A 270,122-nucleotide genomic window follows, 5' to 3' on the forward strand; every position below is an offset into this window, starting at 1 on the left:
ACACTCACATTTAATTTTTTAAAATCAAATTCAGAGAGTTTTTTTCCGGCGATTTCTCATATCGATCTCATCCACACTTTTCAAATAAGAATCAATTAAGATTTTGAAGAGATTGGTAAACTTATATTCCCGCTAAACTATGTTTTTCCATCAAAATTGCAAAACTATGGCTGCAAATGGTTGCACGGTTGAAGAGATTGAAAAAAATTATTCAATCAATTTTCACCATTTGCATTGTAAAGGTTGAAGAGGTTGGAAAAGACTATTCAGCTTGTTCAACCCAAAAAGTTGAAAAAATAAACTAATCCTACAGCAAAAATCTTCAACTTGTTCAACCACTATTTTGAAGATGAATGAGTTGAATATTATTCAACCCAATTATGTTCAACCCATTTTTTCAATTTTGTTCAATTTTGTGCATCCATTTGCAGCCTAGATTTTCGGCCAAAACTGCATGCAAAAGTGCATTTTATCACTAAACTTTTTTTCCTCCAAAATAACTTCTTACGAAATCACGTTGTTCTACCAAAATCAAGTTTTCCACCTTCTATAAAATATGTTCTATGGACAACTCATTTGGACATGGTCATTAATGGACATGTCTGTTTATTGAGTGTTTTTGTTGAGAACTTGTCTGTTTTATCTCGATTATTGAATGCTTTTGTTGAGAACTTGTTTGTTTTTGATATTTTTGAGTCTTTACAGGTCTCGGACCTACTAAAGTGAAAGGATCAGAAGTGTTTTAGAAGATAATTAGAGCAAAATGTGTCAAGTGGAGAAAATGAAGAGTTTTTGGATGATTGAAGATGAAAAGTTGTAGAGAAGCATCAGAAATTAGACATCGGCGTAGGACTTCCCACCGTTAAATCTTTCTCATATCGGGACAAAAAACTAGAGGTGGATGTAAGCTTTCATTTGCAAGGAAAATAGGGATAATCCAACGATGCGATCAAAAGTGAAGCAGAATTGACCAGTGCAAAACCGACAGATTACTTTGATGTATTGATCGGCACACTTGTCGCCAGTAGGTATGGACTTTACTTATTATTATTTTTTTATCTAGGACTCCCTTTTGTACTACTATAAATATACAAAGTTTCGTTTCCAACAGCCAGAGACATGCAAAGAGACAATTTTTATGACTTCATGCTTAGTTTTAGGTTTTGTTTTGAGATTTCATACTTTATAGAGATTTATCTCAAACCGTTGTTATTCTATAGCATATTTATCATGTCTCTACTATTCATATGGTTGAGTAGTTCTCTATTGGGTTGTAGGGATTTCTAAAGGGATTTCATGATTAATTAATTGTTAGTTTGCTAGATTTAAATTTATTATTTTGGTTCCACATCTAAGGTTTTTTTCTTGCTTAATCAATAATGAACTAGTTTCTGATCTTAGGTTTATTTATCTAGACATCAAAATGTTGTTGAATTGTTTGAAATAACATAGGTGAGCAAAATGATACTTAACCAACAACCCATTGTAGTTAAAATACTTAGAAAACAAATCCAACTTGAACCACCATATAGAAAAAAGTTGTACGTGCTTCATACGCGCTTCTCTCTTCTCTCTCCTTTTTCTCTTCGAACTCAGATCTAGTTTTTGTGTCGTTTTCTCTCTGGTTTGCCTTTACGGCGCCGGAGAACCTCGGCTCTTGCTCTTAATGAAGGTCTGGGAAAGTACAACGACGAGGTGTGGAGTAACCAGGTCTGGTCCATAGCACAGGTGGACTAAGCCCAGGCTTAGGGCCATTTTTTTTTAAAAGTTTTTAAAGGCCATATATTACTCTAAAAGTTCAAAAATATTTTTAACAATAGTATTATTTAACTAAAAATATATTTTTAAGGCCTCATATTTTAAAATTTTCTTTTGTTGTATACACATATTATTATTATTTTTTTAATCTTTAGACTGCATTAATTGTTAAGGGTTGACGAATAAAGAGTTAAAATCAGAGAGAATACATAAGGGGATGAAGTGATGTATAATGAAATCTGTGTTCACAAGTCTTTGTGACTTAGCTAATTTATCAGCAAGGAGACTCGTTCGCCTTGATGTCCATCTGAAAGCAACATTGTCAAATCTTGTAGCCCATCCTCGTATGTCTTGTATCCAATTGTAGATATCAAATCTTGGACTATTGCTATTGATTGCAGTGATCAAAGATTGACAATCACCTTCAAAGATGATGTGTGTGAATCCGCTATTCCACGATTGCTGCATAGTATAGAGTAGACTCAGGCATTCAGTTTCAAGAGCCGACGTAACCACATTACCTGTTGCTTGACCTACTTCTTTAAACTGACCTTGATCAGCACAAACTAACCAGGCTAATGTGGTCGTCTTTCTCTATTGATAAAGCTACCGTCATAATTGCATTTAACCCAACCAGAAGGTGGTTTTTGCCAGTTGTGACTTACTGTTCTGGAGCTCCGGTGGTTAGTTGGTAGATGATGAGAATATCCTTTGCCATATATATATCTACTGCAAGCCATTCACATGTTTCTTGTTTTGCTTTTCTTGGATTCCTTTGCCAGCTATGATTTAGTTTCTGAAACGTGAGCTTGTTATGACTTTTCCATATCTTCCATAATATCCAAAATGGTAGAAGATATAGCTTATCATAAGTCCTCTTGTGTTGATGAAATTCCAGAATCGCTTGCTTTTATTTTGGATTCAAGAGTCTCACTTGGATTCAATAGGCATCTGATTGGGATGTTGGATCCTCGCCAAATCTGCAATGCATGAGGACAAGTGAAGAAAAGATGTTCAATAGTCTCTACCTCAGTGACACACTGTTTACATAAAACATTTGTAGAGATATGACATCTCTCCAACTCGGCTCCTGTAGCCAGTGCTCTCGACAATAACCGCCATAAGAAATGCTTAAATTTTGGAGGAGTTTTTGTCTTCCAGATATCTTTTTTTATATATATTTGTGGATCTCCATATGGGGGTCTGGCTTGGAATTCTCGATCTGGGTGGTGAGTTGCAAGCCAATAACCTGATTTGACTGAGTAAATGCCATGTTCTGTATAATGCCAGCCAAGATAGTCATGGTTCTGCCAGGTGCTGAGCTTGATTGATAGAACATGAGTGATATCATCTGGGTGGACTCTCTCCCTTATCAATCTCTCATTCCAGCCGCTTTTATTTGGTAGAAATAATTTATCCACAGTGGGTATATCTAGCTGATGTCCAAACACTTTCCTAGGGGGCCGGGGGGGGGGGGGGGGGGGGGTGCAGAGAGAGCCAAGGATCTGTCCAAGTTTGTATACATCGGCCATCTCCTACTGTAAATTGCAAGCCTTTTTTTAGTAGGTCCCGACCAACTAGGATTGATTTCCAGCCAAATGAAGGTTGTGTTCCCCTAGGAGCATCAAGGATGTTTGATCTTCCTCGTAGCGTACGAGAAAAGAGACTATTTGGATTTTGTAGAATTCTTCATGCTTGTTTGGCTAGTAAAGCTTCATTAAATTGTTCTATGTCTCCAAAACCAAGACCACCATCTTTCTTCATATACTTCATTTGATCCCATGCTACCCAGTGAACTGCATTGCCATTTTGTTGAGAATTCCACCAGTAATTTTCAATTATCCTTTCTATATCCTCACAGATTCCTTTTGGTAGCTTGAAACAGTTCATCGTAAAAACTAGCATCGCCAGAGCAATTGCTTTTAATAAAACCTCTTTCCCGCCTTGAGACAGGATCTTATTGTTTCAACCTTTTGTCCTGTTTTGAACCTTTTCCACAGTGAACTGAATGAGCTCTATCTTCTTCCTGCCAAACTATTCTGGAAGCCCCAAGTACTTACCGCATCCACCATCATTACGAATCTGAAGACATCTTCTAATATGAGTTTTAGTTGGATTAGATACTCTTTTTCCAAAGGTTTAAGCCGAGTTTCTTGTATTGACCTACTGACTAGATGCTCTCTCATATTGAGTTAGGATGTCCTTTATGGCAGCACAAGACCTCATATTTGCTTGACAGAAAAACAAGGAGTCATCGGCAAAGAGAAGATGGCTAATTGGGGGACTGGCATTACTGATTTTTATTCCTTTTATTATGCCTTGTGACTCAGCTCGCTTCATCATGTGACTTAATACTTCAGCACAGAGAATGAGTAAGTAAAGGGAGACTGGATCACCTTGACGAATACCACGTTCTGATTGGATAAAGCCTTGAGGATTGCCATTGATATTAACCGAGAAAGTTAGATTCTGACACAGGTCATAATCCACTGGATCCACTTAACATCAAAGCCAAATTTAAGCATAGTTTCATGAAGAAAATCCCACTCCAATCGATCATAGGCTTTAGTGATGTCTGTTTTGATCGCCATGAATGAGTTGTACTACGTCGTTTTACTTTTAAAGCAAGGATGAGCTCATGTACATGATAGTGATTATTTTGAGTGGATAGCTCGCTTTTGAACAGGTTGGTGAAGTACGATTGTGCCACCTTGCCTGTATGACTATCTCCACGATATTCGTGTCGCTCATCATCAAGGATGGAGAACATTTTGTTCTAAGCAGTATGACTCTTTGCGTAAAGAAGAACTTTGTGTTACGATCACCACTTGAAAGCCAAGTCTTGCGGCTTTTAATTCTCCAGAATTCTTCCTCATTATTATAAGCACAACTCAACTTCTGGCGAAGATCCGGATATATTGTGTGGAAGAACCATTGGAGTGAGCTTTATCTAGCAAGGACTTCAACATTCTTATTTCTTCTTGAGCATTTCATCTGTTTGCTTGTTTCCAGATGGAGATTGACCTTCTACACTCGCGCAGACAAGTATTAAGACATGTAGCTTGGCCATGTCTCTGATGATTCCATCCATTGTTTACTGCCGCACTGAATCCATCTCTATTTACCAGACGATTGTCAAAGTAGAAATGACCTCGAGGTGGAGAGAAATCATTGGAGATAGTAGTAATAACTGGTCTGTGATCTGATTCAAAGACTTCTTGAAACTCAACATGAGAGGCTGGATACTGTGCAAGCCATTCAATGTTCACCATTGTGCGGTCCAAGCAACAGGCTACATCATGATTGTATCGCTTCCCCACCCAGGCGTATGGATCCCCAATATACTTAAGGTCTTGAAAATCACATACCTGAATCATTCTCCTGAAGTCAGCAAAAGAACTTTCAGGGCGAGGGGACCTCCCATTTTTCCATTGTTGCTCTTAATTTTGTTTAAATGTCTAATAGTCATCCAAAGGCCAATTTACTCACAGCAGTCCATTCTAATCTTCCCAAACGAAGTGCCTTCGAGATGGATTTGGATTGCCATAAACACAAGACAGTAGAAACCAAATCCATTAATTTGAACATAAGTATCTACAAGGTTTGGGGATTGATAAAGAACGGAAACATAAATACTGCTATTCCAAAGTAAAGCTACACCACCACTTAATCCAACAGGAGGGACTGTTACAATATGATCATACCCTAGTTCAGCACCAACTGATCTGACAGTGTCATCTCCTTTTTTTGTTTCATGTAGGCAAATGATGTCTCGAGAGAAGTCCTTCTTAATATCCTTAAGACGTCGAACTGCAAGGTCATTGTCTAGTCCTCTATAGTTCCAAGCGGCTTTCCTCATGGGAGAAGTGGTGGCTTAGTGCCCACCGCGCCTCCGTCAAGTCCTTGGGAGATGTGATTCTCCCCAGAGCAACTTCCTTCATCATCTTTGCAGTTCAAGACTTTGGAGCACTCAACCCTCTCAGATGGATCAGACATGTCATCTCTCTTACACTTGCCCCAAATTTTCATAGCCAAGTCAGACTCACCTTGAATTGTAGAGTTACAAGCCTCTTGTGATTCATCAGGGAATGCCTGAGCATCATATTTGGGATCAATATCATCAAGCAGATCCTCCTGAATGTGTTCATCAGGTAAGGGAGCCTCACAAACAGCTTTGTTCATCTAGTCCTCCCCTGCAATCGATCTCACGAATGATAACACCACAGTTAGCATTGCCCTCAAGCCGTGCAAAACCTTCATCATCATCACGATCGTCAAATTGCTCCTTGCCGCCGTTTTGTAGGACGCAAGCACCAGTGTCATGAGTGAGCATTCCATAGACTTCACAAAAACCCTAAAATTGCTCACTGAACAGTGAATTGACACCTGTCTGGAATTGGATATGTCTCTAGAAACGGAGAGGGAGATGGATGTCCCATTGGATTTGGACACGGACAAATTTGATCGTTGCAGCAGCTTCCGCATCATAATCTACATCCAGGAGGTTACCAATTGAGCCTCCTATATGGGAGATGACTTCTCGGTTGAGAAATTGGAAAGGTATCCCACATATTTGAACCCAGAATGGGATAAAATCGATGAGCCGAGGGTTGTCATTTGGATACCATTGTTGGAGTACCAGCATGTGGTCATTGAATGCCCAAGGGCCCCGGCGGAGAACCAATTCCATTTCTCCATCAGTAGGAAAGATGAATTGGAAATTATTACCATCCACAATACGACCATGGACAATTTTAGCTCGTCCCTAAATTCTTGGTATGGAGGCAATGATAGAACACACATTCTGGTGGTGTGGTATGACAGACCGTCCCATGAGGATGAAATGGTTCTCGGCCGCTGCGTTGGCCACCAGTTCTGCCGGAATTGCTAGTGGGACATCATTAGCGCCCAAATTGATGTCTTGAACCACTCGTCTCAAGTTGTCGGACATCTTAAATAACACTGAATAGAATCGGAAGGGAAAGAGAATTACAGATGAAATTTTGTAAGCAGATGGAGAAATTGCAGATCTAGGAATCAATATTTATAGAACAAATACTTTGCAAAAACTGTCAAGTGAGCATCACGTAAGAGGAAGCCACTTCATGGAGATAACCGTCGCACGATCGCAGGGAGGGAACTGCCCCACGTCGTCGGCATAAATGTTTGTAACCGTTTCCGGAGAGAAGTTCAACTTAGAAAAAAATATTGAAATCGCTATTATTTTAAACATTTTTCTTATTTTAAGATGTGGTGAGATGTTTTTACACATATTCTTTTTTCTCTTCTTTTTATTGCTTGTTTTTCTGTCATTTGATTTTAAAATTAATTAGAACTAGGATCGGACCCGCGCTACAGCGCGAAGGAAAATTCACATATACATGCAATCCATAATGGATTGAAAATGTGATAAATTTTTAGTTTAGTATAGTGCATTCAATTATATATAATATATAATATATATATTACAGTGGATTATATATATTTATACAATGAATTTGGATAAAACAATAGACGAAAAAAATTAAATGGTAATATAATAGTTTTAATACAGTAAAATAAAGTAAAACTGAGAATATTTTAACATTATCATAAGTTTGGATAAAATAAGAGAAGAAAACAAATAATGAGTAAACTGTATTAGCATACCGGCATAGCATAATAACATATGAGTTTTATAGAACTACATATTCTTTTACATTTCTGTAAAATAATAAAATATTAATATACATGATATTGGATTAAAAGTTGTTATATGCTCTATTAAACAAATAGCTATCCAAATTGATTGAAAATATGCAAATTTATTAAAAAGCCATATGATAAATTACAATATGATATAGATGAACAACCATCATATTAAAAATGAGGAAGAGGTAATGTACATATCACAAAACTTTTAAAACTTAAAATAGTATAATGTATGATAAGAGAGAGGGAGAGAAGAAGAGAATACCTTACCATCATCAAAGTATTGACTATTGACACATCCTCTATATTTATAAGAAAAGAAGTGTGTTCAACAATTTAACTCAAATATTTATACATTTTTAAAATCTGCACATTTATTTGGAGCAATTAATATGAAAAAGTTATCATAAAAATCGGTTATTAATTCTGAAAATTAATATGAAAGTTTTTTTTTCCATTAAACGACTTAGATTTTATTATTTATGGTATATGCTATATTCCAGTTTGATTTAATTTGTAAATTTTGGTAAAGTTTTTGTCAGATTACATATTAATCGACAATGATTGTTAGTTTCCTAAATTACAGGAACAAAAATATTCACCTAACTAATGTGATTCAATTATGGAAAATTTATTTAAGTTTAGTTTTAAATTATTATCCGACCCATATAAATACAGCGGGTATTTTATACCCGAATCCGATTTCTTAATTTCGGGTAATTTTTCTAAAATTGACCCGACCCATTATCAATTTTGTACTTCTCTTTTAGATTCTAATTTTTTAAGGAAATATATATACATATTATTACAACAAATTAGAAAAAGGTCCATAATTTTGTTTTGGCTTCGGGCCACCAAATTTATTGGACCGGCCCTGGAAGTAACCTTCGGTTGAGGCGGTTGTGGCCCCTTCATGGTGGTCGAGAGGCTTCACCTTCTTCCTCTCTACCTTGGTTTCAATTTAAATTTATTCTCACTAATAAAAAATTTAGTCTCAAAGCTAATTTATATATATATTTTTTTTTTGTCGGCTCAAAGCTAATTTATATATTCTAGGGTATTTGTTTTCTGTATGACAAGTATTTGTATTTGGATAATAAAAACTAAAGCGTGTGAATAGAAATTTCTAGATCTTGCATTTTTGTATGCAAGAAAACACACAAAACTATGTTCAAAATATATATTTCAGATTGAGAATTTAATTTTACATACAAAACATGAGAAGAAAAGGCTCTGTATATAGACAATAACAATCACGTATGTTTATTTAAAATCACCGACGGCGAGACCAACCATCGTCAAAGTTCAGATGATAACTCCGGAGGTCATAACTACACTGAATGTTATTGTTATGATCACTCTTCCGCGACCACCGCAAACGCGATTTAAGCTTCCAAACAAACTGTTTCACGAGAACACTCGGTTTACTACAACACGAGAACGCAAACGCCACAATCGTTCTTTCCTCTGCGTTTCCTACCGCTCCCGAAGCTGTCGTCGAGCTCCCGATTCGCTTTCCCCATCTCCGGAACTGAAGTCTCTTCAAACTCTGTTTGCTCATAGCTCTTGAACTATTGTTTTATCTCTGTCTTTGTGTGTGTATATGATTTGTGAAGGTAGTGAGAAAGTGTAGATGTTAAGAAGAAGCAAAGAATGAGATAAGTATATAAAGAGCTAAATTTGATAGAAAGTGAGAAAGAGAGAGGCTATGTGGTTTGCAACGTGTGGAATTATAATTCGTAGACTCAAAAGTGTATAGTCAAAGAATAGTCGAAAGTGCATCATTCATTCACCACCATATATCCAAATATTGTCTACTACTACAATGAAAAAGCTAACATTATAAAAGTATCTATTTCATCTATTACCACTTTAGTAGACTACCCGGTGACGTATATTTTTGCACTTTACTTTTATCTTGTAGTGGCTAAACGAAATCATCTATAGGCAAATCATGGTGTTTAGCAAGGATTGAAACGACCCTTTTAACATAAAAAGCATAATGACATGAATTGGTATGTAGATCATCAATATATTAACACATTACATGAAAAAGGTAAAATAGTGTAATTTATGATTAATATGTTTATGATTCACCACCATATATCCAAAACTTTGTCTAAACACTAATATGAAAAGATAATATAATAAAATCAGTTCAATCTATTTCATCATCTATTACCACTTTAATAAACTACCCCGTGACATATTTGCACACTAACATTATGTTGTTGTGGCTCAACGTAATCCTCTATAGGCAAAATCATGGTGTCTAGTAAGGTTTTTAAACGACCCTTTTAACAAAAATACAAAAGGTTTCAAAAGAGCTACACAAGGACATGAGGTAATATAGATAAATCATCAATAAGGCTATCAAATGGTTGATACAAAAGAAATACATTAATAATTTAACATACTTGAATCTAGATTAGCATGAGACAGCCATTAGTACAAACACTCTAATAAAATTTTCTGAAACTATATTTTGCTCTTTTCTTTTTGTTTGTCATGACATATTTTGCTCTTACAAATTTTTATTTAATGATTACTTTCTAGATATGTTTAAAATTTGGTGAGTGTCAGCTCCACATCACAAAGCCTAATTTATGGGTCATAACCCGTCCCAATTTTGGGTGGAAAAGAATCAAATACAACTTTTTTTGTATCATAAATTCATAACCAACGGTGAAGCAAAATCTCAACGAGCAAATAATTCCACTTTTGAATATCCTTTATCAAAAAAAGCATCATCTGTTACAAACTCATTGTCAGTTCTTTTGTCTGAAATTTGCTGGAAACATTCAGTTAAAGTGTGATTTGAGTGTCTTTCTTCTTTTTCTAATTTCAACCGATCAGTATACACCGTCCATTGCATAACCGACGACGTTTTAGCATAGATTTTGATGTTGATTGCTTACAAGGATATACCAAAAAGACAAAGATTATATGCCTAAAAAACAGTCCCTACGCGTAATAAGTGCTTTCTTGTTTACATGACGTAAAAGCAAAGATACATGAGTCAAAAAGACAACGACTGATAACAAAATTAAACAAAAGAGAATTCAATTTTAAACATCTAAAAAGAAACAAAACAAAAGCAAGGATGAAATATCTCGAACCAGAAAACAATACATTTCTGGATCTTTCTTGTTACTTATCCATCATGCTATTTATTGATTTCTTCTTCATCTAATCACAAACGCAAGAAAATGGCATTTTCAAAAGACATAGTGACAAAACATCTGCATCAACAACGTGGTCTTACCTAGAAGAAACGAAACTGATCTTCTTATATTGATCAGTGACCATTAGTTTTTCTATCTAGTTGCTTCCGCAAATATGGAATACGTACAAGCACCAAACTCTTTCCAGGAGCTCACCTAGACGTATTAAGACAATGTTATCAAGGTCATTGCAAAAAAATATCACAAGGAACTTATAAGATTCAAGGGTAGTTGTGTAGCTTACAGTCCTTGTGCTCTTTTTCGCAGCTACAACATCTGCAGAAGAGGACATTGATATACCGGTGCTGGTTTTTAACTGTTTATAGATTCAAGATCAATGTGAAATAATGATGTTTAAAGACAAACTTAAACCTTGTTGTTGAGTGGTCTAGTTTCAACTGTTTCTCTATTTCGCCAAAATACTGACCAAAAAGAGGTGACCTGTGATACCATAATTCAAAATCTTTAACAAAATGTTATGTTAAACACAAACAAAATACAAAATTTAGCATGTGTATGAATGAAGATATCACAAATAAAACAACATGATACTTAGCACTTGCACGATAAATTTTACAGTTGAACTTACCATGACGGTATTGCAGCTGCGGTAAGGGCAGAAGGCAATTTCCAGAGGTGATGAAAACGAGTCTCTAGTATTTCTGTTAGATACTCGAGAATCTCTTCAACCTATCCAAGAGGAAACCAAGAAACGTGGTTTACCTATATAGCAAATGTCAAGGCACACATTTAAATTGGGATTTGAGAAAATTGACCTTTGGATCCAAAGCAATCTCGTTCTGTTTTAAACTTTTAGATCTTTGAAGAAGCAGCTTACATAACTCCTCGTATTGTTCTGACACAGTGACAGATTTGTAGGAAGCTGACATGAAACCTTCGATTAAATTAGTCCACCTGCTTGTTACACATCCTAGTAACAATAGCTCCTGCCCGTAAGCAGTATCACCACAAGTGTTCCAGCAAGAATGACTACCTTTTCTTACAAACAGAAGAGGAAAAAATGGATATAACTAGTTCAAGAGTCAGATCAACTTACAATCTTTTCGATGAATACATTATCATCATTCTCGGATGACACACGCAGCCTTCTTAACGTTTCTGCCCACTGAGCTTTTGGTGCAGAAAATATTAAGCTTGCTCCAGATACCAATCTTAAAGTTCTCTTACTAAGAAAATAAGATACACCTCTCGATTGCCAGATGTTCCATGTCAAAATTTCAATAGGCTGTTGTCCCGAGCTACGAAAAAAAGAATCACATCAAGCTCATCAACAAGCACCACAAGATAATTTCAATATATATTGCTATCTTGTACTTCAAAAAAGCATACATACCCCAACAAAGTTGTATCCTTGTCTGCTCTCTGTAACGACTCTTCTCCCTCAATGTTTTTGTAAAGAATCTCCAAACCATTCTCAAGTGCTGAAACACAGGACACAACAGATTGCCTCTTGCAAAGCTTCCCATCAATTACATCTGTAATACCATCACCTGATTCCACCGCCGCAACCAGAATAGCTTGCAGCTGTTTATCATTCAACGCCGAGTTATTCATCAAATGCTCTAACACAAGCTCTCTCCCCTGTAAAAGACTATCTGATGACAAATCCTCCAAACCCTGAAATTTTTCTCCAAACAAAAACAACAACTCCATAAAAAAAAACAATCTTTGGGAACACACTGATAAGCAAAAACCTAAGAAAAAACACAACCTTTGGGAACAAAGGGTTAGCTTTCATCTCCGATATGGCTTCGTCAACCTCACTCATAGATTCCCCAAACACATCTGAACTAGTTATGCTTCTTACAACCTAAAAAACACGAATCCTCCCATAAACAAAACTAAAGCAATGGAGAAAACAGAAGCTAATTTGAACGGAAGAGAGAGTGAGAGAGAAAAGACCAACATTTTCGAAGAAGAGACCCCATTGAAGAGCTTTCTTGCAATTCTCAGCATCCCAGTGAGAAGGAACACCAGAAGATTGAAACCCAGATGCTAAAATTAGTAAATCCACAAACCCTTTCAATAGCTTTACGAAATCTTCCTTGGAGATTTCTGGGTAATTCCAAACCATTTTCTTCTTAACTTTGATTCGATTCGAATGGGCGAAACCCTAATTTCACAAAAGCACAACCGGTATGATCTTATTAGAATCTCCATTGAAAAGCTTTTTTTGTGTGTTTTGGGTTCTTTCCCGCGCGTTCTCGTAGTCGTGTAGTGTGTTGTACCCTAGAAGAGACAATTTGATATTCGGATCAATAAAGATTTCCGTTTTCTAAGTAAGACTTCGTGACGTTTTTGTTAACTGAAAACCACTAGAAGTTTAATAATTTATGAGAAAACGCTAGGATGTGTACGTTAACCGAACTGGACCGGACCTCGTTCATAATACTTAATGATACATATTGGATAATTGTTGTAAAACACTTAGTGGACTCCATCGACCGGCCCACCTATCCAGTCCGCGCATACTCGGCCTCTCGTCCACACTTGGTCGAGAGCCTTCGGCCCGTTAGTCGAAGCCCATTCGGGCATAGCATTAGTATGTCGGTTTTAGCTCTAAGACTTGTAACACTATATATATATGTTGTAACCTTGATTCCTATCAATAATAACCTAAGAGATTTACTTCCTAAACTCTCTAATTTACAACACGTTATCAGCACGATAGCCTCTATCCCTAAACCCTAAAGCAGCCGTCTATTCTCTCTTACCCTAAAACCCTAAACCGACTTCCTGTTCTTACTCCCATCCGAGATCAAATCCTTCCTGTTCGAAGATCCTCTTGTTCACAAGCAATCCTTAGCTTGTGATCAAAGTTCTCTCGACAGCTTGGTCGAGGTTTGCTGTTTGCGGTTCGTCGATCGGGGGTGAGTACGAGAAGCTGTTCGCGGAAAGCAAGGAGCTGTTCGTGGGGAAGCTGTTCGTGGTTCGTGGTCAAGAGATATCTGAGGTCTTTAGCTCCCAGATCAATTCCAGTCAGAATCCTTGTGGTGTTAAGGTAAACAAAATTCAAACTTCTTAAAACCACATAATTGAATCTGGATCTAAAAGCTATTGAACCCTAAAATATCCAAGTAAACTAACAAACAAATTTAAGATCTATAATCCTATAAACTTTAAAATCTATTCACATAGGATTGTTAGATTGTTTGTTATATTGCACCAAATTATATCAAGCTTTAAAATTGTTGATTGACTGCTTGATTGTTGCATAAGAACCTAGAACTAATTTAGATTCATAAGGATCAGATTATTACAGATTGTTCTAGGAAATTAAAACTTGGATCATTCATGCATAACAATTAAAATCGGACCATGTTTAGGTTGTTATAAAATCGATTGCATGAATTATATTTTAGGATTGTTTAAACTGTTCTTGAGAAATTCAAGAAGAAAATTCCCTAGATCCTAAATTCATAAACTCGAAAATTTTAGAGTTGTTCTAGGATAATTTCCAAATTAAAATTATAGTAATTATCTTAAATTAATCCGATTAAATAAAACTTTTGCTAAGTTTCTATAAATTAAAACTTTAAATCGGAAATTAAAATATTGGTTAGGATAAGTCCTTAATCAAAATAGAATTATCCAAATTCCTTAAAATCGAAAATATTTAATCCTAAATCAAATAGGAAACTATAAGAATAAGGAAATCCTATCTAGGAATAAGGAAATTGTTGCATGCATATAGCTATTTAGTTTTGTTGTCTTGCATGCATGAATTTAAACCGAAAAAAAAAAACTATAAGAGGCAAGGCATGGTTCGGTCTCAAATACCGCATGACCTGAAAATTATTTGTTGCATGGTTCGGTCTCAAATACCGCATGCTAACTATCGGTTGTCTATATTTATGCAGATGGCTAATCTCAAGAGCCTAGACTACCCTATCTTGCAAACTTCCGGAAAGAATTACTTGCAATGGGCTAATGACACCGAAATCTACTTGTCATCGAATGGCCTGAAAGGGTGCATCGATGAGGATATTGAGTCTACGGACAGGAATAAGAGTAAGTGTCTCCAGCACATACATCATCACATTGCTGAGAGTATCAAAAGCCAGTACCTCTTCCTAAGAGATCCTCTTGTCCTTTGGACACAGCTTAAACGCCGTTATGGGCACCAAAAGACGGTGCTCCTTCCAAAGGCAGAGTTTGATTGGAAGAGCCTAAGGATCCAGGATTACAAATCCGTGGAAGAGTATAACTCTGAGCTCTTTATGATTGTCTCACTCCTTAGGCTGTGTGGGAAAGAGGTGACTGAGCAGGAGCTGATTGAGAAGACATTGTCTACCTTCAGCCCTAATAACAGAGTACTCCAGCAACAATATCGGCACCAAAAGCTTGCTGACTATGGGGAACTCATTGAGTGTTTACTGCTCGCTGAGCAGAACGATGAGTTGTTGATGATGAACAGTGCTATGCGACCTCCTGGTACAGCCCCATTACCAGAAGCAAATAAGGTCGACTTGGGAAAGAAAGCTGTAGTAGAGTCTAATGAGCCTAAGGAGCCTAGTGAGATCAATTACGTACACAGAGATAGACACTATGGCCGTGGTGGCCGTGGTGGCAGAGGACGTAGTGGTCGAGGTGGCCAGGCTGGTCGAGGAGGCCGCGGACGTGGTGGTAAGGGCCGTGTGTCCTTTAAGCCAAACTCCAAGGCCAAATCGACTTGCCACCGATGTGGTATGTCAAACCACTGGGCCAAGAACTGCAGAACTCCCAAATACCTCATTGATGCATATCAAGAATCTCTTAAGAAAAATCCAGAAGCAAACTATGTACACATCGATGAGGAAGGAGACTTCGATCATGAGAATGATGATTTGCTAGGATATGAGACTTCCGACTGTCTCAAAGATGTTGAATGAATTTCGAATTTATTTTGGTTTATTTTCTATGCTTTTATGATTTAAATTTCCTTTTAATGTAATGGATAATTGCTTTGATTTAAATTCAATGGATTTTATTATAAAGTGTCTTATTAAAATCCGAAATTCTTGTCCTATTTATAGACATGGCCGAGGACATGAGTGAACTAGTAGTGGATAGTGGCTCCAGCCACACCATACTAAAAGATAAGAGATATTTCATAAATCTTATAATGAAAAGTGCAAATGTTAATACAATTGCGGGTATAGCAAACCTTATAGAAGGCTACGGCCAAGCACACATATTGTTGCCTAACGGAACTCATATTGAGTTATGTGATGCTTTATATTCACCCAGCTCTAAGAGAAGCTTATTGAGTTTTAAAGACATAAGGTCAAATGGTTATCATATTGAAACCAAGGGTGAAGGATCTAAAGAGTTCCTCTACATTACAGAAAATGTGAAAGGACAAAAGAAGATCCTAGAGACTATACCTGCCCTAGCCTCTGGTCTCTACCATGCTAAGATTAACATGATAGAAGCCAATTTGGCTAAGCACAAAATATACAAAGAAAGTTTCACTTTATGGCATGACCGGCTTGGCCATCCGGGAACTAACATGATGCATAAATTAATAAAGAGTTCAAAAGGGCACAACCTTAAAGAAAGAAAAGTTCTCCCTAAGAATCTCACATGTGTGGCATGTGCACAAGGGAAACTTATTGTAAGACCATCACCAGTAAAAGTCACAAGAGAGACTTTGCATTTTCTGGAAAGGATACAAGGTGACATATGTGGGCCAATACACCCACCTAGTGGGACATTTCGATATTTCATGGTGATGATAGATGCATCAACCAGATGGTCCCACGTATGCTTGTTATCCACGAGAAACTTAGCATTTGCTAAGCTCTTAGCTCAAATCATTCGATTAAGAGCACATTTTCCGGACTTTCCACTTAAGAATATACGTCTAGATAATGCTGGTGAATTTACATCCCAAGCGTTTAATGATTACTGTATGTCCATGGGGGTGAGTGTGGAACATCCTGTGGCACATGTACATACACAAAACGGATTAGCTGAATCCTTCATTAAACGAATACAATTGATAGCTCGACCATTGTTAATGCGATCGAAGCTTCCTGTGTCGGCTTGGGGACACGCGGTCTTACACGCAGCAGAACTCATACGCATCAGGCCATCTAGTGAACACAAATATTCCCCATCCCAACTCCTATCGGGTCAAGAGCCAGACTTATCCCATCTTAAGACATTTGGTTGTGCCGTTTATATACCAATTGCTCCACCACAGAGAACAAAGATGGGACCACAGAGGAGAATGGGAATATATGTGGGGTACGAGTCTCCCACCATAATAAGGTATCTCGAGCCACTGATAGGAGACTTGCTCAAGGCCAGATACGCGGACTGTCAATTTATTGAGTCCGAATTCCCTATGCTAGGTGGGGAGACCAGCAAGCTGAGCAAAGAATTGACATGGAATCAAACATCCTTAGAATGGCAAGATCCTCGAACTATAGCATGTGATGCAGAAGTTCAGAAGATTATACATCTTCAACAGCTAGCTAATCAATTGCCAGATTCCTTTGCTGACCCGAAAAGAGTAACAAAATCGTACATACCAGCTTGCAATGCACCAGTACGTATTGATGTTCACAAGGAACACAATAATCAAGTTGCTACAGAGTCTATGCCACGTTTGAAACGGGGTAGACCATTAGGTTCCAAAGATAAGAATCCTCGGAAAACAAAGAGTGCAAAACAGACCGAGGCTAAGGGAATTATAGAAAAGCCAGACGTTGTCACAGAAACTCCTACGGCACCAAATGAGGCTCAGGACGCTGAACCTCAAGAGCCTGAAGGAGTTGACAACAATGAGATCTCGATAAACTATAATGTCTAGAATACAATGGAACCGAAAAGATGTCGACATTGATGATATATTTGCATACAAGGTAGCACTTGAAATAAATGAGGATTGGCTTAAATGGAAAGAAGCCATTGATGTGGAGCTAAACTCTTTAAAGAAGAGAAGTGTGTTTGGTCCGACCTTAAGGATAACACCAGAAATTAAACCAGTTGGACACAAATGGGTCTTTGTAAGAAAGAGAAATGAGAGAAACGAGATTGTTAGATACAAGGCAAGGCTCGTAGCACAAGGATTCTCTCAAAGACCTGGCATAGATTATGAGGAGACATACTCCCCTGTGATGGATGCAACGACTTTTAGATATCTAATAAGTCTGGCCATAAGAGAAAGTTTAGATTTGCGGTTAATGGATGTTGTAACTGCATATCTATACGGTCCACTGGATAATAAAATTTATATGAGATTACCAGAGGGTATAGAACTCAAAGATAAGAAGGGTTCTAGAGACCAATACTGCATAAGGCTAGACAAATCGCTTTATGGACTGAGACAGAGTGGTCAAATGTGGTATAACCGGCTAAGTGAATATTTAGCCAAGGAAGGTTATAGGAATGACCCGATCAATCCTTGTATATTCATAAAGAAATTCGCGAATAAGGGATTTGTGATAATAGCAGTATATGTGGATGATTTAAACATCCTTGGAACCTCTGGGGAAATCGCCCAAACAGTAGGATATCTCAAGAAAGAGTTTGAGATGAAAGACCTAGGCAAGACAAAATTCTGTTTGGGGTTGCAGCTTGAGTACATAAACAATGGGATCCTTGTGCATCAAAAGGCATACACAGAAAAGGTACTCAAGAGATTTAATATGGAGCAAGCTCACTCATTGACTAGCCCAATGGTTGTGAGAAGTGTAGAAGTGGATAAAGATCCATTTGCTCCTAAGAAGGACAATAAAGAAATTCTTGGTCCTGAAATGCCTTACCTCAGTGCTATAGGAGCATTAATGTTCTTGGCTAGCCACACTAGACCTGACATATGCTTCGCAGTAAACCTTCTGGCAAGATACAGTTCTTGTCCGACCATAAGGCACTGGAATGGTATAAAACATGTTCTGCGTTACCTACAAGGAACGACAGACTTTGGTTTATTTTACACTAACCATAACAAAGAAGGTTTAGTTGGTTTTGCTGATGCAGGTTATCTGTCCGACCCACACAATGGTAAGTCACAAACAGGTTATGTGTTTACACACGGTGGTACAGCGATCTCTTGGCGTTCTATGAAGCAGACTCTAGTAGCCACATCCTCAAATCACGCGGAGATCCTAGCCATGCATGAAGCCAGCCGTGAGTGTGTTTGGTTGCGGTCAATGACTCAGCACATTCAGACAGACAGTGGCATGGACATAGACAAATCAGCAACGGTCATCTATGAAGACAATACAGCCTGCATCGCACAACTCAAAGAAGGTTACATCAAGGGAGATCAGACGAAGCACATCCTGCCAAAGTTTTTCTACACACATGAACTACAAAAGGCCGGAGAAGTTCAAGTGGTGCAAGTTCAGTCATGCGACAACTCAGCCGATCTCTTCAATAAGGCATTACCGACAACGACATTCAGGAAGCTCTCGCACCAGATTGGAATGCGGAGGCTTAAGGACTTGGAGTGATGTTTGGAACAGGGGGAGCAATGTGTGCTGTACTCTTTTTCCTTCACTAAGGTTTTGTCCCAATGGGTTTTCCTGGTAAGGTTTTAGTGAGGCAGCATCCCCTAAGCACATTGCTGCGATCCCGTCCAACATAGGCACGGTCATATCGTCCAAGGGGGAGTGTTGTAAAACACTTAGTGGACTCCATCGACCGGCCCACCTATCCAGTCCGCGCATACTCGGCCTCTCGACCACACTTGGTCGAGAGCCTTCGGCCCGTTAGTCGAAGCCCATTCGGGCATAGCATTAGTATGTCGGTTTTAGCTCTAAGACTTGTAACACTATATATATATGTTGTAACCTCGATTCCTATCAATAATAACCTAAGAGATTTACTTCCTAAACTCTCTAATTTACAACAATAATCTATTACACAACTGATATTGTTATAAAATATTATTAATTTCGTATAACAACATAACATATGAATGTGCTCTGAAGATTTCTCAAAATTAATCTTCTTTACCACATTGGAGTTGATTAATTTTACTAGTTATTTTGTAATATAATAGAAATATGCAAGTTTTGTTTTATTTGTTTTATCAACTGAACTTATAGTAATTTGAATAAATAATTAGTTTGTTTACGAAGTAATTAACACTTAACCTGAGCCTATCACCTAATTATAAATAGGGAGATTTACAAAAATAACAGTATAACACCAAAGTTTTAAAAATGATTTATATCAATTAATCTCTAACTAGGAGATATCCCGTGCTGTATAGCACAGATCAATATCTTTTCTAAAAATAATAGTATAATAATATAATAATAATAAACTTATTGTTATATTTATTTAAAAAAATTATTTTGTTTGAGATAGTATCTATTTTTAATATTGTAATTGTTCGGTAAATATATATTCTTTTGAATACTAATTATTTTAGAATATTGTAGTTTTTAATTTGTTTGATATATACAACAGTTTTATATTGCTTGTTTGTATTATTTGCATCATTATTTTGTGAAGTATTTTGAAGTAGTAATTATAATATTGTAATTGTAAGTAAATGAAATTTATGAATTTATCAGCCACGTAAATTTAGTTTTACCAATCCGCCAATGTAAAAAAACTAAAATACACATTTTTCTTCATAGATTGAGTAATATATCTTTGATTTTAAAAATTTAAATCACAACATATGCAGAATTTTTTACATATTTATTAATCATAAGTATTATATGATAATTCAAAACAATTTGTAAATAAAATAAAAGAAAGATGATAGGAGAACCATAATTTAAAATCTTAACATTTTTTCCAAATCTAATTATTAATAATAATCATATTATCTACTTGGATATAAAATCTTAGTTTTAAAAATTCTGATTGGTTATATATGTTAAAAATAAATAATAATTTTCGTCCATAATTAATTAGAAAAAGAAAATGATTTTTTTTAAAAAAATTAATAATTATTTAAATGATTTTATTCGAAAATTCTGATATATTGTTTATATTTGGTCAAAGTATTTATTATTTTTATTAAATTAAGTAATTACTCTTTATTAAATATTTATAATGGCATTTGAATGTAAATTTTTACACTTTTTAATGTTAGTTTTATATTTGTATTCTCAATTAATATAGTAGGATAATCCTAAATTGGATTCATTTTTTCTTAATATAGATAGATAATATTTTAAAAATAAAACTATCAGCTATCAAAATTAACACAATTCAACATATTTAAAAAAAATTATTGGTAGTGGTGGACGAAAACTCTTTTATTTTGCAAATATCAATTTTAGATGGTCTCAAATAAAATTGCACAACTGTTGTACAAATTAACAATGAATATGTAAGAAATTTCTTAATTTATAAAGGATCTAATGGATTTTCTAGACTTGAACTTAGGAACTCCCAGACAAATGTATGATAGATAATCCAATTGAGCCAACATACCGTTCGTTTATATTGTACATGTGTATTATATGAATTATCTAACATTATTGGTTAAAAAAAATTGTTGTCAACCTAATAATTACATGGACATTATTTGATAATTTTTTTTCTTCTTCTATGTATATTTTTGAACATTATTTCTTTCTCATTTGTGGTAAAATTCTTTCAAGATTTGATTTATTGATTTTTGGTTTGTAAGGTATTTTTACATTTATTTTTTTGTTAACCACCATATAAATACCACATCTTTAGATATACATGTTAATACATGATACATATTTAGTAGATTGATGCGTTAGGAATCTTCTCGATGAGGGTTCTAGCAAACCAAGATCTGACGTATTCATCTTCCTCTCTGTTTGGGTTAGGAGGATTTTGGGTAGAAAAAGAACTGCGGCGAAGGTTCTTGAAATAGCCAAAACACGAACCGACAGCTCTAGGGTTCTAATAACGTTGCTCTCGGGGGTTTAGGTTTGCAGCATTGCCCGATCTAGATTGCTTGTCCTCTCCGTTCTTCGGGTTAAGAGGATTTTTGGTAGAAGAACCACAACATAAGTTTTTGAGATGACTAAAACATGAACCTGCGACTCTATTGCTGGTTCCCTCTCCACAGTTATGGCTTCCCGATATAGGTTGATCTCCGGGATTTTGGTTTCCACCGGTGCCTTCTTTATACGCGATATATATATGTTAGAAGTATGTGAATTTTGTTTTATTTGTTTTGTCAACTGAACTTAATAAGTTGATTAACGTTATGTTTAAGGAGTAGTTAACATGATATGATATAGGTGAGGCTATGAGCTGTGAACATGATTTCTAATAAATAATGAAATCTTTGAAGGCAAATCAGATTCTGTATATACTTCTATATTCATCCAGAAAAGCCAATCTCGTCGCTTGAACTCATACGGATAAAAAAAAACATAGTGAAGAAGCCCATCAAATACTAACGAAAGTTATTAATTTATTCTCTAAAACTTGTCAAGAAGGGTTATAGTAGCCAGAGATGAAGGGCTTGGCACCACCCTAACGCAGTAAATGAATATGGTCTAAAATATTTAGTTCGTGACATATAATTAGCGATAATAAAATTGAAAAAATTGAACAGAAAAGTTGAAAACATAATTCATGAGAAGCATCCTAATGGCCCGATAGTGTGAATCCAACCAGACTGATCAAGAACTGAATGAATTGTCAACACTTGGATTGTAATTGGTACAAATAATATATCTCTTAGAGTCGCACCATATACATATTAAATTTGAACGTGGAAAATGTTGTTAACGATATGATTATGTAAACGAGTAAGGATTAGGTTAACAGTCACGAGTTCAGCTATTAACAAAATTGTTTCCGGTCAATATTTTAGGGACTTTCGAAGTATATCTAGTATACAATGCATCTTGATCTATTCCAAAAATATAATATCTTAAAATTATTGGAACAAGACATATGCTAACAACTAATATGTGTGATCCGAGAAACTCAATCAAATATAGTGCAATTTGAAGTAAAACAAATAAGAAAATGGAATATAAATTCAATAGTATAAAATGAGACAATGCATACCAAGATTTATCATGACTATCAGAGATTCGACTGCATGGACGGTGATCTAATAGTTGAATTATAAGACTAATATGAGTTTTTAGTATAATTTTAATCAATTATATTATCATATAAATATTTCTTAATATATGATACATTCATAATGATTGAAATAAATAAAAAAAAACTAAATACAATTTGATGAAGTGGAAGTGACTATGCTTTCTTAACGTAAGTTTTAAAGATAACAAATAAAATCTGTTAAGTTTATCTTTTCTGTAAAAAGCTAATATCTTTTAATAAAACTCTCAAATGCTTTCCACGTCATTTTGATATGTTGCTTGAAATGGTTATGGTCCTTATGGATCATATGTTTTGAAATGTTGTATGCGTCTTTGCCGGTTTGTGACAATGGGTTTCTCCTTTTATAAGAACTAAACGTTTTGACCGATAGAATGATAAAACATCATCATCAAAATATGTCATTAGAAGTAGGAGACCAATACGAAGCCTGCAAGAGCCAACTCCTTCGAGCGAGAGGGTTAATTTGACCCTAATCCATATTAATAAAAGTTTAGAATGTTAAATTTGGCTATATAAATTTTTGAATTCATCTAGTTACTTTCTTAGTTTTGAATTATCTGTTTTTTTTTTTACTAACTTAAAATCATGTTCCGTCATATTGTATATATCCCTAACTTTTGAATTGATAAAAATACGAGTAATTGTTATAAAATAATATTTTCTCCGTTGTAAATTAATTGTTGTTTTAGATTGTTTCACACAAATTAACAAAAATAAAGAAGTGGTTTATTATATCTTGCTTGACTATTAGAATACAAAAATATTTTATATTCTATATATTTAATAAGTGACAAATGGAATAATTTTCTATTAGAAAAATACTAAAAATACAACAATTAAATTAAAAAAAAAACTAAACGTTTAATGACAACTATTTTGAAACAGAAAGAATAGTAGTAAATAATTATTAGATCAATAACTTTCTTACAGAATTTTAGTTTCGTATAACATCACTTGTTGCCAAAATGATTTCCAACTAAAAAAAACCAGCTTTTTAATGAGGAATTGCACTCTATAACCAACAAAAAACTTTAATTCAAAAACTAACTACACTAACCATTAAAAGATAATATATACTAATATATAACATTTTATCCCTCTACCACCATCCCTATTGCCACCATCGCCGGCAACCACCGCCAGTCACACTGATATGCTCAAATTAATCCCTAGAGCTACTCTTTCAAAAAAGAGATCACTATAGTACTTAGGGGTCGAATCCACACAGACTCAAGATCAAACACAATAGATTATAGAGTTTTATAAATTACGCTAAACAAGTTAAATTGAATTAAAATAAAAGCAATGCAAATATTTAAATGAAAGTGTTGTGAATTCAGAAAATCAAAAGAGTTAAGCCTAGGGAATTTCTCAAGAAATTATAAAATATTAAATCAGATATATAATTAAGGTTCAAGCAATAAAGATCAGATCTAGAACTCTAAACTTTTAGTAAATTAAATCAGTTCTCGCTGTAAATAATATCTAAATTTAAAACCAGAAAATCCAAATCTCTTTGTAAAATTCCAAGTTAAAAATCAGCTTTAAGAACAGGTTTAGATAAGTTCACAGAATTATTAATTCAAATCTCTTTGTAAAAAACAATTCTCTCATCAATGGTTTAATCAGGAAAACAATTATATTCTCATATCAATTTATTTCCCTAAAATAACAATTCTAGGTGATCAATCAAGAATTATTGTGAAGAACAACCAATGATGAAGATCATATAAGATTAAGAACCCTAAAAATCTCAGATCTAATAAATCATAAAAACCCTATGAAAAACCCTAAACCTAACAAGCCAATTACTCAGACATGTTGAATAAAGAACAAATCATAACTCTGAATAACATGCAATAGATATTAAAAAGTAAAAGAGGGAGTTCAAGAAATCTTCTCTCTACAAAGAATTCAGATCTATCTCTCCCAAAAGCTCTCAATATCCTTTCTCTCAAAAACTGCTAGAAGATAACTTAAGGGTTTCTAAAACCCAAAAACAATATATATACATCCTAAAATACGTCCAGGGGTTTATGTTACAATTGTAGAAGACTTTGGGCAAATTTGTAAAACTTCCAATTTCTTGTTCTCTCGTCGGGTAAACATGAGTGTCGATCGATGCCCTTTTAGGTGGTGTCGATCGATGCTCTGACTCTAATCCGACTCCAACTTGATTTCCTTCGGTAAAATGCTCCAAAATGATCCAAATTGTTCCATATTGCTCCATCCGTGCCAAAATCCTAGATAACCTGTAAAGACTCAAAAACAACCTAGAAACAAACCAAAAGACTCAAAAAGCACACTTATATCATGGTTAAAAACCGTAAAAACCATGATATATCAACTCCCCCAGACTTAGCCTTTGCTTGCCCTCAAGCAAAACAGAAACTTAGAACTGTGAAAGAGGTTTGAAAACAGGGAACTCACTCAACTGCATGATGATTCTTTATTCACACTCTTCATTTACCTGACTCAAGAACTTACTCCTTACTCAAATCCCACAATCCTCTGTAATCTCTGAAATCTCCATTGTCATCTCATTACATAAATTAAAGCAAGTACAGGTGAGTTCTGACCTTGGTGTATTCAAAAAGTGGCATATGGACTCTCTTCAGGCCAAGACATTCTTCTTACATCTCCTTTCCTCTCCCTTTTCTCACTTCCTATTTTCTTCTTTTCTTATTCTTTTTTTTAGCAAAGGTGTAAGCGAATACCGGGGTCATCGGTAATTTACCTACCCCTCGCTTCCAAGCTTTGTGTGATCATTTGACTCAAGAGTAGAATAATGAGGTCACTGATAATTTACCTACCTCTCTAAACTGATCAAAATCATCTCATCTTTTATTCTTTTTTTTTTTTTTTTTGAATAACTGAAGGGAAGAGAGAGGGGAAACATACTTTGAAAAATTGCACTATCTTGTATGGCCCGAAAAAAGAAGTCTAGTCCACTGATTTCCAACCCCAAAGTAAGAGATTAAGTCCGGTTAAAATTCTGATAAAAGTTGAGACAGCATTGGTTGAACTAGATATCCTTTGAATAAGGGCTTTCAGGATTGTTGATACAGCTCATAGTCTTTCCACACTTCAGTTCTGAGGTCAAGCTTAGTCAAGAATCATTAGAGTGTTAGCCAAAGAACAAGAACCATCAGTTAGAGATCATAATTCAACAGAAATTTTTGAAAAATTTGACTCAATAAAAACAAAAATACGGTTTTGACACAAGACACAAAAACCAAGTTAGTAGTTAGTACTAACCCCCCCCCCCCCCCAGACTTAACAACATTGTCCCCAGTGTTATCAAGCAAGGGAAAAGTCAAGAAACAAAAATTGTGTTGAAAAGTTGAAAGAAAAATTGAACAGATTCTCGGGTTACCCAATCGGCGTCGATCGATGCCATTCAAGGCAGCATCGATCGACACCTTCGGCGAATGGTGAATATTGGCTGAATCTCCTTGTTTGTTGCAGTTAGTTGTGTGTTGTTGGATCAATCCTTTGATGTTAATTCTGTTAAGAAGCCCTCAAACACAAACACAGGTTAAAAGCAACATGATAGATAGATAGTTCATAAATCCAAACAACTTTCAAACACAAACTGACTCAAAGCAAGAAGAAAAATGAGTCAATCCTAAGAAGAGAAAAACATAAAGAGAACCATGATCAGAAGCTAAAATGTAACAGAAACATCATCAGCACCATCATCATCATCAGTATCGTCAGCATCGTCAGCATCCTCAGCATCGTCAGCATCCTCATCAGAAACAGGATCAGCAGATGGTGAAGATGGCGAAGGGGACCTGCGCCTAGTATGCCTGGTAGGACGAATGCAGCCACACTGAGAAAGTCGAGCCATGCCATTCCAGATGGCACGCAAAGCAGAAACCACATAAGTCTGATGAGCTCCCTTGTCCATAGTGGCGGGATCCTGCTGTGGCTCTGGAAACTCAAATGTCGCGGTCCCAGAAGAAGAACCAAACTCAAAACCCCCAGCAGGGTTAGTAGCAGCTGCAGCAGCAGAAGTAGTCCGTGGAGTGCGATGGCGACGAGAAGGAGCAAAAGCAACGTAATCATCAACAGAAGGGTTAAAACGCAACTGCTCAGGATCACTACCAATGGTGGTAAGATCAGGTCGTGGAAGGCGAACAAAGTGCTCTCCTGTGTCATCAATAAACCTCTATAACAAACCCGGTTTCAGCCAATGTGCACTCCTCAAATACTGCTCATCCATAAGTTGTCTCTTAGTGACAACACTATAACCATCAATAGGAATCTTCTTGAACTGAAGGATAGCAGTAATAAGGCTCCCCACAGCCTCTTTCTTAGCTCCAGTACCCAGAAATGGCTTGGTCTGAAGCTCAACCAAGGAATGTGCAAAAATAGCCCCAAGGTTGAGGCACTGAGGGTCGCGACGTTCAGCAGAAGCCAAAGAAGGGACCATGGCGCGAACTCCAATGTTCAGAAAATAAAGCTCTGCTGCTCTCATCTTATTAGGCTCCATCTTACACTGAAAAGTGGTAGCAACAGCTCTAAGAACATACCGGAGTACAGGATGGCAGACCTCTGATTGAAGCATCTTCTTGGAATTATACACACCAAGTCCTATGTAGGACCACAAAGGAGAGAGATCCTCATAATGCTTGGGCAAAGCAACGTTCTGATAAAAACGGACCCAACGAAATACATCACAAATATGAGCAAAAGTGATACTATAAGGCATTCCGTTGATGAAGAAATGCAATACACCGGCTCTTGACATCGGCGCCTGCTCATTCTCATAAGTGACCCTAACAGATGCCATGAACTGTCGCACTAAATCCGGATGCAAATCATACTGCCTAGTGCAAACGGTTCCTAAACCCATCCTATCAAGCAAAGCCAAGACCTCATCATGAATTCCCAACCTATGAAGAATAGCAGAATCAACAAACCTTGTAGGCTTGATATATCATGGTTTTTGTGGTTTTTAACCATGATATAAGGAGTCTTTTAGTGTCTTTTCATTTGTTTCTAGATATTTTTGAGTCTTAGCATGAAAGGAGCGATGGAGCGATTTGGATCGTTTTGGAGCATTTAATCAAAGAAATCAGTTTGGAGTCTGATTATGAGAAGAGCATCGATCGACACCAAGATGATGGGCATCGATCGACACCAAGTCCAAACCGAAGAGAGAGCCAAATTTGGAAGTTTTACAAAGTTGCCCGAAGTTTTCCATATTTGCAAGACTAGTCCCTGACGTGTTTTAGGACCTATATATATAGTTTTTAGGTTTTGCAAACCCTCAAGTTTCATTCTATCAAGTTTTATTTTTCTGCAACCCTGAGAGATTTTTGAGAGCTATTGGAGAGAGAGATCTGAACTGCTTTGAGAGAAGAATTCTTAAACTCCTTTCTTACTCTTTTAATCTCTATTGCATATTATTCAGAATTATGTCTTGTTCTTCATTGATTATGTCTGAGTAATTTGTTTGTTAGGTTTAGGGTTTTTCACAGGGATTTTATGAATTATTAGATCTGTTTATTTAGGATTCATTATCTATCTAGATCTTCATCTTAGGTTGTTCTTCATATTAATCCTTGATTGGCCATCTAGAATTAATACTTTAGGAAAATAAATTGATATGAGAATATAATTGTTTTCCTGATAAAACTTTTTGATGAGCAAAATTATTTCTTGCAAAGAGATTTGATTAAATAATTTTGTGAACAATCTAAACCTGATTTTATTGCTGATTTTTAACCTAGAATTTTACAAAGAGATTTGAATTTTCTGGTTTAAATTTAGATATTATTTGCAGTGAGAACTGATTTAATTTACAAAAGTGTTTAGAGTTCTAGATCTGTTCTTAATTGCTTGAATCCTAATTTATTGATTGATTTAATATTTCATAATTTCCTGAGAAATTCCCTAGGCCTAGCTTTTTGATCTTCTGAATTTACAATAGCTTTTATTTAATATTTTGCATTGCTTTTCTTTATTTAAATCAATTTGTTTAGCATAATTATAAAACTCTATAATCTATTGTGTGTGATCTTGAGTCTCTGTGGAATTCGACCCCTAAGTACTGCAGTGATCTCTTAATTTGAGAGAGTAGCTCTAGGGTTAATTTGAGCATATCAAATTTTGGCGCCGTTGCCGGGGACTCTTTTGATCTACCACTAGATTTGAGTTTTAGATTTTGTCTAAACTTTTTTTTTTTTTTCTACTTACACGTTTTTGTTTTTCTTCTCTTTGGTGTTTCAGGTTCATGCCTCCTAGACCTCACACAAGGAGCAATAAGTCTGGTCCTACTGTGAATTTGTCAAACCAAGAGTTTGGAAAACTTGAGCGTGAGAACAGAAAAGCAGCTAAATCTTTGAAGATGGTTAATACGATCATTCTGATGCGAGATGAGGATGGTGCTTTGAGGGATCAAGAGGGCCACTTGCGCAATGAGCACGGCCAAAAGCTGGATGCAGAAGGCAATGTGATTGCCGAACCTGTTGTCAACGAGCAGGCTGTCGTGAACCAGCAAGCTGGTGTCGTTGATGATCCGGATCTTGGTGTCGATCGACACCAACCAGGTGGCATCGATCGACACCCCCTTCCTGCAGACGGACGTGGAGCTGCCAACCACGTCCAAAACCCGGTTCGAAGACAGGAGAACAACCGAGATCTGATCCGAACTATTGCTGACTACAACCGGGCTGATCTGGTGTATGAGAACCGGTCTGCAATTGTTCCTCCACCATTCCAGAGGAATGACTTTGAGCTGAAACCTGCGTACTTTCAACTGGTTGGGCAGAGACCTTTCTCTGCTTTGCCCAATGAGAAGCCCTTGGACCACATTGAACATTTTGAGGATCTGGTGACTAGTATCAAGGCTAATGGAGTGACTGAGGACTTCATATTCTGCAAGCTCTTACCATACTCACTTGCAGGAGAGGCATCTCAGTGGTTGAAGCAGTTGCCTGCTGGATCATTGACAAGCTGGCGTGATGTCAAAGTGGCTTTCCTCAACCATTTCTATGATGATGCAATGTCAGATGAGTTGAGAATCAAGCTGTCTTCTTTCAAGCAAAGACCAGATGAAGCCTTCGAAGCAGCTTGGGTGAGATTCAAGGCTTACCAAAGGGACTGTCCACACCATGGTTTCTCAAGGGTTCAATTGCTAAGTATCTTCTTCAGAGGGTGTGACTGGGAGTATCAGTTAGCTTTAGATGCTACAAGTCATGGGAATTTCAAGACAAGAATGCCAGAAGATGCTGAATTGTTGATTGAGAACTTAGCTGCTAGCAATAGTACTAAGAGAGCAGATGCTGAAAGGAAGAGATTACATGGAGGATATGATTCAAATCAGCTAGCTTCTGTTAATGCTAAGCTTGATTCAGTGCACAATCTTCTTGTGGGAAAGAAGTCAGTCCAATTTGCTGCTGAAGTTGAGACATTTGAGCCAGAGCCAGAGAATTCAGAGGAGAATGTCAACTATGTGTATGGAGCTGGGTATCAGGGACAGAGATTCGGTAATCAGCAAGGAAACAGACCTTACAATGGTGACCAGAAGCAGCAACAGAACAATGGCTATACAAGAACCTATGGGAACTCATCTTATCAGTCTCCACCTCCTAAGAATTCTTCAGAGAGTAGAATGGAGGCCATGCTTGAGCAGCTTCTACAAGGTCAGGAGCAATTGACAGTGACATTCAATGGGAAGATTGACAATGTCTATACTTAGCTGAATGGGAAGATTGATGCATTGAATGTTCATGTTAAGAAGCTGGAGATTCAAGTTGCACAGACTGTTGGGTCTGTTAAACGACAAGAGAGTGTTCTTCCAGCAAGAACTGAGTCAAACCCCAGACATGCTTGCAATGCCATATCAGTGCAAGATGAAGATGATGGTGAACTTGCTTCTTCAGAAAAAGAAGAGAAATCGACCAATCTCTCGGTTTCAGATGATGGTGTCGATCGACACCACCTGGGTGTCGGTCGACACTCATCCCAGACGAGCCCAGAAACCGCAAAATCTCAGGTTCCAGCAGTTGAGAGGGTCTACAAGCCTAAGATTCCTTTTCCCAAGCCAAGAAAGTCTAAGCAAGAGATGGAGGAAGCTAGATGCAAAGCAATGATGGACAAGGTGATGATTGAGATGCCATTGATTGATGCAGTGAAGCTTTCACCACCACTTAAGCGCTATGTCAAGAGAATGGTATCAAATGGTTTGAGCCCTGAGGAAGGAGCACTGCTTACTAAGGATGTCAGTGCGATTCTGTTAAACCCGCCTCCACAGAGGAAGAAGGAGAAGAAGCAGGAGGTGGTTGTCTCTAAGGAAGTGAGTGCAATCATTCAATGTAGGACTGCGGAGAAGTTACCAGATCCTGGAAGCTTTGTACTTGATTGCTCTATCTCAACAGGAAGGTTTTCTCACTCACTTTGTGACCTTGGCTCTAGCATCAACTTGATGCCACATTCTGTTGCTGTGAGACTTGGGATGACAGAATTCAAGCCAACTCAAATTTCTCTAATCCTAGCTGATCGATCCAGAAGAACTCCTGAAGGTGTTTTAGAGGATATTCCAGTTAAGGTTGGCAACTTCATGATTCCCACTGACTTTGTGGTGCTGAAGTATGATCAAGAGCCTAAAGATCCTCTCATCTTAGGAAGATCTTTCTTGGCTACAGCTGGTGCCATCATTGATGTGAAGAAAGGACACATAGCACTGAATGTGGATGGTTTGAGTATGAATTTCGAGATGGATAAGCTGAGGAGGGCTCCTACTATTGATGGACAGACTTTTTCTGTTGAAAAAGTTTCTGCTACATGAGCAATAGGCTTAGTATCGATCGATACCCCTTCAGCATCGATCGACACCCCTCCACGTCCACGACAAAGCTTTTCCAAAACTGATGCTCCAAGTCAGAAACCTGTTCCCAAACAGAAGAGTCACCAATCCACGCTCCAGAGCCCTCAGGTAAGGCCAAGGTATGCATCTTCTTCTCCTAAACTTCCTCCTATCATCAACAAGAATTTCAAAGAGATAAACACTGTTTTGCAGTTAACCAAGCCACGAGATTATCGTAGAGCGCTTGTTTCTTCTGTTGATGATTTTGCAGGACAGAAAAGATACCCTCCCATACCTAAATCCCACCCTGGTCCTGTTCCTCACATCCTTGGCAAGCCTCATGCACCTAAAGCTTATACACCACCTTGGATGAAGAGGACATTCTCTTGGAAGCATTCGTTGCCATGCTCTAATCCTCCGGATGCCTGAGCTCCAACACAGTCAAGCTAATGACTGAAAACAAGCGCTTAGTGGGAGGCAACCCACTGGTAGGTTTTTCTTTTTCTTTTGATTTTTGATTTTTGATTTTTATTTATTTTATTTTTGCTTTCCTCTTACTTGATAACACTGGGGACAGTGTTGTTTAAGTCTGGGGGAGGTTATCTACTAACTCTGTTTTTGTTTTTGTTTTTGAGTTTCAGTTGTGTCAGTCAAAACCATAAAGTTTGAGTCAAATTTTTCAAAATTTTTCGTTTTGTCTTTGGGAATTATGATCTTGACTAATGATTTCTCTTATTTGGCTAACACTCTAATGATTATTTGTTTATGCTTGATCTCAGAACTGAAGCTTAGAAAGACTATGAGCCTTATCAACAATCCTGAAAGCCCTTATTCAATGGATATCTGATTGATCTAACGTTGTCTCAACTTTTATCAGGATTTTAACCGGACTTAATCTCTTACTTTGGGGTTGGAAATCAGTGGACTAGACTTCTTCTTCAGGCCATACAAGACAATGCAATTTTTCAAAGTATGTCTCTCCTCTCTCTTCCCTTCAGTGCTCTAAAAAAAAGAATAAAAGATGAGATGATTTTGATCAGTTTAGAGAGGTAGGTAAATTACCAGTGACCTCATTATTCTACTCTTGAGTCAAATGATCACACAAAGCTTGGAAGCGAGGGGTAGGTAAATTACCGATGACCCCGGTATTCGCTTACACCTTTGAAAGAAAAAAAAAAAAAAAAAAAGAAGAAAAAGAGAGAAAAGAAAAAAAATTTGGAAGTGAGAAAAGGGAGAGGAAAGGAGATGTAAGAAGAATGTCTTGGCTTGAAAAGAGTCCAAATGCCACTGATCAATACACCCAAGGTAAGAATTCACCTTATTTATGCTTTAATATTGACTAATGAGATGACAATGGAGATTTCAGAGATTCCAAGGGATTGTGGGATTTGAGTAAGGAATGTTGATGCTTATCATGGTTAAGTATAAGAAGTAAGTTCTTGAGTCAGGTAAATGAAGAGTGTGAATAAAGAATCATCATGTAGTTGAGTGAGTTCCCTGTTTTCAAACCTCTTTCACAGGTCTAAGTTTCTGTTTTGCTTGAGGGCAAGCAAAGGCTAATTCTGGGGGAGTTGATATATCATGGTTTTTGTGGTTTTTAACCATGATATAAGGAGTCTTTTAGTGTCTTTTCATTTGTTTCTAGATTGTTTTTGAGTCTTTACAGGTTTTTAGCATGAAAGGAGTGATGGAGCGATTTGGATCGTTTTGGAGCATTTAATCAAAGAAATCAGTTTGGAGTCTGATTATGAGAAGAGCATCGATCGACACCAAGATGATGGGCATCGATCGACACCAAGTCCAAAACCGACGAGAGAGCCAAATTTGGAAGTTTTACAAAGTTGCCCGAAGTTTTCCATATTTGCAAGACTAGTCCCTGACGTGTTTTAGGACCTATATATATAGTTTTTAGGTTTTGCAAACCCTCAAGTTTCATTCTATCAAGTTTTATTTTTCTGCAACCCTGAGAGATTTTTGAGAGCTATTGGAGAGAGAGATCTGAACTGCTTTGAGAGAAGAATTCTTAAACTCCTTTCTTACTCTTTTAATCTCTATTGCATATTATTCAGAATTATGTCTTGTTCTTCATTGATTATGTCTGAGTAATTTGTTTGTTAGGTTTAGGGTTTTTCACAGGGATTTTATGAATTATTAGATCTGTTTATTTAGGATTTATTATCTATCTAGATCTTCATCTTAGGTTGTTCTTCATATTAATCCTTGATTGGCCATCTAGAATTAATACTTTAGGAAAATAAATTGATATGAGAATATAATTGTTTTCCTGATAAAACTTTTTGATGAGCAAAATTATTTCTTGCAAAGAGATTTGATTTAATAATTTTGTGAACAATCTAAACCTGATTTTATTGCTGATTTTTAACCTAGAATTTTACAAAGAGATTTGGATTTTCTGGTTTTAAATTTAGATATTATTTGCAGTGAGAACTGATTTAATTTACAAAAGTGTTTAGAGTTCTAGATCTGTTCTTAATTGCTTGAATCCTAATTTATTGATTGATTTAATATTTCATAATTTCCTGAGAAATTCTCTAGGCCTAGCTTTTTGATCTTCTGAATTTACAACAGCTTTTATTTAATATTTTGCATTGCTTTTCTTTATTTAAATCAATTTGTTTAGCATAATTATAAAACTCTATAATCTATTGTGTGTGATCTTGAGTCTCTGTGGAATTCGACCCCTAAGTACTACAGTGATCTCTTAATTTGAGAGAGTAGCTCTAGGGTTAATTTGAGCATATCAAGGCTCAATCTCAACTCCCAACCATGCATTGTATAGCATTGTCTCATAATCTCCCCAAACACCCACTGGCCTATTGATGAATTCAGGCTTGCTAAGCTCAGGAAGCTTGTGTTTAGGCCATTCTCTCTCAGTTGGAATTGGTAGACCTTCTTCTTTTGGCCATGGGAACCTTGATGGAATGGGAGATGGAAGAGAGGGGTCAGGTAAGGTGGTGGGGACCGCCGGAGCTCGCGGAGGCGGACGGCTTCCGGATTGACGAGGTGGCCGAGTTGAAGAGGAAGCTTCGCCGTCGTTTTTTCGAGTCCTCTTGTTGGATGCCATCACTCCAAAACACGAAATTGACACTAGATCCAGGTAGAGGAGAGAAAATCGAGTGGATTAGAGCTTTGAATAACTCAAAACGGGGTTGTATCGAGAGAGTTATGAGGATTCTAGGCTTTAATCGGTTTTGGGTTGAATGGAGGAAGAAGACGAAGTCTTGCTATTTTAATCTTCCTCTCTCGGGCATAAGTGGTATCGACCGATGCCCATCCAACACAGCATCGATCGATGCTTCTTCTATCGGACCGGCCCATTTTCGATTCAAGCCCACTCGATTGAAACCCAGCAAAATCAAATCCGATGGCCCGTTTTCTCGTCTTTGGTCCATAGTAGCGTCGACCGATGCCCATATAAATGGTATCGATCGATGCTAGCTTTGATCAATGGTATCCGTAACCTTTTCTCTTTATATATTTTTTTTATTTTCCTGAAACTATAAAAACTCAAAACCAAAAATTAATATGTTAGTGATCCTAAAAAGCAAAAATTCAAAATAATTAATTCTTACCAGTGGGTTGCCTCCCACTCAGCGCTTGTTTTAAGTCATTAGCTTGACTTGGCAGCAGATTAGGCAGAGGGTGCATCATCCAAACGTACAATGTGTCCGTCTGGTATCTCAGCTTTCGCCCAATAGTGTTTCACCCTTTGGCCATTAACAGTAAATTTCTCCCCTTTTGAGTTCAACAGCACAATAGCTCCATATGGTCTGACTTCTTGAATAGTAAAAGGACCAGACCAGCGGGAACACAACTTTCCAGGAAACAGCTTCAAGCGGAAATTGTAAAGGAGAACCTGGTCATTAGGCTCAAATTGTCTGGAGATGATCTTCTTATCATGATAAGCCTTGGTCCTCTCCTTGTGCAGCTTGGAATTCTCAAATGCATGAAATCTCAGCTCATCCAACTCATTCAACTGCACCAACCTTCTCTCTGAAGGTGTCTTGGCATCAAAATTCATCAACTTAACTGCCCAGGCTGCTTTGTGCTCCAACTCCACTGGTAGATGACAGGCTTTCCCATAAAGCAGATAGAAAGGAGTAGTGCCAAGTGGTGTCTTATATGCAGTTCTATATGCCCAAAGTGCAAGCTTCATAGCCCAATGATATGCTCAAATTTACCCTAGAGCTACTCTCTCAAATTAAGAGGTCAATGTAGTACTTAGGGGTCGAATTCCACAAGGACTCAAGACTACACAATAAATTATAGAGTTTTATAATTAAGCTAAACAGATTAAATTGAATTAAAATAAAAGCAATGCAAAATATTAAATAAAAGCTGTTGTAAATTCAGAAGATCAAAAAGCTAGGTCTAGGGAATTTCTCAGGAAATTATGAATTATAAATCAATCAATAAATTAGGATTCAAACAATTAAGAACAGATCTAGAACTCTAAACACTTTTGTAAATTAAATCAGTTCTCACTGCAAATAATATCTAAATTTAAAACCAGAAAATCCAATTCTCTTTGTAAAATTCTAGGTTAAAAATCAGCAATAAAATCAGGTTTAGATTGTTCACAAAATTATTAAATCAAATCTCTTTGCAAGAAATAATTTTGCTCATCAAAAGGTTTTATCAGGAAAATCAATTATATTCTCATATCAATTTATTTTCCTAAAGTATTAATTCTAGGTGATCAATCAAGAATTAATATGAAGAACAACCTAAGATGAAGATCTAGATAGATAAAGAATCCTAAATAAACAGATCTAATAATTCATAAAATCCCTGTGAAAAACCCTAAACCTAACAAGCAAACTACTCAGATATATTCAATGAAGAACAAGACATAATTCTGAATAACGTGCAATTGAAATTAAAAGAGTAAGGAAGGAGTTTAAGAATTCTTCTCAAAGCAGTTCAGATCTCTCTCCCAAAATCTCTCAAAATCTCTCAGGGTTGTAGAAAAATAAAACTCTCTAGAAAAAGACTTAAGGGTTTGGAAAACCTAAAAACTATATATATATGTCCTAAAACACGTCAGGGACTAGTCTTGCAAATATGGAAAACTTTGGGGCAGATTTGTAAAACTTCCAAATTTGTGATTCTTCATCGCCTAAAGAGGGTGTCGATCGATGCTAAGGCAGTGTCGATCGACACTCCCTCTCTGTTCTGACTCCAAGTTCTTTTCCTCCGAATTATTGCTCCAAACTGATCCAAATCGCTCCACTTTGCTCCATCCATGCTAAAAACCTGTAAAGACTCAAAAACAATCTAGAAACAAATGAAAAGACACTAAAAGACTCCTTATATCATGGTTAAAAACCACAAAAACCATGATATATCACCCAATCTTTCCTTGTAACACCCACTGTTTTCTCTAGGATCTCCTTAATCTGCCTGTTGGAAACCTCAACTTGTCCATTGGTCTGAGGATGATATGGACTAGCCACTCTATGTTGAACACCATACTTTTTCAGCAGCTTCTCTAACACTTTATTAATAAAGTGCTTGCCTCCATCACTGATGACAATTCTAGGAACTCCAAACCGCGGAAAGATAATGGTCTTAAACAGCTTAAGAACCACAGCAGAATCATTCGTTGGACTTGCAATTGCTTCAACCCACTTGGAGACATAGTCAACAACCACTAAGATGTATTGATTCTTGTAAGAAGATGTGAATGGTCCCATAAAGTCAATGCCCCATCAATCAAAAACTTCAACCTCAAGGATAAAGTTTTGTGGCATCTCATGCCTCTTACTAATCTGACCTTTCCGCTGACAAGCATCACATCTAGAGACAAACTCATTAGCATCCTTGAACATTGTTGGCCACCAAAACCCAGCTTGTAGAACCTTAGACACTGTCTTGAAAGTAGCAAAGTGTCCAGCATAATCTGATCCATGACAGTGAAAAAGAACATCAGGAACTTCTGTCTCAGCTAGACATCTTCTGTAAACACCATCACTGAAATGCTTATACAAATAAGGCTCATCCCAATAATATCTCCTTAGCTCTATCAAGAACCTCTTCTTATGATAGCCTATGAATTTGTCTGGTTCCACCTCTGCAGCAAGATAATTGGCAATATCAGCATACCAGGGTTGATTGGAGCTAGCCACAACAGCTAAATCTCCATCATTCGACCAATCTGATTTGGGAAACAAAGGGTGTCGATCGATGCTAGTATGGTGTCGATCGACACCACATGCATCCGAAGACAAATTCTTGAAATCATCAGTCCGAAACCCAGTTTCAACAAGGTACACATGCTCCTCAGGTAGACAATAACGAATTGGGACATCATCATCAATCCTAATCCTGGACAAGTGATCAGCAACACCATTCTCTATCCCCTTCTTATCCCTCACTTCAATGTCAAACTCTTGTAGAAGAAGAATCCATCTCAAAAGTCTAGGCTTAGCATCCTTCTTCTGCATTAAGTACCTTAATGCAGCATGATCAGTATGAACAATGACTTTTGAACTAACCAGATAAGATCTAAACTTCTCAAAAGCAAACACCACAGCCAACAACTCTTTCTCTGTTGTTGCATAATTTCTTTGTGCCTCATCAAGTGTCCTGCTTGCATAGTAGATTGCATGAAGCTTCTTATCTTTTCTTTGTCCCAGCACTGCTCCCACTGCAAAGTCACTAGCATCACACATTACTTCAAAAGGAAGATCCCAATCAAAGTGGACAAGCGACAAAGGTACCATAGGGACAAGTGAAAGTGGTCTTCTCTTGGTCATCAGGATGAATAGGAATCTGGAAAAAGCCTGAGTAACCATCCAAAAAGCAGTAGTATGGATGATTAGCTAACCTCTCCAACTTCTGGTCAATGAAAGGAAGTGGGAAGTGATCTTTCCTTGTTGCAGCATTCAGCTTCCTGTAGTCTATGCACATTCTATGACCAGTAATTGTCCTTGTAGGGATCAGCTCATTCTTGTCATTCTTCACCACTGTGACTCCACCCTTCTTAGGAACAACATGTACCGGACTAACCCAATTGCTGTCAGATATTGGATAGATGATCCTAGCATTTAGCAGCTTCATGATCTCCTTCTTGACAACATCTTGCGAATTCGGATTCAGCCTCCTCTGATGCTCAATAGATGTCTTAGCTCCTTCCTCAAGATGAATCCTATGCATACACAAGTCTGGAGAGATTCCTGCAATATCATCAAGAGAATAGCCAAGAGCCTTGCGAAACTTGCGCAGCTTGCTTAGCAATAAAGTGAGCTCTGCATTGTTTAAGGAAGCACTAACAATAACAGGATAAAAAGAGTTCTCACCTAGAAATGCATACCTTAAACCTGCAGGAAGTGGCTTGAGATCAAGCTTTGGAGCTTTTTCAAGACTCCAATCAGAAACCTTTGCAGCTTGTGAAGAAGTACTAACCAATTCCTCTTGTGCAACCAGCTTTTTCACTTGTTCATTAGCATCAAGCAGTTTGACATACCCAGCAGCAATGTCATCTAGATGCTCAGCTTCTTCAGCAGAAGCAACCAATGCTCTCTCTAATGGATCCTCAGGATGCAGCTCCTGGAATATCTCTTCAGCCAGATTAGACAATGTGTCTACATAGAATGTCTGGCCATCAATGGTTGGCCTCTTAACCAGCTTCTCCATGTCAAAGCGCATTTGTAAATCACCAATATTAAGACCAATCTGACCCTTCTTAACATCAATTATAGCTCCAGCAGTGGCTAAGAATGATCTTCCCAGAATAAGAGGATCCTTGGGTTCCTCCTCATACTTTAACACCACAAAATCAGTAGGTATCAAGCACTCACCAATCTTAATTGGAACATCTTCAAGAACACCATCTGGAATACGAACGGACCGGTCAGCAAGGATGAGAGTGAGCTTAGTAGGCTGGAAGTCTGTCATTCCCAAGCTGAGTGCTACTGATCTTGGCATGAGGCTGACACTAGAACCAAGATCACACAAAGATCTAATAAATCTGTCAGTGAAGATAGTGCAATCAATAACAAAGCTCCCTGGATCAGGAAGTTGTTTTGGGATCTTGTTCTAAATGATGGCACTGACTTGGGCTGATATCATCATAACTCCTTGCTCAGCATTAAAATCCTTGGTTACCATACTCTTGACATATCTCCTAAGCATTGGAGAAGTCTTAACAGCATCAACCAAAGGCAACTCAAGAATAAGCTTATCCATCATGGCTTTGCACTTAGCATCATCTAGCTCTTGTTTAGACTTCCTTGGATTCTTGGGGAATGGAACCTTAGGTGTGTAAACTCTTTCTGTAACTGGAGTAGGAGATGGAGTAAGAGATTTCGCGAGTTCAGGTTTGGTCCGTGAAGGGTGTCGATCGATGCCATCTAGTGGGTGTCGATCGATGCCTTGTTCTGGGATTTTGTTCGCGGCTCCGGGTGACTTTCGTGTCGACCGATGCCCATGTGTGTCGGTCGATACTGTCTCAGCAGAAAAATCCTCTTCGTCTTCTATATCAATCAACTCCTGTAGATCATCAGTTTGATTCTTCTAGGGTGTAGGATGGAGTTGTTTGCCACTTCTCAAAGTCACTGCATTGCAAGAATGTTTAGGATTTGATTCAGTTCTTGAAGGGAGATAACCTTCTTGCCTTTTTACAGACCCAGCAGTCTGTGCAACTTGACTTTTCAGTTTCTTGACATGAATGTTCAAAGCTTCAAACTTCCCATTAAGATCAGTGTAGACATTATCCAGCTTCCCATTGAAATTCACTGTCATTTGCTCTTGACCTTGCAAAAGCTGCTCAAGCATAGCTTCCATCTTACTAGTTTCAGCTGACTTAGGAGGTGGAGACTGATATGAATTGTTGCCATAAGTCCTTGTGAATCCACTGTTTTGTTGCTGCTTTTGATATTCAGGTTGGGTGTGAAACCAGAAGAGTTGCCCTGAAAGTTACTGCGCTGGCTGTTTCCACTGTAAGGCCTGCTAACTTGCTGATTTCCAAACCTCTGCCCCTGATTCCCATAGACATAGTTCACCTCTTCTTCCTCATGATTTCCTTGATCAGGTTCTGGCTCATATGTCTCAACTTCAGCAGCAAAGTGAACAGATTTCTTACCCACAAGGAGACTATGCACTGAATCCAGCTTAGCATTAACATAAGCTAACTGGTTTGAATCATATCCTCCATGTAATCTCTTCCTTTCAGCATCTGCTCTCTTAGTACTATTGCTAGCAGCTAAGTTCTCAATCAACAATTCAGCATCTACTGGCAATCTTGTCTTGAAATTCCCATGACTTGCAGCATCTAAAGCCAACTGATACTCCCAGTCACACCCCTTAAGAAAATACTTAGCAGTTGAACCTTTGAGAAACCATGGTGTGGACAGTCCCTTTGGTAAGCCTTGAATCTCACCCAAGCTGCTTTGAAAGCTTCATCTGGTCTTTGCTTGAAAGAAGACAGCTTGATTCTCAACTCATCTAACATTGCATCATCATAGAAGTAGTTAAGGAATGCCACCTTGACATCACGCCAGCTTGTCAATGATCCAGCTGGCAGCTGTTTCAACCATTGAGATGCTTCTCCTGCAAGTGAGTAAGGGAAGAGTTTGCAGAAGATGTAGTCCTCAGTCACCCCATTAGCCTTGATGCTAGTCACCAGATCCTCAAAATGCTCAATGTGGTCCAAGGGCTTCTCATTGGGCAAAGCAGAGAAAGGTCTCTGCCCAACTAGTTGAAAATACGCAGGTTTCAACTCAAAATCGTTCCTCTGGAATGGAGGAGGAACAATAGCGGACCTGTTCTCATACACTAAATCAGCTCGGTTGTAGTCAGCAATGGTCCTGATCAGATCCCGGTTCTGCTCCTGTCTTCGAACTGGGTTCTGTACGTGGTTGGCAGCTCCACGTCCGTCTTCAGCAGGTGGGTGTCGATCGATGCCACCTGGTTGGTGTCGATCGACACCAAGATCCGGATCATCAACGACACCAGCTTGCTAGTTCACAACAGCCTGCTCGTTGACAACAGGTTCAACAATCACGTTTCCTTTAGCATCAAGCTTTTGGCCCTGCTCATTGCGCAAGTGGCCCTCTTGATCCCTCAAAACACCAGCCTCATCACGCATCAGAATGATCGTATTAACCATCTTCAGAGATTTAGCTTCTTTTATGTTCTCACGTTCAAGTTTTCCCAACTCTTTGTTTGACAAATTCACAGTAGGACCAGATTTGTTGCTCCTTGTGTGAGGTCTATGAGGCATGCACCTGACCAAAGAGAAGAAAAACAAAAACGTGTAAGTAGAAAATAAAAAGAAAAGTTTAGACGAAATTAAAAACTCAAATCTAATGGTAGATCAGAGAGTCCCCGACAACGGCGCCAAAATTTGATATGCTCAAATTAATCCCTAGAGCTACTCTCTCAAACAAGATATCACTGCAGTACTTAGGGGTCGAATCCACAGAGACTCAAGATCAAACACAATAGATTATAGAGTTTTGTAAATTACGCTAAACAAGTTAAATTGAATTAAAATAAAAGCAATGCAAATATTTAAATGAAAGTGTTGTGAATTCAAAAAATCAAAAGAGTTAAGCCTAGGGAATTTCTCAGGAAATTATAAAATATTAAATCAGATATATAATTAAGGTTCAAGCAATAAAGATTAGATCTAGAACTCTAAACTTTTGGTAAATTAAATCAGTTCTCACTGCAAATAATATCTAAATTTAAAACCAGAAAATCCAAATCTCTTTGTAAAATTCCAAGTTAAAAATCAGCTTTAAGAACAGGTTTAGATAAGTTCACAGAATTATTAATTCAAATCTCTTTGTAAGAAACAATTCTGCTCATCAATGGTTTAATCAGGAAAACAATTATATTCTCATATCAATTTATTTCCCTAAAATAACAATTCTAGGTGATCAATCAAGAATTATTGTGAAGAACAACCAATGACGAAGATCATATAAGATTAAGAACCCTAAACATCTCAGATCTTATAAATCATAAAAACCCTATGAAAAACCCTAAACCTAACAAGCCAATTACTCAGACATGTTGAATAAAGAACAAATCATAACTCTGAATAACATGCAATAGATATTAAAAAGTAAAAGAGGGAGTTCAGGAAATCTTCTCTCTACAAAGAATTCAGATCTATCTCTCCCAAAAGCTCTCAATATCCTTTCTCTCAAAAACTGCTAGAAGATAACTTAAGGGTTTTTAAAACCCAAAAACAATATATATACATCCTAAAATACGTCCAGGGGTTTATGTTGCAATTGTAGAAGACTTTGGGCAAATTTGTAAAACTTCCAATTTCTTGTTCTCTCGTCGGGTAAACATGAGTGTCGATCGATGCCCTTTTAGGTGGTGTCGATCGATGCTCTAACTCTGATCCGACTCCAACTTGATTTCCTTCGGTAAAATGCTCCAAAATGAACCAAATTGTTCCATATTGCTCAATCCGTGCCAAAATCCTAGATAACCAGTAAAGACTAAAAAACAACCTAGAAACAAATCAAAAGACTCAAAAAGCACATTTATATCATGGTTAAAAACCGTAAAAACCATGATATATCTAACACTACCACCGACAACCACTGCCAGTCACCACCACCGGCAACCACCGCCGGCAACCACTTCCAGTCACTACCGCCGGCAACCACTGTCGGCAACCACCACTGACACCACCGTCGATCACCACCACCAATCACTACCGCCGGTCATCAGTGCCGGCAACCACCACCGATCACCACTGTCGTCTACTTCCTCCGGCCACCTCCTCCGGCCTCCACCGCCGACCAGCAGCCACCACTACTCTCTACTACCACAACACACTAAAATGATAATTTTATTCTACCCTCCTCCTTTTTTTTTTTTTTCGTCTGAAGGATTTCATTGATATTCCACAAGAGAAAGAAATTACAAAGTCTGGCAAGGATAACAATCCTTCCAGAAGATTAAGCCGGCGAGTACAACTCACTCCCGGAGACTAAGACCAAAAGAGGTGAAACAAAGGGGAAAAAACCCGAGCATGTGAAATACACTACATCCAATCTATTACTTCCCGGATCAAGATCTAGAACTCCAAAATTAAGACAAACAAAACCAAAACCTTTGATAAATTAAAACAAATCTGAGAAAAGAAGATCACACAAGCGGATAAAAATACAAGAATCTCCTTAACCACAAATTTAAACCGAATGAAGATGCCGTGCGTCCCTCTTTATGATGCTCCGATGAGAAGCTTCAGAGGCGGTGAGACAGATCCAAAACCAAGAGACATAGGAGAAAGGAGATCTAGATCGACGATGGTGAGATTCTTCATCTGAGGCAGAAAAGAACCGGTTGACGGCTGCCTCTGCCGTGAAAGGGAACGGCCAGATCTGTAGCTGGGCTTGACGGAGAACATAGACAAGCAGCGGGAACCCTAAAGGCGATAAGGTTTAAGTTTCATAATCTAGATCTGAGAAAACCAGATCTGATGCCGTTGGAAGAAAACAAAGACATGGATGAGCCGAAAATTAAGATGAAACAAAACAAAGCTAAAAGAAGAGAAACCCAGCTCCGGTGCTAAAGAAGCCACCGGAGCCGGTTTGACCTAGGCGGCGGCTGGTGTGTTTTTAGAGAGAAGGGAGAGCGTTTGTTTTTTTTTTTTTTTTTAGAGAGAGGTATATCGAAATGTGATCGTTTGCACCTATTCTACCCTCCTCCTATTCTTCTAATTTTTTTGAATATAGTGTTATATTCTTAATTATATTTCTGTTTTTGGTTAGTACCGACCCTTTTTTATTATATCCTACTATATTAATTGAGAAGTACAAATATGAAACTAACCTTAAAATGTGTAAAAAATTACATTAATTGCCATTAGAAATTTTTTAATTAAGCTTAATTAATTAATTTAAATAAATATAATTAATTAAAAAAATAAAAATAAAACACTCATAGATCAAATATAAAAAATCTAGAAAAAAATATATTTTCTCTCTCTAAAAAATTATGGACGAAATTACTAATATATTTTTTAAAAAATATATAAACCATTCAGAATTTTAAAAACTAAGATTTTATATCCAAATATATAATATAATTATTTTTAATAACTAAATTTCGAAAATTTTGTTAAGATTTCAAATTATGATTCTCCTATCATCTTTATTTTATTTTCTTTACAAATTTTTTGGAATTTTCATATAATACTTATGATTAATAAAGTGCATAATGTTTTCTGCATATGTTGTGATTTGAATTTTTTAAAACGAAGATATATTAATCAATCTATGAAAAATGTATGTTTTAATTTCTACATTGGCGGGTTGGTAAAACTAAATTTATATAGATGATAAATTAATAATTTTTATTTGCTCACCATTATAATATTAAAATTACGCCTTTCTATTTTACAAAATAATGATGCAAATACAACAAACAATAAATATAAAACTGTAATATACGTCAAAAATAAAATATTATAATATTCTGAAATACTTAGTATTCAAATAGACTAATAGATTTACCGAACAATTAAAAATAAATATTATCTCAAACAAAATAACTTTTTTAAAAATATATAATAATAACTTTTATTATTATATTATAAATTTTTTTAATAATACCCCGTGCTTAAAGCACGGGGTATCTCCTAATATATATATTATTTGTATACTACTGAATTTGTAACCTTGATTAATGGTCTGTTTATGGAGTAGTTAACATGTCATACGGGATGAGCTGTGATTTTCAATACATCACATTGTAAGCTCAAACATTTCTGATAATTAATTAATGATATCCTTGAAGCAAAAAAAAAGAAGCTTTTGTGTCTTATGTATGTTCAGCCCTACATAAATCATAAAGCCAATCTAGCTGATTAACTTCACACAAGGAGAGAGAGAGAGACTGAGAGAGCATAATAATATACTATAGTATCCTATCAATTATTAACAAAAAAAATATTACTATTTATTCTAAAATATACTTAAGAGAAATGTTGGAAAAGAACAATTCATGAGAAGCATCCAGATTTCGGATTAGTGTGAATACAGCCTGATTAAGAACTGAATGAATTATTGTCAACAATTTGATTTGGTACAAAAAAGCATGCCTCTTAAAGTCACACCATATTAAACAAATTAAGAATAACAAATTAGAACGTGGGAAATGTTGATAAACGACTAAGGAGTTAGGTTAACAATTTTACACACATAAATCAGCAATTCACAATTTTTTTTCTTTCTCGGTGAATAAACTAAGAGACCTGTAATACATATCTATAAGGTTTCTTCATATCTGTAATCCATCTTAACCTGTTCCAGAAGAATAAGATATCGAAAAGAAAAAAAAAGAGTGAAAATCATTGGAATAGAGAGAAATGTTTATAATGTTTGATCCAAGCAGGTAATTCCAATTTGAAAGAAAAAAAAATAAGATATAAGAATGGTTTAAAATGAGATTCCGATGAATATCTAACTCGACTGCCATGTGTAAGGATCAGCCATATAGATCGGTCTATAAAATCAACACCGGTTGAAAGATAAATCAGTTTTATGACAAAACAATACAAGACTAAACTTCCACAATTTTAATTTAAGTAGATATTTTAAAACCCTTTTCATAAAATTTTCTTAACATCTTTATAAGAAGTAAGAGGGGGTATTGAATTAGAATTTTAAAAGATTTTGTAGGATTTATTAAATTTTGGATTTTGAGAGATTTCAATGAGATTGTATGATACTTAAGTGGATTTGTTATTATTTTTATTTTATAAAAAACAAAGTAGTTTATGATTTTGTGAGATTTATTGAAAGATTTTAAGAGATTCACACACAAAGGCAAATAGGTTCATTGACTTCTCAAACACAAAAGTCATGTATGTGTCTAATAATTATGGTTTTAATGGACAACACAATGGAAGATGTTTAGAATATGATTTTTCAGACATGTTCAATATTGCAGAGAAAAACTGCAGAACTAATCAATTGTGGCAAGCAGACTAGAGAGAGGAGAAATGAACAAAATAGTGTCGCCTAACGCTACTGAGCCGAAAGATAACACAACAACTGGGAGAGAGGAGGAGACAAAAGTCTGGTCATAAGAAGGATCAGGAATGGATCACTCCTCAAAAGTCTGGTCATAAGAAGGGTCCTAGTCCGAAGACGTTTCAGAAGAGTTGTCTTCTGCAGAAGACGTTTTTTCAATGCAAAGACACAATTGATTCAAAACTGGAATCTGGGGATCGATTCGTTTCTCAAAAACCAATCTCGATTCCGATATTATGTTTTGTTTTGTTTTGAAACTTTTTTTTTCTCCACAATTACCGTAGTAATTGAAAACATTCACGCAAATGTATTTAACCCAAAAAAAACAAACAAACAAAATAATCCTACGAGAGTTTGTGTAGTAGCAACCGAAAGGCCAGAAACGCCGGTCGCCAAGTAATCAGAACGAAGAGTGTTTGAACTGGTCAGATTTGTCTTCGATGACTTCAGCACTTCAACCGCTTCATGGACTTTTCCAGCTAAGTCTTATGGTGACTTCAGCAAAATAAGCAACTCCGGCTTGTCCATTTCCAAAAGCATCCCTGTAATTTTCTTAGCAAGTTGGGGCTTGAGTTTCTCCACATGAGGGTAAAGCAGCTCTCCGATCATTTGCTTTTCCCTCCCAATTGTATCAGCCTGTCTTTGTTGGTTTAATTTCTTCATATCTTTCCCACGACCATAGGATCTGTTATGCTGCATCTGCTGGTTCGAAGAATCTCTTGACAAAGGAAGCATTTGAGTAGACTGATACACATGGGGCACATACGAAACAACATTGCTATCCAATTGTTCGTTTCTGTTCTGCTTATTGTTTCTGAGAGAAAGAAAGAAAGAAGATGACAAGAATAAAACGAAACCTTCTTTTTCCGAGAGTGAAAGAACAAAGGAAGACGATGCCTTTTTTTTTCAAATCCTTCAGAATAACACATATGGAGGTGAGATTGTTTCGTTCTTATTTTTCACTAGTTTTCAACTAAAGAACTATCCAAAATCTTTTAAAATCAATGTTAAAACACTTTTACAAAATAAATTGTCAAATTTGAATAATAGTGGATTTTATAAGATTTTTATAAATCTATGATTGAATAACAAAATATTCTAAGTTACTTTGACTGATTTTAAGAAAATTCTAAATTCAATAACACTGGATTTGGATAGTGATTTAAAAATCACAAATTGAATAACAGAAGATTTTAATAAAAAACAAGAATCTTTTAAAATTTTAATTCAATACCCCCTCTAAGAATATATGTCAATTATGATATGATTAATAAGTATGAGTGTATTAAATGTTTGGTTAGTTTTATTATGTGATCATAATACAACTATCAGAAATCGTTTAGGAGGCGAGGCCACTTACAAAGTTACAATGACTTCCAAAACCCCGTGAAGTCAAATAGTTTTTTTTTTTTTTTTAATTATAATTATATTTATATTAAAAGATAGTGGGCCTTCTCAAATGGGCTTGGCCTATGGAATACAAAACAAGAGTCCAACAGATACAAAAAAGAAAACGACATCGAATCCATCGCCGGAAAGGGGGATTGGATCCTGCTGTAAAGACCTAAGACAGATGCTCGTGCTGTAGCTCCAGTGGTTGCAAGACCGACGGCTTTGCGGCGGCTTCACCAGTTCGAATCCCATGACGGAAGCAACCAAGAACCATCGAGTTTTCATCTTCGGCGAGACCACCTGACCTGCTACAGATCTTCCGACCAGTACAAACACCCGATCTCAGGCTCCGCGAAGTCAGGTCCCGTTCCTAGCAACCCGTTCACTCGGATCTAACATCTCCCTTCCAGCTCCGGCGGCCATCGCTTCCTTAGGTTGCAACTCTTCAATCCGGTCCGGTGGAGACAGACCCGTGGCGGTATACAGATGATGGTGGCTCAGTCCACCCTCCGTACCCCGAGATCCCACGAGTGCCCAGAAGATGCCAACCTCCATGGTTAACCACCGTGACACTGCAGCTCAACCCTCCTGACTCCCAGCTGACTTCCGCCGCAAACCGCAGCTAGGATTTGGCGGATGAGCCCCGAGAAAAAGTCCACCGCGAGCCACCGCGACTTGATCAGGAGTTTCCGGACCACCAAACCAGAAGCCACAGCCGCATCGGTTGGGAGTCAAAACCACACCTCAGCTGCCGGAGAAGAGAAGCACCTACCTCTGTCTTCCTCTTGCAGATCCAAAGCCTACAAGTAAGCGCCGCCCTTCTTACCTGTCAAAGCCAAACTCAACCCGCAGGTAGCGTCTCGGCTGGAATGAGGAGAATCCTCACTACTCATCTAGAGCCATCGAACCCACCGGGAAAGAAGACCGACACACAAAGATCCCAAACCAGATCTGCTAGTTCTAATCACGGATCCGATGCCGTCCTCAAGCATCTTCCTCGAATCTTCACCAGCAGCCGCCACCAGAGGAATTTTCGCTTCACGCACCGGTGACTCACCGGAACCACCACCCGAGCGACCAGAACAAGACGGAGGACCACTTCACCGAGAGAGAAAGCGAAACAAAAGTAAGAAACTAACTAAAACAAGGAGGGAAAACCCTCTCCGGCGCCGGAAGGACAAGCCGGAGAGGCAAGAAATCGAGATCTGAAAGTTGAGTTTAGAGAGAAGGAAGAGAAAAATATTATTTTTTTGGGAGATATTTTGATAAAGTTTTTGATTCGAAGTCAAATAGTTCGTTGAAATTTATTAAGATGAATTTAATATAATTTATTTGTGTGTTACAATTTAGTGGGTGGGTGATCTCCAGTTATTATTATTCAATTACACATATAATAAATGACATAGAAATGATTTTGTACTTTTTAAAAGGTTATTACTATTATTATTAATTTATTACATTATATAATAATCAGTTTTATTCACTTGTGTTTATCTGCCTCCATTATATTCATTTCTAACATGTTTTGGATGATTATGGTCTACAACATTTTTTGTTGGTTTGAATAAGTTTGTTCTGCGCACATATATGTATATCTTTAAGAAAATGTTTATATCCTGAGTATAAATATAAAAGAACACATTTATTCACAGACCCCCAAAACGGTTGATTAAATTAAATTTGCATTAGCTGTAATGGGGATGATCATATCCTCACCTATATATTTGGTCCTATCTATTTCACATCAAGACATGGTACCCACCTTCCTCCTCCCACTCTAGATTTATTATATATCTAAGTGAAATGTGCTGTCGTTCACATTCATCTCCCTATAGTATTTTTATTTTAATGTGTATATTTGGTCACATGAAAATGATAAGATTTATCTGTTGATGTTAAACAATGGTTGGACAAAAATGTTAAATAGACAAACTATAGACAAACTAAAAGTGGTGCAATTAACGTTAAAATCATCTTAACCAAAGAGAAACTAATGAGAACTTTGATTCGAATGTTTTAGGCTTACGGTAACATTACGTGAAAACGAATCAGTTGATAAACAATGTATAGAAATGTACCGACATTCTATCTTTAAATGTAAGAAACAAAACTAGTAGTTTAAAAGAAAATTTATATATATTCCTCATCATTGGATTATTTAAAGCCCAATCAATTAATAGTTGTTGACAAAAAAAATATTAAAAAAATACTACATAAATTTACCTTGTGTTTTTGTTAAATTTGTACTTTATATATTTAATGTCTTTTGTGAAATTAAATTGTACTCTACGTAATAAAAGTTAATTTGTGTATTCGATCCTATAACGTGAACATGGCCCCTGGCTCCATGTGGTTTTCTTTAGTGTCATTTAGATCGATCTGTATCAGCTTCGCTATCTTTTGTAAAAATCATTTCCATGTTTCCAAAGGCTTCGTTTTTGTGTATCCGTTTTTTATGTCATCTAATTAGTATTTAAGCTTGTAAAAAGAATCTATGAGATAATTATTTAAGTTTCGATTTTATGGGTTAAATAAAATTATTTTGGTTTACTGTTGAATGGGTTAATTTGTTAAAACGTTTTACTGTTAAGAGGGCGAGGTGAAAAAACTTCGTTACTTATTATGATTATTATTATTTTTTTCTGACGTTGACTTGCACTTCTACATACTCTATATAAAAAACACACAACCACATCGCAGACAGATCGCAGAAACTACTACTCCTTCATCAATCATCATCATCATCATCATGGCTAGATCCTTGCTTCTCTCGATGACCCTCACTTTCCTCTTCATAGGAGTTGTCTCAGCTCGTGACTGGAACATCCTGAACCAGCTCAAAGGAACCACAACCACCACAAAGACTAGCGAAACCGCCGCCGTGTCTTTGAAAGGACCAAACCTAAACGGATACTGCGAGAGCTGGAGGGTCAACGTGGAGCTTAACAACATTAGGAACTTTTTGGTGGTGCCACAGGAATGTGTGTGGTTCGTCCAAAAGTACATGACCTCATCTCAATACGAGGAGGATGTGGAGAGAGCCATTGATGAAGCTGTCCTTTACCTAGGAAAAACTTGTTGCGAGAAGAAGACATGCGATGGCATGGATGCTTGGATCTTTGACATTGATGACACTCTTCTTTCCACCATCCCTTACCACAAGAGCAACGGCTGCTTCGGGTAAATACACTAAACTTAACTCTACATACATTTAGGCTCGATCGGTTTGGGTTGACCAAATATTAGTTTGGTTTTTGGTTCGATTTTGGATAAAGTAATAAATTAAATTTCCATTATATATTTTAAACCAACAAAAAAAGATCCAAATTACAAATTTTGTCTGGTTAGCTTTAATCCGGTTAAGACATAAAACCGGGATTGAAATGTTACATTACATTGATTTGAATCAGTGGTGAGCAACTGAACCAGACCAAGTTCGAGGAATGGCAAAAGATGGGCAAAGCACCAGCCCTTCCAAACATGGTTAAGCTGTTTCATGAGATCAGAGAGAGAGGTTTCAAGATCTTTTTGGTATCTTCTCGTAAAGAGTATCTCAGATCCGCCACCGTCGAAAACCTTATCGAAGCCGGTTACCACGGCTGGTCTAACCTCCTTCTCAGGTATATTATATAGATTTCCCGGTTCGATTCATATTTAATAACCGAGTTAAACCGATATGTAAAAAAAATATTTACCGGTTAAGTTATAAGATCATTTTTATGGTATAATAACTTTTTTAACAAATCGGAAAATTGCAGGGGAGAGGCAGACGAGAAGAAGAGTGTGACCCAATACAAAGCAGATTTGAGGTCATGGCTTACAAGTCTTGGGTACAGAGTTTGGGGAGTAATGGGTGCACAATGGAACAGCTTCGCAGGTTGTCCAGTTCCCAAGAGAACCTTCAAGCTCCCTAACTCCATCTACTATGTCGCATAATCAAACCATTTTTACTGTCCTAACCAAAACAATAAGATCAGATGTTTTAATCTGATTCTTGAGTATTTATGTCTCTTCCTTTCTCCACTTCTGGTTTTTATAACCAATTTAAATGCTTATGATCCATGAACCAGGATCATCTTTTGTTTGTGTTGCATTCGGATGTTTTCTTTTGTATCACCATTTTGGGCCTTTGTGAAATTATTGATTATGGGCTTTTGTTATATAATCTCCTCTCTCTCTCTCTCTCTCTAGTCTCTCTATACCTAATTTAGTTTCAAGAACATTGCTGGATTAAGTAAGAGTGTAAGACTAAAGTAGAAATACATAATAACTTGAAAGCTACTCTAAGTTATACAAATTCTAAAGAACTAAAAAGAACAACAAACAGCAGAAGTTGGAAGCTCAAGCAATTAAATAATACTCTGAGTACACTGAGCTGTCTCCTTCTTCCACCAAATCTTGTTGCTGTCTCTTGAAGCTTTCTTATGACACAAACCTCAGACCCAATTTCACCTCACAGTTTGGTACAACCTCAACTTTCTTCACAGCAAATTCTAACCTTTTCCCTTTATATTACATATCTGATCTCTTCAATCTTTAAAAACACATAGTCACATACATTTCTCTATATCACCTTCTGCTCTGCTTTTGAGCTCAGCTTGCCTCGCCATGGAACCAAACACCATGGCCAGCTTTGACGACGAGGTAAGAGAGAAAGAGAGAATCAAATCAAACTTGTTTCCTGTGTTTTGTTCTAAATTATTCAACTCGGTTTGCATTAAAATCTTATAAGTTATGCACTTTTATGGATGCAGCATCGTCATTCCACCTTCTCAGCTAAGATCTGCAGAGTCTGTGGCGATGAGGTCAAAGACGACGACAATGGCCAGACTTTTGTGGCATGCCACGTGTGTGCTTACCCGGTTTGCAAACCTTGCTATGAATATGAGCGTCGCAACGGTAACAAATGTTGCCCTCAATGCAACACTCTTTACAAACGCCACAAAGGTAAATTACACTAAACCCTGTTTTGGTCTTTACAAATCCATAACCCTTGCTTGACTCTCTTATTGGTGAAATAATTTCTTTGAAGGCTCTCCGAAAATAGATGGAGATGAAGAAGGAAACAATGGTGTTGATGGTTCAGATGATGAGTTGAATATCAAGAACCGCCAGGATTCCTCCATTCACCAGAATTTTGCTTATGGATCGGTACTAAAAATGACTTAAATCGATTGTTTTTTTTCTTTTTTTTTTTTCTGTAATCTCCATTCCCATTCGAGATCAAGATTCTGAGTAGTTTATGGGTATTGAAGGAAAATGGAGACTACAATAGTAAGCAGCAATGGCGTCAAAATGGTCGAACCTTTTCTTCAACTGGAAGTGGTATATAGAAAATATATCTAGCTATGTGTGATTTTTATATGCATAGAGATTTATAAGAGCAAATTTTGAGGCCTATTTCTATGTGATTTGATTTGAAGTGTTGGGGAAAGACTTTGAAGCAGAGAGAGATGGCTACACAGATGCGGAGTGGAAAGAACGAGTAGATAAATGGAAAGCGAGGCAAGAGAAGAGAGGTTTGGTGGTAAAGGGAGATCAAACAAATGATCAAGACAAAGAAGATGATGAAGAAGACGAATACTTGTAACAATAAGAAAACACTGATCTTTCTTTAATCTCAAGTAATAAAGGTTTGGAGCGTAAGTAACTGAGTTCTTGTTGATTACAGAGATGCTGAAGCAAGACAACCTCTCTGGAGAAAAGTCCCAATCTCGTCTAGCAAAATCAGTCCATACCGAATCGTGATCGTTCTTCGTCTTGTTATCTTAGTTTTCTTCTTCCGTTTCCGTATCTTGACACCAGCCAAAGACGCATACCCTCTCTGGCTTATCTCAGTCATCTGCGAGATCTGGTTTGCACTCTCTTGGATCCTCGATCAGTTCCCGAAATGGTTTCCGATTAACCGAGAGACATACCTTGACCGACTCTCAATGAGATTCGAACGGGATGGTGAAAAGAACAAGCTTGCACCAGTTGATGTGTTTGTCAGTACGGTGGATCCGCTTAAGGAACCTCCGATCATCACAGCCAACACTATTCTCTCGATCTTAGCCGTTGATTACCCAGTGAATAAGGTGAGCTGCTATGTGTCTGATGACGGTGCATCAATGCTCCTGTTCGATACATTGTCTGAAACTTCAGAGTTTGCAAGGAGATGGGTTCCGTTTTGCAAGAAGTACAATGTCGAGCCAAGAGCTCCAGAGTTTTACTTCTCAGAGAAGATTGATTACTTGAAGGATAAAGTCCAAACTACATTCGTCAAAGATCGCAGAGCAATGAAGGTCAGTGAAGAAACATCCCTACTTTTAAATCACACAACAGATCTGTACTGACGTACTAAATGTTTTGCAGAGAGAATATGAAGAATTCAAAGTGAGGATCAATGCTCTAGTGGCAAAAGCTCAGAAGAAGCCTGAAGAAGGTTGGGTGATGCAAGATGGTACACCATGGCCAGGGAACAACACTCGTGATCATCCTGGGATGATTCAGGTCACTACAAAAACCTCAAAACCCAACGCTTCTGATATACAATCAAAGACTCCACCTTGGCAACTAAACGAAACTACTTTGAGTTTCAGGTGTATCTAGGAAAAGAAGGAGCATTCGACATTGACGGTAACGAATTGCCACGTCTTGTGTATGTATCAAGAGAGAAGCGGCCTGGTTATGATCACCACAAGAAAGCTGGAGCCATGAATGCAATGGTAAGTAAAACAAACCAAACCAAACCAATCAAAAGCTCCGTCAGAAACCAAATCTAACTTTTGAGGAAATGTTGCAGGTCCGAGTCTCAGCAGTGCTCACAAATGCCCCATTCATGCTCAATCTAGATTGTGATCACTACATCAACAACAGTAAAGCCATAAGAGAATCAATGTGCTTCCTAATGGATCCACAGCTTGGTAAAAAGCTTTGTTATGTTCAATTCCCTCAAAGATTCGATGGAATCGATCACAACGATCGATACGCCAACAGAAACATCGTCTTCTTCGATGTAAGTCTCCATCATCATCATCACCATAACAAAAACCCCCCAAACTCAAATTCAAAACCCTAATATATCTGTCTCAAATCTTGTAGATAAACATGAGAGGCTTAGATGGGATCCAAGGACCAGTCTATGTAGGAACAGGATGTGTATTCAACAGACCAGCGTTATACGGATACGAACCTCCGGTATCGGAAAAGCGCAAGAAAATGACCTGCGACTGTTGGCCGTCGTGGCTTTGCTGTTGCTGCGGCGGAGGTAAGCGTCACCATCACAAATCGAAATCATCAGATCCGTCAAAGAAGAAATCAGGAATCAAGAGCTTGTTATCTAAACTAAGGAAGAAGAGCAAGAAGAAGAGTGATGACACTACGATGAGCAGCTATACAAGGAAGCGATCCACGGAGGCGATATTTGATTTGGAAGATATTGAAGAAGGGCTTGAAGGATACGATGAGCTTGAGAAATCGTCGTTGATGTCGCAGAAGAACTTTGAGAAGAGGTTTGGGATGTCACCTGTGTTTATTGCATCGACGTTGATGGAGAAGGGAGGTTTGCCGGAGGCGACGAACACGAGCTCCTTGATCAAAGAAGCCATTCATGTTATTAGCTGTGGCTACGAAGAGAAGACTGAATGGGGCAAAGAGGTAAATATCAATTAATTATAGGCTCTAATGGTAATATTGCAGAATTGCTAAAACAATGAACAAAAATAATTTCAATTACAAAAATTAGTTTGCAAAATTTTATTTTCAATTCTAGAAATTAACTAAAACAAAATATTTTCTTTCATTTACATTTTTTAAAAATATGATTAGAGAATTTTAAACAGCAGAATTCATCAACTAAACCGAATTTTACTAGTCATAATATATTATATGATTTTACGATACCATGTAAATTCAAACTTTTTATTTATTTCCGGAAAAGCGACTTTGCATAATTTTAAATTTGCAAAAACTGACTAGAAAAGATGACCAACATGATGTAGTTTTATGGTAATGATAATGATTTGAGTGTGAACTCTAATGTTTTGCATTTGGTATTTGAATTTTTTATTCAGATTGGATGGATTTATGGATCAGTGACAGAAGATATCCTAACAGGATTCAGAATGCATTGTAGAGGTTGGAAATCAGTTTACTGTATGCCTAAAAGACCAGCATTCAAAGGATCAGCTCCTATCAATCTGTCGGATCGGTTGCACCAAGTGCTTAGATGGGCACTCGGTTCTGTCGAAATCTTCTTTAGCCGTCATTGTCCTTTGTGGTATGCTTGGGGAGGCAAGCTTAAGATTCTTGAACGTCTTGCTTACATCAACACCATTGTTTATCCTTTCACTTCTATTCCTCTCCTTGCCTATTGTACTATTCCAGCCGTTTGTCTTCTCACCGGCAAATTCATCATTCCAACGGTAAGTCTCATTATAATTTTCTTTACACCTTAAACTCCTATAGGTTTACACTTTTACCCATAAATCATTATTAAAAAAAAAAAAAACATATTTTGCCCAAATTTTTAGAAACCAATTCATTATTCCTACATTTAGACTGATTTTTCTACTCTTTAAACTCCAAAAAGTTTGCACTTTTACCCCTAAAGTTTCTAAATGTTGTTGATTGGCCCCCACCAAACCCACAAAATCAGAAAATGATCAAAAAAATCCGTTTAACCACTATTTTACAATTCATAAAAGTTCACTCTTTTAGTCCTTAATTATCTAAAGATTCACACTTTCACCCTAAATGTTCTTGATTTGTCACAAAATCAATTAAATGATCAAACTTTATTAACACCCATTTGCTTTCTTTTGATTCAGATCAACAATTTCGCAAGCATATGGTTTTTGGCACTGTTCTTATCAATCATTGCGACGGCGATCTTAGAACTCCGGTGGAGCGGCGTGAGCATCAACGACCTCTGGCGTAACGAACAATTCTGGGTGATTGGTGGTGTCTCAGCTCATCTCTTCGCCGTCTTTCAAGGTCTTCTCAAAGTCCTCTTTGGTGTTGACACTAACTTCACCGTCACGTCAAAAGGAGCTAGTGACGAAGCTGATGAGTTTGGAGATCTTTACCTCTTCAAATGGACCACTCTTCTCATCCCTCCGACCACACTCATTATCCTCAACATGGTCGGTGTTGTAGCCGGAGTCTCTGACGCTATTAACAATGGATATGGTTCTTGGGGACCGCTGTTTGGGAAACTGTTTTTCGCGTTTTGGGTCATTGTTCATCTTTACCCTTTCCTCAAAGGTTTGATGGGTCGGCAAAACAGAACCCCGACGATCGTTGTGCTTTGGTCTATCCTTCTCGCGTCTATCTTCTCGTTGGTTTGGGTACGGATTGATCCGTTCTTGCCAAAACAGACTGGTCCGTTACTGAAACAGTGTGGCGTCGACTGTTGATTAGTCACCGCTACTGCGTTTGCGTTTAGTCGCCCTTATGAGCCATTTTGCTTGGGCTATTTTTCGATTTGGGTGTTCCTTTGTTTGATCATATGGGTTTTTGTAAGGAGAAAAACAATTCATACTTTGAATCACATGTTAAATAATAGACAAAAATACAAACAAATAGAATGAATAATAATAAATCAAATCACATTACACAACACACATAACGATTTGGTAATCATCAACCAAAGACACACACACACACACACAAACAAACAAACAAAGTGATGAAATAATTTCACAAAGGCAACTTAGTAATAAATAAATGAAATTTTTACTCACAGAATCAGTGTAAACCAAAACATGTGGAATTCGAGTTTTAAGAGCTTCGACTGTTCTTGCTGGTGACCATTGAGTGATTGTTCCAGTAACCACCAACTGTTCCGATGATCGGTGATTCAGGGCTTCTACTTGGCGATTTCCTCGGCGAGTTCGTGGCTGAGAACTGCTTAATCTCCGCTGCAGTCAATGCTCCCAATATAGGTCTTTCGTCGTGGCTTTGAACCGGTTTCGAGTATTTCTTCTTCTCTGACATTGCGGTTTCAACACTGCTGCATCCGCTGTTCGTGGTCGGAGATGTGGATAGCCAAGTTGAGAGACTAGCATCAACAGCTACTTCTTGAGTTCTCTGTTTCTTAGTTTCATCTCTTGATCTCCTGTTCAAGCTGAATGATGATGACAATTCATCAACCTGTTGAGGCTCCAAGCTGAAGGAAGCATTAACGGCGTTCTCTTTTCGAGAATGTGTATGTGTTGTTCTTCCTTTGGATTTCACAGCTTTCCATTGGTTGAGATTCTCGATCGGGTTCAGTACTGCGTTGACATATCCGCTTCTGTCTCTAGCACTTGCATTAGTCTTTTCTCCTATCTTCTCTATGTCCATAACGTTATCTGCAATCTCCTCAGTGTAAACTTGTTTATCCCAGTTGTGCAGCTTATCATCATAACTATCATCATCATCATAATAGTCTTCATCAAGTAACCCACCATCTTCATCATCATCATCATCATCTAGATCACTTTCGTCACAATCCGTTACATCCTCCTCTTCATCATCACTTTCTCTACAATTCTGGTATCTGTGGTTTGAAGGATAAGACCCTGACGAGTTCGAGGTTACATCACTCCCCTCAGATGAACATCGAGCCTGCCTCGACGTCTTCACCTCTTCTTTCTTCTCTTCAGAGAACTCAACAGATTCATCTACTACAATGTGTTCATATGTTTTGACATTCGTGTCAAAAGTCACTTTCTTCCTAGTCGGACTCGGACTCGGACTCGGACTGTGTTTCTTCTCCTCAACCTTGTCACTGCAATTTAAATAAAAGAATAAAATCTGTTAAGCTAACACAAAACACAAAGCACGAGTCTGTGTACAAAAAGAACAAAACACACAATACTTACAAGATATCATCAGTGATTGGAATCACAGAGACTTTAGAGACTTCCACAACACTCACATGATCATCCTTTGGAGACTCTTCCACAACACTAGCAACCTTAAAATTTAAATGGTCATCCTTTACAATCTTTGGAACTTCATCAACAATAGGAACCCTAAGATTCACATCAACATCTTCTGCAGACCCTTCAGAGATTCTCTACATAAAACGAAATAAATTACTACAAATCAAGCAAAACCCAACAAAATCAAAGCTAAATAAAACCAACTCAACACTAAACAAAATCGACTTTTTCCATGAGAAAATAGAAACTTACGTTTAAACGTGGTTGGAAAGATTCACGACGTCTCTGACGGCGACGATGACTCTTCCGACGACCGAAGCAACCTAGTAAGCAACCCATTCTCTTCTAATAACCTCAAAGAGCTAGCTAGAGAGTTTGAAGATAACAGATTCCTTTGAAGAGCTTGCGCCTTAAAGAGTTAACATCACAAAGAGATGATTTTTAAACTGAGCTTAGGACTTCAGAAGTTGAGCTGAAGAGAAAAGAGTGTGTGTCCTTTGGGGATTTAGGGATTTAGATTTCCCTTTTTTTATTTTTTTTTAACGGCAATTTTACTTTTCTTTTTAATTTGAGTTTATTAATATATTATTTTTGTGGGGGTAAAAAAAAGGAAAGTAGATGACCGTTACAAAAGTCTGACCCCACGCATTTTAGACTGTGAAATTGGACCGTTACTATGTGGGCCACTGCTTTATAAATAAAGAAGAATAAGCATTTCTTAATTTGGGGATAATGGGCCGTCGTAAGCCCATTTATGGTCGGTCTACTAAACTTTTTACAATTACTAACTTCGACGAGCTTGATGAGACACATGTACGGACGACACAACAAAATTGGGTGTGGGATTGATTAGCGGCAAAAAATGAGAGTTGGATTTTAAGGGTTGTCGATCGTATTTGTGGTTCCATTTCTGAGTATCCATATTAAATTATCCAATCCAAACCCAATCATGGTTTCTTTAATTTGTTTTGTTTTTATTTTTCTAATTACGTAATATATTGTTCTATTAGCTTCAATTTGATAGAGACATTTTAGTTGAATCATGACAATATGAGCTAAATAGACTTAGAAAATAAAAGAATGCATTTTACACATTGTCATTATTCAATGTCCTGTACTGCTTTTCAAAGTGCATGAAATTTAATTTTGTTGAACTTAGAAAATAATGCATTTTACACACTGTCCTTATTCAATTACTGATTTATAAAACTATTAGTTTATCGATATATTAATTGACATGAAAACACTACGGAGGGTGTATTCAACTTGACATTTTAAGTGATTTGTGTGAAATTTACAAATTCTATGTTATTCAATCATGGATTTTAAAAAGTCTATTAAAATATATTGTTATTGAACTGATGATTTAAAAATCTACTTTAAAATCCATTAAAATCTCTTGTTATTGAATAGATGATTTAAAAATCTACTTTAAAATCCACTGTTCTTCAAAACAGTTTTGTGGATTAGGATTTTAATGGTACAACAATCATCAGTTCAATAACAAGAGATTTTAAAGTATTGACCTGCAGATCAATTGGTGGCAACTTGTCCTGTGGGAAGATTTTTAAGGGTGAGGACCAGGGTTCGAGGAACGCCTGGCGCACCAATAACCTAGTGGTGGATTTGGATATCCACAGTGATATGTTAGGATCGATGCCCTGCAGGGCCAGCTTGGGGTATGTTGGGCCGGCTAGCGGTGGGCTAGTGGGGTCCACGGACGGTCCCCACTAGCCCACCGCTAGCTGCCCCAACGGACCATCCCGCGGACCCCACTAGCCCACCGCGGGACCCCACTAGCCCACCGCTAGCTGCCCCAACGGACCGTCCGTGGACCCCACTAGCCCAACGCTAGCCGGCCCAACAGATGCAGATCAATTGGTGACAGCTTGTCCTGTGGGAAGGTTGTTAAAGGGTGAGGGACCATGGTTCGAGGAACGCCTGGCGCACCAATAACCTACTGGTGGATTGGGATATCCACAGTGATGGGTTAGGATCGATGCCCTGCAGGGCCAGCTTGGGGTCTGTTGGGCCGGCTAGCGGTGGGCTAGTGGGGTCCACGGACGGTCCGTTGGGGCAGCTAGCGGTGGGCTAGTGGGGTCCGCGAGACGGGTTGTTACAGTTTATCATCTTGCGGGTGCGGTCGTACCTCAACTGAACCAGGTTAGCAAAGCTGATAATCGTGAACTGTGGCATAGGAGAATGGGTCATCCTTCGCCAAGAGTATTATCTTTTCTTTCAGATGTTGGTGTTTTCAATAGTAGTACTAGTGCTTTAGAGGAATGTTGTGATGTCTGCTTCAAGGCTAAACAAACTCGTGTTCCGTTTTCTGAAAGTTTCAATAAAGCAGATGATTTATTTACTTTGATTCATTGTGACGTTTGGGGACCTTATAGAACAAAGACTACTTGTGGAGCAGTATATTTTCTCACCATTGTTGATGATTACTCACGAGCTGTTTGGACACACCTCCTTCTTGAGAAATCATCAGTTTCTATGGTGCTAAAAAATTTTCTCGCATGGGTTTCTCGACAATTTAATAAGACAGTCAAGATTATTAGAACGGATAACGGCACAGAATTCACATGCATGCGCTCATATTTTGCAGAAAATGGCATCATTCATCACACTTCGTGTGTGAATACACCACAACAAAACGGTAGAGTCGAACGGAAACACCGTCATAATTTGAATGTAGCTCGTGCTTTGTTTTTTCAAGCACAACTACCAATTCGGTTTTGGGGTGAAAGCATTTTAACTGCCACTCATTTGATAAATCGAACACCATTAGTTCTACTTCAAGGCAAGACACCATATGAAGTTTTGTTTCAGAAATCTCTTTCCTATGATGAAATCAAGACATTTGGATGTCTTTGTTACGCAAAATTGGTGAGATGTTCGACCGACAAATTCGAAGATCGTAGTGCTCGTTGTATCTTTCTCGGCTACCCATTTGGTAAGAAAGAATGGCAAGTGATGGATTTGCAAACTCGCAAAATGTTTATTACTCGTGACGTAATTTTCAATGAAGACGTCTTTCCTTACTCTGGAAGTAATCTAGAAGTAGAAGATGCTGATGACGTGAACTATGGTCGACAGGGGGAGTTTACAAATGCATATAAGGATAGAGTACTCGATTCTGACTTTGAACCACTCACTCCTAACAGCGGATTGACTGCTCCAAACCCACTTACTAATGCACTTCCCGAACCCGTTAGACCGATCGATTTGGACACAAGACCGAACGATCAGGTGCAATCCTTAGAAGATTGCCAAAACCTAACCACTGTTCAACCGCTCGATCTGGATACAAGACCGATCGATCCGTTGCCATGTCCAGTATCTGTTCAGCCCAAAGATCCTGACTTACACTCGACCGAACAACTCACGCAACCTACTGCTACAGATACAGATACTAATACAGAGAATGTGATTGAAGAACTTGGAGTTGGCAAAAGAAAGAAGATGAGGTCTGTGCTCCTTGAGCCATATGTTACTTATTCTGGAACGCAACTTGATAAACCCCCTCATGCCTCATCTCTCGCTCTCCAATTGTCCTCAAGTAAGTGTCTCTACCCTCTCTCTGATTATGTATCCCTTGACTGTTACTCTCCTCCGCAACAGCTGTTTTTGGCCTCCATTAGTGCCAACACCGAACCTGTTTCCTTTCACGAAGTGATGCGTGATCCCCGATGGAATCATGCGGTAACTAAAGAGGTTGGAGCACTTGAGGAGAACAGAACATGGGACACTACAACATTACCCAAAGGAAAGCATGCAGTAGGCTATAAATGGGTTTTTCGTATAAAATATAAGTCTGATGGATCGATAGAACGGTTCAAAGCTCGGTTAGTTGCTCTTGGAAATCGACAAAAGGAAGGAACTGACTATAATGAAACATTTGCACCAGTTGTTAAGATGACAACGATTCGTACTTTGTTGAAAGTTGCTGCTGTTCGTGGATGGGAATTATTTCAGATGGATGTTCACAATGCTTTCTTGCATGGTGATTTGGAGGAAGAAATATACATGAAACTCCCTCCTGGAGTTGCAACTGATGATCCTTCCAAGGTGTGTCGTCTTAGGAAGTCTCTATATGGTCTTAAACAAGCTCCAAGGTGTTGGTTCTCCAAGCTTTCTAATGCACTTGTCGGCTTTGGATTTAAAACCAATTACACAGACTCTTCTCTCTTTACATACTCGAACGGTGGTTCCTGTCTCTACGTTTTGATCTATGTGGACGACTTCATCGTAGGAGGTAATGACTCTGCGTTAACAACAAAGTTTAAGAGATATATGAGTGAATGTTTTCATATGACAGATTTGGGTCCTCTAAAATTTTTTCTTGGGATTGAAGTCTCACGAGGGAAACAAGGAATACATATTTCTCAACGCAAATACACATTGGATATTATTGCTGAGTGTGGTCTGATCGGAGCTAAACCCATTGATAGTCCTCTTGAACAAAATCATAATCTCGCTAAAGATGAAGGAGAATTTTACTCGGATCCATCTCAATATCGTCGACTCGTCGGTTGATTGGTTTATCTAGCCCTTACACGTCCCGATCTTAAGCTATGTGATTCATCTTTTGGCACAATTTCTTTCGCAACCACACGACTCTGTCATTGGGAAGCCGCTGTTCGTGTCGTCAAATACTTAAAAGGGACTTGTGGGCAAGGTATTTTACTAAGCAATAATTCCGATCTTCACCTTGATGCATATTGTGACTCTGATTACAACACTTGTCCAAAGACTCGTCGTTCTTTATCCGCATATGTTGTTTTGCTTGGGAAATCTCCTATCTGTTGGAAAATCAAGAAGCAGAAAACAGTCTCTCTCTCTTCCGCTGAAGCTGAATACAGAGCTATGGCTTTCGCTTATCAAGAGATAAAGTGGTTAAAGGAGTTGATCTTACTCTTTCATGTTCCTCATCCCGAACCAGTCACTCTTCATTGTGATAATAAGGCTGCTCTTTACATTACTGCAAATCCTGTGTTTCATGAACGTACAAAACATATCGAAAAAGATTACCATTTTATTCGAGACGGGATCAAGGAAGGCATCGTGTCTACTCGTCATATTCGTACTACAGAGCAGTTGGCTGATTTTCTTACGAAGGCTCTTGGCCGTGTTCAGTCTCAGTATCTACTTGGCAAGATGGGTGTTCGAGATCTCCACTTTCCATCTTGAGGGGGAGTAATAGATGGTGAATTAACGTGATGGGCTTAAGGCCTAAGAAAAGGCTTTCGAAGATATGAAGATATGAAGAGATAGAAGAATAGAAGATTTACTTTCTTTATGATAATATATTTCCTTCTCATGTTCTCATCTATATATATGTAATCTCTTCATCAAAGTCAATAACACAACACAATATTCAGAGCAAAACCCTAGTTTAGCACTACTCTACGGAAAGCATCCTAAAAACCCATTATGTTGTATTATTTTTTAGTGTATGACATATACATGTACATATGTAATGACTGTGTTGCAATAGTTATGTATATCTTTGTAATAACTCTTTGAATTTAATGAAATTTATTTTTGCCGAAAAAAAAAAAACTAATTTAGAATGTGAAATTGGAGCGTAGCTTGATCAGCTCTTTTAACATGCATATTCCATGTCTGATTTAAGTCTCAAACCGTTTAGACATCTAGTTTTAACATCCATATTCCATGTCTTGATCAGCTCTTTCTTATTGAAACAAAACAGTGCGGTGACGTATATAGGAGGAAGATTTCGTACTACACTGCTAGCTGTATTACGAATATCTATTACTGTAGTTTGTTTATTTTTTGAATCTAATTAGAATATGGTCTAACCAGCATATTCTCGACTTAAGCTGCCTGATTAAATACATATATAGCCTAGCTAGTCCGACAGAGAAATCTTGGCCCACCTAATTTTTAGTTGGATCTTGACATCAAACTGAAAGGACCTCATTCAATCTGCTGTTCCAGTCTTGCATGTATTTCTTGCAGTCTCCTATTCTCCTTTGATTGTCACGATTACAAACTTGTCTCCTCATCATTTACTGAGGCTAATTAGTTGGTTTGACTTAAATGTGATCCAAACTCTCCTTTAAAGTTCAAAGCTTCCCCGCTGGACCCAACATTGTTTATGAATACGGTTTGCTTTCATCTTTCTTTTGATATTCTTCTCTAGCTTTTGCAAACAGTGAAGTAAGTAACATGTCTAGATATTAAAAAAAAATAAAAATAAAACCAAAGCAGTATGTGGAACATAACGAAGGGAGTTTTTTTACCATAGACAAGATATGGAAGAATATTATATAGGAGTCGAAACGATAGAGGATTATAAGAATTTTTTTTAAGTAATCTATATTATATTTTAACCAATGAACCATTACAAGATATGGTAGTTCGATTACATCGCCATGGAGAAATCGTATTTCAACCAATGAACCATTGCAATTGATTTGGCTGCCAAGAAGATGTTGATAAGAGATCATTAGAGTTAGCTGATCAGTTCTTGATCACTGGGTAGCTCTGGTTTAGTTTCCTTATATCAGATTTAAGTTAAAGCATACTTTACTTGTGAATCAATCTAACTGAACCAGATTAACAGTGTTATTATATGATTGATAATTATGATAATGATAATTGTATTTGCTCTGTTCATTCAAAAAAAAAAAAAATGTTTTTGCTCTGATACTTGTGTTAGTAGTAGATATTCTAATGACCTTTACTTTTCTTGGTTTTTGTTCAGGACTCTGTCTTTTTTATTCTCGCTCTGTTTTGTGGTCGTGGTGAAAGGGGGTTTGAGCCCACGGAGCAACAAAGATAAATAGGATGGAGCAGCCTGTCTTAGGTGGGAAAGGCGCTGATGAGTTCAGATCCGAGGTTCGAGTTCTAACTAAGGTTCATCACTGTAACCTTGTGATTCTTCATGGGTACTGCCTCGACAGAAACGAGAGGATGTTGGTTTACCAGAGTACATGGCGCAGGGGACGCTAAGCAGACATCTTTTTGACTGGAAGGACCAAGGATTGAGAAAACTCGATTGGACAAGACGTCTCTCTATTGCGTTGGATGTGGCTAGAGGAGAGGAGTATATCCATACCTAGGCGCGTCAGAGTCAGAGCTACATTCACAGGGACCTGAAACCCTAGAACATTCTTCTCCTACAAGATATGCGCGCCAAAGTTTCTTATTTCGGTTTAGTCCGTCTACATAAGAAGGCACATAATCAATCAGAACCAAATTTGTTGTTGGAACATTCAGTTATATCATCAATTATGATTCACATAATATCTAACATCACCCTTTCTCTGTAGAAAATTTTATTTTCTAACATCACAAAACTGGAAACGCATTACATATAATTAAGTATTTTCAACTAATTTCACTAATACTATATTTTGCAATTACGTAACATCTTACATACAGTTTAATATGAAAAAATAAATTACCAAAAAAATTAAGCAAAACATAGGCAAAATATATAAAAAAAATAAGTAAAATATTTTTATGTATGTGTTTTTATAATAATTAAAATAGACTCTCATATGTCATACCATCTATTTTTTATTGTCACGTAGGATTTTGTTAGTTCATTAAAAAGTCTTTTCGTATAAAATTTTAATACATGTTTTCAAGTTTCATGTAGTTTTTCATCTTCTTTTCAAACATCTAATACATTATATAATATTCTATTAGTACAAATAAAAGATTAAGAAGTAACAAATTGGATTTTTATCTAATATTGTATAATTGTTTCTATGTCTCTAACATAGATCCTTAGTTAATTTTTAATTAATAACTTAGTGAAATTAATAAACTTTATATATTAAAATTTAATAGAATGGTACATTGCAGAATATTATGAAACATATGCAAGCTTTTCATAGATTGAATTTTGTGGAAACTTTACTTTATTATATAAGATATGTTTGATTTGTAACTAACATCTGAAAACTCTGTGATCGCAGCGACGGAAAGGACCACTAGAAAGTTTAATGTGTACAACTATGGAGTTATTCTAATGGAGCTGATAACCGGCCAAAATCTACAGATGAGACTTGATCCAAAGATGATACTCACATTGCTATTAATTTCTTTCAAGAAGATGGTTGTTGAGAAAGAGTACATTGGCAAAGGTAATGACAACGACATCATTGAGGAAGTAGCTAAACTCGCATGTCACTGCTGCACCAAGGAACCAGAGCAGAGGACAGAAATGACTCATGTTGTCTATGTCCTTTCGTCGCTTGTAGAGCAATGGAAATCCAACAGTGAGCTCAAAGTCGAAAAGGACAAAGATACAACATATATTTTCAGGAACTTGTAAGGAGATGGATTTGGAGGCAAGTGGCAGTTGTTTGAGTTGAGTTGGGTATGTTGTTGACTAGTTACTTATAGAGGTTGTATTGTATAAGGCAACATATTTTAACCAAAATTGAAAGAAAAAACAAAAAAAAAGGGGGAAAAAATCCAAAAAGTACCTTGTTTATTTTTTTAGACGTTCAATATATTATTTTGTGTTTAATACTTCGTTGAAAGAACATTTACATCTATATTACCATTTTTGAAGTACATTTTGTGTTCTACCCTTTTACTTATACTAATTAAAAATTATATACATAATTAACCCCTAAAATATTGCACAAAAAAACAATAACTAATATAAGGCAACATAACTGATTAGTCAAATAATATAATTTTAATATCAAATTTTAGTTTTGAAAAGGTATTTTTAGATAAGGAGGAAAAAATAAGCGGTTTTAATTCTAAGCATCAATCATAAAATCAAAATTGAATAAAAGAAATTAAATTGTAATTTGAAATCATATAATTGTAATATCAAATTTAAAACTATAAGAAATTAAATCTTTAATTAGAAAAATGAAAAATTATGCCTCGGTATACTGTAGTTTAAATTATTTAACTACACATGTACTAATTAAATTTTCAAAATACACGAAAAAACTAAATCATATAACTTTAATACCAAACTAAAAAATTATAAAAACTAAATTATTATAAATCAGATCAGAATTTTAAATTACTTCACGGTGTACCTGCTGATTAAATCCTAATACATTTGGTTTTAAAAAACCCTATCCTCTCTACTCTTTTTTTTAACACAAATATATTTCATTCTATTAGAACTCAACATACAAACCAGTAAGTAAACCAACTGTTGCCTATATGGTGATCAAGAGTGGAATTCAGTTCCAACCTGGTTACTTGTTGGAGCTGAGTTTGTCGACCATTTGGTGATAGGTGATAGATAAGGATAAAGGATGCAAGCTTCGAAAACCGCCAAACTGATGGGTCGGGAACATTAAAGGAGCTCAGCATTGCAGTCCTCCAAACCAAACTAAAAGACTGGCCTCTTTACTCTTTTCTACTATTATTGTTTTAACACCCCATCTTTTTTATTCTTGGTAAAACTGAACCTGCCGCTTAACTACCGTTAACGGACATTACTATGAAGAAGGTTTTTTAATTTTATCATCCAATCAACATTTATTAGGAGAGCATATAAGGGAGCATTAGAAGCTGCAGATGCTCTCATATGCTCTCTTCCTGTAAGCTCTCATTTGAAGCATTTCCCAAGCATTTAACTCTAAAATATTAATATATATTAAAATAATTTTAAATAATTAATTTATTTTGTAAAATAGAAAATTATGATTTCATAAAAGATAAATTATTTGTTATAAGATAATATATATAAGAAACTACTTAATATTATTATTTAAAATAATATAATAATTTATCTAATACATTAAAATATTAATGTGGATATAAAGTTTATAATATATATTATTGTTTTATTTTAGTTTAATGTGTTATATTATATATATTTAAAAAATTATTGAAATTAAAAATGTAAATATAGATATAAACTTTTATAAAAAAATTATAATATATATGAATTATTTGTAATTAATGTGTTACATTATAAAAAATAAATATAATTAAAAATTATTAAATTACACATTTATATATATAACAAATTATAAAATTTATTAAATGTAAAAATATTTTTAAAAAATTATATAGCAATGAGTGATAATTAATTTTTGTAATGAAACACATTTAAATTATATTTTTTAATTAATATCATATATTAAATATAAACATAATATCTAATACTTTACTGTTATACCAATCAATTAAATGTGTTATATTAATCAGAGCATACATCTTATGCAGTTTAATGCTTATGCTGTATAATGCTAATGCTATAGTATATATATGTTGTTTAAATCAAGTATCAATAGGCGATGTTAAATTCTAATCTCAGATGTTTGAAAATATATACGTTCTTTATAAATTTTAAACTGAAGATATTCACGTGGCTTAGTGGTAAACCCCACACCAGGTCCGATTCCACCATTCAACTTCGTGAAATTTTAATTAATAAAAAAAAAATTAATGCATGGCACAATCAAAATTTTTAGCCCAATCGCCTATAAGGAGATGACAAAGGACGAGACATGAGATTGTGAAGAGGAAGATCGAGAGTAATTTCCATATTTGTGAGATCTAGGGATTAAGAATCTGACAGTATTGAAATGCTACTATTGCATTGGACTTCAACTTGGATTTGTCATGGGCTCGATTCTCAAATTTGGTGTCAAGGGTAAGCCAATTTTTTTTAATCAAATGAGCAATGTTTGAAGGTTTGTCTACATATATTGTGACTGAACTGATAGGGTATTTGGGCAGGTATGATATTCGATCGGAGGGACCGCGGTTCAGACATTGATATTGAATTTTTTTACTATGAGATGTGATTGGGAGAAAGAGGCAACTCAAATTTTTCGTTTGTTGTTTTTGGTTTGCGTATATATGATTTACTTTAAATATTTGACAATTGTTTCATCGTTCATTTCGAATTTCGTAGGCACGAAATGCAAGCGTTCGAGTTAAGAAATGGTCTGTGTCAAACGCAAAAATTTGAAGATTGTATTATATCTATAAAATAAGCAAACACTCAATAAAGTTAAATCGTTTTTATTGAATAAAACATATGGCATGTCTTTGCCAAAGCTTCTTGCTGGACTAAACCCAACGATGATGACACTGGTAGGTTATCAACATTGGACCATTTTGATCTTCATCGAAGTTTTCACCAAACTATGAGAATTCTGAATTCACAAAACTCTCTGCCTCCTTTGGCTTGGAGAATTGTATTATAAGCTTTTGATTGTAATACATATAGACTCTATATCTATATGGTACGTAAATATAAATGTTTGAGTAAATACATAAAGCACATATATGTGGCTAGATCTATATGTGTTGAAGTACGAGACGTTTATGTGCGTGTATGGAAGAGAATAATAATAAACAAGACACAAGCTTTGTTAACGGGGTTCGGATAACCTACATCCCCGGGACCAAGTTCAGAATTCATTAATTAGACATAGGACTTCAACAATACCATCAAAAGATCTCTATCTTATTGATGGGGCGACGCCACACACCTTGTGTGCATATCTCAAGAATATCCTAAGACGCGCACCTCTTCATGATACGCTCTCTTGGTATTTATAACAATTGCTCAATCCTAGAGTTGACAACTTTCCTATTCTAAACCGGTAAACTAACATATTTAGATAACTCCTAAATATAATTAATCCTAATTCCATAACTCGGTAGGATTAGTATAGCTTGCACCTCAAGCTATCTTCAAGCTTATGCCAACATTCTCCCTCTTAAGCTTGAACTTTTTTTTCTTCCAAAAACTCTCCTGCCAATGAGATCCCTCATTTCTTTAAACTTGTTTCTTCCAAGTACTTTAGTCAAGATATCCACATTTTGCTCACTCCTGGAAACATACTCGACTTCCAGTTGCCCATTCTCCACACATTCTCTTATATCTTATTTTATTTCAAGTTTGATTGATCTCCTTTTGATGTCGTCGAACACTGTCTTCATCGCCTTCATTCTTCGATGCTTATCTTAAACAAGATTAAACTTATGAACAATCTTTAATACCAACAAGCTCCACAGAGACATAATCGATAGAGACTTCACCTTAGGAGACTTCACCTTAGTCTTTCTAGTATTTGTGACTGCAGCGGACACATCTTAGATTGATCCCAATCAGCTTCTCATAAGATTTTCTTTTCAAATGAGCTCTATATCTCCTTTGAAAACTTATGACTGAACTTATAATAATCACTGAGAAGAACCTCTTCTCCTTTTTTCATCAAAAGAAATCTTCAAATACTTCAACCTTGACGATGCAGATCATATCTCCTTGTCCCTTTCTTTTTTTGTTTTCCCAAACAACTCAACATTTCCTTTGTGATCTCTTTTAATCTCTTCAACCACACAATCTTCTTTATGAACTTTGTTAATCACACATACTTGTTTACAAGCTGAAAGATGATCATCTCTTCTGAAAAAAATGCTCTCCAATCTAACCTTCAATATATTTCTTCACAACTCTTTGTTTTTGAGACAACTAAACTTCTGCATTTTTCATCAGTTCTGATGCAGAGCACAATGGAGTAGCAAACCCATCCAGAAAATTATGAAATTTTGTGGGAATATCAATAACAGTCATATAAAGACACCGGAAAAAACAGATCACGATTTCAATTTACGGTTTGAAAGTTACGGCCACTTTCCCAGAACAGATCCGGAATGATGCAACCTGTGTTAGTTTATTATTGAGTTTGGTCTTCTTATGTTTTATAATTAAAGAATTAATGTGTCTGTAGTTAGTGAAGAGGTTGTGTATACACGGGTGTTATTAGATGTGTTGTTTCAACATGTCGTTTGTGACAAGTTACGAACGGTTACGACCGTACGACTTGTATATAAGTGTGGTGTGTTGTAAAACATAAATGTAACAAGTTTCATTGTAAATATAAATTTCAGATTTCGTTCTTGTCTTCTTAAAAGAGAAGAGACTTTGTCTCTTGCTCTGTTTTGTTCTGTTTCTTTTATTCTTCCTCTCAATATTCTAACATGGTATCAGAGCTTATGTTGGTCTTGGAACCTATCAAAGCAAAGGAGGATGCTTACCTCATAAAAAAAAATGGAGCAAAAGAGGATGCTTACCTCGGAGAAAAATGGAGCAAAGGAGGATGCTTACCTCGGAGAAAAATGGAGCAAAGGAGGATGCTTACCTCAGGAGAAAAATGGAGCAAAGGAGGATACTTACATTATAGAAAAAAAAATGGAGCAGGAGCCAGTTAAAGAGTTAACCGAAGACGACGTCGAGGATACTCACGCGTAAGACGTCACAGAGACGTGAATCTGATGGTGTTCAAAGGTAGACACCAAGCAAGAAAGGAGCTGTTTACCTAAGAGAGAAAAGGGAGAAGTAGGCAGTTGCAAAAGGTAAAGAAAATATCCAAGTGATGATAAGCCAAGGAAAGAAGATCATCAAAGAGGTATTTCAATCGCTGTTCCATAAATGATCCTCAAGGAAGAAGCATATTGACTATGAAGATAAAAGCTGTGAAAAGCGAAGAAAGAGTGAGTGGAAGAAGGTTGCCAGAACATTCGAAGTAGAAGTGACAGAAGATCACGGAGTATACGTGATGAAGTGCACTTGGAGAAATTTTAAAAGATATGTGGAGAAAGCTGGCAGGTTCAATTAACAAGAAGCTGAACGTATCCATAAGCTTGTCGCTCAAATACTATGATGAGTGTATGAGGCTTGAAGATGAAAGAAGAGGGTACGCACCTGTTGTGACACTTGGGAAAGAGGAAAACCCAAAGAGTTGAAGATTTGAGACACAAGGTTTTAGACCATAACTCAATTAAGGGGGACTGTTAGTTTATTATTGAGTTTGGTCTTCTTATTTTATAATTAAAGAATTAATGTGTCTGTAGTTAGTGAAGAGGTTGTGTATACACGGGTGTTATTAGATGTGTTGTTTCAACATGTCGTTTGTGACAAGTTACGAACGGTTACGACCGTACGACTTGTATATAAGTGTGGTGTGTTGTAAAACATAAATGTAACAAGTTTCATTGTAAATATAAATTTCAGATTTCGTTCTTGTCTTCTTAAAAGAGAAGAGACTTTGTCTCTTGCTCTGTTTTGTTCTAATTTTTTTCTTCTTCCTCTCAATATTCCAACAACCTGCAGGCAGTCCAACTTTGAAAGCAAGTTCCCACTAAACCACAAGGAATCAGATGACAATCTTTATATCATTGGAAAGATCTCGCTCTTAATTTTTCAGAACACCTTTTGTAGCTTCAATCCGAGGTCTGTATCAATAGTAACCAAAGAAGAAAGTACCGATCCTAGCAAGAAAACTGTTCTTTAATCCCAGAAACTTCTTCTTTTCATCATTCTTACGATTCTTCTTCTTCTTGCATCTGTTCACTCTTCTTATTGTTTCTCTTTTTTAGGATTAGGCAATGAATCAAATTCCAACACCCCCTCTTGATTCATTAGCTGAATTCCCAAAGTCCAAACTAAAAATTTTGATCCCACAAGCTACTTCTTCTCGATTGGTTCGTGAATCTCTTTCACGTCATTGGCAGAACTCGTTGGTGAGTTCCCTTGCTCTCTCATTGCTTCAATCTTCACAAGCTTTCAGTTTGCTTTGTCACTCTCTCTCTGTCTCAGATCTCCCTCTTGCTCTTATTCTTCATAAATTGAGTTTTTTTTCAGACTTTGGTGAGTTTCCTTCTTTCTTCTTCTGTAGGTGCTTAGAGCGGAATCACTCTTGTCTCCTTCTTCAATGGAGCTGATTCTTCACATCAGTCTCTTCCGGTGAGTCAAGCCCTCACCATCTCGGTTTTTCTTCATGGACACTCTATCTCTCCACACAGTCCATACGCAGGTAATTCACTTCTCCTTCTTGTTGATTGTGTGTCCCAATAAGGCAAACATCCGAGCTACAACACACATACAACAAATCAAACAAACCAACAGCTGACTTCACCCCACACAAGCTTATAACACCGTTGACCGGCTTCTTCTTTGAGAATTCACAAAACTGATCAACCACCAATTCACAAGATCCTTGCAGGAATCACATCATCCTCTATAGCTCCCAAAAAGCTTCGCCATGTACAATCATCATGCAATGTTCGACTTCTGATTGCTTCCTCCTCTTAAATTCTCTGAGTCTCTCCACAAATACCAGGGTCACCTATCAGAACTAAATTTCATAGGCTCATCTTTGAGTCATCCTTTCCCACAACGAGAACCATTGTTGACTACATGATTAAGAGCATAATTCTTTTCATCTTCTCGCTTTGAATTTTCTATGAAACTCCTCTACAAAGCTCTTGGCTTCAATACACATCAACACACATCCAAGAATGCTTATCAAATAAGACAATGCCTCAATATTTCTTCTTATCAACAAAAAGTTTCACCATGGTTGTCTTTTTAGTTCTCAATCTTGCATAGTCTCTATCATCTCCATGAACTTACGAATCCAGATCGATGAACCCAACATCAAACATGCCAACATCACTTTTCTCTCAACCAAACCTCTTCAGCACAATTGAAACCACACACAAAGAGGAAAAGAAAAAAAACTTTGCTAATCGTGTGAGCTAAACACTCGATCTACAGAGAAGAAGACTAATGTATGGTTGCTTTATTAGAGCATGTGCATTGGCATTGTTTTGGGCCGTCCCCCAGCAAATGTGTATTTAAAATAAATCAAAAATGGCTCAATATTGAAGGATCAACTCTTTATTTGCGACGTTTTTTTGCCGTCCCCCAGGCCACGTGGAAGGTGATGATTCGCAGAAGTTTTTGGGTAGTAAGCAAGCAGTATCGTCTTGATCAAATTAATTACTGGGAACGACGAAGCGAGAGCTCTCTCTCTCTCAAGGTACTGTAATTCCGATTTCTTCAGTTTTAGTTCCGACGTCTCGATCCTGCGTTTTTGAATATTCGAATCTTCCATCGCTTCTTCTCTGATCTTGTATTCCGCTGATCGTTTGTTTCCTTGTTCTTTTGGATTATGATTATACCCTGATCTATTGCTATTTGAGATTTCTTCAATCAGCTTGATTGGAGAAATTTTTTTTTGCGTTTTCTGGGTTGATTATGACTACATTGTAGAGATCTTTGCATTTTTATGTTTCGCATATGTGATTCTCCAATGAAATTCTGTGCCTAAGGATGTATCAAATGAGTGTGGGTTGGACCAAAAACCATAAACACCAATGCTCATGGTAAAAATAAGAAACTTTCTAAATAATAATATTAAAATTGGGGGACCAAAAACCATGGGACACCAATGCCCATGCTCTTACAAATTCCCAGATTCACACGTGTCCACCAGCTTCCAAAAAAATTTCTTAAACAAGTTCATGTGCGTGTATGGAAGAGCATAATAATAAACAAGACACAAGCTTTGTTAACGGGGTTTGGATAACCTACATCCCCGAGACCAAGTCCAGAATTCATTAATTAGACATAGGACTTCAACAATACCATCAAAAGATCTCTATCTTATTGATGGGGCGACGCCATACACCTTGTGTGCATCTCTCAAGAATACCCTAAGACGCGCACTTCTTCATGAAACTCTCTCTTGGTATTTATAACAATTGTTCAACCCTAGAGTTGACAACTTTCCTATTCTAAACCGGTAAACTAACATATTTAGATAACTCCTAAATATAATTAATCCTAATTCCATAACTCGGTAGGATTAGTATAGCTTGCACCTCAAAATATCTTCAAGCTTATGCCAACAATACATGTATATAGGAAAAGCCATATCATATTCCTAATAGTACAATTCTTCTGTACATTATTATTACAATTTACAGTTCTTCTTGCCAATAAAAATGGTTTTAGCAATGATGATTAATTCCACGTGCAATTTTTGGCTGAAACGGGTAACTAAATCTCTCATTTTCATTACTATCGTATAGATGCTTTCATTTTTCTCTAGTTTGATTTATATTATTCATGATCTAAACACTGATTAGATAGTTAACAGTTCATGGTTTATAAATGATGGTTTAAACTTTAAACTATGTACATTACTATATATTTTCAGCTAGTATTATCATCGAAACTCTACCAATCATTAGGTGTTGCGATTGGTTCAGGTTGGCAACATGAATCATTGGTGGTGGCATATATAAATTTAGGATGCTACTATTGCGTTTGCCAGAAAAAAAAAAAAGGATGCTACTATTGCATTGGGCTTCTACTTGGACTTGTCATGGGCCTGGTATTTTAAGTATGATGTCCAATTTGCTTCAGTTATTTCGTACAATTTTAAGATCGTTTATTTCAAACTCGCAGGCACAAATGAAAAAACCAATGTTCGTGTTAAGAAATGGTCTGCATATCAGACACAAGAAACTGAAGGTAAAATTAAAAAAAAAAAAAGGAAAAATAAAACCAAAAGATTGAATTTTAAACTATAAAAAAAGTATAATGTTTTGTAAGTAAACAATTGTCCTATTAATTGGTTCATATGAGTTGATCTTTTGTTGTTCAAAAAAAAATTTAATAAAGAAAACAAATTGCGTATCATTTAAATCTGACATAATTTCTTTTTGTAGTGGACGTACATCTAGTATGTCGGTTTATAGTATACATATAGTTTGGTACTTTGGTTTTATAAACCGAAACCAGAGCAATATATTGTACTTTTGTTTTTGACTTTTTTCTTTATTACATGACAAATTAAAGAATTATCAATTACGCGTACACTTCTTCATATATTCTATGTCCGCCAACTAATTTATAAACAAATAAGATCATTCGCCGGAAAAAAATAATAACCAACTGAAGATGTATATATGAATTGATTAACTGCGGAAACCTAAAAAGAACCAACTGAAGATGTTTCTTTTTTAACCAAAATCATCGCACCATTAAACATCTAAACGTGTTGTGATTTCTCCCTTTCAAGTATATAAAGAACGTTGACGTGTCAGGAAGAAATAACAAAAGAGAATAGTAAAAAAATTGTAAAGAAAACAATAGAAAGAACTTTGCATGTCCCATGAGACAAATTCAAATACGTTAACAGAAGAAGAAAGAATTGAATACGTGGAGAACAAATAAACAGTTTTAGTTAAAAAAAGCAGACAAATTCAAAACAAATGTATGTCCAGTCTAGACAGATATGAACGCCAACGTCTTCCTTATCTTCATCGACAAATAGAAGAAGCATACCGCGAGGAAGAAATATATTGGCAGCAAAAAAGTAGATCACAATGGATGACAAAAGGGGACCGTAATACCAAATATTTCCAAGCATATGCAAGAACTAGGTATGCAAGGAACTACATTACAAGTATCAAGGATGAAGCTGGGATCATTCACCGTGGAGATAAAAACATTGGCATAGCTGCGGAGCAGCATTTCAGTACTGTGTACACTTCATCAAAGATCCTTGTTTCACCAATAGATTTTGCAGACTTCAAGCCTTCTGTCACCCTTGCGATAAACGAGGCATTAACAAAAGAGTTTTCATATATGGAGATTTACAATGCGATTTGTCTCATTGGTGAAGACAGAGCGCCAGGTCCGGACGGATTGACAGCGAGATTTTATAGGGAATGCTGGAACATTGTAGGAGCAGATGTGGTTAAAGAGGTCAAATACTTTTTTGAAACTTCCACTATGAGACCGGGTATCAATCACACTAACATCTGTATGATCCCCAAGATTGACAACCCTGTAACTCTCTCGGACTTTAGACCAATTGCTCAGTGTAATGTTCTATATAAGATCATCTCGAAGTGTCTAGTTGCGAGACTAAAACTACACTTAGACGCCATAGTATCTGATTCACAAGCGGCTTTCATTCCGGGAAGGAGTATAACTGACAATGTAATGGTTGCCCATGAACTGATGCATGCTTTGAAAGTGGGGAAACGGGTCTCTCAAACTTATATGGCCGTGAAAACGGATGTTAGTAAAGCGTATGACAGGGTGGAGTGGAATTTTTTGGAAACAACACTTCAACTGTTTGGTTTTTGCAACAAATGGATAAATTGGATTATGGCCACAGTTCGTTCTGTTCATTACTCTGTTCTAATTAATGGTTCACCTTTTGGTTTTGTCCAACCTGAGAGGGGTATAAGACAAGGGGATCCTCTTTCACCATACTTATTCATACTATGTGCTGACATACTGAGTCATTTGATAAGAACAAGAGCTTCTTCGGGTGATATTAGAGGAATACGAGTGTGGAATGGGGTACCTGCAGTCACACATTTGCAATTTGCAGATGACTCATTATTCTTTTGTCAAGCCAATGTTCGAAATTGTAAAGCTCTAAAAGAGGCGTTTGATGTGTACGAATACTATTCTGGTCAGAAAATCAACACAACAAAGTCTGTTATCACCTTTGGAGCAAGACTCTATGGTTCCACTCAAAGCAGATTGAAGGATCTCCTGCAAATCCCGAATCATGGAGGAAATGGTAAATATTTGGGATTACCAGAGCAATTTGGTAGTAAGAAAAAAGAAATGTTTGCATACATTACTGAAAGAGTGAAAAAAAGGACTTCAGGATGGACATCAAAGCTACTATCTCAGGCTGGGAAAGAAATTTTATTAAAAACAGTAGCAGTATCAATGCCAGTTTACTCTATGTCCTGTTTCAAGTTGCCACAAGGAGTTATAGATGACATTGAAACTTTGCTCATGAGATTCTGGTGGGATAAAACAACAAACCATAAGAATATACCTTGGGTAGCTTGGAAACGACTGCAGTACTCAAAAAAAGAGGGAGGATTAGGTTTCCGTGATCTAGCTAAATTTAATGACGCCCTCTTAGCCAAACAAGCATGGAGATTAATTCGAAACCCCAACTCTTTATTAGCTAAGCTGCTTAAAGCAAGATACTTCCGAGACTCCTCTATTTTGGATGCTAAAACGCAAGCATATCAATCATATGGTTGGTCGTCTTTACTTATTGGGATAGATTTAATCAAGCGTGGTTCCTATTGGGAAGTAGGTGATGGTGATACCATTCGAATAGGAAAAGATAATCTTATACCTTCCGATCCACCTCGTCCATGTCAAGCAACCGAAGGAGTGCAAGATAGTCCCTTACATAACTTTATGTCTTCCAACGGGAGCTACCATTATTGGAATACAGAGTTGCTTGAAGAACATGTCTCTGTAGAAGATGTTTCCATCATACAAAACATGTATATTCCAACAGAAAAAACGGATGACAAACTTTATTGGAAGTATCAAGACTCTGGTGAATACTCAGTCAAGTCAGGCTACTGGTTTGTTACACATGAAGGAGATTATAGACAAGATTTGCCACCAATACCACATGGTTCAATTACAATTAAGAACAGAATATGGGGACTCTCTATTCTCCCGAAAATAAAACATTTCCTTTGAAGAGTTCTCTCTCAAGCAATAGGAACAAAAACCAGATTAACACAAGAGGAATGTCATTAGACCCAGTTTGTTCAAGATGTGGATTACATGATGAAACAATTAATCATATCTTCTTTGATTGTACTTATGCACAAGATTTATGGCATTTGTCAAATTTACCAACGGAGCAGCTTCCACGCCCTTTTCAGCAGAATATAGACACGATGTTCACGACTTTTTTGGACTTACAATCAAACAGTGCTGTAACGAATATACAAGCTCTTACACCCTTTTGGCTCATGTGGAAAATATGGAAGTCGAGAAATAAACACATCTTTGAAGGCATCACCATACCTGCAAGAACTGTTTGGATACAGACCAAAGCAGAAGTTCGGGATTGGGTTGAAACAATAGACCAACAGAGAATTCAACCTAGTATCTCTAGTACGACCCAGGTCATCAATCGTTGGACTTCTCCTACACAACCGTTTATTAAGTGTAATTTCGATGCTAGCTACTGTTCTGAGGATCAAACGGCAATCGGAGGTTGGATTTTTCGAGATTACACAAGTAAATGCTTAACTTGGGGAGCAAGCAAACTAGGTACTGCGAAATCATCTCTGGAAGCTGAATCAAAGGCTTTTCTTGTTGCAATACAACAAGCTTGGTCTCGGGGATATACAAACATAATCTTTGAAGGAGACTGCCTAATTCTGATAAACAATATCAATGGGTCCATAACAAATGCTGCCATTCGAAACATATGTCTTGATATCTCTTCTTGGGCGTTAAGACTATCACATGCTAAATTTTGTTTTGTTCGTAGAAAGTGTAATGAGTCAGCGCATGTTTTAACTCAATTTGGTTGTACAAATCAAGTGTTTTATTCCGATTCGGTGTCAATGTCTCCTTGGCTCAGTGCTACTATGTATCATCCAAACATTGGTTAAATGAATAAATTGACCTTTTTGACGAAAAAAAAAAAAAAAAAATTCAAAGCTTTTTAAATTCAAAGAATATGAGAGAGAGAATACTATAAAATAGCTATAAAATATGACGCGTTTTTCTGATGGCTTTATCTCATTAATATAACGCCGCGCTAAGATTCGACGCGCATAATAGTTTGGCTGAGTCCATTTACGTAGATAACGAAAAAGATAATATAGACAAACACTAGCAGATGCTTCTTCTTTTAGCTAACAATATTTCATTTTTAGAAAAGAAATGTGTATAGAATGGAAGTTTCCTGAGATTTTAATAGACGAATCGAAGTTTCCTAGCTACGGCTATATATATATATATACGTATAACAAAACTAGAAATTTAGAAGAGGCTCACTTTAATCATATTTTTAATAATTCAATAAACACACGTACGGTATTACTAGAAATCATATTAAAAATTCTATTGAATATGATGAATATAAGTTAATGTATTAATTACGAATGGAATAATACTACAACAGTAGTTACAGAAGTTAGAAACGAATGATTACAGACAGAGGCTAATGATCGGAAAGTTTTTTTTGACCTGATGTATAATATTGCGAAAATGTTGAAAATGACGATCGTCGAGAAATGATATAAGTAGGTGCATTTCATACCAAGTGATACCATTGTACCATTTTAGTAATTTAGTTATATTAACTAGTGTAAAAGAAAATAAAAGAAACTGTATATTACTTAGTGCAGCCACACCCACACCCACCAACGCGTGGATCTGTGGTTGACAAGAAACATAGACTACTTTACATGCATGTTCGAATTTCCGGTTCAAGAATACTCTGAATCGACTCAATATTTCTTAGTTGTTTAATTTAAACATTGATTTATTATTCTTTTGTTTGGCAAAAATTTTCATAAACATTGAACAAGATATAAGTTTTACAAACACCGATTGTGAATAAAAATGTAATAACTTTTGCTGTTTTGCACGAGAACACAACATCTCAGTTAGGTGTAAGAGCCCAAGTGTTGAGTGTTTCATGGTTTGGTTGAACATGTGTTTGATATGAGGGATTCGCGAAACCAAATGGTCCCTTAAAGTAGGTCCGTTGCTATACTTAGAAGTAAATTAAAGGCATGCATTTTTCGTGTTCATTGTTATTTAACTATTGACATTATTATTTTGCTGTCAAAACAAAAAGAAAAAAGGAAAAAAAAACTATTGACATACTATTATATCATTCAATTGGATGAAATTAAATCTAGTTGAGTTGGCAAACCGACGCCTAACTACCCGAAAATTAATGATTTCTTGTATAAATCTTAAAACTATCCTTTGATTTGCTATCATAGTTTTGCAAAATATTTGTTTGTTATATACTCTATATGATTAAAGTAATCCATATAAATACTGTCCTCCACAGGTTAGGGCCCCAATATTAATAAGTGAATTGATTAATTCCATCTTTAATTATCTCAACTCTCAATTGAGTGTCATACTGTCATGTGAATATAAGAACTTACTTAAGGGACATATATATATATATATATATATATATTTGTTGGGCAGATCTTAGTTTTTTCTTTCTTTTCGTTTTATAATCCATTATAAAACACCCTTTAAAAAAAAAACTTGTTGCCAAAGAATTTTAAGAATCTGCTTTATTTATGATAAAGAAGAAAAAATCAACTCACGGAAAAGTTTAACCTTGAAAACTTGGGTTATTTTTTTCAAAAAAAAAAAAAACTTGGGTTACATTATCAAGTTTTAGCGTGTAATTGTTGTGTGTATATCCCATTATTAGAAATAAAAAAATTGTATTGTACACGCAACGAACTTGCAAGACACATGCATGATAACGTTAAGGTTTGCATTTATAGACTTCTATGGATGATTACGGCTTCAAAGTTTATAGTCATAATATTAGCATATAGTTGGTTATACGGTTAATTCTGATTAACTTGGGTTTGATGTGGTTTAATGATTCAGTATAAATACTTTAGAGTTGACATAATTGAGACTGATCCTTTGTAATATACATTTTGTCTGTTATCTCTCCGATCATATTTTTCAACTCCGATCGTTTGATTCGTCGGACTTTATCATGGTATTAGAGCTCATTTTTTGAGTTTTATACAGCTTCTGCATTATCGTCTCTTTCTTTTTGATCGGAGATGATTTTTCCAGTTTTCTCTTGGATGCAATTTCTGCAATCTCTTATTTTCGTGATTTGCGACTTGTTCATCGGAATTTGTTTTACACTCTTCCGATTCTTTTGTTTTTGGTTTGATCGAGCTTGGGTAAAGACGAATCTTGTGTTCAATTTCACAATTTGTGTTTCGATTTCGTTTTTCTTTTGGATTCTTGGATTTCGCTTAAAGCGATGAGCTCGCAAAATCAGTCTTCAGTTCCGATGACTAGACCACCGGTTCCGCCGTCTTCTACTAGTAAGCAACGCTATCAGGTTGATCAATACGATAATCCTTCTTATCTTCATAATGCTGATCATGCTGGTATGATTCTAGTTTCGGATCATCTTTGTACTGCTTCTGATTTTCATTCTTGGAGAAGGTCGATGTGGATGGCCTTGAATACTAGTAATAAGTTGGGGTTTATTAATGGTACGATAGGAAACCAGCAGAGGATCATAGGGATTTTGGAGCTTGGTCTCGATGCAATGACATCGTTTCTACTTGGTTGATGAATTCTGTGGATAAAAAGATTGGTCAATCTTTACTTTTCATACCAACTGCTAAAGGCATATGGAAGAACTTGTTATCTCGTTTTAAACAGGATGATGCTCCTCGGATCTTTGATATTGAAAAGAAGCTTAGCAAGTTAGTTCAAGGGTCTATGGATATCTCGACTTACTATACAACCTTGCTCACTTTGTGGGAAGAACTTAGGAATTATGTTGATTAGCCTGTTTGTACATGTGGTCGGTGTGAGTGTGATGCAGCTATTAAGTGGGAGAACTTACAGCAACGAGGCAGGGTGACAAAATTTCTCATGGGTTTGAACGAAAGCTATGATCAGACTAGGAGACACATTCTGATGCTCAAACATGTTCCGAGTATTGAAGAAGTTTTTAATATGGTTACTCACGATGAACGCCAAATCACGGTGAAGCCTGCTACTCGTGTTGATAATGTTGCTTTCCAAACTACTGCTCCTCTGGTTAATAATGCAGAGAATGCTTAGATTACTGCTTATAACACTGCTCGACACGCACAGAAACCTAAGTGTACTTATTGTGGAAAAGTGGGACACACTGTGCAAAAATGCTATAAGTTACATGGATATCCTCCAGGACATGGGAAGGTGAATAATAGAGGGTTTAATCAGAAGGGAAACACATCACAATTTCAGCCACGAATGCATATGGCACAAGTCCAGCTGAGAATGCAACAACCTCAAATGCAAATGGTACCTTATGGGATTGCTATGCAAAACGCAAATGTCATTGCTCAGATTTACTCTGATATGGGAACTTATCTGGTTGAGGGAACCAATTCTTATGGACCTGTAGCTCCACAATATGCAACGCACAATGTGCCTGGTGTTAATAACCTTCAAGGTCTTTCTCCTCAACAGGTTGAGCAATTGATTTTGCAATTTTGGGCAAATGTTCAGGTACAAGAGCCTGCAGCTTCTTCTTCTAGTACCTCTGATAATACTGCAACCATTACAGAACATGGTATGATGGCTCATACATCTACTTCTGGTACTATAATCCCTTTTCCTTCTACTACTCTTAAATATGAGAATAATAATCTTGTTTTCAAAGATCATGTCCTTTCTACTCTTCAGATATTTTTTCCTCATGATGCTTGGATAATTGATAGTGGGGCATCTAGTCATGTTTGCTCAGATTTAGCTTTGTTTAGTGAATTAAGATCTGTATCTGATGTCACTGTTACATTACCTAATGGTGCTAGGGTATCCATCACGCATATAGGGACTGTTCATATCACTCATACATTAGTTTTACATGTTCCATATTTTAAATTCAATCTCATTAGTATTAGTTGTTTGGCAAAGTTTTTAAACTGTTCAGCTCATTTCTTTGAATATTTTTGCTTCATTCAGGAACTTTCTCAGGGCTTGATGATTGGGAGGGGTATACTATTTCACAATCTATACATTCTGGAACAAGAGAATGTGACCCTCTCTACATCAACACCTGCATCTTGTTACTCTGTTCAGCGTTTCTCTGGTTCAGTGATTGATGATAGTCCGCTTTGGCATCAGCGTTTAGGGCATCCTACGTCTATTATTTTGCAAAAACTTGTTAGTTCGATTCCTGCTTTGAAGTCTTTTGTTTCTTCTCCTACTCCATGTTCTATTTGTCCTTTAGCAAAGCAAAATAGGTCAGCTTACGTTTGTCATAACAATTTGTTGGATCATCCTTTTGATCTTATTCATATGGATGTTTGGGGTCTTTTTAGTATTGAGTCAATAGAAGGTTTCAAATATTTTCTTACCTTGGTTGATGATTGTAGTAGAACGACTTGGGTATACATGTTACAGAATAAATCAGATGTTGCTATTGCTTTTCCAGCTTTTATAAAATTGGTAATGACACAGTTTAATAAGAGAATCAAAGCTATTAGATCAGATAATGCACCTGAATTAGCCTTTTCATAATTAATCAAAGAACATGGTATGCTACACTATTTTTCTTGTGCATATACACCAAAACAAAACTCTGTAGTAGAGAGAAAGCATCAACATCTTTTGAATGTAGCCAAAGCATTGCTTTTTCAATCAAATATACCTTTGCAATTTTGGAGTGATTGTATACTTACTGCAGTTTTCTTAATAAATAGATTACCTTCTCCTCTATTGGCAAATAAATCTCCTTTTGAACTTCTTTTACAAAAATTGCATGATTACTCTCTTTTAAAGAATTTTGGATGTCTCTGTTATATTTCTACTAATGTTCAACATAGAACTAAATTCGATCCTAGAGCTAAACCTTGTGTTTTCTTGGGTTATCCAACTGGTTATAAAGGTTATAAGGTCTTAGATTTAGAATCTCAGGTTGTTTCTATCTCTAGAAATGTGATCTTCCATGAAAGTATTTTTCCTTTTAAGACTAGTGATTTAGTTAGAACCGTTGTTGACATGTTTCCAAATTCTATTTTACCATTGCCTGCTCCTTTACATTTTGTTGAATCTATGCCTTTGATTTATGAGGATAGCTTGATTTTTAATCCAGATAGAGCGCCTGAATCATTATCATCTGCATCATTATCATCACCATTAGTTTCTACACCTACTAGTAATATAGCGGCACAAGATACAGATGTTGGAACTCCGATCATAGCTAGGCCTAAACGAACTACTAAAGCCCCTAGTTATTTGTCTGAGTATCATTGTTCTCTTGTTCCCTTTTCATCATCTTTGCCACCTATTACTTCTAATACTTCCTTGTCTATAGATAAAGACCATTCTTCTAAACGAACTACACCTTATCCTTTTTCTCTAGTTGTTTCTTATGATCGATATACTCCTCTTTTTCAGTCTTATATATTTTTTTATAATATGGAAACCGAGCCTAAAACGTTCCATCAGGCCATGAAATCTGAGAAATGGACAAATGCAGCGGATGCAGAGCTTCAGGCTCTTGAACTTGCTCATATCTCGGATGTTGAATCTTTGCCACCGGGTAAGAATGTAGTTGGTTGCAAATGGGTATTCACCATTAAGTACAATCAGGATGGTATAGTGGAACACTATAAAGCTCGTTTGGTAGCTCAAGGTTTTATACAACAGGAGGGAATTGATTATTTGGACACGATTTCCCCTGTTGCAAAATTGACTAGTGTAAAACTTATGCTTGGTTTAGCTGCAGCGATTGGATGGACTCTAACACAGATGGATGTGTCGAATGAATTCCTTCATGGAGACCTGGATGAAGAGATTTACATGAGCTTACCTCAGGGATACACTCCTCCACCGAATGTTGTCTTGCCTCCAAATCCGGTTTGCAGATTACGAAAGTCTCTTTATGGACTGAAACAGGCTTCACGTCAATGGTATAAGAGGCCTTCTTCAGTTCTTTTGGGAGCCAATTTCATTCAGTCTCCTGCAGATAATACTCTTTTTGTCAAGATCGAAGGCATTGTCATGATAGCGGTGCGCATACGTTGATGATATCATGATTGCCAGCAACAATGACAGTGCAGTGACTGGTTTGAAAGATTTACTAAAGTCAGAGTTTAAGATTAAAGATGTTGGTCCTGCTAGATTTTTTTTTGGTTTAGAAATTTCAGGATCATTAGCAGATATCTCAGTGTGTGAGAGGAAATATGCTCAAAACTTATTGGAGGATGCATGTTTACTTGGCTGCAAACCAAGTTCTATTCCAATGGATCATAACTTGCATCTTACCAAGATATGGGCACGGCACTGGAGAATCCACGGTCTTACCGAGAGCTCATTGGCAGGTTACTTTGTCTGACCATTACTAGACCGGGCATTACGTTTGCTGTTCATCAGTTGAGCCAATTCATTTCTTCTCCTCCTGATGTTCATCTCTAAGCAGCATATAAGGTTCTCCGGTATATTAAAGCTAATCCAGGACAGGGATTAATGTATTCGGCTGACTCTGAGCTTTGTTTGAATGCCTTTTGTGATGCTGATTGGGCGAATTGCAAGGATACTAGATGCTATGTTACTGGTTTCTGCGTCTATTTGGGCACTTCTCTCATATCCTGGAAATCCAAGAACCAAGGCGTGACTAGCAGAAGTAGCACAGAGTCCGAATATCGCAGCATGGCACAAGCAACTTGTGAGATCATTTGGCTACAACAATTATTGAGGTATCTTCACATTCAGGTTACTTGTCCAGCTAAGTTGTTTTATGATAACAAATCGGCTTTACATATCGCAATGAATCCAATGTTCCATGAACGTATGAAGCACATAGAGATTGACTGTCACACTGTTTGCGATCAAATCAAAGCTGGGAAGTTAAAGGCATTGCATGTTTCTTCGGAGAATCAACACGATGATATTCTAACCAAACCACTACATCCTGGTCCTTTCCATCATTTGCTTCAGAGAATGTCATTGTCAAGTTTATATCTTCCTCCGCTTCGAGGATAAAGACTTGAGCATGACGTATTAGCATATAGTTGGTTATACCGGTTAAGTCTGGTTAACTTGGGTTTGATGTGGTTTAATGATTCATTATAAATACTTTAGAGTTGACATAATTGAGACTGATCCTTTGTAATATACATTTTGTCAGTTAGATAAATAAAGTTCCTTTATCTCTCTGATCATCTCTTTCAGCTCCGATTGTTTGATTCATCGGACTTTATCACATAATTAAAAAAGAACAAATATCAACCCTTCATTCACTGGTATCTAAAAGATTCAAATTTGAATATGTCATGTTCAGAACCTATCACGGATGAAACTTTACCTCTAATTACAGTTTATTTAAAAATGGTCGAATTATTCTGTGGAAGAGTCATTCATCTATTAGATTAATCCTCCATCAACAAAGAAGTAGTATCTTACCTGCAAAGTTGAGACTGGAAGCAGTAAGAATTTAAATACATGCAACCTATTCTTCTAAATACACACAAAAGAGTCCAGTTACAAAAAAAAGAAATACAAAGTTTGCCGGAAACAGAACGGAGGATCGGATCATGCTGCTGGTCGGAAAGCAAAAAAGCCAAACCTTAAATCCAGCGGTTTCAAGATCCACGGCTTAGCAACACCATCGAAGGATCGAAGATCAACGGTGAAAAAAACCGGTTTCCACCATCGATCTCTTTCCTTCGATGCACCATCAAAGCTACAAACCTCCCAAAAAGCTAGCCTCTCCGACAAACCGGTGCCGCGATGCCATTGTCAGATCTATTTTCCCAAGCAACCCGACATCATCATATCTATCCCCTCCATCCCAGATTTGGGCTCTCCAATCTCCTAAAGCAAAGATCCTTCAATCCGGATGGGTGGATGCAAAGTCGCCGCGGCGGTTTAGAAGATCGTTGGCTCAAACAAATCCTCTAAACTCGGAATCCGCGACCGCCATCTAAGATCCAAAAGGATCTACAGTTAACCACCCTATTAAACAGCAAAACCCACCTTAACCTTCCGACTTCTACCGTAGCCGCAGATTCTAGGAAGACGGTTGAGCCTAGAGGAACTCTGATGCTAACCATTCAACGTTTTCAAACCGGGGCTCGACTACAGAGTTCCTCTTCCGCCTGACCTGATCTACAGCTACATCGGCAAAGATAAATATCACACCGCCGCAGACGGAGAAGAGATCCTACTTACCACTGGACTTTCAATGCTAACTTCGGCCAACTTACATGAAGACCAAAGATCTAAACAAAAGAGGAGGGAGGGAGAGGAAATCGCGACACCAGAACGGCTGCCAGAAGGATTCTCCTCCCTCAGATCTAAAAAAATTCGGCTAGGGTTTTTTAGGAGAGATAAGGGAGCTTTTTTTGCCTCTAGTTAAGATGATAGAGTTAATGACTACCTTAACTAGATGGGAATATCTAATTCAAAGTCTTAAGGCTCGTTCTTTACATGAACCAGTAGACCAATAATCTACTTATTATATCTACACAGCTTTATAGCTAAAAACTAGACATAATTCTTTTCAACAGTCAGATGATTTTACTTGACCCAAAGTCATTTTTATCTTTTGATCCAATAGATTTGCGTGATAATCATGCTAATCATATCTCTGTCGACTATATGATGGAAAAGCCATTGCGGGTTATTTTGCTTAGGTTTACACCTTATGCATCTCAAACATTCTCGAGGGATGTTTGTTGATGATTAATGGCGTAATGCTTTCGAAGCTTGTCACTTGACACTTTTTGGTTAAGGTTTGGCTTTTGCGAACCGACTAGTTTTATTGTGGATAATGACTTGTTGCATATTTTTGCGCAGCCATAACTCTCTTGCCACATATCTTGGCACAATGGCAAATATAGGGGGTTTCATTCGCTCAAATGTATCATTGACAATGTTTTCACTGGCACAACAAATCCTACGCATGTCAAAGTATTCGATGTTTTGCTATTTTGAGGATGTATGTCTGACATGTCGATCGAATGAAAACTGTTATGGCGTTATGATCACGAAATATTAAAGGAGTGGTTTTACAATAATTTTTTTTATCGCACAAGTTAGACAAGATGTCAACCTTTTTTTTTTAAGCATTGAATGCATATAAAAGGAAAAATAGGTTAAAGAGAGTAACATTTTTGTAGACGAACTTATAAAGTGCATGTGTCTGAGTATTTGTGGTGTATGGAGATGCCTTTTAAAGGGTAATTCTCTTTGAAACAAATATTATCTGGGACATTGGGTATATGCAGATGCTTCTAGTGGGTATATTTGAGAATTGGGTAAGGAAGATTCATGTTTATCTCCTAAAATGTTATAATGTTTGATCGATGAGATGAAATGGGTTTGTGGCCAAATCTTTTTAATGATTTAAGCGATTTCATATTTTTTTTTTTTTTTTTTTGTCATCTGATTGAAAAACCATAAGTTTGAGAAAATACATATTGGAAAGAAAACAAGGGAAACATAAACAACAAATACTTGATAATGAAGCTTAAACAGCCCTCCAAGTATGACTAAAAAAAACAAAGCAATGAGTCGGACTGCCTTATCACTCGTCCGTTCGCAGAATATCATGGAGCCAGGAAGGGCCTCCCAAACTCAGATATGATTGAAGTCTTCCATCGCGGGTGACACTCCCTGCAATGGCCCTTGCTGCTTTATTTGCTGAGGAAGCTATCTGCGTACACTCCCAGACCATCATGCTGTTGAGCATAAGTTCAATTTCACGAAGCAGAGCCCGAAAACGAGGCCAGTCTTGGGGAGAGTTGATGGCCTGAACCACCATCGCTCTGTCAATTTCTATGATCACCTTATCAAAATGTAGCGTCTGTAAAGCTTCTAGAGCCCAGCGGATGCACTGTAACCCCGCCAGAAACACAGAATCACACCTATTGAAAGCATCTCGAGCATGAAGTAGTACTTTACCATCAGCATCCCGAGCTATCCAGGCACCACCAACCATTGCTACCTTATTGACCCAAAACACAGCAACATTACATTTAATGACCCCCGCCGGAGGTCTGAGCCACCGACCCTCCAGGATAGTACATTTCCGGTCCCATGTAGCAACAGATTGTTCAGCCTCCTGATGAGCTTCTTTCCACAGCCGCGCCTCCCGGTATGCCTTCGTTACCAGTTCCAGTGTGTCACTGTGCTTACTCTGAAACACCAGTCTGTTTCTGCCCTTCCAGATTTCCCACAACAACCAAGGAACAACCTCACGCACCTCGTCAGGCACAGCAGGATCCTGTATCATCTTGTCAAAAAATTCCCAATTCTTCACAGTGTCATTGTCAGAGAACCCTCCGCTCGGTAGTGGTATGTTAGCTACAGCAAAGGCCTGTCGAGCAGGATGACAACCAAAAAGGGTGTGGCTAATAGTTTCCACAGTGGTACCACACGTCATACACCTCAGATCAATTGGAATACCGCGAGATGCTAGCCTCTCCGACACCGCAAGCGCTCCTGAAAGCATACGCCAAAGAAACGTTTTGATTTTTGGGACAGTGTGCAGCTTCCAGAGATTGGCTTTCAGCCTGGTAGGTAGTCTCTCCTCCTCAGATGGGGAAACGTATCTCGTTGTCAGCGAACTCGCTAGCCAATAGCCACTTTTCACCGAATAAGCGCCAGACTTAGTGTATGGCCATATAGAGTAATCACTCGTAGAATCTGTAAACTTCATAGCCAATACACTCAGGCAGACCCAAGTAAGAGCCCGCACCACCTTCTGCATCAATGCCTAGTGTAGCTTTTATCATCTGTTTGACTTGGTCATCTGTTTTAGCACCAAACGTTATCGCAGACTTAGAAAAATTGATCATCTGCCCGGACGCTCTACCATATAACGATAGACAGTCCAGGATCTCCTTACACTCCGCATGAGAAGCCTTGCTGACAAAAAGACTGTCATCTGCGAACAAGAGGTGTTGCACAGGAGGACATATCTCATTGAACCTGAACCCAGTTAGTCTTCCTTGATCCTGTCGACGCTGCATAACATGTACCAGGGCCTCCGCACACAAAATGAAGAGGAAGGGTGAGAGGGGATCACCTTGCCGTATACCTCTGGCCGGACTGATGAAACCGTGTGCACTGCCATTTATGAGGACAGTATACGACACTGATCGAATACACGACATGATCCACTGTGTCCACTGGCTATGAAAGCCCATCTTTGTAAAAAGTACCTCCAGAAAGCTCCATTCTACTCTGTCGTATGCCTTCGACATGTCGGTTTTGATCGCAATATAATCCTTGCTGAACTTTGCGTTGGTACGTAAGGCGTGCACGATCTCATGAGCTATAAGTATATTATCAGATATCAAACGCCCGGAAACAAATGCACCTTGTGTTTCTGACACCAGCTTTGGCAAACAGCGCTTTAAGCGGGAACAAAGAACGTTGGATACAATCTTTTATAGGACCGAACACAAGCCGATGGGACGCATATCCGGCATTGTGTTAGCGTTTGGTTTCTTCGGGATGAGACATATTTGTGTATGATTCCAGTCTGAAGGGAGGATACCAGAGGTAAAAAAACCTTGAACTTCTCCAATAATGTTCGGGCCAATGACCTTCCAGTAACGTTTAAGAAACACACCTGTCCAGCCATCAGCGCCAGGTGCACTATCTCCTTTCACTTGAAAAGCAGCTTTTTTGATTTCTGACGCAGTCACCGTGGCGGTGAGCCTTCTATTCATTTCCTCAGTTACTCTCGTTTCCATCCCTTCTAACAGCTCCTCAGCATCAGTTGGATCCGACGACTTAATCAGATCAGTGAAATATTCTGCTGCAACATTTCCCTTAGAGCCCTCTTCATAGACTTCATTTTCGTTCTTATCCATCAGTGAGACTATCCGGTTCTTCATCCGTTTATAGTTAACACAACCATGAAAATAAGCCGTGTTCCTATCTCCCTCCCGCAGCCATGCCTGTCGACTCTTCTGTTTCCAGTAAATCTCCTCTTCCTTGAAAGCTTCTGAGAGATCGCGTTTAACTTGTTGAAGCTTTTGGAAATTTGGGAACAGTTTGGTAGATTCCTGCTCAAGTTCCCATTTGAGGCGTTGGATTAGGCTATGCGAATTTGTGTTTGCTGTCCGCTTCCATTTGGATAAAGCTTTCCGGCACTGAATCAAGTTTTCAGAAACTGTTCTTCCCATTCGCGAACTTTTACTCTGCCATGTTCATTGCATAATCTCCATGGTCTCAGGCCGTTGAGCCCATCTTTTGTCATAGCAAAACCGTCCTCTAAACAAGCCAGTTTCACCCACAAAGCGCGTAATTATTGGTCTGTGGTCTGACCCCATGAACTCTAGATATTCAGTTCTGGCCCTTGGAAAAAGATTAAACCAAGCACAGTTGCCAAAACTTCTATCCAATCTAGATTGCACCCAGACATTTTCTCGCCTACCTCCCCAGGAGAAGAAATTGCCTAAACTCTGCACCTCTTTCAGTCTACAACTTCTTGCCATATTACGGAAAGGATAGAAGGACCATTCTGGGCGAGGAGGACCACCCATCTTCTCCGAATTGTCCATGAGTTCGTTAAAATCCCCCGTGAGAAACCAAGCCTCATCCCGTTGGATGCCAATTCTAACTAAGCGCTCCCACACCTCATCTCTCTTCTGCCTAACTGGATCACCGTAAACGAAGGTGGCATAAAAAGACAGGGCTCCTTTTGTGATTCGTGTGTCTATCAGTCGAGAATCAGAGGACAATATCTCAACTGTATATGTATCTTTCCAAAACAGAGCCAAGCCTCCACTCAATCCCACCGGATTGACAATGTGCACCTTATCATAACCCAGCCAGTCCATCACTCCTACAACGTGATCACTGGAGTTTTTAGTCTCCAGGAGGAACAAAAAATCTGGAAAATGGTCACGACGCATTTCCTTTAGACGTCGAACTGCCGAGGTGCTCCCCATACCTTGACAGTTCCAACTGGTGATACTCATTGGGAATTGGGTGGTTTCTAGGGAACCACCAAACCTGATTTCAGAACATTATTGTTGAAAACTCCCAACTGAGACTCTCCCTGCGCTTGGAGGCCCATACCATTCAGACTAGCACCGTGTGATCCATTATCACTTTGACCGAAACCTTCCCCTCCTCTCTTGAAAGCTTTCGAAGACACTTCACTCTCATTCTCGGGTTTCCTTTTGGAGGATGTGCCTCCTGAAGAGGAATCACACGTTTCCCTGGACCTAGTCATTAGAGTGGTCCGAGGAAGCGAGCTCTTACCGGTTTTCTTTCGCTTCCAAGAGGATGTTGCAGAATGAGCCTACCCCGGTTTACAAGAAATGCCATATCCTGCCGTCTCTGATAGCCCAACGTGGAATCCACCCGGTTCTGCTAATACTATATTGTCCGCTGAACGCCTAATAACATTTGTACCAGCATTCCCGTTGTTCACTGCAGCTACCGATTGGAGTCGTTGTGTACCATCCCCACTAGCCTTATTCCTAGTTGCCTCCTTGTCTCCTCTGGCCTTTAGCAGCATTGGTTGTGTCAGAGTAGGCGGCGTTGGGTTCCCATAACCAAAGACCAGTCCTTTATCTTTCTCAGTGTGTTGAGTCAATGTCGGAGGAGCTTCCAGTCGAAGCATTGATCTTTGAGCCCGCGAGTCATGAGCAATAGACTCTAGTGTAGCCTTCAGTGCTTGTTCCCGTTGTGCAAGCAGGGCAGGGTCTCCAGATGCTAAGAACTTTTTCATTTCAGTCAAAACCTCTGGAGCCACAACATTGGACCTCTAGGCAAAACCAGGAGGAGCTGTTGGTTGTAGGAGGGGAAAGATTGCCTTGACCAGATCCTGAGGGAAGAGATTATCCCGGGTTGAGGTTCCAAACTCTAACTGCTTCTCCCGGCTCACAGATGGGCCACCTTTTTCCCTCTGTTCCTGACGCAAAAAAGGGCATCGCTGTTTATCATGGGTGAGGCGCAAACAATGAAAACATCGCTTTCTGACTCGCTCATAGTCCACATCAACAGCCGCCGTGAGTCCTTTTGGGAGTTGTAACATCTTCGTCTTGGCCAAAGGGTTTGAGACATCAAAGGTCACCCGAACACGAACAAAAGAGTTGTATTGAGATTTAAGTGGATCAAAAGCGATCTCTTCCACACACCCCACTCTTTCCGAAATAGCCTGAATCGTCTTCAGCGAGAGATAGTTCACGGGAATGTTGCTTAGCCGGATCCAAACAGAGAAAGTGGAGAGGAAGTTTAAAGGCGGTGTTTCCATCCATCTTTCCAGAATCATTCCCCAGTCATCAAAGGTCCAAAAACCGGTCTTTTGAACCCGCTCCATATCGCTTTCCAATTGGAAGATGAATTGAAATCTATCTTTAGACAAAGCAATCCCACGTACTCGATCATAAACCCCCCAGATCCGTGGCATTTTCATGATCATCTTAGCCATACTTTGACATTATGGGTTAAGAAGCCGACCCAAAATACTCGTACGGTTCTCTACCATGACACTACACTCGCTATCCTCTGTGAGAATTACAGGACTGTCTTCTGTAATCGCCATAGACTCCATCGCCAGATTCAGATGCTCCGCCATCAGTAGTAAGAAGAGACACAATCGTCTATGGGAGAAACTAGCGCTTGGGAGGAAAGGAACCAAAATCGTCGCTTGTTTCGAAACCCTAGATATCTCCGGTTGAGATTCGAAATAATCCGGAGAATATTCACCAAATATCGCCATCTTGGAAAGCAAATCAGAATTTCCATAAAATCCCGAGAAATCCTCATGGAGGAAAAAGGCAAGTCCGGCAGAAAAAAAGAAACTCCGGCTAGATATCCCCAAGCGACGGGAGAAAGGGAACCCTCTGACACAAAGGAAGAGTCCTGAGCGGAAAAACATGATGCCTCACAGACGATTTCAGCGATTTCATATTTCTAAGAAAATGATATTATCTAGGTCAAATACTTGGTGTTTGAATTGTGTATCCTCTTTTTAATAAAAGGAAAGTACACAACATAGTTTTTGTAGACTATATAATTTTAATAAATAGTTATAAATGGTTACAAATAGGTTATAGATAGGTTATAGATTAATCCATATATTAATATTAATTGGTTACACCTAAATATTAGGGATATTCCAAATTGATAATTGATATATTAATGGTAACAAATAAATTCATGGATATTCCAAACTATATTTTCGGAAGATTTTAGTCCTATATCACATTGTTTCCAAAGATTTTTAAACACATTATTACAAATTTATTTTCTACAGATTTTATCGATAGACCACAACGTTTAACCAAAGATAGTTACGAAATTGATAGATTGATTGGTTACAAGTTAAATAGTGAGTTACAAGATAGATTACAAAATAAAATTTAACCAGTGTTATAACACGGATAATTATCTAGAAACATTAACAATATAAAACTTACAAAATAGGTGGCTTTTTTCAAGCTTTCATATTTACCATGTGATTTTATTGCATAATGTTTTAGCCAATATTTTTTTTAAAAACAATCACATAAATTTTATTTTATATAAAAATTACAATATAAATAAAATGAATTTCAACCCGTGCTCTAGCATTGGAAAGAAAAGATTCAATAAAACGACAAAAAATAATTGTATAAATAATCAAAAATAAACTTTGAAATTATAAGAAAAAGAAAAAAATTCAATTTTTGTCAATATTCTATCATATAGTACCACTAGATGATTTTAAATCCCCATTTTTTTATTGTTATAGTAGATATTAAACATAAATTAGTTAACATACTATAAATCTATAACTATCTTATTATATAAAGCTTAATTTTCAAAGTTAGTAACTCACGTGATCGCGACACATGTCAAATTTAATAGATTAGAGATTTTGTCATGTATTTACATAGTTTTATTTTAACAAGTTTAAAAATTAGAAAAATAACTATAAGAAAATTTAAATGATTAAAAAACTATATAAAGATGATTCTAATATGTATAAATTTATTAATCCTGAAATAAAAATGATTGTAAATACTTACTTCTATATAAACGAATGAATTGTCTCCTAACAAAATAGTTTTTTTTCATTTACACCACCATTAATTAAACTTTGTTCTATGGTTAAAGCCTTTTTTTGTAAAAAAATAATTTCTTATGAGGTTGTCTTAGTTTTTCAAATATGAGATAATATTAGTTTTTATTTTTTATTTTGAGAATTATGTTTTGTTTTTTTTTCAGTTATTTTTACTATTAAGTAATATAATATTGATATAGTGCATATATTATTTTGATATGAAAAGTATTAAGTCTTACCCATTGGTATTAAGTGTATATGATTTAATTTTATTTTATTAATGATGTAATATACAATTAAATCGTATTGCAAGATGGAGTGTCTGAGCTGTAAATCCAGTTTTTCATTTTTTTAATCCAGAAAATTTTAAATTAATATTTGGAATACTATTTAAAATTTCATATATTTTTTCTAATGTAATTCAATATAATATTCAGTTGAAAAGAGGGAAAAAACTTATATTAGGTCTTGTGTAATAATTATATACTTTTACTATTTGGTAATGAAATTGAAAACCTATAAAATCAGAATCTAATCTATTCATATTCATGAGAATTAAAAGAAAAAAAATTCAAAAAAGGAGATTCTTTTTTTTTTCCCTACCCCAAAAAGCTCTTTAATTTTTTGTTTTTCCCTTACTTGTTCCATTGGTAACCTAAATTAGAAGATATGGTAAAGAAGGAAGGACAAAAACGTCATTTACACATAGATGGTATTTAGCTGTAATTTTTGAGATTCTAAAGGGTACTTTAAATGTCAGGCTTCTATATATTGTCCGAACCCTACTTCAAATCCCCTTGTCCTTTCATTTCTTCTTCTCTCCCTCAAATAATCTAATCTCTCTCTCTCTCTCTTTCTCTAATTTTATTTATTTCTTAAATTACAAAAAGTCAAGAGATAAATATATAGAAAGCTATCTCGGTTGTTGTTGTTATTTAAGAATTAATTACTGTTTCACCGCCGTAAAAGTATTTTTAAAAATTCATTGTTGACGTGGCATGCACCCAATAGGGAACAGCCATGAATACAAAAACGATGCGTCTTCCCCCACGCCGAGCTATCTCAGGCGCCGTGGCCGGCAAACAAACGGTAACCGCCGTGAAAAATCCACCACCGCCGCCGATTAAATCTATCCTCAAGAAAACTCCGCTCATCCCTCCTCCAACAACCGCCGCCTTAGCCATAGCCGAGCCGGGTTGTTCGAACCAGCTCTTAGCCGGATACTTGGCTCACGAGTTTCTCAACAAAGGCACACTCTTCGGAGAGGTCTGGAATCCAGCTCGAGCCCAAGCCAGCCCATTTACGGCCCAATTAACTGAGACGAGAAAAACTAAGCCGAGCCATGACGATGTAGTAGAGCCGAGTGATCAACAACATAAACGGAGGAGATATGTGGAGGTTGCTAACATACTCCGGGTAGATGGCGCACACTTGCCCGGTATCGTCAACCCTTCACAGCTTGCCCGTTTCCTTAAATCGTGATGCCGTAAATCCACGTGGAGCTATGTGATTGGTCTGTCTTTTACATAACGTGACGGCCTAATACAGAATCCTTCCCCCTTCTCTCTCACTCTTTTTTTTTTTTTTTTTTTTTTTCAATGTGAAGCTCTCTCTCAATCTCTATCTCTATCGTCGTCTTCTTCGAAATTGACTCAGAAATGTTTAGGGTTTTTAATTGGAATTTTGTAAAATCTGATTATGGTTTCGATTAGCCAAATCTATGCTTTAAATTTTGAAAAAAAAAAACTGAATCCAGATTTAACCTCTTTTTTTCTTGAAATTTTCGTTTATTTATTTTGATGTTATTACTACTTTATTATGATGAACAAACATGATCATTGATAAAATCTTTAGATCCGATTCGTTTGGACAATGAGAAGCAGATGAAGTTGAGATCATCAGTCCCTTTTGTAATAATCTGGTACAGTTTGATTCTTCTTGCATGAACTGATTAAAAAAGCAATCTCTGTTTTGAGTTTGTAAAGTTTTTGATTACTGTGTTAATCTCTGCTTTGCTAATTGGTTAAAGACTTGAGACTTTTCATGAGAAATCTTAAACAGGAATTAGGAAAATTTCAGACCTTTTTTTTTGTGTCTGTTTCATTTTAAAGAGAATGAACTTTTTAGATGTGGTTTATGTAATGATGCCATTTGCGTTTGCTAATTGTTTTTCTTTTTTTCCATTTTTAGTAAATGGTTGATTTGCGTTTGATGCTTTAAATCTCAATAAGTTCGTATGAGGGTGATGATTAATTGATGATGTTTAAAGGCCAATACTTGAATACGGTTGGGTAAATCAAGAACATGAATTTTATATACGTTTCGTGTGTTTTGGACCTTTTGGTCTTAACCTCAGCGATGAGTTTGGTTCTGCTCGATCGTACTGGTGTCCATCGTATGTAATTCACGGCATAATTGAAGTTAACTGCAATCATCAAACCAGTCAGGTCTAATATTTTGATTATCCATTTGACCATTTCTTTGATTTATAGGTCAATTAAGTTTTAATGACGACTCTTCAACTTCAATTGTTGCTTATACTATACGGAAAAAACACACTTGCAACTTCATTAGTTTTCTAACTCAAGCTTCTCATATTTATTGAACGTTTTGTTAAAATACACACTTTTTTTGTTTTTTGCTGATTTATGTTTGGTGACCAAATACATTTCCTCAAGGTTTGGTGAGTTCTTTAAATTCTTATATATAATTTTTGTTCATCTGTAATTTTTAAAAATTTTCGTTTATATCACAGCTAGCTGCAAATTGCAAATATTGAACATTGTGGCCCATATTGGTTGGGATAGAGGGTTCTAAGTACAACAGGCTGGGTATGTATATATATACATACATATATATGTCTATGCACAATATAATTTTTACTTCATAATTGTAGTATTTGAAATTTATAAATTAGAAGAAAAATTAATTGAATTGTAATGAATACATGAAGGAAGCAAAACAAGAAAACACCAGTAGATGCACTATAAGAATATATAAACAGAGAAGTTTATAACCATTTCAGTCCTAAAACCAACGACGACTTGATAATCTTCCCTAATCATGAGTAATCAAATTCTTGTTTCTAGCAAGATCTTATCTTGTAACCAAGAAACTCATCAATTCCGCCTAAAGAGATGATGCAATCATCATCTATCTAATCTATATAAGCAATTACAAAGTCTTTAAGTCATGGTGGATCTAATGTTTTCTGGTTATCCAAAACAAACCATCTTTTCTTTAGCAAAACAGAGATGATGCAATCTGTGAATGATATATGTGACAATAAATACCTTCTTTTTTTAGGGTGATTTATATGCGAAATGATGATTTGAAATTTTTGTATATAATAAAACGCCAAAATTTAATTAAAAATACTAAACAAAAAAATTATAGTGATAAAAGGCCAAAAGTTTTTTTGCCTGAAATGCCTTCAATTTCTTTGGGACGGGGCTGTTGAAAGGATTTATATTTTGCATATAATCTTAGCTCTTCGCACTTTAATCCAATAATCAACATGAATTTGTTATGATGATACAACTTTCATGGATAAACTAGAATACAACATTAGTTTGCTAGAGCACGAATTGATTTTTTTTTAATTGTATTTGAATTTTTTTTAATAAATATAGCATATTTTGTTATAAATTCTATATTATTATTTTTATTGTATGTCATGAAAATATGTTTATGTATGTCGATTTGATATAACTAATTAACACCTTGTTAATTTGGTGGATATGTTTAGATTTTTTTATCTTATTCTGTAAATTTTTTACCTTGTTAAATTTGTTAATATTATGGAAAGTGTAAAAGATTTTTTTAGATGATTCAGTATAAGGAAATGATTTATTTAGAGATTTGTTAAGATGTGCACCCGTCAGCTCCGGCTCTTGGCATGTGCCAAGTGTGGGGAAGCACATGTCAACTTATCTATATTAAAATTTTTGAAGTACATTTTGTGTTATGCCCTTTTAGTTTTGTTTATTTAAATAGTTATTTACAACATAAACCCCTAAAAATTTTCCAAAACTAACATTACTCCAAATTTTGTTTACTAAATATTTTACATTTCATTCCAACTAAAAAATAACAGCAATCAATATGGAAATAGAAATTATCATATATTTAACCACACATTTTGTTGTGTTTTGAAGATATTTTATATCTGAATCCTTCGCAAACAATGAAAACAATAATTTGATTCCCATTTTGTTTTCCAAAACCTGTGAGCTTTGATTCTTAACGTAAGAAAAACTTCGATTGATATTTATTTAAATATTATTATTAACATATATAAACTTAATAAATTTTAATTATTACGAATATGTAAAATTAAAAAAGTCCGAAATATTATATAATGTGGTTATATAGTAGATTAGTTATAAAGAGGACATGTTGGAATTAATAAAATATTATTAAATTTGTGTTAACACGGGTTAAATCCTCATTTAATTATTTGTCAACACTACTAATATTAGAATATTTGACATAAAATCAAGTTGATTTAACTAAGATTGTATAAAATAATTAAATGGAAAAATGTGACTTAATCACAGCGTATAAATTACTGATAATGTATTTAGATCCCTTATTTTTTGTTATAATAATTAAAAATCAAAATAAAATCTCAAACACTAAACGAAACAAACTAAATATAACAAACAAATGGTCATGAAGTGTATTGTGGGTTAAAAAATAATATAAATATTTAGCCGCACAACAACCAAAAATTTTTGTTATTCCTCAATTTACAAAACATCTAATATTTGATAAATAGATAAAACATAAAATAAAAATTATATGCCCTGCAGTGTACCACGGGTTAAAATCTAGATCTTTAACAAATTTGTGTACACAATTTAGGCCCTTAGTTATATGATATACTAGTTTAGATATAAAAAGTATTTCGAAAAAAGATATAAAAAGTATTAATCATATATATTGGTCAAGGTTAAAAAAATACTAACAAAAATAAATGTTACCATCACCACTCACCACTGATGCCTCCACCACCCAAGCAAGGGATGCCCAGATCATGCGGTGATCACGACCACAATCTTCAAACTCACTGCTAAAAGTGCATTCATCGACTTCTCCTACACCAATATCAACAAAGATGGCACCAATATGGGCGGAGAAGTTTTTGTAATTCAACCTAGACGTCCTCCTTCTACCCCAACTGACAACAACGAGGATAACTAAGCGCGGACCAACATATGCATTATTTCTCTAAATAATCATATGGTTTAGTAGTTCTATTAAGTAATGGTCCCTAATTTGCTTTAGAAACTTTGTGTTTTATCTTTCTGTTTTATGTTTAATCTCCTAATTTGTTTTCATGTTGTAATGGGCTTTGACCTTCTAGATCGTAATTAAGTTTTCTATTCATGTATATATATATAACTAGGTGGTAGCCCAGACGTTGCGTGGTTGTTATGTAATGCTATTTTATTTTGAAGAAATAACATTAATTAACATGTTACTATTATTTTGGTTTTTTTTGTACATCAAAATATTTTACTTATGTTTTGCTTATATTTTACATAGATTTTGCTTATTTTTGTTAATTTATTTTTTCTTATTAAAATATATGTAAAAATATGAACTTGTCATATTGGGCCATGAGCTTATATATATGTTAAACCGTCTTAAATTTGTTATCGTTTCAGCAATAAATCTAATATATTGCATTGATAATGATATCTTGCATTTTAAATGTTTGACTTTTTGGGTTCTTATTATGTTTGAAAATATAAATAGAATAATATATGGATTTAAATTACAACTTTTTACAATCTATAATTTTTAAATTATTTTATTTTGATGTTTAGTTATTAAAATAAATGATAAAAAGGAAAAATAAAATAAAATTCTGGAATAATATGACTCATACATTTTTAATATAAATCTATAAAAGATGAGTAATAATGTATTTGAGTTTGATTTTTTAATTATAATTGAAATTAACGAAAATAAATAATTATAAAATAAGAAAATGAAAAATATTAAAAAGAGGACTGTTTATGTGTCAACTTCTTAGAGCATGAGTTTAGAAAAAAATTTACTTTATTATATAAGATGTGTTTTATGCCTACAAATTAAAAATTTTAATGTTTTTGCTCCAGGTCCATCATAACAATGAGCCGGGCCTGACACCCGTTTGTAAGTAAATAATATATATATATATATATATATATATATATATATATATATATATTTATAATATTACAAATAATAATAGTTGTGGTATTTATTAAAATGGTAAGAGTTTATTATGTAAATCTTTATATCAGCAAATGTATTTTCGCTTTAATAAGTAGGAGACATATAAAATAATATTATATACAATATTAATAAATAAAAGTAGAAAACATTACATGATAATATGAATGTACTTATAAATAATAGAGAAACACATACAAACTAAATAATAAAGTTACTTGCAAAATATTAAATTTCTTAATAAAATTGTTCAGATAGTTTTCCAAGAATGCAACCTAAAAAAATTCGTGTCCATGCATTTGGACAATTTTTCTACTTGGTGCATATAATCAAAGATTGATAGTATTTCTAGGAAATCAAAACTCTTTAGTATTGAAAAATCTAGCTGAGTCCTTAGCTTTTGATGGCTAGGGATACCACTCAAAATACAATATTACAATAGCGTGATAAAACCAATTCATACAAGAGAATTTGTTAGAAATACTCTTTTTGATATACCCTTTTTTTGGCCATTTTTATTTTTGTCATCCTTTATTTTTTAATGACCATTTTACTCTTACATGAAAAATATTTTAATCAATAAAATGAAAAACAAAATTTTCCCGCCAAAAAAAAATTCCCGCCAAAAAGATTTTTGTCAAAAGAAATTTGACAAAAAATTTGAAAAAAAAAAATTTCTTTCCAAAAACAAATTTACAAGGCTTTTATAAAGTTTTAAACGATTTAAAAACCTTATAAAAGTCTTATAAAACTTTATAAAACCTTTGTAAATGCCTTATAAAAACCTAATACGAAAATCTTTAAGAAGCCTTTTAAAAACTATTTAAAAATCTTATAAACGCTTTTACATGGTTTATAAAAGGTTTTTGAAAAGTTTTTAAAAGCATTTACAAGGTTTTTATAAGGTATAAATTTCAATTTTTGCGGAAAATCCAATTTCATAATTTTGACGGGAATTTTTTTCGATTTTGGTGACTATACATTTTTGTTGTCAATTAAAAGAAAGGGTAATTTGGTCATTTTGTACATAAAGAGTGGTAGTTTTGAAAATAGTCAATATAGATGGATATTAAAAAAAAAAAGACATGAAAAAGGGGTATTTTTTAGAATGTCCATTCATACAAGGAAAAATTGCACTCTAGCACACTTTTTATACATTTTATATCACTATGACACACTTCTTGATCATGTGACAATTTTTAATAAGAAATTGACATATATACCCTTAACAAAAATCTAACCTACTTCCATTTCACTTTCTCAATACTTTATTACATATATATCTATAAAAATCATAATAACCATAAAGTAAAAAGAGGAAGTAGTAGAGATCTATGTTTATGGATAATCATTTTGAATAAAATCAGAATTCTATCACCAAGGGTGATTATGTTATTTTTGGTTGGTTAAATTAGAAATTGAGATTCCTTAGAGATTTATGGTTTGTGTACATTGGTATCCATAGAACAAGATCCACATGATCTCATCCATAATTATAACCACCGTTAACCTTTGTTCATTAAATTTGAAGCTCTCGTTTGATTTTTTAAGTTTAGGTTAATTCTTCCAATCTGTTTATGTGTAAGTTATAGTGTTGAGAGATTATTATTTTAGAAATCCATGTGGACAGAGGTTATGGAATCCATGTGATAGGATCGGTTGTTCACATATTCTCAGAGTTTTTCATTTACATTTTTTTGCTTAGTGTCTAGTGTTTAGGGCAGGAATTTTGGAATCTATGTGGATAGGTTTATTTGGATAGGAGTTTTGGAATCCATGTGGATATGGTCATTTGGTCAGATATTTTGGAATCCATGTGGATAGGGTCACTTGGTCAAATATACACTCTCTATTAACACAAATACTCCGAAAAAAAACTTATACATAGATTGAAAGAATTTAATGCTTTAATTGATGATACTCATACATAGATTAGGAAGAATATAATTAGTACCAAGATAGATACATAGACAAGAGACTATGATTATGTAGTGCTGGTGGTGGTGAAGGGCCAAAAGAGAGAGAAAAATGAGAAAGAACACACAACTAAGAGAAGAATAAAAAAAACATGGAGTGAAAAAGAGAGAAGAAAAATAAGAGAAAAAACAAGAAATGAAGAGAGAGAGAAGAATGAGAAAAAGACAAACATATTTGATATGATTATTTTCTTTGTTGATTTTAGTATGGATATAATAGTCATAATATTTAATGAATAGTAGAAAAAATGATGTAAAAGTGTTCTAATAGCAAAAAATGTGTAAAGTGAAGTGTGCTATTATGTAAATCTCCCTTCATACAATATGAAGAAATACCTTATATTGGTTTCATAGTAAAAACCGAACCGAATATATGCAAGTATACTAATCATACTAAACTGAACCGAACCGAACCGAACCGAACCAAACCAGATGGTTTTGATGGGTCACTAACGGCTTTTGCACGTTTTGATTTGACCAAGTGAGTGAGAGAGAAAGAGCATTGACATCAAAAATGACACACGAGAGTTGGAATATTATTATTATTATATATATAAAAAGGATCGTCGTACCAATTTCGAATCACAACGCCGAAAGTTTTAAAACGAGAGAGAGAGAGTTGGTAAAGTTGGTGTTGTTTTCGAATCCATCCATTCCACTAAACGAATCTTCCAGAACAAAAGAGATTTGCGTTCTCTCTGTAAATATCTCTCTCAGTACTGTACATATATATATATATATATAGAGACTAAACCAATCCTTGCAAAAATGGCCATGGCGAGTTTATATCGGAGATCTCTTCCTTCTCCTCCGGCTATTGACTTTTCTTCCGCCGAAGGCAAGGTACGTTTACTAGATCGATCATGCTATCTTTTATTTCATGGATTCTGATTGTAAATTTAGGGTTTTCGCGATTTAGTTACGATCTCATCTCCCCAATCTCGATTTTGAAATTGTAATTATTATTTTTGTGGCGGCAGCTGATATTCAATGAAGCGCTTCAGAAAGGAACAATGGAAGGATTTTTCAGGTTGATTTCTTATTTCCAGACTCAATCTGAACCTGCGTATTGTGGTTTGGCTAGCCTTGCAGTCGTGTTGAATGCTCTTTCTATTGATCCTGGTCGTAAATGGAAAGGTATGATGACTATAGAGATTTATTAAAGTTTTAGTATAAGAGAAGCAGGATCTGTTCTAGCTTAGGTGACTCACATTAGTTTAATGATAGGGCCTTGGAGGTGGTTTGATGAATCAATGCTTGACTGCTGCGAGCCACTTGAAGTAGTTAAGGAAAAGGGTATCTCGTTTGGGAAAGTTGTCTGTTTGGCTCATTGTTCTGGAGCAAAAGTTGAGGCTTTCCGGACGAGTCAGAGCAGCATTGATGAGTTCCGTGAATTGGTCGAGAAATGCACTCGTTCTGAGAATTGTCATATGATTTCAACGTATTACAGAGGCGTATTTAAGCAGGTAACTTCTAGTGGTAAATTTGTAAAGTTTTTAGTGAGTTTGCCATGTTGATTCAGGATTCTAACGAATCTTATCGCAGACTGGGTCTGGTCACTTTTCACCTATTGGTGGCTATAATGCTGAGAGAGATATGGCTTTGATTCTTGATACCGCTCGTTTCAAGTATCCTCCTCACTGGGTTCCTCTTGAACTTCTTTGGGAAGCTATGGACAGCATTGATAAGTCTACAGGGAAACATAGAGGGTACATGATCATTTCCTATCTTTTTCTTAAGTTTTTAACTGTTTCATGGATGTAATTGTTTTTATAGAATCTGGTCTGATGTTTTTGTGTGTTGTTACCAGGTTCATGCTCATATCTAGACCTCACAGAGAACCCGGATTACTATATACTCTGGTATGTTGCATACAATATGGTTCTCTTTGTGTTTTTGTTAATAGTTTGTTTTTCCTTTTCTGCTTCTGTAAATGCGTTTTTCTCACAAGTCAGAACCTTTGCTGCTTTGATGTGAATGTGAATTTGATTCACCTTGCTCAAAACTTAAAGAGAACCTCTCTTCCCTATGTATTGAATGAACTTCAGATCCTTAGTACATATCATCAGTATTTTGGTGATAAAAAATCTTGTGGATTGGTGATAAATTTTCTTATATATTTTCCCAGAGCTGCAAGGATGAAAGCTGGATCGACACAGCCAAGTATTTGAAGGAAGATGTTCCTCGTCTTGTAAGTTCACAGAATGTAGATTCTGTTGAAAAAATCATATCAGTTGTGTTCAAATCACTTCCATCAAATTTCAACCAATTCATCAGATGGGTGGCTGAGATCCGAATTACAGAGGACTCCAACAAACATCTCAGCGCAGAGGAGAAATCGAGGCTGAACCTAAAGGTATTTTCAGTATAGATTCTTCAACGTCAAGGTTACAGAAACCCAAAGTTGCATGAAAATGACTGTTCATCCCTTTGAATAACACTGACTACTGGGAAATGACACTATGAAAAAGGGCATATATCATTGCACTTTGTTTCGCATAAAGCTGTGGTTATCATATGTGATACAATTACAGTAAAAGTGTATATTTTCCTCATTGATGATTAGCACTTTCTGTTCATCTCTCTAAATTGTTGGTTTGTGTGACGCATAATTTGAAGTAGGAGCATTCTTTTTCCTCTAAAAATACGATCGTTGGTTCATTTTCCGGCGATACCGTTGCCTTTCTTTAGATGCTCTTGACTTTGAACCGTCTAATCTTAAGTTAATCTACTGCAGGAATTGGTGCTGAAAGAAGTGCACGAAACTGAACTGTTCAAACACATCAGTAAGTTCCTATCCTCAGTGTGTTATGAAGACTGTCTGACATATACTGCTGCAATGGCCTGTTGCCAAGGAGCTGAAATCTTATCCGGATGCTCATCAAAGAAGTTCTGTTGTCGGGAAACTTGTGTGAAGATCAAAGGTATGTCGCTATCACGCTATGTTGATTCTTATACTAAGTTGACCTTTTAGGTTGCTGTTAGATCAGGCTTGACCAGACTTGAAGTAGTAATTTCAGCTGTTAATTTTTGTTTCCCCATCAAGGTCCTGGTGACAATGAAGGCACGGTGGTGACCGGAGTTGTGGTGCGAGACGGGAATGAACAAAAGGTAGATCTACTGGTGCCATCAACCAAAACTGACTGTGAATGTGGTCCGGAAGCAAATTATCCAGCAGGAAACGATGTGTTCACTGCACTGCTGTTGGCTTTACCTCCACAGACATGGTCAGGGATCAAAGACCAAGCTTTGATGGAAGAGATGAAGCAGCTCATTTCCGTGGCTTCCCTCCCAACTCTGCTTCAAGAAGAGGTAACTTATTTACCAATTCTATTTCGGTCAAGAGTCACTGTTCTATCTCTAGTGGAACATGTGTAAGATCTTTTTAATCCTGAGGATATATACGAGTCTTTCGGAGCAGCAACAATAGACTAAACCTAAGTAGAGTGAGAGTGACTATTTTTTGGAGTTCATCTTTAGGATATTGCTAAATATGTGATAAGCAGATGAGTAACATTGGTGAATTTTGGGGTAATTACAGGTATTGCATCTTCGACGGCAACTTCAGCTGCTAAAACGATGCCAAGAGAACAAGGAAGAGGATGATCTCGCTGCTCCTGCCTAGTAATTCATCGTCCCTGACTCACTCTCTTCCACCATTTGATACCCACGTTCTCAAACCCTAACGTTTAGAAAATCTCTTTGTTATCTGTATGATTCAAACTCTGCATCTTCATACAATGAAAGATATTTGTATACGCAATTTTATAAACTGCTAATCATAATAAAGTTAAGAATCATATTCATCTCGCTCTAGTGCAAATTATGAATCAACTACGAAGAAACAAGTATATAAAACAAAAGTATCCTTACTACACATCATATTCAAGAAGACCACATGGGACCCTTATACAAATCTATAGTAAAATCAAACCTATTCAATGTAAATGTTATAAGCGGCTGATGACCAAGACATGCTCTAAAATTTGCAATGTGCAAGTGGCAGTACCGATCAACGGACCAGATACTAGACGTGAATGAAATCCATTGCCTTCCTTTCTGGAAGAATGTTAAAAGAATGTCGTAAAGCTCGCCCCTTTTATGAATAAGTCACGAATCTTCCAGTGTAAGATTACTGTCCTCTGTAACTGCTCCGGTGAACGATGGCTATGGTGGGTTTGTATCAGCCATTTACTTTTCTTCTTCCGCAGATGGCAGATACGTACAGGTCATGTTTGGTTCTCTATTAATTAATATAAGAAGTCATATAAGTGGTTCAGAAAGGCCCTATGAAAGTTGTTGATTTTGAGACAAATTTCAAGGAAGCAGGTTCAGAAAGGCACTAAGGAAGGAGATATACTAGATTCAGATTTTACTTTTTTGGAGATAACGCAGTCTGAAGTCTGAACCGGCGTTTTGTGGTTTGGCTAGACTTTCAGTGGTCTTGAATGCCCTTGAATTCTCAGTGTTCATCAAAAGGTATACTAGATTGAGTTTATTTTGCAGTTCACTGCGCTTCTGTTGGCTTTACCTCCACATACATGGCGCATTGGTTTGGGATTAAAGACCAAGCTCTTCAGAACCAAATGAAAGAGCTCGATTCTGTGGGTACTATCTCGACTATGCAGCACGAAGATGTGAGAGTCGAAATCTGTTACCATACAACACGCCTTCAATTCTTCTAAAACAATAATGAACTCCTGAGTCGAGTCTGTGTATTACCTCTGAATATGGGTGGTTACAGCCTTACAGGTATCTCATCTCTGGCACCAACTTCTTCTGCTAAATCGAAAGCCAAGAGAACAAGAAAGTGGAAAATCTCACTTCACTTTGCCAAAGACTTCACTCTTTTCTCTAACCCGAACCGTAATGATTCAAACTCTATTTGCAAAGAGAGAAAGGTTGTGCGCATCCCAAGATCAAGTATGTAACATATGCAATCTATATAATAAGTTATTAACCATAATCATTACACTCTACTGCAGATTATGAATCCCACTCTCAATCACACATAACATACACAAAGTAACCCTTAAAATCCTAAAAATCCTTCAAAAGTCTATACCTTTTTTTCACCATTCCAAAGACCGAATCCTGCGTAAAAACCTCGGTGGTTGCTGCTGCTGCTGCTGCGGTTTCTCGACCACAGGAATCACACACTCCATGAGCTTCTGGTATCTCTCTTTCCTCTTATCTTCAATCTCCTTTGAAAGCAACTCATTCTCTTCCTCAAGCTTCGCAGCCAAAGTTTCCAACTCAACTTGATAAGCTTGTTTCCTCTCTCTAGACCTAGCAGCAGATTCACGATTCTTAATCATCCTTCTCTGTCTCTGTGCAGCTACTTTATCCAATGGCTCAACCATTACTCTAGCTCTCTTCCCTCTCGCTCCACCTACACTACCACCACCACCAGCTCCTATTCCTCCTCCGCCGTAAACATCTAAACCATTCCCAAACGCAACAATCGATCCTTCAACTTTATCAATCATCTGAAACGGATTATGCGGCGGCGCGGAATGATCGAATCCGTAATTCGTCGGCGGCGGAATCTTCACATCCAAATCCTCCGCCGTAACCGCCGCTCCACCTTCGTCTTCCCCCGCAGCTTTCGCTAGAAAATCCTCTAACGTCATTATCTCTTCCTGCGTCTCCTCCTTCATACCTTTCCCTTCTCCAGATACCATATCTCTCCAAACCTCATCAACACTCCTCCCCTCACGCGTCGTCTCCGTTCCTCCTCCGCCGTGATCCACAGCATCAGAAACAACCGTGGTCGGTGCAGGAGAAGCATCCATGAGAGTAATCGAAGCGTCAAGAAGCGAAGACTCCGTCGGTGCAGGTGGATCTGAAGCGAAAGCATCGTGTAAAATACCTTCAACCGTCATCGAAGTAGAACTGTATAATAAACCTCCGTCGTTTCTTCCGCCGTAACCGCCAATAGTGAGATCTCGCATGAACTGTTGTTGAGGAGGTCTTATAGACGAAGAAGAAGAAGAGGGGATACGATGAGATAGATCCGAGTTTCTAGAATTTGAAGAACGCATCACCTGAAATGATGCCATTTGTTTCGTCTTCCTCTCTCGCCGGAATCGGATCACTCGATTTCTTTCTTTCGACTCGGCCAAATTGTGATTTGCAGAGTGATTTTTAGGGGTCTTTTGTGTCGAATTGAGAAACCCTAAAGAGCTTTTGGTAATTTATCCTAAAACTGTAATCTGAAATTGAAAAAAGAGTAACTAAACGCGCACGTTGTGGCGCGTGAGTTTTAATTTTTAGATTTCAAAACGAAAGATGATATTTTTGGCAAAAATGGGGATAAGGTTAAAAAAAATCTTATCCATTTTGATTTTTATTTAACTTTAGGAAACTTTTGTGTGGTGTCATCATAATGTAGTTGCAAAGCTAAAACTTGCATTCAATTATTTTGAGTAGTCATTAAGCCATTATTTAAGGGACTTGGCTACATTAGCTGAATATTATAATAATTGCATTTAAATAAGGTAATTTGGTGACGTTTTAGTTTGACTTGATAGTTGTTTATTTAAAACAGTCGTAACGTTTTCACTTTTCATTTCAAGTTGAAGTTACGAGTTGGTTCTAGTTCATGCTTGTCATTTAGCCGTAGACAAAATGAAAAAAATGAAATATACAAGGTACCGGTATTGGATTTATCTTCCATTGCAAACAAAATTATCAGTGTCGGTCTCAATTAATCAACAAGATATATATAGGATGTGATTAGTGGGGTGTATTAAAACCATGATTTTGGAAAATTTAATGGGATTTAGGAATGATAAATTTTAGGAAAGTTAAATAAAAGTGGAAAACAAAATTATCTCCTCAAATCTTCAAGAATCTCTAAAAATTTATTAAAATTCAAACCCACAAACTGTTTTGAATAAAAGTAGATTTTTAAATCATCAGTTCAATAACAGTGGATTTTAAAACACTTTTTAGAATTCATGATTGAATAACATAAGATTTGTAAATGTTACACAAATCACTTAAAATGTCAAATTGAATACACCCATCTTACAGTTTCATCGAAGACATTGAAAGTCTCTAAATGTTAGGAAAATGATCGTCTTTGTATAATTGATTTGCATTTTCTAATAATGTTTTAAAAATTGACCACTCTGAAATTTTTCCCGTTATTTATGGTATTGGTATCCATTTGCAACCTACAAAATTACCTATCACTTCCATAAAAGTTTAGCTGAAAAAAAGGTAGCCAAAAGTTACGCATTACTCCAGTTTTTACATTTTTCATTTCCACCAGTTTCCCCAACCCTTCAGAGTACTTTTTGTTACTGTAAAATAAATATTACTCATTCCAGTGTTTTTTGTAAAGGACCTTTTCATGATTTTCATTTTTCAGCTTAAATATGCTTGTTCTTTTTTATGTGGACTGATGAACAAAACTGGAATGAGTAAATAATCTGAATATCATATGCACAAAATTGCTGATAATAAATAAGCATATAAGAAAAGATTTGAACATGCAAACAAGGGGAAAACGGCCTATTCCCCCATAAACTATGTTACTTTATCGTATTTATACACAAGACTTTCATCTGTGCCCATTTTTCCATGAACTACAACAAAATTTGAATATCCTACACGAACTATATAAATCCGGTTAAAACCCACAAATCATATAATGGTGTTACTATGCCGTTAACTAGACGATGATTAGGATGCCACGTGGAGCTACAAAACGACGTTGTTTTGTATATTTTAGGAGAAAACACATTTTTTGAAAAAAATAGCAAAACCGTTAAGCTACTGAAATATTCGTTGTATTTGCAAACGGATATATATTTATATAAACTTGTTGTCGGCTCTTGCTGCTTCGTTGTCGGCTCTACTTGCTGCTTTGTGTGGCTTGGCTTCTCCTCCAAATTTTCGTTTGGATCTATCGGTTTCGTTGTCTTAATTTCAAGATTGTTTCTTGATGTCTATGTTTTGGTTTTAAGCTCCTTTCATGTGCACCTTTCAATTCCCTTTGTTGCTTTTGGATATTTTCAGCCAGTCGACTAGATGAGTAAGGGGGGATTCTCAAATCCAACCCTAATTGCAGTTAATTTCAAATCAGAGAGTCATGAACTGAGATATATATCACCCAATTCAATTTCAATCTCAATTTTAATTTTTGTTTCCCTTTAACAAAAATCAAGTTGAGCTATTAAAGATCGGATAAGAGATATTAATTCGATCTAATCTACCAAAGAAATTCCAGTTTTTGAAATCCATGAAAATGATGAAGAAGCCATGGACCACGGTTTATCGGAAAAGAGAAGGCAAAAACGGCGAAAAGGAATCCTTTTGATTCTTGCGTCGTCCAATATATATATATTTATACTGCTGAGTTAACAACAAATGTTAAGTGTGGATCAGTTGGTTTTCTGTTAGCTAGTGGTGCATTGGAGGTCATGGCTTCAAATCTTAACTTTGTTATGTTTAATCTTATATTTTTAATTTTTTTATCAGGAAAGCAAAACAATGTCGTTTTGTAACTCCACGTGGCATCCTAATCATCATCTAGTTAACGGCACAATAATACCGTCATATGATTTGTTGATTTTAACCGGATTTATATAGTTTGTGTAGGATATTCAAATTTTGTTGTAGTTCATGGAGGAATAGGTACAGATGAAAGTCTTGTGTATGAATGCGATAAAGTAACATAGTTTATGGGGAATAGGCCGTTTTTCTTGCAAACAAGTTCCAAAATTTGCACCCTTCTCTTCTTCCCAAAAAAAAAAACAAAAGTGTCTTTTTGTACATAGTTCTTTTGATTTAAATTATTAAACCGTTGTTGGTTCCACAAAACACTATAAACCGGCGTATATAAATAATATACACAGATTGAAAAAAGGTCCAACCTGAACAAACCTAAGGAAGACAAATATTTCACGAAATAACACAGCCCAATGCGTTGTGGACGCAATCTCTGGGTGAAACGGACAGGCTTTTGTGCTTGTCTGCGAGACGATCTCGAGACTGTTACGGGCTAAGAGATCCAACCTCTTCTTCTTCTTGATACCGAAAAACTAGCAAAACAAAAAAAAAACAAACAAAGAAAGTGTCTTAAGGAAAGGAACAAGCTTTATTTTCATGGGAGCATCTCTCTGGTTACACATGAATTCGCCAGTTTATACATACATTGATATGTTTGGAACTCTGATGTTTAGCAGTGTGGAGCAAAAGTACCTCTTATGAGTGTCACTTAAAATGGAGATTCGAGTGGTTCATCCCAAACATCTGCACTCCCATTCGAGACTTCCTCCACATCTTCCTCCATTGACAACCGTACATACTCTCTCTGAGCAAATCGGTCCCATTCTGTCAATGTTGGATTCTCGCGTTCCTGTCAAATAGAAACAAACTTGATTTAGAAGTAGCAGGGATTGCAACAGCTACAACCGACTGCGGTAGAAGTTGGGTTAGCTAAATCTAACACAATGTTTCATAGTTTTCTCCGGCGTTATGATAGTGGTTTTCGCAAGTTGTCAACAGATATTAAACCAAGGATTGAATAACACAAAGGGAAGAAAACTCTACAGAAAAACTTGGATTACCTGGCGAATGAGAAACGGGTCACGAGTTTCAAATGCCATGAATTTGTTCAGGTTAAAGAGTATATTGAAAATATTTCCAGAAAGTTTAGATGCTTTCAGATCCTGGAGTGTGATGCAGTTCTCCTTCTGAAAGAGTCATTTTTCAAATAAGAAAAAAAAAAAACAGAACAGCCAGGAATATCAAAAGACCATGTTATGGTTCAAACTTGCCTCTGGTTTAATCATGTCGAATATTTGACATAGGATATCTTCAAAGAGTACAGGTTCCTGGGTTATACACTCCATGCGATGCAGCTGCTCTTCGTAGAAAAATTGCATTTCGTTGGGAGTGATCACCCCATCACCAACCAGGTCTATGCACTTGAACCTGTAAAGATGGTTTTAATCAATATCAAGGGAAAAACACAAAGCAGCCAAGATTCTATGTTTAACATCCATGGGGGATAAATGAGCATACCAGCGAGGTATGCCCTCATATCAGCGGTTCAATAGAAAGCATTCTAGGTTCATGAGATTCAAATGAAAAACAAGGTACAGATCGCTACCCAGACTAATGTTTTAGTTTCAATATGGGTATTTGATGCTCATGTAATAATGGTACTATGTAATGTTAAGTGAATTCCAAATCTCAGGTCAACATTGTTTCATCATGAAGGGCCACATATGCCACAAGTTTTGGCTCAGCAGTTATACATTTATAGTGACACACTGTGAGCTAAGCAGCTTAAGGAAAAATTGGCCGAAGAGAAGTCGTTACAGAACAAAGAGAAGAAGGGAAGAGACGTGTACCAATACTCAAGACTAGGCTCAGATGACTTATCCTCCTCAGCGAGAATGAAGTATGCAAAATCTTCATAACTCATCTTCCCCTCAACTTTGCTTGTAAATTTCCTAGGGACCTAAGTGCGAGACAGCCGTAATTTTAGTCAAGGGAGAGTTAAAGACATCCCATTTGACAACAATTAAGTTTCGAAAAAAGAGTGTTCAGTAAAAATTTAACATCTGGAGCCAACCTGTGAAAATATTCTGTCGACAATCCTGTAGGTAAGAGCATGATTACCATATTTGATGAGATTTTCCTTATCAATAAGGAAATCATGGTCGCCATCGAGTTCCCAAAATCTGCAGTATATAACGTAGAAATGCTCATAGGAGAAGTACCTGAAAAGCAAAGAAAATGTCGTATTGAATGGTCAAATCATGCATGATGTCCTGCCTCAGTATCAATATGAACTACCAATACACTCCTTCCCCTTTATGAGTTTTATGGACTAAGAAACAATATGAAGACCTACGCACCACCCATATTACTCACAATGCTACATGGTTTTCATTATAAAATAAAATTAAAATTGAAATCTTTTTGAAGTACATTTTAAGAAATGATGAAAAGGAAACAAAATCACCTAATAACTTTATTGATGTCATCTTCTTCATCAACTTGTTGCATGGCAGCAATAAGATTCCCACGCTTCAGCTCTCTAAGAGTAATGCAACCAGTACCTGATCTGTTTATGTAGTAAAAGATTCTGTAGATGACGGTCTCAGCTGGGTAGACGGAATAGAATACAGTGATGAATGAAACAAGGACAGGAAAAGAATAGAATTTAGTCAATAGATGTATAAAACAGTATGCACATGAAAATATTATATATATATGTGTCATCTCATAACTTTTAAGATATAGTTATAGTAGAAAATGGCCATAGAATTAAAATGGGAAGAATAATTTTCCTAGGCCTAACGAGGCAGCTAAAGGTGTCACTTTCAAGTTCATCAGAGATGTGGAAAGAAATTGTACGAACGTCTTATTCTACATATAAAACAGACATTCCGGTAGAACTATAGAAATTAAACACCAAGACATCAATGTTTTATAAACCAAGCTCTTACCATATCTTTCTTGAAACTCAGGAGTATTCCTGAGGAATTCCAAGCCAGGATGAGTTGCCAGAAGCTCATCAAGAACTGGTTTGAAGTCAGCCTATCCCAAATCCAAGAAAATAAATAAGCCGTCAGGACAGTGGACTAAAGAAATGAAGAGAGACGATAATCTTTGGTAAGCAAATCGAAACAGCAGCGAAGAATTGGGAAAAGAATCAGAAAGAGACCTGTGTAAGGTACTTGCAACCTGGCTGCCTTAAAATATTATATATCTGTGAGGCTAAGTCCATTGCCAACATATGTCCATCAACCCAATATTTGATAAATGCATCCCTGCAGAAAAACATTATATTCAGGAACCAAATATGATGTATTTCAAGATACTAGCTAAAGATAACAAACAAGTATTAAAAGTCTTATGCCACAGTCCAATTCTATTAATGGTGTGCAATTTACCAATGTGTTCTCGTATTAGATTTCATGAATACCTGTGTATATATACACTTGACTACTATTGTTGATATGAAAAAAAGTAAACAATGAGTTACCTTGTAATGATACCGGTGCAACTCGTGTCTATCTTTCTAAATAGTACAGGAGAAAGAAAAGAAGGCAGCTTGCAGACTTCTTTAGTAATGGATTTGAATTCTGCAAACAATAGCAAGAATGTGTATGTAAGATCAACTGTTTGTGTCTATTCCTTACAGAACGGGACTGTGATGTAGAAAAAAGGTTGAATTTAAACATCACCATCCATATGAAGTCCGTCTATATAGTTACTAAAAAATTGATCAACCATGGATATACATTGCTCCCTTAGTTCTTTCGCAGGTGGACGCCCATGTTGGAAGTAAAACTGCATAACATATCAAGGTACAGAAGGGTCAAACAAGAATGTTGAACACTATAATCTAAACCCTTCAACTATGTAACATGTTAACTCGGATTACTAAAACAAACTGACTCGTGGTCATCATTTTGTTCAAAATATTTGTACCTAATCTACTTAAACTAAGAAAGTAGTCTCTATTATATTTGTTCTCATGGTTCTGCATCTACTTAGAAAGCTATTGCAATCTGGTTTCAACTGTCAAGCAAGGAAGTGCTTTCTCCTGTTGTTTGTAAGACATCAATAAGAGGAGCAGTTGGATATAAAAATCAAACCTGAGGAATGAGTTGACGCTTTGGTTCCCTGACTGATTTCAGAGGGGAATGTAGAGAAGAAGGGCTAGCCTTTTGCCTGGAGAAACGAGGAGACCCAGGTGAGCCTCGTGGGGATAGTGGGGGAGTACCACTGTTCATAAACACAGATGGCAATGCACTTCCACAAGCAACATTGAGATTGGTACAATTCTTGGATGCACTAACTGGTGTGCTAGATTTAGCATCATCAATCAAAGACTTGACCTGCATAAAAACATCACACACAAATGAATTGCCAAAAGAGGGTCACATAGAACCGTAACGGAAGTAAGAAGCAGAGGCAAAGGGAATAAGAATAATACCAAACGGCCAGTTTCAGGGAGTGAAAGCCACTGGGAGAAGAGTTCGTCAGCGATATGAGGGTTAGCTTTAAGTGAAACAGGAGACAAACCAGGAAGCTGTAAGAGCTCATGATCCAAAATCTGAGCATCGGTTACACCATCGATATCCATGAAATCTTATAAAACCCTAATTTCTTCCAATAACTTGAAAATCACAGAGAGAGAGTAACTCCAACACGAGAATCCTCAGATTAAATCTTATACAAGTAGCGAAACAAACCACAACGACGAAACTTAAAGAAAATTTCGGAATTCAACAAAAGCAGCTCTGACCAAATCGATGATGAGTCCTCTCCTATACAACGAGTTCTGGTTTCAATTAAAAAAAAAAAAAAAGTTGAGATTGAAGCAGCGAGGTAGAAAGAAGAAACTTGGGAGATCAGTGACCACTGCAATTTCCTCGATCAGTTCGAAAGGGGGAATCCAAGAGTTGGGAAGACGAGAAAAAAGTCGTGCAAAATAAAAAGAGAAAAAAGTAATAAATTTTGATTTTATTATACCTTAAAGAGACTCAGCGGCGGTGACTGGTGTGGTGGTATTTTGTTTTTGTTTTATTTTCAGTTTGAGTCCTCAACTTTGACTACAAAAGAGTCAACCAAATCCAGCATTTTTATCATTTCCCAATTTTGTTCGTTTTGGGTGTTTGTAGACAACAACAGTGTTGACAACGATTAAACCACAAGTCTCTCATTTCTCATACAGTATGTAACAACAAATCGCAGCGATTAATGACAATGATTAGCGGAAACGATCAAGATCAACTTACTTAGGAGGGGAACAAATTTATAAGATTTTATACACTTTTTGTTACAGTGTTTGTTTTCAATATAAAATGAGCATCAAATTTCTAAGATTTTATATAGGGAAAGTTACTAGACTAATCCAAATTAAGGGATTAATTACTAAACTAACTCCTAAAATATAAAGGTTAGATGAGTTATTTTTATACCTAAAATACCCTTTATTGCTTTGTTAGGAAAAAAATAAAATACCAAAATATCCTTAATGATTTTTTCCAGCGATAGGGACAAAAAAATAAAAAAAATCTGCTGTAAGTTATGACAGATTTATAAGTTTATAACAGATTTTATTGTTAATGGCAGATTTTCTTCGGCAGACTTATTTTAGTTGGCAGACTTATTCAAAATGGTTGCGACAGTTTTTCTTTTTTTCAACAGTTTTTTTTCATGACAGATTTATCATTGACGACACAACAGACTTCCTAATACATGACAATTTTTTTATAATTTGTGGCTGATTTTTTTTTGTAGTGGTTGCAGATTTTGTTAAAACGGTGAAAATCTTTCATAACATGGCAGATTTGTTGATTTAAAAATAATTACTAGATTGACGTCTAGTGATAACAGATTTTTTTTTAGTTACAACAGATTTTAATTATTTTACATAAAATCTGTCGAGTGATAGCAGATTTTCTGTTGGGAAATAAAAATTGCTAGTTTGACCTACAGTAATAACATTAGTGTAGCATGTTATGGCAGATTTATTTTATGTTATGACAGATTTTTTTTGTTTCCAAAAATCTGTCTTGTGATAATAGACTATTACAGAGAAAAGTAATTGCTATAATGAGTTTACAGATTTATTTTATTTTGTAACAGATTTATTTTATGTTATACATTTGAAAATAATCTTATTGTAATTTATTTTGTTAATTGACTAAGACGGAACATAAGTTTGAAGAGATTGAATCCTAAACCCTATACTCCAATACCCTAAAGGCCTAAACTACTTGAATTAAAATTTAAATGATAGCTGGTACATTTGTACTTTAATTTTATTTTGATGATTGTTATATATATTGATTATTCTATGAAACAATATTTCATATCTATTTTTTATTTTGTATTTGTAATTGTTTGTTGTCTAATATCAATTTCTATTATAATTTATGTGTATATATAACAATAAAATATTATTTTTTGACATCAACAACAAAATATATAAAGAAAAGGAAATGCGTTTTTAAATTAAAAACCATTAAATTCACCTATTTGTCATCGAATTCATCTCCACCTGCAGCCTAAAGAGTTATGTATTCACAATATTAGTAAAGCAATGACTACTGATTTCAAAAAGTTATAACAATTAACCCTGTTAATAAAAAATACCCTGGATCCATTAGTCTTTTGCGAATCAACATTAGTGTTAAAAATAATTTTATCACTTGGCCATGTAATTTTTGACTCCAACAGTCCAACAACTTCCCGAAGATAGTAAATATCAGAGCTAGACCTAAATACAGTTGATTCTGAGTTAAATGCAGACTTCACAAAAAATGTTGGATTGATTTGTTTGCCCATGCCGGAGAAGGAAGAGGTGGATGTGGAAAAAAAATGTTTGATTGATTTTGTTTTTTTGCCCTATTTCTTTTTTCTATTTTTTATGATTAATAAAAAAAAAAAAATCAAAACTAGGGTTTTTGGTCATTAAACAAAAATGTTGGGTTAATCTAGTTATCCAATCCGATTGAGAGTTATTCTAGTTATTTTCCCCTAAATTTGTGTCAAACTGGTTTATTTTCACTTTTATATATTCAAAATAAAATAAAGTCTCGAGTGTTTGTAGTTTTTTAAATGGTTTTTGGTTTTAGATTTTTTTTTTTTTTTTTTTAGTTTTTGATTTTTGGTGTTGATTTTTGTCTATTTAAAACCTTTGGTAGTTTGTTTTGATTTTGGTTTAAAACCTTGAATGGTAGTTTGTTTTGAATGGAAGAAACCAAAAAAATATGGATTTTTAGTTTTTTCTTTTTTTCTCTTTTGTTAAAAAATTCTTAAAACACTCTAAAACTAGATTTTCTATTTTTTAGGAAAACATGTTTTTCAGAAAATAGCTACAAAATAGCCTTTTACAAAACCTAAAGCTAAAAAGTACTTCAAAACCAACAGCCATTTAAGGCCTAAATGTAAATTATGTATATGAGTATATATCTATGCATAAACAAAAAAAAATAGTAACAAAATTTATAAATATTAGTAATAATTGAAAACTTAATAAATATTAGTAATACTTGAAAATTTAATAAATTATATCCTACTATATTAATTGGGAAGTACAAATATGAAACTAACCTTAAAATGTGTAAAAAATTACATTCACTTGCCATTAAAAAAGTTTAATTAATCAACTGATCTTTATTAATTATTAATAAACAAAAAATTGTAGACATATCAATTTAAATAAAATCTACAAAAGTAAATAAAACCTATTAGAATCTAAACTAATTCGTATTTGAAAAAAAATATATTATTAAAAAATTAACAGCTAAGATTTTAAAAATGTAATTTAATAAAATCTACAACTACAAATTTTATCAACATTTTCTACCAGAACAGGTTAATTTTTTTTTCAAAAATTTAATCGAATAAAATCTATATCAGTTCCGTTAATAGCTTAGATTTTAAAAATTAATATATAACATAATAACAAAATAAATTATTACAATTTTTTATCAAAAAAAATTCAGTGTGCAGTTTTCTGGGGGTTAGTACCTAGTGAAGATTGAAGCCAAATTTTCACAATTCTTATTTCTGACTCCCCAGAAAAACAAGAGTTTTTGGTTGGTTGTATTAAAAACAGACGAAAGAACAGTTGATTGTTTTGTTTATTCTTATTACCAAGCCAGTAAGTAGTACAGACAGACAAGGTCCGAAGTATTCGAATATACGGATAGAATTTTTCAACCGTTTTTACATGGGAAACTCTCTACATCTTATGATTGTTATATTTTTGTCCAACACATCACGATTACATAAACGGTGGTGGGATACATCTCTGCAAGCTGAATCTGAAATTACCTGTAAAGATCTGAGGATTTCATCAGCTCAAATATATAATAATATGAATTCTCTCTCAAAACCAAGATTCTCTCATCTTTTCTCTCAGAGGTCATTCTATGTGGGGGTGATTTTTCATGGAGTTTGCTGTATCTCTCTCTCTTCATCATTTTCCTTTATTTCCGAAGAGAGAGAAGCTCGAAGCTTCTCAGTTGATCTTCCCGAGTGTTTCTTGAAGCTGTTGCTCGAGAGAAAGACAAAGTCTTGGATTCATATCCAGCTTGCATTCTCTGGCTAGTCGAAGGACGGCCATTACCACTGCCACTGCCACCACCGCCGCTTGATGATACCAGACGACTTGAAACTCGGCTTTCGCTTGGTCCACCTGCAGAACTTGGCCTGGAGCTTGAGGCAGCAACGGCTCTCCTAGAAGAAGATGTTCTGTATCTTGAGGAACTGTTTGGTCTTTCAGAGTCTCCTTGCTGCTTAAAAAAGAATTACAATTGAGTCATTCTGTATAATAATTAGTGGATCAGATCAATGAATGCGTTGGTAAAGTAAGATTTTTTACTGTCTGCTTAGCGAAAGGTCCATCATCAGAGTTTCTTGATCTGGAACGATCACGTGGCGAAGAAGTTGTAGTCGGGTGTCTTCGGGAGAATGCCTCCACTGCAGCCGGAGTTTTATAACGGGGTTCTTTTCAGACACAGAACATAAGTTTGGTGTGAGGAATGAATGTGTGTGGTTCTAAAATTTCCAACAGAAGCAGGAGGAGAATAATTTACCTGCGATCCTCTCTTGTCTTCCAATGGGATCTGCGTTGAATCCTGGTTTCGCTGTTGTATGATGCTGAAAAAACCGAAAGATATACCTTTACGTTAAGCACACAGAAACACAAAAGCCAAGAGAGTAAAAACGTAAGTAAGCGATTTTCAATAATCACCCTTGTTCGTGAACTAGAACCAGCGCTGGTTCCGATTTGAGGATACTTTAGGACTGTCCAGTCAAATACATAATCGAATTGATAACCTGTAAGAGTTTATACAGTTTAAAATATGAGACGAGAATGGCTTGAAACAGTAACTTTTTTTTAATGAAAATGATGTTAATGCGAACCTTCTCGGATGAACAAGTCGCGGAAAAGTCTTTTAAGGTAAGAGTAATCAGGTTTGTCATCAAAGCGTAAAGATCGGCAGTATTGGAAGTATGAAACAAATTCAGACGGTTGGTTTTTACACAACACCTGCATCAAAACATTCCGTTAACATTCTAAGCTCAGATGGAAAAGCTAGACTACCAACAAACGCCAAAATAAAAATCATATAGGATTGTCGAGTAGTTGTAACCTCTATTGGAGTTGATACTTTCTTCTCGCTGATTCTGTCATACTTCTGCTTCTTTGTCCCCGCCTTTAATCCCTGCCACGGTAAGCTGATAGCCAAAAAAAAAAAAAAAAAACAGAAAGAGTTTAAAATTTGTTCAAGAAAATATAGAGAAGTTGGAAGACAAAGTCGGAGAAGCTGTAGACTCTAACCTTCCTTTGATAAAATACATAAGCACATAACCAAGTGATTCTAAATCATCTCTTCGACTTTGTTCTGTTCAAACACCAGCAAAAACTAATTAAGTATTTTGACGGGAAAAAATACCCAAACTACATATAATACCACAAAACAACACTCTTACCGACTCCAAGGTGAGTGTTGACACTTGCATACCGAGCTGTCCCAGTGAGATTTTTGTTTTCTCTGCCACAATATTTGAATTTTCCTTAAGTTCACGCAAATCAAGATGCAAAAATACCAGATCCTTGAGTAAGGATATGGGAAAGGAGAAAACACAGCATACTCTTACCTGTAAGGAATGTGCTTGTGAGTCTGAAGGTCTCTGTATTTCTTCCCAAGTCCGAAATCAATGATATACACCTGCGATAGAGAGAAATTAGCTCAGAAGATTGAAGCAGAACCCGCCATCACGATAAATTTAATCTATGAGCATAATATGTCAAAGCACAAGCTTTTTACAGAAAGAAAGATTATAGCACCTGATTTGCTTTGCGTCCAAGTCCCATTAAAAAGTTGTCAGGTTTTATATCACGGTGAAGGAAACCTCGAATATGCATATATTCAACCCTGTTAAGCTGAAACACAAACAGATAAAACAATCTCCCCCATTACAAACGAATTCATCTATTCAGAAAACGTAAGAGTTGGAAACCAATTAGCAGATACATATAAACTCACTAATTGGTCGGCAAGCATGAGAACAGTTTTCAAGGTGAACTTCCTGTTGCAGTAGTTAAACAAGTCTTCAAGGCTAGGACCTAGTAGGTCAATAACCATCACGCTGTAGTCACCTTCAACTCCAAACCACTTGAGGTTTGGAATACCAGCTGCAAAAAGAAAGAAACATAACAAAAACTATTTAGTTATTTGCAAAAGAAGCACATATAATCATCACGAATCGAGAAATTTTTCTACTATGATATAATGCTAGTTGTAATTGATACTTACATCCTCCTTGAAGCAGCATATACAACTTTGACTCATAATGAAGCTGGGGGTGCTTGGTCTTCACATTTTCCTAATAATTGAAATCATAATAAAAGGCATCAGAATGGAGAATTAAAAAAAAGTAAAGAAGCAAATCCAAAACCACACCACAACAAAGCTCATCTTAATGACAGAATGATTCAAGAAAGCAAATCTCTTCTCATTGCCTTCATGTGACAAGAATTTTTTTATAAACAACAACATCACATGAAAGTTGCAGTTAAACTAAAAGAACATCTTTTTATGTTATTGACAAATGAGGTAAAATATTTACCAGCTTGACAGCAACTTCTTCTCCTGTTTGAACATTTACACCTACAAAAATCAATCAAACAACATATTTGTTAACCCAAAAATCATAAAATTTACAAACAAAAAAAACCCGAAATCAAATCGTCCTCATCACGGTGCTACCTAGATAAAGTTCTCCGAATGATCCACTACCAATTTTTCTTCCAAGCTTAAATTTCCCACCGATCACAAGATCCATCTTCTCCGATCTCGACAATTCCCAGAATCAAAAAAAAAATCAAAAGAACCCTCTTTTATTTTCCCCTCAATTAGCCCCTGGATCTGTTTTCCAATTCAGCATTTAACTCCCCTCAGATTCACGAATTCAACATCCAGAGATCGATGAATCCAGATTCCAGAAGCCAATTCGCAATCAACGAGCTTCAAATACCAGAAGGTCCAAAACCATCGATTGAACTCAGAACACTTCAACCTAAGAGACCCGATTGCCAAAATTGATTAAAACCCTAATCAGAAACGAAAAAAAGGCACAAACTTTGAGATTGATTTGACCCGGGAATTGGGTACGAAATCGGATTTTCGTCGAACGACGAGAAGAAGATTTTGGGTAAATTAATACTACGAAGAGGGACGGCGAGAAGAAATTGAGATTTGTGACAATTTTTTTTTTTCGCCTTTTTTTTACACTTTAGAAAAAAAGAAGATTTTTTTCTTTTTGGGTAAGTTAGGTTTTTAATTATTTTACAGTCGGATAAATTAACAAAAATATCCTGATTAAGGTTTTGTGAAGGAAACAAAACAAAACAAAAGTTGTCGGAAGAAGGAAACAAAAAATAATACGGTGGTTTTTTTTTTTTTTTTGGTTTTTTAATATTGAGAGGTTAAGCGTAACATGCTCTAACAGATTGGTTAATCATGTAAATATTTTTCCGATAATAATATTTAATTTATTTTAACTCTTTTCTAAAATTTTTTAGATTACTTTAATATTTTATATTATGCAGTATTATGATTGGTTAAACTTCTTAAAAGTAAATACTTCTTAATCTCCTATATAATAAAAGAGAAGTACACGATTTTTTTTGTAAACTATATAACACTAGGTTAGGACCCGCCCGATGTACGGGTTTAGAATTTTTAAACTAAAATTAAATTTAACAAAGAATATAAAATAAATATTTTTAGTAAGTACAACCTATCTATAAAACTAAATTGATACACAGATTTGTCAAATATGATATTTGGTGTAAATAGTGTGACTCTACGGTTGAGACTATTAATCATGTTTTCTTTGAATGCCCTCGCTCGTGTGAAGTTTGGGATTTATCTCCGACTATGGTCTTGTCAGAGGGTTTTCCATATGAGTCGGTGTACTCGAATTTGGATTCTGTTTTCTAGAGAGGTGTCTCTCAACAGGGTGATCATGATCAACTTTTTTAATTACCATGAATTTTATGGGCAATCTGGAAGACCACAAATAAAAAAGTTTTTCAAGGTTTAGAGATCGAGACGAATGATATAATTACTGAGGCTTTGGGCGATAACTTAGCTTGGGAAGAGGCACTCTCTTTTACGGCAGTCATGTCAGCTCCATCTCCGTCTTCGGATGTCCAGGTTTCTTCACCTGGTTGTCAGATTGATGGTCCTAGGAAAACAACCAATGTGCATTCAGGATTGGGCTGGTAGTATCGCGTTGGTGAGGAGCAAACCTTGTTGTTGGGGGCCAAGTGTCGAGAGGGTAGGGTTTGATTTTAAGCATCTTAGCATCACACCAATGTCTAGGTTGTTAGATAAGGCTAGATCTAGAGATTATCATTAGGCATGCTAAGAGATTAGATGTCTTGTTTGATTTTTGACATAAATGATCTGTTGCTTAATGCTTGCTTGTATAAGTTCTTTGCTATGTGAGAACTAGTCTAGAAATTTATGAGCTTGATTATTTTTGCCATGAGAGTGGATTTAACATGTTCTAGGAGATCATTGTCTAGAGATTAGCTCAAGTTGTTTGAGATTTGTTGACCAAGTTAGATGACCATAACCATTAGTCCAGCCCATGAATCCCTCCTCAAGACCTTCCTTGTCTATTGATTTCCTAGTTTAAATCATGTTTTTTGCATGTTGTTTGATTTACTTTTGTCTTGCTCTGTTTTGTTTACATTGCTCTGTTTCTCGCATTTATTCAACTCGACCCTGTACTCGATCGAGTGCGATCGAGTGCTTGCTCGAGCTCATCCCCATAATTCTTGTTTATGCTTTGTGTTTGTCCTGTCTCATTTCCTGTTTCATTTTAGTTGCATTCCTGTTGCATTCATTTAGTTTTCTGTTCAATCATGTTCATTACTTGCCTTGCATTAGTTCTTTACTTGTCTTGCATTACTATAGTTTCTGTTTCATTGCATTGTTGTTTAGATCATCATGTTCTATTGCATTTAGTATCATGTTCTTAATAGCTTTTACTTTTTGCATTTTACATTCATCATTAGGTTGTTAGTGACAAACATCCTACATATTTGGCTTAACTTAGACAAATATTCATATCCTGATTGCTTGCATACACTCATTTAGGATTGACATCTCTTATACTACAACAACATAAGGGTAATTGAAACTCCTTGCATTCCACCTGTTCACCATCATCACATCATATCTCATTCATCATCCATCCACCATAAAAACCAAGTTTCAGTTGGCTAACTCTTTGTACTACCCTATTACTTATCTAACTAGGTTCAGACCCGCACGTACGTGCGGAATTATATTTGTGTTAATTTTTTTAAAATTGGAAAACTTTTCACGTAAACTTTTACTCAGACCTCAATGAGTGATTTTTTTTTGTCAACAAAAGATTAGCTCATAATAGCCAATATGATGGAAATTTTTGTACAAACAAGACATTATGCGGAGAAGTACGCGCTTGGCATGCCAAAGAATCCGCATTTACATTTGCATTTCTAGAAACAAAAGATAAAGAGAAAGATGAAAATTCCTCCCTGTCACTCTTGATGTCGTTGAGATATGTCGAAAATGCTGGCCAGTCATGAGGAGAAGACACCATCTTCACCAAGTCTGAACAGTCCGTGTAGAAAGCCACGTCACGAAATCCATGCCCGATCATACAGCGCACAGCCCACAGGAAAGCTTCGACCTCGGCATGCAAGGGAGAAAGACTCCGTCGAAAATTCTTAGCCCCCATGATTGGCGTCGGATCCTGAAGCTGCGTACAAAGCTGCATGAGTGATATATATAAGAACAAATTAAGATATAATTTAGATAAGGGATACTATATATATTATTTTAAACTAATCCAAACATTTCTAACTGTTTGTTTAGGGATGTAGAATTAAATTTGGATTCAGCTTCATTTTCATTTATTTCACGTATTTAACCTAGATGTATATACAAAGGTCAGGTGTTAAATAAAAAAAAATAATAACAAAAAAGAAAAATTAAGTGACTCAAGATCAAAGAAAAAACCACTACATCAAAAGAAGTTTTACAAATTTGGTGCCCCTAAAATACCTATAATATTTGGCGCCTAAAACCCTTGCTTTACGGGCTTTACCGCCGACAGACACACGATTTAGTTTTTGTCAAAACAACATTGAAACAACTCAAAGTTGATTCACATGCTTAACTGGAGACGAAACTTATAGTCAGTAGTATTGTGATTTGTGAAAGCGTGTAATATCCGACCTATCCACACCAGAATTTGGACATAAGCAGTTCAACTAACGTTAAATAATAATTTGATTAAAAACATAGTTTTACATAATTTCTTTCATTTGTGTGAAAAATGATCGGATTCTAAAAAATGAAGTACCATAGAGAAAAACAAAGGCATAAAAGTGGAAGTGCTCTTATTCTTACTATCTCTTATAGAAGTTAAGATTCATCGGTAATACGCCATTTGTCTAGAGGACATAAATGGAGACGTAACAACAGGTTTCTTCTTCGTCTTCTTCTCGACTTTGGTTTCAGACCGGAGCCAAGATTCAACAACAGAGAGCAGATTTGGTGAGGTTTTGAGATCCTTGATATCATCCAGTTTGGCCGAGAGTTTCAGTTCTCCTCCATGAATGTAAGCTAGATGACTAGCCCATGTCTCTAGACCGTCGAAAATATGAGTTGCATATACAATTGTAGCTCCTCTCTACTCAAATATAAAACAAGAAAATTAGCATTTGATGTTTCTAACCATAAGCTCATAGACATCTAAAGTCTAAGTGGATCTACTGAATGGCTTACCTGTTCGCATTCTTCTTTAAAGAATTCCAACAAATCCATCCTAGCAACAACGTCGAGGTCAACAGTAACCTCATCCAGTAATAATACCTACGATCATTACAATTTTAAGGATCAGATGTATGATAAACAATAAAACACAGACCATGATGTGTAAAAAAAATCAATCTTTGGTTGTGTGTATTACCTTGAAAGGATGTAAAAGACCCATACATATTTGCACACGACGTCTCTGGCCATCAGAAACCTTATGCATACGCCATTGAAGATTGATATCAAGAAGATCAATCAACTTCTCTCTTCTCACAGGATCAATCCCTTCAACTGAAACACATAACATACTAATAAGCACAAAGAAACAATTCACCATTTTCCAAAAAAAAGCTCATACTAGGATCAGAGAATCCCCACCTCCAAATATCATATGTTCTGCTGAGAAATCTCCCTGAAGAGGAATGTCACCCTAAACATTTCCAAAAAAAAAAAACAAAAAAATATTCTCAGATCAAACCTTTGCAGTGTTTTTTTTTTTTTTACAACTCATGATCTCATAAGAGAGTACAGGGTTAGTCACTCACAGCAGAACCAGCGGTTTTACTCCATGATCCTCCAAGGTAAGACAAATCACCACTACAAACAAGCTCTGTATCATGAAATGCCGAACGATCAAGCACTTGTACAACGTTCTTTCCTCCAACCATATGCTTTCCAGCCAGAATCTTCAATAATGTAGTTTTCCCTGTTCAATGAAACCACACAACTACGATCATCATCTCTTGAACCAAATCGAACACTATTAAAACAGAACCACACGAATCACATTTCTATATTCGTCAAAGCCCCCAAATCTATCTAGTTTCGATTCATAGATACAGAAACAACCAAAGATATCAAGAAATCGAAACGATTCGATCATTTGTTTTTTTTTTTAATACCAGATCCATTAGCACCAACCAAGAGACAACGAGATCCCGCGGAGAGATCGATGTTGAAATCGAAGAAAATAGGATCCTGGACATCGTAAGAAAACTGCATTCCGCTAACCCTAATCGCACCGCCACCATTTTCACCGTTCACCGCCATTTTTTCCGATCGAAACAGTCAGATAGAGAGATTAGTAGTATATATATCCCTTGTCTGCTGTTGTCCTTTAAATACGTTCCGTTTAAACGTAGACCTGATCAGCCATTAGATTACGGCCACGTCATGATCTTTTCTGTCCATTAGATTTAAAAATATTTTGGTCTTCCTTTGATACGTTTAACCAGCAGAACGCTGCCACGTCACTCAATGATTCTCACCGACACAGATCAAAATGACATCGTACTGGTTAGACAGAGGGACATGTAATTTGGTACAACAATTGAACTAGGGCAAAATTGTAGGTTGAATTGCGTTACCTACACAAAAATGTAAATTATGGATTTGCAACACTTTGACAATTTAGAGAAAAATAATTTGAAACAAATGTCTTTTTTGATATTTACTATATGTAGCCAATTATATCAAGTTAGTATTAGACCCGAACTACATACAAGAAAAAAATAGTTTTAAAGATGAAAATCTAATAAAAATTAAACATAATATATTTACACGTTTGTCCAAATATATATATATATATATATATATATATATACTAATGATATAATAGTGAAAAATACTTAGGGGTGAACCTCTCCATTCACCTCCTTTTCTCTCAGCCAATCAGAATCTTCCATCTAATATTTTATTTCAAAAATAAATTTAAATTAAATTAAAAAGCAAACCAAATTAAGGAAACAAATTCTGTATACTTTTAATTAAGGAAAGTTAAATATTGGCTTGGTTTAGATTTTTACACTTAGAATAAAATTATGTCGGTTTGGGTTTACAAATGAAGTGGTTAGGGTTTAGATTTTACAATTAAAACGAAATTATATGTCGGTTTGGGTTTACAAATGAGGTGGTTAGGGTTTAGATTTTACAATTAGAACGAAATTATATGTCGGTTTGGGTTCACAAATGAGATAGTTAGGGTTTAGATTTTACAAGTAGAACAAAATAATATGTCGGTTTGGGTTCACAAATGAGTTGTTAGGGTTTAGATTTCACAATTAGAACGAAATTATATGTCGGTTTGGGTTCACAAATAAGATGGTTAGGGTTTAGATTTTATAAGTAGAACGAAATTATATACGGTTTGGGTTCACAAATGAGATGGTTAGGGTTTAAATTTTATATATGTCGGTTTGGGTTTATTAAAGTGCGGTTTAAGTTTTTTAATTTTATAATAATGTATAAAGATTTTATTGCCTTATTTTATTAGGGGGTGAATGGAGAGGTTCACCCCTAGGAGTGAATCCAAGTATTGTTCTATAATAGTAAATGTACTAATAATATAATAGTAAATGTACCATTTTGTAACTTTGATATCATGTACAATACAATCGACAAAAATGAGTCTTAAAAAATGAAAATAAACTCTGTTATGCTGATGTCATTTATGGTAATTTTTTTATTGCATTACAAAAAGTAAGAGAATGCAAAGTTGGGAATGAATGGACATGTTCATTAGCCCTCACAATGAATAGTGCTAGCATATATATATCTTCTCTTTGTTGCCCTTTTCTATTGAATATCACTTCCATCAGATCTAACCATCACCATTATTGTTTTAGCTAGCTCTCTAGCAGAGCTAGCGCTGAATTTTTTAGGGCTACAAGCCAAAAACAAAAACAAAAAAATTATATGCAACTCTAGAATTCGAACCTGCATTATTGACATAGTTTCACTTTAACTAGACCACTGGCCTAAGGGAAACTTTATCAAAATCCGGCCGGAATTTAATGTTAATATTAACGGCCGCAAGCCAGTGCTTGACTTGCTTGGCCTATTGGCCGGCTCTGCTCTCTAGTGATCATCATCGATCACCGTCCTCTTGATGAGTAACAAACCCATCCTTTCAATGAAACCTATTAACCAACAATGACAACAATAAATGTTAATAAGCAAAAAAATTTGTAAAAGCATTTGAAAACCTAGTAAAGCACAAAAGAGTATTCAATGTAAAAGTGGCTAAATATAAACAATTAAAATTAGGCTATTTACCTTGTCATCCACCACTATTAAATCAAGTCTATCCACATTCTTCTCCAGTTTATCGTGATTACATAATTCAATAGAAAGGATTAGGCTGAAATCAAGCAGATGGCAACCACAATAATACCTGAAATCAAATTAAAAAAAGGAAAAATTGGAAATAAAGGACATTTTTTAAAAAAAATATCCATATACACTTGGTTTTTTTAGGTTTGGTCATATAGGTTTTATAATAACCAAAATCCAGTTTTGCCCTCAATTTATAAAAAACTTAAAAAAGAAAAAATGTATAAAGTTAATATATAATTAATCGTTAAATTTATTTCCTAAAATAATCAGAAAACAAAACAAAATCCTAAACCTCTAATTGGAAAAGAGAGTTCACGAAATCGTAATTTACCCAAACCCTTTTCCTTTCTCTTCTTACATGTTTTACGAAATCGTAAAAAAAAAACAAACTTCGGTGATATCGACAGCGGCGGTGACTGGGTTCCTCTTGTGGTCGCGATTCATCAATGGAGATGTGTTTTTATCCTCGTTTTTACTCATCTGGGCAAAGCTTCGGTGATATCGACATCTGGGCAAAGCTTCGGTGAAATCGTAAAAAAAAAAACAAATTTTGGTGATATCGACAGCGGCGGTGACTGGGTTCCTCTTGTGGTCGCGATTCATCGATGGAGGTGTGTTTTTATCCTCGTTTTTACTCATCTGGGCAAAGCTTTATGTTTGTTTCGTCCTCCTTTTTATTTGTCTTCCTCTTGTTATTGCGAATCATCAATTTTTAGTTTCCTCCCACTAATCGCTCAATTTTGTTTGCTTCTCTTCACAACATATTAAAATTTTCAGCATATTGTAGTGCAAATCTTTGTAGTTTTATCATATTGATTTCGTTAGTTTTACAAGTATCAATTTTAGTTGCATGTTGATTTTTTATGCTCTTGATTTAACATTACTTCTTCCTCCATGTTTGATCTTTAGTCGATAACTTCCGGTGAAAAGTGTGAATGTTTAATGGGTCAATTTCTTAATTTTACCAAATCGGGTAAACAAATTTCTGAATTATAAAAGACATCTTGATATTTTAAGCTTTAGAAATCTCAATTTAGTTAGTTTTAAATTTCTGAATTTTAATTGCATTTAGGTTTCTTGTGCTCTTTATTTTACATTCTTTCTTCATGTTCTTGTTTTCATTTTGTGTGAATGATTATTAGACAAATGTGTTTGTGTTTATTTGACATGTCAGGTGCACTTCGATTTAGTTTCTTGGTTCTTTGATTGTAATAAGTTTTTATTTGACATGTCAGGTGCACTTTGATTTAGTTAGCTTCTACATGGATGAAAAATCAGGATCAATCGGGATGATAAACGAAGGTACTTTCATATATTTTGAAATAATAAATTAACTCATGGTAATTGTGATTCTTGATTATTGTGATTCTTGTCATGCGAGCTATACTTAACAACTCTTAATCTTGTGTTTGATTTAATTTTTCTTAATCTATTGTTCAGGCTTTGAAAAGGAGTATCCTAAAGGCATTTTCAAATACGGTGATGAACCACAAGTGAAGCAGATAAACAATAGCTGCAGAATGTCTATCTTAACAAGAATCAAGGATGCTTTGCCAACAGAGTATGAGCAAGTGAAGAGTGATCCTGTGTTTTCAAATTTGTTTGCCATCTACGAGAATGGGTTAGGGTACTCTGCGCGTTTTATACATAGCATTATGTGTAGGCAGTTGATCACAAATAAGAAACATGAGCTTTGGTTTGTGTTTGGAAGGAAGCCAATGAGATTTTCGCTGCAAGAATATTATGCAGTCACTGGACTCAAATGCAAGGATGATTTCAGGTTAGATTTGAAATCTTGGAATGAAGACAGTTGGAAGAAGGATAAAGGTTTTTGGGCTAGACTATTGAAGAGAGATAGGGAGATTACCATTAAGCGGCTGATGGATGTGCACCTAGTAGAAGCTCCCAAGTGGGAACCTGATGACAAGCTAAGATTTGTATATGTGTGCGTCATAGCTGGTTTGGTAATGGCTAAAGACGAGAAGAAAAAGATCCCTCTCTCATACATCAAGTTGGTGATGGATCTTGATAAGTTGAGAGCTTATCCTTGGGGTTTGCATTCTTTTGACTACCTTGTGACTTCGATCATGGACACAAGAAAGGAGTTGAAGAAGACCAACAGTTATATTCTTAATGGCTTCTCCTTTGCACTTCAAGTATGGGTTATGGAAGCAATTCCAGTGGTTGGAGAGTTGTTGGGAGAAAAGATCAACAAGGAATTCACAAACGGTGCTAGATGTTATAACTGGAAGGGAGCTGCAAAAGTGTCTTATCAAGACATTATCATCATAGAGCAATCGTTTGGACCAAAGGTTAGTAATTAATTTTCTCTATTCTTCTTTAATTGTCATGGTCTGAATATGGTTCTGTTTTTTTACTATTGCTTAACCAAAATTTTTGTTACTGTTTTTTTGGTAGGATATCGTCTATCCATACATCTCGAGGTCAGGAAATTTTGACATAATCGATGATATAGAGTTTTTTAGGCATGATGAGATCGATGATGTGGGAGTCAAAAACGTAAACGACTTGGTGCGATCTGGTTACGGTTTTAGAGACCATGAGTGGGGTCATGTTGAATCTAATGATGTTGAAGAAGAGAAGATAGAGGAGGTTGTAAACGAAGATGATCATGTTGAAAAGGAAAGTGATGGAGACAATCAATTGTCTGGGTTGGAGAGTAGCGAGAAGAAGGAAGATGTAAATGTGGGAGCATCAAGCACGAAGAAGAGAAAGACGAAGCAGATTGATCATGGTGCAGAGAGTCGAAAAATGCAACTCCTATGTCAGCGAGCCGCAACGTCGTTCACTCCTGGTTTTGATGAAGAAATAAAGTCATTCATTAAAGGTATGTTTGAAGCTTCTTTCAAGCCTTTTAAGGAAGAAATAAGCCAGCGATTGAAGAAGGTGGAGGAGGATGTATCAGAAGTGAAGGAGATACTATCGACTATAGCATCAACTTCGACACAAGCCACACCATCATCCTTTAAACCAAAAGATGTGGTAAGTCAATAAATAATTTATATGCTTTGGTGTTGTATATGTAATGATTTTGTCAAACTTATTGATTCTTATTTTTGAAACAGGGGAAATCACCATCCGTTCAACCAAAGAGTTTGGTACGTAAAAAGTAACTTGGTAAAAGTTGTCTTCGTTTTAATGTTTTGGAAATCGGTTATGTTTTTTTTTTGTTTTTTTCTTAAACATTCGGCTTTGTAAGTTTTTTGAAATTATTTGGCTAATTGTAAACTTAAATATTGTAATTGTCTTTGTGAACTTTATGTATTGTATTGTAATCATTAAACTTTGTTTGGATTTATTTGTTTGTAAACATTAAACTTTGTTTGATCTTTTCATTGACAGGAAGATAACTTTCTTTTCGATGATTTGTTCACCAAATCGGGGGCCATAGACCTTAATATTGAAAGTCAGGATTTATTGGGCACTCAAGATTTCTTAGCGAAAACAATAGGACATCTTTCGCAAAAACCATGTGTACCTGGAGTTGATCCTCCAATAGATGCGGGAAAGTATGACGAGGATGCTGATTTGGTTTTCGTTTCCGAAGTTAGATGGAATGCTTTGGAAGCATGACAAAGGAATCATAGGTACGTGTTCTTACAAATTACTATATTTTTAATAATTGTCCAGATTTTAAAAATTTTGGCTTACATATTACTATTTTTTTTCCACAGTTACGAGCAACTTAAGTTGGGTCCATCGGTAATTAATCATGAAGTGCTCGACCGTGTCATTACTCACTACAAGTGGCTGCACAATCAAGTGAGTATAAACTTGATTTTTTCAATAGTTAATTTGTTCATTATTTTACCATGGTTAAATTTAAATTTCACTTTTATTTGTTTTCAAGGAAATGGATGCGATGATGTATTTATTCCGGGAGAAAACATCTTTAGGTCAAATGAAGTCAGACCGTGTTGGTTTCATGAATTGCATGTTCAGTGAGAGAATCAAAGTGGAATACACCAAGTACTTGAAGACAAAGCGGCAGCACAAATGGGATAGTAGACTTCTCGAGTATGCTAATGGTGAGTTTCCTTCTCACGGAAAGATAGGAAAACAATGGGGTACAGATGTTGACAGGATATACGCTCCGATTTGCGTCAACAGCAACCACTGGATTTCTGTTTTCGTTAACTTCGTCTTAAGAACTGTTGAAGTCTTCGACTGTGCTGGACACAAGAATAGAAGGTATGTCTAGTGTTTCGCAACGTGCGTCCCAAGGATTTTGAAAGAAATTAATGCAAAGGTGAATGGAAAAGCATCTCTTTTGACACCATATGAAATCATAGACATGAAGATGCTATCCGATTTGAATAAGTCGCATAGCGATTGCGGGGTCTATGCATTGAAATACATCGAGTGTCATATGCAATCTCTAAGTTTGGATTTGATGAGCGATGAGAACATCAAATATGCGCGCTTGAAGATTGCTGTCGATCTGTGGGAAGCTGCAAAGGATCCAATATTACTTGAGCGTATGAAGAACTATGTCCCTCCAAAGTCTGAGTCTCACCATATCGAAATTGACTGATTTGTTTCATCTTTTTTAGTATGTCTTTAGTTTGACACATTCTTTTTTTTGTTTTAGCATAATATATGATATGATTTTTGTTTTTTGTTTTAGCTTAATATATGATATGACTTTGGTTTTTTTTTTTTTTTCGCTTAATATATGATATGATTTCTGTTTTTTGTTTTAGCTTAATATATAATATGATTTTTGTTTTAGCTTAATATATGATATGATTTTTTGTTTCATCTCTATAGGATGTCGATGGTTTTTTCACCAATTCTATCAAACCAATAAACATACTTTTAAGTCTGGCTTAACACCAAACCGGACTTTCTTTAATTTTGTTTAATACCAAAATCTCACTTCCTTTAATTTCGTTTAAAACCAAACCGATTTTCTTTAATTTGGTTTAAGAGCTAATCATAAATTACAAACTTAACCCGATTCTTTACAAAGAAACACATAAATCCCAAATTTTAAGAAACCTAATATCGACCTAGTACCCTATCGATTGCGAGAAGAAGATGAGCAATGTATCAAGCAATTCGACTGGATCAAATAGTTCCCGTTCAAGAGTAAGAGTGATTGGTGTTCCAAGGTGATGTTGGTGCGGGGAAGGAATTATAGCACTTATATCAAAGTCTGATCCCAATCCTTACCGGAGATACTATAGCACTTATATCAAAGTCTGCATCAAACAAGGTAAATTGATTTGTTTACACGTTTTGTATATTTTAAATTTTTGATTATAACAGTTGGGATTCTTGTAGCTTAGGAACAATGATCACACCTTTAAATGGGTTGATGAGGCTTTAGTCAACGAGATAGAGACACTGACTGCAAAGAATGTTGAGTTTGAGAAGCACCTGAAAGATTTCAAAACTGAGAGATTGGAGTCTGAGAAAATAGTTTATGAGAAGATGGAAAAGGAGATATTTGAGAAGATAGAGGATGCTTTGGCTGAAGCAAAAGCCAGCAATAAGAAGATGATGGTGATCTTAGTGATATTGTGCATGCTCATGATTGGATGCAGCAAATTACTAGGTTGAGCGTATGAACATGATCATGTTTTCTTTTTGTTTTTTTTGAAATTTGTTTGCTTTTTTCCCTTTTGACCTTCACCTTCAAATTATGGTTTGTTAACCTATCACAATGATCATAATGTTTTGGCCGAATTTGTTTGTGTATGATAAAGTTTAAACAAAAAGTAGAAATGAATAAATCAACCATAAATTGGGAATAATGAAATGTATAAGTCAGTCTTGACAACTCAAGAGTAGAGTTTAAACAAAAACTAGAAATAAAAAATTCGACCAGGGTGTCTTCTTGAAAAATAAACTGGGAATGGTTTAAAATCATAACAAAGAATAAAACAAGCCACCTTACCTATATTGGGACATCACATGTTGATCGGTTGTGTTCTTCTTTACCACAATGGCTACACTTGTGTCTCTTTGACGATTGTGATTGTTGAGATGCTCTTATCTTGTCTTCCACCGTTTCATGTCTTCGTTTCCTTCGTCTACCAGGGTGTCTTTTTGATTCAGGTGGTAAAACTTTTGCAGCCTCAACGTGGTCAGGGACGCCTCATTCGTTCTCTGGAATACCTATTGGATTAACAATCTCCTCATAGTACTCTCTCCAACTGGTAGTACTATACATATCATCAGCATATGGATATAGATCATTGCCTATATCAAAAGCTCCTTTGATGGCGTGTCTGCAAGGGAGTTTGCCCATTTGGAACTTCCCACATGTACATGTCCTTCTCTCCAAGTCAACCACAAAGTCTACCCCATGCGCTTTGACCTGTATTATGTTTCTTCCAATCGGATAACTTTTAAAGTATTTACCTTTCACTATTCTTCTTGACATCTTTTTCTCCACCTTAACAGTTAAAGGATCTTTCTGCTTGGCAATTAATTCTCTTCGCTCAAAAAACCAGCGTGTTAACATCTCTCTGATGCTGTCTAGTAAAGGGATTACTGGATACTCTCTAGGTGATCTCAAAGCTGAATTGATCCACTCTGCAGCATTGTTTGTGTTCTGGTCATATCTGTATCCAGGGAAATGGCATCGAGCCCATTTTTTAACCTCAGCATCCTCTAGGTACTCTCCAATCGCAGGACTGATGTTGCAAATGTCTCCGAAAATTTTTTGAAACTCAGCAACTCTATAAGCTATAGACGCTCTTAAAACCAAATCAGCCACACCCCTTCCCTTGTGATATGTAATAACATTACCAATCAAGTGGTGGATGCAAATACCATGAGTAGACAATGGATAGATTTTATCAAGTGATTTGCTAATTGACACATGCCTATCTGAAAAGAAAGATAAATCTTTCTCATCTCCAATAACAACCTTTAGTTGCTAAAAAAGCCACGCCCATGAAGAATCATTCTCAGAATCAGCAATTCCAAATGCTATTGGATACAAATTAGAGTTCCCATCTACTGCTGTAGCAACTAGTAGAACTCCTTTGTATTTGTTCTTCAAAAATGTTCCATCAACCACAATAACTTTCCTCATTCCCTTGTAAAATCCTCTTATTGACTGACCAAAAGACATAAACAGATATTTGAATCTACTGTCGCAATCAACTTCATAATTTGTATAGGTACCCGGATTCGCTTCTTGTATCATGTACAAGTATTTTGGTATTTTACCATAACTCTTCTCAGGGATTCCTCTAACTTCATTCACTGCATACTCGCGAGACTCCCATGCCTGAGAGTAAGTTAAATCACAACCATACTCTGTACGAATAATATTAATGATATCATTCGGTTTAGGCCCTTCCAATACACCCTCATAATTCTGCATAATGAGATGTCCAATTGTTTTAGCTGAAGGTGTCCTACAAAATTTCTTCTTCTTCGAAGGAGCACAAGTATGGTCCCCCACAAACTTGTTGATCTTGAAATACATAGACCCATTTAAACACTCAGCACGAAGACTCCATTTGCAAACATCCTCTATGCAGCGTATACACCAGAATACTGTATCAGATTTTGTAACCCTGCAGTCACAGTTGTACCTCATAGCATACAACTCCATTGTTGCTTGTAACACTTCCTTGCTTTTGAAATATTGACCCTTCCTTATGCTCACACCTTTCAACGACGTTCCAACACCATAACCGTCGTTTTCGTCGGATGTTTTCTTCCCTAAAACATCCCTCCGTTTGGCATCATCAGTACCCACAAATGTATAAAGGTTTTCATTCGGTCTACCATCGCCATCTTCAACACTTGAAACCCCTGGTTCTTTATTCAAATCCAATATGACTTTGCTCCCAACATCCTCAACACCACCTTTGAATGTCACACACAAATTTACTGTTTTCTTCTTTTTATAGTATGAAAGAAAATTTGTGACCTAACTATTATTCATCATAACGATAGGAGGACAATCAGCACTAAGATCTGTGGGTAAAAAACTTAGCTCCATATCAACCATACTAGGCTCTACTCCATAGGCTTCCGAAACCATAATCTTCAATTCTTCATGTGTTGTACTCGATTCCAAAGTTAGTAGTCTTCCACGATTGTCTTCATCAATAATAAATCTCCACTCATGATTGTCAAACAATCTCCACTCTCCACTCTTAACATAGATGTGCATTGTCATGGCTCGAAAATGGTGAAAAGAAATGGGGGAAAACGGTTTAACACACCACTAAACGAAAACTATTAGGGTTGTTAGTAGGGTTGTTTTAAAAATTTCTAAAATCATTAGAAAACTATTTCTAAATTTTGTAGAACACAATTTGAACAAATTATTACGATTTTACCTAATTATTAGATAAATATTCAGTTTCCTATTCCACATATTCACTTTCTATATTTAGCAATCACTAAAAGTTTCAGAGTATACAATCTACTTTTCCGTAGTAGATGTCAACTAATTTTCTCAGAGATAGAGTAAAAAGAATAAAACATATTCTAAAGATTTCAGAGGATAGAGTAAACCGTAGAAAGATTATACTAAAATGTTTAGAACATAGAGTAAACCGTAGAAAGATTATACTAAAACGTTTAGAATTTTGTAGAATTCAGTATTTTCGGCCCTTAAACTATTTAGAACAGAAACTATTCCTGAATTTAGTATAACATGTACAAAATGTTAGAACACATCATCTTAAATTTTCAGAACAGCAGAAAACGTTTTCTAAATTTTTTATATCAAATTTTATCCATAAAAAGAAAATAACTTATATATTTTTTTTTTTGGAAAAAATTTATATTACCTCTACTATTGTATATCTACTTATTTTCCTATATTTCACATTTTTAAACTTGTTAAATTTGGGTTTTTCAATTCCTATGGGCATTTTTTTGGTAAAAATGACCATTTTCAAATAAAGGTGTATATGGTCAATTTTTTTTTAGTGATCCTTTATTTCAAATTTTCCCTTAAAAAAATGTCATCAGAATTAATAGATAAAAAAACATTATGATAATAAAAGCAAATACTGAAAAATCGATGAAGAGAAAGACAAAATTTAGAAAACTAACTACCATATCTGGAATAAGTTGCAGATCCATTCTTTAAAAAAAAAGAATTAAGATGTTAAACATGAGTATAATCCAGAGAAATCTTCCAAATGAATAGATAAATTCAGAATTAATGAGTTCAAGAGAAAATAAATGAATATAAAAAAAGTTTAAACATTCTTTTTTTTTTGTCAGCATAGTACAAGATCAGCTCAAACGAGCCAATTGCAAGGAAAATTGTTTACATAGGTGACTAAATGCGATACTGAATGAGCATGTCGCGCCAGCTTATCCGCTCTACCATTCTGCAAACGAGGGATCAAGACCAAGGAAAAGGTGGTGAATTCATCTTTATCAGCTTCAATCTCATCCAGATAAATCTTGAAGGCAGGCCACTTAGAAGGCGAAGACACCATCTTCACCAAATCAGCGCAATCCATTAGGAAGACGACATTCTGATTATCTGCACCAATCATACACCTCATCGCCCATACCAGGGCTTCAACCTCAGCATGAAGGGGTGAAAGACTACGACGGAGGTTGGCTGCTCCCATAGTTGGAGGCTCCCCTACAGGGGAGAGACAATACCATCCGCGACCAGCGTATTGGTCTGACTCTTTCCAGGATCCATCAACAAAACATCTATAACTCGTAACATATCTATCCACCCCTAAAATATTGTCACTCGCAGGACCCGACCGGACATCGCCATATGGGGATTCCCCCGAAACTTCAGCCTGCGCCGAAGACCAAACCTTGAATTCATCCTCCGCTAGTCGCAAAATCGTAAGTGGATTAGAGTCCAAGTTGCTAAAAACTTTATCATTTCGTGCCTTCCAAATATACCATAAAAGCCAAGGAAATAAATCTGCCAAGGGAACCTGCTGAAATCTCCAAAACAAAAAATCCATATTTGCATAAATCAACGATGAAGGAAAAAACCCCGGCCCCGTCGGAAACGAGGATAATGCCCAAACCTGTCTCGCCGGAGGACACTCAAACAGAACATGATTGATTGTCTCTTCCGACCAGCCACAAAGAGCACACTCAATATCACAACCCATTCCGCGTTTCCGAAGATTTGCTAATGTTGCGACAAAGCCAATAAGAACTTGCCACATAAAATGCCTAAGTTTTGACGGACACCGAATCTGCCAAACAAAGGCTTGTAATGGAATAATATTGGGACCAGAAACTGTCGTAACAGTGGAACCGACCTTATGCTGCCGCAGAGTATTATACCCTGATTTGACCGTATAAATGCCATTTTTTGTAAGATGCCAGTCCAAACTATCCGGTGAGGGATAACTTCCCAAGGGTATAGCCGAAATGATGGTTTAAACATTCACCTTCCTCAAAATTGTAACTGAGGTTTATATGGCAACCAAAAAAAAAAAAAAAAGTGGAAAGAAAAATCGTACTAAACAAAAAAAAATGTAGAGAATAAACAAAATTTGTAGTTAAATAGGAGATTAATTCAGTTATAAATCTTGATCGTGGAGGTATTAGCGAGAGTAAAATTAGGGTTATTTTTTACAGTTTTTTTATTTATAAAAATTCTTAGGAAAAATGAAAGAGAAGATAATTATGTAAAAAGTATTTGATCTAGGGTTTAGGCATATAACATTGTAACAATAATACGCTGTAATTATTTGTTTTGTTTTTGTTTTTTTCTGAAACTTTTTTTATTTATTTCAGGATCTCTTTTTTTTTAATATATTTTTAATTAAAATATAAAATAGAAATCTATGTGGCAGAATATAATTGGTCAAGTGACTTGTGCTTTATATGATAAAGGATAAGATATATCAATCATATTTTATTTCAACATTTTTATATTAATTGAAAACAAATTAAGTTTTTATATTTATTTTAAATTCAAAATTTTGTTATTTAAAATCTTTTTTTAATATGATCAAGACAGCCAAAAACTTTAAAAGCTTTGCGTGAGCAAGACAGCCAAAAACTCTAAGATGATCGACACTTGGTTTCTTGTTTTTAAAGCATTCATAGGGTGTTTGATTTTTTAGAGCTCTTGTAGGAACTCTATTGATCAGATACGTAGAGTGACGATCTGCTTCACCCCATAAGTAATTAGGAACCCTCATTGCTTTCAAGATACTCCTTGTCATCTCCATAAAGGTACGATTTCTTCTTTGAACTACCCCATTTTATGGTGGAGTGTAGGGAGCTGTCAAGTGCCTCAAAATTCTGTTTTTCTCACAAAAACGGTGGAACTCTCTTGAGGTAAAATCCCCTCCTCTATCAGTATGCAAAGTCTTGATCATCTTGTCACATTCCTTCTCCACAAGGATTTTAAATGCTTTGAACTTCTCAAATGCCTCACGATTTTCCTTTAGCAAAATAGTCCAGATATATGATATATCTAGTGTAATCATCAACAATCACAAAGACATACCTGTTTTGAGCTAATGTGGCTGGTGATATAGGTCCACATAAGTCTGCGTGTAGCAGCTCCAGTGCTCGTGTGGCTCTGTATTTTGCTGCAGATGCAACAGCTTGACGAGTTTGCTTACCAACTAGGCATGACTCGCATAGTTGATTCTCCTTATCAATCTTTGGCAGTCCAAAGACCATCTCCATTGTTGACATGTTTCTGATGGTTTTGAAACTGATATGACCGAGTCTTGCATGCCATCTCCATGTCTCTTTTTCGCTTCTTGAATGTAAGCAGGCCGGTTTACCAATTTTGAGATTTATTCTGTAAAGTCTGTTAGGAAACCTTATAACTCTTACCAAGAGTTTTCCATAAGAATCGTATGTAGAGTGTTAGGTAGTTCTGTCTCATCCTAACATCACAGCCATATCTGGTTGCCTGTTCCAAACTCAAAATATTGCTCTTTAGTTTAGGAATAAAGTAGATGTCATATATAAGTGTTTGCTCACCGGTCTTTAGTTCACTAAACATCTCACAAGCTCTTATGCTTTTCTTAATAATTATCACAACTCAACAATCTTATTTATAGAACTAGAAATCCTTTACTAATCATATTCCTATTAGAACTAGATACCTCCTAACTCTAAATAAGATTATGATGATGAGCCCTTCTTGTCCAATTATCCAACTTGATAAGGATATTTTAGGCTCCAAGCAATGATGAAGCTTATCCAACAAGTGAGTAATATCTTCACAGACTATTGAGAGAGCTTACAAGATAGGCATAGGTGAATCTTTCTGTACGTTGAAAGCTGGATTGAGAGATTTTAAACTTTTTTCAAAGTGGTCGCATGGAATCTTTAGTTGATAGACGTGGAATATCAACCGGTACTGCCTGTTTTGACATCTCTTCAACTCATATTAGACACGCTTCAGTTACATGACACTTTTTTTTGTTAACCAAATAATGGATTACTACCCAAAAAGGCAAAAACTTAATTACCTACGGATTTTCTTGTTGGAAGTTGATCCTTTGCTCAATAAGGAACAAGAGACAATGAAGGAAGAAGATGTTGAGGTGATTAAGAGCAGAGAGATTCATAAGCAGATGTAGGAGAAAAGAAGAAGAAGAAGAAGCATAAGAAGAAGAAGAAGAGTTGTAGAAGTGTTGTGTCGTGGAGGAAGAAGAAGAAAGAAGTAAAAGGCTTTGGGCCAGAAGTTAGTGAAGGCTCATATATATGTTAATGGGTTTAGTTGTTGTATTTTGTGTTGGTGAAATGAAACAATTAAGATAAGGAATCTAGGTTAAGATAAGATGTCATATAAATATGTTTGTGTGTCTGTAAGAACATTTTAAGGAAGTAAGAAGTAAAAAAGGTTAAAAGTGGCTGCTTCTAGATCTATTTCTAACATGGTATCAGAGCTTCAACGTTCTTGGTGACCTGGAACCTGCACAAGAAACAAAAGAAAGTTAGAGGCACAAGCTGGTTCACAAGAGCACAGCAAAAGGAAACGAGAAAAGAAAAAAAAAGGGAAGAAGCAAAAATCAGGTAACCTCTAAGACTGCAACTAGTCGTAAGATAAAAATGCAGAATGTTCAAGTGGTTCTAGTGTTTGATGGAAAGAACTATAGTCTATGGGTTATAAAGATGAAGGCTATACTTAAGTCTAAGGGTTTATGGAAGGTAGTTACAGAAGGTATCCCAATATCACCTAAGTTAACTACTCCCACACAAGATGAAAAGAAAAGAATGATAGACTGGGAAGAGTTAGAGATGAAGGATCAAACTGCTTTACAGTTGTTGTTTAGCGCTGTTTCTGAAGAAATATTTAGTAGTCACTTATTTGTCACTGAAACCTCAAAGGATGCATGGGATGTACTTCAACTAAGGTTCCTAGGTGACTCAAAAGGTTCCATGATAATGCTACAGAGGCTGAGAGCAAACTTCTACAACCTGAAACAAGATGAAAGAGAAACCATTAAAGACTTTGCTAGAAGAGTCGCAGATTTGGTAAATGAGATGAGAGCTCATGGAGAAGAAATGGCAGAATCTATTGTGGTGTCTAAAATCTTGTGCTCACTTCAAGAAAGGTTTGAATCCTATGTGGGGGTCATAGAACAGACAAAGGACCCTGCAGTTGTAACTGTGGCTGAAGTAATCAACTCCCTACAAGGACAAGAGAAGAGATTAGATGACAGAAATGGTGGAAACGCAGAAGGTGCATTTGCAGCAAGGTTTCAGAAATTCAAAAATGTTCAAAATATGCAAGACACATTCAGGTCAGAATCATCTCAGTCAAAGTGGTGTAGCATATGCAGGAAAAACAATCACAGTGAGGAAGAGTGCTACTACAACAAAAACAAGACAACAAGCACACAACAAAACATGCAAGTCAGACCTAGAGGAAGCTGTTTTGTTTGTGGAAAGCTGGGACACTATGCTAGAGACTGCAGACTCAAGCACAATCAAACCCAGATGCAAGCTCAAGCAGAACAACAAAGTCAAACACCAATAAACAGAAAAGACCAAGAAGAAGACAACCAAGAAGAAGGGTTGTTTACAGCAACTCATGACCATATCTCAAGCAATGGTAATATCTGGTTGATTGACAGTGGAGCTACATGTCACATGGCCAAAGAAGAAAGCTGGTTCTCTATGTTGAACAAAAACATTAGGAGAGGTGTAAGGTTGTGCAATGATGATGTTATTCAAGCTAAAGGAAAAGGTACAGTCACTGTAATGACTGAGACTGGTAAAAGAACAATAAGGGATGTTCTTTATGTACCTAGCCTGAAACACAACTATCTAAGTGTTCCTCAACTGATGAAGAGTGGCTACGGGATGATGTTCAACTCATCAGGATGCATAATCACTAGTCAAGAAGGGCAAAAGATACTAGAGGCACCCATGAGAGATGAATGTTATTCTATTGAGTTTCAGAAAATGAAGAAAGAGAGAAAGCAAGGAGAGACATCACAAGAGAAGGCAGAAACAAGACCTAGAGGGTATGTGGAAGAATCTGGAGAAACTGGGCCTGCAAAACTGCAATCTCAAAACAGTGGGATTGAAGAAGTGATAAATCTTACTGTAAATGGTCACTACCAAGAGGGAGAATCTAGTAACAGCCATCAAAGAATGAATAAGTGTCTGATGGTAGAGTGTGTAGAATCAGAATCCAAAAATCAACAAAGTCAGATTCTAAATTAATTCATTGGGAATATGAATTATGAACCTGTTGTGATTCAGAGAGAGGAGGATGATGCAATCATGGAGCATGAAACTGAAGATCTCAAGGTGTTGTGCGAAGAGAATTCCAATCAGAGGAAGAACAAGTCACCGAGCATGGAAGAGCTATTGGACGTATATGATGCTTATGTTGAGACTAAGAAGGAACATAAAGGATTGCAAGCAGCGTTGAAAAAGGGAAACGGTTCAGATAGTATAAAATCAGAATGTGTCAAGGCCTTGTTAAGACATAAGCGAATTAAAGAAGAGAAATCAGAGTTACCATCAAAACCAGAAGAGATTAACAAGAGCAAGGTCCAGACTGATGACTCCATAGACCACTCATCCTGCAACAATCGACAAAAAGCTAATGTTCTAAAATCTCTGAAGCTCAAACAATCTATGAAAGAAAAACAGAGAAATTCAAGCATTATACCTGAAGTGTATGGACCAGAGATCATCACAATTGATGAGGGAGATGGAGACTGTGTGAAGGTTGCTGCAGACAGGTACCTGCAGGAGAAAGAGTTGAATTACTTCAAGAGAGAGAAGAAGAAGCTAAAGATTATGGAGAGAAATCGAATTCAAAGGGCAAATAAGAAAGAAAACAAGAGGAAGACTCGAGATATGAAAAAGAAGGAGAAGAGGGAGAGAGAAAAGAAGAACTCAAGCTCACGACACTCACATGAAATGGAGATTGATGCTTCGACTTGCAATGAGACTAACATGCAGAATAAGAAGCCTCAGACTGCAGAAACACATGGCAAAAACAAGGGATCAGTCATGATGAGATCAGAATCTGGGTCAAACTCAATCAAGATTGCTAAGGAGAACCTGCAGGACAAGAACAAGCATCAGGTTTCAGTCAAGGTCGAAGAGAATGCAAGAGATTTCAAGCAAATGGCCAGATCCGGAAAAATGAAGAGTTATATCAAACCTGATGAGATTGGCGAGATAAAGACAATGAGGGAGCAAAAGAACTTACCGGTGAGCTATGCTGATATCCTGAGAGGCATAGGACCAGGAATTAAGAACCAAATCAAAGAAGTTGCAGAAACAAAGAGAATCAATTTCTTAGGTCAGATTTTGGGGATTGAGCAAAAGGATCAAGAGGGAGTGTTGGAAGTTGATCCTTTGCTCAATAAGGAACAAGAGACAATGAAGGAAGAAGATGTTGAGGTGATTAAGAGCAGAGAGATTCATAAGCAGATGTAGGAGAAAAGAAGAAGAGGAAGAAGCATAAGAAGAAGAAGAAGAGTTGTAGAAGTGTTGTGTCGTGGAGGAAGAAGAAGAAAGAAGTAAAAGGCTTTGGGCCAGAAGTTAGTGAAGGCTCATATATATGTTAATGGGTTTAGTTGTTGTATTTTGTGTAGGTGAAATGAAACAATTAAGATAAGGAATCTAGGTTAAGATAAGATGTCATATAAATATGTTTGTGTGTCTGTAAGAACATTTTAAGGAAGTAAGAAGTAAAAAAGGTTAAAAGTGGCTGCTTCTAGATCTATTTCTAACATTTCTGACCGACAATCCGACGAAAATTTTATCCACACCCTGAAACACTGATCAACTTCGTCGGAAATTTGTCGATACAACCTGTAGACGACGGCTAATCGATGGATTTGGCCGTCAAATACAACCTACTTTCTTGTAGTAGGGGGTTAAGCTAGGTTTTGAATTTTAATCAAAAGTGCAAGAGGTTAGATCTTTGACTTTCATGAAATAACGAGAATAAGAACACAAAGTATTTATGAAGAATTATTGTTAGACTCTCGTAACATAACGACATCGGTTTATATAGATATAGGAATAATGGTAATTTCCTAAATTAATATATTGACAAATCCACAACACTTCCATTACCAAACCTCGACCTGATCCCTTCATAGTTTTTGTTGATCTCGACTCGGTTTGGATCAATCTCATTGATCTCCCAATTTAACGGTCATATAAACTCGAATATGAGAAAGGTTAAGTTCTCTTCAACAAAAAAAGTTCTCATTTTCTCAAGACTTCAATCAGTATGTATAATATATAAATTATAAAAGGTTTTAAAATTTAAAGGGAAAACGAGCTATTTCCCCCCGAGAACTATCATATCGTTCTAGATAGAGCCCGAACTTTGACATCGATCTAGATATCTCTGAAAAGAAAGTTCGATTCCTATTTCCTCGCGCGAAAAAAGTTAAATTCCTATTTCTCCATAAATCTCGGTTTAATTGGTTAACAAACTAAACCTTATAGAAAACCAATCAAACTGATACCAAACCATTTATGTCAAGTTTTTCATCTGATTTAGAGAATTTTAATAATTAAAACCACAAAAACAAAAAAAAATGGATCCTATTTCTTCGTTTCTTCTTCATTGTTTCACTTCTGATTCCCGATTTTTGTGAAAAAACCTGAACTACCAGAAATAATTTCCACTACATTATTCACATCTCTATTTTTGCAAACACCATTAATCACATTATGAAGCAGGTCAAAGCAGGCCGCAATGTTAATCACATTATTCACATCTCTATTTTTGCAAACACCATTAATCACATTATTCACATCTCCACCGTGAACCTCTCTCCACTCTCCTCACCCAATCCAAGAATCTTCCTTAAAAGCTTCCTCCATCGTCGTAAATTATTGCTTCACCACCGTAATCAGTTTTGGTTTCAGCCTCCGTAGAATCTCCAACGTCTCGATTTCGTTTCCGGTGATGTCGTATAACCAGTGCTGCATCCAGTGAACAACCACACTACCACAGCTTTGCCTTGTCTCGTCCCGAGTTGACTCGGATCGATTAGGTTTCCAATTGGATAAAATTCGAACTGGAAGTTTAACGATGACGCGAAATCGGTTAGTCTCTGGCGGGTTGAAGCTAGTAGATCGGAGGAGAAGCCAAATGGATTGGAGTTTTCGAAGATGTGAAATAGATCACGTCAAAATGGATGATATGTAGATCGGAACTGCTGCTAAATATATCTGTAGTCACCATCATCAGAGCTGACATCATCACATCACAGTTCCCCATCATCAAAGGGAGAAAGCCGAAGGAAGAAGAAAGCCATCGGGCTTCCTATTTCTTTCACATATTCAATAAATTAATTAAATAAATAATTTAATTTATTTGGTTTTAGTTTAAGTTTATTTCGGTTTAGTGAATCGTTTATTAGTTGGTTGAAAACAATATACCAAACAAAACCGATGTGTGTGGGTAATTAGATGAAAATTCTTATTCTATAGGGTAAATAGATTTTGAACTATGGACTAGACGAGATATAGGTTGAGAACATTTTTTTAAGGGATATCTAGATCGAGGTCAAAGTTCGGGCTCTATCTGATAGTTTTCAGGGGGAAATAGCTCGTTTTCCCAAATTTAAACAGTGGTAAAATATAAAGAGACGATCGAGAAAAACAAAAAGAGATTTTATTCAGAAAAGGAGTTGCAGTTTACAAGTAAAAACCTCGACAAAAACTAGTTACATTATTATTACTATTTAACTTCCTTTAACAGTAGAGCCGTAGAGGCTCACTGTTAAACGCCACATTTTTAAGCTCTTAAGCTGCAGCCACCCTTGGCCTTCCGTAGCTAGCTGGGCCGCTGCTGTGAGTCAAAGTAGTCTCGAGTGTGTTGAATTTGACCCTCTTTGCTTCTTCGTGTGAGATTTGGAACCCATTGGTTATGACCGCTAATGGTAAACCTCTCATGACTGAGGTTCGTCCAGCAAGAGTGTTGATTTGTGCGTTTGCGTTTGTTTTGAACTCGACCCACCGGAACTGGTCGCTTGTTGCGCGTTTCACCACCGAGAAACCCTGAGGTACGACAATAAGCTGTCCTTGAGAGACTTGTCCGTCGAACACTCTGTCACCGTTGTCGTTTACGATCTGTACTTGCGCTTCCCCATCTGTCACGTAAAGAACCGCGTTCGCGTTTGCATTCCACTGTGGAAGCACCATTGCGTTCTACACGCAAACACGTTTGAAGAGTCATGTTTAAATGTAGAAATGGACATATAATTATAGCGAACGATACCTTAACTGAGACCAACCAAACCAAAATATTTTGAAACTCAATTAAACTGGTTATAGAGTTTCAGATAAACCGAACCGAACTTTTCAATATATCCATCCTCATTCATATGCATGCAAATGTTACTTGGTTTTTAGTTATATTATATAATATATATTTTTAACTTACTTGACTGATAGATCCACGGAGGGCTGAGAGACGGATGAAGCGAAGGATGGGGAGATCGTAACTGTTGAGAGTGCTGATGTAACCGAGCTGTGGCTTGTACACGTCAGCACGAGACGGGTCATCGAGGTTATCAACGGACCTGGCACTGCATATGGTCTCCTCTAAACCGTTACCTACTCTTTCTTCTTCCTCCTCCTGAGGTCTCTGTCCCCTCAAAGGTGGCCTAATGACACCGAATGGATCTTGTACTCGGACAATGTTTCCACGGTTGTCATCTTGGTTCTGAAGTTGTTGCGCTGTCTGAAGATCGATCTTCAAAGCTTGAGCAATAACCTCAGGTCCGAATCCACTGAAAATGTTCTTTTGTGGCTGTTGCTCTCGTCCATGTAGCCATACTTGGCCTTGTGGGTTGTTTCCGGCTAAGTAAAATGGCTTCATAACACACACCAAAAAAAGCACATCACTTTTTTGTTATTTTGTGACTAGATAATGATATATTTTTGAGGTTTTGGTTTATATGTACCCTTGGGTTGCGGTCGAGCTGGTTCTGGTGACTAGCTAGATCGAAGATGCTGACGATGACAAGTGGTTGCTGTCCGTCGTTGTAGAACCACTGTGCTACTCCGGGTGTTGTGGCAATGGTGTCACCGCTCCTTATGTGCTCCACTTTCTGGTGCATGTCATGGAACTTTTGGCTTTGACCTTCTTCACCCTGACCCTCGAACTGTCTGCCTTGGCGTGGTTGGAACACTGATGAGTCTTGGAATGTCTCGGCGCATCCGGGGATCACTTTTCCCATAAGACCTCTTCCTATATATAGTGCATTTTTGATCAAAATATGAATCCCTAACAATGTATTTGTTCTAAAGAGCATGGACCATAGAGTCACGAATTCGAGTCTCGAAATAGACAGAATCGTACGTACCTTGAGCCACGAAGGAGAGTTTCGCGGTGTTAACAAAAGAGGGCAAGTAGAGACCCTTAGACTCGATGACATAACGTGTGAAGGAGACGCCTGAGCATCGGAGCTGAGGAGCGTGGTGGTCCCACACCTCGATGCGACCAGCCTCACTCTTCAGTACGTGTGATGGCTCGAGCGCATTGAGCTGGTCGAGTTGGCACTCGTTTGGAAACTGCTGAGCTGTGGAGCCATGGAAAAATATCAAAAGTGTTAAGGAGAAAGAAAGAAGAGAAGAGACTCGAGCCATTTTTGTTTTTCTTTCCTACTTTTTGTGGTTTCTTACTTGCGTTATGTAAAGCTATTTATAGAATATTTATTTGAATTTTGTTTATTTAAAGTTATTGAAGGATAAATTGATTCTAACAAGAACCAGGTATATAGAATCGACTATGTACAGTTTACACACTTGAATTGCTACTTTTATGTCTTCACGCTGTAAAGAAAACATATTAATGAACAGACTCGACACATTTCATTTTGCATGGCTTATTTGTGTGCATGTTTCTTACACATCAGCTTTGAGATAGGCACGTAATCTTTATTTACTTATTTAGTAACAGGACAAATTTGTATTTATTTATGTATTTATTGTGTACAACTCTCAAGATGTATATAAACCATTTTTTGTAGATGCCATCATCCGTACGGATGGATATGCTATTTTGTCAACAAAATTATTAAAATTTGTTTATGTTATTTATTATCCATTAGCTATATATATAAACTGATTAGACCGTAATTATAAAGAGAATGATATTGAAGAAAGTATCAAATCAAGAGATTAGGAATGAAACATGAAGAACTAGAATATTAAGAATAGTGAAACCTAAGAAGATGATGATCAATAGTGATAAAAGTCTATTATTAAGGAGAATAAGATGGTGGAGAGACCGATTTGGATATATATCTAATTAATAAAATATTAAAATTTCCAATATTATTTAGTTATGTTTTTAAATTTTATTTTTAAAATTAAATTTGTCATTAAAAACATGATATTGTATTACTGTGGTTTCTTACAGATTTGTTATTAGACCATTTGCATTGGTAGTCTCTCATCCAATTTATCATCAACAAAAAAATTAATAAAATATAAAATAATAATTTTTATTGTAAAAGTTTTTCAAAACAAATGAGAATGCCTTTTAAAGTTTTTTTTTTGGGGTCAAATATTTGATTTCATTTACATAACTATAAGAGCAGGGTACAGAGATCTAAAGTCTAAAACAAAAGATACAAAAACATTTCCCAATATCACAAAAAAATAAAATAAGATACAACGACGATTAATCCAAAAAAGCTTTGAAGCATAAGCTAAAAAGAAAATGTCACATGAGAGGTCAAGGTGTGTCGATAAGTTTTCCACGAGAAGTTCAATGAAAACTAGATGGTCCCTATCAAATAAAGACTAGGTGATGTTGATAATGAATTCATTGCTAAGCGTCTTGCTGGCGCGAAAAAAGCTCCTTGAAGTAGTTAAAGGCCAAACCATGAAACTTCATGAACTTGGGAGCAAAGAAACTCTCAAAAGAAGCTATCAAAAGGATGCACCAAAGATATATCTCACACCGTAACATAACAGGTAGAGTCTCTCTCGCATAAGAGCCATAACCATGGAGATTAAGGCTTCCACACAAATTTTGTAGTTAGCATGACATGGACAAGTTATAGTTCAATTTTACCGGCGAAAGAAGGGTGATGCTTTCTAATCGTTTCAGAAAAGCAAAGCATATAGGATTGAAGGTCTTTGAATGGTGGCTAAAGTCGCTTGCTAGTATTGACAAATGGTGACTATTGGCTAAGAGTCTTCTATAGCCATAATCAAGTTGTTGGCAATAAGAGTTTAGAGCTGAAACGTCAAGAAACCTCGGAACCACGGGAGCAGAGGTGATTACCATATAAGAGCAGATACTAGAGATCTAACTAACTGAATGAGAAAACCTAGCAGTCTAATTGGTTTATCGCTCGAGAGGAGTCTCGGCCTAAGAGAAGATAGACACAATCTAGAGCTAATTATGAGCTAGAGTTTGTCAATGAATTTGAATAGGTGGACTTGGTTTTTTGGAAGATGGGCTGAATGTAACGCCCCCGAACCGTCTTATGGCCGGAAATACCCAGAACGGCCCTGAGACGTCACTTGGAAACGACCACCAACGACCCGGCCAAGGTTCTAAACCCCATTTATGGCCTTGGCCGGACCATCAGCGAGGTCTCCACCACTATAGACACCACTTAGGCTTTTATACCTTCGCGATGCCCAAGTGTTGCGCTGTCCCGGACAAGGATCTATGAGCCGATACTCGTATTCGAATATAAAACCGATTCTTTTGTTAAATAAAATAATTCACAAGTCTTAGCAAAATATTTATAGCGTTTATGGCCAGACCTATTGCCAAAAAGATTATACAGATTTTTCTTATAAAATATAACATACTTTTTCTTTACACAAATGCACAAAATCTACTTTCCGGGCTCCTATCGTCCAACACGCCCTCTAATACCCTCTACTGGTTGCCTGCAGGACAAACACTATCATAAGTAATCTAAGATTACTTAGTGAGTAACAGGGGTCCCTGCAGAAGATTAGATTCTCATCCCAACCCCAAAATCACACGGAATCAATCATGCAACACACAACAAGCAATCAAGCATAGAAAACATGCAGAAGCTAAAAGCAACAAATGCAAGCAATCTACAAACATGCAAACTTGAATAAAAAGAAAATATTTTTAAACAAGTTTACTATGGCCCATATATGCTGCCTCTCGCCAATCACCCATTTTCTCCGCATTGCATCCACCTCGGCATGCAATCGGAGATTTCCACATAACTACACCGTCGTGTAGAGCTCCGGCCTTGGTAGCTAACCAAGTCTCTCCGAGCATTCGACATGCAACACAACACTTATGTATGATGCATGTCGTAACCAACCGGGCGAAGGTCAGACATATCCCTGTCATAGTGTGCTTATGGCTGTTGGACCTCCTGTCACAATGCCACACACTAAGACCTTCTATTTTCATGGGTACTTATGTTTATAAGCCTTAAAGAACTTATAACACACCAAGTCCTCACCAAAAGTGGGTATTCAAGTTTATAAGCCTTAAAGAACTTATAAATCACTAAATACCACCACTTAACCTCACATGCAATATATCTAAAATGCAGATCCGCAATCATGCATAAGATCTACCATGGAGCACATCCCACACTGAGTAACCAACTCAAGGTGCATGCAAAACACAAGAAATTCTAACAAGAAAATCAAGCAGAAATGCAACTATATGCACATGCAAACTGACACTAGATTGAGTCATTGACAACAATCTAGTTCAGATCTATGCTCCGTGAATTCACAGATTGTCGAAGAACCCAAGAGGAAACCGTTGGAATCCTTGGTAGCTTCAATCTTCACTTTGCAGATGCAGCAACTGATCGGCGAGACTTCTCAAAACAATTCTCCAGAGCTTCGCTCCCTTCTCTTCTCTCGCACTCTCGACAGCCCTTGGCACTCCTTTATTTTCTCTTCTCCAAATGAGAAAGAATGAGGCTATTTATAGAGTCTTGAGTGAAGTAGTGGAGACATGCAAAAGAGGTGAGGTGTCGCCTTCTCATGTCTCAGGCGTGTGGTGATGTCACCTCAGGGGGCGATGTGTCAAGCTTACATTCACCCAACTCGCATGGCGTCAAAGTATATTCTCCTCCACTCACTAAATTCTCCAGGGAATCAAGAATATTCTCCTCCACTCACACATTTTCGATGGCGTCTCCCGTAACTTCCTTCCTTTTTGATCCCCTTCCGGGTCAATTCTTCAGGAAAATTTTATTCCGTAGTGAGGATCACTACACTGAAGGTGAGAAACTGTTAATGGACCGACTTCATGAATCAGGTCCATTAAGAAAAAGTAGGGTTTCCTTTTGGTGGCCACAAACAGCTCGATGCGCGGCGGCTGGTCAGAGGAATTACCAGGATTTGCAATGAATGATACATCTCCGAAAGAAGCATTTTCGGCCCTGCCAAGCTCTGGCGATGGTGTGGGGTTGAAGCGGAGGTCCAAGAAGAACTGAAAATGGTGGTCCTAAAAAAACCCTTGCCGTACGCCGTCGACATCCTCCCCCGGCGAGACACAGCTGATGGTACAAGCAGAAGCTCTTTTGCCATCAACGAAGCCAAGGTGAAGTTTCCATGTGAAAACAAAATTACAAAACGTGATTTGTGTAGTGCAGAGGACTTCAGATTCGCAGATAGTAAGACAGGGTACATAGATAAGGTGGAGAGTTTGACCGGAATCCTGATCCAACTGTTGATTGAGGAATTTCCCAGATTTGGAGTTGACATAATAGATTGAGAAAGGTAGCAAAAGATTAGGAAAAATGGGAAAAAGGTTAATAAGGAAGAGCTAAAAAGGAGAAAGAAGCAGAGAGAAGCAGCAAGATCCCCCGACGCTGACGACCCGGAGCTACACCGACGAGCCATAGCTACATCTACGCCGGAGAGTTGAAAAGATGATATTGGCTCGAAATTCGTGTATGGGAGAGTTTCTCTTTTTTTTTTATTCGGTAAACATTTTCTTAAAGTTCTTTTAAGTTAGAAAATTTTGTGAGAAATTCCTATTGTAAATGCTCTTAATTATCTACCTTGAGAAACTCTTTTTCATTTCTACTCTCTTTTCTACTCTTTGATTCTTTAATATTTTTTAGTGACTTATAAAATAAGAAAAATAATTAGTATTTAATACTTTAGTTATCCATTACAAGTCTACAAAAAACTATTTAACATCTCTTTTTTAAGACACTCAATTAACTAATAATAAATTAATCATAAAAAATATCTAAGACAATATGTAACATAAAATAATTTTGGAAATTCAATCGGCTTTCGTTTCAGGACAGTTAATCATGGACAGTATCCTGATTGCTCAAGAGATATTTCATGGAACTAATAGGTTATGTAAATCGGATTTTTTGGCTTTCAAGACAGATATGAGTAAGGCATATGACCGTGTAGAATGTAACTTTTTGGAGGTGGTCTTAGTTAGTTTAGGCTTTAATGCAAAATGGATTCATGGATAATGTGGTGTGTGAGTTCGGTTACTTATTGATAACATCATTAATTTACCCATTTTAGCTATAGTTTTAGTATGCATTTAGAAAGAGTTTGACATGATTTCATGGCTTTAATGTCTATTATCAAGTATTTTAGGTGTTCTTCGTTGCCTCTTAAACTGCCCCTCCCGTGCGACCTTAGACGACCAGAGAAGCTCTCTTGCTTGCCGTTCCTTTGAAGCTTTGAAGATCCACCAGTTCTCTTTATATTCGTTTTACTTTTATTATTGTTTCTAAAGGAAGAAGATCTTACACCTTATTTATAATCATTGAAGTAATATCTAAAACTCTTTTCTCTATTTATTTTTTTATGTTTATGAGTTTATTCAACCTTGCTTTGATGATTTCCTTAAACATACTAGAGTAGTTTTCTAGTTGGGTTTAAAAGGATAATCTTAGTTTAGGTGGCAATTTTAGGGGTTGTTAGATTTATATTTTGTTTATTCTATACTTTAATTCTAAGTCTTTGCTTAATTCTTTTATTAAGAAGGTAGAGAGGGAGGAAAAAATTACTGTTATTAAGCTTGCCCGCAATTGTCCTCCTATTTCCCATTTGCTTTTTTGCGGATGATAGTCTGTTTTTTGTAAAGCATATGAAGAACAACTTTCAACGGTCATGAATATCATAGCTAACTATGGTAAAGCTTCCGGTCAGGAGGTAAATGTTGACAAATTTTTCTATTATGTTTGGTAAAAAAGTTACAACTGCGATTAAGGATAAGTTAAAATTGGATTGAGATTTCTAAGGGAGGGGTATGGTCTCCTATTTGGGTATTCCCGAGAATCTTGGGGTTTCAAGAAATAAGGTTTTCGGTAATGTTCAGGACATGTTGAATGATCGGGTTAATGGCTGGACGGCTAAATACTTATCCAAGGGAAGGAAGGAAGTTCTGATTAAGTCGGTAGCCTTGGCCCTTCCAACACATGTTATGTCCTGTTTTAAACTCTCTTAGGATTTAACAACAAAGTTAACAAGTGCTATCTCGAATTTCCGGTGGAATTATGATGGGAAAGATCGGGGTCTTCAATGGGTGGCATGGGACAAAATGTGTAAAGATAAAACTGATGGCGGATTGGGGTTTTGTTATTTGGATAAACTCAATAATGCATTGTCGACTAAGCAGTATTGGCATTTAATTCAATTCCCAGAGACCTTATTTTCTCGAGTGTTTAAGGGTCGTTATTTTAGGAATAAACACCCATTGCTGGTAAGAAAGCCGTACTACCCTTCATTTTGGTGAAGAAGTATTTTCTCAACTAAAAGTTTAGTGGAAAGAGGTGCACGATGGATGTTAGGGTCAGGGTGTAGTATTTCGGTTTGGTGCGATCTTTGGATTCCTGACCAACATCCTAGACCAGCAAATGGTAGGGGTCAACAATTACATCCAAACTTAATGGTTAATCACTTGATTAATCCGTTTTCTAGATAGTAGCATTTGCCTATTCTCCAAGAGTTTATCGATGAGGAGGATATCCAGTTATTAGAAGTTTGCCTATTAGCAAATTGTTCAAGCCAGACCGGCTGGTATGGCATTATACAAAATCTGGAGCGTACTCAGTTAAGTCGGGTTATAAGTTAGCTCAAGCCATGACGGCCAAAATCAAGTACAGTCCGAGTTATACTGCCTTAAAGGCTCATGCTTGGAACCTCCCACCAAAAATTAAACACTTTTTTGGAATATTAGCGTGGGGTTCTCTCCCAGTGACGGAACACTTAGCTTATCAGGGAGTTCATTGTGATACGTGTTGTGTAAAAGATGTGATTTTGCGGCAGAAATGATTAATCATACACTCTTAGTGTTCACATTCCCGTCAAATTTTGGATTCGGTTTTGGTAGCGTTGCCTCAAGAAAGTTTTCCAACTGAGTCGATGTACTCAACTTTGGAATTATTTTTGGGTGTGGGACTTTCTCTCTGGCTCTAGGAGCTACTCATCATTCAATACCCTGGCTTGTATTGTTCTTATGGAAGGATAGGAATAGAAAGGTCTTTTAAGGGATTCAGTCAGACCCATTGGATATTATTAATCAGGCTTTAGGCGAACAATTATTGTGGGAGGAGGCCAATGTAGTCTTAAGGGTTATCCTGGGGTTCACCGGAATTCCTTGGATATCCCAGGCACTTAGACCATCTCCAATGAGTTTTTCTATATTTTCTTCTATAGTAGAGAAACTCTATAATAGAAGTGAGTTTTACTCCAACCCACCTCTATTGTCACCTATTAAATTGAGATTGCTATTTTTTCCTTTATAAGAATAGAGGTAGGTTGGAGCAAATTTACCTCTAAATAGGGATTGCTATATTTGCCTCTTAAATAGAGAAAAATATAGAGATGGGTTGGAGATGCTCTTAGTGCCTTCTTGCCCTCTTTTACTCTCTTCAAGATTTTCGGACGTCCAATGTGAAGGCTGATTGTTTAGCTCGTTCTTCTAGACTGTTAGTGTCGGATACTATTTTTGTAATCAATTTTCCTCAGGTTTGGGTTACCAATGTTTTAATTAATGTTAGGATGACAATATATATATATATATATATATATATTTTTTTTTAAAGACACCTATACCTAGCCCTGAGACCTATTATCCAGTATTTGGCATCCAATCCGGGATCCGTTCCAAAAAATAGGATATCCACTCAAGCGGATCCAGATCCGGATATTAAAACTAAGGATCCGGCCGGATCCGGATAATACAAAAATGTGCACCGGATATCCGGGATCCGGATGTATTGTTAATGGGTCTAATATTATTAGTGGACTATTGAGTATTAATGGGCTATAGAATATTCGTATGGGTCAAAGTCATTAACTGGTCCATTAAGCTTTTTAGTCTCTTTCTCTCTCATAGAATTTGAGGAGCAGTTCACTTTACTAGATATTTTTTTGTTCTCCTTTCTCGATTTTTCACTGTTTTTTAATTTGGGAATGAACTGAAACAATTATGAAAAGAAAGAAATTAACAGATCTAACACTTCTTCTGTTCGATTTGTCTGTTCATCATTTTTTTTGATTCGCGGATCTACAAGATCTGAAAACGAATGTGCTTCCACGACAAAGAGGTTCGCTGAATCAGCTATGCAGAACAAAACCGCTATTCTCTCGCCACAAAAATCCAACGTAACTATAGCCTAGATCGAGATCTAACGAGAAAGAGAGATGAGGGTAAATAACAGGAAAAGACAGAGAGAATGAGAGTGGATCTAGAGTAAAGGAGTTGAAAGAGAGAAAAAGACATGGCGAAATCAATGAAAAAAAAGTTTAGATCGGATCCAGATATCTGCTGATATCCGGTTTTTTAAGGATATCCGGAATCCGGAATTTTCGGAGCCGAATTCAGATAGTGATTTCGTGTATCCGGCCGGATCCGGAACAAATCTGGATACCCTAAAAAAACACATATCTTGATCCGTCTCAGGGCTACACCAATAAAAATGCTCTTTAGAACACCATTATCGGTCATCTCTTTAATTATGTCTTAAAAATATTTTAATATTAAATTTAGAAACACTTGCATATGTTGGAATCTAAATGTCCATGCGCCTACACCAATTTTAGTGAGATAACACAAGTTTATAATATTTTTTATTATTTTTATATTTAAAAGTTTTAAAAGACATCTCCAAACTGTCACAGATGAAGATGGTTGTAGACCATCTCCATGAGTCATTTTTTGCTGAGTGTCTATTTATTTTTGTATAATTAATTTTAATATTATTTAATTAAAAGTGTCTTGAGAGTGTCTGGAAGTAAACAAAAATGTTTTCAAATAGATACTTAAAACATTTTCTGATACTTTTAAGACACCCACAGTTACATAATATTAGAATTAATTATAAAAGAAAATCTTTAGGCACTTATCGAATATAACTAATGGAGATGCTCTTAACTATACATTAACTTCTCTTGTAAATTTACAACGCATATATATGTATATGTTAATGTGATTGTGAGATAAAGATAAGAGAGGAAAAACAAATCTTTCTGAAGAGCATCCATATTGAATAAACCACCTCCAACAGTGTATCTAGCGAATTTCTTATAAGTTTGCTAATAATAAAATAGAATAAATATAATGCAATAAAGCTCAGTTTTATTAATCATCGGTCGTTAAATTAGATGTTTATTGTGATTGGCTGAGTAAAAAAAAAATGAAAAAAAGTTTTGTTTTATTTTTTTATTGTCTGATTCACTCTCTCGTCTCTCTCGATTCATGTCGATAGCCAAAGCTTCGAAGAAGAAGAAGAAGAAGACATGAGAGGTGAAACAATCAAATAACCTTGGTAAGAGATTTGATGGCGGCATTTTCCTTTGGATTTCAGATTTTGTGAGCTTATTCCTAGCTTTCTCTCGAAGGTAAGCTCTCATTTTTCTTCTTTTCACTCTCAGATCACGTTCCCTGTAAGAGAATTGATCAAACCCAATTTGATATATTTGTTTTTCCTTATAATCTTATCTTAGGTTTTTGAATTTTGTAATGTGTCCATGTATTTTGGTGTTAAAAAGAGACGAATCTGAGAAAATTGGGGAATTTTAAGCAATCTTGTTTTGTGTTTGAGTCTTTTCGTTTATTGCCCAATTAGGGTTTGTTGGGGTGGAGCTGATATGGCGAATGAGACATTTAGCGCACGTGGAGCATATGGTTTTGGATAAGAGAGTGACCTGGAGCTGCAACCATATCGTCAAGGTTATGTTGTGATGAGGTCTACTCAGAAGTTGGCTCTAAAATATTACGGTCCTTATAAGGTTATTGACCGATGTGGTAAGGTGGCCTACAAAATTCAGTTACCAGACTCCTTCTTGATCCATCCGGTTTTTAATGTCTCCTACTTCATCACAGTTACCAACTATCGTTTTATATATTTTTGTCAAGGAATCAGTGCAAATCTTGGATCGCCAAATGGTTAAACGTCACGGCCGTGCTGTTACAAAGGTATCGGTACAGTGGAAAAATGAAACTGTGGAGGAAGCTACTTGGGAGTTTTTGTATGATCTACAACGCAAGTTCCAGGCTTTTGAACCTTGTGGTCAAGGTTCTTCAAACAGGGGGGGTTTTGATATAGCGAATGAGGCATTTAGCGCACGTGGAGCATATGGTTTTGGATAAGAGAGTGACGGGCGCGTGAAGAAGGAATAATAAAGCTGCCAATGTGCAGGTGGCAGAAGTTGCAGGTTTTCAACGTCAAGTAACAGGAATAAGAGGTTAACACTGTTAATGTGGTGGCAGTATAAGAGCAGTGTTACCTCATCATTATCTTTTATGCATTTTCAGAGTTGTAAACTTTTAAGAACTTTCTAGAACTATCTTCCCTCATCGTTTTGCTGGAGCATCTCTTCCGAGACTTTTGCAGGTGAGAAGGTGAATCTGCGTTCCCAGTGAACGTTGTTTCATTCTATCGGATTATTTCAACAAATAAGCAACTCTATCATTTCCTCTGTTTTCCTCTGTTTACTCTGTTTTACCGTTGCGAGTATGTTTTGATTAAACGTTAACATTGGTATCAGAGCTATCGCATCCTTGGAAACATGGTGGAGACGCGATCACAGGTGAACAAGAACGACATCATCGGTGATGGTTCTCATACATTGGAGTGTGAAGCAGAAAACCCTGGAAAAGCAAGGAACTTACTCGATCGCACCAAAGCGATAGATTTGGCGATTGTAGAGCAAGATCGGAAGCTAGATTGAAAAATTGCCGACATGATTCATATGATCAAGATGATTCCTGGTCAGCAGGCTTCCTCAAGCTCGAGGTCTCAAGGTGCGCGTAGTCCTCTGGCAGTGTTGGCCATGCCAGATGCGAGTGGTGGGGTTTTTGAGCAACAACATGGCGGTGGATTTTTTTGGTCCTGGTCACTACCCATGAGTTACTCGCTTAGGAAGGGTGGATTTCCCCAGGTTTGACAGTGATCATTTTTTGGAATGGATCTATAAGGCAGAGGACTATTTTGTTCTAGACTCTACACCGAGTGATTCTAAGGTAAGGATGGCACCTATGCATTTTGATAGTCATGCTGCAGTATGGTACCATGCTTTAGTTCAGACTCTGTTTGGTTAGAGTTTGTTATATGATTGGGGTTCGTATAAGCTATTAATGAGGGAGAGGTTTGTGGATGTGTTGGAAGATCCGATTGCAGAGTTGAAGGCATTTGCAGGAAACTGACGAGATCATGGATTATCATCTGAAATTTGACTTGATCAGGACGAGGGTGACTTTATGAGAGGATTACTTGGTGTGTGCATGTCTTGCAGGGTTGCGCATGGATACTCAGATGCACATCCGCATGTTCCAGCCACAAACAGTGTGATAATGTCTGGTGTTAGGACGGCTCTATGAGAAGGCTCATCCTACACCTAAGACAACAACGACGGGGGTGTCTCATACGAAGCAGGGAAGTAGTGGCAATACGACGGAAACGGTTAAACATTTTCCTCAAAACAAGAAGGAGACTCCACAGGAAAATGTTGGTTCCAGTGTCCAGAAGCCAGTAAGGAAATTTCTATCTCAAGAAGAAATGAGTGCCAGAAGAGCAAAGGGATTATGTTTTATTTGCGATGAAAAGTACACACCGGATAACTATCTGAAGCATAAAAAATCACAAATCTTCATGATTGAAGTAGAAGAGGAGAGTGAGGATACTAATGTGATTGGGGAACAATTGGCATTGGAGGAAGACAAGGATATGCCTAGAGTTCAATAAGCACAGTAGCAGGAATTGCAGACTATAGAACTTTGAAGGTGAGGGGAATCCACAGGAAGAAGGTAATGTTCATTTTAATGGATATAGGCTCCACACACAATTTCATGGACCCGAGAACTGCAAAGAAGTTGGGCGTTGCAGTACAAACAGCTGGAATTACTCTTGTTGCCGTAGCGGATGGTAGTAGACTTGAGGTGCAGGGTAAGGTTCCGCAATTTCAATGGTCCTTCCAGGGTACTACGTTTCAGGATGATTTCATACTCATTCCTTTGGGAGGATGTGATATGGTGCTTGGAGTTCAGTGGTTAGCACCCCTGGGAGACACAACATGGAATCTGCCGAAGTTGGAAATGGGCTTTTGGTGGAAAAATTATAAGATACTTCTTCATGGAATTAAAGAAGGATCAGTCATAACAATTACGGCGTCTAAATTTAGCAAAAATTAAGAGGAAGCAGTTCAACTTTCTGTGATTTGCTCTCAAGAAGTAATACAGAAAAAGATGCAATGTTATGTGCTGTGGAGAATGAGAAAACGCAACAATGATAACAATTCAGCTATTTTGGAGTTAAAACATACTTTCTTCGACATTTTTGAAGAGCCTACTGCACTGCCTCCTTTTCGTAAAGGCCACAACCACAAGATAGTCTTGAAAGAGGGGTCGGATCCGGTTAATCAACGACCCTACATGTACGCCGTGTACCAGAAGGACGAGATCGACAAGATGGTTAAAGAACTACTCTCTGCAGGCACAATCAGAGTTAATTCTAGTCCCTTTTCATCCCCGGTAGTGCTTGTTAAGAAAAAAGATGGAACTTGGAGACTTTGTCTGGACTATAGAGGCTTGAATGTGCTCACCATCAAGAACAAGTTCCCCATTCCACTTATTGAGGGCCTAATGGACGAGTTGGGAGGATCCTCTATGTTCTCAAAGATTGATCTTAGAGCAGGTTACCATCAAGTTCGAATGGAGCCTGAGGACATTCATAAAATGGCGTTTAAAACACACAACGACCATTACGATTATTTAGTTATGCCCTTTGGCCTAACTATCGCTCCTGCTACATTTCAGGGCTTGATGAATGATGTCTTCAGGGAGTTTTTGCGCAAATTTTTCATCATCTTCTTTGATGACATCTTGGTCTACAGCTCTAATATGGAAGACCACATCAATCACTTGCACCTGGTCTTTCACACAATGAGACAGAATAGTCTTTTTTCTAAGGAAAGTAAGTGTGCATTTGCAACAGACAGGGTTGAGTATTTGAGGAATTTATTGCTGCTGGTGGGGTATCTACAGACCCTGCCAAGGTCAACGCTGTTGCAAACTAGCCCATTCCCTCTAACTTGAAACAACTACGCAGTTTTCTGGGTTTAGCAGGCTATTATCGGCGATTTGTCAAAACATTTAGCACTATCGCGTGTCCTTTAACGTCAATGACTAAGAAGGATTCATTTATTTAGTCTCAAGAAGCTTTCGAAGCATTCAAGAACCTTAAAGTTGCTCTAAGTCAAGCTTCGGTGTTAGCACTTCCAGTGTTCACTAAACCTTTTTTGGTCGAAACTGACACTTGTTCTAGTGGCATTGGAGCTGTTCTAATGCAGGAAGGCCATCCTTTGGCTTTCATCAGCCACCATTTGAAAGGGAAGCAGCTTAACTTGTCAATCTATGAGAAAGAACTGTTAGCAGTGGTCTTTGCGGTCCAAAAATGGCGCCACTATCTTTTACCAAACCATTTTATTATCAAAACTGACCAAAGAAGTTTGAAGTACCTTCTGGAGCAGAGATTGAACACGCCTATCCAGCGGCATTGGCTGCCTAAGCTTTTGGAATTTGATTGCGAGATTCAATACAAACAAGGCAAGGATAATATAAATGTTGATGCTTTGTCTCGAGTTGAAGGAGCTGAGGTGCTACACATGGCCATGTCAGTTTTGGAATGCGATCTCATGAAGGATAATCAGGCTCATTATGACATAGATGCAGAACTTAAGAAGTTCATTAGTGAGTTGCAGGCAAACCCTGCAGCAAAGCGACATTATTTGTGGGTGCAGTCAGTTTTGCGTAGAAAAAGCAAGATTGTGGTCCCAAATGACGTGCAGCTACGCAACTCCATTTTGCAATGGTGCATTGTTCAGGAACCGGAGGCCATTCCGGTAGAGATGCTACTTACAAAAAGGTAACTCCATTTTGGAAGAATATGGCGGTTGATACTCAGACATATATAATAAGCTTTGCAGTGTGCCAGCAATGTAAGTATGATACTGCTGCTTATCCTGGTTTACTGCAACCTCTCTTAATTCCGAAGACAATTTGGACTGATCTCTCAATAGATTTTGTCAAAGGACTTCCAGTTTCATCAGGCAAGTCAGTGATATTTGTGGTTGTTGATAGGCTCACTAAGGCGGCTAATTTCATGGCTTTGTCACACCCCTATACTGCAATGTCTGTTGCTCAAGCTTTTATGGATACGGTGTTCAGGCTTCATGGTTGTCCTCATTCCATTGTGAGTGACAGAGATACGGTCTTTGTTAGTAACTTCTGGCAGGAATTCTTCTCTCTACAAGGGGTTGAGCTAAAGTTTTCTAGTGCGTATCACCCTCAGAGTGATGGACAAACAGAGGTGGTTAACAAGTGTTTGGAGACATATTTACGGTGCATGTGTAGTGAGAAACCGCAACTGTGGAGCAACTGGTTACCCTTGGCGGAATTTTGGTATAACACAAACTTTCACACTTCAACTCAGCTTAGTCCGTTTGAGGCAGTTTATGGTCAAGCCCCACCGGTGCATCTACCATATCTTCTGGGTGAATCTAAGGTTGCAGTCGTGGCTCGTAGTCTACAAGAACGAGAAGATATGCTACTGATCCTCAAGTTTCATTTACTACGAGCTCAACACCGCATGAAACAAGTTGCTGACAAGCATCGCTCTGAACGTCAACTTGACATTGGAGATTCTATGTTCGTTAAGCTGCAACCATATCGTCAAGGTTTTGTTGTGATGAGGTCTACACAGAAGTTGGCTCCAACATATTACGGTCCTTATAAGGTTATTGACCGATGTAATAAGGTGGCCTACAAACTTCAGTTACCAGACTCCTCCTTGATCCATCCGATCTTTAATGTCTCACAGATCAAGGCAGCGGTTAGTGATGTTCTTACTTCATCTCAGTTACCAACTATCGTTTTAGATATTTTTGTCAAGGAACCAGTGCAAATCTTGGATCGCCAAATGGTTAAACGTCACGGCCGTGCTGTTACAAAGGTATTGGTACAGTGGAAAAATGAGACTCTGGAGGAAGCTACTTGAGAGTTTTTGTATGATCTACAACGCAAGTTCCAAGCTTTTGAACCTTGTGGTCAAGGTTCTTCAAATAGGGGGCTTTGATATAGCGAATGAGGCATTTAGCGCACGTGGAGCATATGGTTTTGGATAAGAGAGTGACAGGCGCGTGAAGAAGGAATAATAAAGCTGCCAATGTGCAGGTGGCAGAAGTTGCAGGTTGTCAACGTCAAGTAACGGGAATAAGAGGTTAACACTGTTAATGTGGTGGCAGTATAAGAGCAGTGTTAGCTCATCATTATCTTTTATGCATTTTCAGAGTTGTAAACTTTTAAGAGCTTTCTAGAACTATCTTCCCTCATCGTTTTTCTGGAGAATCTCTTCCAAGACTCTTGCAGGTGAGAAGGTGAATCTGTGTTCCCAGTGACCGTTGTTTCATTGTATCGGATCATTTAAATAAATAAGCAACTCTGTTATTTCCTCTATTTTCTTCTGTTTACTCTGTTTTGGCGTTGCGAGTGTGTTTTGATTAAACGTTAACAGGAGCTCTGTTTGATGTTTTAATTTTTTTCTCACAAACGATTCAATGGTTGGTATGACTTTAACGCAGATGCATTGTTTTGTAATTTGTTAGGTTGACCCTTCGCAAGAAGAGGATGGTCCGATGATGAAGATAATGAAAGGTAGTGTCACTAGTTTTGGTGTTGTGATGATTAGGAACCATTTTAGCGAGAGAAATGTGGCTCATCCAGGGTTTATCAGAACATTGAAGATGATGGAAACTCACAGGCTGACTTTTGCTGCAATCGAAGGTGTTTACATCGATGTTGAACAATTGGTTCAGAACTTTAGTTGCAAGAGGGACTTTGTTGTTTTGTGGCTGGAGCTTATGTGCTTGGTTATAGAGGTAATGGTGTTTCTTCGTGTCTCATAGTTTGTTACTGTTTTGTCATTGTGTCAGCAGAAACCATTGTCTCTATGATTAAGTAGCTTGGAATTGATTTGGTTTCGGTAAGACCATTTGAAGTTGCTGGACCTAGCATTATGTAGTTTGATTCATAGGTTTTAGGATCTAAGTAGTAACTGACGGACAAACAACAATATTGAGTGGGAGTAACAAAGGATTGTTAGATATGTTTTTTGTCTGGGAAGAGCTTAATTGTTCCTTGCCATGAATTTGTGCATTCTTTTGTTGCTAAACTCCATTGTAAACTGGTTTATTGTGGTGACATTTGTTTTCCTATATTACAACAAGGAGCATCCCAACAGCTATAGCTGCAGGTGCAACTCTAGCTATAACCTCTGCTTTGATTGATTATGGAGGTCAAACCACAAGAGTAGACGCTGGTAACTTCACGGTTTGATTAGGATCTTCGAGAACGAGGAAAGGGTTTGTCTTTCATGTAGTAACGGTAATAAACCGAGAAAACAGCACAAGCATTGATCCAGAGGATTTCACAAGGAATGTTATGAGCCGTTGTAACAGCTGGAACCCATGGAGTAAACAGCATAGAGATAATGCCAGTGACTCTGCGATCGAATCGGGGTCTCTAGGATCATCTTTAGGCAGACCATCGAAGAAGAACACAAGGTCCACAAAGCTATGAGTTTCGTCGGTGGATGAGAGGCGGTCACAGGCTTGTTCAGTGGTGACGCGAGTGAAGTGTAGGTTGGTTCATGTGAGATGTTTGGCGAATTTGAGCATCGGATTGAGGGTGACCTTGTTGGAATGATAATGCTACCATCAGAACATGTGTCTCTTAAACATCAATACTTCCCATTATTACGTATACTAGTAATCATTCTTTTTATAGTAATTTATTTAAAGGTATTAGACTTGAATTTCGCTTGAAATTGTGATGAGTTTTGATATTAGTGATATTAGTGGTATATACATCATATGTTGCTTCCTTGCTTCTGTTAATCTCAATAAATAACTTACCTGAACCAACAATAATATATTTGAATGTGAAAAGCATATGGAAACAATATTATAAAATGGATTTAAACTTTTATTAATGTAATCATTTTAAAGGTTTTTAAAATATACAATAGAAATTTTTTTTAATAAAATAAATTATACTATAGTAGCTTACAAAATTATATTTTTTAATTATTCAATTTTTTATGTGGATAGTTTTAACTTTTAATCCTCTTGATTGGATGATAAGCAATTTATATGATGATTTACCGAATATATTATAATTTTTTGATGAAAAAAAAATCTCAGTCTATTACACTCATTTCTTATCCCTTTAAGTTTGGGGCCGGAACTGGGGCTAAAGTTGCTGGCGATGGGGCTGGGGCTGAGGTGGGTGCATGGGTGGAGACGTGGAGTAGACAGTAGCAATACAGTTTTACAATTTGGTTTGGATTCACTTTTTTTTTTTTTGGTTTTTCAAATGTTTTTATTTTGTATAAATTTTAAAACCATTGAAATTTGGTTTTGGTTTGACACAATTTTGTTTGATTTTAGTTTAATAAGTAACTTTGACATCTACATAAATAATAAGTTATTAAATGATATAATTATTATGAAGAAGAGTATATCAAACTTGTTTATCGTACATATAATTAAAAATCTAAAAATTTATTTGGTTGCGGTTTTTTATTACTTAGCAAGCAACCCTCTTCAATTACATCTTCTCTTTGCTTCTAAATGACTAGCCAAATTCTCTGTCTTGGGACAGTTATATTTGGTGATAGCAAATATGAGATTTACAATGTTTCAAGCATTTTGGTAGCATTTTGGTACAAAGCTTCAATAATTATCATCAGCATTTAACAGTTTATGCTTTACAGATTAATTTATACTTTTACAAGCGATGAATTAAGGATCAAGTTGGTTGCCAGAAAAAAAAAACTGTGGATCAAAGTGGGCCAAAGTTTGACCATTTTGATATGTAGGATAACTTGTTTTTTTTTTTTTTTTTTCTATTTGCAATTGTTCCATCCATATGTATAGTGTAATTCACGTCCAGAAATTGCTCTACTTTTTTTTGTTTGGCAAAATAAATTGCTATATCTCAAACACACTTAACTATGAATACTTCTAAAGATATTTAGCCAAAAATATAAGTGTTCTTTAGACCATCTCCATTGGTTATTTTGTTGTGAGTGTTATTTAATTAAGTGTTTTTAGATGGTTCAAAAGTGTCCAAAGTGAATAAAAATGTCTTCAAGTAGACATTTAAGACATATTTTTTGGTACTCTACAATTAAATAATATTAAAATTAATTATAGAAAATTCTGTATATACTCATCAAATATAACTGATAGAGGTGCTGTTAGTGATATAGATAGTTAAATCAGTTTTTTTTTTAAAAAAGAATTATATATACAACTATATTTCCTAAAATCGAAGTTTTCCAGAAGCCACAATAGATCTGACCCTGGGACCGAGCTAGTGTCCCACAATCAACTTATTGTACCCACACAAATCACAATCTCCCGTTACGAACAACATCTTTTACCTCTACATTTCAAATTACATCGTACATAAACCGTATACTATTACGTTGAACACCTCCATACATATCTTACATTTGATTTTTGATTTTGATTTTACTTTTCACAAGATCGTAATTTAACAGACACGTACTCGAACTGGAGAAAATGTTAAGTTTCCAAGACTTCAATCAATTACGGGTAACATGTAAACTATAAAGGTTATAAAAAATTAAACAGTGGTAAAATAGAAGACAATTGAGAAAGACAAAAAGAGATTTTATTCAGAAACGTAAAAAACCTCAACAAAACCAGTTACATTTTGGTACATTATTACTATTACTACTATTTAACTTCCTTTTACAGTATAGGCTCACTATTAAACACACCGCAGATTTAAGCTCCTAAGCTGTAGCCACCCTTGGCCTTCCGTAGCTAGCTGGGCCACTGCTGTGTGTCAAAGTGGTTTCGAGTGTGTTGAACTTAACCCTCTTTGCCTCTTCGTGTGAGATTTGGAATCCATTGGTTATGACCGCCAATGGTAAACCTCTCAACACTGAGGTTCGTCCCGCAAGAGTGTTGATTTGTGCGTTTGCGTTTGTTTTGAACTCGACCCACCGGAACTGGTCGCTTGTTGCGCGTTTCACCACGGAGAAACCCTGAGGTACGACAATAAGCTGTCCTTGAGAGACTTGTCCGTCGAACACTCTGTCACCGTTGTCGTTTACGATCTGTACTTGGGCTTCCCCGTCTGTAACGTAAAGAACCGAGTTGGCGTTTGCGTTCCACTGTGGAAGCACCATTGCGTTCTACACCCACACACGTTTCAAGAGTCATGTTTAAATGTAGAAATGGACATATTATAGCGAACCGAATCAAAATGTCCACCCTCATTCATATGCATGCAAAAGTTACTTTGGCTTTAGCTTAGTTAGATAATAATATATATAACATTTTTTAACTTACTTGACGGATAGATCCACGGAGGGCTGAGAGACGGATGAAGCGAAGGATGGGGAGATCGTAACTGTTTAGAGTGCTGATGTAGCCGAGCTGTGGCTTGTACACGTCAGCACGAGAAGGGTCATCGAGGTTATCAACGGACCTGGCACTGCATATGGTCTCCTCTAAACCGTTACCTACTCTTTCTTCTTCCTCCTCCTGAGGTCTCTGGCCCCTCAAAGGTGGCCTAATGACACCGAATGGACCTTGTACTCGGACAATGTTTCCACGGTTGTCATCTTGGTTCTGAAGTTGTTGCGCTGTCTGAAGATCGATCTTCAAAGCTTGAGCAATAACCTCGGGTCCGAACCCACTGAAAATGTTCTTTTGTGGCTGTTGCCTTCGTCCTTGTAGCCATTCTTGGCCTTGTGGGTTGTTTCCAGCTAAGTAAAATGGCTTCATAACACACACCAAAAAAAACCACATCACTTTCTGTTATTTTGTGACTAGATAATGATATTTTTTTGAGGTTTTGGTTTATATGTACCCTTGGGTTGCGGTCGAGCTGGTTCTGATGACTGGCTAGATCAAAGACGCTGACGATGACAAGTGGTTGCTGTCCGTCGTTGTAGAACCACTGTGCTACGCCGGGTGTTGTGGCAATGGTGTCACCGCTCCTTATGTGCTCCACTTTCTGGTGCATGTCATGGAACCTTTGGCTTTGACCTTCTTCACCCTGACCCTCGAACTGTCTGCCTTGGCGTGGTTGGAACACTGATGAGTCTTGGAATGTCTCGGCGCATCCCGGGATCACTTTTCCCATAAGACCTCTTCCTATATATAGTGTATCAAATAATTTACATAGATTTAGTTAAAAGTTATCCTAGAGAATATTATATTAGGCATGTGCTTGAGAATAATTTACATAGAGTCACAAATTCGAATCTCGAAATAGAAAGAATTGTACGTACCTTGAGCCACGAAGGAGAGCTTTGCGGTGTTAACGAAAGAGGGCAAGTAGAGACCCTTAGACTCGATGATATAACGTGCGAAGGAGACGCCTGAGCATTGGAGCTGTGGAGCGTGGTGGTCCCACACCTCGATGCGACCAGCCTCACTCTTCAGTACGTGTGATGGCTCGAGGGCATTGAGCTGGTCGAGCTGGCACTCGTTTGGAAACTGCTGAGCTGTGTAGCCATGGAAAAATATCAGAAGTGTTAAGGAGAAAGAAAGAAGAGAAGAGACTCGATCCATTTTGTGTTATTTTTCTTACTTACTTTTTGTGGTTTCTCACTTGTGTTATGTGAAGCTTGCTATTTATAGGATATTTTATTTAAATTTTGGTTATTAAAAGTTGTTGAGAATAAATTTATTAAGAATTGAACCAGGTTTGTAGAATCGACTATGTACATTAGTTTTACACTTCACTTAAAACGCTACTTATATGTCTTCATCGGAAAATAAATTTTGGATTCACGCTGTAATAAAGAAAACGTATCAATGAACGGAGTTGACACATTTTAATTTGCATGGCTTATTCTTGTGCATGTGTCTTACACAACATCTTTGAGATAGGCACATGCATTAGCAACAGGACAAATCTTTTATGTATTTATTTGTATACAATTTATATATATATAACAAGAAAAACTAAACCATTATTTGTAGATGTCATCTTTGCGGATGGATACGCTATTTGTCAACAAAATTATAATATTTTTTTTTTTGTTATTGATAAGCTATATATCAGTTGATTAGATCGTAATATAATGGGATCATGGTCACATTCGAACTGAGAAAATGATGAGTTTCGAAAGACTTTGGCCAATTATGTATTCATGCTAAAGATAAAATGTTTGTAACGAAAAACAAAATTGTTTTACAAAAGTTTTACTGTAATTATAAGACGTGGCGACAGAAAACAGATGAGATCATACGTGGGAGATGTGGCGGACGCGACGAACATGTTCCGACGAGTGTACGGCTGCATGCTGTTTATCCCCCACCATTAGAAAAAATATTGTTCAAGCTCAGCCAGGTCTTCGTGTTTTTTGGGTCTGCTCCATAATAATTAGGGTCAATTTGCCTAATAACCAAATTCAATTATGTGAAATGACTTTAGTGCAGTGTTCAATAGTAAGTCCTTAATGCATAATGCACCATCACATCAGAGATCGAGTCCCGCTTACTACGAATGTAAGGATTTGGCTAATGGACCAGCCTGCTATGATCCAATGGTTGAAAAAAAAAAACCAAATTCAATTATTGAATTAAAAATATAGCATGTTATTTGAAAAAGTTAGAAAAATAAAATTAAAAGTAGAAAGAATTACCTTGTTTGATGATGGTGGTTGGTGATAGTGATAGCCGGCGGCTGACGACCAGAAAAGGTGGCCGGAAATGGCCGGAGATAATCGAAGGTGGTGGCTGCCAGAGTTGATGGTCATCGGAGTTGGCAGGAGGTGGTGATCGCAAGAGTTGGCCGGTAATGATGGTATTGATAGAGGGTGGTGACAAAGGTTAGATTTATAATTATTATATAATATATAATATATATTGTATGCGGTTAGAATAGTTAGTAGTTAAATTATAAAGTTTTTTTGTTATTCACTGCATTCCTTTAATAATTAACTAGGAAGGTATCAACGCGTAAGCGCGGTAATAAGATCTTAAGAAAAATGGTTTTGATACTTTAGTATATGCTGCTTTTTCTTATTTAATATGTAATAATTGATATCTTAAAATATGGTGTTTTATCTTTTAAAAAAAGTTTATAATGTTTTATTTGATTGTCAAGAACTTTTTGTATTTGCACATAAACAAAAGGGTTTACTTTCTAAAGATCCAGAATATTCTCAATGTAAAATATTAGTTAAGTCTTATAAATAAACAATTAAACTGTAGTAAATAGATATTAAGATTCAATAAGTAAATTCAAAATTTTCTTAAGCATAAGCAAATTCCAAAAGATCAATATTATAATGTGTTATCTCAGTTACAAAATAAAGATGAGCGTAATCCATATTTGGATTTCAAGTAGCGGTTAGTACAAACATTTAGAATTTTTAGACATTCAAATATACAAAAAAAAAAAGATTTTCAAGGCTCCATTGTTTACATCTGAGTTCCTGAGCTTTCACCTTGATGCTCCATCACATGATTTATGTAATAACGCCCTGCGAATTCAGACATGTAAATATATAAAGTGTAATAAACAATTTCACTTTAACATTATAGACAACTTGATTTTTATGTACATAATAACATCTTACATAGCCTTATGATGCTCCAGTCCTTTGAACTCTAGTTTTATAAAGATCTTCGAAGAGGCCAATGTGTTTTAATACATGGTGCACCTATAGACATCTACAATTTGAAGCGAATATAATGTTTACCTTTTGATGATTATATCAAAACTATTTTATGTTACATATCTTCATATTCTCCGATCTTCATAAACCGCATTACACAAAACATAGGTTCTGATTTATATATGAGATGGCAACCATTTGATTCCCATGAATACATGAATTGAGAAGCGTAATTGTCTTTGGCACGACACTTCAAAGTTTCATTCCTACACGTTTAACAAATTTTTAAAATCTTAACATAGACCACTTGAAAATGTAAGTGTCTTAGAGATAGAGTAAATGTCCTTTACCTGCCATTTAACAGCGTGATGACAACTTCATTACTATTATTGGCACTCTCATGTCTTCATTTGTCTTCCACATCTATTATACACTCACAAACATCTAATTCGAGAAGAAGACATAATTTAGCTTTCCAAAGTGTTGCATATCTATTTTTGGTAAAAGTTTAATTTGTACTTTCATATGGAAGGGACCAATACAGAAAGTTACAAAATACCTAAAAAGATTAAAGATTTCTGAACACAAAGATACAATTAACTATATTCACGGAATGTACCATAACAATATAAATTTATTAAAGAAACACTTACCGAAAGAGATGGGATGATTCATTCTTCAACGATATATATCATCTAAATCCTCGAACCGAAAGTAAGTATTTGGACTCAATGGTTGGAGCAGCTTCATCGTTGTATCATCCGTAAATTTTATTTGATAAGGATGATGAGTATTCCTCTCCTTCAGGGTTGGATTGATTACTTTGAAACTTCTAATATCATACTACTCACCATTGTCGATATATTTTCGGAGTTTAGCGAGTGTATTTGGTAGAAAAGCAGCTTCGATTGTGTCACCCTTCACAATTATATACAATTGTGTAAGAAGCCTTATATATAATTAAGAACTGTTAAATTTTGAAATTTAAGTAAAACATCTTGTTCAATTAACGACACTAACCTTTTCATCCACAAGTAGCAGAACTTGTTTCGTGAAGAACTCGTTGATTCTCCAAGAGTATAAGACTTTGGCGTGGATATACCAATTAGTTCTTCCGGGACGAAGTTCAGCAATATAATCGAATCTCATGACTTTTTCAAATTAGGTTTTTTCTTGTTTCTTCTCTATTATCGAAAAAGAAAAAGGGAATTGAGATTTGTAAGAATACAAAGAGTCACAATTAAACGTTCTGTCTTAATCGTTTTAGTGTCTCAGATTTGATATGACTATTAAATTGTTAAATATTATTTAAATAAATACAATTTTAATATAAGGTTTGTCACCCTTGCATGTCCAACATAAAATTTGTGCTAACATATTGAAGATGTTTTCACGTTTTCATTTTTTAAAACTTAAGATTTAGATTTTGATATGAAAAAGATAATATTATTAAGGAAAAAAACTCTGAGAATCGGATAACAAATGTATGAGATGAAACATTATAGTAGATATTAGATGCTTAAAAGAAAATTATATATTTTCAGATATTTCTTTGAAAACCACATTAAGGGTTTTGTTTTGACATTTTCCTTCTTCATCTGTAATTAAAATCTTTAATCTTTTTCTGCTTGTCACTCTAGAGAATGCAACGTATAGTTGTCCATGTGTAAATACAGGCTTGGATAGAAACAATCCAACATGTTCCAACGTCTGACCTTGGCTTTTGTTTATAGTGATCACAAATGCAAGAGCAATGGGAAACTGAGGACGCCTCATACGAAAGGGAAACTTTGCATCCGGTGGAGTCACAAACATCCTAGGGATAAGAACTTTATCATTAACGTTTTTTTTACCTGTTACAATCCTTACTTCAATAACATGATTAGCCATTTGAGTGACAATCAGTCTCGTACCATTGCATAAACCTCCCTTAGGATCAATATTCCTAAGCAACATGATAGGTGCTCCCGTTTTCAACGTCAGAACATGGTTAGGTAATCCAGAAACGTGAATATTGTTTAAGAATTCTTGAGTGTAGATCATATCGTCGTAAGCACTTGTATCGGAAGTCTCAATACTATCTGAACTCAAATATTGTCTCTCTTCTCCTGGATATAATTAAACCAAAATAAGAAAACGTTTATATTGAATTTTGTATACAAAAATGAACTCTTAATATACCTGGAAGTTGTGAGAGCATATATTGATTTATCTTATCAACGTCATCATTTCTTGGACTCAGAATAGCTCTTTCGCAAAAGATTTTTGCATCGGTCCTTCTTGCAAACGAATTACCATAGATCTCTTTAACAATTGCTTTTACAGGATCGTCACATCCCATAATTAATAAATCCGTGGGTATTTCAATTTCGACCTCTCCATTGTTAGGCTCGTTGATTTTGCCATTCCCAATATCGAGTAGCCATTTTGAAAATGTAGAGAGAGCATCCGCATCTTGACTATTATCTGCCCTACAAAGTCTCATGTTTTGTGTAAGCTGAAGTACTCTACAACTATCCCAAAGCAACAATGAGTTTATAGAGGCTAAATCTGTCCCAACTCTACCAACCTGATATGATCGTGGCAAGCACAGAGCCAGAGGCTGCAGAGAAACCGGAGGTGGTGGGAAGGATCATTCGTTCAAGAGCTAAGGAGAGGGCTAAGGAAGCTCATTCACTCATAGCTGACGGATCATTCAACCTACCGAGGATCCAAGTCTTTAACATCTCCACCTTGAAGACTTCACCCGGTAATGATAACTAGATAACTTAGGTGTGAAGTTTGTACTCTTTTTCCCATAGCTGAGTTTTGTCCCACTGGGTTTTCTTGGCATGGTTTTTAATGAGGCAAATGGATCACTACGTCGAGTTATCTAGAAGTCATTGCCAATGGGAAATAATGTACAAGTCCCCAGACTTCAGTATTGTGTCACCAGACTTCAGACTTCAGTCACGAGACTTCAGACTTTAGTCACCAGACTTCAGACTTTAGTCACCAGACTTCAGACTTTAGTCACCAGACTTCAGAATTAAGTCACCAGACTTCAGTATTAAGTTGCCAGACTTCAGTACCTGATGTTTTGCTGTTTTTCTTGTTTTCCTTAAAACGTCTTGTTGTTTTATTTTGAACTTCCTGTTGTTTGGAGTGTCGAGCCTAGGGTTGATTATAAAGCCCCATAGCCACGCCTCCTTGTTCTTTTAGCGAAGAAGTATGTTGTAAACACGTTTGTGAACTTTCTTCTCTCAATCCGATATCTTGAATGCGTTCTTGATTTCTGGGTTTCTATACACTTTGTGATTCAGAAACTCTTCACTTGTTACATTCCATATCACCACCTAAACAATCTATCTCCATCGAATCATTGTTCTAACATCTGATCATCACCATATCCCTCTACATTCACGATCTCACATCATTATCTCCACCATATTGGCACTTCCGCACCATCACCATCGAGTCTCATCATCATTCATCAGTCTACAGCCTTCATCAAAGTTTCTATCCTAGGGAAATCCTATCATGTGGTATCAGAGCCAACTCTGTGCCAAGGCTAAGCGATTCTAAGAACCCTAATCTTTTGAGTTTTTGCTTAATTTCGTTCATTTAGTTTTAGGGTTTGAATTTTTGAGATTCGTTTGTGTCTAGATCGAATAGGGTTTAGTTTTTGTTGATTCGTTTGAGTTTAGGAGTTAGCTTTGTGTTGTTTCGAAATTAGACTGCAATTAGGGTTTAATTATTTCGAGTTTGTTCGTTATAGGGTTGGGTGTCGATCGATTCTCTTGTGGTGTCGCTCGATACTAGGTCTGCAGTCGTGTGTTTTTCTTGTTTAAAATTCAGAGTCTTAGAGTTTATTTTTGTTTTGCTCATTCAAAGAACAAGTTACTTCGAGTTTCTTCTTTGATTTGCAGGTACAATGGAGCTATCTCCAGAGGCTATGGAAGCTTTGAATCAAGCCATGTCCAAGCAAATAGCAGAAGCAAACAAGTTAATGTCTACTCAGTTTCAGCAACAGATGGAGCAGCTCAGTAACAAGTTTGAGAAACAGTTCAAGGACATAGCTCAAGCATCTAGTGCTTCAGAACAGAGTTCTACAGAACCACCTAGTCCTAATGAGGCCCTTCGTTTAGCTAAAGGAAAGGCTCACTTAGGAACCTCTTCCAAGCATACACGGATTAGAACAGCTAAGTCACCTACTGGGGGAAGAGAGACTTGTTTCAATCAGAGGAGAAGCACTCAGGGTACAGAGAGAGAGCAACGCAGAACCGGCAGGGAACATATACGCCCACGACGAGCTGAACAAGTAGCTGGGCATCGAATCTACATTGAGTCAGATAGAGAGTATTCTGAAGAAGAAGAAGTTTCAGATCATAGTCAAGAGACAATGAGGAGAAACCGAAACAGAGATCATGGCAGGGATTATGATCCATTGAGGCAGCAGCTGAAGCACCTTAAAATTCAGTATCCTTCTTTCCATGGAACCAATGATCCAGAAACTTATCTAGACTGGGAAAGGAAGATGGAATCCAACTTTCAGATTCAAGGCACTTATCAGCTGAACAAGGTGAAGATAGCCATCTCTGAATTCAGTGGTTATGCTTTGTTGTGGTGGGAGCAGTTGGGACTTACTAGACATCGACAGAGAGAGCCTGCTATCACTACATGGGAACAGCTAGTCACGCAGATGAGAAAGAAGTTTGTGCCTACACACTACCAGAGAGAGATTCTTAACAAGCTGAGGCGTCTCACTCAAGGGACTAAGTCTGTAAGAGACTACTATCAGGAGCTGGAAACACTTATGATCAGAGTTGATTTGAGGGAAAGTGAAGACATGGTTATGTCTAGGTTTCTTGGAGGTTTGAACAGAGAGATTCAAGACAAGATAGAGCTGCAGAACTATGAAGATGTGCAAGAAATGGTACATAAGGCAGAGCTGATTGAATCACAGATCAAGAGAAAGGGAGTGAGGTCTACATTTACGCCTGACCTGCCCAAGCCGAGAGAGTTCAGTAAACCCGCCTTCATCAAGGACAGCAAACCCGTGACAACCATAGTCAAAGAGGAAGTTAAAATCGATTCCAAGCCCAAGAGTAGCACCTCTACAAGTCATATCAGGTGTTTCAAATGCCAAGGGATGGGGCATTATTCCAGAGACTGTCCTAACAAGAAGATGTTTCTTCTTCAAGATGGAGGAGAGATTGTGCCAATAGATAGTTCAGAGAGTGAACCAGAGCCTGAACTAGATGAAGAAGGAGAATCCGCAGTCATGGGAGAGATGCTAGTAGCACGCAGAGCTTTAAGTGTTCAGATGCATCCAGATGATAGAGGTCAGCGTGAGAACCTATTTCATACCAGGTGTATGGTTCAAGACAAGGTCTGCACTTTGATTGTCGATGGTGGTAGCTGTACTAATGCAGCTAGTGAAGAGATGGTACAGAAGCTTAATCTCAAGACTACTTCACATCCAAGACCTTATCAGCTACAGTGGTTGAACAACAAGGGTGCTTTGACAGTCACGCAGCAAGTGATGGTGAAAATAGCGATTGGGAAGTATGAGGATGAGCTGCTTTGTGATGTCATTCCAATGAAGTCAAGTCATATCCTTTTGGGAAGACCATGGCAGTTCGACAGAAGAGTGTTTCAAGATGGCTACACCAACAAGCAGTCATTTGAGTTCAAAGGGCGCAAGGTCACTCTTCTACCACTTACACCCAGCGAAATCTACAAGGACCAGCTTCACATGAACCACAAGGATACAGAGAAAGTGTCTCACAGCCTGTACATCAATCACAGCGAGTTCAACAAGCTATTTGAGCCAGAGATGACCACATTCAAGTTTGGGTATAAAGAGACACTCACCAGCACCAAGCCAGCAGAAGAGCTTCCACGCGAGATCATAGAGGTTATAGAGGCGTACAAGGATGAGTTTCCAGAAGAGATATCTCCAGGCTCGCAGCCACTACGCAGGATAAAGCATCAGATCGAATTGGTACCAGGTTCAGCTCTATCGAACAGACCAGCTTACAGCACCAATCCAGTAGAAACTAAAGAGCTTCAGAAGCAAGAAGAAGAGCTGATGAGCAAGGGACACATTAAAGATAACCTCAGTCCAAGTGCAGGTAAGGATAATGTAGTCACAGATGCATTATCCAGGAGGTACACTCTCATTTCTACTTTATCTTCTAAGCTAGTAGGACTTTATGAGACTGACCTCGATTTTGCTGAGAGCTATGGCAAATGCCATAAGTTTGTTTTTGAAAACTACTATAGACAGGATGGATATCTGTTCTTTAAGGATAGATTGTGCATACCAAGAGGATCCATGAGAGAGATGCTGATCAGAGAAGCTCACGGAGGTGGACTAGCTGGACATTTTGGGGTGTCAAAGACTCTACTTGGACTGCAAGAACACTTCTATTGGCCTCAAATGAAGAAAGACGTTGAGAAGGTTTGTTCTAGGTGCCATATCTGCAAAATGGCGAAGGGTAAGGTACAGCCTCACGGCTTGTACACTCCTCTACCGAATCCTTCTCAACCTTTGACTCATATTTCTATGCATTTTGTTCTTGGCTTACCTCGAACCAGAAATGGTAGAGATTCTATTTTTGTTGTGGTTGACAGGTTTAGCAAGATGGCTCACGTCATTGCAAGTCACAAGACGGGTGATGCTATTATTGTAGCTAACTTGTTTTTCAGGGAAGTCATAAGGAGGATCCATGACAACGCATATCAGACTGATCTTCAAGATTCCGATTTGAGGACAAATCCTTTTGAAGAGGGGGAGGATGATATGATCGTGGCAAGCACAGAGCCAGAGGCTGCAGAGAAACCGGAGGTGGTGGGAAGGATCATTCGTTCAAGAGCTAAGGAAAGGGCTAAGGAAGCTCATTCACTCATAGCTGACGGATCATTCAACCTACCGAGGATCCAAGTCTTTAACATCTCCACCTTGAAGACTTCACCCGGTAATGATAACTAGATAACTTAGGTGTGAAGTTTGTACTCTTTTTCCCATAGCTGAGTTTTGTCCCACTGGGTTTTCTTGGCATGGTTTTTAATGAGGCAAATGGATCACTACGTCGAGTTATCTAGAAGTCATTGCCAATGGGAAATAATGTACAAGTCCCCAGACTTCAGTATTGTGTCACCAGACTTCAGACTTCAGTCACCAGACTTCAGACTTTAGTCACCAGACTTCAGACTTTAGTCACCAGACTTCAGACTTTAGTCACCAGACTTCAGAATTAAGTCACCAGACTTCAGTATTAAGTTGCCAGACTTCAGTACCTGATGTTTTGCTGTTTTTCTTGTTTTCCTTAAAACGTCTTGTTGTTTTATTTTGAACTTCCTGTTGTTTGGAGTGTCGAGCCTAGGGTTGATTATAAAGCCCCATAGCCACGCCTCCTTGTTCTTTTAGCGAAGAAGTATGTTGTAAACACGTTTGTGAACTTTCTTCTCTCAATCCGATATCTTGAATGCGTTCTTGATTTCTGGGTTTCTATACACTTTGTGATTCAGAAACTCTTCACTTGTTACATTCCATATCACCACCTAAACAATATATCTCCATCGAATCATTGTTCTAACATCTGATCATCACCATATCCCTCTACATTCACGATCTCACATCATTATCTCCACCATATTGGCACTTCCGCACCATCACCATCGAGTCTCATCATCATTCATCAGTCTACAGCCTTCATCAGAGTTTCTATCCTAGGGAAATCCTATCACAACCTCTGGCACAACCGGTAGAATCTGTCTAAAATCACCCCCTAAAACAAAAACATTACCTCAAAAACTCGATCACACTTCATAATATCTCGCATACTCCTATCCAACGTTTCGAAACAAAATATGTTCATCATTGGAGCCTCATCCAATATAATGAGCTTTGCTTCTCTAATTAACTAGGTGAGATGGGATTGACCATCTATTGAACACGTTGTATATTCGTCCACATTGATGGGTATACTAAATGTAGAATGAGCTGTCCGACCACCTTCTATAAGTAAAGCAAGTATACCACTTGATGCAACATTAAGAACAATATCATCCATAGATCAAATATCATCGCCAAGAATACTCCACAAGAATGTTTTTCCAGTACCACCAAATCCATGAACAAAAAACATACCTCCCTTGTTTCGATACACAACATCAATTATTTCTAGGTAGATATTTTTTTGCTCATCGGTTGACATACTTAAGAACCTGTCGAAATCCTTTTTGGTCATCACGGTTATAGTTTCTCTCATCTCTGAGAAGCATATTCTCATTATTATCTATCAAAGAATCGTCTGATTTAGGCATATTCACAATAGTTTACCGATTGGTTGAACCAAGTTGGAGAGATTTTTTTTTTTTTTTTTTTTTTTTTCCAACCAAACATTTAAATAAATTAAAAAGAAACTCCAAGGTTGGTTGCCCAAACTGGAGCGAACGAGTTTACAAATGCGACTTCAGAAACCAAAGGTCTAGAGGAGCGAGCTAGACGATCTGCACGGACGTTTGACAATCGCGGGATCTTGGTCAGAGAGAAGGAAGGGAAAGATGATCGAAGGGAGTGAAAATCTTCCAATAGATGTGTAAAAGCTGGCCAGTCATCCGTAGCCTGCACCATCGCCACCAATTCTGCGCTATCTGACTGAAAATTCTGACAATCAATCCCAGCCGCCCGAAGAGACTCCATAGCCCAAAGCAAAGCATTAAACTCCGAGTGAAGGGAAGAAGGACTACGACGAAGACTACGAGCACCCAGAAGTAGCGTCTTGTCATCATGAGTACCATACCACCATCACGAGCACCCAGAAGTTGGAGAGATTTTTCTTCCAATAAACACAAGATTCTAACCCGGATTTTCCATTCGTATTTTGAAGGATTTAAACGTGAAACATGATCAGTTGGAGAATACATGACCATAATATAACCTGCACTAAACAAATCCAGTAATTATAATCAAAATTAGATTGTCAAACATATAAAAGCATTGAATGAAGAGAAATTTTTAAGAACCTTAGAATATATTCGAGAGTTGGATATTAATCATATACTCTAACCGACGTCTATATATATAAACTTAGAGATTGCTATATATTCCTAAATTTATAAAATTAATTGATAATATAAAATTTATGTATTTATAATAATAGATATGTGTAAATATATAACATATATATCTCTTATTTATGTTAACTTACTTATTTAAACAATACTTATTTACATCTTAATCGTATCGATTATGTAAAATTCTGATAAATATCTTTTTATTTTATTTAAAAGATAACCAAAATATATTCATTTTCATCTTTATCACTTAAAGTTCATAATAAATATACTCATGAAGATAATCATCCTTTTAACTAATTATATATATATATATATATATATATATTAATTGAGATATGTTATTTTTTCTTTCAAACAATAATTATTTCCATCTTTATTATTTCAAATTTGTAAATTTTTAATAAATCGTAAGTTTTATCTTTGGCGAGTATGATTTTTACAAATAAAGGTAATATAATAAAAAGTTCTTACATATTTGTCGTTTTAAATTTATGAAATTACATAAGTTTGAAGATATACACTATTATTCTATCATTCATTTATGTATAACTTATAAATCTATTATAAAATAAATTAAAATTTTTTCAGAAACGTTTATGAATAAATATTTTCACAAACTCAATATTTATTAAAAATGACGATTCTATTATAAAAAAAAGTCATAAAAAGTGTAATATTTTTAAAGATCAAAGATCAATTTATTAATAATTAGATTATTATTATATTTAAATAAAGAAAAAATAAATTAAAGGAACAAATGTTATAGGAATATTATAGGGTGAAAAAAATGTCTTTTCTTTGATCTTGGCTTCCATATCATCACTTTATGATACCAAACAGATGGAATTGGAATTTCAGCATAAGTGATTTTTTTGGCTTTAGGAGCTTGTGTATTGAATATAATCCAATCCGAAAATTTAGTTCTTGTAGTCGTCGAAGGAATCATAACATCATCCTCAAGACCATCGTCATTATAGTATTCTTTAGGTAAAACATGGAATTATTCTCTATTCCCAATAATTATATAACATGATTATTTAAATAATCTGAATGAAATTAAACAATTTCCACATACCCAAAAATATGCATGGCTATTAACGATCATAATTTTCCTGCAAATATGGCAATCCAAGTAAAATCAAATTATGAAAAAGAAATTATAATGATTAGAAATAATTTAACACGTTGATCATTCCAAATTTCCAATTATATAAAATAATACATGATACTAATTAGTAATTAGAAACAAATTTGTCGATCGATTCATATGGTCTATGATACCTACGTCAAATAGCTATTATCTATTATATTAACAGGAAAATAAAAGAATAATAAGATCCATATGCAATATCTCTCTTTAAAAAGATGGAAGATAATTATAAGAATATATAATAAATAATCGATTAAAGAAAATTTCTATTTTATAAAATGTTAATATAAATTTGAGAACATAATAAAAGAATTAAATTTAAAACCTCAACCAAAAAAGCACAATATTATACCTTTTCTGAAAGATGAACCAACAACAACCAAAGCATTATAATTTGTGGATCTTGCTTTCCAAGAAAGCACTATATGAACAGGAAAATAAATAGGATCAGTCGATGAATCATAAAAAACAGCAAGATCGGAATAGAAATATAAATTTGAGAACATGATGAAAGAATTATAGAAATTGATAAAACTATAAATTCAAGAGAAGAGAGTTTTTTTTTCTTTCTTTGTTGAGTTATGGTGAAAGCAAACTATAGCATTGTATTTATAGTTGTAAATGACCTATTTTTTTAGGGTTTCTAGTAAGGAGGTGTATTGTTATCGGGTTTTTTTTTTCCTGCAGAAGCCATTAATATTTAGATTAACATCGATCTATCTATAAACAATCTAAGCCCATTAATTATCTCAAATCTGTAGAATTTGTAGTATAAAACAGAACTATAGTTGTAAAAAGGGTGTTTTCCGGAAAATATAGGGATTAATTTAGCAAATTCTAGTTTTGCAAATAACTTTTTGTGTAATTAGATTATTCTGTCGATTTTTTTATTTATTTTTAATGCAAAAATAGGCAAAATATTTCAACGTCAGGGACACTTTCATTAATGACAAAATAGTAATCCGTGCCTGAGAATGAACATGTGATGTTTTCACTTGTGCTTTAATATAATAGATCACACAAGTATGCCGCTGATCTTCATATTTGGTCCCACAAATAAAGTGTATTTTGTTATATACTTTCAATTTGGATTTTTTTTAAAATAAAGATGCATAAAAAAGGTTTTTTCGGTTAAATATATTTTTACATTTATTCAAGAAAAAAAATAGTAAAAGTATGAAATTTATAATCGTAGATTCTAATTAAACCAATAAAATTGGTCCCATGGTAACAAAAGTTTTACAACATGGAAACAAAATCAGAAATTTGATTTCAGTCAACAGACTCAATTCTTCGTAAGCAATGAAACAAATGGTGTCTAAAGAAGTGATTAAAAAAATTAGTAATTACCTACTAACTACAAAACAAATATTTGATGATTAAAAATTAATTATATTTTTATTAAAAACATTTTATTTTAATCGATTTTAAATCATATGATCGCCAACTTAATTTGAGAAATGAGAATCACGTAATGCAGCATCAGTTTTTTGGAAAAGAGGTCATCTTGATGGTAACATGTGTATAATAAATAAACTAATTGATATTTAGTTTACGTTGTTAAACACATACCAAAAAGAAAATCCCAATTTCGAATCTTCTTAATTGTTTGAACTTTGAAGCAAGAAGAAATCATAACTAATTCATAAATAAATTATATATATAGGGTTTTGTGAAAAAAATATCTCAAAGTAATTTTTTTTGCAAGTTGACCTCTGAATCGACCCGACTTTAAAAAAAAAAAAATAATAATAATAATAATAATAATAATAATAATAATAAATAAACTACAATTGGTGGTCTTATACCCACTAGCCACCTAACCACAATCACAATCAACAGCAGAAATAACCACACCAATATCCAATAAATATCCAATAATAATCCAATAATTATAACATAACAATATCCAAAATTCAACCAACAAGAATCACATAACCAACAACCTAGCAATACTTCTAATGATCCAACTCTAGCAACCTAGCAATGCCAGACAACATCCAATCGAGTCCCTAGAATATCCTCCTTTTCATTGCCTTGATTCCACGATCACACTTTGCCTTTACCTGCACCACAAACACAAATTGAGATGCATGAGTATTTTATAAACACCCAGTGAGGCAATCCTCCCATCTACTGGGCTATACACACAAGCAACAGTAATTCTAATGTTCCAAACAATCAACAAACAAAGCATACAAACCAGGAAAACAAACATCAACTCGCTGGAAGGGAGGTGTCGACCGACACCAGCCAAGTGTCGATCCTACACTGGCTCATGGTGTCGACCGACACTACCCCACAGTGTCGATCGATGCTGCTTCACTAGTGTCGACAGAAACCAATTGGTGTCGATCGACACTCCCTCTGCAACCGCGAAGCCGAGAGTCAAATCTCGCTTCCAAACTTCACCAAATCGTCCAATACTCGAGACCCAAGCCTTATACATCCGTAGGAACCTGTAGCAATCAATCCCAACAAGAAAAACACACAAACACAGCAACAAACAAGCAAGAACAAGGAATCACAGGCTTAGATTAGCCATGGTCATGCACTCACCTCACTGCAGGAAGAATCTGACAAACAATGACAAATCCCACACTCCCAGCAACCTTCTAGCTTCTTCCTAGATTCAAATCTCCCAAGAAAAGCCAACCAATCACCCAGAAATCACCAAAAAGCTCAAGAACACACTTTCTCTTTGTTTTCTCTCAAAGTGGCGTGAGACAAAAACATAACACGACCTTAGGTCGATTTCTCCCTTTTATATCTCGGTTCAATGGTTTCCTTAAACCAAACCGGTCCAAATCGATAATTAAATCGAACTGGTCGAACCAGAAAACAATGGTGTCGACTGACACCCCCTTGGCGTCGATCGACACCCTCCCCCAAAACGCACAGTTTTGGTTTGCGGGTATTATAATTCTCCCCCACCAACATAGATTCATCCTCGAATCTCGAATAACCATCAGCCAAGGACTCTCGTGCAACCGTCTCCACGGCCTGCACTCCTCTGACCGATCTACGGAAAGTCACGCTCCAGGCATTATTTGCTCTCGACTTTTGGACTTTCTTTTACCCATAGGTCTAAACCTTGAGTTTTTACTGGCTCCTCGTCAGACCTAAGTCTGCATGCCATAATGTTGGCTCCTCGTCAGACCTAAGTTTTTACTGGCTCCTGTTGTCGCCGAGTTTAATGTTTTTACGGAACGTATTGTCAAACTCTGTGAACCACGCCTTGGTACCACACATGTGATTGCTGCAACCAGAGTCAAGAAACAACACATGCTTGTCCTCTGCTTTGTTCAGCTCAATGTATGCCATCAGCAACACAACTTATTCTAGCTCAACGTAGTTTGCATTCTTCTCCCAGCTTGGACACTCATTCTTGAAATGCCCAATTCTATGACACTTAGAGCACTCTATCTTGCTTTTGTCAAAATCTTCTCAAACTCTACCACCTCTACCAGATTAGCCGCCTCGGTATGCTCTTCCTCGGCCTTGGTAACCTCCATGACCTCTTCTTTGACCCTCAACCTTAAGAGCATGCTCCTCACACATTGTTTTGCGCATATTCTTTTCATGCACCAAGAGAGAACTCTGCAACTCATCCACCAAGAGCTTCTTGATGTCCGTGGATTCCTCAATAGCACAAACCACATACGTGAATCTCTCTGCAAGCGTTCTTAAGATTCTCAATAACCTTCGCATCTGGCGTATCTTCCGCCATCACCCTCATGTTATTAGCTACCACCATCACACGAGAGAAATACTTCATGATTGTTTCTTCTTCTCTCATCTCCAACACTTCAAAATTCCTCCTCAATCCCTGTAGTTGAGCACTCTGAATCCGGAGATTCCCTTGGTACTTCGTCTTCATGGAATCCCATATGTCCTTTGAGCTGTCTTTCTTAGCGATGGTCTTAAGGATCATCTGATCCATTGAAGCAAATAGATAATTCTTCACTTTGAGATCTTTCAGATTCATCTCTGCAAGCTCTGTTCTTTGCGGTCCGAACAAGATCATGTTTCTCTCCGGTCTTGAGATCCCCGTCTCGATAAGATTCCACCATTCTTTCGACCTTAGCATGTTCTCCATTACTAATGGTCCGCCTATGTCTAATTCATTATGGACAGGTCATGGACAAGCCCATATTTGGAGCGGGTCTAGATGATCTTGATCCACTTTATTACCCACATACAAAAATGGATGGACGATATGGACAATGGGCAGCCCATAACACTTAAAAAGCTAGGTCAAAATCGATTTGGGGAAAAAATTAAAAACAGAAAATCGATTTCTTCTTCTTCTCCTCGACCTTGAAGCTCTTCTTCTCCTTAAAACTCTTCTTCTCTTCGACCTCGAAGGTCTTCTTCTCTTCCACCTCGAAGCTCTTTTTCTCTTCGACCTTGAAGCTCTTCTACTCACTCCGTTCGTACCAGAGGAAAGAGACAAACACAAGAACATTGCTCCAGTGGTAAGATTGTTTTCTCCAATTTAACTTAACTTCTTTGTATCTGGGTTTGCTTGAATTAGATTGAAACTGGGTTAGCTTGAATTAGATTGAAAATGGGTTTTCTTGAATTAGATTGAAACTGGGTCTTCTTAAAATCTTATGATGGTTTGAAATTTGTAGCGACATATAAGTGGATTTGCTAAGTTTTTATGGATTTTGGTTATTTCAGATGGATGATACTATGAACCTTGAAGATGATTATGTGAGTGCGGATGAGATGCTCGATCAGGATATGAATCTGCATGAAGAGGAACCTGTAGAACTAGATTCACTAGTGAGTACGGCTGAAAGCATGACTGTCAAGACTAGAGGTAAATGTAAAAGGTCAAAGTATTGGAAGAGTTTTAAAATTATTGGAGATAAATTGTATGATGGTAAGAGTAATGTTAGATGCACCTAATGCGAGCATACTTATTGCATTAATCTTCATAGAAATGGCACCACTACTCTCTTACGTCACTTGAATACATTCTTAAAGACTCCAGGAAGCACTCATTCATGTGAAAGGAAGTTAGATATGATTGTTTTTAGGGAGATGATAGGATTGGCAATCATTGAACATGATTTGCCTTACTCTTTCGTTGAGTACAGAAGAATTAGGGAGGCTTTTCAATATGAAAATTCCAGCATAGAGTTTTGGTCAAGTAATACTGCAGCGGCTGATTGCTTAAAGACCTATGAGAAAGAGAAACATAAGCTTAGAAAGATCTTGGATGAAATTTCAGTTAGATTTTGTTTAACAACAGATTTTTGGAATGCAATAACGATAGAAGGTTACATGTTTTTGACTGCATATTAAATTGATAGTGGATGGAACTTGAAGATAAAAATCTTATCATTATGTGCATTTCCTCCTCCACATACCGGTGCTGGAATAGCCACAAATTTTTGGTGTGCAATGGGGATTAGAGAAGAGAGTATTTACAATTACTGTTGATAATGCTTCATCAAATGAAAACATGCAAAAAATTCTCAATAGGCAGCTTAGGAAAATTTTGGTGTGTAATGGAGAGTTCTTTCAAATGAGATGTGCTGCACATATCTTGAATTTGATTGTGCAAAAAGCATTAGAAGTGATTGATGGTTCTCTAGAGAAAATCCAGGATAGTGTTAAGTTTGTGAGAGTGAGTGAGTCTAGAGAACAGTCCTTTCAAACATTTGTGGAAACCATGGGAATTGATGCTAGGGATGGACTGCTTTTGGATGTATCAACTAGGTGGAACTCAACTCACCTTATGCCCTCAAGAGCAATCATGTACAAGGAAGCACTTCGCCATCTTGCAGGGATTGATACAAGTTATCAATATTTCCCTTCTGATGTAGAGTGGACAAGAGCAAAGTTGATATTTGAGTTGTTGACCCCATTTGCAGAGATGACGAATATGATCTCTAGTTCATCTTATCCAACTGCTAATTTGTATTTCAATCAAGTATAAAAAAATAAAACTTGGTTGAAACCTCAGGAGTACTCTTATGACGACGTTATTTGTGAGATGGTGAAAGGTATGAAGGAGAAATTTGACAAGTATTGGGAGGAACATAGTGACATACTTGTTGTAGCTGCGGACTTTGATCCTAGATTGAAGTTTACTTATATAGAGTATTGCTTCAATACCTTAGATTTTTCAACTAGTAATGCAAGGGTAGATCATTTGCGTAAAAAGCTGAAGAAGCTTTTGATGTTTATAAAAAGAATCCAACAAAATAAAACGGAGCAGGAAATTCAAAGTCAAACACATTGGAGCAAAATATTCTTCCTGGATATGATGTAAGTGTTCTGTTCAAATTGCTTCAATCATGAATTTGTCTTGTGATAAGTTTTTGTAGTGATTGTGTTTTGAATTGTTTGGTGATTTGTATTGAGCTGCTTGTGTGATCTGTTTCGAGCTGTTTCTGTTACGTGTGATAATGAGTGGTTTGTGCAAATTGACACTACATGATAAACACACAAACTAGAGGAAAATGTACTTGTATGTGTATGTGTTTTGCTTCTGTTCTTATACTGCTACAACACTTGCTTTTGTGATCTATTTTTAGAGCTCTGTTGATTCATCTTCTGGTTTGAGATTCAAACTGCTGTAACATTCATGATCTGTTTTAAATCATGATTTGAATGTCTTATGTTTTTATACATTTCCAGGGATTTTATGCTTTCATCTCCCAAACAGTTGGTGCTAATGGTAAGTCAGTACTAGAGAAGTACTTGGATGAACCAGTTTTGAACATAATGGCATTTAAGAGCATGGATGTTTTGAAATATAGGAAGGACAATACAAGCCGCTTTCAAAAACTGTCTTCTATGGCTTGTGGCATCCTTAGCATCCCTATTACGACTATAGCTGCAGAATCATCGTTCAGCATTGGAAGTCGGGTTTTAAGCAAGTATCGAAGTTCACTCCTTCCTTCTAATGTCCAAGCTCTAATTTGCGCTAGAAATTAGTTTCAAGGTTTTGAAGAGATTGTTGATCCATATGAGTTTGCTAAAGAAGAAAATGAAAGAGAAAGAGTTTGAAACCTTTGTGTCATTGTGTTTGAAACATTCTAGACTTTTGTGTTTAGACATTTGTGTTTATTCTTTTGGATTATGTACCTTTAACATTTGTGTTCAAATGTCTTTGGATATTTATGTTTAGACTTTAAACATTTGTGTCAAATTTATCTTTGGATATGTTAGACATTTGTGGTTAGACATTTTTGTGTTTAGAAATATATGTTCATTTTTTTCATTTAACATAATTTGTTATATTCTGACCAATAGACACCCATGGACAGCCCATAAAAGCATGGTCTTTAATAGGCATGGTCGTTAATGGACATGATCAATTATGTGTCCTTCATCCAAATGGTCAATATTGGACGGATCAGAATAGACGTGGACAGCCCATTTTGACAACTCTATCCATTAGCATTGTCGAATGCTCATAGTTACCATCAAACTTTGGAATGCTAACCTCCTTATCACTCATTCTCACTCTCTGATTTGATCTAAAACCCATTTTCTGAATGGCTTTGATACTACTTATTAAATGTAGCACAGACCAAAACTCTCAAAAGAACTGAAAATACTCGTTGTACTTATTAAAACTTGAGAATGCTACTTTGTCTCTTTAAATAGACCAAAGGGCTCAACAAAGTGGATCCTAAAAAACTGAAACAACTTGGATTTGCCTCCTACATCTCAGGAACACAAGACTTATTCAAACTGACTGAATCAAACAACAAAACAAACGACTAATTCAAACCAACTACTTCTAGATAAGATGCTGAAGAGGTAAATATTATGTTTATATTGCTTGGTGCAAGAATATTGTTGTTTGAAGTTCTAACCCTATCATGTATGTATCCAAACAAAAGGTTATGAAGATTTAATTTATTGTACTCCGTCTTTGAGGCTGAACTCACATTTATATTTTTGAATACTATTAAAATTGAAAATTGATGATCCTGCTTGAAATATGATCGGGTAAAAGGGAAAAAAACATAAATTGTTATTGCAAGGCTGTCAACCCTAATTTTTCTCAAAGTTTGGAACTAATGGCGGACCTATGTAGGAGGTAGAGGGTACTCTGACCCCCCCTAAAAGAGTAAAATAATTATTTTTGTATGTAAATCATGTAAGTATGAGTAGCAAAATTGGTTTGTCCCACCCTCTAGGTTGACCCCCAATAACCGAGTTTGATTTTCCCCTATAACACGAATACATTTTTTTTTATAAAATTGACCCCCTTAATTTTTTTCTTGGGTCCGCCACTGTTTGGAACCCAAATAGACTCTCAGCAAACTGTTTCACACATAGGATGATTTATTAGTTCCTGAATTTTATTGTGGCTGTACGTTACATCAAAACCAGACTCTTACGTATATTCATTTAATTTTTTATAATCAATTTCATATTAACGTTGTTTTTTCTTTTTCTTTTTTTTTTGAAAAATATTAGCGTTGTTGTTGAAGTATTTAATAGTCCTGGGCATATAATCCGAAACCGAACAAACCAATCTAAACCGATCCAAAAAAAATCGATTTGGATCGATTTTGGTTTCTCTGTTAAAACCGATTGGTTTTTATATTGAGTGTAATTTGGATTTTAGTTTTAAACTGATCCGAACCAAAATCCGATCGGTTATCCGCTAAAGCAAGGATGATTTCAGGTTAGATTTGAAATCTTGGAATAAAGACAGTTGGAAGAAGGATAAAGGTTTTTGGGCTAGACTATTGAAGAGAGATGGGGAGATTACCATTAAGCGGCTGATGGATGTGCACCTAGTAGAAGCTCCCAAGTGGGAACCTGATGACAAGCTAAGATTTGTATATGTGTGCGTCATAGCTGGTTTGGTAATGGCTAAGGACGAGAAGAAAAAGATCCCTCTGTCATACATCAAGTTGGTGATGGATTTTGATAAGTTGAGAGCTTATCCTTGGGGTTTGCATTCTTTTGACTACCTTGTGACCTCGATCATGGACACAAGAAAGGAGTTGAAGAAGACCAACAGTTATATTCTTAATGGCTTCTCCTTTGCACTTCAAGTATGGGTTATGGAAGCAATTCCAGTGGTTGGAGAGTTGTTGGGAGAAAAGATCAACAAGGAATTCACAAACGGTGCTAGATGTTATAACTGGAAGGGAGCTGCAAAAGTGTCTTATCAAGACATTATCATCATAGAGCAATCGTTTGGACCAAAGGTTAGTAATTAATTTTCTCTATTTTTCTTTAATTGTCATGGTCTGAATATGGTTCTGTTTTTTTACTATTGCTTAACCAAAATTTTTGTTACTGTTTTTTTGGTAGGATATCGTCTATCCATACATCTCGAGGTCAGGAAATTTTGACATAATCGATGATATAAAGTTTTTTAGGCGTGATGAGATCGATGATGTGGGAGTCAAAAACGTAAACGACTTGGTGCGATCTGGTTACGATTTTAGAGACCATGAGTGGGGTCATGTTGAATCTAATGATGTTGAAGAAGAGAAGATAGAGGAGGTTGTAAACGAAGATGATCATGTTGAAAAGGAAAGTGATGGAGACAATCAATTGTCTGGGTTGGAGAGTAGCGAGAAGAAGGAAGATGTAAATGTGGGAGCATCAAGCACGAAGAAGAGAAAGACGAAGCAGATTGATCATGGTGCAGAGAGTCGAAAAATGCAACTCCTATGTCAGCGAGCCGCAACGTCGTTCACTCATGGTTTTGATGAAGAAATAAAGTCATTCATTAAAGGTATGTTTGAAGCTTCTTTCTAGCCTTTTAAGGAAGAAATAAGCCAGCGATTGAAGAAGGTGGAGGAGGATGTATCAGAAGTGAAGGAGATACTATCGACTATAGCATCAACTTCGACACAAGCCACACCATCATCCTTTAAACCAAAAGATGTGGTAAGTCAATAAATAATTTATATGCTTTGGTGTTGTATATGTAATGATTTTGTCAAACTTATTGATTCTTATTTTTGAAACAGGGGAAATCACCATCCGTTCAACCAAAAAGTTTGGTACGTAAAAAGTAACTTGGTAAAAGTTGTCTTCGTTTTAATGTTTTGGAAATCGGTTATGTTTTTTTTTGTTTTTTTTTAAACATTCGGCTTTGTAAGTTTTTTGAAATTATTCGGCTAATTGTAAACTTAAGTATTGTAATTGTCTTTGTGAACTTATGTATTGTATTGTAATCATTAAACTTTGTTTGGATTTATTTGTTTGTAAACATTAAACTTTGTTTGATCTTTTCATTGACAGGAAGATAACTTTCTTTTCGATGATTTGTTCACCAAATCGGGGGCCATAGACCTTAATATTGAAAGTCAGGATTTATTGGGCACTTAAGATTTCTTAGCGAAAACAGTAGGACATCTTTCGCAAAAACCATGTGTACCTGGAGTTGATCCTCCAATAGATGCGGGAAAGTATGACGAGGATGCTGATTTGGTTTTCGTTTCCGAAGTTAGATGGAATGCTTTGGAAGCATGGCAAAGGAATCATAGGTACGTGTTCTTACAAATTACTATTTTTTTATAATTGTCCAGATTTTAAAAATTTTAGCTTACATATTACTATTTTTTTTCCACAGTCACGAGCAACTTAAGTTGGGTCCATCGGTAATTAATCATGAAGTGCTCGACCGTGTCATTACTCACTACAAGTGGCTGCACAATCAAGTGAGTATAAACTTGACTTTTTCAATACTTAATTTGTTCATTATTTTACCATGGTTAAATTTAAATTTCACTTTTATTTGTTTTCAAGGAAATGGATGCGATGATGTACTTATTCCGGGAGAAAACATCTTTAGGTCAAATGAAGTCAGACCGTGTTGGTTTCACGAATGGCATGTTCAGTGAGAGAATCAAAGTGGAATACACCAAGTACTTGAAGACAAAGCGGCAGCACAAATGGGATAGTAGACTTCTCGAGTATGCTAATGGTGAGTTTTCTTCTCACGGAAAGATAGGAAAACAATGGGGTACAGATGTTGACAGGATATACGCTCTGATTTGCATCAACAGCAACCACTGGATTTCTGTTTGCGTTAACTTTGTCTTAAGAACTGTTGAAGTCTTTGACTGTGCTGGACACAAGAATAGAAGGTATGTCGAGTGTTTCGCAACGTCCATCCCAAGGATTTTGAAAGAAATTAATGCAAAGGTGAATGGAAAAGCATCTCTTTTGACACCAATATGAAATCATAGACATGAAGATGCTCTCCGATTTGAATAAGTCGCATAGCGATTGCGGGGTCTATGCATTGAAATACATTGAGTGTCATATGCAATCTCTAAGTTTGGATTTGATGAGCGATGAGAACATCAAATAAGCGCGCTTGAAGATTGCTGTCGATCTGTGGGAAGCTGCAAAGGATCCAATATTACTTGAGCGTATGAAGAACTATGTCCCTCCAAAGTCTGAGTCTCACCATATCGAAATTGACTGATTTGTTTCATCTTTTTTACTATGTCTTTAGTTTGACACATTCTATGACTTTGGTTTTTTTTTTGTTTTAGCTTAATATATGATATGACTTTGGTTTTTTTTGTTTTAGCATAATATATGATATGATTTTTGTTTTTTGTTTGAGCTTAATATATGATATGACTTTGGTTTTTTTGTTGTTTTCGCTTAATATATGATATGATTTCTGTTTTTTGTTTTAGCTTAATATATGATATGATTTTTGTTTTAGCTTAATATATGATATGATTTTTTGTTTCATCTCTTTAGGATGTCGATGGTTTTTTCACCAATTCTATCAAACCAATAAACATACTTTTAAGTCTGGCTTAATACCAAACCTGAATTTCTTAAATTTTGTTTAATACCAAAATCTCACTTCCTTTAATTTCGTTTAAAACCAAACCGAGTTTCTTTAATTTGGTTTGAGAGCTAATCATAAATTATAAACTTAACCCGATTCTTTACAAAGAAACACATAAATCCCAAATTCAAAGAAACCTAATATCGACCTAGTACCCTATCGATTGCGAGAAGAAGATGAGCAATGTATCAAGCAATTCGACTGGATCAAATAGTTCCCGTTCAAGAGTAAGAGTGATTGGTGTTCCAAGGAGATGTTGGTGCGGGGAAGGAATTATAGCACTTATATCAAAGTCTGATCCCAATCCTTACCGGAGATACTATCGTTGTGGATTTGCTGCATCAAACAAGGTAAATTGATTTGTTTACACGTTTTGTATATTTTAAATTTTTGATTATAACAGTTGGGATTCTTGTAGCTTAGGAACGATGATCACACCTTTAAATGGGTTGATGAGGCTTTAGTCAACGAGATAGAGACACTGACTGCAAAGAATGTTGAGTTTGAGAAGCACCTGAAAGATTTCAAACTGAGAGATTGGAGTTTGAGAAAATATTTTATGAGAAGATGGAAAAGAAGATATTTGAGAAGATAGAGGATGCTTTGGCTGAAGCAAAAGCCAGCAATAAGAAGATGATGGTGATCTTAGTGATATTGTGCATGCTCATGATTGGATGCAGCAAATTACTAGGTTGAGCGTATGAACATGATCATGTTTTTTTTTTGTTTTTTTGAAATTTGTTTGCTTTTTTCCCTTTTGACCTTCACCATCAAATTATGGTTTGTTAACCTATCACAATGATCATAATTTTTTTGCCGAATATGTTTGTGTATGATAAAGTTTAAACAAAAGGTAGAAATGAATAAATCAACTATAAATTGGGAATAATGAAATCTATAAGCCAGTCTTGACAACTCAAGAGTAGAGTTTAAACAAAAACTAGAAATGAAAAATTCGACCAGGGTGTCTTCTTGAAAAATAAACTGGGAATGGTTTAAAATCATAACAAAGAATAAAACAAGTCACCTTACCTATATTGGGACATCACATGTTGATCGGTTGTGTCCTTCTTTACCACAACGGCTACACTTGTGTCTCTTTGACGATTGTGATTGTTGAGACGCTCTTATCTTGTCTTCCACCGTTTCATGTCTTCATTTCCTTCGTCTACCAGGGTGTCTTCTTGCTTCAGGTGGTAAAACTTTTGCAGCCTCAACATGGTCAGGGACGCCCCATTCGTTCTCTGGAATACCTATTGGATTAACAGTCTCCTCATAGTACTCTCTCCAACTGGTAGTACTATACATATCATCAGCATATGGATATAGATCATTGCCTATATCAAAAGCTCCTTTGATGGCGTGTCTGCAAGGGAGTTTGCCCATTTAGAACTTCCCACATGTACATGTCCTTCTCTCCAAGTCAACCACAAAGTCTACCCCATGCGCTTTGACCTGTATTATGTTTCTTCCAATCGGATAACTTTTAAAGTATTTATCTTTCACTATTCTTCTTGACATCTTTTTCTCCACCTTAACAGTTAAAGGATCTTTCTGCTTGGCACTTAATTCTCTTCGCTCAAAAAACCAGCGTGTTAACATCTCTCTGATGCTGTCTAGTAAAGGGATTACTGGATACTCTCTAGGTGATCTCAAAGCTGAATTGATCGACTCTGCAGCATTGTTTGTGTTCTGGTCATATCTGTATCCAGGGAAATGGCATCGAGCCCATTTTTTAACCTCAGCATCCTCTAGGTACTCTCCAATCGCAGGACTGATGTTGCAAATGTCTCCAAAACTTTTTTGAAACTCAGCAACTCTATAAGCTATAGACGCTCTTAAAACCAAATCAGCCACACCCCTTCCCTTGTGATATGTAATAACATTACCAATCAAGTGGTGGATGCAAATACCATGAGTAGACAATGGATAGATTTTATCAAGTGATTTGCTAATTGACACATGCCTATCTGAAATGAAAGATAAATCTTTCTCATCTCCAATAACAACCTTTAGTTGCTCAAAAAACCACGCCCATGAAGAATCATTCTCAGAATCAGCAATTCCAAATGCTATTGGATACAAATTAGAGTTCCCATCTACTGCTGTAGCAACTAGTAGAACTCCTTTGTATTTGTTCTTCAAAAATGTTCCATCAACCACAATAACTTTCCTCATTCCCTTGTAAAATCCTCTTATTGACTGACCAAAAGACATAAACAGATATTTGAATCTACTGTCGCAATCAACTTCATAATTTGTATAGGTACCCGGATTCGCTTCTTGTATCATGTACAAGTATTTTGGTATTTTACCATAACTCTTCTCAGGGATTCCTCTAACTTCATTCACTGCATACTCGCGAGACTCCCATGCCTGAGAGTAAGTTAAATCACAACCATACTCTGTACGAATAATATTAATGATATCATTCGGTTTAGGCCCTTCCAATACACCCTCATAATTCTGCATAATGAGATGTCCAATTGTTTTAGCTGAAGGTGTCCTACAAAATTTCTTCTTCTTCGAAAGAGCACAAGTATGGTCCCCCACAAACTTGTTTATCTTGAAATACGTAGACCCATTTAAACACTCAGCACGAAGACTCCATTTGCAAACATCCTCTATCCAGCGTATACACCAAAATACTATTATATCAGATTTCGTAACCCTACAGTCACAGTTGTACCTCATAGCATACAACTCCATTGTTGCTTGTAACACTTCCTTGCTTTTGAAATATTGACCCTTCCTTACGCTCACACCTTTCAACGACGTTCCAACACCATAACCGGTGTTTTCGTCGGATGTTTTCTTCCCTAAAACATCCCTCCGTTTGGCATCATCAGTACCCACAAATGTATAAAGGTTTTCATTCGGTCTACCATCGCCATCTTCAACACTTGAAACCCCTGGTTCTTTATTCAAATCCAATATGACTTTGCTCCCAACATCCTCAACACCACCTTTGAATGTCACACACAAATTTACTATTTTCTTCTTTTTATAGTATGAAAGAAAATTTGTGACCTGACTATTATTCATCATAACGACAGGAGGACAATCAGCACTAAGATCTGTGGGTAAAAAACTTAGCTCCATATCAACCATACTAGGCTCTACTCCATAGGCTTCCGAAACCATAATCTTCTATTCTTCATGTGTTGTACTCGATTCCAAAGTTAGTAATCTTCCACGATTGTCTTCATCAATAATAAACCTCCACTCATGATTGTCAAACAATCTCCACTCTCCACTCTTAACATAGATGTGCATTGCCATGGCTCGAAAATGGTGAAAAGAAATGGGAAAAAACGGTTTAACACACCACTAAACGAAAACGATTAGGGTTGTTATTAGGGTTGTTTTAAAAATTTCTAAAATCATTAGAAAACTATTTCTAAATTTTGTAGAACACAATCTTAAAAAATTATTACGATTTTACCTAATTATTAGATAAATATTCAGTTTCCTATTCCACATATTCACTTTCTATATTTAGCAATCACTAAAAGTTTCAGAGTATACAATCTACTTTTCCGTAGTAGATGTCAACTAATTTTCTCAGAGATAGAGTAAAAAGAATAAAACATATTCTAAAGATTTCAGAGGATAGAGTAAACCGTAGAAAAATTATATTAAAACGTTTAGAACATAGAGTAAACCGTAGAATACAAATTCTGAATTTTGTAGAATTCAGTATTTCCGGCCCTTAAACTATTTAGAACAGAAACTATTCCTGAATTTAATATAACATGTACAAAATATTAAAATACATCATCTTAAATTTTCAGAACAGCAGAAAACGTTTTCTAAATTTTTTATATCAAATTTTATCCATAAAAAAAATAACTTATATATATATATATATTTTTTTGGAAAAAATTTATATTACCTCTACTATTGTATATCTACTTATTTTCCTATATTTCACATTTTTAAACTTGTTAAATTTATATTACCTCTACTATTGTATATCTACTTATTTTCCTATATTTCACATTTTTAAACTTGTTAAATATTATCAATCATATTTTATTTCAACATTTTTATATTAATTGAAAACGAATTAAGTTTTTATATTTATTTTAAATTCAAAATTTTGTTATTTAAAATCTTTTTTTAATCATATTTACCAAACACCATTTTACATATTATGGGCCTGTTCGTTTCATTATTTAGCATTTAGATCTAAATGATCCATTTAAATGATTCATCTTAATGTCAAATGACCAACAAACAAGACAAAAAAATAGTATATTTGGATGATGAATGATGTAGTACTTTTATCAATTAAATTATCGAACCTCAGTTTGCAATGATCAACACACTAGGAATACACATGAATGCTTAATCTAAACTAATAAGAAAGAGGTTTATTTTATGTATCAACTAGCTAGAAGCAACTTTAAATAAAGCAAACAAACAAACTAAAAGCAAGCAAACACACAACTAAGAACAGTTTTAAAATCAAGATAAAACAAATGAACCTTGGGCAAGGTTAATGACTTAGGAGATAGCTAATCAATCCTAGATGTCTAAGCAAACAATCAAGAATAATCCTTAGGCTAAGAACACTTACGTAAATCAATTCACTTCCATGATAAAGATTCTATGCAAATCAAGCAATCATCAACAATTTCCAAAGGCAATCACAAGATAAGCATGCATTAAAATCAAGTCTTTATACCACTAAACACCCTAATCATCAATTTCCATTGGCTAGGAATACAAAGCTCTTGAATAGTTTGGTTCAGGAATTTCATCAAACACCTTATGGGCATGGAAATCCTAATGTCTAGAATTAAGCTTGACCAAGGCTATCTAGCATTATTAACACTAATCAAGATAGGAAACACATAAATAAATCCTTAGGCATCAAAGATCAATCATCTATCTCCCTAATCTACCTAGCCCAAAGTTCTAAAAGATCTACTCACTCATAGTTATGATCACACAAAGGTAGAGGTTTGATACTTGGGAAATTATAATTAGAGATTGTAGAATAGGAGATTTGAAGAAGAAATTGCTATTAAAAACTTAGAAGGACTCAATCATTCAACAAACCAAGAGTAAACAAGCTTAAGAACCCTAAAAATTGCTAAGCTAAAAGATAAAACAAAAGATAAGTCTCCCCTTAATAGGGTTAGAGTATTTATAGGAAAATAGAAACTAAACCGGATTGCAATTAAACCAATCAGAGATAGCCGGAACAAACCGGGTTCTGGTTCCAAAAATAGCGCACGATCGACCGACTGATCGACCGACCGGCGATCGTTCCTCTGTCCTGATCAGCCATTGGTCAATTCCTTGGTCGATCGGTCAAGTCTCGGAAATCTGGCTCATGTCTTGATCGGCCATTTGGTCAATTGCTTGGTCGATTGTTGAAGTCTGAAGTCCAGCTCATGTCTTGATCGACCATTTGGTCGATTGCTTGGTCGATTGTTGAAGTCTGAAGTCCGGCTCGTGTTTTGATCGAGCGGACGATCGACCGGTTGGTCGATCGTTTGGTCTTCTTACCTTCTCTTCCATTTTCTTGCAAATTCTTGACTTATTTGGCTTCAAAGCACACTTTCCTTGTATATCTCTACTCCAATGCCTATGATACCAAACTTGATGCAAAATGCAACCTAAACAACTTAAAAGCTCATGAATATGTACAAAACAATGAATAATTAAGCTTTAAAATCACATAAAAACACAAGATATCAATGAATCTAAATGCAAATGGGTTTGTTTGGATAAACCATCTCCATCCAAATGATCCAACTAGAATCATCCAAATGAGTTTTAAATTTTTGCCTAAAATTTTAAAACTCATTCTGATGATCCATGTGAATGATTCTGGATGATGCTCATTTTTTTGACAAAAACAAACAAAATTTGAATGGTTCATTTAGATGGTCCATCCAAATGAATAAACGAACAGGCCTCTATATATTCACTATAATAGATTTTCTAAAGATTAAATATATATCCCATAAATTCACATATTTTTATGGTTAACATCAGTATAATTAAATTATAATTATATTGTCAAATTAAACTCTCTCTTCTCTCTCACATATTTTAGAGAGAGAAAGAAGCGATTTCCAAAATCTGCAGGATTTTTAATATCTGTAGCATTTGGCTTCTTGTTGAATTGGATTTCATGTTCTTAATCAATTTGAGATATATTCTTCCGCCTAGATCGGGTTCTTCTCCAACTAGGACCAGATCTAGTTTGCTTGTGTTTAAGTTTTAAGTTTAACTCTATATTTTTTTTTCTAATGAACAATGCTTTAATCGAGCTCGTGATTGATAAAGTTTCTTAAGCACAAAAGTGTTTAAAAAAAATATTTCGTCTTTATTGATGTTTAGAAATATAACTCAAAAACTAAACACCTCACAAGCTCTTATGCTTTTTTTAAAGATTGTCACAACTCAACAACCTTATTTATAGAACTAGAAATCCTTTACTAATCATATTCCTATTAGAACTAGATACCTACTAACTCTAAATAGGATTATGATGAGCCCTTCTTGTCCTTATCCAACTTGATAAGGATATATTAGGCTCTAAGCAATGTTGAAGCTTACCCAACATTCACCCCCTTAAGCTTCAAGTTCTTCTTAGTGAGGTCTTGAACACCAATGAAGCTCCTCATCTCCTTGAACTGAATCTTTGCAAGGGCTTTAGTGAGTATATCCGCTTTCTGTTCTTCTCCAGGAATAAACACTACTTCAGTTTGTTCATTTTCAACACATTCTCGGATGAAGTGATACCGTTTGTGAATATGCTTGGTTCTACCATGGAACACATGGTTCTTGGTAAGTTATATGGCGGATTTGTTGTCGATGTACAAGATCATCTTCTTGGTACTCTGTCCTATAATCTCACTCAGCAAATCCTAGAGCCAAATGGCTTGTTTTGCAGCTTCTGTCGCGGCCATGAACTCGGCCTCACAGGAGGATAAGACAAACGTCTGTTGCTTTTGCACACACCAAGTGATTGGTGATTCCCCAAAGTAAAACATATAACCAATAGTGCTTCTACCGTCATTCAGGTCAACGTTGGTACTACTATCATAGTAGCCAACAATGTCCTTTGATCCTCCACGCTTAAAAAACAAACCATTAGCCAAAGTTTCTTGCAAGTATCTTAAGATCTGTTTAAGTGCAGCTCCATGTGATTCTCTTGGATCCTGCATATACCTACTCACCACTCCAACTGAGAAAGCAAGATCAGGCCTAGTATGTAATAAATACCTCAACAACTGATTCTCCGACAATACATGGTGGCATCAGCTTTAGGCTTCTCGTTTTGATCTTTGGACATTTTTAAACCAAACTCCATAGGAATATGAGTTAAGTTACACTTGTACAATCTGGCTTCTTTTAGTATCCTTCTTGCATATCCCTCCTGTTTCAATTCAATGCCGTTTTCACTCTGCAACACTTCAATGCCGAGGTAATAAGTGAGCTTACCAAGGTCTTTCATCTCGAATTTTGAAGACATAGATGCTTTGAACTCTTGTATAATCACTAGCGAGTTCCCAGTGATGAACAAATCATCAACATAAACAACAACTATAAGAAGCTTTGTTCCCTCTGTCTTGCGGTACACAACACTTTCCTTTGAACACTTCTTAAACTTCAGACTTTTCAAAATCTGATCAAGATTTGTGTTCCATCCCCGTGAAGCCTGTCGCAAACCATATTAAGCCTTAGAGAGTTTGAAAACCTTATATTCTTCTCCCTTCTTTTCAAAGCCTTCGGGTTGAGACACATAAACATCCTCGTTGAGCTCCCCATGTAGAAATGCAGTCTTGACGTCGAGGTGATGAATCTCCCAACCATGAGAAGCAGCCAAACCAACAAGCAACATAATTGTTTCAAGTCGAGCTACCGGAGCGAATACCTCATCGAAGTCAATCCCTTCTTGTTGAGCATACCCTTTTGCAACCAAACGAGCTTAAACTTGCTGATTGATCCATCTGCATTCCTTTTGATCTTAAAAAACCATTTAAGACCAATAAATTTAACTCCTCTTGGTGTCTCTACTAATGTCCAGGTCTTGTTCTTGTTGATTGAGCTAATTTCTTCTTCGCACACCTTTGTCCATTCTATTAATCCTTTTGCATCTTCGTAGTTCAATGGTTCATCATTGATAGATAGTAGAAGCCTCTCGCATTAAATATCTGCTAGAAGTGCATAGTCATCAAGATAACTAGGACGCTTGACTGGTCTTTCCGATCGTCGAAGTTGAGGTTGTTGAATAATTTCTGCAGGTTCTGCAGGCTGATTATCACCTTCGTCGTGATCAGCATCAGATCCTTCATCATTGTTAACTTCATCTAGCTCCTCTTAAGCATTTTTCCCAGAATTGTTCTCTGTTTTATCACCGCCATTAACATATGGACCATGACCTCCATCAATGACTCCTCCCTCAAGTCATGCAGAACATTCCTCGTGCATTATTATCCTCCTCATTGCCTCCCTTCCAATTCCAACCATCATTCTCGTTAAAAAATACATCTTGGCTTACAACAACTCTCCTAGTCGTTGGATTTCAAAGTCTATAAGCTTTTGATCCAGGCTCTATTCCAAGATGTACCAGCGTTTGTGACCTATCGTCCAGCTTTTTCATGTTCACTGGTTCAATCTTTGCGTGAGCAAGACAGCCAAAAACTCTAAGATGATCGTCACTTGGTTTCTTGTTTTTAAAGCATTCATAGGGTGTTTGATTTTTTAGAGCTCTTGTAGGAACTCTATTGATCAGATACGTAGAGTGACGATCTGCTTCACCCCATAAGTAATTAGGAACCCTCATTGCTTTCAAGATACTCCTTGTCATCTCCATAAAGGTACGATTTCTTCTTTGAACTACCCCATTTTATTGTGGAGTGTAGGGAGCTGTCACGTGCCTCAAAATTCCGTTTTTCTCACAAAAACGGTGGAACTCTCTTGAGGTAAACTCCCCTCCTCTATCAATATGCAAAGTCTTGATCATCTTGTCACATTCCTTCTCCACAAGGATTTTAAATGCTTTGAACTTCTCAAATGCCTCACGTTTTTCCTTTAGCAAAATAGTCCACATATATGATATATCTAGTGTAATCATCAACAATCACAAAGACATACCTGTTTTGAGCTAATGTGGCTGGTGATATAGATCCACATAAGTCTGCGTGTAGCAGCTCCAGTGCTCTTGTGGCTCTGTATTTTGCTGCAGATGCAACAGCTTGACGAGTTTGCTTACTGATATATCATGGTTTTTGTGGTTTTTAACCATGATATAAGGAGTCTTTTAGTGTCTTTTCATTTGTTTCTAGATTGTTTTTGAGTCTTTATAGGTTTTTAGCATGAAAGGAGCAAAGTGGAGCAGTTTGGATCATTTTGGAGCAATAATCTGGAGGAAATCAGCTTGGAGTCGAATATGAGAGAGGGCATCGATCGACACTAGAGAGCATCGATCGACACCCTTGTTGCCAACGAGAAAAGAGCCAAATTTGGAAGTTTTACAAATTGCCCGAAGTTTTCCATATTTGCAAGACTAGTCCCTGACGTGTTTTAGGACATATATATATAGTTTTTAGGTTTTCAAAACCCTTAAGTTTTATTCTACCAAGTTTTATTTTTTCTGCAACCCTGAGAGATTTTTGAGAGCTATTGGAGAGAGAGATCTGCTTTGAGAGAAGAATTTCTTGAACTCCTTCCTTACTCTTTTAAATTCAATTGCATATTATTCAGAATTATGTCTTGTTCTTCATTGATTATGTCTGAGTAATTTGCTTGTTAGGTTTAGGGTTTTTCACAGGGATTTTATGAATTATTAGATCTGTTTATTTAGGATTCTTTATCTATCTAGATCTTCATCTTAGGTTGTTCTTCATATTAATCCTTGATTGGCCATCTAGAATTAATACCCTAGGAAAATAAATTGATATGAGAATATAATTGATTTTCCTGATAAAACCTTTTGATGAGCAAAATTATTTATTGCAAAGAGATTTGATTTAATAATTTTGTGAGCAATCTAAACCTGATTTTATTGCTGATTTATTACCTAGAATTTTACAAAGAGATTTGGATTTTCTGGTTTTAAATTTAGATATTATTTGCAGTGAGAACTGATTTAATTTACAAAAGTGTTTAGAGTTCTAGATCTGTTCTTAATTGTTTGAATCCTAATTTATTATTTGATTTAATATTTCATAATTTCCTGAGAAATTCCCTAGGCTTAGCTTTTTGATCTTCTGAATTTACAACAGCTTTTATTTAATATTTTGCATTGCTTTTATTTTAATTCAATTTAATTTGTTTAGCATAATTGAAAAACTCTATAATTTATTGTGTAGACTTGAGTCCTTGTGGAATTCGACCCCTAAGTACTGCATTGACCTCTTAATTTGAGAGAGTAGCTCTAGGGTTTAATTTGAGCATATCAAATTTTGCCCCAGACTTAGCCTTTGCTTGCCCTCAAGCAAAACATAAACTTAGACCTGTGAAAGAAGTTTGAAAACAGGGAACTCACTCAATTGCATGATGATTCTTATTCACACTCTTCATTTACCTGACTCAAGAACTTACTTCTTATACTCAACCATGATTAGCATCAACATTCCTTACTCAAATCCCACAATCCTTTGGAATCTCTGAAATCTCCATTGTCATCTCATTAGTCAATATTAAAGCATAAATAAGGTGAATTCTTACCTTGGATGTATTGATCAGTGGCATGTGGACTCTCTTCAGGCCAAAACATTCTTCTTACATCTCCTTTCCTCTCTCTTTTCTCACTTCTTTTTATTTTTCTTTTCTTATTTTTTTCTAATCAAAGGTGTAAGCGAATACCGGAATCATCGGTAATTTACCTACCCCTCGCTTCCAAGCTTTGTGTGATCATTTGACTCAAGAGTAGAATAATGAGGTCACTGGTAATTTACCTACCTCTCTAAACTGATCAAAATCATCTCATCTTTTATTCTCTTTTTTTTTCTGATCTTTTTTTTTTGTTTAAAGCACTGAAGGGAAGAGAGAGGGGAGACATACTTTGAAAAATTGCATTGTCTTGTATGGCCTGAAGAAGAAGTCTAGTCCACTGATTTCCAACCCCAAAGTAAGAGATTAAGTCCGGTTAAAATCCTGATAAAGGTTGAGACAACGTTAGATCAATCAGATATCCATTGAATAAGGGCTTTCAGGATTGTTGATAAGGCTCATAGTTTTTCTAAGCTTCAGTTCTGAGATCAAGCATAAACAAATAATCATTAGAGTGTTAGCCAAATAAGAGAAATCATTAATCAAGATCATAATTCCCAAAGACAAAAAGAAAAATTTTGAAAAATTTGACTCAAACTTTATGGTTTTGACTGACACAACTGAAACTCAAAAACAGAAATCATAGTTAGTAACTAACCTCTCCCAGACTTAAACAACACTGTCCCCAGTGTTATCAAGTAAGAGGAAAGCAAGAATAAAAATAAAATAAATAAAAATCAAAATCAAAAGAAAAAGAAAACCTACCAGTGGGTTGCCTCCCACTAAGCGCTTGTTTTCAGTCATTAGCTTGACTGTGTTGGAGCTCAGGCATCCGGAGGATCAGAACATGGCATTGAGGTCCTCTTCATCCAAGGTGGTTTATAAGCTTTAGGTGCATGAGGCTTGCCAAGGATGTGAGGAACAGGACCAGGGTGGGATTTAGGGATTGGTTTGCCTCTCTTATGTCCTGCAAAACCATCAACAGAAGAAACAAGCACTCTACGATAATCTCGTGGCTTGGTTAACTGCAAAACAGTTTTTCTCTCTTTGAAATTCTTGTTGATGATAGGAGGAGGATTAGGTGCAGAAGAGGTGTACCTTTGCCTTACCTGAGGACTCTGGAGGGTGGAATGGGAGACTTTCCGTTTGGGAACAGGTTTCTGTCTTGGAGCTTCAACTTTGGACAAGCTTTGTCTCGGATGTGGAGGGGTGTCGATCGACACCCTCTTGGTGGCATCGATCGACACTGAGCCTGATGCTCGTGTTGCAGAAACTTTTTCAACAGAAAAAGTCTGTCCATCAATAGTAGGAGCTCTCCTCAGTTTATCCATCTCAAAACTCATACTCAAACCATCCACATTCAGTGCTATGTGTCCCTTCTGCACATCTATGATGGCACCAGCTGTAGCCAAGAAAGATCTTCCTAAGATGAGAGGATCTTTAGGCTCTTGATCATACTTCAGCACCACAAAGTCAGTGGGAATCATTAAGTTGCCAACCTTAACTGGAATATCCTCTAAAACACCTTCAGGAGTTCTTCGGGAGCGATCAGCCAAGATAAGAGAAATCTGAGTTGGCTTGAATTTTGTCATCCCAAGTCTCACAGCAACAGAATGTGGCATCAAGTTGATGCTAGAGCCAAGGTCACAAAGTGAGTGAGAAAACCTTCCTGCTGAGATAGAGCAATCAAGAACAAAGCTTCCAGGATCTGGTAATTTCTTAGCAGTCCTACATTGAATGATTGCACTCACTTCCTTAGAGACAACCACCTCCTGCTTCTTCTCCTTCTTCCTCTGTGAAGGCTGGTTTAACAGAATTGCACTGACATCCTTAGTAAGCAGTGCTCCTTCTTCAGGGCTCAAACCATTGGATACCATTCTCTTTACATAGCGTTTTAGTGGTGGTGAAAGCTTCACTGCATCAATCAATGGCATCTCAATCATCACCTTGTCCATCATTGCCTTGCATCTAGCTTCCTCCATCTCCTGCTTAGACTTTCTTGGCTTGGGAAAAGGAACCTTAGGCTTGTAGACCCTTTCAGCAGCTGGAACCTGAGATTTCACAGCTTTTAGTTCCGTCTGAGATGAGTGTCGATCGATACCTAGGTGGTGTCGATCGACACCATCATCTGAAACCGAGAATTTTGTCGATTTTTCACCCAGCTCGGCAGAAGCAATTTCAACAGCATCTTCATCCCTCACAGATATGGCATTGCAAGCATGTCTGGGGTTTGACTCAGTTCTTGCTGGAAGATAATTCTCTTGCCGTTTTACAGACCCAGCAGTCTGTGCAACTTGAACCTCCAGCTTCTTAACATGAACATTTAATGCTTCTATCTTCCCATTCAGCTCAGTGTAGACATTGTCAATCTTTCCATTGAATGTCACTGTCAGATTCTCTTGTCCTTGTAGAAGCTGCTCAAGCATGGCCTCCATTCTACTCTCTGAAGAATTCTTAGGAGGTGGAGACTGATAAGATGAGTTCCCATATGTCTTTGTATAGCCATTGTTCTGTTGTTGCTGCTGATACTCTGGCTTGGAAGTGTAGCCTAAAGAGTTCCCACTGTAAGGCGTATTGCCTTGCTGAGTTCCAAACCGCTGTCCCTGATTCCCATACACATAGTTCACATCCTCCTCTTGGTGTCCTTGATCAGGTTCTGGCTCATATGTCTCAACCTCAGCAGAAAAATGAACAGATTTCTTACCCATAAGGAGATTATGCACTGAATCCAGCTTAGCATTAACAGAAGCTAACTGGTTTGAATCAAATCCTCCATGCAATCTCTTCCTTTCAGCATCTGCTCTCTTAGTACTATTGCTAGCAGCTAAATTCTCAATCAAAACTTCAGCATCTTCTGGAAATCTTGTCTTGAAGTTCCCATGACTTGCAGCATCCAAAGCTAACTGATACTTCCAGTCACACCCTCTGAAGAAGATACTCAACAGTTGTACCCTTGAAAAACCATGGTGTGGACAATCCCTCTGATAAGCTTTGAATCTCACCCAAGCTGCCTTGAAAGCTTCATCTGGTCTTTGCTTGAAAGTGGATAGCTTGACTCTCAACTCATCTGACATTGCATCATCATAGAAATGGTTTAGGAAAGCCACTTTGACTTGTTGCCAAGATGTCAAAGATCCAGCTGGCAACTGCTTCAACCACTGAGATGCCTCTCCTGCAAGTGAGTATGGGAAGAGCTTGCAGAATATGAAGTCCTCAGTCACTCCATTAGCCTTGATACTGGTCACAAGATCCTCAAAATGCTCAATATGGTCCAGAGGCTTCTCATTGGGCAAAGCAGAGAAAGGTCTCTGCCCAACTAGTTGAAAGTACGCAGGTTTCAACTCAAAATCATTCCTCTGAAAAGGGGGAGGAACAATAGCAGACCGGTTCTCATACACCAGATCAGCCCTATTGTAGTCAGCAATGGTCCTGATCAAGTCCCGGTTTTGCTCATGTCGTCGAACGGGGTTCTGTACGTGGTTGGCAGCTCCACGCACGTCTGCAGGTGGGTGTCGATCGATGCCACCTGGTTGGTGTCGATCGACACCAAGATCCGGATCATCAACGATACCAGCTTGCTGGTTCACGACAGCCTGCTCGTTGACAACAGGTTCAGGAATCACGTTTCCTTCTGCATCAAGCTTTTGGCCATGCTCATTGCGCAAGTGGCCCTCTTGATCCCTCAAAACACCAGCCTCATCACGCATCAGAATGATCGTATTAACCATCTTCAGAGATTTAGCTGCTTTTCTATTCTCACGCTCAAGTTTTCCCAACTCTTGGTTTGACAAATTCATAGTAGGACCAGATTTGTTGCTCCTTGTGTGAGGTCTAGGAGGCATGCACCTGAAACACGAAAGAGAAGAAAAACAAAAACGTGTAAGTAGAAAATAAAAAGAAAAATTTAGACGAAATTAAAAACTTAAATCTAATGGTAGAATCAGAGAGTCCCCGGCAACGGCGCCAAAATTTGATAAGCTCAAATTTACCCTCTAGAGCTACTCTCTCAAATTAAGAGGTCAATGCAGTACTTAGGGGTCGAATTCCACAAGGACTCAAGTCTACACAATAAATTATAGAGTTTTTCAATTATGCTAAACAAATTAAATTGAATTAAAATAAAAGCAATGCAAAATATTAAATAAAAGCTGTTGTAAATTCAGAAGATCAAAAAGCTAAGCCTAGGGAATTTCTCAGGAAATTATGAAATATTAAATCAAACAATAAATTAGGATTCAAACAATTAAGAACAGATCTAGAACTCTAAACACTTTTGTAAATTAAATCAGTTCTCACTGCAAATAATATCTAAATTTAAAACCAGAAAATCCAAATCTCTTTGTAAAATTCTAGGTAATAAATCAGCAATAAAATCAGGTTTAGATTGCTCACAAAATTATTAAATCAAATCTCCTTGCAAGAAATAATTTTGCTCATCAAAAGGTTTTATCAGGAAAATCAATTATATTCTCATATCAATTTATTTTCCTAGGGTATTAATTCTAGATGGTCAATCAAGGATTAATATGAAGAACAACCTAAGATGAAGATCTAGATAGATAAAGAATCCTAAATAAACAGATCTAATAATTCATAAAATCCCTGTGAAAAACCCTAAACCTAACAAGCAAATTACTCAGACATAATAAATGAAGAACAAGACATAATTCTGAATAATATGCAATTGAATTTAAAAGAGTAAGGAAGGAGTTCAAGAAATTCTTCTCTCAAAGCAGATCTCTCTCTCCAATAGCTCTCAAAAATCTCTCAGGGTTGCAGAAAAAATAAAACTTGGTAGAATAAAACTTAAGGGTTTTGAAAACCTAAAAACTATATATATATGTCCTAAAACACGTCAGGGACTACATTTTTTTAGCAAGTACATTTTTTTAGCAAGTACAACCACACTACCACAGCTTTGCCTTGTCTCGTCCCGAGTTGACTCGGATCGATTAGGTTTCCAATTGGATAAAATTCGAACTGGAAGTTTAACGATGACGCGAAATCGGTTAGTCTCTGGCGGGTTGAAGCTAGTAGATCGGAGGAGAAGCCAAATGGATTGGAGTTTTCGAAGATGTGAAATAGATCACGTCAAAATGGATGATATGTAGATCGGAACTGCTGCTAAATATATCTGTAGTCACCATCATCAGAGCTGACATCATCACATCACAGTTCCCCATCATCAAAGGGAGAAAGCCGAAGGAAGAAGAAAGCCATCGGGCTTCCTATTTCTTTCACATATTCAATAAATTAATTAAATAAATAATTTAATTTATTTGGTTTTAGTTTAAGTTTATTTCGGTTTAGTGAATCGTTTATTAGTTGGTTGAAAACAATATACCAAACAAAACCGATGTGTGTGGGTAATTAGATGAAAATTCTTATTCTATAGGGTAAATAGATTTTGAACTATGGACTAGAGGAGATATAGGTTGAGAACATTTTTTTAAGGGATATCTAGATCGAGGTTAAAGTTCGGGCTCTATCTGATAGTTTTCAGGGGGAAATAGCTCGTTTTCCCAAATTTAAACAGTGGTAAAATATAAAGAGACGATCGAGAAAAACAAAAAGAGATTTTATTCAGAAAAGGAGTTGCATTTTACAAGTAAAAACCTCGACAAAAACTAGTTACATTATTATTACTATTTAACTTCCTTTAACAGTAGAGCCGTAGAGGCTCACTGTTAAACGCCACATTTTTAAGCTCTTAAGCTGCAGCCACCCTTGGCCTTCCGTAGCTAGCTGGGCCGCTGCTGTGAGTCAAAGTAGTCTCGAGTGTGTTGAATTTGACCCTCTTTGCTTCTTCGTGTGAGATTTGGAACCCATTGGTTATGACCGCTAATGGTAAACCTCTCATGACTGAGGTTCGTCCAGCAAGAGTGTTGATTTGTGCGTTTGCGTTTGTTTTGAACTCGACCCACCGGAACTGGTCGCTTGTTGCGCGTTTCACCACCGAGAAACCCTGAGGTACGACAATAAGCTGTCCTTGAGAGACTTGTCCGTCGAACACTCTGTCACCGTTGTCGTTTACGATCTGTACTTGCGCTTCCCCATCTGTCACGTAAAGAACCGCGTTCGCGTTTGCATTCCACTGTGGAAGCACCATTGCATTCTACACGCAAACACGTTTGAAGAGTCATGTTTAAATGTAGAAATGGACATATAATTATAGCGAACGATACCTTAACTGAGACCAACCAAACCAAAATATTTTGAAACTCAATTAAACTGGTTATAGAGTTTCAAATAAACCGAACCGAACTTTTCAATATATCCATCCTCATTCATATGCATGCAAATGTTACTTGGTTTTTAGTTATATTATATAATATATATTTTTAACTTACTTGACTGATAGATCCACGGAGGGCTGAGAGACGGATGAAGCGAAGGATGGGGAGATCGTAACTGTTGAGAGTGCTGATGTAACCGAGCTGTGGCTTGTACACGTCAGCACGAGACGGGTCATCGAGGTTATCAACGGACCTGGCACTGCATATGGTCTCCTCTAAACCGTTACCTACTCTTTCTTCTTCCTCCTCCTGAGGTCTCTGTCCCCTCAAAGGTGGCCTAATGACACCGAATGGACCTTGTACTCGGACAATGTTTCCACGGTTGTCATCTTGGTTCTGAAGTTGTTGCGCTGTCTGAAGATCGATCTTCAAAGCTTGAGCAATAACCTCAGGTCCGAATCCACTGAAAATGTTCTTTTGTGGCTGTTGCTCTCGTCCATGTAGCCATACTTGGCCTTGTGGGTTGTTTCCGGCTAAGTAAAATGGCTTCATAACACACACCAAAAAAAGCACATCACTTTTTTGTTATTTTGTGACTAGATAATGATATATTTTTGAGGTTTTGGTTTATATGTACCCTTGGGTTGCGGTCGAGCTGGTTCTGGTGACTAGCTAGATCGAAGATGCTGACGATGACAAGTGGTTGCTGTCCGTCGTTGTAGAACCACTGTGCTACTCCGGGTGTTGTGGCAATGGTGTCACCGCTCCTTATGTGCTCCACTTTCTGGTGCATGTCATGGAACTTTTGGCTTTGACCTTCTTCACCCTGACCCTCGAACTGTCTGCCTTGGCGTGGTTGGAACACTGATGAGTCTTGGAATGTCTCGGCGCATCCGGGGATCACTTTTCCCATAAGACCTCTTCCTATATATAGTGCATTTTTGATCAAAATATGAATCCCTAACAATGTATTTGTTCTAAAGAGCATGGACCATAGAGTCACGAATTCGAGTCTCGAAATAGACAGAATCGTACGTACCTTGAGCCACGAAGGAGAGTTTCGCGGTGTTAACAAAAGAGGGCAAGTAGAGACCCTTAGACTCGATGACATAACGTGTGAAGGAGACGCCTGAGCATCGGAGCTGAGGAGCGTGGTGGTCCCACACCTCGATGCGACCAGCCTCACTCTTCAGTACGTGTGATGGCTCGAGCGCATTGAGCTGGTCGAGTTGGCACTCGTTTGGAAACTGCTGAGCTGTGGAGCCATGGAAAAATATCAAAAGTGTTAAGGAGAAAGAAAGAAGAGAAGAGACTCGAGCCATTTTTGTTTTTCTTTCCTACTTTTTGTGGTTTCTTACTTGCGTTATGTAAAGCTATTTATAGAATATTTATTTGAATTTTGTTTATTTAAAGTTATTGAAGGATAAATTGATTCTAACAAGAACCAGGTATATAGAATCGACTATGTACAGTTTACACACTTGAATTGCTACTTTTATGTCTTCACGCTGTAAAGAAAACATATTAATGAACAGACTCGACACATTTCATTTTGCATGGCTTATTTGTGTGCATGTTTCTTACACATCAGCTTTGAGATAGGCACGTAATCTTTATTTACTTATTTAGTAACAGGACAAATTTGTATTTATTTATGTATTTATTGTGTACAACTCTCAAGATGTATATAAACCATTTTTTGTAGATGCCATCATCCGTACGGATGGATATGCTATTTTGTCAACAAAATTATTAAAATTTGTTTATGTTATTTATTATCCATTAGCTATATATATAAACTGATTAGACCGTAATTATAAAGAGAATGATATTGAAGAAAGTATCAAATCAAGAGATTAGGAATGAAACATGAAGAACTAGAATATTAAGAATAGTGAAACCTAAGAAGATGATGATCAATAGTGATAAAAGTCTATTATTAAGGAGAATAAGATGGTGGAGAGACCGATTTGGATATATATCTAATTAATAAAATATTAAAATTTCCAATATTATTTAGTTATGTTTTTAAATTTTATTTTTAAAATTAAATTTGTCATTAAAAACATGATATTGTATTACTGTGGTTTCTTACAGATTTGTTATTAGACCATTTGCATTGGTAGTCTCTCATCCAAGTTTATCATCAACAAAAAAATTAGTAAAATATAAAATAATAATTTTTATTGTAAAAGTTTTTCAAAACAAATGAGAATGCCTTTTAAAGTTTTTTTTTGGGGTGAAATATTTGATTTCATTTACATAACTATAAGAGCAGGGTACAGAGATCTAAAGTCTAAAACAAAAGATACAAAAACATTTCCCAATATCACAAAAAAATAAAATAAGATAAAACGACGATTAATCCAAAAAAGCTTTGAAGCATAAGCTAAAAAGAAAATGTCACATGAGAGGTCAAGGTGTGTCGATAAGTTTTCCACGAGAAGTTCAATGAAAACTAGATGGTCCCTATCAAATAAAGACTAGGTGATGTTGATAATGAATTCATTGCTAAGCGTCTTGCTGGCGCGAAAAAAGCTCCTTTAAGTAGTTAAAGGCCAAACCATGAAACTTCATGAACTTGGGAGCAAAGAAACTCTCAAAAGAAGCTATCAAAAGGATGCACCAAAGGTATATCTCACACCGTAACATAACAGGTAGAGTCTCTCTCGCATAAGAGCCATAACCATGGAGATTAAGGCTTCCACACAAATTTTGTAGTTAGCATGACATGGACAAGTTATAGTTCAATTTTACCGGCGAAAGAAGGGTGATGCTTTCTAATGGTTTCAGAAAAGCAAAGCATATAGGATTGAAGGTCTTTGAATGGTGGCTAAAGTCGCTTGCTAGTATTGACAAATGGTGACTATTGGCTAAGAGTCTTCTATAGCCATAATCAAGTTGTTGGCAATAAGAGTTTAGAGCTGAAACGTCAAGAAACCTCGGAACCACGGAAGCAGAGGTGATTACCATATAAGAGCAGATACTAGAGATCTAACTAACTGAATGAGAAAACCTAGCAGTCTAATTGGTTTATCGCTCGAGAAGAGTCTCGGCCTAAGAGAAGATAGACACAATCTAGAGCTAATTATGAGCTAGAGTTTGTCAATGAATTTGAATAGGTGGACTTGGTTTTTTGGAAGATGGGCTGAATGTAACGCCCCCGAACCGTCTTATGGCCGGAAATACCCAGAACGGCCCTGAGACGTCACTTGGAAACGACCACCAACGACCCGGCCAAGGTTCTAAACCCCATTTATGGCCTTGGCCGGACCATCAGCGAGGTCTCCACCACTATAGACACCACTTAGGCTTTTATACCTTCGCGATGCCCAAGTGTTGCGCTGTCCCGGACAAGGATCTATGAGCCGATACTCGTATTCGAATATAAAACCGATTCTTTTATTAAATAAAATAATTCACAAGTCTTAGCAAAATATTTGAAGCGTTTATGGCCAGACCTATTGCCAAAAAGATTATACAGATTTTTCTTATAAAATATAACATACTTTTTCTTTACACAAATGCACAAAATCTACTTTCCGGGCTCCTATCGTCCAACACGCCCTCTAACACCCTCTACTGGTTGCCTGCAGAACAAACACTATCATAAGTAATCTAAGATTACTTAGTGAGTAACAGGGGTCCCTGCAGAAGATTAGATTCTCATCCCAACCCCAAAATCACACGGAATCAATCATGCAACACACAACAAGCAATCAAGCAGAGAAAACATGCAGAAGCTAAAAGCAACAAATGCAAGCAATCTACAAACATGCAAACTTGAATAAAAAGAAAATATTTTTAAACAAGTTTACTATGGCCCATATATGCTGCCTCTCGCCAATCACCCATTTTCTCCGCATTGCATCCACCTCGGCATGCAATCGGAGATTTCCACATAACTACACCGTCGTGTAGAGCTCCGGCCATGGTAGCTAACCAAGTCTCTCCAAGCATTCGACATGCAACACAACACTTATGTATGATGCATGTCGTAACCAACCGGGCGAATGTCAGACATATCCCTGTCATAGTGTGCTTATGGCTGTTGAACCTCCTGTCACAATGCCACACACTAAGACCTTCTATTTTCATGGGTACTTATGTTTATAAGCCTTAAAGAACTTATAACACACCAAGTCCTCACCAAAAGTGGGTATTCAAGTTTATAAGCCTTAAAGAACTTATAAATCACTAAATACCACCACTTAACCTCACATGCAATATATCTAAAATGCAGATCCGCAATCATGCATAAGATCTACCATGGAGCACATCCCACACTGAGCAACCAACTCAAGGTGCATGCAAAACACAAGAAATTCTAACAAGAAAATCAAGCAGAAATGCAACTATATGCACATGCAAACTGACACTAGATTGAGTCGTTGACAACAATCTAGTTCAGATCTATGCTCCATGAATTCACAGATTGTCGAAGAACCCAAGAGGAAACCGTTGGAATCCTTGGTAGCTTCAATCTTCACTTTGCAGATGCAGCAACTGATCGGCGAGACTTCTCAAAACAATTCTCCAGAGCTTCGCTCCCTTCTCTTCTCTCGCACTCTCGACAGCCCTTGGCACTCTTTTATTTTCTCTTCTCCAAATGAGAAAGAATGAGGCTATTTATAGAGTCTTGAGTGAAGTAGTGGAGACATGCAAAAGAGGTGAGGTGTCGCCTTCTCATGTCTCAGGCGTGTGGTGATGACACCTCAGGGGGCGATGTGTCACGCTTACATTCACCCAACTCGCATGGCGTCAAAGTATATTCTCCTCCACTCACTAAATTCTCCAGGGAATCAAGAATATTCTCCTCCACTCACACATTTTCGATGGCATCTAGGAATATTCTTCTCCACTCACACTCTTGAGTGATTAAATAATTCCTCCACTAACTTGGGACAAAAATCGGGTGGGTGGGAATATTCCTCTCCACTTTCCTCTCCACCAATTAAATAATTCATTAGTGGGTCCTCCACTATGAATATTTAATTAATTTCTTCAACTCCACTAACTCCGCTTAATAAAATATTATTTTTAGCGGGTTCTTTCCCGTCTCCCGTAGCTTCCTTCCTTTTTGATCCCCTTCCGGGTCAATTCTTCAGGAAAATTTTATTCCGTAGTGAGGGTCACTACACTGAAGGTGAGAAACTGTTAATGGACCGACTTCATGAATCAGGTCCATTAAGAAAAAGTAGGGTTTCCTTTTGGTAAGAAAAAGTAGGGTTTCCTTTTGGTGGCCACAAACAGCTCGATGCACGGCGGCTGGTCAGAGGAATTACCAGGATTTGCAATGAATGATCCAACTGTTGGAGAGTTTGTCATTGAAGCGGAGGTCCAAGAAGAACTGAAAATGGTGGTCCTAAAAAAACCCTTGCCGTACGCCGTCGACATCCTCCCCTGGCGAGACACAGCTGATGGTACAAGCAGAAGCTCTTCTGCCATCAACGAAGCCAAGGTGAAGTTTCCATGTGAAAACAAAATTACAAAACGTGATTTGTGTAGTGCAGAGGACTTCAGATTCGCAGATAGTAAGACAGGGTACATAGATAAGGTGGAGAGTTTGACCGGAATCCTGATCCAACTGTTGATTGAGGAATTTCCCAAATTTGGAGTTGACATAATAGATTGAGAAAGGTAGCAAAAGATTAGGAAAAATGGGAAAAAGGTTAATAAGGAAGAGCTAAAAAGGAGAAAGAAGCAGAGAGAAGCAGCAAGATCCCCCGACGCTGACGACCCGGAGCTACACCGACGAGCCATAGCTACATCGACGCCGGAGAGTTGAAAAGATGATATTGGCTCGAAATTCATGTATGGGAAAGTTTCTCTTTTTTTTTATTCGGTAAACATTTTCTTAAAGTTCTTTTAAGTTAGAAAATTTTGTGAGAAATTCCTATTGTAAATGCTCTTAATTATCTACCTTGAGAAACTCTTTTTCATTTCTACTCTCTTTTCTACTCTTTGATTCTTTAATATTTTTTAGTGACTTATAAAATAAGAAAAATAATTAGTATTTAATACTTTAGTTATCCATTACAAGTCTACAAAAAACCATTTAACATCTCTTTTTTAAGACACTCAATTAACTAATAATAAATTAATCATAAAAAATATCTAAGACAATATGTAACATAAAATAATTTTGGAAATTCAATCGTCTTTCATTTCAGGACAGTTAATCATGGACAGTATCCTGATTGCTCAAGAGATGTTTCATGGAACTAATAGGTTATGTAAATCGGATTTTTTGGCTTTCAAGACAGATATGAGTAAGGCATATGACCGTGTAGAATGTAACTTTTTGGAGGTGGTCTTAGTTAGTTTAGGCTTTAATGCAAAATGGATTCATGGATAATGTGGTGTGTGAGTTCGGTTACTTATTGATAACATCATTAATTTACCCATTTTAGCTATAGTTTTAGTATGCATTTAGAAAGAGTTTGACATGATTTCATGGCTTTAATGTCTATTATCAAGTATTTTAGGTGTTCTTCGTTGCCTCTTAAACCGCCCCTCCCGTGCGACCTTAGACGACCAGAGAAGCTCTCTTGCTTGCCGTTCCTTTGAAGCTTTGAAGATCCACCAGTTCTCTTTATATTCGTTTTACTTTTATTATTGTTTCTAAAGGAAGAAGATCTTACACCTTGTTTATAATCATTGAAGTAATATCTAAAACTCTTTTCTCTATTTATTTTTTTTATGTTTATGAGTTTATTCAACCTTGCTTTGATGATTTCCTTAAACATACTAGAGTAGTTTTCTAGTTGGGTTTAAAAGGATAATCAAAGGGGGGGGGGGGAGATGATCTTAGTTTAGGTGGCAATTTTAGGGGTTGTTAGATTTATATTTCGTTTATTCTATACTTTAATTCTAAGTCTTTGCTTAATTCTTTTATTAAGAAGGTAGAGAGGGAGGAAAAAATTACTGTTATTAAGCTTGCCCGCAATTGTCGTCCTATTTCCCATTTGCTTTTTTTGCGGATGATAGTCTGTTTTTTGTAAAGCAGATGAAGAACAATTTTCAACGGTCATGAATATCATAGCTAACTATGGTAAAGCTTCCGGTCAGGAGGTAAATGTTGACAAATTTTTCTATTATGTTTGGTAAAAAAGTTACAACTGCGATTAAGGATAAGTTAAAATCGGATTGAGATTTCTAAGGGAGGGGTATGGTCTCCTATTTGGGTATTCCCGAGAATCTTGGGGTTTCAAGAGATAAAGTTTTCGGTAATGTTCAGGACATGTTGAATGATTGGGTTAATGGCTGGACGACTAAATACTTATCCAAGGGAAGGAAGGAAGTTCTGATTAAGTCGGTAGCCTTGGCCCTTCCAACACATGTTATGTCTTGTTTTAAACTCTCTTAGGATTTAACAACAAAGTTAACAAGTGCTATCTCGAATTTCCGGTGGAATTATGATGGGAAAGATCGGGGTCTTCAATGGGTGGCATGGGACAAAATGTGTAAAGATAAAACTGATGGCGGATTGGGGTTTCGTTATTTGGATAAACTCAATAATGCATTGTCGGCTAAGCAGTATTGGCATTTAATTCAATTCCCAGAGACATTATTTTCTCGGGTGTTTAAGGGTTGTTATTTTAGGAATAAACACCCATTGCTGGTAAGAAAGCCGTACTATCCTTCATTTTGGTGAAGAAGTATTTTCTCAACTAAAAGTTTAGTGGAAAGAGGTGCACGATGGATGTTAGGGTCAGGGTGTAGTATTTCGGTTTGGTGCGATCTTTGGATTCCTGACCAACATCCTAGACCAGCATATGGTAGGGGTCAACAATTACATCCAAACTTAATGGTTAATCACTTGATTAATCCGTTTTCTAGATAGTAGCATTTGCCTATTCTCCAAGAGTTTATCGATGAGGAGGATATCCAGTTATTAGAAGTTTGCCTATTAGCAAATTGTTCAAGCCAGACCGGCTGGTATGGCATTATACAAAATCTAGAGCGTACTCAGTTAAGTCGGGTTATAAGTTAGCTCAAGCCATGACGGCCAAAATCAAGTACAGTCCGAGTTATACTGCCTTAAAGGCTCATGCTTGGAACCTCCCGCCAAAAATTAAACACTTTTTTGGAATATTAGCGTGGGGTTCTCTCCCAGTGACGGAATACTTAGCTTATCAGGGAGTTCATTGTGATACGTGTTGTGTAAAAGATGTGATTTTGCGGCAGAAATGATTAATCATACACTCTTAGTGTTCACATTCCCGTCAAATTTTGGATTCGGTTTTGGTAGCGTTGCCTCAAGAAAGTTTTCCAACTGAGTCGATGTACTCAACTTTGGAATTATTTTTGGGTGTGGGACTTTCTCTCTGGCTCTAGGAGCTACTCATCATTAAATACCCTGGCTTGTATTGTTCTTATGGAAGGATAGGAATAGAAAGGTCTTTTAAGGGATTCAGTCAGACCCATTAGATATTATTAATCAGGCTTTAGGCGAACAATTATTGTGGGAGGAGGCCAATGTAGTCTTAAGGGTTATCCTGGGGTTCACCAGAATTCCTTGGATATCCCAGGCACTTAGACCATCTCCAATGAGTTTTTCTATATTTTCTTCTATAGTAGAGAAACTCTATAATAGAAGTGAGTTTTACTCCAACCCACCTCTATTGTCACCTATTAAATTGAGATTGCTATTTTTTTCTTTATAAGAATAGAGGTAGGTTGGAGCAAATTTACCTCTAAAATAGGGATTTCTATATTTGCCTCTTAAATAGAGAAAAATATAGAGATGGGTTGGAGATGCTCTTAGTGCCTTCTTGCCCTCTTTTACTCTCTTCAAGATTTTCGGACGTCCAATGTGAAGGCTGATTGTTTAGCTCGTTCTTCTAGACTGTTAGTGTCGGATACTATTTTTGTAATCAATTTTCCTCAGGTTTGGGTTACCAATGTTTTAATTAATGTTAGGATGACAATATATATATATATATATATATATTTATTTATTTATTTTAAAGACACCTGTACCTAGCCCTGAGACCTATTATCCAGTATTTGGCATCCAATCTGGGATCCGTTCCAAAAAATAGGATATCCACTCAAGCGGATCCAGATGCACATATTAAAACTAAGGATCCGGCCGGATCCGGATAATACAAAAATGTGCACCGGATATCCGGGATCCGGATATATTGTTAATGGGTCTAATATTATTAGTGGACTATTGAATATTAATGGGCTATGGAATATTCGTATGGGTCAAAGTCATTAACTGGTCCATTAAGCTTTTTAGTCTCTTTCTCTCTCATAGAATTTGAGGAGCAGTTCACTTTACTAGATATTTTTTTGTTCTCCTTTCTCGATTTTTCACTGTTTTTTAATTTGGGAATGAACTGAAACAATTATGAAAAGAAAGAAATTAACAGATCTAACACTTCTTCTGTTCGATTTGTCTGTTCATCATTTTTTTTTATTCGCGGATCTACAAAATCTGAAAACAAATGTGCTTCCACGACAAAGAGGTTCGCTGAATCAGCTATGCAGAACAAAACCACTATTCTCTCGCCACAAAAATCCAACGTAACTATAGCCTAGATCGAGATCTAACGAGAAAGAGAGATGAGGGTAAATAACAGGAAAAGACAAAGAGAATGAGAGTGGATCTAGAATAAAGGAGTTGAAAGAGAGAAAAAGACATGGCGAAATCAATGAAAAAAAAAGTTTAGATCGGATCCGGATATCCGCTGATATCCGGTTTCTTAAAGATATCCGGAATCCGGAATTTTCGGAGCCGAATTCAGATAGTGATTTAGTGTATCCGGCCGGATCAGGAACAAATCTGGATACCCTAAAAAAACACATATCCTGATCCGTCTCAGGGCTACACCAATAAAAATGCTCTTTAGAACACCATTATCGGTCATCTCTTTAATTATGTCTTAAAAATATTTTAATATTAAATTTAGAAACACTTGCACATGTTGGAATCTAAATGTCCATGCGCCTACACCAATTTTAGTGAGATAACACAAGTTTATAATATTTTTTATTATTTTATATTTAAAAGTTTTAAAAGACATCTCCAAACTGTCACAGATGAAGATGGTTGTAGACCATCTCCATGAGTCATTTTTTGCTGAGTGTCTATTTATTTTTGTATAATTAATTTTAATATTATTTAATTAAAAGTGTCTTGAGAGTGTCTGGAAGTAAACAAAAATGTTTTCAAATAGATACTTAAAACATTTTCTGATACTTTTAAGACACCCACAGTTACATAATATTAGAATTAATTATAAAAGAAAATCTTTAGGCACTTATCGAATATAACTAATGGAGATGCTCTTAACTATACATTAGCTTCTCTTGTAAATTTACAACGCATATATATGTATATGTTAATGTGATTGTGAGATAAAGATAAGAGAGGAAAAACAAATCTTTCTGAAGAGCATCCATATTGAATAAACCACCTCCAACAGTGTATCTAGCGAATTTCTTATAAGTTTGCTAATAATAAAATAGAATAAATATAATGCAATAAAGCTCAGTTTTATTAATCATCGGTCGTTAAATTAGATGTTTATTGTGATTGGCTGAGTAAAAAAAAAATGAAAAAAAGTTTTGTTTTATTTTTTTATTGTCTGATTCACTCTCTCGTCTCTCTCGATTCATGTCGATAGCCAAAGCTTCGAAGAAGAAGAAGAAGAAGACATGAGGGGTGAAACAATCAAATAACCTTGGTAAGAGATTTGATGGCGGCATTTTCCTTTGGATTTCAGATTTTGTGAGCTTATTCCTAGCTTTCTCTCGAAGGTAAGCTCTCATTTTTCTTCTTTTCACTCTCAGATCACGTTCCCTGTAAGAGAATTGATCAAACCCAATTTGATATATTTGTTTTTCCTTATAATCTTATCTTAGGTTTTTGAATTTTGTAATGTGTCCATGTATTTTGGTGTTAAAAAGAGACGAATCTGAGAAAATTGGGGAATTTTAAGCAATCTTGTTTTGTGTTTGAGTCTTTTCGTTTATTGCCCAATTAGGGTTTGTTGTGGGGGAGCTGATATGGCGAATGAGACATTTAGCGCACGTGGAGCATATGGTTTTGGATAAGAGAGTGACCTGGAGCTGCAACCATATCGTCAAGGTTATGTTGTGATGAGGTCTACTCAGAAGTTGGCTCTAAAATATTACGGTCCTTATAAGGTTATTGACCGATGTGGTAAGGTGGCCTACAAAATTCAGTTACCAGACTCCTTCTTGATCCATCCGGTTTTTAATGTCTCACAGATCAAGGCAGCGGTTGGTGATGTTCCTACTTCATCACAGTTACCAACTATCGTTTTATATATTTTTGTCAAGGAATCAGTGCAAATCTTGGATCGCCAAATGGTTAAACGTCACGGCCGTGCTGTTACAAAGGTATCGGTACAGTGGAAAAATGAAACTGTGGAGGAAGCTACTTGGGAGTTTTTGTATGATCTACAACGCAAGTTCCAGGCTTTTGAACCTTGTGGTCAAGGTTCTTCAAACAGGGGGGGTTTTGATATAGCGAATGAGGCATTTAGCGCACGTGGAGCATATGGTTTTGGATAAGAGAGTGACGGGCGCGTGAAGAAGGAATAATAAAGCTGCCAATGTGCAGGTGGCAGAAGTTGCAGGTTTTCAACGTCAAGTAACAGGAATAAGAGGTTAACACTGTTAATGTGGTGGCAGTATAAGAGCAGTGTTACCTCATCATTATCTTTTATGCATTTTCAGAGTTGTAAACTTTTAAGAACTTTCTAGAACTATCTTCCCTCATCGTTTTGCTGGAGCATCTCTTCCGAGACTTTTGCAGGTGAGAAGGTGAATCTGCGTTCCCAGTGAACGTTGTTTCATTCTATCGGATTATTTCAACAAATAAGCAACTCTGTCATTTCCTCTGTTTTCCTCTGTTTACTCTGTTTTACCGTTGCGAGTATGTTTTGATTAAACGTTAACATTGGTATCAGAGCTATCGCATCCTTGGAAACATGGTGGAGACGCGATCACAGGTGAACAAGAACGACATCATCGGTGATGGTTCTCATACATTGGAGTGTGAAGCAGAAAACCCTGGAAAAGCAAGGAACTTACTCGATCGCACCAAAGCGATAGATTTGGCGATTGTAGAGCAAGATCGGAAGCTAGATCGAAAAATTGCCGACATGATTCATATGATCAAGATGATTCCTGGTCAGCAGGCTTCCTCAAGCTCGAGGTCTCAAGGTGCGCGTAGTCCTCTGGCAGTGTTGGCCATGCCAGATGCGAGTGGTGGGGTTTTTGAGCAACAACATGGCGGTGGATTTTTTTGGTCCTGGTCACTACCCATGAGTTACTCGCTTAGGAAGGGTGGATTTCCCCAGGTTTGACAGTGATCATTTTTTGGAATGGATCTATAAGGCAGAGGACTATTTTGTTCTAGACTCTACACCGAGTGATTCTAAGGTAAGGATGGCACCTATGCATTTTGATAGTCATGCTGCAGTATGGTACCATGCTTTAGTTCAGACTCTGTTTGGTTAGAGTTTGTTATATGATTGGGGTTCGTATAAGCTATTAATGAGGGAGAGGTTTGTGGATGTGTTGGAAGATCCGATTGCAGAGTTGAAGGCATTTGCAGGAAACTGACGAGATCATGGATTATCATCTGAAATTTGACTTGATCAGGACGAGGGTGACTTTATGAGAGGATTACTTGGTGTGTGCATGTCTTGCAGGGTTGCGCATGGATACTCAGATGCACATCCGCATGTTCCAGCCACAAACAGTGTGATAATGTCTGGTGTTAGGACGGCTCTATGAGAAGGCTCATCCTACACCTAAGACAGCAACGACGGGGGTGTCTCATACGAAGCAGGGAAGTAGTGGCAATACGACGGAAACGGTTAAACATTTTCCTCAAAACAAGAAGGAGACTCCACAGGAAAATGTTGGTTCCAGTGTCCAGAAGCCAGTAAGGAAATTTCTATCTCAAGAAGAAATGAGTGCCAGAAGAGCAAAGGGATTATGTTTTATTTGCGATGAAAAGTACACACCGGATAACTATCTGAAGCATAAAAAATCACAAATCTTCATGATTGAAGTAGAAGAGGAGAGTGAGGATACTGATGTGATTGGGGAACAATTGGCATTGGAGGAAGACAAGGATATGCCTAGAGTTCAATAAGCACAGTAGCAGGAATTGCAGACTATAGAACTTTGAAGGTGAGGGGAATCCACAGGAAGAAGGTAATGTTCATTTTAATGGATATAGGCTCCACACACAATTTCATGGACCCGAGAACTGCAAAGAAGTTGGGCGTTGCAGTACAAACAGCTGGAATTACTCTTGTTGCCGTAGCGGATGGTAGTAGACTTGAGGTGCAGGGTAAGGTTCCGCAATTTCAATGGTCCTTCCAGGGTACTACGTTTCAGGATGATTTCATGCTCATTCCTTTGGGAGGATGTGATATGGTGCTTGGAGTTCAGTGGTTAGCACCCCTGGGAGACACAACATGGAATCTGCCGAAGTTGGAAATGGGCTTTTGGTGGAAAAATTATAAGATACTTCTTCATGGAATTAAAGAAGGATCAGTCATAACAATTACGGCGTCTAAATTTAGCAAAAATTAAGAGGAAGCAGTTCAACTTTCTGTGATTTGCTCTCAAGAAGTAATACAGAAAAAGATGCAATGTTATGTGCTGTGGAGAATGAGAAAACGCAACAATGATAACAATTCAGCTATTTTGGAGTTAAAACATACTTTCTTCGACATTTTTGAAGAGCCTACTGCACTGCCTCCTTTTCGTAAAGGCCACAACCACAAGATAGTCTTGAAAGAGGGGTCGGATCCGGTTAATCAACGACCCTACATGTACGCCGTGTACCAGAAGGACGAGATCGACAAGATGGTTAAAGAACTACTCTCTGCAGGCACAATCAGAGTTAATTCTAGTCCCTTTTCATCCCCGGTAGTGCTTGTTAAGAAAAAAGATGGAACTTGGAGACTTTGTCTGGACTATAGAGGCTTGAATGTGCTCACCATCAAGAACAAGTTCCCCATTCCACTTATTGAGGGCCTAATGGACGAGTTGGGAGGATCCTCTATGTTCTCAAAGATTGATCTTAGAGCAGGTTACCATCAAGTTTGAATGGAGCCTGAGGACATTCATAAAATGGCGTTTAAAACACACAACGACCATTACGATTATTTAGTTATGCCCTTTGGCCTAACTATCGCTCCTGCTACATTTCAGGGCTTGATGAATGATGTCTTCAGGGAGTTTTTGCGCAAATTTTTCATCATCTTCTTTGATGACATCTTGGTCTACAGCTCTAATATGGAAGACCACATCAATCACTTGCACCTGGTCTTTCACACAATGAGACAGAATAGTCTTTTTTCTAAGGAAAGTAAGTGTGCATTTGCAACAGACAGGGTTGAGTATTTGAGGAATTTATTGCTGCTGGTGGGGTATCTACAGACCCTGCCAAGGTCAACGCTGTTGCAAACTAGCCCATTCCCTCTAACTTGAAACAACTACGCAGTTTTCTGGGTTTAGCAGGCTATTATCGGCGATTTGTCAAAACATTTAGCACTATCGCGCGTCCTTTAACGTCAATGACTAAGAAGGATTCATTTATTTAGTCTCAAGAAGCTTTCGAAGCATTCAAGAACCTTAAAGTTGCTCTAAGTCAAGCTTCGGTGTTAGCACTTCCAGTGTTCACTAAACCTTTTTTGGTCGAAACTGACACTTGTTCTAGTGGCATTGGAGCTGTTCTAATGCAGGAAGGCCATCCTTTGGCTTTCATCAGCCACCATTTGAAAGGGAAGCAGCTTAACTTGTCAATCTATGAGAAAGAACTGTTAGCAGTGGTCTTTGCGGTCCAAAAATGGCGCCACTATCTTTTACCAAACCATTTTATTATCAAAACTGACCAAAGAAGTTTGAAGTACCTTCTGGAGCAGAGATTGAACACGCCTATCCAGCGGCATTGGCTGCCTAAGCTTTTGGAATTTGATTGCGAGATTCAATACAAACAAGGCAAGGATAATATAAATGTTGATGCTTTGTCTCGAGTTGAAGGAGCTGAGGTGCTACACATGGCCATGTCAGTTTTGGAATGCGATCTCATGAAGGATAATCAGGCTCATTATGACATAGATGCAGAACTTAAGAAGTTCATTAGTGAGTTGCAGGCAAACCCTGCAGCAAAGCGACATTATTTGTGGGTGCAGTCAGTTTTGCGTAGAAAAAGCAAGATTGTGGTCCCAAATGACGTGCAGCTACGCAACTCCATTTTGCAATGGTGCATTGTTCAGGAACCGGAGGCCATTCCGGTAGAGATGCTACTTACAAAAAGGTAAAAGCGTTGTTTTTTTGGAAGAATATGGCGGTTGATACTCAGACATATATAATAAGCTTTGCAGTGTGCCAGCAATGTAAGTATGATACTGCTGCTTATCCTGGTTTACTGCAACCTTTCTTAATTCCGAAGACAATTTGGACTGATCTCTCAATAGATTTTGTCAAAGGACTTCCAGTTTCATCAGGCAAGTCAGTGATATTTGTGGTTGTTGATAGGCTCACTAAGGCGGCTAATTTCATGGCTTTGTCACACCCCTATACTGCAATGTCTGTTGCTCAAGCTTTTATGGATACGGTGTTCAGGCTTCATGGTTGTCCTCATTCCATTGTGAGTGACAGAGATACGGTCTTTGTTAGTAACTTCTGGCAGGAATTCTTCTCTCTACAAGGGGTTGAGCTAAAGTTTTCTAGTGCGTATCACCCTCAGAGTGATGGACAAACAGAGGTGGTTAACAAGTGTTTGGAGACATATTTACGGTGCATGTGTAGTGAGAAACCGCAACTGTGGAGCAACTGGTTACCCTTGGCGGAATTTTGGTATAACACAAACTTTCACACTTCAACTCAGCTTAGTCCGTTTGAGGCAGTTTATGGTCAAGCCCCACCGGTGCATCTACCATATCTTCTGGGTGAATCTAAGGTTGCAGTCGTGGCTCGTAGTCTACAAGAACGAGAAGATATGCTACTGATCCTCAAGTTTCATTTACTACGAGCTCAACACCGCATGAAACAAGTTGCTGACAAGCATCGCTCTGAACGTCAACTTGACATTGGAGATTCTATGTTCGTTAAGCTGCAACCATATCGTCAAGGTTTTGTTGTGATGAGGTCTACACAGAAGTTGGCTCCAACATATTACGGTCCTTATAAGGTTATTGACCGATGTAATAAGGTGGCCTACAAACTTCAGTTACCAGACTCCTCCTTGATCCATCCGATCTTTAATGTCTCACAGATCAAGGCAGCGGTTAGTGATGTTCTTACTTCATCTCAGTTACCAACTATCGTTTTAGATATTTTTGTCAAGGAACCAGTGCAAATCTTGGATCGCCAAATGGTTAAACGTCACGGCCGTGCTGTTACAAAGGTATTGGTACAGTGGAAAAATGAGACTCTGGAGGAAGCTACTTGAGAGTTTTTGTATGATCTACAACGCAAGTTCCAAGCTTTTGAACCTTGTGGTCAAGGTTCTTCAAATAGGGGGCTTTGATATAGCGAATGAGGCATTTAGCGCACGTGGAGCATATGGTTTTGGATAAGAGAGTGACAGGCGCGTGAAGAAGGAATAATAAAGCTGCCAATGTGCAGGTGGCAGAAGTTGCAGGTTGTCAACGTCAAGTAACGGGAATAAGAGGTTAACACTGTTAATGTGGTGGCAGTATAAGAGCAGTGTTAGCTCATCATTATCTTTTATGCATTTTCAGAGTTGTAAACTTTTAAGAGCTTTCTAGAACTATCTTCCCTCATCGTTTTTCTGGAGAATCTCTTCCAAGACTCTTGCAGGTGAGAAGGTGAATCTGTGTTCCCAGTGACCGTTGTTTCATTGTATCGGATCATTTAAATAAATAAGCAACTCTGTTATTTCCTCTATTTTCTTCTGTTTACTCTGTTTTGGCGTTGCGAGTGTGTTTTGATTAAACGTTAACAGGAGCTCTGTTTGATGTTTTAATTTTTTTCTCACAAACGATTCAATGGTTGGTATGACTTTAACGCAGATGCATTGTTTTGTAATTTGTTAGGTTGACCCTTCGCAAGAAGAGGATGGTCCGATGATGAAGATAATGAAAGGTAGTGTCACTAGTTTTGGTGTTGTGATGATTAGGAACCATTTTAGCGAGAGAAATGTGGCTCATCCAGGGTTTATCAGAACATTGAAGATGATGGAAACTCACAGGCTGACTTTTGCTGCAATCGAAGGTGTTTACATCGATGTTGAACAGTTGGTTCAGAACTTTAGTTGCAAGAGGGACTTTGTTGTTTTGTGGCTGGAGCTTATGTGCTTGGTTATAGAGGTAATGGTGTTTCTTCGTGTCTCATAGTTTATTACTGTTTTGTCATTGTGTCAGCAGAAACCATTGTCTCTATGATTAAGTAGCTTGGAATTGATTTGGTTTCGGTAAGACCATTTGAAGTTGCTGGACCTAGCATTATGTAGTTTGATTTATAGGTTTTAGGATCTAAGTAGTAACTGACGGACAAACAACAATATTGAGTGGGAGTAACAAAGGATTGTTAGATATGTTTTTTGTCTGGGAAGAACTTAATTGTTCCTTGCCATGAATTTGTGCATTCTTTTGTTGCTAACTCCATTGTAAACTGGTTTATTGTGGTGACATTTTTTTTCCTATATTACAACAAGGAGCATCCCAACAGCTATAGCTGCAGGTGCAACTCTAGCTATAACCTCTGCTTTGATTGATTCTGGAGGTCAAACCACAAGAGTAGACGCTGGTAACTTCACGGTTTGATTAGGATCTTCGAGAACGAGGAAAGGGTTTGTCTTTCATGTAGTAACGGTAATAAACCGAGAAAACAGCACAAGCATTGATCCAGAGGATTTCACAAGGAATGTTATGAGCCGTTGTAACAGCTGGAACCCATGGAGTAAACAGCATAGAGATAATGCCAGTGACTCTGCGATCGAATCGGGGTCTCTAGGATCATCTTTAGGCAGACCATCGAAGAAGAACACAAGGTCCACAAAGCTATGAGTTTCGTCGGTGGATGAGAGGCGGTCACAGGCTTGTTCAGTGGTGACGCGAGTGAAGTGTAGGTTGGTTCATGTGAGATGTTTGGCGAATTTGAGCATCGGATTGAGGGTGACCTTGTTGGAATGATAATGCTACCATCAGAACATGTGTCTCTTAAACATCAATACTTCCCATTATTACGTATACTAGTAATCATTCTTTTTTATAGTAATTTATTTAAAGGTATTAGACTTGAATTTCGCTTGAAATTGTGATGAGTTTTGATATTAGTGATATTAGTGGTATATACATCATATGTTGCTTCCTTGCTTCTGTTAATCTCAATAAATAACTTACCTGAACCAACAATAATATATTTGAATGTGAAAAGCATATGGAAACAATATTATAAAATGGATTTAAACTTTTATTAATGTAATCATTTTAAAGGTTTTTAAAATATACAATATAAAAAATTTTTAATAAAATAAATTATACTATAGTAGCTTACAAAATTATATTTTTTAATTATTCAATTTTTTATGTGGATAGTTTTAACTTTTAATCCTCTTGATTGGATGATAAGCAATTTATATGATGATTTACCGAATATATTATAAATTTTTGATGAAAAAAAATCTCAGTCTATTACACTCATTTCCTATCCCTTTAAGTTTGGGGCCGGAACTGGAGCTAAAGTTGCTGGCGATGGGGCTGGGGCTGAGGTGGGTGCATGGGTGGAGACGTGGAGTAGACAGTAGCAATACAGTTTTACAATTTGGTTTGGATTCACTTTTTTTTTTTTGGTTTTTCAAATGTTTTTATTTTGTATAAATTTTAAAACCATTGAAATTTGGTTTTGGTTTGACACAATTTTGTTTGATTTTAGTTTAATAAGTAACTTTGACATCTACATAAATAATAAGTTATTAAATGATATAATTATTATGAAGAAGAGTATATCAAACTTGCTTATCGTACATATAATTAAAAATCTAAAAATTTATTTGGTTGCGGTTTTTTATTACTTAGCAAGCAACCCTCTTCAATTACATCTTCTCTTTGCTTCTAAATGACTAGCCAAATTCTCTGTCTTGGGACAGTTATATTTGGTGATAGCAAATATGAGATTTACAATGTTTCAAGCATTTTGGTAGCATTTTGGTACAAAGCTTCAATAATTATCATCAGCATTTAACAGTTTATGCTTTACAGATTAATTTATACTTTTACAAGCGATGAATTAAGGATCAAGTTGGTTGCCAGAAAAAAAAAACTGTGGATCAAAGTGGGCCAAAGTTTGACCATTTTGATATGTAGGATAACTTGTTTTTTTTTTTTTTTTTTTCTATTTGCAATTGTTCCATCCATATGTATAGTGTAATTCACGTCCAGAAATTGCTCTACTTTTTTTTGTTTGGCAAAATAAATTGCTATATCTCAAACACACTTAACTATGAATACTTCTAAAGATATTTAGCCAAAAATATAAGTGTTCTTTAGACCATCTCCATTGGTTATTTTGTTGTGAGTGTTATTTAATTAAGTGTTTTTAGATGGTTCAAAAGTGTCCAAAGTGAATAAAAATGTCTTCAAGTAGACATTTAAGACATATTTTTTGGTACTCTACAATTAAATAATATTAAAATTAATTATAGAAAATTCTGTATATACTCATCAAATATAACTGATAGAGGTGCTGTTAGTGATATAGATAGTTAAATCAGTTTTTTTTTTAAAAAAGAATTATATATACAACTATATTTCCTAAAATCGAAGTTTTCCAGAAGCCACAATAGATCTGACCCTGGGACCGAGCTAGTGTCCCACAATCAACTTATTGTACCCACACAAATCACAATCTCCCGTTACGAACAACATCTTTTACCTCTACATTTCAAATTACATCGTACATAAACCGTATACTATTACGTTGAACACCTCCATACATATCTTACATTTGATTTTTGATTTTGATTTTACTTTTCACAAGATCGTAATTTAACAGACACGTACTCGAACTGGAGAAAATGTTAAGTTTCCAAGACTTCAATCAATTACGGGTAACATGTAAACTATAAAGGTTATAAAAAATTAAACAGTGGTAAAATAGAAGACAATTGAGAAAGACAAAAAGAGATTTTATTCAGAAACGTAAAAAACCTCAACAAAACCAGTTACATTTTGGTACATTATTACTATTACTACTATTTAACTTCCTTTTACAGTATAGGCTCACTATTAAACACACCGCAGATTTAAGCTCCTAAGCTGTAGCCACCCTTGGCCTTCCGTAGCTAGCTGGGCCACTGCTGTGTGTCAAAGTGGTTTCGAGTGTGTTGAACTTAACCCTCTTTGCCTCTTCGTGTGAGATTTGGAATCCATTGGTTATGACCGCCAATGGTAAACCTCTCAACACTGAGGTTCGTCCCGCAAGAGTGTTGATTTGTGCGTTTGCGTTTGTTTTGAACTCGACCCACCGGAACTGGTCGCTTGTTGCGCGTTTCACCACGGAGAAACCCTGAGGTACGACAATAAGCTGTCCTTGAGAGACTTGTCCGTCGAACACTCTGTCACCGTTGTCGTTTACGATCTGTACTTGGGCTTCCCCGTCTGTAACGTAAAGAACCGAGTTGGCGTTTGCGTTCCACTGTGGAAGCACCATTGCGTTCTACACCCACACACGTTTCAAGAGTCATGTTTAAATGTAGAAATGGACATATTATAGCGAACCGAATCAAAATGTCCACCCTCATTCATATGCATGCAAAAGTTACTTTGGCTTTAGCTTAGTTAGATAATAATATATATAACATTTTTTAACTTACTTGACGGATAGATCCACGGAGGGCTGAGAGACGGATGAAGCGAAGGATGGGGAGATCGTAACTGTTTAGAGTGCTGATGTAGCCGAGCTGTGGCTTGTACACGTCAGCACGAGAAGGGTCATCGAGGTTATCAACGGACCTGGCACTGCATATGGTCTCCTCTAAACCGTTACCTACTCTTTCTTCTTCCTCCTCCTGAGGTCTCTGGCCCCTCAAAGGTGGCCTAATGACACCGAATGGACCTTGTACTCGGACAATGTTTCCACGGTTGTCATCTTGGTTCTGAAGTTGTTGCGCTGTCTGAAGATCGATCTTCAAAGCTTGAGCAATAACCTCGGGTCCGAACCCACTGAAAATGTTCTTTTGTGGCTGTTGCCTTCGTCCTTGTAGCCATTCTTGGCCTTGTGGGTTGTTTCCAGCTAAGTAAAATGGCTTCATAACACACACCAAAAAAAACCACATCACTTTCTGTTATTTTGTGACTAGATAATGATATTTTTTTGAGGTTTTGGTTTATATGTACCCTTGGGTTGCGGTCGAGCTGGTTCTGATGACTGGCTAGATCAAAGACGCTGACGATGACAAGTGGTTGCTGTCCGTCGTTGTAGAACCACTGTGCTACGCCGGGTGTTGTGGCAATGGTGTCACCGCTCCTTATGTGCTCCACTTTCTGGTGCATGTCATGGAACCTTTGGCTTTGACCTTCTTCACCCTGACCCTCGAACTGTCTGCCTTGGCGTGGTTGGAACACTGATGAGTCTTGGAATGTCTCGGCGCATCCCGGGATCACTTTTCCCATAAGACCTCTTCCTATATATAGTGTATCAAATAATTAACATAGATTTAGTTAAAAGTTATCCTAGAGAATATTATATTAGGCATGTGCTTGAGAATAATTTACATAGAGTCACAAATTCGAATCTCGAAATAGAAAGAATTGTACGTACCTTGAGCCACGAAGGAGAGCTTTGCGGTGTTAACGAAAGAGGGCAAGTAGAGACCCTTAGACTCGATGATATAACGTGCGAAGGAGACGCCTGAGCATTGGAGCTGTGGAGCGTGGTGGTCCCACACCTCGATGCGACCAGCCTCACTCTTCAGTACGTGTGATGGCTCGAGGGCATTGAGCTGGTCGAGCTGGCACTCGTTTGGAAACTGCTGAGCTGTGTAGCCATGGAAAAATATCAGAAGTGTTAAGGAGAAAGAAAGAAGAGAAGAGACTCGATCCATTTTGTGTTATTTTTCTTACTTACTTTTTGTGGTTTCTCACTTGTGTTATGTGAAGCTTGCTATTTATAGGATATTTTATTTAAATTTTGGTTATTAAAAGTTGTTGAGAATAAATTTATTAAGAATTGAACCAGGTTTGTAGAATCGACTATGTACATTAGTTTTACACTTCACTTAAAACGCTACTTATATGTCTTCATCGGAAAATAAATTTTGGATTCACGCTGTAATAAAGAAAACGTATCAATGAACGGAGTTGACACATTTTAATTTGCATGGCTTATTCTTGTGCATGTGTCTTACACATCATCTTTGAGATAGGCACATGCATTAGCAACAGGACAAATCTTTTATGTATTTATTTGTATACAATTTATATATATATAACAAGAAAAACTAAACCATTATTTGTAGATGTCATCTTTGCGGATGGATACGCTATTTGTCAACAAAATTATAATATTTTTTTTTTGTTATTGATAAGCTATATATCAGTTGATTAGATCGTAATATAATGGGATCATGGTCACATTCGAACTGAGAAAATGATGAGTTTCGAAAGACTTTGGCCAATTATGTATTCATGCTAAAGATAAAATGTTTGTAACGAAAAACAAAATTGTTTTACAAAGGTTTTACTGTAATTATAAGACGTGGCGACAGAAAACAGATGAGATCATACGTGGGAGATGTGGCGGACGCGACGAACATGTTCCGACGAGTGTACGGCTGCATGCTGTTTATCCCCCACCATTAGAAAAAATATTGTTCAAGCTCAGCCAGGTCTTCGTGTTTTTTGGGTCTGCTCCATAATAATTAGGGTCAATTTGCCTAATAACCAAATTCAATTATGTGAGATGACTTTAGTGCAGTGTTCAATAGTAAGTCCTTAATGCACAATGCACCATCACATCAGAGATCGAGTCCCGCTTACTATGAATGTAAGGATTTGGCTAATGGACCAGCCTGCTGTGATCCAATGGTTGAAAAAAAAAAACCAAATTCAATTATTGAATTAAAAATATAGCATGTTATTTGAAAAAGTTAGAAAAATAAAATTAAAAGTAGAAAGAATTACTTTGTTTGATGATGGTGGTTGGTGATAGTGATAGCCGGCGGCTGACGACCAGAAAAGGTGGCCGGAAATGGCCGGAGATAATCGAAGGTGGTGGCTGCCAGAGTTGATGGTCATCGGAGTTGGCAGGAGGTGGTGATCGCAAGAGTTGGCCGGTAATGATGGTATTGATAGAGGGTGGTGACAAAGGTTAGATTTATAATTATTATATAATATATAATATATATTGTATGCGGTTAGAATAGTTAGTAGTTAAATTATAAAGTTTTTTTGTTATTCACTGCATTCCTTTAATAATTAACTAGGAAGGTATCAACGCGTAAGCGCGGTAATAAGATCTTAAGAAAAATGGTTTTGATACTTTAGTATATGCTGCTTTTTCTTATTTAATATGTAATAATTGATATCTTAAAATATGGTGTTTTATCTTTTAAAAAAAGTTTATAATGTTTTATTTGATTGTCAAGAACTTTTTGTATTTGCACATAAACAAAAGGGTTTACTTTCTAAAGATCCAAAATATTCTCAATGTAAAATATTAGTTAAGTCTTATAAATAAACAATTAAACTGTAGTAAATAGATATTAAGATTCAATAAGTAAATTCAAAATTTTCTTAAGCATAAGCAAATTCCAAAAGATCAATATTATAATGTGTTATCTCAGTTACAAAATAAAGATGAGCGTAATCCATATTTGGATTTCAAGTAGCGGTTAGTACAAACATTTAGAATTTTTAGACATTCAAATATACAAAAAAAAAAAAGATTTTCAAGGCTCCATTGTTTACATCTGAGTTCCTGAGCTTTCACCTTGATGCTCCATCACATGATTTATGTAATAACGCCCTGCGAATTCAGACATGTAAATATATAAAGTGTAATAAACAATTTCACTTTAACATTATAGACAACTTGATTTTTATGTACATAATAACATCTTACATAGCCTTATGATGCTCCAGTCCTTTGAACTCTAGTTTTATAAAGATCTTCGAAGAGGCCAATGTGTTTTAATACATGGTGCACCTATAGACATCTACAATTTGAAGTGAATATAATGATTACCTTTTGATGATTATATCAAAACTATTTTATGTTACATATCTTCATATTCTCCGATCTTCATAAACCGCATTACACAAAACATAGGTTCTGATTTATATATGAGATGGCAACCATTTGATTCCCATGAATACATGAATTGAGAAGCGTAATTGTCTTTGGCACGACACTTCAAAGTTTCATTCCTACACGTTTAACAAATTTTTAAAATCTTAACATAGACCACTTGAAAATGTAAGTGTCTTAAAAAAAGAGTAAATGTCCTTTACCTGCCATTTAACAGCGTGATGACAACTTCATTACTATTATTGGCACTCTCATGTCTTCATTTGTCTTCCACATCTATTATACACTCACAAACATCTAATTCGAGAAGAAGACATAATTTAGCTTTCCAAAGTGTTGCATATCTATTTTTGGTAAAAGTTTAATTTGTACTTTCATATGGAAGGGACCAATACAGAAAGTTACAAAATACCTAAAAAGATTAAAGATTTCTGAACACAAAGATACAATTAACTATATTCACGGAATGTACCATAACAATATAAATTTATTAAAGAAACACTTACCGAAAGAGATGGGATGATTCATTCTTCAACGATATATATCATCTAAATCCTCGAACCGAAAGTAAGTATTTGGACTCAATGGTTGGAGCAGCTTCATCGTTGTATCATCCGTAAATTTTATTTGATAAGGATGATGAGTATTCCTCTCCTTCAGGGTTGGATTGATTACTTTGAAACTTCTAATATCATACTACTCACCATTGTCGATATATTTTCGGAGTTTAGCGAGTGTATTTGGTAGAAAAGCAGCTTCGATTGTGTCACCCTTCACAATTATATACAATTGTGTAAGAAGCCTTATATATAATTAAGAACTGTTAAATTTTGAAATTTAAGTAAAACATCTTGTTCAATTAACGACACTAACCTTTTCATCCACAAGTAGCAGAACTTGTTTCGTGAAGAACTCGTTGATTCTCCAAGAATATAAGACTTTGGCGTGGATATACCAATTAGTTCTTCTCAACCTTTGACTCATATTTCTATGCATTTTGTTCTTGGCTTACCTCGAACCAGAAATGGTAGAGATTCTATTTTTGTTGTGGTTGACAGGTTTAGCAAGATGGCTCACGTCATTGCAAGTCACAAGACGGGTGATGCTATTATTGTAGCTAACTTGTTTTTCAGGGAAGTCATAAGGAGGATCCATGACAACGCATATCAGACTGATCTTCAAGATTCCGATTTGAGGACAAATCCTTTTGAAGAGGGGGAGGATGATATGATCGTGGCAAGCACAGAGCCAGAGGCTGCAGAGAAACCGGAGGTGGTGGGAAGGATCATTCGTTCAAGAGCTAAGGAGAGGGCTAAGGAAGCTCATTCACTCATAGCTGACGGATCATTCAACCTACCGAGGATCCAAGTCTTTAACATCTCCACCTTGAAGACTTCACCCGGTAATGATAACTAGATAACTTAGGTGTGAAGTTTGTACTCTTTTTGCCATAGCTGAGTTTTGTCCCACTGGGTTTTCTTGGCATGGTTTTTAATGAGGCAAATGGATCACTACGTCGAGTTATCTAGAAGTCATTGCCAATGGGAAATAATGTACAAGTCCCCAGACTTCAGTATTGTGTCACCAGACTTCAGACTTCAGTCACCAGACTTCAGACTTTAGTCACCAGACTTCAGACTTTAGTCACCAGACTTCAGACTTTAGTCACCAGACTTCAGAATTAAGTCACCAGACTTCAGTATTAAGTTGCCAGACTTCAGTACCTGATGTTTTGCTGTTTTTCTTGTTTTCCTTAAAACGTCTTGTTGTTTTATTTTGAACTTCCTGTTGTTTGGAGTGTCGAGCCTAGGGTTGATTATAAAGCCCCATAGCCACGCCTCCTTGTTCTTTTAGCGAAGAAGTATGTTGTAAACACGTTTGTGAACTTTCTTCTCTCAATCTGATATCTTGAATGCGTTCTTGATTTCTGGGTTTCTATACACTTTGTGATTCAGAAACTCTTCACTTGTTACATTCCATATCACCACCTAAACAATCTATCTCCATCGAATCATTGTTCTAACATCTGATCATCACCATATCCCTCTACATTCACGATCTCACATCATTATCTCCACCATATTGGCACTTCCGCACCATCACCATCGAGTCTCATCATCATTCATCAGTCTACAGCCTTCATCAAAGTTTCTATCCTAGGGAAATCCTATCATGTGGTATCAGAGCCAACTCTGTGCCAAGGCTAAGCGATTCTAAGAACCCTAATCTTTTGAGTTTTTGCTTAATTTCGTTCATTTAGTTTTAGGGTTTGAATTTTTGAGATTCGTTTGTGTCTAGATCGAATAGGGTTTAGTTTTTGTTGATTCGTTTGAGTTTAGGAGTTAGTTTTGTGTTGTTTCGAAATTAGACTGCAATTAGGGTTTAATTATTTCGAGTTTGTTCGTTATAGGGTTGGGTGTCGATCGATTCTCTTGTGGTGTCGCTCGATACTAGGTCTGCAGTCGTGTGTTTTTCTTGTTTAAAATTCAGAGTCTTAGAGTTTATTTTTGTTTTGCTCATTCAAAGAACAAGTTACTTCGAGTTTCTTCTTTGATTTGCAGGTACAATGGAGCTATCTCCAGAGGCTATGGAAGCTTTGAATCAAGCCATGTCCAAGCAAATAGCAGAAGCAAACAAGTTAATGTCTACTCAGTTTCAGCAACAGATGGAGCAGCTCAGTAACAAGTTTGAGAAACAGTTCAAGGACATAGCTCAAGCATCTAGTGCTTCAGAACAGAGTTCTACAGAACCACCTAGTCCTAATGAGGCCCTTCGTTTAGCTAAAGGAAAGGCTCACTTAGGAACCTCTTCCAAGCATACACGGATTAGAACAGCTAAGTCACCTACTGGGGGAAGAGAGACTTGTTTCAATCAGAGGAGAAGCACTCAGGGTACAGAGAGAGAGCAACGCAGAACCGGCAGGGAACATATACGCCCACGACGAGCTGAACAAGTAGCTGGGCATCGAATCTACATTGAGTCAGATAGAGAGTATTCTGAAGAAGAAGAAGTTTCAGATCATAGTCAAGAGACAATGAGGAGAAACCGAAACAGAGATCATGGCAGGGATTATGATCCATTGAGGCAGCAGCTGAAGCACCTTAAAATTCAGTATCCTTCTTTCCATGGAACCAATGATCCAGAAACTTATCTAGACTGGGAAAGGAAGATGGAATCCAACTTTCAGATTCAAGGCACTTATGAGCTGAACAAGGTGAAGATAGCCATCTCTGAATTCAGTGGTTATGCTTTGTTGTGGTGGGAGCAGTTGGGACTTACTAGACATCGACAGAGAGAGCCTGCTATCACTACATGGGAACAGCTAGTCACGCAGATGAGAAAGAAGTTTGTGCCTACACACTACCAGAGAGAGATTCTTAACAAGCTGAGGCGTCTCACTCAAGGGACTAAGTCTGTAAGAGACTACTATCAGGAGCTGGAAACACTTATGATCAGAGTTGATTTGAGGGAAAGTGAAGACATGGTTATGTCTAGGTTTCTTGGAGGTTTGAACAGAGAGATTCAAGACAAGATAGAGCTGCAGAACTATGAAGATGTGCAAGAAATGGTACATAAGGCAGAGCTGATTGAATCACAGATCAAGAGAAAGGGAGTGAGGTCTACATTTACGCCTGACCTGCCCAAGCCGAGAGAGTTCAGTAAACCCGCCTTCATCCAGGACAGCAAACCCGTGACAACCATAGTCAAAGAGGAAGTTAAAATCGATTCCAAGCCCAAGAGTAGCACCTCTACAAGTCATATCAGGTGTTTCAAATGCCAAGGGATGGGGCATTATTCCAGAGACTGTCCTAACAAGAAGATGTTTCTTCTTCAAGATGGAGGAGAGATTGTGCCAATAGATAGTTCAGAGAGTGAACCAGAGCCTGAACTAGATGAAGAAGGAGAATCCGCAGTCATGGGAGAGATGCTAGTAGCACGCAGAGCTTTAAGTGTTCAGATGCATCCAGATGATAGAGGTCAGCGTGAGAACCTATTTCATACCAGGTGTATGGTTCAAGACAAGGTCTGCACTTTGATTGTCGATGGTGGTAGCTGTACTAATGCAGCTAGTGAAGAGATGGTACAGAAGCTTAATCTCAAGACTACTTCACATCCAAGACCTTATCAGCTACAGTGGTTGAACAACAAGGGTGCTTTGACAGTCACGCAGCAAGTGATGGTGAAAATAGCGATTGGGAAGTATGAGGATGAGCTGCTTTGTGATGTCATTCCAATGAAGTCAAGTCATATCCTTTTGGGAAGACCATGGCAGTTCGACAGAAGAGTGTTTCAAGATGGCTACACCAACAAGCAGTCATTTGAGTTCAAAGGGCGCAAGGTCACTCTTCTACCACTTACTCCCAGCGAAATCTACAAGGACCAGCTTCACATGAACCGCAAGGATACAGAGAAAGTGTCTCACAGCCTGTACATCAATCACAGCGAGTTCAACAAGCTATTTGAGCCAGAGATGACCACATTCAAGTTTGGGTATAAAGAGACACTCACCAGCACCAAGCCAGCAGAAGAGCTTCCACGCGAGATCATAGAGGTTATAGAGGCGTACAAGGATGAGTTTCCAGAAGAGATATCTCCAGGCTCGCAGCCACTACGCAGGATAAAGCATCAGATCGAATTGGTACCAGGTTCAGCTCTATCGAACAGACCAGCTTACAGCACCAATCCAGTAGAAACTAAAGAGCTTCAGAAGCAAGAAGAAGAGCTGATGAGCAAGGGACACATTAAAGATAACCTCAGTCCAAGTGCAGGTAAGGATAATGTAGTCACAGATGCATTATCCAGGAGGTACACTCTCATTTCTACTTTATCTTCTAAGCTAGTAGGACTTTATGAGACTGACCTCGATTTTGCTGAGAGCTATGGCAAATGCCATAAGTTTGTTTTTGAAAACTACTATAGACAGGATGGATATCTGTTCTTTAAGGATAGATTGTGCATACCAAGAGGATCCATGAGAGAGATGCTGATCAGAGAAGCTCACGGAGGTGGACTAGCTGGACATTTTGGGGTGTCAAAGACTCTACTTGGACTGCAAGAACACTTCTATTGGCCTCAAATGAAGAAAGACGTTGAGAAGGTTTGTTCTAGGTGCCATATCTGCAAAATGGCGAAGGGTAAGGTACAGCCTCACGGCTTGTACACTCCTCTACCGAATCCTTCTCAACCTTTGACTCATATTTCTATGCATTTTGTTCTTGGCTTACCTCGAACCAGAAATGGTAGAGATTCTATTTTTGTTGTGGTTGACAGGTTTAGCAAGATGGCTCACGTCATTGCAAGTCACAAGACGGGTGATGCTATTATTGTAGCTAACTTGTTTTTCAGGGAAGTCATAAGGAGGATCCATGACAACGCATATCAGACTGATCTTCAAGATTCCGATTTGAGGACAAATCCTTTTGAAGAGGGGGAGGATGATATGATCGTGGCAAGCACAGAGCCAGAGGCTGCAGAGAAACCGGAGGTGGTGGGAAGGATCATTCGTTCAAGAGCTAAGGAGAGGGCTAAGGAAGCTCATTCACTCATAGCTGACGGATCATTCAACCTACCGAGGATCCAAGTCTTTAACATCTCCACCTTGAAGACTTCACCCGGTAATGATAACTAGATAACTTAGGTGTGAAGTTTGTACTCTTTTTGCCATAGCTGAGTTTTGTCCCACTGGGTTTTCTTGGCATGGTTTTTAATGAGGCAAATGGATCACTACGTCGAGTTATCTAGAAGTCATTGCCAATGGGAAATAATGTACAAGTCCCCAGACTTCAGTATTGTGTCACCAGACTTCAGACTTCAGTCACCAGACTTCAGACTTTAGTCACCAGACTTCAGACTTTAGTCACCAGACTTCAGACTTTAGTCACCAGACTTCAGAATTAAGTCACCAGACTTCAGTATTAAGTTGCCAGACTTCAGTACCTGATGTTTTGCTGTTTTTCTTGTTTTCCTTAAAACGTCTTGTTGTTTTATTTTGAACTTCCTGTTGTTTGGAGTGTCGAGCCTAGGGTTGATTATAAAGCCCCATAGCCACGCCTCCTTGTTCTTTTAGCGAAGAAGTATGTTGTAAACACGTTTGTGAACTTTCTTCTCTCAATCCGATATCTTGAATGCGTTCTTGATTTCTGGGTTTCTATACACTTTGTGATTCAGAAACTCTTCACTTGTTACATTCCATATCACCACCTAAACAATCTATCTCCATCGAATCATTGTTCTAACATCTGATCATCACCATATCCCTCTACATTCACGATCTCACATCATTATCTCCACCATATTAGCACTTCCGCACCATCACCATCGAGTCTCATCATCATTCATCAGTCTACAGCCTTCATCAGAGTTTCTATCCTAGGGAAGTCCTATCACAACCTCTGGCACAACCGGTAGAATCTGTCTAAAATCACCCCCTAAAACAAAAACATTACCTCAAAAACTCGATCACACTTCATAATATCTCGCATACTCCTATCCAACGTTTCGAAACAAAATATGTTCATCATTGGAGCCTCATCCAATATAATGAGCTTTGCTTCTCTAATTAACTAGGTGAGATGGGATTGACCATCTATTGAACACGTTGTATATTCGTCCACATTGATGGGTATACTAAATGTAGAATGAGCTGTCCGACCACCTTCTATAAGTAAAGCAAGTATACCACTTGATGCAACATTAAGAACAATATCATCCATAGATCAAATATCATCGCCAAGAATACTCCACAAGAATGTTTTTCCAGTACCACCAAATCCATGAACAAAAAACATACCTCCCTTGTTTCGATACACAACATCAATTATTTCTAGGTAGATATTTTTTTGCTCATCGGTTGACATACTTAAGAACCTGTCGAAATCCTTTTTGGTCATCACGGTTATAGTTTCTCTCATCTCTGAGAAGCATATTCTCATTATTATCTATCAAAGAATCGTCTGATTTAGGCATATTCACAATAGTTTACCGATTGGTTGAACCAAGTTGGAGAGATTTTTTTTTTTTTTTTTTTCCAACCAAACATTTAAATAAATTAAAAAGAAACTCCAAGGTTGGTTGCCCAAACTGGAGCGAACGAGTTTACAAATGCGACTTCAGAAACCAAAGGTCTAGAGGAGCGAGCTAGACGATCTGCACGGACGTTTGACAATCGCGGGATCTTGGTCAGAGAGAAGGAAGGGAAAGATGATCGAAGGGAGTGAAAATCTTCCAATAGATGTGTAAAAGCTGGCCAGTCATCCGTAGCCTGCACCATCGCCACCAATTCTGCGCTATCTGACTGAAAATTTTGACAATCAATCCCAGCCGCCCGAAGAGACTCCATAGCCCAAAGCAAAGCATTAAACTCCGAGTGAAGGGAAGAAGGACTACGACGAAGACTACGAGCACCCAGAAGTAGCGTCCTGTCATCATGAGTACCATACCACCATCACGAGCACCCAGAAGTTGGAGAGATTTTTCTTCCAATAAACACAAGATTCTAACCCGGATTTTTCATTCGTATTTTGAAGGATTTAAACGTGAAACATGATCAGTTGGAGAATACATGACCATAATATAACCTGCACTAAACAAATCCAGTAATTATAATCAAAATTAGATTGTCAAACATATAAAAGCATTGAATGAAGAGAAATTTTTAAGAACCTTAGAATATATTCGAGAGTTGGATATTAATCATATACTCTAACCGACGTCTATATATATAAACTTAGAGATTGCTATATATTCCTAAATTTATAAAATTAATTGATAATATAAAATTTATGTATTTATAATAATAGATATGTGTAAATATATAACATATATATCTCTTATATATGTTAACTTACTTATTTAAACAATACTTATTTACATCTTAATCGTATCGATTATGTAAAATTCTGATAAATATCTTTTTATTTTATTTAAAAGATAACCAAAATATATTCATTTTCATCTTTATCACTTAAAGTTCATAATAAATATACTCATGAAGATAATCATCCTTTTAACTAATTATATATATATATATATATATATATATATATTAATTGAGATATGTTATTTTTTCTTTCAAACAATAATTATTTCCATCTTTATTATTTCAAATTTGTAAATTTTTAATAAATCGTAAGTTTTATCTTTGGCGAGTATGATTTTTACAAATAAAGGTAATATAATAAAACGTTCTTACATATTTGTCGTTTTAAATTTATGAAATTACATAAGTTTGAAGATATACACTATTATTCTATCATTCATTTATGTATAATTTATAAATCTATTATAAAATAAATTAAAAAATTTTCAGAAACGTTTATGAATAAATATTTTCACAAACTCAATATTTATTAAAAATGACGATTCTATTATAAAAAAAAGTCATAAAAAGTGTAATATTTTTAAAGATCAAAGATATTACCCCACAGTGTCGATCGATGCTGCTTCACTAGTGTCGACAGAAACCAATTGGTGTCGATCGACACTCCCTCTGCAACCGCGAAGCCGAGAGTCAAATCTCGCTTCCAAACTTCACCAAATCGTCCAATATTCGAGACCCAAGCCTTATACATCCGTAGGAACCTGTAGCAATCAATCCCAACAAGAAAAACACACAAACACAGCAACAAACAAGCAAGAACAAGGAATCACAGGCTTAGATTAGCCATGGTCATGCACTCACCTCACTGCAGGAAGAATCTGACAAACAATGACAAATCCCACACTCCCAGCAACCTTCTAGCTTCTTCCTAGATTCAAATCTCCCAAGAAAAGCCAACCAATCACCCAGAAATCACCAAAAAGCTCAAGAACACACTTTCTCTTTGTTTTCTCTCAAAGTGGCGTGAGACAAAAACATAACACGACCTTAGGTCGATTTCTCCCTTTTATATCTCGGTTCAATGGTTTCCTTAAACCAAACCGGTCCAAATCGATAATTAAATCGAACTGGTCGAACCAGAAAACAATGGTGTCGACTGACACCCCCTTGGCGTCGATCGACACCCTCCCCCAAAACGCACAGTTTTGGTTTGCGGGTATTATAATTCTCCCCCACCAACATAGATTCATCCTCGAATCTCGAATAACCATCAGCCAAGGACTCTCGTGCAACCGTCTCCACGGCCTGCACTCCTCTGACCGATCTACGGAAAGTCACGCTCCAGGCATTATTTGCTCTCGACTTTTGGACTTTCTTTTACCCATAGGTCTAAACCTTGAGTTTTTACTGGCTCCTCGTCAGACCTAAGTCTGCATGCCATAATGTTGGCTCCTCGTCAGACCTAAGTTTTTACTGGCTCCTGTTGTCGCCGAGTTTAATGTTTTTACGGAACGTATTGTCAAACTCTGTGAACCACGCCTTGGTACCACACATGTGATTGCTGCAACCAGAGTCAAGAAACAACACATGCTTGTCCTCTGCTTTGTTCAGCTCAATGTATGCCATCAGCAACACAGCTTATTCTAGCTCAGCGTAGTTTGCATTCTTCTCCCAGCTTGGACACTCATTCTTGAAATGCCCAATTCTATGACACTTAGAGCACTCTATCTTGCTTTTGTCAAAATCTTCTCAAACTCTACCACCTCTACCAGATTAGCCGCCTCGGTATGCTCTTCCTCGGCCTTGGTAACCTCCATGACCTCTTCTTTGACCCTCAACCTTAAGAGCATGCTCCTCACACATTGTTTTGCGCATATTCTTTTCATGCACCAAGAGAGAACTCTGCAACTCATCCACCAAGAGCTTCTTGATGTCCGTGGATTCCTCAATAGCACAAACCACATACGTGAATCTCTCTGCAAGCGTTCTTAAGATTTTCAATAACCTTCGCATCTGGCGTATCTTCCGCCATCACCCTCATGTTATTAGCTACCACCATCACACGAGAGAAATACTTCGTGATTGTTTCTTCTTCTCTCATCTCCAACACTTCAAAATTCCTCCTCAATCCCTGTAGTTGAGCACTCTGAATCCGGAGATTTCCTTGGTACTTCGTCTTCATGGAATCCCATATGTCCTTTGAGCTGTCTTTCTTAGCGATGGTCTTAAGGATCATCTGATCCATTGAAGCAAATAGATAATTCTTCACTTTGAGATCCTTCAGATTCATCTCTACAAGCTCTGTTCTTTGCGGTCCGAACAAGATCATGTTTCTCTCCGGTCTTGAGATCCCCGTCTCGATAAGATTCCACCATTCTTTCGACCTTAGCATGTTCTCCATTACTAATGGTCCGCCTATGTCTAATTCATTATGGACAGGTCATGGACAAGCCCATATTTGGAGCGGGTCTAGATGATCTTGATCCACTTTATTACCCACGTACAAAAATGGATGGACGATATGGACAATGGGCAGCCCATAACACTTAAAAAGCTAGGTCAAAATCGATTTGGGGAAAAAATTAAAAACAGAAAATCGATTTCTTCTTCTTCTCCTCGACCTTGAAGCTCTTCTTCTCCTTAAAACTCTTCTTCTCTTCGACCTCGAAGGTCTTCTTCTCTTCCACCTCGAAGCTCTTTTTCTCTTCGACCTTGAAGCTCTTCTACTCACTCCGTTCGTACCAGAGGAAAGAGACAAACACAAGAACATTGCTCCAGTGGTAAGATTGTTTTCTCCAATTTAACTTAACTTCTTTGTATCTGGGTTTGCTTGAATTAGATTGAAACTGGGTTAGCTTGAATTAGATTGAAAATGGGTTTTCTTGAATTAGATTGAAACTGGGTCTTCTTAAAATCTTATGATGGTTTGAAATTTGTAGCGACATATAAGTGGATTTGCTAAGTTTTTATGGATTTTGGTTATTTCAGATGGATGATACTATGAACCTTGAAGATGATTATGTGAGTGCGGATGAGATGCTCGATCAGGATATGAATCTGCATGAAGAGGAACCTGTAGAACTAGATTCACTAGTGAGTACGGCTGAAAGCATGACTGTCAAGACTAGAGGTAAATGTAAAAGGTCAAAGTATTGGAAGAGTTTTAAAATTATTGGAGATAAATTGTATGATGGTAAGAGTAATGTTAGATGCACCTAATGCGAGCATACTTATTGCATTAATCTTCATAGAAATGGCACCACTACTCTCTTACGTCACTTGAATACATTCTTAAAGAATCCAGGAAGCACTCATTCATGTGAAAGGAAGTTAGATATGATTGTTTTTAGGGAGATGATAGGATTGGCAATCATTGAACATGATTTGCCTTACTCTTTCGTTGAGTACAGAAGAATTAGGGAGGCTTTTCAATATGAAAATTCCAGCATAGAGTTTTGGTCAAGTAATACTGCAGCGGCTGATTGCTTAAAGACCTATGAGAAAGAGAAACATAAGCTTAGAAAGATCTTGGATGAAATTTCAGTTAGATTTTGTTTAACAACAGATTTTTGGAATGCAATAACGATAGAAGGTTACATGTTTTTGACTGCATATTAAATTGATAGTGGATGGAACTTGAAGATAAAAATCTTATCATTATGTGCATTTCCTCCTCCACATACCGGTGCTGGAATAGCCACAAATTTTTGGTGTGCAATGGGGATTAGAGAAGAGAGTATTTACAATTACTGTTGATAATGCTTCATCAAATGAAAACATGCAAAAAATTCTCAATAGGCAGCTTAGGAAAATTTTGGTGTGTAATGGAGAGTTCTTTCAAATGAGATGTGCTGCACATATCTTGAATTTGATTGTGCAAAAAGCATTAGAAGTGATTGATGGTTCTCTAGAGAAAATCCAGGATAGTGTTAAGTTTGTGAGAGTGAGTGAGTCTAGAGAACAGTCCTTTCAAACATTTGTGGAAACCATGGGAATTGATGCTAGGGATGGACTGCTTTTGGATGTATCAACTAGGTGGAACTCAACTCACCTTATGCCCTCAAGAGCAATCATGTACAAGGAAGCACTTCGCCATCTTGCAGGGATTGATACAAGTTATCAATATTTCCCTTCTGATGTAGAGTGGACAAGAGCAAAGTTGATATTTGAGTTGTTGACCCCATTTGCAGAGATGACGAATATGATCTCTAGTTCATCTTATCCAACTGCTAATTTGTATTTCAATCAAGTATAAAAAAATAAAACTTGGTTGAAACCTCAGGAGTACTCTTATGACGACGTTATTTGTGAGATGGTGAAAGGTATGAAGGAGAAATTTGACAAGTATTGGGAGGAACATAGTGACATACTTGTTTTAGCTGCGGACTTTGATCCTAGATTGAAGTTTACTTATATAGAGTATTGCTTCAATACCTTAGATTTTTCAACTAGTAATGCAAGGGTAGATCATTTGCGTAAAAAGCTGAAGAAGCTTTTGATGTTTATAAAAAGAATCCAACAAAATAAAACGGAGCAGGAAATTCAAAGTCAAACACATTGGAGCAAAATATTCTTCCTGGATATGATGTAAGTGTTCTGTTCAAATTGCTTCAATCATGAATTTGTCTTGTGATAAGTTTTTGTATTGATTGTGTTTTGAATTGTTTGGTGATTTGTATTGAGCTGCTTGTGTGATCTGTTTTGAGCTGTTTCTGTTACGTGTGATAATGAGTGGTTTGTGCGAATTGACACTACATGATAAACACACAAACTAGAGGAAAATGTACTTGTATGTGTATGTGTTTTGCTTCTGTTCTTATACTGCTACAACACTTGCTTTTGTGATCTATTTTTAGAGCTCTGTTGATTCATCTTCTGGTTTGAGATTCAAACTGCTGTAACATTCATGATCTGTTTTAAATCATGATTTGAATGTCTTATGTTTTTATACATTTCCAGGGATTTTATGCTTTCATCTCCCAAACAGTTGGTGCTAATGGTAAGTCAGTACTAGAGAAGTACTTGGATGAACCAGTTTTGAACATAATGGCATTTAAGAGCATGGATGTTTTGAAATATAGGAAGGACAATACAAGCCGCTTTCAAAAACTGTCTTCTATGGCTTGTGGCATCCTTAGCATCCCTATTACGACTATAGCTGCAGAATCATCGTTCAGCATTGGAAGTCGGGTTTTAAGCAAGTATCGAAGTTCACTCCTTCCTTCTAATGTCCAAGCTCTAATTTGCGCTAGAAATTAGTTTCAAGGTTTTGAAGAGATTGTTGATCCATATGAGTTTGCTAAAGAAGAAAATGAAAGAGAAAGAGTTTGAAACCTTTGTGTCATTGTGTTTGAAACATTCTAGACTTTTGTGTTTAGACATTTGTGTTTATTCTTTTGGATTATGTACCTTTAACATTTGTGTTCAAATGTCTTTGGATATTTATGTTTAGACTTTAAACATTTGTGTCAAATTTATCTTTGGATATGTTAGACATTTGTGGTTAGACATTTTTGTGTTTAGAAATATGTGTTCATTTTTTTCATTTAACATAATTTGTTATATTCTGACCAATAGACACCCATGGACAGCCCATAAAAGCATGGTCTTTAATAGGCATGGTCGTTAATGGACATGATCAATTATGTGTCCTTCATCCAAATGGTCAATATTGGACGGATCAGAATAGACGTGGACAGCCCATTTTGACAACTCTATCCATTAGCATTGTCCAATGCTCATAGTTACCATCAAACTTTGGAATGCTAACCTCCTTATCACTCATTCTCACTCTCTGATTTGATCTAAAACCCATTTTCTGAATGGCTTTGATACTACTTATTAAATGTAGCACAGACCAAAACTCTCAAAAGAACTGAAAATACTCGTTGTACTTATTAAAACTTGAGAATGCTACTTTGTCTCTTTAAATAGACCAAAGGGCTCAACAAAGTGGATCCTAAAAAACTGAAACAACTTGGATTTGCCTCCTACATCTCAGGAACACAAGACTTATTCAAACTGACTGAATCAAACAACAAAACAAACGACTAATTCAAACCAACTACTTCTAGATAAGATGCTGAAGAGGTAAATATTATGTTTATATTGCTTGGTGCAAGAATATTGTTGTTTGAAGTTCTAACCCTATCATGTATGTATCCAAACAAAAGGTTATGAAGATTTAATTTATTGTACTCCGTCTTTGAGGCTGAACTCACATTTATATTTTTGAATACTATTAAAATTGAAAATGGATGATCCTGCTTGAAATATGATCGGGTAAAAGGGAAAAAAACATAAATTGTTATTGCAAGGCTGTCAACCCTAATTTTTCTCAAAGTTTGGAACTAATGGCGGACCTATGTAGGAGGTAGAGGGTCAACTGACCCCCCCTAAAAGAGTAAAATAATTATTTTTGTATGTAAATCATGTAAGTATGAGTAGCAAAATTGGTTTGTCCCACCCTCTAGGTTGACCCCCAATAACCGAGTTTGATTTTCCCCTATAACACGAATACATTTTTTTTTATAAAATTGACCCCCTTAATTTTTTTCTTGGGTCCGCCACTGTTTGGAACCCAAATAGACTCTCAGCAAACTGTTTCACACATAGGATGATTTATTAGTTCCTGAATTTTATTGTGGCTGTACGTTACATCAAAACCAGACTCTTACGTATATTCATTTAATTTTTTATAATCAATTTCATATTAACGTTGTTTTTTCTTATTCTTTTTTTTTGAAAAATATTAGCGTTGTTGTTGAAGTATTTAATAGTCCTGGGCATATAATCCGAAACCGAACAAACCAATCTAAACCGATCCAAAAAAAATCGATTTGGATCGATTTTGGTTTCTCTGTTAAAACCGATTGGTTTTTATATTGAGTGTAATTTGGATTTTAGTTTTAAACTGATCCGAACCAAAATCCGATCGGTTATCCGCTAAAGCAAGGATGATTTCAGGTTAGATTTGAAATCTTGGAATAAAGACAGTTGGAAGAAGGATAAAGGTTTTTGGGCTAGACTATTGAAGAGAGATGGGGAGATTACCATTAAGCGGCTGATGGATGTGCACCTAGTAGAAGCTCCCAAGTGGGAACCTGATGACAAGCTAAGATTTGTATATGTGTGCGTCATAGCTGGTTTGGTAATGGCTAAGGACGAGAAGAAAAAGATCCCTCTCTCATACATCAAGTTGGTGATGGATTTTGATAAGTTGAGAGCTTATCCTTGGGGTTTGCATTCTTTTGACTACCTTGTGACCTCGATCATGGACACAAGAAAGGAGTTGAAGAAGACCAACAGTTATATTCTTAATGGCTTCTCCTTTGCACTTCAAGTATGGGTTATGGAAGCAATTCCAGTGGTTGGAGAGTTGTTGGGAGAAAAGATCAACAAGGAATTCACAAACGGTGCTAGATGTTATAACTGGAAGGGAGCTGCAAAAGTGTCTTATCAAGACATTATCATCATAGAGCAATCGTTTGGACCAAAGGTTAGTAATTAATTTTCTCTATTCTTCTTTAATTGTCATGGTCTGAATATGGTTCTGTTTTTTTACTATTGCTTAACCAAAATTTTTGTTACTGTTTTTTTGGTAGGATATCGTCTATCCATACATCTCGAGGTCAGGAAATTTTGACATAATCGATGATATAAAGTTTTTTAGGCGTGATGAGATCGATGATGTGGGAGTCAAAAACGTAAACGACTTGGTGCGATCTGGTTACGATTTTAGAGACCATGAGTGGGGTCATGTTGAATCTAATGATGTTGAAGAAGAGAAGATAGAGGAGGTTGTAAACGAAGATGATCATGTTGAAAAGGAAAGTGATGGAGACAATCAATTGTCTGGGTTGGAGAGTACCGAGAAGAAGGAAGATGTAAATGTGGGAGCATCAAGCACGAAGAAGAGAAAGACGAAGCAGATTGATCATGGTGCAGAGAGTCGAAAAATGCAACTCCTATGTCAGCGAGCCGCAACGTCGTTCACTCATGGTTTTGATGAAGAAATAAAGTCATTCATTAAAGGTATGTTTGAAGCTTCTTTCAAGCCTTTTAAGGAAGAAATAAGCCAGCGATTGAAGAAGGTGGAGGAGGATGTATCAGAAGTGAAGGAGATACTATCGACTATAGCATCAACTTCGACACAAGCCACACCATCATCCTTTAAACCAAAAGATGTGGTAAGTCAATAAATAATTTATATGCTTTGGTGTTGTATATGTAATGATTTTGTCAAACTTATTGATTCTTATTTTTGAAACAGGGGAAATCACCATCCGTTCAACCAAAAAGTTTGGTACGTAAAAAGTAACTTGGTAAAATGTTGTCTTCGTTTTAATGTTTTGGAAATCGGTTATGTTTTTTTTTGTTTTTTTTTAAACATTCGGCTTTGTAAGTTTTTTGAAATTATTCGGCTAATTGTAAACTTAAGTATTGTAATTGTCTTTGTGAACTTATGTATTGTATTGTAATCATTAAACTTTGTTTGGATTTATTTGTTTGTAAACATTAAACTTTGTTTGTTCTTTTCATTGACAGGAAGATAACTTTCTTTTCGATGATTTGTTCACCAAATCGGGGGCCATAGACCTTAATATTGAAAGTCAGGATTTATTGGGCACTTAAGATTTCTTAGCGAAAACAGTAGGACATCTTTCGCAAAAACCATGTGTACCTGGAGTTGATCCTCCAATAGATGCGGGAAAGTATGACGAGGATGCTGATTTGGTTTTCGTTTCCGAAGTTAGATGGAATGCTTTGGAAGCATGGCAAAGGAATCATAGGTACGTGTTCTTACAAATTACTATTTTTTTATAATTGTCCAGATTTTAAAAATTTTAGCTTACATATTACTATTTTTTTTCCGCAGTCACGAGCAACTTAAGTTGGGTCCATCGGTAATTAATCATGAAGTGCTCGACCGTGTCATTACTCACTACAAGTGGCTGCACAATCAAGTGAGTATAAACTTGACTTTTTCAATACTTAATTTGTTCATTATTTTACCATGGTTAAATTTAAATTTCACTTTTATTTGTTTTCAAGGAAAGGGATGCGATGATGTACTTATTCCGGGAGAAAACATCTTTAGGTCAAATGAAGTCAGACCGTGTTGGTTTCATGAATGGCATGTTCAGTGAGAGAATCAAAGTGGAATACACCAAGTACTTGAAGACAAAGCGGCAGCACAAATGGGATAGTAGACTTCTCGAGTATGCTAATGGTGAGTTTTCTTCTCACGGAAAGATAGGAAAACAATGGGGTACAGATGTTGACAGGATATACGCTCTGATTTGCATCAACAGCAACCACTGGATTTCTGTTTGCGTTAACTTTGTCTTAAGAACTGTTGAAGTCTTTGACTGTGCTGGACACAAGAATAGAAGGTATGTCGAGTGTTTCGCAACGTCCATCCCAAGGATTTTGAAAGAAATTAATGCAAAGGTGAATGGAAAAGCATCTCTTTTGACACCAATATGAAATCATAGACATGAAGATGCTCTCCGATTTGAATAAGTCGCATAGCGATTGCGGGGTCTATGCATTGAAATACATTGAGTGTCATATGCAATCTCTAAGTTTGGATTTGATGAGCGATGAGAACATAAAATAAGCGCGCTTGAAGATTGCTGTCGATCTGTGGGAAGCTGCAAAGGATCCAATATTACTTGAGCGTATGAAGAACTATGTCCCTCCAAAGTCTGAGTCTCACCATATCGAAATTGACTGATTTGTTTCATCTTTTTTACTATGTCTTTAGTTTGACACATTCTATGACTTTGGTTTTTTTTTGTTTTAGCTTAATATATGATATGACTTTGGTTTTTTTTGTTTTAGCATAATATATGATATGATTTTTGTTTTTTGTTTGAGCTTAATATATGATATGACTTTGGTTTTTTTGTTGTTTTCGCTTAATATATGATATGATTTCTGTTTTTTGTTTTAGCTTAATATATGATATGATTTTTGTTTTAGCTTAATATATGATATGATTTTTTGTTTCATCTCTTTAGGATGTCGATGGTTTTTTCACCAATTCTATCAAACCAATAAACATACTTTTAAGTCTGGCTTAATACCAAACCGGAATTTCTTAAATTTTGTTTAATACCAAAATCTCACTTCCTTTAATGTCGTTTAAAACCAAACCGAGTTTCTTTAATTTGGTTTGAGAGCTAATCATAAATTATAAACTTAACCCGATTCTTTACAAAGAAACACATAAATCCCAAATTCAAAGAAACCTAATATCGACCTAGTACCCTATCGATTGCGAGAAGAAGATGAGCAATGTATCAAGCAATTCGACTGGATCAAATAGTTCCCGTTCAAGAGTAAGAGTGATTGGTGTTCCAAGGAGATGTTGGTGCGGGGAAGGAATTATAGCACTTATATCAAAGTCTGATCCCAATCCTTACCGGAGATACTATCGTTGTGGATTTGCTGCATCAAACAAGGTAAATTGATTTGTTTACACGTTTTGTATATTTTAAATTTTTGATTATAACAGTTGGGATTCTTGTAGCTTAGGAACGATGATCACACCTTTAAATGGGTTGATGAGGCTTTAGTCAACGAGATAGAGACACTGACTGCAAAGAATGTTGAGTTTGAGAAGCACCTGAAAGATTTCAAACTGAGAGATTGGAGTTTGAGAAAATATTTTATGAGAAGATGGAAAAGAAGATATTTGAGAAGATAGAGGATGCTTTGGCTGAAGCAAAAGTCAGCAATAAGAAGATGATGGTGATCTTAGTGATATTGTGCATGCTCTGGATGCAGCAAATTACTAGGATGAGCGTATGAACATGATCATGTTTTTTTTTTGTTTTTTTTGAACTTTGTTTGCTTTTTTCCCTTTTGACCTTCACCATCAAATTATGGTTTGTTAACCTATCACAATGATCATAATTTTTTTGCCGAATATGTTTGTGTATGATAAAGTTTAAACAAAAGGTAGAAATGAATAAATCAACTATAAATTGGGAATAATGAAATGTATAAGCCAGTCTTGACAACTCAAGAGTAGAGTTTAAACAAAAACTAGAAATGAAAAATTCGACCAGGGTGTCTTCTTGAAAAATAAACTGGGAATGGTTTAAAATCATAACAAAGAATAAAACAAGTCACCTTACCTATATTGGGACATCACATGTTGATCGGTTGTGTCCTTCTTTACCACAACGGCTACACTTGTGTCTCTTTGACGATTGTGATTGTTGAGACGCTCTTATCTTGTCTTCCACCGTTTCATGTCTTCGTTTCCTTCGTCTACCAGGGTGTCTTCTTGCTTCAGGTGGTAAAAATTTTGCAGCCTCAACATGGTCAGGGACGCCCCATTCGTTCTCTGGAATACCTATTGGATTAACAGTCTCCTCATAGTACTCTCTCCAACTGGTAGTACTATACATATCATCAGCATATGGATATAGATCATTGCCTATATCAAAAGCTCCTTTGATGGCGTGTCTGCAAGGGAGTTTGCCCATTTAGAACTTCCCACATGTACATGTCCTTCTCTCCAAGTCAACCACAAAGTCTACCCCATGCGCTTTGACCTGTATTATGTTTTTTCCAATCGGATAACTTTTAAAGTATTTATCTTTCACTATTCTTCTTGACATCTTTTTCTCCACCTTAACAGTTAAAGGATCTTTCTGCTTAGCACTTAATTCTCTTCGCTCAAAAAACCAGCGTGTTAACATCTCTCTGATGCTGTCTGGTAAAGGGATTACTGGATACTCTCTAGGTGATCTCAAAGCTGAATTGATCGACTCTGCAGCATTGTTTGTGTTCTGGTCATATCTGTATCCAGGGAAATGGCATCGAGCCCATTTTTTAACCTCAGCATCCTCTAGGTACTCTCCAATCGCAGGACTGATGTTGCAAATGTCTCCAAAACTTTTTTGAAACTCAGCAACTCTATAAGCTATAGACGCTCTTAAAACCAAATCAGCCACACCCCTTCCCTTGTGATATGTAATAACATTACCAATCAAGTGGTGGATGCAAATACCATGAGTAGACAATGGATAGATTTTATCAAGTGATTTGCTAATTGACACATGCCTATCTGAAATGAAAGATAAATCTTTCTCATCTCCAATAACAACCTTTAGTTGCTCAAAAAACCACGCCCATGAAGAATCATTCTCAGAATCAGCAATTCCAAATGCTATTGGATACAAATTAGAGTTCCCATCTACTGCTGTAGCAACTAGTTGAACTCCTTTGTATTTGTTCTTCAAAAATGTTCCATCAACCACAATAACTTTCCTCATTCCCTTGTAAAATCCTCTTATTGACTGACCAAAAGACATAAACAGATATTTGAATCTACTGTCGCAATCAACTTCATAATTTGTATAGGTACCCGGATTCGCTTCTTGTATCATGTACAAGTATTTTGGTATTTTACCATAACTCTTCTCAGGGATTCCTCTAACTTCATTCACTGCATACTCGCGAGACTCCCATGCCTGAGAGTAAGTTAAATCACAACCATACTCTGTACGAATAATATTAATGATATCATTCGGTTTAGGCCCTTCCAATACACCCTCATAATTCTGCATAATGAGATGTCCAATTGTTTTAGCTGAAGGTGTCCTACAAAATTTCTTCTTCTTCGAAAGAGCACAAGTATGGTCCCCCACAAACTTGTTTATCTTGAAATACGTAGACCCATTTAAACACTCAGCACGAAGACTCCATTTGCAAACATCCTCTATCCAGCGTATACACCAGAATACTATTATATCAGATTTCGTAACCCTACAGTCACAGTTGTACCTCATAGCATACAACTCCATTGTTGCTTGTAACACTTCCTTGCTTTTGAAATATTGACCCTTCCTTACGCTCACACCTTTCAACGACGTTCCAACACCATAACCGGTGTTTTCGTCGGATGTTTTCTTCCCTAAAACATCCCTCCGTTTGGCATCATCAGTACCCACAAATGTATAAAGGTTTTCATTCGGTCTACCATCGCCATCTTCAACACTTGAAACCCCTGGTTCTTTATTCAAATCCAATATGACTTTGCTCCCAACATCCTCAACACCACCTTTGAATGTCACACACAAATTTACTATTTTCTTCTTTTTATAGTATGAAAGAAAATTTGTGACCTGACTATTATTCATCATAACGACAGGAGGACAATCAGCACTAAGATCTGTGGGTAAAAAACTTAGCTCCATATCAACCATACTAGGCTCTACTCCATAGGCTTCCGAAACCATAATCTTCTATTCTTCATGTGTTGTACTCGATTCCAAAGTTAGTAATCTTCCACGATTGTCTTCATCAATAATAAACCTCCACTCATGATTGTCAAACAATCTCCACTCTCCACTCTTAACATAGATGTGCATTGCCATGGCTCGAAAATGGTGAAAAGAAATGGGAAAAAACGGTTTAACACACCACTAAACGAAAACGATTAGGGTTGTTATTAGGGTTGTTTTAAAAATTTCTAAAATCATTAGAAAACTATTTCTAAATTTTGTAGAACACAATCTTAACAAATTATTACGATTTTACCTAATTATTAGATAAATATTCAGTTTCCTATTCCACATATTCACTTTCTATATTTAGCAATCACTAAAAGTTTCAGAGTATACAATCTACTTTTCCGTAGTAGATGTCAACTAATTTTCTCAGAGATAGAGTAAAAAGAATAAAACATATTCTAATGATTTCAGAGGATAGAGTAAACCGTAGAAAAATTATACTAAAACGTTTAGAACATAGAGTAAACCGTAGAATACAAATTCTGAATTTTGTAAAATTCAGTATTTCCGGCCCTTAAACTATTTAGAACAGAAACTATTCCTGAATTTAATATAACATGTACAAAATATTAAAATACATCATCTTAAATTTTCAGAACAGCAGAAAACGTTTTCTAAATTTTTTATATCAAATTTTACCATAAAAAAAATAACTTATATATATATTTTTTTTTTTTGGAAAAAATTTATATTACCTCTACTATTGTATATCTACTTATTTTCCTATATTTCACATTTTTAAACTTGTTAAATTTATATTACCTCTACTATTGTATATCTACTTATTTTCCTATATTTCACATTTTTAAACTTGTTAAATATTATCAATCATATTTTATTTCAACATTTTTATATTAATTGAAAACGAATTAAGTTTTTATATTTATTTTAAATTCAAAATTTTGTTATTTAAAATCTTTTTTTAATCATATTTACCAAACACCATTTTACATATTATGGGCCTGTTCGTTTCATTATTTAGCATTTAGATCTAAATGATCCATTTAAATGATTCATCTTAATGTCAAATGACCAACAAACAAGACAAAAAAATAGTATATTTGGATGATGAATGATGTAGTACTTTTATCAATTAAATTATCGAACCTCAGTTTGCAATGATCAACACACTAGGAATACACATGAATGCTTAATCTAAACTAATAAGAAAGAGGTTTATTTTATGTATCAACTAGCTAGAAGCAACTTTAAATAAAGCAAACAAACAAACTAAAAGCAAGCAAACACACAACTAAGAACAGTTTTAAAATCAAGATAAAACAAATGAACCTTGGGCAAGGTTAATGACTTAGGAGATAGCTAATCAATCCTAGATGTCTAAGCAAACAATCAAGAATAATCCTTAGGCTAAGAACACTTACGTAAATCAATTCACTTCCATGATAAAGATTCTATGCAAATCAAGCAATCATCAACAATTTCCAAAGGCAATCACAAGATAAGCATGCATTAAAATCAAGTCTTTATACCACTAAACACCCTAATCATCAATTTCCATTGGCTAGGAATACAAAGCTCTTGAATAGTTTGGTTCAGGAATTTCATCAAACACCTTATGGGCATGGAAATCCTAATGTCTAGAATTAAGCTTGACCAAGGCTATCTAGCATTATTAACACTAATCAAGATAGGAAACACATAAATAAATCCTTAGGCATCAAAGATCAATCATCTATCTCCCTAATCTACCTAGCCCAAAGTTCTAAAAGATCTACTCACTCATAGTTATGATCACACAAAGGTAGAGGTTTGATACTTGGGAAATTATAATTAGAGATTGTAGAATAGGAGATTTGAAGAAGAAATTGCTATTAAAAACTTAGAAGGACTCAATCATTCAACAAACCAAGAGTAAACAAGCTTAAGAACCCTAAAAATTGCTAAGCTAAAAGATAAAACAAAAGATAAGTCTCCCCTTAATAGGGTTAGAGTATTTATAGGAAAATAGAAACTAAACCGGAACAAACCGGATTGCAATTAAACCAATCAGAGATAACCGGAACAAATCGGGTTCTGGTTCCAAAAATAGCGCACGATCGACCGACTGATCGACCGACCGGCGATCGTTCCTCTGTCCTGATCAGCCATTGGTCAATTCCTTGGTCGATCGGTCAAGTCTCGGAAATCTGGCTCATGTCTTGATCGGCCATTTGGTCGATTGCTTGGTCGATTGTTGAAGTCTGAAGTCCAGCTCATGTCTTGATCGACCATTTGGTCGATTGCTTGGTCGATTGTTGAAGTCTGAAGTCCGGCTCGTGTTTTGATCGAGCGGACGATCGACCGGTTGGTCGATCGTTTGGTCTTCTTACCTTCTCTTCCATTTTCTTGCAAATTCTTGACTTATTTGGCTTCAAAGCACACTTTCCTTGTATATCTCTACTCCAACGCCTATGATACCAAACTTGATGCAAAATGCAACCTAAACAACTTAAAAGCTCATGAATATGTACAAAACAATGAATAATTAAGCTTTAAAATCACATAAAAACACAAGATATCAATGAATCTAAATGCAAATGGGTTTGTTTGGATAAACCATCTCCATCCAAATGATCCAACTAGAATCATCCAAATGAGTTTTAAATTTTTGCCTAAAATTTTAAAACTCATTCAGATGATCCATGTGAATGATTCTGGATGATGCTCATTTTTTTGACAAAAACAAACAAAATTTGAATGGTTCATTTAGATGGTCCATCCAAATGAATAAACGAACAGGCCTCTATATATTCACTATAATAGATTTTCTAAAGATTAAATATATATCCCATAAATTCACATATTTTTATGGTTAACATCAATATAATTAAATTATAATTATATTGTCAAATTAAACTCTCTCTTCTCTCTCACATATTTTAGAGAGAGAAAGAAGCGATTTCCAAAATCTGCAGGATTTTTAATATCTGTAGCATTTGGCTTCTTGTTGAATTGGATTTCATGTTCTTAATCAATTTGAGATATATTCTTCCGCCTAGATCGGGTTCTTCTCCAACTAGGACCAGATCTAGTTTGCTTGTGTTTAAGTTTTAAGTTTAACTCTATATTTTTTTTTCTAATGAACAATGCTTTAATCGAGCTCGTGATTGATAAAGTTTCTTAAGCACAAAAGTGTTTAAAAAAAATATTTCGTCTTTATTGATGTTTAGAAATATAACTCAAAAACTAAACACCTCACAAGCTCTTATGCTTTTTTTAAAGATTGTCACAACTCAACAACCTTATTTATAGAACTAGAAATCCTTTACTAATCATATTCCTATTAGAACTAGATACCTACTAACTCTAAATAGGATTATGATGAGCCCTTCTTGTCCTTATCCAACTTGATAAGGATATATTAGGCTCTAAGCAATGTTGAAGCTTACCCAACATTCACCCCCTTAAGCTTCAAGTTCTTCTTAGTGAGGTCTTGAACACCAATGAAGCTCCTCATCTCCTTGAACTGAATCTTTGCAAGGGCTTTAGTGAGTATATCCGCTTTCTGTTCTTCTCCAGGAATAAACACTACTTCAGTTTGTTCATTTTCAACACATTCTCGGATGAAGTGATACCGTTTGTGAATATGCTTGGTTCTACCATGGAACACATGGTTCTTGGTAAGTTATATGGCGGATTTGTTGTCGATGTACAAGATCATCTTCTTGGTACTCTGTCCTATAATCTCACTCAGCAAATCCTAGAGCCAAATGGCTTGTTTTGCAGCTTCTGTCGCGGCCATGAACTCGGCCTCACAGGAGGATAAGACAAACGTCTGTTGCTTTTGCACACACCAAGTGATTGGTGATTCCCCAAAGTAAAACATATAACCAATAGTGCTTCTACCGTCATTCAGGTCAACGTTGGTACTACTATCATAGTAGCCAACAATGTCCTTTGATCCTCCACGCTTAAAAAACAAACCATTAGCCAAAGTTTCTTGCAAGTATCTTAAGATCTGTTTAAGTGCAGCTCCATGTGATTCTCTTGGATCCTGCATATACCTACTCACCACTCCAACTGAGAAAGCAAGATCAGGCCTAGTATGTAATAAATACCTCAACAACTGATTCTCCGACAATACATGGTGGCATCAGCTTTAGGCTTCTCGTTTTGATCTTTGGACATTTTTAAACCAAACTCCATAGGAATATGAGTTAAGTTACACTTGTACAATCTGGCTTCTTTTAGTATCCTTCTTGCATATCCCTCCTGTTTCAATTCAATGCCGTTTTCACTCTGCAACACTTCAATGCCGAGGTAATAAGTGAGCTTACCAAGGTCTTTCATCTCGAATTTTGAAGACATAGATGCTTTGAACTCTTGTATAATCACTAGCGAGTTCCCAGTGATGAACAAATCATCAACATAAACAACAACTATAAGAAGCTTTGTTCCCTCTGTCTTGCGGTACACAACACTTTCCTTTGAACACTTCTTAAACTTCAGACTTTTCAAAATCTGATCAAGATTTGTGTTCCATCCCCGTGAAGCCTGTCGCAAACCATATTAAGCCTTAGAGAGTTTGAAAACCTTATATTCTTCTCCCTTCTTTTCAAAGCCTTCGGGTTGAGACACATAAACATCCTCGTTGAGCTCCCCATGTAGAAATGCAGTCTTGACGTCGAGGTGATGAATCTCCCAACCATGAGAAGCAGCCAAACCAACAAGCAACATAATTGTTTCAAGTCGAGCTACCGGAGCGAATACCTCATCGAAGTCAATCCCTTCTTGTTGAGCATACCCTTTTGCAACCAAACGAGCTTAAACTTGCTGATTGATCCATCTGCATTCCTTTTGATCTTAAAAAACCATTTAAGACCAATAAATTTAACTCCTCTTGGTGTCTCTACTAATGTCCAGGTCTTGTTCTTGTTGATTGAGCTAATTTCTTCTTCGCACACCTTTGTCCATTCTATTAATCCTTTTGCATCTTCGTAGTTCAATGGTTCATCATTGATAGATAGTAGAAGCCTCTCGCATTAAATATCTGCTAGAAGTGCATAGTCATCAAGATAACTAGGACGCTTGACTGGTCTTTCCGATCGTCGAAGTTGAGGTTGTTGAATAATTTCTGCAGGTTCTGCAGGCTGATTATCACCTTCGTCGTGATCAGCATCAGATCCTTCATCATTGTTAACTTCATCTAGCTCCTCTTAAGCATTTTTCCCAGAATTGTTCTCTGTTTTATCACCGCCATTAACATATGGACCATGACCTCCATCAATGACTCCTCCCTCAAGTCATGCAGAACATTCCTCGTGCATTATTATCCTCCTCATTGCCTCCCTTCCAATTCCAACCATCATTCTCGTTAAAAAATACATCTTGGCTTACAACAACTCTCCTAGTCGTTGGATTTCAAAGTCTATAAGCTTTTGATCCAGGCTCTATTCCAAGATGTACCAGCGTTTGTGACCTATCGTCCAGCTTTTTCATGTTCACTGGTTCAATCTTTGCGTGAGCAAGACAGCCATAAACTCTAAGATGATCGTCACTTGGTTTCTTGTTTTTAAAGCATTCATAGGGTGTTTGATTTTTTAGAGCTCTTGTAGGAACTCTATTGATCAGATACGTAGAGTGACGATCTGCTTCACCCCATAAGTAATTAGGAACCCTCATTGCTTTCAAGATACTCCTTGTCATCTCCATAAAGGTACGATTTCTTCTTTGAACTACCCCATTTTATTGTGGAGTGTAGGGAGCTGTCACGTGCCTCAAAATTCCGTTTTTCTCACAAAAACGGTGGAACTCTCTTGAGGTAAACTCCCCTCCTCTATCAATATGCAAAGTCTTGATCATCTTGTCACATTCCTTCTCCACAAGGATTTTAAATGCTTTGAACTTCTCAAATGCCTCACATTTTTCCTTTAGCAAAATAGTCCACATATATGATATATCTAGTGTAATCATCAACAATCACAAAGACATACCTGTTTTGAGCTAATGTGGCTGGTGATATAGATCCACATAAGTCTGCGTGTAGCAGGTCCAGTGCTCTTGTGGCTCTGTATTTTGCTGCAGATGCAACAGCTTGACGAGTTTGCTTACTGATATATCATGGTTTTTGTGGTTTTTAACCATGATATAAGGAGTCTTTTAGTGTCTTTTCATTTGTTTCTAGATTGTTTTTGAGTCTTTATAGGTTTTTAGCATGAAAGGAGCAAAGTGGAGCAGTTTGGATCATTTTGGAGCAATAATCTGGAGGAAATCAGCTTGGAGTCGAATATGAGAGAGGGCATCGATCGACACTAGAGAGCATCGATCGACACCCTTGTTGCCAACGAGAAAAGAGCCAAATTTGGAAGTTTTACAAATTGCCCGAAGTTTTCCATATTTGCAAGACTAGTCCCTGACGTGTTTTAGGACATATATATATAGTTTTTAGGTTTTCAAAACCCTTAAGTTTTATTCTACCAAGTTTTATTTTTTCTGCAACCCTGAGAGATTTTTGAGAGCTATTGGAGAGAGAGATCTGCTTTGAGAGAAGAATTTCTTGAACTCCTTCCTTACTCTTTTAAATTCAATTGCATATTATTCAGAATTATGTCTTGTTCTTCATTGATTATGTCTGAGTAATTTGCTTGTTAGGTTTAGGGTTTTTCACAGGGATTTTATGAATTATTAGATCTGTTTATTTAGGATTCTTTATCTATCTAGATCTTCATCTTAGGTTGTTCTTCATATTAATCCTTGATTGGCCATCTAGAATTAATACCCTAGGAAAATAAATTGATATGAGAATATAATTGATTTTCCTGATAAAACCTTTTGATGAGCAAAATTATTTATTGCAAAGAGATTTGATTTAATAATTTTGTGAGCAATCTAAACCTGATTTTATTGCTGATTTATTACCTAGAATTTTACAAAGAGATTTGGATTTTCTGGTTTTAAATTTAGATATTATTTGCAGTGAGAACTGATTTAATTTACAAAAGTGTTTAGAGTTCTAGATCTGTTCTTAATTGTTTGAATCCTAATTTATTATTTGATTTAATAGTTCATAATTTCCTGAGAAATTCCCTAGGCTTAGCTTTTTGATCTTCTGAATTTACAACAGCTTTTATTTAATATTTTGCATTGCTTTTATTTTAATTCAATTTAATTTGTTTAGCATAATTGAAAAACTCTATAATTTATTGTGTAGACTTGAGTCCTTGTGGATTCGACCCCTAAGTACTGCATTGACCTCTTAATTTGAGAGAGTAGCTCTAGGGTTTAATTTGAGCATATCAAATTTTGCCCCAGACTTAGCCTTTGCTTGCCCTCAAGCAAAACATAAACTTAGACCTATGAAAGAAGTTTGAAAACAGGGAACTCACTCAATTGCATGATGATTCTTATTCACACTCTTCATTTACCTGACTCAAGAACTTACTTCTTATACTCAACCATGATTAGCATCAACATTCCTTACTCAAATCCCACAATCCTTTGGAATCTCTGAAATCTCTATTGTCATCTCATTAGTCAATATTAAAGCATAAATAAGGTGAATTCTTACCTTGGATGTATTGATCAGTGGCATGTGGACTCTCTTCAGGCCAAAACATTCTTCTTACATCTCCTTTCCTCTCTCTTTTCTCACTTCTTTTTATTTTTCTTTTCTTATTTTTTTCTAATCAAAGGTGTAAGCGAATACCGGAATCATCGGTAATTTACCTACCCCTCGCTTCCAAGCTTTGTGTGATCATTTGACTCAAGAGTAGAATAATGAGGTCACTGGTAATTTACCTACCTCTCTAAACTGATCAAAATCATCTCATCTTTTATTCTCTTTTTTTTTTCTGATCTTTTTTTTTTTGTTTAAAGCACTGAAGGGAAGAGAGAGGGGAGACATACTTTGAAAAATTGCATTGTCTTGTATGGCCTGAAGAAGAAGTCTAGTCCACTGATTTCCAACCCCAAAGTAAGAGATTAAGTCCGGTTAAAATCCTGATAAAGGTTGAGACAACGTTAGATCAATCAGATATCCATTGAATAAGGGCTTTCAGGATTGTTGATAAGGCTCATAGTTTTTCTAAGCTTCAGTTCTGAGATCAAGCATAAACAAATAATCATTAGAGTGTTAGCCAAATAAGAGAAATCATTAATCAAGATCATAATTCCCAAAGACAAAAAGAAAAATTTTGAAAAATTTGACTCAAACTTTATGGTTTTGACTGACACAACTGAAACTCAAAAACAGAAATCATAGTTAGTAACTAACCTCTCCCAGACTTAAACAACACTGTCCCCAGTGTTATCAAGTAAGAGGAAAGCAAGAATAAAAATAAAATAAATAAAAATCAAAATCAAAAGAAAAAGAAAACCTACCAGTGGGTTGCCTCCCACTAAGCGCTTGTTTTCAGTCATTAGCTTGACTGTGTTGGAGCTCAGGCATCCGGAGGATCAGAACATGGCATTGAGGTCCTCTTCATCCAAGGTGGTGTATAAGCTTTAGGTGCATGAGGCTTGCCAAGGATGTGAGGAACAGGACCAGGGTGGGATTTAGGGATTGGTTTGCCTCTCTTATGTCCTACAAAACCATCAACAGAAGAAACAAGCACTCTACGATAATCTCGTGGCTTGGTTAACTGCAAAACAGTTTTTCTCTCTTTGAAATTCTTGTTGATGATAGGAGGAGGATTAGGTGCAGAAGAGGTGTACCTTTGCCTTACCTGAGGACTCTGGAGGGTGGAATGGGAGACTTTCCGTTTGGGAACAGGTTTCTGTCTTGGAGCTTCAACTTTGGACAAGCTTTGTCTCGGATGTGGAGGAGTGTCGATCGACACCCTCTTGGTGGCATCGATCGACACTGAGCCTGATGCTCGTGTTGCAGAAACTTTTTCAACAGAAAAAGTCTGTCCATCAATAGTAGGAGCTCTCCTCAGTTTATCCATCTCAAAACTCATACTCAAACCATCCACATTCAGTGCTATGTGTCCCTTCTGCACATCTATGATGGCACCAGCTGTAGCCAAGAAAGATCTTCCTAAGATGAGAGGATCTTTAGGCTCTTGATCATACTTCAGCACCACAAAGTCAGTGGGAATCATTAAGTTGCCAACCTTAACTGGAATATCCTCTAAAACACCTTCAGGAGTTCTCCGGGAGCGATCAGCCAAGATAAGAGAAATCTGAGTTGGCTTGAATTCTGTCATCCCAAGTCTCACAGCAACAAAATGTGGCATCAAGTTGATGCTAGAGCCAAGGTCACAAAGTGAGTGAGAAAACCTTCCTGCTGAGATAGAGCAATCAAGAACAAAGCTTCCAGGATCTGGTAATTTCTTAGCAGTCCTACATTGAATGATTGCACTCACTTCCTTAGAGACAACCACCTCCTGCTTCTTCTCCTTCTTCCTCTGTGAAGGCTGGTTTAACAGAATTGCACTGACATCCTTAGTAAGCAGTGCTCCTTCTTCAGGGCTCAAACCATTGGATACCATTCTCTTTACATAGCGTTTTAGTGGTGGTGAAAGCTTCACTGCATCAATCAATGGCATCTCAATCATCACCTTGTCCATCATTGCCTTGCATCTAGCTTCCTCCATCTCCTGCTTAGACTTTCTTGGCTTGGGAAAAGGAACCTTAGGCTTGTAGACCCTTTCAGCAGCTGGAACCTGAGATTTCACAGCTTTTAGTTCCGTCTGAGATGAGTGTCGATCGATACCTAGGTGGTGTCGATCGACACCATCATCTGAAACCGAGAATTTTGTCGATTTTTCACCCAGCTCGGCAGAAGCAATTTCAACAGCATCTTCATCCCTCACAGATATGGCATTGCAAGCATGTCTGGGGTTTGACTCAGTTCTTGCTGGAAGATAATTCTCTTGCCGTTTTACAGACCCAGCAGTCTGTGCAACTTGAACCTCCAGCTTCTTAACATGAACATTTAATGCTTCTATCTTCCCATTCAGCTCAGTGTAGACATTGTCAATCTTTCCATTGAATGTCACTGTCAGATTCTCTTGTCCTTGTAGAAGCTGCTCAAGCATGGCCTCCATTCTACTCTCTGAAGAATTCTTAGGAGGTGGAGACTGATAAGATGAGTTCCCATATGTCCTTGTATAGCCATTGTTCTGTTGTTTGCTGATACTCTGGCTTGGAAGTGTAGCCTAAAGAGTTCCCACTGTAAGGCGTATTGCCTTGCTGAGTTCCAAACCGCTGTCCCTGATTCCCATACACATAGTTCACATCCTCCTCTTGGTGTCCTTGATCAGGTTCTGGCTCATATGTCTCAACCTCAGCAGAAAAATGAACAGATTTCTTACCCATAAGGAGATTATGCACTGAATCCAGCTTAGCATTAACAGAAGCTAACTGGTTTGAATCAAATCCTCCATGCAATCTCTTCCTTTCAGCATCTGCTCTCTTAGTACTATTGCTAGCAGCTAAATTCTCAATCAAAACTTCAGCATCTTCTGGAAATCTTGTCTTGAAGTTCCCATGACTTGCAGCATCCAAAGCTAACTGATACTTCCAGTCACACCCTCTGAAGAAGATACTCAACAGTTGTACCCTTGAAAAACCATGGTGTGGACAATCCCTCTGATAAGCTTTGAATCTCACCCAAGCTGCCTTGAAAGCTTCATCTGGTCTTTGCTTGAAAGTGGATAGCTTGACTCTCAACTCATCTGACATTGCATCATCATAGAAATGGTTTAGGAAAGCCACTTTGACTTGTTGCCAAGATGTCAAAGATCCAGCTGGCAACTGCTTCAACCACTGAGATGCCTCTCCTGCAAGTGAGTATGGGAAGAGCTTGCAGAATATGAAGTCCTCAGTAACTCCATTAGCCTTGATACTGGTCACAAGATCCTCAAAATGCTCAATATGGTCCAGAGGCTTCTCATTGGGCAAAGCAGAGAAAGGTCTCTGCCCAACTAGTTGAAAGTACGCAAGTTTCAACTCAAAATCATTCCTCTGAAAAGGGGGAGGAACAATAGCAGACCGGTTCTCATACACCAGATCAGCCCTATTGTAGTCAGCAATGGTCCTGATCAAGTCCCGGTTTTGCTCATGTCGTCGAACGGGGTTCTGTACGTGGTTGGCAGCTCCACGCACGTCTGCAGGTGGGTGTCGATCGATGCCACCTGGTTGGTGTCGATCGACACCAAGATCCGGATCATCAACGATACCAGCTTGCTGGTTCACGACAGCCTGCTCGATGACAACAGGTTCAGGAATCACGTTTCCTTCTGCATCAAGCTTTTGGCCATGCTCATTGCGCAAGTGGCCCTCTTGATCCCTCAAAACACCAGCCTCATCACGCATCAGAATGATCGTATTAACCATCTTCAGAGATTTAGCTGCTTTTCTATTCTCACGCTCAAGTTTTCCCAACTCTTGGTTTGACAAATTCATAGTAGGACCAGATTTGTTGCTCCTTGTGTGAGGTCTAGGAGGCATGCACCTGAAACACGAAAGAGAAGAAAAACAAAAACGTGTAAGTAGAAAATAAAAAGAAAAATTTAGACGAAATTAAAAACTTAAATCTAATGGTAGAATCAGAGAGTCCCCGGCAACGGCGCCAAAATTTGATAAGCTCAAATTTACCCTCTAGAGCTATTCTCTCAAATTAAGAGGTCAATGCAGTACTTAGGGGTCGAATTCCACAAGGACTCAAGTCTACAAAAAAAAATATAGAGTTTTTCAATTATGCTAAACAAAT

General features: G+C 36.8%; 26 protein-coding genes, 2 long non-coding RNA genes and 9 pseudogenes across 39 annotated transcripts; 15 read left to right on the top strand and 22 right to left on the bottom strand.

The window, feature by feature from the left end:
• Positions 1 to 8,615: 8,615 nt before the first annotated feature.
• On the bottom strand, positions 8,616 to 9,102 carry LOC109131299 (uncharacterized). The gene has a single exon (XM_019242086.2). The coding sequence runs from the start codon at positions 9,008 to 9,010 to the stop codon at positions 8,723 to 8,725; it is 288 nt and encodes a 95-aa protein (XP_019097631.1). The 5' UTR covers positions 9,011 to 9,102; the 3' UTR covers positions 8,616 to 8,722.
• A 1,272-nt stretch (positions 9,103 to 10,374) lies between these two features.
• LOC104771558 (uncharacterized) lies at positions 10,375 to 12,925 on the bottom strand. Of its 2 annotated transcripts, XR_015592470.1 has the most exons (10): positions 12,601 to 12,925; positions 12,406 to 12,504; positions 12,028 to 12,311; positions 11,731 to 11,932; positions 11,450 to 11,620; positions 11,263 to 11,363; positions 11,046 to 11,114; positions 10,918 to 10,949; positions 10,715 to 10,829; positions 10,375 to 10,638 (listed from the first exon to the last, which is right to left on the bottom strand). XR_015592470.1 is itself a non-coding variant. In XM_010496098.3 (9 exons), the coding sequence occupies exons 1-9, from the start codon at positions 12,766 to 12,768 to the stop codon at positions 10,771 to 10,773; spliced, it is 1,185 nt and encodes a 394-aa protein (XP_010494400.2). In that variant the 5' UTR covers positions 12,769 to 12,925; the 3' UTR covers positions 10,375 to 10,770. The 2 variants fall into 2 exon arrangements, 1 of the variants encoding a protein (XP_010494400.2); XM_010496098.3 differs by having other exon boundaries at positions 10,375 to 10,829.
• Positions 12,926 to 14,554: 1,629 nt separating this feature from the next.
• Positions 14,555 to 15,565, top strand: LOC147919575 (uncharacterized). The gene is made up of 3 exons (XM_087504014.1): positions 14,555 to 14,757; positions 14,935 to 15,209; positions 15,444 to 15,565. The coding sequence occupies exons 1-3, from the start codon at positions 14,555 to 14,557 to the stop codon at positions 15,563 to 15,565; spliced, it is 600 nt and encodes a 199-aa protein (XP_087360140.1).
• Positions 15,566 to 29,745: 14,180 nt separating this feature from the next.
• LOC147919576 (small nucleolar RNA R71) lies at positions 29,746 to 29,846 on the bottom strand (annotated as a pseudogene).
• Positions 29,847 to 40,892: 11,046 nt separating this feature from the next.
• Positions 40,893 to 40,993, top strand: LOC147919577 (small nucleolar RNA R71; annotated as a pseudogene).
• Positions 40,994 to 43,724: 2,731 nt separating this feature from the next.
• On the top strand, positions 43,725 to 43,853 carry LOC109131345 (uncharacterized). The gene has a single exon (XM_087503530.1). The coding sequence runs from the start codon at positions 43,725 to 43,727 to the stop codon at positions 43,851 to 43,853; it is 129 nt and encodes a 42-aa protein (XP_087359656.1).
• A 6,465-nt stretch (positions 43,854 to 50,318) lies between these two features.
• On the top strand, positions 50,319 to 52,119 carry LOC104771559 (acid phosphatase 1-like). The gene is made up of 3 exons (XM_087504442.1): positions 50,319 to 51,134; positions 51,365 to 51,574; positions 51,713 to 52,119. The coding sequence occupies exons 1-3, from the start codon at positions 50,704 to 50,706 to the stop codon at positions 51,888 to 51,890; spliced, it is 819 nt and encodes a 272-aa protein (XP_087360568.1). The 5' UTR covers positions 50,319 to 50,703; the 3' UTR covers positions 51,891 to 52,119.
• A 156-nt stretch (positions 52,120 to 52,275) lies between these two features.
• Positions 52,276 to 57,518, top strand: LOC104771560 (cellulose synthase A catalytic subunit 4 [UDP-forming]). The gene is made up of 12 exons (XM_010496100.3): positions 52,276 to 52,598; positions 52,709 to 52,901; positions 52,987 to 53,105; positions 53,210 to 53,279; positions 53,378 to 53,540; positions 53,626 to 54,238; positions 54,309 to 54,446; positions 54,536 to 54,661; positions 54,739 to 54,951; positions 55,038 to 55,592; positions 56,009 to 56,359; positions 56,765 to 57,518. Exons 1-12 carry the CDS (start codon positions 52,563 to 52,565, stop codon positions 57,350 to 57,352), a joined length of 3,165 nt encoding a protein of 1,054 aa, XP_010494402.2. The 5' UTR covers positions 52,276 to 52,562; the 3' UTR covers positions 57,353 to 57,518.
• LOC104771562 (uncharacterized) lies at positions 57,509 to 59,484 on the bottom strand. The gene is made up of 3 exons (XM_010496101.3): positions 59,117 to 59,484; positions 58,802 to 58,998; positions 57,509 to 58,707 (listed from the first exon to the last, which is right to left on the bottom strand). The coding sequence occupies exons 1-3, from the start codon at positions 59,201 to 59,203 to the stop codon at positions 57,717 to 57,719; spliced, it is 1,275 nt and encodes a 424-aa protein (XP_010494403.1). The 5' UTR covers positions 59,204 to 59,484; the 3' UTR covers positions 57,509 to 57,716.
• A 9,583-nt stretch (positions 59,485 to 69,067) lies between these two features.
• Positions 69,068 to 70,063, top strand: LOC147919578 (uncharacterized). 2 transcript variants are annotated; one of them, XR_015592168.1, is made up of 3 exons: positions 69,090 to 69,221; positions 69,301 to 69,482; positions 69,569 to 70,063. It is a non-coding gene; the product is annotated as an uncharacterized LOC147919578 (long non-coding RNA). The 2 variants fall into 2 exon arrangements; XR_015592167.1 differs by having other exon boundaries at positions 69,068 to 69,482.
• Positions 70,064 to 79,225: 9,162 nt separating this feature from the next.
• Positions 79,226 to 80,104, top strand: LOC147919579 (uncharacterized). Its single transcript, XM_087504015.1, has one exon. It carries the CDS (start codon positions 79,226 to 79,228, stop codon positions 80,102 to 80,104), a length of 879 nt encoding a protein of 292 aa, XP_087360141.1.
• A 9,653-nt stretch (positions 80,105 to 89,757) lies between these two features.
• Positions 89,758 to 92,368, bottom strand: LOC147919580 (uncharacterized). Its single transcript, XM_087504016.1, has 3 exons — positions 91,750 to 92,368; positions 90,934 to 91,509; positions 89,758 to 90,878 (listed from the first exon to the last, which is right to left on the bottom strand). Exons 1-3 carry the CDS (start codon positions 92,366 to 92,368, stop codon positions 89,758 to 89,760), a joined length of 2,316 nt encoding a protein of 771 aa, XP_087360142.1.
• Positions 92,369 to 92,392: 24 nt separating this feature from the next.
• LOC147919581 (uncharacterized) lies at positions 92,393 to 93,136 on the bottom strand. Its single transcript, XM_087504017.1, has one exon. It carries the CDS (start codon positions 93,134 to 93,136, stop codon positions 92,393 to 92,395), a length of 744 nt encoding a protein of 247 aa, XP_087360143.1.
• An 824-nt stretch (positions 93,137 to 93,960) lies between these two features.
• On the bottom strand, positions 93,961 to 94,515 carry LOC147919582 (uncharacterized protein At4g02000-like). Its single transcript, XM_087504018.1, has one exon. The coding sequence runs from the start codon at positions 94,513 to 94,515 to the stop codon at positions 93,961 to 93,963; it is 555 nt and encodes a 184-aa protein (XP_087360144.1).
• Positions 94,516 to 97,044: 2,529 nt separating this feature from the next.
• LOC104771563 (uncharacterized) lies at positions 97,045 to 97,960 on the top strand. Its single transcript, XM_010496102.3, has one exon. The coding sequence runs from the start codon at positions 97,264 to 97,266 to the stop codon at positions 97,723 to 97,725; it is 462 nt and encodes a 153-aa protein (XP_010494404.1). The 5' UTR covers positions 97,045 to 97,263; the 3' UTR covers positions 97,726 to 97,960.
• A 7,049-nt stretch (positions 97,961 to 105,009) lies between these two features.
• Positions 105,010 to 108,250, top strand: LOC104771564 (glutathione gamma-glutamylcysteinyltransferase 1). The gene is made up of 9 exons (XM_010496103.3): positions 105,010 to 105,287; positions 105,425 to 105,581; positions 105,672 to 105,910; positions 105,990 to 106,153; positions 106,255 to 106,306; positions 106,573 to 106,800; positions 107,182 to 107,368; positions 107,491 to 107,756; positions 107,986 to 108,250. Exons 1-9 carry the CDS (start codon positions 105,213 to 105,215, stop codon positions 108,067 to 108,069), a joined length of 1,452 nt encoding a protein of 483 aa, XP_010494405.1. The 5' UTR covers positions 105,010 to 105,212; the 3' UTR covers positions 108,070 to 108,250.
• Positions 108,251 to 109,365: 1,115 nt separating this feature from the next.
• Positions 109,366 to 110,724, bottom strand: LOC104771565 (G-box-binding factor 4). Its single transcript, XM_010496105.3, has one exon. The coding sequence runs from the start codon at positions 110,504 to 110,506 to the stop codon at positions 109,517 to 109,519; it is 990 nt and encodes a 329-aa protein (XP_010494407.1). The 5' UTR covers positions 110,507 to 110,724; the 3' UTR covers positions 109,366 to 109,516.
• Positions 110,725 to 113,169: 2,445 nt separating this feature from the next.
• LOC104771566 (serine/threonine protein phosphatase 2A regulatory subunit B''alpha) lies at positions 113,170 to 118,037 on the bottom strand. 2 transcript variants are annotated; one of them, XM_087504787.1, is made up of 14 exons: positions 117,954 to 118,037; positions 117,415 to 117,762; positions 117,074 to 117,316; positions 116,660 to 116,765; positions 116,458 to 116,557; positions 116,137 to 116,242; positions 115,919 to 116,009; positions 115,432 to 115,573; positions 115,039 to 115,186; positions 114,815 to 114,924; positions 114,236 to 114,392; positions 114,026 to 114,151; positions 113,658 to 113,814; positions 113,170 to 113,497 (listed from the first exon to the last, which is right to left on the bottom strand). In XM_087504787.1, the coding sequence occupies exons 2-13, from the start codon at positions 117,562 to 117,564 to the stop codon at positions 113,674 to 113,676; spliced, it is 1,620 nt and encodes a 539-aa protein (XP_087360913.1). In that variant the 5' UTR covers positions 117,565 to 117,762; positions 117,954 to 118,037; the 3' UTR covers positions 113,170 to 113,497; positions 113,658 to 113,673. The 2 variants fall into 2 exon arrangements, with proteins under 2 accessions (XP_087360913.1, XP_010494408.1); XM_010496106.3 differs by lacking the exon at positions 117,954 to 118,037 and having other exon boundaries at positions 117,415 to 117,951.
• Positions 118,038 to 121,056: 3,019 nt separating this feature from the next.
• Positions 121,057 to 125,358, bottom strand: LOC104771567 (casein kinase 1-like protein 7). Of its 2 annotated transcripts, none has more exons than XM_087504661.1 (14): positions 124,214 to 125,358; positions 124,074 to 124,114; positions 123,761 to 123,830; positions 123,491 to 123,639; positions 123,292 to 123,387; positions 123,102 to 123,172; positions 122,934 to 122,995; positions 122,782 to 122,845; positions 122,594 to 122,678; positions 122,364 to 122,490; positions 122,191 to 122,276; positions 122,033 to 122,096; positions 121,819 to 121,943; positions 121,057 to 121,729 (listed from the first exon to the last, which is right to left on the bottom strand). In XM_087504661.1, the coding sequence occupies exons 1-14, from the start codon at positions 124,287 to 124,289 to the stop codon at positions 121,424 to 121,426; spliced, it is 1,422 nt and encodes a 473-aa protein (XP_087360787.1). In that variant the 5' UTR covers positions 124,290 to 125,358; the 3' UTR covers positions 121,057 to 121,423. The 2 variants fall into 2 exon arrangements, with proteins under 2 accessions (XP_087360787.1, XP_087360786.1); XM_087504660.1 differs by having other exon boundaries at positions 121,057 to 121,732.
• A 1,481-nt stretch (positions 125,359 to 126,839) lies between these two features.
• LOC104771568 (ABC transporter I family member 21-like) lies at positions 126,840 to 129,496 on the bottom strand. 3 transcript variants are annotated; one of them, XM_010496110.3, is made up of 7 exons: positions 129,229 to 129,496; positions 128,872 to 129,032; positions 128,705 to 128,756; positions 128,481 to 128,617; positions 128,297 to 128,383; positions 127,919 to 128,201; positions 126,840 to 127,265 (listed from the first exon to the last, which is right to left on the bottom strand). In XM_010496110.3, the coding sequence occupies exons 1-6, from the start codon at positions 129,374 to 129,376 to the stop codon at positions 127,941 to 127,943; spliced, it is 846 nt and encodes a 281-aa protein (XP_010494412.1). In that variant the 5' UTR covers positions 129,377 to 129,496; the 3' UTR covers positions 126,840 to 127,265; positions 127,919 to 127,940. The 3 variants fall into 3 exon arrangements, with proteins under 3 accessions (XP_010494412.1, XP_010494413.1, XP_010494411.1); XM_010496111.3 differs by having other exon boundaries at positions 126,840 to 127,277; XM_010496109.3 differs by lacking the exon at positions 126,840 to 127,265 and having other exon boundaries at positions 127,781 to 128,201.
• A 2,252-nt stretch (positions 129,497 to 131,748) lies between these two features.
• On the top strand, positions 131,749 to 136,115 carry LOC104772778 (uncharacterized). The gene is made up of 8 exons (XM_010497352.3): positions 131,749 to 132,051; positions 132,676 to 132,742; positions 132,881 to 133,752; positions 133,859 to 134,443; positions 134,527 to 134,559; positions 134,804 to 135,048; positions 135,136 to 135,223; positions 135,312 to 136,115. Exons 1-6 carry the CDS (start codon positions 132,046 to 132,048, stop codon positions 135,032 to 135,034), a joined length of 1,794 nt encoding a protein of 597 aa, XP_010495654.2. The 5' UTR covers positions 131,749 to 132,045; the 3' UTR covers positions 135,035 to 135,048; positions 135,136 to 135,223; positions 135,312 to 136,115.
• Positions 136,116 to 137,363: 1,248 nt separating this feature from the next.
• On the bottom strand, positions 137,364 to 138,803 carry LOC147919583 (uncharacterized; annotated as a pseudogene).
• A 1,689-nt stretch (positions 138,804 to 140,492) lies between these two features.
• LOC147919584 (uncharacterized) lies at positions 140,493 to 143,080 on the bottom strand. The gene is made up of 3 exons (XM_087504019.1): positions 142,896 to 143,080; positions 140,722 to 141,784; positions 140,493 to 140,528 (listed from the first exon to the last, which is right to left on the bottom strand). Exons 1-3 carry the CDS (start codon positions 143,078 to 143,080, stop codon positions 140,493 to 140,495), a joined length of 1,284 nt encoding a protein of 427 aa, XP_087360145.1.
• Positions 143,081 to 144,144: 1,064 nt separating this feature from the next.
• Positions 144,145 to 147,369, bottom strand: LOC147919585 (uncharacterized). 3 transcript variants are annotated; one of them, XR_015592652.1, is made up of 8 exons: positions 147,087 to 147,369; positions 146,787 to 146,849; positions 146,538 to 146,614; positions 146,385 to 146,448; positions 146,109 to 146,258; positions 144,957 to 145,042; positions 144,672 to 144,829; positions 144,145 to 144,323 (listed from the first exon to the last, which is right to left on the bottom strand). It is a non-coding gene; the product is annotated as an uncharacterized LOC147919585 (long non-coding RNA). The 3 variants fall into 3 exon arrangements; XR_015592653.1 differs by lacking the exon at positions 146,109 to 146,258 and having other exon boundaries at positions 147,087 to 147,363; XR_015592651.1 differs by lacking the exon at positions 146,109 to 146,258 and having other exon boundaries at positions 146,787 to 146,935; positions 147,087 to 147,363.
• Positions 147,370 to 149,499: 2,130 nt separating this feature from the next.
• On the bottom strand, positions 149,500 to 151,667 carry LOC104775169 (12S seed storage protein CRA1-like). Its single transcript, XM_087505074.1, has 4 exons — positions 151,216 to 151,667; positions 150,814 to 151,100; positions 150,291 to 150,722; positions 149,500 to 150,055 (listed from the first exon to the last, which is right to left on the bottom strand). The coding sequence occupies exons 1-4, from the start codon at positions 151,496 to 151,498 to the stop codon at positions 149,651 to 149,653; spliced, it is 1,407 nt and encodes a 468-aa protein (XP_087361200.1). The 5' UTR covers positions 151,499 to 151,667; the 3' UTR covers positions 149,500 to 149,650.
• An 18,374-nt stretch (positions 151,668 to 170,041) lies between these two features.
• On the bottom strand, positions 170,042 to 172,267 carry LOC147919586 (12S seed storage protein CRA1-like). 2 transcript variants are annotated; one of them, XM_087505076.1, is made up of 5 exons: positions 172,003 to 172,267; positions 171,697 to 171,912; positions 171,273 to 171,559; positions 170,750 to 171,181; positions 170,042 to 170,592 (listed from the first exon to the last, which is right to left on the bottom strand). In XM_087505076.1, exons 3-5 carry the CDS (start codon positions 171,546 to 171,548, stop codon positions 170,188 to 170,190), a joined length of 1,113 nt encoding a protein of 370 aa, XP_087361202.1. In that variant the 5' UTR covers positions 171,549 to 171,559; positions 171,697 to 171,912; positions 172,003 to 172,267; the 3' UTR covers positions 170,042 to 170,187. The 2 variants fall into 2 exon arrangements, with proteins under 2 accessions (XP_087361202.1, XP_087361201.1); XM_087505075.1 differs by having other exon boundaries at positions 171,697 to 172,180.
• A 1,572-nt stretch (positions 172,268 to 173,839) lies between these two features.
• LOC147919587 (uncharacterized) lies at positions 173,840 to 176,521 on the bottom strand. Its single transcript, XM_087504020.1, has 3 exons — positions 176,218 to 176,521; positions 175,752 to 176,144; positions 173,840 to 173,901 (listed from the first exon to the last, which is right to left on the bottom strand). Exons 1-3 carry the CDS (start codon positions 176,519 to 176,521, stop codon positions 173,840 to 173,842), a joined length of 759 nt encoding a protein of 252 aa, XP_087360146.1.
• Positions 176,522 to 192,921: 16,400 nt separating this feature from the next.
• On the top strand, positions 192,922 to 194,336 carry LOC147919588 (uncharacterized). Its single transcript, XM_087506612.1, has 3 exons — positions 192,922 to 193,452; positions 193,559 to 194,143; positions 194,227 to 194,336. The coding sequence occupies exons 1-2, from the start codon at positions 193,021 to 193,023 to the stop codon at positions 194,009 to 194,011; spliced, it is 885 nt and encodes a 294-aa protein (XP_087362738.1). The 5' UTR covers positions 192,922 to 193,020; the 3' UTR covers positions 194,012 to 194,143; positions 194,227 to 194,336.
• Positions 194,337 to 194,505: 169 nt separating this feature from the next.
• On the top strand, positions 194,506 to 195,789 carry LOC147919589 (uncharacterized; annotated as a pseudogene). Its single transcript, XR_015592344.1, has 3 exons — positions 194,506 to 194,745; positions 194,832 to 194,919; positions 195,008 to 195,789. The product of XR_015592344.1 is annotated as an uncharacterized LOC147919589 (transcript).
• A 460-nt stretch (positions 195,790 to 196,249) lies between these two features.
• LOC147919590 (uncharacterized protein At4g04775-like) lies at positions 196,250 to 196,769 on the top strand (annotated as a pseudogene).
• Positions 196,770 to 197,105: 336 nt separating this feature from the next.
• Positions 197,106 to 198,545, bottom strand: LOC147919591 (uncharacterized; annotated as a pseudogene).
• Positions 198,546 to 212,378: 13,833 nt separating this feature from the next.
• LOC147919592 (12S seed storage protein CRA1-like) lies at positions 212,379 to 214,522 on the bottom strand. Its single transcript, XM_087505078.1, has 4 exons — positions 214,092 to 214,522; positions 213,690 to 213,976; positions 213,167 to 213,598; positions 212,379 to 212,931 (listed from the first exon to the last, which is right to left on the bottom strand). The coding sequence occupies exons 1-4, from the start codon at positions 214,372 to 214,374 to the stop codon at positions 212,527 to 212,529; spliced, it is 1,407 nt and encodes a 468-aa protein (XP_087361204.1). The 5' UTR covers positions 214,375 to 214,522; the 3' UTR covers positions 212,379 to 212,526.
• Positions 214,523 to 233,192: 18,670 nt separating this feature from the next.
• LOC147919593 (12S seed storage protein CRA1-like) lies at positions 233,193 to 235,418 on the bottom strand. Of its 2 annotated transcripts, XM_087505080.1 has the most exons (5): positions 235,154 to 235,418; positions 234,848 to 235,063; positions 234,424 to 234,710; positions 233,901 to 234,332; positions 233,193 to 233,743 (listed from the first exon to the last, which is right to left on the bottom strand). In XM_087505080.1, exons 3-5 carry the CDS (start codon positions 234,697 to 234,699, stop codon positions 233,339 to 233,341), a joined length of 1,113 nt encoding a protein of 370 aa, XP_087361206.1. In that variant the 5' UTR covers positions 234,700 to 234,710; positions 234,848 to 235,063; positions 235,154 to 235,418; the 3' UTR covers positions 233,193 to 233,338. The 2 variants fall into 2 exon arrangements, with proteins under 2 accessions (XP_087361206.1, XP_087361205.1); XM_087505079.1 differs by having other exon boundaries at positions 234,848 to 235,331.
• An 11,484-nt stretch (positions 235,419 to 246,902) lies between these two features.
• LOC147919594 (uncharacterized) lies at positions 246,903 to 250,938 on the bottom strand (annotated as a pseudogene).
• Positions 250,939 to 252,149: 1,211 nt separating this feature from the next.
• Positions 252,150 to 253,787, top strand: LOC147919595 (uncharacterized). Its single transcript, XM_087504022.1, has 4 exons — positions 252,150 to 252,651; positions 252,758 to 253,342; positions 253,426 to 253,458; positions 253,701 to 253,787. Exons 1-4 carry the CDS (start codon positions 252,220 to 252,222, stop codon positions 253,785 to 253,787), a joined length of 1,137 nt encoding a protein of 378 aa, XP_087360148.1. The 5' UTR covers positions 252,150 to 252,219.
• A 432-nt stretch (positions 253,788 to 254,219) lies between these two features.
• Positions 254,220 to 254,988, top strand: LOC147919596 (uncharacterized; annotated as a pseudogene).
• A 1,312-nt stretch (positions 254,989 to 256,300) lies between these two features.
• On the bottom strand, positions 256,301 to 257,740 carry LOC147919597 (uncharacterized; annotated as a pseudogene).
• Between the last annotated feature and the right edge of the window lie 12,382 nt (positions 257,741 to 270,122).

Source organism: Camelina sativa, chromosome 20 (genome assembly GCF_030686135.1).
Source record: "Camelina sativa cultivar CO46 ecotype springtype chromosome 20, ASM3068613v1".
Classification (NCBI taxonomy): Eukaryota; Viridiplantae; Streptophyta; class Magnoliopsida; order Brassicales; family Brassicaceae; genus Camelina; species Camelina sativa.

Coding starts and splice junctions, on each gene's coding strand:
- LOC109131299 (XM_019242086.2), bottom strand. CDS start 9,010: ATGAGCAAACAGAGTTTGAAGAGACTTCAGTTCCGGAGATGGGGAAAG.
- LOC104771558 (XM_010496098.3), bottom strand. CDS start 12,768: ATGGTTTGGAATTACCCAGAAATCTCCAAGGAAGATTTCGTAAAGCTA. Junction 11,621..11,730: donor ATGTATTCATCGAAAAGATT/GTAAGTTGATCT, acceptor GCTTACGGGCAG/GAGCTATTGTTACTAGGATG. Junction 11,364..11,449: donor AGATTGCTTTGGATCCAAAG/GTCAATTTTCTC, acceptor CCTCTTGGATAG/GTTGAAGAGATTCTCGAGTA.
- LOC147919575 (XM_087504014.1), top strand. CDS start 14,555: ATGGCTAATCTCAAGAGCCTAGACTACCCTATCTTGCAAACTTCCGGA. Junction 14,758..14,934: donor GCTGAGAGTATCAAAAGCCA/GTACCTCTTCCT, acceptor CTCACTCCTTAG/GCTGTGTGGGAAAGAGGTGA. Junction 15,210..15,443: donor TAATGAGCCTAAGGAGCCTA/GTGAGATCAATT, acceptor ATGCATATCAAG/AATCTCTTAAGAAAAATCCA.
- LOC109131345 (XM_087503530.1), top strand. CDS start 43,725: ATGAAGATGCCGTGCGTCCCTCTTTATGATGCTCCGATGAGAAGCTTC.
- LOC104771559 (XM_087504442.1), top strand. CDS start 50,704: ATGGCTAGATCCTTGCTTCTCTCGATGACCCTCACTTTCCTCTTCATA. Junction 51,135..51,364: donor AAGAGCAACGGCTGCTTCGG/GTAAATACACTA, acceptor GATTTGAATCAG/TGGTGAGCAACTGAACCAGA. Junction 51,575..51,712: donor TGGTCTAACCTCCTTCTCAG/GTATATTATATA, acceptor GGAAAATTGCAG/GGGAGAGGCAGACGAGAAGA.
- LOC104771560 (XM_010496100.3), top strand. CDS start 52,563: ATGGAACCAAACACCATGGCCAGCTTTGACGACGAG. Junction 52,599..52,708: donor TGGCCAGCTTTGACGACGAG/GTAAGAGAGAAA, acceptor TTATGGATGCAG/CATCGTCATTCCACCTTCTC. Junction 56,360..56,764: donor GCAAATTCATCATTCCAACG/GTAAGTCTCATT, acceptor CTTTTGATTCAG/ATCAACAATTTCGCAAGCAT.
- LOC104771562 (XM_010496101.3), bottom strand. CDS start 59,203: ATGGGTTGCTTACTAGGTTGCTTCGGTCGTCGGAAGAGTCATCGTCGC. Junction 58,999..59,116: donor CTTTCCAACCACGTTTAAAC/GTAAGTTTCTAT, acceptor CGTTTTATGTAG/AGAATCTCTGAAGGGTCTGC. Junction 58,708..58,801: donor CCAATCACTGATGATATCTT/GTAAGTATTGTG, acceptor TTTAAATTGCAG/TGACAAGGTTGAGGAGAAGA.
- LOC147919579 (XM_087504015.1), top strand. CDS start 79,226: ATGTCATTAGACCCAGTTTGTTCAAGATGTGGATTACATGATGAAACA.
- LOC147919580 (XM_087504016.1), bottom strand. CDS start 92,368: ATGGGAAGAACAGTTTCTGAAAACTTGATTCAGTGCCGGAAAGCTTTA. Junction 91,510..91,749: donor CATTATTGGAGAAGTTCAAG/GTTTTTTTACCT, acceptor ATATACTTATAG/CTCATGAGATCGTGCACGCC. Junction 90,879..90,933: donor ACTAGGCATTGATGCAGAAG/GTGGTGCGGGCT, acceptor TGAAGTTTACAG/ATTCTACGAGTGATTACTCT.
- LOC147919581 (XM_087504017.1), bottom strand. CDS start 93,136: ATGGGGAGCACCTCGGCAGTTCGACGTCTAAAGGAAATGCGTCGTGAC.
- LOC147919582 (XM_087504018.1), bottom strand. CDS start 94,515: ATGGAGCGGGTTCAAAAGACCGGTTTTTGGACCTTTGATGACTGGGGA.
- LOC104771563 (XM_010496102.3), top strand. CDS start 97,264: ATGAATACAAAAACGATGCGTCTTCCCCCACGCCGAGCTATCTCAGGC.
- LOC104771564 (XM_010496103.3), top strand. CDS start 105,213: ATGGCCATGGCGAGTTTATATCGGAGATCTCTTCCTTCTCCTCCGGCT. Junction 105,288..105,424: donor TTTCTTCCGCCGAAGGCAAG/GTACGTTTACTA, acceptor TTGTGGCGGCAG/CTGATATTCAATGAAGCGCT. Junction 107,757..107,985: donor CAACTCTGCTTCAAGAAGAG/GTAACTTATTTA, acceptor GGGTAATTACAG/GTATTGCATCTTCGACGGCA.
- LOC104771565 (XM_010496105.3), bottom strand. CDS start 110,506: ATGGCATCATTTCAGGTGATGCGTTCTTCAAATTCTAGAAACTCGGAT.
- LOC104771566 (XM_087504787.1), bottom strand. CDS start 117,564: ATGGATATCGATGGTGTAACCGATGCTCAGATTTTGGATCATGAGCTC. Junction 114,393..114,814: donor GAGCCTAGTCTTGAGTATTG/GTACACGTCTCT, acceptor CCATCTTTACAG/GTTCAAGTGCATAGACCTGG. Junction 113,815..114,025: donor ACCCGTTTCTCATTCGCCAG/GTAATCCAAGTT, acceptor TCTATTTGACAG/GAACGCGAGAATCCAACATT.
- LOC104771567 (XM_087504660.1), bottom strand. CDS start 124,289: ATGGATCTTGTGATCGGTGGGAAATTTAAGCTTGGAAGAAAAATTGGT. Junction 122,996..123,101: donor CACAAGCACATTCCTTACAG/GTAAGAGTATGC, acceptor ATATTGTGGCAG/AGAAAACAAAAATCTCACTG. Junction 122,277..122,363: donor CGACTTGTTCATCCGAGAAG/GTTCGCATTAAC, acceptor AAACTCTTACAG/GTTATCAATTCGATTATGTA.
- LOC104771568 (XM_010496110.3), bottom strand. CDS start 129,376: ATGGCGGTGAACGGTGAAAATGGTGGCGGTGCGATTAGGGTTAGCGGA. Junction 129,033..129,228: donor GGTTGGTGCTAATGGATCTG/GTATTAAAAAAA, acceptor TTCATTGAACAG/GGAAAACTACATTATTGAAG. Junction 128,757..128,871: donor GTAAAACCGCTGGTTCTGCT/GTGAGTGACTAA, acceptor GGAAATGTTTAG/GGTGACATTCCTCTTCAGGG.
- LOC104772778 (XM_010497352.3), top strand. Junction 133,753..133,858: donor AGCAATCGTTTGGACCAAAG/GTTAGTAATTAA, acceptor TTTTTTTGGTAG/GATATCGTCTATCCATACAT. Junction 134,444..134,526: donor CCTTTAAACCAAAAGATGTG/GTAAGTCAATAA, acceptor TTTTTGAAACAG/GGGAAATCACCATCCGTTCA.
- LOC147919584 (XM_087504019.1), bottom strand. CDS start 143,080: ATGGAGATGGTCTTTGGACTGCCAAAGATTGATAAGGAGAATCAACTA. Junction 141,785..142,895: donor GCCACATTAGCTCAAAACAG/GTATGTCTTTGT, acceptor ACCCTTGGGAAG/TTATCCCTCACCGGATAGTT. Junction 140,529..140,721: donor TATCGCATTTAGTCACCTAT/GTAAACAATTTT, acceptor TTTTTTTTAAAG/AATGGATCTGCAACTTATTC.
- LOC104775169 (XM_087505074.1), bottom strand. CDS start 151,498: ATGGCTCGAGTCTCTTCTCTTCTTTCTTTCTCCTTAACACTTTTGATA. Junction 151,101..151,215: donor ACTCTCCTTCGTGGCTCAAG/GTACGTACGATT, acceptor CACTATATATAG/GAAGAGGTCTTATGGGAAAA. Junction 150,056..150,290: donor TCCGTGGATCTATCAGTCAA/GTAAGTTAAAAA, acceptor GTTTGCGTGTAG/AACGCAATGGTGCTTCCACA.
- LOC147919586 (XM_087505075.1), bottom strand. CDS start 171,979: ATGGATCGAGTCTCTTCTCTTCTTTCTTTCTCCTTAACACTTCTGATA. Junction 171,560..171,696: donor GCTCTCCTTCGTGGCTCAAG/GTACGTACAATT, acceptor CACTATATATAG/GAAGAGGTCTTATGGGAAAA. Junction 170,593..170,749: donor TCCGTGGATCTATCCGTCAA/GTAAGTTAAAAA, acceptor GTGTGGGTGTAG/AACGCAATGGTGCTTCCACA.
- LOC147919587 (XM_087504020.1), bottom strand. CDS start 176,521: ATGAGACTTTGTAGGGCAGATAATAGTCAAGATGCGGATGCTCTCTCT. Junction 176,145..176,217: donor TATGCTCTCACAACTTCCAG/GTATATTAAGAG, acceptor AATTATATCCAG/GAGAAGAGAGACAATATTTG. Junction 173,902..175,751: donor CACTATAAACAAAAGCCAAG/GTCAGACGTTGG, acceptor CTGAATTCGCAG/GGCGTTATTACATAAATCAT.
- LOC147919588 (XM_087506612.1), top strand. CDS start 193,021: ATGGATGTGCACCTAGTAGAAGCTCCCAAGTGGGAACCTGATGACAAG. Junction 193,453..193,558: donor AGCAATCGTTTGGACCAAAG/GTTAGTAATTAA, acceptor TTTTTTTGGTAG/GATATCGTCTATCCATACAT.
- LOC147919592 (XM_087505078.1), bottom strand. CDS start 214,374: ATGGCTCGAGTCTCTTCTCTTCTTTCTTTCTCCTTAACACTTTTGATA. Junction 213,599..213,689: donor AGCTCGACCGCAACCCAAGG/GTACATATAAAC, acceptor TGTGTTATGAAG/CCATTTTACTTAGCCGGAAA. Junction 212,932..213,166: donor TCCGTGGATCTATCAGTCAA/GTAAGTTAAAAA, acceptor GTTTGCGTGTAG/AATGCAATGGTGCTTCCACA.
- LOC147919593 (XM_087505079.1), bottom strand. CDS start 235,130: ATGGATCGAGTCTCTTCTCTTCTTTCTTTCTCCTTAACACTTCTGATA. Junction 234,333..234,423: donor AGCTCGACCGCAACCCAAGG/GTACATATAAAC, acceptor TGTGTTATGAAG/CCATTTTACTTAGCTGGAAA. Junction 233,744..233,900: donor TCCGTGGATCTATCCGTCAA/GTAAGTTAAAAA, acceptor GTGTGGGTGTAG/AACGCAATGGTGCTTCCACA.
- LOC147919595 (XM_087504022.1), top strand. CDS start 252,220: ATGGATGTGCACCTAGTAGAAGCTCCCAAGTGGGAACCTGATGACAAG. Junction 252,652..252,757: donor AGCAATCGTTTGGACCAAAG/GTTAGTAATTAA, acceptor TTTTTTTGGTAG/GATATCGTCTATCCATACAT. Junction 253,343..253,425: donor CCTTTAAACCAAAAGATGTG/GTAAGTCAATAA, acceptor TTTTTGAAACAG/GGGAAATCACCATCCGTTCA.